General features: G+C 42.5%; 5 protein-coding genes across 8 annotated transcripts; 3 read left to right on the forward strand and 2 right to left on the reverse strand.

Annotated features, from left to right (window-relative positions):
- The first annotated feature begins 25,526 nt into the window (after positions 1-25,526).
- On the forward strand, positions 25,527-88,279 carry SLCO2A1 (solute carrier organic anion transporter family member 2A1). Of its 3 annotated transcripts, XM_048504853.1 has the most exons (14): positions 25,528-26,064; positions 46,276-46,413; positions 54,084-54,246; positions 63,798-64,013; positions 68,084-68,182; positions 72,218-72,351; positions 73,850-73,928; positions 76,050-76,214; positions 78,570-78,759; positions 80,633-80,789; positions 81,793-81,962; positions 82,915-82,979; positions 84,947-85,067; positions 87,405-88,279. In XM_048504853.1, exons 1-14 carry the CDS (start codon positions 25,972-25,974, stop codon positions 87,523-87,525), a joined length of 1,911 nt encoding a protein of 636 aa, XP_048360810.1. In that variant the 5' UTR covers positions 25,528-25,971; the 3' UTR covers positions 87,526-88,279. The 3 variants fall into 3 exon arrangements, with proteins under 3 accessions (XP_048360811.1, XP_048360810.1, XP_048360812.1); XM_048504854.1 differs by lacking the exon at positions 46,276-46,413 and having other exon boundaries at positions 25,527-26,064; XM_048504855.1 differs by lacking the exons at positions 25,528-26,064; positions 46,276-46,413 and adding an exon at positions 48,679-48,721.
- Positions 88,280-103,702: 15,423 nt separating this feature from the next.
- On the forward strand, positions 103,703-161,807 carry RAB6B (RAB6B, member RAS oncogene family). Its single transcript, XM_048505569.1, has 8 exons — positions 103,703-104,057; positions 138,692-138,750; positions 145,997-146,050; positions 149,161-149,266; positions 152,641-152,752; positions 153,382-153,475; positions 155,384-155,450; positions 160,174-161,807. Exons 1-8 carry the CDS (start codon positions 103,988-103,990, stop codon positions 160,236-160,238), a joined length of 627 nt encoding a protein of 208 aa, XP_048361526.1. The 5' UTR covers positions 103,703-103,987; the 3' UTR covers positions 160,239-161,807.
- A 7,647-nt stretch (positions 161,808-169,454) lies between these two features.
- SRPRB (SRP receptor subunit beta) lies at positions 169,455-180,850 on the reverse strand. Its single transcript, XM_048505176.1, has 7 exons — positions 180,654-180,850; positions 178,950-179,044; positions 178,372-178,449; positions 176,262-176,344; positions 174,654-174,790; positions 173,142-173,196; positions 169,455-171,428 (listed from the first exon to the last, which is right to left on the reverse strand). Exons 1-7 carry the CDS (start codon positions 180,778-180,780, stop codon positions 171,212-171,214), a joined length of 792 nt encoding a protein of 263 aa, XP_048361133.1. The 5' UTR covers positions 180,781-180,850; the 3' UTR covers positions 169,455-171,211.
- Positions 180,851-183,456: 2,606 nt separating this feature from the next.
- TF (transferrin) lies at positions 183,457-217,542 on the reverse strand. Its single transcript, XM_048505175.1, has 17 exons — positions 217,397-217,542; positions 212,507-212,658; positions 210,848-210,950; positions 209,160-209,354; positions 207,747-207,879; positions 202,649-202,704; positions 198,205-198,377; positions 196,992-197,163; positions 194,330-194,481; positions 193,133-193,229; positions 191,376-191,417; positions 190,931-191,089; positions 189,495-189,642; positions 188,033-188,103; positions 186,360-186,544; positions 185,890-186,085; positions 183,457-183,992 (listed from the first exon to the last, which is right to left on the reverse strand). Exons 1-17 carry the CDS (start codon positions 217,431-217,433, stop codon positions 183,916-183,918), a joined length of 2,148 nt encoding a protein of 715 aa, XP_048361132.1. The 5' UTR covers positions 217,434-217,542; the 3' UTR covers positions 183,457-183,915.
- Positions 217,543-265,450: 47,908 nt separating this feature from the next.
- On the forward strand, positions 265,451-281,914 carry LOC125438148 (galactose-3-O-sulfotransferase 2-like). Of its 2 annotated transcripts, none has more exons than XM_048506375.1 (4): positions 265,451-265,562; positions 272,962-273,072; positions 275,660-276,611; positions 279,806-281,914. In XM_048506375.1, exons 1-4 carry the CDS (start codon positions 265,534-265,536, stop codon positions 280,643-280,645), a joined length of 1,932 nt encoding a protein of 643 aa, XP_048362332.1. In that variant the 5' UTR covers positions 265,451-265,533; the 3' UTR covers positions 280,646-281,914. The 2 variants fall into 2 exon arrangements, with proteins under 2 accessions (XP_048362332.1, XP_048362333.1); XM_048506376.1 differs by lacking the exon at positions 265,451-265,562 and adding an exon at positions 266,654-266,750.
- Positions 281,915-285,255: the final 3,341 nt, after the last annotated feature.

The following is a 285,255-nucleotide window of genomic DNA, read 5'->3' on the forward strand; positions in this document are numbered from 1 at the left end:
CCATAGTCCCTTGAATCTTCTGTCACTTTCTATTTTCTATTAAAAATATTGAAGCCATTTTTCCTATTGCACCCAAAAATACAAGGTGAAGTCTCAGTGTGGTTACCTGAGTGCATGTGCACTGGTGCCCACATCAAACCAAAATACGATCTTTTAAATTAGATTGTTTGCCTTTCCCAGTTATCTGGATCTCACATTCTACTATAATCCTGAACATTCCAGCCTAGCATTGCTTGTTCCATAGGGCTAATCATATCCCATTGTTTCAATATGATCTCCCCACCCACCCACATACACACATCTACTTTTTTAGAACATTTTGGATTTTCTATGGTTTGTCCAAAACTACAAAACAAAGAGGGGAAAATAATGTACAGCATATTTCTCCCACCCTGTATAGAAAATGAGAAATTCACCAAGCTCCCCTGAGAGATTGTGACCTTTTCAAACCTTCACAGCTGTAGATGGAAGTAGATTAGCTAAAAACAATTATGAAAAAAACCATTCCTTTCTGTTATTTTATGTCCCTGAAAATACTGGGACAATTTCCAAACGTATGTGTTTGCAGCCTTGAGTGACTGCCATTGTCCTTCTAGGGATCTTGTCTGCACAGGTTGGTTTTTTGGGTCTGCGTTCGCAGCTGTGAAATTGCCACACTATGTATCTGGTTCCTCTGGTTCTGGTGGGATGGTGTGTGTTATTTACATGCAAGCACAAAGTTCTCTAGCATCACAACATCTGTAGACTTTTTCACATTTCTCCTAGATATCGATGTAAAAAGAGCCTAGGAAACGCCTGTGCAGACAAGCAAGGAATGTTCTGTTTTGCTGTTTCTGGGTGCCAACCTATTTCTGCTTTTTCATCTCAGTTCATTAAAACTTTTTTTCCTTTGGAGGAGACAGTAACAATAGAACTGGAATGTCTTCCTGTTCCGTAGTGGCAAAAATGGCTCAAAAGTGCCACTGGGGAGGATGCCTGAATGACTCTACTTTCTAATGCCCCCTTTGACTATCTTGACTTGTTCTGCTGTTGACCAGAATGAAGGAGTCTGAAGTCTGTCCATTTGTTTCTTTACTCTTGCTGCACTCTTGTAGAATGATGACAATCCTGTCTGTTTGATAACAGGATGTCCCAGTGAAGGAGACAGTGAAGGAAATTTATCCCATCTAAATTTAAATTGAGCAAGTCCAATCAGCATCCGCTAGGAAGTGACACAATCTTGAGGCTTCTTGGGAAAAGGGGATACCCTGAGCTGCTTAGGATGGGCCACATGGTATAAAACTTGTGCCAAAGTCAGGAATTGAGTCTGCTGGACATCATTCATTTTGTGATCGACTGTGGCTGAATTAGTGTTTGCAAAAATATTATAAAATATAAAAATTAAAACCTTGTTCTGGCTTTTAAACTAATTTTTATTAAGCTTAACGTATGCATTTTCTGCATGGTGATTCATACTTGGCATGAAAATGATTTCAGAGTGAGAGGAAACTAGAAACATTTCCTCATATTCCTGCAAAAATTCAGATGTATATTTCCTAATATTCTCAGTATTCTCATTTATTGCTGCTATTTGGTCTACAAGCTTTAGAGGGGGAACAGGTGACTTTCAAGCTTTCAGAAACCTGAAATGTATGCGATATTTCAGTTTAACATTAAATTATGCACCTATTTTCTTTCTTTCAAGGCAGTTTCCTCCAGGCAAACACACTGCACCGATATCTACACATAAATAATTAGTGGTTAATCATGTTAAATGTTGTACATTTCTTGTTAATAAGTCTCTTTTGCAGAGGCCTGTGGCACAGTCTTTGTGGTGTGTTCAGTCACAAGGCCTTTCTACCAGACATGAAGCATGAATTCCAAATTGGGAGGCTTAATTTCCAGGTTTGCAGAAGGTCTGATTCTGATCAAGACTGCAGCATGCAAGGAGAAAGTAGACTTGGGAAATTGCATGTTGTAAGGGAGGTGATATGCCTAATTACACCCCGACAAACTGATTTTGCAACAGTTTGCTTCCCAGAAACAGAATCTTAGGCTCATTCTGCACATGCAGAATAATGCACTTTCAAACTGCTTTCAGTGCTCTTTGAAGCTGTGCGGAATGGCAAAATCCACTTGCAAACAGTTATGAAAGTGTTTTGAAAACGCATTATTTTGCATGTGCGGAAGAGGCCTTACTGTTCATATTTACCTGCAACCAATCAAGTAACTCAGATGAGCACTAGATTTTTAAAACAGATTGGAGTCAAGGTATACCCAAAAGGTATATATGAGTTGGTTGTTTCTTTTCCAGTGGTTAGGAAGCAACATTGTCTGAGGAGAAGACAAATGAAAAAATGAAAAGGATGATTCATATCAATTACTGAGTATGGATACAGGGAGAGAAAGAAGATGTTTGCCAATATGGATGCCGCAATGAATTTCTGACACAGCAAGATGGTGGCTTAGTGTGTCTGGAAAACTTTCAAAATGTGAAATGAACATGAGAAACCTTTGTGCTGAAAGCTGCCTTTTAACTTTTGCTGACATGTTCACAAAAAGAAAGGCATCACAAGATGTCTGTCCCACACTGCCAGTGCCACATCAAGCTGCTAATGGGTCTGAGGTTTCAGGCAGGGTGATGTCTTCCAGAAACTCTTTCTTCAGGTGCATTTCTTCATTCAATGATGTTTTATTGGCTTGCTCCTGTGCTTAAATCCTGAAGGGCAGAACTGTTTTAATGTCACTCAGGCTGGAGACTGATACAAGCCTTAATCCTCAGTAGAGGCCCATGTCGCATGGGTAGTTGTTAGGGTTGCCAGATTCCCCCCCCCCCCCCCCCGCCACTGACAGGAGAGGAGAAGGTAGGGTTGCCAGATCCCAGCTGGAAAGTTTCTGGAGATTTGGAGATGCAGCCTGGGGAGGACAGAGACCTCATGGGGTACAATGCCACAGAGTCTACCCTCCAAAGCCTTCATTTTCCCCAAGGGAACTACTAATCTCTGCAGTCTGGAGATGAGCTGGGGTTCCCCGGGTCCCACCTGGTGGCTGGAATCTCTAGTAACAGCCCAATTCAAATGAGATGGTGGGTGAATGCCAAGTCCCATGAAACAGTGCTTTTCCAGCATCTCATTTAAATCAAGCCGAAAAGAGCAGAATTATACCCTGTGATTTTCTGGCAGCAAAAGAAAGCTTGCCTCATTCCTTGTAATGAAGGGCCCAAGGGGAATCAGTCTGGATACCACAGTTGGTTTTCTTCCCCTAAATTATCTTCATTATAAACACTGGCTTAGTTGGCCGGCTCTTTTCTGACTGAGTGGAAAGTTATTTCCAGAATCGGGACAGGATGGGGGCCTTGGACCAATTTATCTGGTGGACTTGCTGACTGCAACTATTAGGTGTTTAAAAAATAAAATGCAGGGAAGAATATCTTACAAAAATCCCTGAGCAAGGGCAAGCTGGATCATGAAAGCTACCATGGGATTGTGATCCAATGTGCTGTCTGAAAGGAGTACATTTTACTTTGTTCCTTGATAACAATGGCTCTCTGGAAGTACAGGGAGGAGTGACTGGATACAGGAAGATGGTGAATGGTGTGTGTTTCCACCTCGCTGTGGAGATGCTGCTGGGTGTTTCCAAGCAAGAGACACTTTGAGAACCAAGCAAGCACTTCTAAAGCAGATATTTTCGAATATGACTATCCTTGGGGGAAAGAAGAGAGGAAAGAATTCAGAGGTTAAATGACAGGAAGAGCCAATGTGGAAATGGCATCTCCTGCCACTGGAATTATTTCCAAAAGGTTACCTTAATGCTGGGACTTGAGCCATGGGTTTTCCCATATTTTTTGCAGGGTAGCTTTATTGTCTTTTCGGCGCCAGTGGAGGGTGGAGGGAGGGTCTGGCTTGTGTTAATGAAGCATCAGATGACTTTGCTTGAGAAAATTCTATGTAAATACACTATGTGAATCCCCATTTGCAGTGTGGTAACAGTGTAGTCCAGATCTCAGGTAGCTAAATTATACATTTACTATAACCTCATGTTCCTTTCTGTTGAGACTGTGCCAAGTTACAGTGTGAGTCAAAGGCCTTCTGAATGCCTACAATTCAACTGTCCCTGTTTTCAGAATGCTGTCCTTATTTTGGGGCATTTGTTACTGATAAATCACAGAGCCTATTTTGTCCCTGTTTTGCTTGTGGGAGACATGAAACTCTTCTAGTGTAAGTTCCTGGAGTTGTCATTCTTCAGGGTTCACTGACTCCCTTGAGTTACTAGAAATTGCAACTGCCAATCCTAATCAGTTATTTACACTCTTCTAAGTCTTTTGAAGTCAGTGGGCTTTGGAGGGTGCAACTCTCCTTAGGACTGCAGTTTAAATCTTGTGCATTCTCTCTAGAGTACATCCATGCAGATATCTGCACACAAACACAATGGCATACTCAAATGGCTTGCCAGGTCACCTGTAGCAGCTGCTGTGGCATAGGTGGAGCTGTGGATAGCCTGTTTTAGAGTGATTTTGTAATATTATTAACATAAACATCATTCTGGCTGTCAAATGAGTAAAAGGAGGGCTACTGAAGAGCACAGCATGCAGAAGAAGCCATCAACAATATGTAATTGTTAGGTGGGAAGGAACCAATAATCTTTGGTATGAGAATTGAGGTATTGTAAGCATTTCCCTGTAGTTGCAGGAAGAAGGCTGGAAGTGCCTGTTTTCTAAATGTAAGATTTGTTAAAACAAGAGTATGTCCTAATAGCCCAGAAAGGAAATGAGTTACATACAATATAGGGTCACCAACTCCGGGTTTGGAAATTCCTGGAGATTTGGGGGCGGAGCCTGGGGATAGTGGGGGTTGAGAAGGGGAGGGACCTCCATGAGGTAGTGCCACGAAGTCCAACCTCCACCTAACAATCATTTTCTCCAAGGTAAGTGATCTCTGTTGGGGGAGATCAGTTATATTCTGGGAGATCTCTGGATCCCACCTGGAGCTTGGCATTGTCGACAGCACTAATATAAAAAAGTCAATGGTCTTATAAGAACATAAGAACAAGCCAGCTGGATCAGACCAAAGTCCATCTAGTCCAGCTCTCTGCTACTCGCAGTGGCCCACCAGGTGCCTTTGGGAGCTCACATGTAGGATGTGAACGCAATGGCCTTCTGCGGCTGTTGCTCCCGATCACCTGGTCTGTTAAGGCATTTGCAATCTCAGATCAAAGAGGATCAAGATTGGTAGCCATAAATCGACTTCTCCTCCATAAATCTGTCCAAGCCCCTTTTAAAGCTATCCAGGTTAGTGGCCATCACCACCTCCTTCTGTGGCAGCATATTCCAAACACCAATCACACGTTGCGTGAAGAAGTGTTTCCTTTTATTAGTCCTACTTCTTCCCCCCAGCATTTTCAATGAATGCCCCCTGGTTCTAGTATTGTGAGAAAGAGAGAAAAATGTCTCTCTGTCAACATTTTCTACCCCATGCATAATTTTGTAGGACTTCAATCACCTCCCCCCTCCGCCGCCTCCTCTCCAAACTAAACAGTCCCAAACGCTGCAGCCTCTCCTCATAGGGAAGGTGCTCCAGTCCCTCAATCATCCTTGTTGCCCTTCTCTGCACTTTTTCTATCTCCTCAATATCCTTTTTGAGATACGGCGACCAGAACTGGACACAGTACTCCAAGTGCGGTCGCACCACTGCTTTATATAAGGGCATGACAATCTTTGCAGTTTTATTATCAATTCCTTTTCTAATGATCCCCAGCATAGAGTTTGCCTTTTTCACAGCTGTCATGCATTGAGTTGACATTCCCATGGAACTATCAACTAAGACGCCTAAATCCCTTTCCTGGTCTGTGACTGATAGCACTGACCCCTGTAGCGTGTATGTGAAGTTTGGATTTTTTGCCCCTATGTGCATCACTTTACATTTTGCTACATTGAACTGCATTTGCCATTTCTTAGCCCACTCACCTAATTTATCAAGGTCCGCTTGGAGCTCTTCGCAGGGTCTTAGAAGGGTGTGATTCTGCTTAGACAGCATTTCTAACACCTAACATAGAATAACATGGTGCCTTCCTACCTGTGTTGTTTCTGTATACTCCAAGCAATTAATAGTACAGCACCAGGTAACAACTGCAATTATGCACTGCACAATGCTTCTTCTGTGGGAATAACTTCAGCAGTTAAAACTTCATTTTCAGGACTAGAATTTTAGTAGAAAAGACAGCTAGAAACAAATGTCCTTGGTTCCTTGGGGCCTATAGTTTTTATTATTTTACAACAAGCCACTCTAGCTTGGTGTGGATTTACAAATACATTTCCCAAACCACTATCTTAGATCAGGAATTAAATTCCATAGACCATTTTTTCATACAATTGCTTTAAGTCCTAATTTTTAAAAAGGGGGATCCAATTCCAGATAACAATACTAAAATAAAAAATGAATTTCCTAATTGTCCTTGACTAAACAGTGACTGAACTCTGCCTTCATCTGTGGGTTGGCCCTTCTGTCCATGGAAGATAACACACCCCAAATGATGATGCAGTTTTGACAGTTAGTTGAGTAGTTTCTTGGCACTGGACAAAGTTTCACTGAGCCCAAAAGTCCACGGGTAAAATTTCAGCACATACATAAGGAAACCAAGATGTTCAGCATCAACGCAGCTTGTTTTGATATTTAGTTAGTCATTCCATGCCTCCTTATTTGCACTAAATAACCAGCAAATAAATAATGATGGAACACAACAGTTCATCTTATTAAATGCAATCAGAGCCTGGGATGACAAGACTGGGCCAGCACAGGGAGGGAGGGAGGGAGGGAGGGAGGTTTACAGAGCTGCCATGGACAAGATCCTTGGAGTCAATGACAGCAGTAGCAGTTGAAAGAAGGAGCCTAAATGAAATCTGGCATTTTCCTACTCAGGGAAGAGGAGAAACTCCCAGTAAATTTCCATGAAACACCCTGAAACAGAATATGGGACAAATATTGCCACAAGTTGACTAAACCTCCAAGTTACTTTTTTCCAGTGAAATAAACTCTCCCTAGAAATCAACCTATAAAAACAATGAGTCAGTGTTCCCTTGTATGACTTACATAATCAACCTGAGACAAAATGGAGTATTTTCAGAGGGGACTCACTGCTTATTAAGCATTATTAAGAAATATGTATGTATGCAAATAAAATTCTTCTTACATGAGACTGATGAAAAATCTCATTTATCCAGAGGAAAGGAGGCTGGAAAGAAAGCTGTACAGAAAATACCACCTTTCTCACTCCCCTCAAATCTACTTGTGGATAACCTCAGTAATAATCACTATTTCTCACACTTCAGTAATCTTGAATTGAAAAATAATCTGTGTTCAACAGCTAACAGCAATTAAGCACCTTTTAGCAAGCAAATGGATTCAAGCGAAAACACTTACTGCATCCCAAAGGGGAGAAAATTCCCCTTTTAAGAGAAAACCTGTTAACAGGAACCTGTTAATTACAGCCAGAAACCTCTGGCCATGTTAAGCAATCTAACATATTTCGTTGCATTTCAAAGGAAACCCTGTAATAGAGAATGAAACTTGTTTAGTAAAGGTTGATTAGTAATACCTGTATGGGGTGATTACATAACAGCAGATGTTTGTTGAATCTATGTAGCACCCCAGAAGCAAGTTGGGTAGGCCTGATATTACAAAAATAAGTGGCTGTCTTTGAACAGGAGGAACAGCAAAATTAATACATAAAACCACTAATACAATGTTATATAATTATATAGTGATTGAAAGTGCCTCCAAGTCATAGTCAACTTATGGCAACCCCATAGGGCTTTCAAAGCAAGAGATGAACAGAGGTGGTTTGTCATTGTCTGCCTCTCCATAGCAACCCTGGACTTCCTGGTAACTTCCCATCCAAGTTATAACAAAGGCTGAGCCTACCTAGCTTCCAAGATATGAATGAACTCTGGCTAGCCTGAGCCATCCAGGTCAGGGCATATAATTACATATGCTAAGAAAATGTTATTGCACAGTTCTTTAGTGTTGGTGGGAATGACAGAGAAAAATGCAAGCGCTCTGCCCCAGATTCTCTCATCCTAGGTTGCCTCACAGGGTTCTTGTCATGAGAATAAAACGTCATGAGAACTATGTTTCAAGCCGTTCTGGGTCCCATTGAGGAGAAAAGTGGAATAACATTGTCTTAAAATAAATACAAGCCATGACCAGTGTGTTGTTTGGTAAAAGGACTATCATAAAGCAGTCAACAGTGCTGAAAACCTGTTCTGAATTGCATTGCTGAAGACCTGTGTGTGGCCCGGGCACAGAATGTCCAATATCTAATTTTTTTTTTTTGGTTCCAAGAAAAAGGAGGAAAGGAAAGAGGGGTTTCTTTGCTACAACATGTAAGCATATCACGGAAGGCTCAAAATAAAAGTTTCCTGCCCTAGGTTTATATAAAACATTTGTCTCTTGCCTCTTATTAAAATGTACTGAACAATTTTGGCTCCAATCACATACCCTTTGGCACAACAAACATATTTCCAAAAGGTTAACAGTCTTATTAGGAAAGTCTTAAGTAATCAGAATTAAAAAGCTGGACTTTATATTTAGAAAGTAAACATAGTCATAAGCGTTGGTTAGTTATAAGAGTTGCAGCATGATTATATATATAAACACGATGTAACAATAAAGATGTTATCAAGAAGTAAATTATGTTGTCTCTTTTTTACTCACCCCGTGCAGCTCATTACTTTCCAAAGGATTTATGCCTAAGAACAGTCTGGCTAATTCTGCTGTATTTTCTAGAGACATAGTTTATGTTTTAGTGGCATATCTGTTCCAAATGCAATTGTATACAAAGAAAATGGCCCAGCCCAGGTGTATGAAACAAACTGCAGAAATATCTTTTTATGTGAACTTTTATTCTGAGTCAGATCATTAGTCCACCTGAATTAGGAGATTGGCAGAGGCCTCTCAGGCAGAGAAAGCTCTTTTCCAGCAACTGATAGTTGAGATCCATTATCTGAAGATCAGAGACTGGACATGGAATGGCGGCCTCTCCAGCAACATCCTATACCTGCTAAGTTAAATAGCTCTATTGAGTCCCCACTTTCCAATTATGGACCTAAGCTTGCTTGTCCCCAAGATGCTCTTCTTGAATCTTACGCTATTTTCCTTTTCAAAGCAGGTCTCACCTTGTGAACGAGGCTCCCAGAGGAAGTGAAGAGGACACTGTCCTTAGAAGTTTATAGGAGATGCAGTAAGGCCTTGCTGTATTCGATAGAATTTCAAATGGGGTTGTGAACCACAAGCATTTTCTTGTGGGGTGGGTAATGGAGTTTTATTATGATGATGGATGTTTTTTATTCAGAATTGCAAGTTACCCTGAGCCACAAGAGAAAGGCAGGGTGTGTGTGTGAGTGTGTGTGTGACTATTTTTCCTGCATGAACATCCATCAGTAGTTCCCAAAACTCTCAGATTATGTATCAAGTATGCTGATGCATTTGTTGGGACTGTTTTGACATAAAGTTTAAGAATGTTTCTGGGCTCCTAGCTTAAGCATGTTCTAAAGTCCGACTCCTCCCCACAACTGAAAACATCCCCATGATTTTGTGTGGAAGCTAGGATATGCAATATTGTCATGAATAAATGGATATACAGTTCTCCCCCTTTTTGGAAGGAAGGAAGGAAGGAAGGAAGGAAGGAAGGAAGGAAGGAAGGAAGGAAGGAAGGAAGGAAGGAAGGAAGGAAGGAAGGAAGGAAGGAAGGAAGGAAGGAAGGAAGGAAGGAAGGAAGGGTCAGTGGCTCTTTGAGCCAAGCAACCCCCCTTCCCAGCTGAGGATTCTCCATCCAGACTCTGCATCCCAGCGCGGCCTCTACAGCTCTTTCTCACTGAGGAAGGGCTGTGGAAGCCACACTGGAGCAGCATGGCATGGCTGAAAAAAGGCTACAGGGACAGGGCTGAGGTGATGTATTTTGGAGGGGTGGAGAAATCAGGAGGCTAGCTGGGAAAAATAAACTGGTTCTGCTGCTCACGTGGTGTTTGCATGGTAATGGGCTCACCCTGGAAGTTTGGAAAAGAACTGCCAATTTGGCAATTTTTGAATACCCCAGGAAGAGGGAAATATCACAGGCAAATCTGCTTGAGTACCAGGAACCATCTCATCTTCTTATTTCTCTTGATCAACCCAGGATATTTTGACAGTGCAGAAATGACCAGAGTTGTTGGAGGGAATGATATAAACTGGTTTGGGTCCCATTAGGCAGGTAGGCAGGGTATTTAAAAAGTAAATAAATGAATGAAATGAAGGAATATGTTCATTATAAGAAAATGAAATGTTCTCAACTTAAAAATAACAATTATGAAAAAATAAACAGAAGGAAAAGCAACCTTTTCAAGCACCATATTTGTGATACTAATGATTCATAGAAAAAACAAAAAGACACTTGATCTTGATAAAAGGATTGTACATGTTTCTTTTGGCCATCAGGGAACTACTGATTTTCTATTCATTTATTTCAAGCCCCACCGGAAATGTGGCAGCCCCACCTAGTGAAGAAGGATGGTTACAGCCTATCTCCAATCCAGAAGTAATATCTCAGTAATGTGAACTATGCCAATATCCCTGTTTCAATCTCAAACCAAGTCTATCCATACAAGATAGTCTGACCTTTATCCATAGTAATAAGCACATAAAATTCAAGCATTATGCACACTTTTATAAATATTGGGGTTTTTAAAAGTCTGCTGTGTCCAAATGATCAGCAAATATCAAGTTATTCCTCATTTGTTCTAGTTAAACTGGATATCTTTTTTCTGAAATTTGTGTTGCAGTGCAGTCACATTTCCCCAGTTTTCCAAAGATGGCATTTTATTCTTGAGAAAATACAATTTTCCCAGGATAAACATATAGGCACCCCATGGGAGGAGCAAGGGGGAACTGCGCCCAGGTCATGCCTGTGTCCTGTGCCCCCGCCATTCCCCCGCTATGCCCCAGAAAGATCCTAAAATGCCCCCGTACCTTCGTGCGCCTGGTACATCACACCCCAGAACTCCCCCTTGGTGCTACGCCACTGAGGCACACATATTATTTCTTTTATCAAATTAAAAGAAATTATGCCAGGTTGTCTATTCACATCACTACAGTTATCCTGTGCTTTTATGAATGTTTTGTTCTTATTCTTTAAAATAAATTGTCTGTAGATGGAATTCATTTCCATTTCTAGTATTTGTGGTAAAAAAGGCCACAAATCTGCTTGTCCACCGCAGAAAGGTTAACATTATTACCACCTTCCCCAAAGGAGGTGTCACTCACTGTCATTACGCATGTTTCTACCTGTCTAGATCGAATTGTACTTAAGGTAACCATAATGGCTTGGAGGGACATCAGAGAATGTTAACTCTTCATCCGAATGCAATGGAAAAGCAAAAACAATATAAAACCTCAATATATTCCCAGCAAAAAGGCGGGAACATCTCACATATAAGATCTGATAAATACTTTTAAATTATGCAATTAGAAATAGCAACTAATATAGTCTGTCTCTACAAATGCTCAGAAGAGAATAGGATTTAAACTGGACTAGGGACTTATGTACCAAGTAGAAATATCCACTGATGTCCTTTGGGATTTTGGACAGATTAAACCATCATTTTGCATGCCTTTTCTCTTCCTACTCTTTACGTTGAATCCAAAGTTTGTCATCTGCCAGTGGAAGGTGGGGCAATGTTCAGATTACTCCCTCCAGTCTTCACCTCTCCCACATGTTGTTCCTTACAGTCCCCTGTCCCAAGATCATTATGAGGAACCTAATGGGTTGCAGCATGAGGGGAGCACTGTCTCAGCAGACCTACTTTTTGATGGTAGAAGTAAACTATACTGGTTCCAAAACCAAAGGATTCAGTCCCCTATTAAGTATTAATAGTACCATTTGGAAGTCATGAAATTAAAACAAAGTAGTGTACACAGGAAAGAAAAATCAGAGTTAAAGAAGACTAAGTGGATGGAAACTTCCTAGTGGTTACCAGTCTAGCTAGGCAGAAGAAATTCTTGGAGGTCTATCTCTGGAGGAAGGAATTTAGAGAGGGGTTGCACTTGGAATCTATGGTATACCATAGAGTCTGACATCTGAAACTGCCATTTTCTCATAGAGAACTGATTTCTGAAGTCTGGAGATCAGCTGTAATTCCAACAGAATTCCAGATGCTACCTGGAGGTTGGCGGGTACCTGGAGGGTACCTGGAGGGTTTGGAAGCTATAATTTTTTTATACTATGCCAATGACAAATATGATACTACTGCAGAAATGGCAAGTGCCATTTTGAGCTACCTTAAAAAGTGTCAGGGACAGGCAAAACCTTATAATGCTGATAAAATGAGATAAAATAGAATGAGATTTTAAAAATGTTCACCAGCACAGAGATTGTGCTGTGTTCATCAGCACTGAGGTCACTGATCATCAACTTGAACAATTGGAAACTGAGGATTAATGTGCAGCTGGCAGAATATATTAACGTTGCATGCCTGACCAGGAGAAGAAGAGAGGTCCGATTCCTAGTATTTCTCAGGCCTGGTTGATTCCAGTTGCAGGAATTCTTTATCTACACTGTTATTCCAGTCTGTGCCTGAAGAGGTCTCTGAGAACCAAGTCCCATCAGTGCCAAATCCTCAAACATCAGTTCCAAGACTCAGAGTCTCTTCTGGTAACTAGGAATGTTTTCAGGAATGGGAGAGTTTCTGATTTTCTGTCATCAAACCTCAGCCAGTTTAGAGCATGTAGTCTGAGGTGCTACAGTTCACAGAAGACATGATTAAACTGGTGAAGGTTCAGAGAACAAAGATAAGATGTTTTTGGAATGTAAGACCTATGTAGAAACACTGAAGGAAATGGGCATATTGACTCCTGAAAAGAATGAAGCACAAAAGTGATAGATGGGTCTTTACCATCCAAAAAGTACACATGACACTGAGCCAAAGTACCTGTTTCACAGACAGGTCATTACTCCCCTTGACGATTTCAATAGTTTTAAAACAATGTAATTTTCTGTCAATTGTTGTCTTTGGGGTTGTATGCCCAACCCTTGTCCTAATAAGCTGACTGATTCTCATGTCAAAGCTCTAATGGGAATAGTTGCTCCACAGCTGTGTCAGACAATGACCCATTCTATAGAACACTGTATATTAATGGATACAAAAAAGAAAAGGACATATATGATAGGAACATGGAACATGACTTGAGAAGTATGAATCAAGCTAAATTTGAAATTATAAAACTAGAAATGGAATGTTTAAACACTGCAGTCCTGAGAGTGAGTGAATTAAAGTGGTCTAGATTTAGAACATTTTCAGCCAGAAAATTACAAAGTGTTTTACATGGGAAATGACAACCACAGAAGAAATGAAGTTCCTCTAATAGTGAAGCAAAATGTAGCACAAGGAGTCAGCGGTTATAATGCAAAGTCTGGACTAAATAAAATCAATCATACTTCATGGAAAGCCTCTTAACATAACCATCATTCAAGTTTACACTCCAACTACAAATGCTGAAGAGGAAGAAATTGAAAGCATTTATTCAAGTTCCGGGGGGATGATCATATGCCTGAACAAGATGTGCTGATAAGCATAGATGACTAGTACACAAAAGTAGGAAACAAAGCAGAATCAAATATTGTCAGAAGATTTGGTCTAGGGGAACAGAATGAAGCAGGAAAGCAATTCATAGCATTCTGCAAAGACAACAAGTTGTTCATGACAAACACATGTTTCAGCAACCAGACAGCTGTGTGTATATATATTTACAGCTCATAGAAATATATGCAGCCAATGTAGAAATTAGACAGATTATATCATCAGAAGCAGAAGTTGGAGAAACTCTATTCTCTCTGCTAAAACAAGACCAGGAGCTGAATGTGAAAGAGAAAATGAACTAATTAATAAAACTGAAAAAAATATTAAAAGTGCCAAAATATGAGCTAAACAACATTTCTGAAGAATGTTAAGATCTTGTAAAGAATAGATTTGCATTACTAATTTCAAGTGAACACACACTAGAAGCACTATGGCCCCTTCCACACATGCAGAATATTGCACTTTTAATCCACTTTCACAATTGTTTGAAAGTGGATTTTGCTATTCTGCACAGTAAAATCCAGCTGCAAAGTGCATTCAAAGTGGATTGAAAGTGCATTATTCTGTACATGTGGAAGGGGCCTATGTGTTGAAACCAGAGACATTGTGAAGGAAGAATGTGCAAACTTTTCTTTCAGTCAAAAGAAATTAAAAGGCTTGGTGGATAACTGATGAAACTATTAAAATTGCTAAAGACAAAAAAGCAAAAGTAAAAGGTGATACAGATACAATCAGATGTCTAAATGCAGCAATCCTCAGCTTGCACATAGAGGCAAAGCCAACTATTCTAATAACAAGAGTAAAAAATAAAAGAGAACCAGAGAAAAGGAAGAACAAGAGATGTTCCACAAGATCCAAGAAAACAAAGGGAAATTTAAAAACAGTTAGGTGTGCGGAAACATGGAAATACATTATGAAAGGATGACAGATTCCTTCAAAGAAGATTATTTTGAAGAAAAACCTGCAGTTTTAGAAAGTGAAGGCCGTTTCCGCACGGCCAAAAGCAGCGACGCGATGACGTCGCAAATTGCGACGCATCCCAAAAAAAGCGTTCACACAGACAGGCGGAGCTGCGGGCGCCCGGCAGTCCTCCAGAAATGGGAGAGTTCGCACGTTCGCGACCGAGCGCCATGAAGCGGCATACCGGGCGATAAGCGCCTGGCGCACTTGCGAAGTTGCAGGCCCGACGCCATTTTTGACGAAGAGCTCCGTGGCGCCTGTTCTACCCAGCACAGCGTCGATGCGCCACATGGGGAAAAAGAGTGGTTTTAAGCGCTTTCTGAATACGGTTAACCGGGCTCGGGCTGGTTTAGCTGCTACGACGGGCGCTGATCATGCTAATTTCCTCCGCTGCGCCAGCGCAACGCTTCTCGCTCTAACGACGCTTCTTTTTCCGCTATGGTTTATCGCCATATTTTGCCCGTGCGGAAACGGCCGAAGAGAAAGTGGCACTGAGACCAATGAGAGAAACAAATCACCAGTAGAAGATGGGATATTAATAGAGTTATTCCAAGCATAGAAAATCTTGTCAAGAATAGACCAACAAATATGGAAAACCAAACAATGTCCCACAGATTGGAAATACTCAATCTATATTCCAGTTCTCAAACAGAAGGTGTCACAGACGGCAGAAACTATTAGATAATCACATTAATTTCTCATGAGAATAAAATAATGCTCAAAATCTTACAAGAAAGACAGTTATCATATGTGGAATGAGAAATGCCAGATGTTCAAGCTGAATTCAGAGAAGGAAGGGCCACTAGAGATCATATAGGGCATTTACATTGGTTACTGGAGGATAGGAGAATTTCAGAAGAAAATCAGCTTGTTTCATAGATTGCAACAAAGCTTTTGACTGTGTGGATCATTAAAAATTATGGTTGGTTAAAAAAGAAACTGGTGTGCCCCAACATCTGATTGTTTTGATGCATAACCTACACTCTGGACAAGAGGCCACAGTTAGGACAATAATATGGAGAAAAGGCAAACAGGGGGAAGCGAGGTTCAATCATAACGTGTTGCACACGTTATTAGTGTGCTGTGCAGAAACCATCCGTTTTCATCAGACTCTATGTCATCTGATGTGATTACATACTTGCGGCACGGGTAATTCTGTTGTCAACTTTGCTGGCTGTTTTTTATGTTTTCTCAGAGCATTCCCTCTAATCTCCTGCTCACAGCTCATCAGTAAAAGGTTCTCTTTAAACTCCCACATGACAGATATAACTTTCTGGCAGCCTTATCTAATGACATATCCAAGATGCCCATAGCTAACTGTATGAGCAAATGAACCATTAGAATATTTATTTTTAAAATCCAAAGAAAGCAGCAAATATTTGCTTTAGAGACTACTTCCTGTCACAAATGCCTGAGACTCATAATCTGTCATGAGATTGCTTGGGACAAGTTATCTGTCACATGACACTGGTGGTTCCTGTGACGGAAACAAATAGGAAAATAATAACACCACCCTAGGAAATTCTCCTGCACAAGCATCCTCAAAGTTGATGGAAACAAGAGCACCTCATACATTTGCCATTCAGTTCAACTGATTTGATTTTTCTGGCTTAACATGCGATCAGATACGAACTATATCACCCCTGGATGACGTCTATGTTTTACTATGAAAACACGTTCAGCTACTGCTAGAGAAGCATGTTGGGACTCTCAGTTCTGCTTTTATGTTCTTCAGAAGGGCACTGATTGTGCAACAAGCACATTCCAAGTAGTAAAATGAATTGTGTGTGTGTTTGTGTGTGAAAGTGAAAGAACACATAATGTGAAGTTTTCTGTAAATAAATCCAATAGGGATCTTGAAGGTAACACTGTATATTCTCCACTGAGCTCTGAGGCGAAAGTCTGGCCATACAAAAGTCAGCATCATCTTTACACATTACCCCCATATGAATCTCCCAATAAGTTCCAAAACATGTATACTCTCTAGAGGTGTGTCAGTAGAATATAGCTTGCAGTTGTTTAAGATATACAAATGTTGATTCTTTTCTGTGTGCCTTGGCTGTGGTCAGTGTTGCCCAAAGAACCCTGTCTGATGGTCCTCCTGTCATCAAATTGAGAAGGGAGAGAAAGTTTCCAAAACCTGCTTAAGACAGGGTGTGAGCTGTGAGGAACTCTTACTGAGAATAAGTTTCCCTCAGACAGAACTGTGCATCTAGTTTCTGATAGTGGCCTGTCAGGCACTGGGGCAGAAACATTCCATGGCTCTTAGAAGGAAAGGCGGGACACAGCTGGGGCAAGTAAATTATTTAAAAAATACATCTGGCTTTACATGGACCTATTGTTTGAATGCACTCTATGTTGTCCAAGGTATAAGATGAAATGCCAAAATCCTTAAAATCAGCACCTTATTTTCTCAACCAAGGCCGTTTCTGCACGGTAATCGTGATTTCAGCCTGGTAAAACACGGTTTGAGGGGGAGCCTTCATGCAGGCACCACCACCAAATCGATGCAGAGTCGCCCTCTCCCCCTCCCCCATGGCATTTTTGAACCAAGTGAGATTTTTTGAAAACACCAGTTTCCATCTGATGCTGAGCGAATGGCACCAGGTGGAAACCAGTGTATTTCCTGTGCCATTCCCAGACACCTCCTGCTTCCTGCTTTCCTACCTCCTACCTTCTGTCACTCTGTGGAGGCCAGGGGACATGCCTTCTGGCCTCCAACTGCAGAGGCATCGCTCTGGCCACAGGGGCGTGTGCCCTAGCCTCCACAAAGCAACGGAAAGTGGCAGGAGGTAGGAGGCTTCCAGGAGTGTTGCAGCCCGTGCAAAGGCTGTGCTGCCGGCTGCAGAGCCAGCCAGGCTGTTCATGCAAATGGCCGGGGGGGGGGGGTGTGTGCATTGGCATGAACTATGCTGATGCACCCCTGCTCAGCTGGCCGTGCAGAAACAGCCTGAGAGCAGCTATATGGTGCTGCTGAATAACTGGCTTTCTGAATGGCCCCAATTGACTGCTTCTTTGACCTGAAAAACTACTTAAGGCTGGCTTTGCTCAAAGTGAACCCCTGTGCCAGTTCTGAGCAGAGATCAGTTTGGAAGGATCAATTAAATAAAATGGATTTGGAGTATGTGCTTCCAAAACCTAGATGGTGGCCAACCTGCTCAGCAAGTTTGGACTACTATGAAAATTCTGCTCCTGTTGTGGCCAGGGTTCCCTCCCAGTGAACAAACATCAGTATCTTTTCTTGCTTAAAGTGCAAGAAATATTATTCTTTCCACTGCCAGAGTTGGCTTGCACTGTTGTAACCTGGGTCTGTATGAGAACACATGGTGTGTCCAAAGGCCAAGAAACCATCTTAGAGGGTCTGGTCAGGAAAAGGGTTGAAATGTGGCAGAGAACTCAGTTGTTGTCCAGTGAAGTATTGAAAGCAGATGGACCAGTCATCTGCAGCTTCAGCCTGTAAATTCATGCAGGCGCAGACACCCCCACCCCTGCTTTGAAGAAAAAGAAAAAGCAAGCTGAGATCTGGTTATCATTAAAGCTTGCTGGGGAGCTGTGTTGAAGAATTTTGCCTGCCCCATCCCCTTTTGCCTATTTCAGAGAAAAGAAGCAACCCACGATTAATCTTTTGCAAAGTACCACTTCACTTTATTTGCTCATGTTTACCAGAATGTGCCAATTCCTCACTAAGAGATGAAAATCCTATCAGGTACTGAGGGTGAGATGAATTTAAGAATTCCACTATCAGCACTTTGTGTCCAGGCAACAGCTCTAGAATTACACTTTTAGTGCCAAGAACACTTCCCTCCATCTGAAGCACCACTATTCAGCTGTGATTTCCTACTGATGTGGCAACCTGGATTGATCTTTTGTAGTGACTGAGTCCGAAAAAGTGAAACATGAAGTAAGAAGCCATAAAAAGTAAAAAGTGCAGTAAAAAGCCAGAGGTTTGATTTGAGATTCTGCTACAATTGGTTGACCGCAATGTTTTTATTGCCAACAGCTTGTTCACATCAGGTGAAATAATATTTTCTTTTGGATAAAGAATCCCTGTACAGTTAAATGTGTGTTCCGCTGTATCGAATGGGCAGCTAACTGAAAGAAAACAAAAAACGGAGCTATTCCTCTGGGAAAATGTCAATCTGAACATAACCTTTACACTTTGGCATATCGTTATCATATTCCATTTAGTTTCTGCATATCCTTCACTGTGCTTGCGCTATGCTTTACACTTTTCCCATAGCTATGCGATTTGTCAGGGTGGGACTTGATTTTATTTCCTGAAATACTAAATTAAACAAATGGAACTATGCACATCCTAACAATTAATGCACAGTGTGCCAAAAAGGTGAGTGGGGAAGGGGGAGAGAAAGGAAATACCCGAAGCAGTAAGGTGTCTCTGGTGACTCCATTTGTACAAAACCAACTTGTTATTTGAAAGAAAAAAGGCAGTGATGCTTTTTAAAAAAGGAACATAGGGCAACGGCCAAGAAAGTAACAAGCACAAAGATCTGTTTAGTTTAATTATTGTTCTGCTTTAATAAAGTGCTTTTATATGAAAGAAAAAATCCTCAGGAAGTATAGATCTAACAAGGGACTAATCACAGGATGAAATGCAGGCTGTACCAGCTCCTCAAATATTTTTCAGACAGATGCAGGAAATCTGTTAGTGCAAATCTATCTTAAATTTAAAAAATGTTCCCCATAGTGAAGCAAGCAATACCAGTAAACGGCTTACAAATGACCCTCTAGCTGGAGCTTCCCATTGAAGAATTCTGAAAATCTTATCTTCTAAAATCTTATCTTCTAAAAGTACTCCAAATTGAAGTTGTATAACAAATATGCCCTGTGAAATTCCAGAGCATGTGCTTTAGCTCTAATGCAGATACAGCTGAAGCCAGGTGATATAGACTACCACCCCAGCCCCCATAAGAAATAAAGTGGATCCCTACTCTGCCCTGGAAGCTCAGCTCACTAAGCATAGGATTGTTGTAAAGATAAAATAGAGGAGAGTAGAATAATGTTTTTGGCTTCCCCGCCCCCCTGGAAAATACAAATAGCTAAACAAAATAAATTAATAAATAGAAGAGATAACTTTTTGGTACTATCTCATTCTGGATAACTGCTATGATCCCCTCCCCATTCTGCTCAGAATGCTACCTGCACGTGCAGAAGTGCTGATTTTTTTTTTGGCTTGTGGAAAGACAAAGAACCTTTCTTTGTTAGGGGGAATTCAGTTCAACATCTCAGAAATCCCCAGAGCCCTCTAAAATGTAAATGAACTGAATCTCATAAAGTTTTTGTTTTGCTGCCAGGTAGACTGACTGTGTAACGTATACACACACTGTCTGAACCATGTAATAAAAAGAATTGAAACATAATCCTTTCCCCCCTCTGGATGCTGTAAATCAGTTAGTTTTGTATGTGCTAAAGCCATAGGCCACACTGCCTGACATGCCAAGGCTCAACCTGGGAATGAAGAAGGTAAAAACAGTAGGATGGGATTCTCTAGAGAAGGCAGGATTGAAAAGGTGGGATTTGTGAAGAAAATAACTAAATCAGGCGTTCCCAGATTTTTCTTTGGTTAACAACAGGAAGGTTTGAGTACAGCTTTCTTGGAGCAAACTACCACACTTGCCATATAGCACTGTATAGAACATTGTTTCCCAACCTTTTCAACGTCACGGTACCCTTGGCCTCACTCTTCATATCTCATGGTACCCCTGCCATCCCCTCCACCTTCCCCTCCCAGTGCCCCTGCTTGCCATCCTCACACTTTCACCTCCAAGGGTGAAGGGAAGCACTGGGGACGGGTTGGGAAGTGGCTGCTGACCTTGCAGCAGGCCCTGCCCCATGGGCCAGCTCCATGTCCTTGCTGGCACCGGTGGGAGACACCACAAAAGTGAGGGGGGCTGGTAGCATTGCCGCAGTACCCCTGGGACATGCTCACGGCACCCCAGGGTACCACGGAACCCTGGTTGGGAATCGCTGGTCTAGAAATTATGACTTGGATCTAGAGATCCTGTAAAAGCACAACTGAATCCAATATTATTATTCTTATGTAAAAAGCTTTCCCAAGGAGCAGAATGAGAACTGTGGCAGAATCTTTAAGTGCACTCCATGAGTGCTTAAGTAGTTGTGCAAATATTTCTAGAACAGTGTTGATGGCAATTTTTAATTCCAGATGGATCTTACCTCTATTACTGTAACAAGACTCCCCTGAAGAGGACATGCATAAATTTCCCTGTCAACAGAATCAGACATTTCAGGTGTCCATGGAGACAACCTTTGGCCTATGAAACCTCTGCCATTGCTCTGATAATCAGAACTAGATTGAAATGGCTCTGCATAGATAATAGGTTTCTAGTTAACTAGGTGTGATACATAGGGCCTATGTGCATATAAACAGGTTTTTTAAAAAAGAAAAAATCAACATGTTCTGCTAAGGGGAACTCAAATTCTCTACAAAAGAAAGCTGCATTTGGTGACTTGACGAATTATTGCAGTTAATCGTGTTAAACATTTGGAATCCAAATCCCAGCCACTGGACTCTTCTTCAACCTTTCCTCTGGTGTTTCTTTAAGGCATTGTTCATTGTTCACAGCCACAAGGCAAAAGCTGCTTTTTAAAAAACGAGATTATTGTAAAGCTGAATTTGGGAACCGGTTCCACATTTTGAGTTTTTCTGCATTTGCAAGGAATATATCCAGTCCTGGTTACAATGAGAATACTATTTAATTTAGCTATCACTGAAACAAATCCCTTGTGCCAAGCCATTTTGTTCAAGAATTGCCATTTCCAACTGAACTGGTACTATAGGCCGCTTTCAACCAGCTCGCTGAACTGCTGACTTTTTGCTCTCTAGACTGACCTATGCATCCTTGTGAAAGCTGGTGTAGTTTAGGAAATCCAGCAGCACATAGGTTAAGCCCTACTATTGCACAAAGTTATTACCGCACTGTATTACTTTTCTACTGGGCAGTAAATATGCTTTATCAGTCTGTTGGTGTTTCTCAGAATGAACACGAAGGTGAACTCAAGTCTTTATAAAGCGTAAGGATTTGTGAATGAGATGGAAGATGACTGAAAGAAAGAGTGCTTTCAGTATTGTTTTTTGCAGTTTAAAACCTGTATCTTGGAAAACCTGCTCTAAATGCAGACTTATTTCTTAAATGGTTTTCCTGCTTTTCAATTGAAATTGCTAAAGCACCTTTTAATTAATAAAACAGATTGTCTGACAGTACATCTGATCCTTTGAAAGTATATCCTGTGAGTTGCTATAGTAAATGTGCTATCAATCTGCAGGCCCCAGATGTGTCCTGAAAAATGAATGTTGTAAGGAAACAGACTTGCAAGCCCCATTTCTGCCCCTGCAGAATTCAGAAGTTCTGTGCAATCTCAGGACTCTGCCAATGTGGTCCCTCTTCTTACTCCCAGTGTAACCTAATCTTGAGCTGCTACCAACTAGTCATTAAGAATATCTCTTACTGAAGAATTCTTTGCTGCATTGCTGCTTAAAGGCTTCACCTCAGTTTTGCGTCTCCCGTTTCGCTGGCAGTAGATAAACACAAGGATGAATGAAAACACTTGTGCTGAATGAAAACATTTGTGCACTATGAGGATGAAAGAATCAAAGACTGCCTCTTTCTTCTTTGCTTCTCCTCAGCAGGTATCATGGAACAGGGCTTGACAAAAATGCAAACCTTAGTCTACTGATATTCAAAATATTAAGAAATGTAATATGATATAAAAGGTATACACAGCATTTTGAAATAATAGTAGAATGATCAACTATCAAAAGCAAGGGAATCCTCCTAACAATCCCTAACAATGGGATAGGCCATATATTTGTAACACTGCAAGTTGCAGAAAATAGATTTATTTTCCCCGCTTTGTTCAGCAACACATCCTGGCTGCCACTGATATGGCGCTGCAGTGCAAGATAGCTACTAGTAAGGAGGCAGAATGATAAAGAGGACTTAGAGAGTAAGATAGCCTCTTCTTTGTAGTCAGGGGTTTTGAAATCTTTGCCCTAATCCTTTCAGAGGATCTTCCTTTCACTGTCCCCTAAAAGGAAGATCTTATTCCTTCCCTTTTGGCCTCCCAAACTCTGTGGCTTAGGTGTGACTTTTCTATACTTCATTCCTCCAGGGTTAGGGTCATCTGCATATCTGTGGAGATGGATGGGACTGGTGCTCCACTTTTCCCATGGGTACCTGTTAGGTTGTAAAAGGTGCTTTGCAACCTCTGAGCCGGTGCAAAATACAGACCCAGCTACTAAGCCTTTGATGTGAATTCTGGGATGTAACACAATTCATCACAAGTATAAATATCTCTTAAAGATTATTTTAGATGTGTGTCAAATTTATTACTAAAACATACATTCAGTGATATCAATAGGCAGTTTTTAGAAGGGTGTGGGATCCAAACCTACAGGGAAATGTTTTAATTCGTCCAATAGAACTATATATACAGAGTATGCTATAGGACTATCAAAGTTCTATAAAGATTTAACCCATTCATCTAAAATAAAGATTAAACCCTTTCATCTAAGGCTGAATTTCACACATATTCAGAGTCTGCAGAACTCCAGGCATTCAGCATAAAGTCACTTTTGTCAAAGTCGTAACTTTTGTCAAAGTCGTAACTTTTGTCATAACGTAAATAAAAATATAATACAAATACAGCGGATCTATTCTTTTTTTAAAAAAAAAATACTAATACTTTTGATTGTTCTCACATTAAAAAACACACAAAAACATATTTAGACTCCAACAACAGCAGCAACAACAAAACAAAACCTAACAAAATATAATCCATTACACACCTTACAATTACTTCCAGCTATTTCATCTTTGATTGAAAGTTAACTCTAGATTCCTATATAAAGTTAACAACACATTAAATCAATTTTGTTGTTTTACTAATATTCTAATACAGTTTGCTGTTTTTCTTTTCGATTTCAAATCTTTCAAATTTCAGATTTCAAATTTCTTGTAGATTTCAAATTTACTGAAAAATGTGAGGTATAAAATGTGGAGAGAAAAAAATTCCGAAACATGTGAAATACGAAAGGGAACCAGACAAGGATGCCCTCTCTTACCATTGCTTTTTATACTGACTTTAGAGATACTCAACAGGAATATAAGAAGTGGTGACCAAATGAGGGGCTTGAAATTAGGTAAACAGTCAAACAAATTGGGGGCTACTGGGAGCCACCCAGCAGTGGGGGCAGGCAAGTCACGCTACAGGTAGTGGGGCACCTCCTCACATGTAAACATAGAAATGCGAGGAGACCCCCATTATGACCTCACTGCAGAGCGCAGAGCGCCAAGGAAAGTGCTCCAACCCAAATCTGAGGATTTGGGTTGACAATTTGTTTTATGAGTTTCTCTTTCAGTTTTTTTTCCTGTGGACACTCAACAGACCAAAGAGTATCCAGTTGTTTCTCAGTCCCTTTATAGCAAACACTGTCTAGATCAGGTGTTAAGACTAAGTTTGAATCAATGTTTGACGGGAAGCCACACCTCTCTCTCCCTCTTTCAAATCTTCACTTTTCCCTTTTGGCTGGGCACTTTTCTCACCACAGATCATAGAGAGCTCAGCATTACAGAGAGAGTAGGAGAGAGATTTCTAGAGTGTCCCCATATCTTGTAAAATGTGGACAGGCTGCATCATTAGAACAGAACAATCAGTATTTGCAGGAGCCCTCTGCTGACCAAGAAGGCTCATCTCAAAAAACAGTTCAGAGAGTCCAGATCTGGCAGCCAAAGCCTGCTATACTCTTGCCTGTAGTAGTCTACCATCTCAGAACTCACTCTAGACCTCTTGCTGACTAGGTGGAATTATATACATGTTAACATTAAAAGTTATGTACATTGTGTATTAAAAGCTTCAACCAGGTCTTCCTTGCAAGTAGTCCATACAAAAGAGGTTTACTTAGTTCAGATGAACACACATGCCAGAATGAGAAAGTACTATGGGTTGTAGGTGGGTTTAAAAAAAAAACCTTCCCAGCAGATAGAATAGCCTAAAAGTAATAGTGGTTGTAGTCCAGCCATCTCACCACTATTCTAGTTTTCTACTAGTACTGAGGATTTTTGAGAGGTGATGGTGGTAGAGCACTGCATCACCTAAAGTACTATTGCACCATTTTGTTCTGTTGTGATGTGTGGACCTACATTAAGGTAGCCCATGTCCCAACCACTCTGTGGTGGTAAATGGTTAACCAAGAAGCACCAATGGGGTCATGGGGTCATTGATCAACACATCCACTTGCCTATCATGCTGTCCCACTGGCAAGGTGAGGCCAAAGCAGCTCCACAGTACAGGCCATGAGGCAGCTACTTCCAGTGAGGAAAATTTCACCTGTTATGTTTGACCGTATTGATAGTCCTGGTCTTGGTCTTGACAAGGTGCTTTCCCCATTCTGGGTTGGGGAGCTGCACAAAGCAGCAGTAGGGCTGCCCACTCTAGATTGCAAAATTCCTGGAAAGCATGGAGGAGAGATCTCAGTGGGGAATGATGTCATAGCAATTTTATAAAGCAGCCACTGTCTCCAGGGGAACCAATCTCCTTCACCTCGAGACCAGCTGTAATTCCAGATCCTAAAGCCACTACCCAGAGACTGACAATCCCGTATGCAGGCGGGGGGGGGGGGGGGGGCACAGTTAGGCCTCCCCTGCTAGATGAACTTTGCAACTTAAAGCAATCGCAATCGATCCCTTTGCGTAATCCGTATTCAGCCAGGTCAGAAACCCTGGAGTCTCCAAAGGCAAGGCCAGATCAAGCGACCGCAGAGACGCTCGCCTGAAGCAGTTGGGGGAATAATGCTAATATCAGCCTGGGTGCCAACTAGCGGTTCCTTCTCGTCCACCCCATAGGGTTATTAGAGCTACTACAGCCCGGCACCTGCACCCCAGGTGTGCTAAAACAGGTTGCGCCTCTCTTGAGGAATGCGACGCCCTTTCCACCTCAAGTCCCCCAGTGAGGCTTGCGGCTCTTGTGCCTGGGAATTAGAAAAGGGCTTGCCGGTTCCCCCACCCCCCTGCCTGCCTGCCTGCCTGCCCGCCTGCCCGCCTGCCCCGGGGGCGTAGTCGGGAGGAGCGGTGGAAAGCAGCCCCCTGGGCCGCGGCAGGAGATTGGAGGGCGAAGGGTCAGGTTTGCCAGCGGCAGCTGATGCGCGGCCGGCGTGTGGTGCAGCGCCCGCTTTTACGCGCGGCAGGCGAGAGGGGAGGAGAGAGAAAGTTTCATCATCGCCCCACAGAACCGAGCCGGCTTATAAAAACTCCCGGCTCCGTCGCCTCGGTGGCTTCCCAGTCTAGCGCAGGGGAAGGCGGGGAAAGCCCTCAGTCGGCGGCGCAAGCGGAGGGGAGCAGCAGGGCTCGGTCGTTAACGCGCGAGGAATCCGGACGAATCCCCGGAGAGCTCAGATGGGAGTTCAAACTGAAAATGGCAATGCGCCCAGGATCGGCAACAGTCGCCGGGGCTTCAGCACCTGCTCCGGGAACATCTACAACATGAAGGTACAGCCTCCCCAGGAGTAGAGAAGGACTTCGTCTCTATTTAAGTTAACCAGACATACTTAAATAACACATGCTTTCATACATCAGAGTCTCAAGGTTTTAGTTAAACTTGCTCTCTTGGGAGTGTTTTATATCCTGGGTTGCATCTGCACTGGCCGTGAATTCCAGGGTTGTGTGACTGTGAGAATAACTGTGTGTTTTTTGCAGCTTTTAGAGGGACTGTGAATTTGTAGAGCCAGTTTGGGGAGTAGGCCTGCTCAGAAGTAGGTCCCATATTATTCAGTGGGGCTGAATAATATATAATAATAAAACAATCAGGAAACTGTGTGCGCAGTTTTAGCCTTAGTCTTGCTGCTCCCCATGGGACCATTTCCATTTATATACAAGTCCCTAAACTTCAAGGGCTTGTGTATTCATAATGATATATAGCTCCTTGTACTATACATGTATATGTTTACTTGAGAGTAAGTACCACTGAACTCTATGAAGATTATTATTGATTAGACCTTTGAGCCAGCAAGCAGACAGTCTGTCTGCATAGGTAACTTTGATTTCAACACACTAGTTACAGTTTTGGGGGTCTTCTGATGTCAAATAAATCTTACACTGTTGCAGTAATCCAAATGTGTAGTTTTGGTTGCTAAGATATTCTTCTCTTAAGCAAAATACATGACTTTATTACACTTTAGTTCTGTCCACCTGATTCATAGTTTCAATTCATGCCTGTATGAGTCTATTCAAAAGCAAGCCCCATGATGTGTGGTGATTTTTCCCAAATAAGTGGACATTGGATTGGACTCTCAGAATACTACTATATAAATCAGTGGGAATCTGATGAAGTCTTTTCTACACTGGATGATGATTCATCTGTCAGTGAACTGACTACTGTGCTAAATTATTGTTGTCTCCAGGAATTGATACTGTCGGATTTCTGCAGTTGTATTTTTGTGGTGTTGCTGTTAATCCTCCAGTGAGACATATAAAAGCCTCACTTCCCCCCTCTCTGGCTGTGATTGCAGGAGGCTGTAATTGGATGAGGCTTTGCGGGGGGGGGGGGTTGTGTGTGACAGCTTTGCCTTTTGGGCATGCATGTGTGCGTTTTGTGCAATCAAAGAAAGTAGCAATCACTAGAGCACAATCTTGCCAACTGAAGAATGTTGAAGTGCTGAAAGTTGCCATCTTTGCAGAATAGAAGCTGGTGGTGATTTCCCCCCCCCCTTGGGCTGGAAAAAATGAAAGGCAGCTGTTCACCAGCTGGGAGAATCAGCATACCATCTGAGCATCTCTTCTGGCCATTTGATGGACCACCAAAGAAGTTCAGAAAGATTAGAAGAAAGTGGAGCGAAAGAAAAGACTAATGAGTTTTCAAGTGAGACTACAATCTTGGTGCAGCGTCTTAGGTTGCTATTCCGAGCATACGTATTTGGGAGAGAATTTCGTTTAATCAATGGGACTTACTTCATGGGTGTGCACAGGCAAATAGCCTTATGGGGGGAAAGCTGGTTAAAAAATCACAGTGACAAGACAGACTGTTGAGAAAAGGCCTGTAACAAGTTGGCCAACAGGGAAGCTCTAATCAAAAGCAAGTTTCTTGTTTGTCTGAAATCAGAGACCACTGAGTCCCAAAAGTGAACAGAAGGGCCGAGAGAGGGCCAAGCCATTTGCAACTGGGAAAAAGAAGATACAGATTTTGGGAGATTACTAAAGTACTCTAGAGTGAAATGGAGTGTTGCAATTTAATTACATTAAGTGCCCTCTGGGGACAGGGTCAGATACTGATGAGATTGCTGTAAACTGTCCTGAATCTACAAAAAACATGGTTTGGATAAAGAAATCTGCTATGTATTGTCGAAGGCTTTCACGGCCGGAATCACTTGGGTGCTGTGTGGTTTCCAGGTTGTATGGCCGTGTTCTAGCAGCATTCTCTCCTGACGTTTCGCCTGCATCTGTGGCTGGCATCTTCAGAGGATCTGAAGATCCTCTGAAGATGCCAGCCACAGATGCAGGCGAAACGTCAGGAGAGAATGCTGCTAGAACACGGCCATACAGCCCGGAAACCACACAGCACCCAAATCTGCTATGCTTTATTGAGAACTTTGGCTGGTAGTGATGGAGAAGGAAAAGTAGGTTCATGCTTATTTGAATGACAGGCTGACAGGGTTTTTAAAATTGACTCTCGCTTGCATATTCTAAAGCTTAGAAAGAGGTAAAAGTGCTATACTGTCTGTTGGCATTATGTAAGAATGCTGTTTACAGTCTGATAGCAGCACCACAGGGGGGAAGGCTTGCCAGAGTTTGAGCCTGACATTTCATGATGGAACCTAAGAGGGCTGTAAATGTTTTGGCTGATCAGGATTTGTAGAAAAGAAAATCTTGTGATTGATTCTTAAGAACCAGTGTCCCTTCCCTTGCATTCTTCTATGACAATACCTTCTTGGCCCATTCTCTCTCTTGCAATCTGCAATTTCATTTGTAGACCATTCACTAGGTTGGCTCTTTGCCGAGAGTAACAGATGTAACTTAGGAGACTTTTTACAGAAGAGATGTGGTTGCTACTATCTGCTTACTGTAGCAAATAAAATGTTTGCTTTGCGACTCCTAAATCTAAGACAAGAAGAGGAGCTCAGCATTTCACAAGGTCTAACAATATCCTCAGCTATTTACCTACATCATAAATTGTGTAGAGCACAGCCTGTTGCATGTCAGTAAACTTGTATAATGGGTACAAGTGTCTCAACAATGCAGGCTGATCTTCATGCACTCTGAGTGAACAGAGTGAATTGAGTTTTAAACCAGCTTCTTTTTGAAAGAGCCCCCCTTCTGACAGAAATACAAACAGATACACCCAATGGATGTACATTTCAATGCATCTGATGATGAACTCTGACTCAGTCTGACTCACAATATCTTCTGCAGTTAATTTTATTTAAACTTTGAAGTATCACTAGACTTCTGTTTTGTTGTGCTGGTACAGATTAACAGGTCTGCCATCTGGAATAGATATCATTTTTAAAGGCACTAATAGAAGTGCCTAAAATATAATTTTTAAAGACTAATAGAAAAGATCTGAGGCCATTTGTGTAATCTGTCCTCTCCTAAGACCTCCTGTTCCAGCAACTGAGGCGGCTGACCCCACCTGTTGAAGAATGCTTCCTAGCAACCAAGGCTAGATAGTACCAGACATTCTTGACCTTCGGAAGTGAGACTTTTTTCCTGGCAGGTAGAGCAAGAAGAAGTACCTCATTTCTGGCACCGAAAGTAGTGACTGATGAAGGCACCAAGGCAGGGGCAGACTTTTGTGCTGTTCTTTTGCTCTAACTGCTGTTTGCTAAAGGTTCTGTGATGGAAATAGCCCCCATCAATAAGTGCGCTGCCTAGCAACTAGTCAGGTAGTGCCTGATGTTTTAGCCAAAGTCTATGTATCAGTGGAGAGTGTAGATCCCAGGTCTTCCAAATGCCTTGGGTGATGTCTCCTGTTTTATTTTAAAAAAAATATTTGTACCCCCCCCCCCCCCCCCCGGTGTGTGTGCCTGCACTGTCAAGTCAGAGCTGACTCAGAGCAACTCCACAGGGTTTTCAAGGCAAGGGACATTTAGAGATGGTTTGCCATTGCCTGCCTCTGTGAGGGCTGAGAGAGTTCTGAGAGAACTGTGACTCGCCCGAATTGTGGATGATTGGAGACTCGAACCTGGTTCTGCAGATTACAGTCTGCCGCTCTTAACCACTGCATCACACTGATTGTCTTGTTTTCTTCCTGGACAGAGATCCAAAATAGGTAACATCATTTGAAACAAACATTGCTTTAAAAAGAAAACAGAATCCAAAAGAAATAGGCACTTCTGTCAAAGTCAGACATTCGTCGGTGCCTTTTTGAAGAACTCACATTTCCCTTTACCTCAGAAACCTTAGGAGTATATGCTTTACAGACATTTTCAAAAAGTCCAAGGGTGTCAGCCAAAATGTACTAGAGGTCTTTTTTTGGGGGGGGGGGTGTATAATGGTCTCTTTTTTCATTAAATCTACTGAATCATTTTCTTCTGCATACCTGGTGAAACTTCCTAGTAGGCAGAGAGGAGTGTGTGCTTGTTTTACATGCATTCAGGGACCTTCCATTACTATTAGATATACTGATTAGAATGTTTAGAACTATTTATTGGCATGGCCTTAATTCTTGCAGTGATTGTTCCCATTCAGATGACTCTTCTGCAATAAGTTGCCATCAAGCCAAAGGACACGGCAGTTAAATTTCCTCCCCTTATGACAACAATAGTTTCTTTAATCATTTAAATATTTATATGCTGTTTTTCTCCTTAGTGGGGGACTCAAAGTAACTTTCAGCATCACTCTCTTTTCCATTTTATCCTCACTACTCTGTGAATTAGATTAGGCTGAGTAGAAGTTGAATGTCTGAGGGTCACCCAGTAGCAGAGTGGGGATTCAAATGGGTCTCCCAGATCTTGATGCAGTGCTCTAACCATTCCACCATAGTGGCTCACTCGACCCAGTGGAATGATGTCTGGAGCTGAGATTCAGCAGGTGCCTCTCTGTGCAGGTGTTTTGTTGCCATCTTACAAGAGTTGGAGCACTTCCAAGAGCCTACCTGTCCAGGACACGTTGGCTGTGTTGGAAACTAAATGAACAGCATAACTCTCATGAGCACCATAGGTAGCTGTGGAACGTTGCTGTAGTGCCAGGACAAGACATTCCTTCCTGAAATGCACTTCAAGCTCGGCTCTGTCAGCTCAAGATAATGGAACTTCTATTTGTTTTATGATGCTGTGTTTACAGAGGACCTTTTCAAAAGTTTCTCCAGAAATAATAAACAGAGTATTTTCAGATAGAGCAGAGGGCCACTGAGCATTCTCCCACCTCCTGCTTGTGTTTGATCTGCTGTGGGGGAGTTGCTCAGATCACCGAATCACTTTGACATAACTGCTTGAGGTGGCCCCGGTTACTGAGGCTGCAGTTACGATGGAGGGAGAGGGATCCGGAGCCTCCCCTACCTTTGTGCTTAAATATTTGCTTTTTAACCTGTGGAAACCAGTTATTTGGGGAGTTATGGATGAGGGACAACGAGAGAGAAATTTGCAACTGAGGGCCTGAAAAGAACCCTCTGGGTTAAATTGCCAGAATTGCCCAGGAAAAAGTATTTTTCAGTTGCCTCTCAGCTTTGAACAGAATGAGGTCCTTAAAGGAGGGGCAAGGATATAAATGTATTGAAGGAATAAATTAAAGATGAAATGCTTCTCTGCGCATGCAAAGGGTGTTCAGAGTATGCTGGAGCTTTGAGAATAGAGGGGGCAAAATGTTTGACTCCATCAAAACAGGAGGTCAAGAGAGGTGGAATATATGCCCTGGCATCATTCCGTATCTGACATTATCCTTTGCAGTTTTGAAGGCATGGGAATTTGGGGGAGTTAGGAAGGTCAAACACACACCTTATTCAAAATTCTATTAGCCCAGTGCAAAAAGACTGTAGGAGGAGGGTAGCATGTGGGGAAACTTGAAGATGCCAGCCACAGATGCAGGCGAAACGTTAGGAACAAGATCCACCAGACCACGGCCACACAGCCCGGAAAACCCACCACAACCAGTTGAATCCAGCCGTGAAAGCCTTCGACAATACTTTTTATTTTTATTTGATATTTAACACACAGTTTGGGGCTCCACAAGCTGTCAGCACAGACTGCTGGAAGGGATAACTGGCCTGCTCTCCTTCCCAAATGCAATCAAAACTGTCCTGTGTCACAAATGGGAAAACAGTTGTGACACAGTAAGGTTCCTACAAGAGAGTTAAGCCTCATGCTATGGGGTGCAGGAAGAAGTGTCACAAAACAAACTGACCGTGGCACAAAGTCCATTGTGAACCCTGATTTGTTCACCACTTAGACCTGAAGAGTTCGTAAAGCCCATTTTAAAAAGGCAGGTTTTCACAGTCATTTTCATCTTGTTCCCATATTTGCTTCAAAAAGAACCTTATGAGATAGTTTCAGAGAGTAGCGGGTTGCAGTAGAACAGCTAGATTTGAGTCCAGTAGCACCTTAGAGACAAACAAGATTTTCAGGGTATGAGCTTTCGAGTGTGAAAGGTCCCTCCGTCCAATATGAGCTGGAGTTCCCAAGCTGTATGAAGCGACTCCATGTTTCGGACAGGCTAGTAAACAGATACTGGGACTGGTCACTTGTGGTAAGTCGAATCACCTCCAGACTAAGCACTCAAAATTTTATAAAGCAGAAGATGTGGGTTCTTGATGGCCAGTTATGCATAAAATATTTGCTGCACGGTGGAGGCGAATGTCCACTGCAGCAAGGTTTCTTGAACAGATATGTTTCCTCTCACCCACCTTCACTTTCCACTCTTTCCACAGCAAGTCAAACCACTTGTAGCATAAATTCAATTTTTCTTCACTGTCAGTGCAGGACAGATTTGCCAGTGGGCCTTGCCCCAGACCTCCTCTTCCTTCCACCCATGGCCAGCCATGCCTTGCGCTGCTTTACACAGCTAGCCTTCTCTCATGTGTCTTCCTTCCTGCATCTCCAGATGCTGCTGTTGATATATAGATAGTATTATAATGTAATGACAGGCTCAAGGGACCATGGACAGCCTGAGCTCAACAACCTCTGCGCTTCACACGGCCAAGAGCGCCCAGTTGCCACCCACCACCTCAGGCCCCCTAAGGGCTTCACCTCCAAGAAGGACTAGGACACATATCAGCACTGGCCGCAGACACCGCTGCAGGAGAGGGGACAGGGAGCAGGACGGCTGACCCTGCCATGTGGGGATTCTGTGGGCAATGCTGTCAGCCCACCTGGTGGAGCAGCACTTCTGCCTGTTGACAGCTGGAGGATTTTGTGCCGAGAAGCATCAGCGGGGCACCCCACAGATGGCACCCTCATGCAGCCCACCCGTCATCTACTTGAGGTCCAAGTGTGTATATGTTTGTGTGGGGAGGGGAGGGGAAGGGAAGGGAAGGGAAGGGGGAGGAAATTCCCGGTGTGACAGGCCCCATGTTTTTTAGGCTGTTGATGGGTGGACTTAAAAGAACTGGGAGAAGGAGAGGCTGACAGGCAAACTGCGATGCAGGCTGTGGGCTGCCTCTTCGTATTTAAATGGAAAAAAGCGAGGAGAGCCCTCCGCGCAGTTGCCAACCATAAGGTAAACCTTCCATGCATAATGGGTCAATGTGTCACAAATGACTCACCTGGGACAAGTGATCTCTTAAAAAGTTTTGAGGGTACTGATTTTTGTGGATTTATTTTCAAGGATGGCAAGATCTAACTCTTCACCCACAATGCAGAATCCTCATTAATACAAAAGCATGCACCTTTGGTTTCAATACAGTCAAGTGTAAGGAAGGGCGATTTCCCAAGGGCGCAAGCCTTCCTACTCAAGCTGTCACCCACCCTTCTTCCAAGGAGCTTAGAGTGGCATACATGGGTTTCTCATCTCCATTTTATCTTCAAAGCAACCCAGTGAGATAGTTTACCTTATGGAAGAGTGACTGGTATAAGGTCACTGTGAATTTCATGGTGAATGGGGATTTACTAGTGGCACTGTAGGCTTGTCTATAGGGAGGCTACTTCGAATGTCATTCTTCAAATTGTGCTCATTTTAGTTGGGCCTGGGAATTCGATTCCTTCAAGTCCTGGGCTGGTTGCTTTTCTACCTGGCTGCCGCCACGGTATTAGCCAGAAAACATGGTTTACTAATAATGTGTTATTGAATCAGGATATAAATAACATTTATCTTGTCAGCTCTAAGAATTAAACCAGGGGGAAAATAGATCCTTGCAAAAGATGAGAAAGATGTGGTTTTGAGAATTTTTTCGCCACGCTTCTGGGTGCAAAGAATGAGCAAGAAGAGAAGGGTCAGGATCACTGGAGATGAAGTTACCTTGTTTGTTACCTTGAAGTAAGTGTTTGATACTGAACTTTTGAAACCTATTAAGGTGCATATGTATCACAAGATGTCCTTTACTCTTTATGGTTTTTGTTTTGGCTGCTCTATTTCTCAAAGGATGTGCTAAGCGAATTTTTTGTATGGAAATCTGATCATCAAAAGGCAGGACACTCCCATGGGAAGCATTAGTGGCTGCTAGCTTAGCCAGACCATTTTGGGGATCTAAAAATAGGCCAGCCCATTTTGTAGAGGGAGAGGTAGCTGAGTGCCTGAGTTTCTCCAAGGAGTGGTCACTGTAGATAAGATTAGTGTAAAGGAGAGGGGTGTTGCTGGTTCTCAGAGCAGAGAGGCTTGGCCTCAGGTGCTGGTATGAGAAGAGAAGTTGCATAAGGTGTAGGTCAAGAAAAGCAAAAGGGATCTGACGCTCCAGAGGAAGGCAATATTGCACTCTGGCACTTATCTGCAAAGTGAGAGAGAGAGCACACAAAGTACAAAGATCAAGCCCTAGCGTAAAACATGCATGCGAACACCCACACGTGCCAGGAAGCAAACAAACGAAAATATTGGCAACAGGATTCAGGAAGTAGGATGCTCTGCATCTGCTTTTTCTGAACTTTCTTTTTCCAGTGAAATGGATGCAAAAACCATGGGTTGTTGGATGACTAAGGCAGCTACTGGCTACTTCAGAAGTGGGGGAAGGAGAAATATACTTGCCAAAGGGGGAAGCCTCAATCCATAGGGCATTTGATATGCTAGCCATAAAAATAATCTCTTTTAGGACTGGGTTGGTGGGGTGGCAAACTTGCATTGGATATCAGCAAACCTATCAGTAATAGGTTTAAGGTATTTATTTATTGGTTTTATTTGTTTTTTATTTATTTATTTATTTATTTATTTATTTATTTATTTATTTATTTATTTATTTATTATTTAGGCTTATATACCGCCCTATCCCAAAAGGGCTCACCTTTTGTGTCCCACATTTCCCCCACCAGGGACTCAGGATAGTATGCACAGGTTTCTCCCCTTTTTATTCTCACAATGACCCTACAGGGTAGGTTAGCCTACATGATGGCAGGTTGGTCAAGAATATGCAGTGGAAATCCAACACTGACAGAACACATACTTTACTGGCAAATGGTCTCAGGGCTCACTGCAATTAAAAAGATTTCGTAGCAGTATCTGTTCATAGAGATCACTAACAGGAAACTGTTTGAGTGGCTACCTAAAGTATTAGTAGGGCTGTATCAATGTAGGAGATGAAATCTGGAATTAGGATCATAGGGTTGGATCCAGCCAGCCTCTTCACAAAATCTCTGTTTCTTCCTTACTACAGGCCCCATTGTTTATGGATTTTCCCTGTGTGGTCCCATAATCCTTAGCATAGCCCTTTTGAGTGGTCAGAAGGGAGCCCTCTTTTTTTTTTCAGAAAAGGTGGCTGGATCATTCCCATCAGGGTCCAAATCCTGTCTCTCTAGTGGCCTAGAATCAGTCTGTGCCTTCTACCTTAACATCTTTCATAAGGGTATACTACTAAGGACAGTCCAAAGTATTCTGCTTCTTCCCGTACAATTTTAACACAGCCTAGCAGCAGTGAAAAAGTTTCACAATTTCATACAGGATGAGGGGAATCTGAAGAAATATAACAGGAATAACAAGAGTTTCATATGTATAATAATGTATAATGTGCCTGATGGATTTTAAATAATGGAGCCAGGCAGATTTTTTAAAATGCACATGCTAGCAGCAAAGTGTAGGTGTCTGGAATATTGTCTGGAGCAGTGTTTCCCAACCTTTTTGACATCACGGTACCCTTGACCTCACTCTTCATATCTCACAGTACCCCTGCCATCCCCCCACCTTCCCCTCCCAGTGCCCCTGCATGCCACCGCCCCCTTCCCCTACCAGGGGAACCACTGGGGGGGGGGGTGGAAAGTTGCTGCTGACCTTGCGGCAGGCCCTGCCCCTGGACAGCTCCATGTCCTTGCTGGGGCTGGCAAGAGACACCACAAAAGTGAGGGGGCGGTAGCGTTGCCGCGGTACCCCTGGGACATGCTCACGGCACCCCAGGGTACCATGGAACCCTGTTTGGGAATCACTGGTCTGGAGCCAGCAGTGTGGCAATCAGGGCTGTTCTGCCCCCTTTCAGACCTTCCCAATCTCTTCCTGCTGAAAGACCCCATTAATTGGTATGGGTATCAGCTTTTTCTGGCTTTTCTAAAAATCTTTGTATCCAAAAAACCCGAATATGAAAAAAAAATGGTGCTCACTTCTACTTGGGAATGATACTTCTGAAGTGTTACAACACAGGTTGTATTTCATAGCGGATGTTTGAGTGTTGTCTTAGTAATTGTATAAGGGTAAACGAAGTTGTTGACTGACTGTGTTATCTTATGTAAGCTGTGAGAAAAAGGAAGGTAGACGTGATGAAAGAGTTCAGGCAATGTCAGATACTAGCTGTAAGGATACCTGGCATCTAGTTGACATGCTGAAAGCAAATTATGCTCTAGTTTGTATATGTTGTCGTCATACTATCTCATAAAACAGAAGTGGCTGAATTGGGGTCCTCAGCCTGTTTGAACCTGTGGGCACAGACTGCTGTGTCTGGTGGATGCAGCCACAAAATGGACAAGGTGGATCCAGCCGCAAAAGTGGCTGCCGCAGCTTACCTTCAGTCACACAGTAAATATCCTTGTGCAGTGGTGGCAGCTGCTGCCCAAGCAATGTTTAAAAAAAATCTGTAGAGCCAATTTAATCTTAAGTGCCTAGTCATAAGCCTTACTGGGTCCACTCTCTCCACACTGTGCATAACTTCATAGACTTCTGTCATGTCTCTCCTTACTTGCCTTTTTTAAACCTAAACAACCCTCAGCGTTTTAACTGTTTCTCATAGGGCAGCTGCTCTAGCCTTATTGTTGGTCTTTTCTTCACCTTCTCAAGCTCTGCAATATCTTTTTTCAGGTGTGGTGACCAGAACTGTACACAGTATTCCAAATGTGGTCTCACCATAGGTTTATGTAAGGGCGGTACTATAGCAGCAGTTTTGTTTCCTATTCCTTTTCTTTGACAAACACTTTCCACACAGACATTTACAGTTTGGGACCAGTGTTATCTTATGGACTACCACCTACTCCTATTTGGACCTACCTGACCCTAATGGGCATCTTCTGAGCCTTTCTTTGTTTGGCCCTGACTTCTGACATTTAGACTGGTAGCAACCCACAGAAGGGATTTCTTGATAATGGCACCAAAATTATGGAACTCCCTTCTCCAGGGATATTCATCTGCCTCCTTCTATTATTGTCTTCCGCTGAGGGTAAAGACTTCTAAAGGGTTTCCTCAGTGACCACTTCCTGCCTTATGTGTCAATTGCTTTTTCTGTGGGTTTTTTTTTTGTGTGTGTGTATATGATAAAATAGTTTTGCTTTTAGTTGGTTTTATTATCTGTTTTTTTAAATGCTGTTTTTATTGTTAGCTACCTTGGCGGCCCTGATTGCCAGAAACATATGGTACAAATTTGGTAAATAAATAGCTTGACTCCAAGGTTGGTCAAATCTCCCATTGATAATGCAGATGCTAACCCAGATTTGACACTTAGTGTTTTCCAAGCTCACCTTATTCACTTCTACCCCCTTCCTGATCTTATGACTCATCTAAATGTCAGTCACAACATGCATTTGGATTCTGACCCACAGTTTGAGAATCACTTCCCTAAATCATTCTGGCATTCATATTCCATATCACTTAATTTAACATATTAGTTAATCTTTTATCATTTGTAGCCAGTCTATCATGGTGACAGTCATAGCAACTAAAAGGTCAAAGAATACGGTTCTGCCAACACTTCTGAATAACTTTTCCTAATCTGTATTACTGATTGGTAATATAAAGCCCCAAAGGGAAAAGATATTTCATGTTAAATAGTAATACAGTCAAACCTGCAGACAACTGTGGCATCAAAAACATAAACGTATTTATTGAGACATAAACTTTCACAAGCCCACTTTCTCAAATACAGGACATGTTATACTCAGTGGGCTGAAAGCACAAACAGAAGAAGGTTTGTATTATGAAAGGGTGAAAGCAGAAGATCAGGCATTATAGTACTACAGAGCACAGATGAAAACAAGATCTTGTCAAAAAGTTAAGCAATCAAATCAACTGGTGTTAATGACTCCTAGCTCCTGATAAATTTGGCAAAGTATGGTGAATCGCATATTTCTGGAATATAGTGTCAGAAAGAAAATCTTTGAGAAGCCCACTTTCTCTGGGGCCCTGGGGAAAAGTTTAGGATGGGACCTCAGAATTACTACCACCTCTCACTAGGGCCATGCAAGGAAGAAGAATGAGTTGGATTTATATTCCCCCTTTCTCTCCTATAGGAGACTCAAAGGGATTTACAAACTCCTTTCCCTTCCCCCCCTCACAACAAACACCCTGTGAGGTAGGTGGGGCTGAGAGAGCTGTGACTAGCCCAAGGTCACCCAGCTGGCATGCGTTGGAGTGTACAGGCCAACCTGAATTCCCCAGATAAGCCTCCACAGCTCAGGTGGCAGAGCAGGGAATCAAACCCAGTCCCTTCAGATTAGAGTACACCTGCTCTTACCCACTACGCCACTGCTGCTCTTAACCACGACGCCATCAGGAGTGGCCCTTGCTCCTGCATGGCAGGTGGGAACCATTGCCAACAGCTGGTTATCCAAGCCCTGGATGTTGCAGGCCCAAAGTAACCTTCCTGCCCAAGTTCCAGACAGCATTGACTTGAGTGGTTGTGACAAGAGTGGGAGTCTGCACGCCTAATAGGCCAGGTATGAGAGGTGGCAGCAGAAGCCTACTCTTTTTCTTTCTTCCTTCTCCTCCTCCTCCAACAAGAGCAGACCTTCTCAGGGAGCCCCGTAGCATGGGGGGTGGGACTGCCCCTGTCTGCGTGAGATGGAAGTCTGTGCTTTCCTAACAACGTCTTGTTGGTACAAGACTATGTAGCATCTGGGTGTGAAAAAAAAAGCTGCCTGCGTAATCGGTCTTGCTTTAAAAGTCAGGTTTGGCTTGGAAGACAGGGAAGCAGCTTGTATAAACAGCCTGCAGCCATGATCATTCATCCATTCTTAAAGGTAAACATTGGAGCGATTGAAACAATGATTGAAGAAAGCCTAGATGCATGTGCCGGTGACAGGTGCGTGTGGATGCATGCCTCATCTTTGTGCGTCTTTCACAGCATGCCTGAAAATTGCCAACATTTCCTGAAGTTGAGAAACATGATCTGGCTTGGGTGCTCTGACTCCCTGCTGTGTGAGAATCACTTAAGTTTCAATGAAAGAGAATGCAGTAGCTGTTCACCCAACTGGTTTTATAGCAAGTGTTTCTTTGTTCTTATTTTTTTTCTGGGTCAGCTCCTGTGCAATGTTGCCTCTTTGTTCACTTGCACGATTCATCCATCGGTGTAACAACTGAGGTATGTAGCTTCCAGATCACAGCTACTCCTGCAATCATATTGTTGGTGAAAAGAAACAAGTCAAGTGGAATTTCCTTTTTGATTTCCTTTAGTGTGCTTCCAGATGTTGTCCTTTTCCTATAGTGTTTGCAGTGTTATCTCTGAGACCGGGATTTCTGACTTAGAGCCACTGATTTGTGTTATCCAGTTGTTTGTATGACACACACAGCAGATTTCTGCTTCCCTGAAAATGTATGCAAAATGTCCTTTTGCCTGTTTACACACGCACAAATACACAAACTTGAGCAGGCTGATTTCCCCCTTCCATCTACATGAGCTTTGTTGCTCTCAATGCTTGCAACATTTTCAGCCCTCACAAGGCAGTTTTAAAAATTTTGTTTTTCTTTAGGTTAATTCACAATGTCTTATATTCTGTGTACTTGAAAAATCCATCCAGTCGGCAGAGAGCCTTGCCTTGTATGTGAGTGGTCTGGTTTTGCTGGTTTCATGATTGTTGTGTGTATGGTGACCAAAATTAGAATAGCTTCAAGGAAAAGAGGGAGCCAAATAAACATAGATCAAATAGGGAGGAACCTGCTGTGTCTCAGGATATGGAACACTTCCTTTCCTTAACCTAGTCAACATACATCCTCCAGGAGTCTATCACCCTTGTTTCTCTGGTTTATTTGTCTTTTTCACAGCAAAAACGTATACCATCTTTCATACCACATCTGTATGTATTTTGAGACTGAGAAGCTCACATGATATACAAAAGGTTGCAAGTGAAGGACTTTGGGCTGTCTCTTCACCTCAGACTTCAGAGGGAGAGTTGACTAGAAAGTCAGAAAGATAGAGAGGCCAAAGCATTGGGCATCCTTTCTCGACTGCTCTGACACTAACTTTTTGATGTGCAGACTTATCATCTCAGGGACACTTCCTTTTTTCCCTCTTTTTCTCACACCTCCACTCACATGCACATTTCTCTACTTTAGAACCATGAGGACAGCATGCAGGTTCTGTATCTCCCTACATCCTAGTTAGTTAGTCTAGACCAGGGGTAGGGAACCTGCGGCTCTCCAGATGTTCAGGAACTACAATTCCCATCAGCCCCTACCAGCATGGCCAATTGGCCATGCTGACAGAGGCTGATGGGAATTGTAGTTCCTGAACATCTGGAGAGCCGCAGGTTCCCTACCCCTGGTCTAGATTAGGAAGCTATATTTACTCTGTCCTATCCAGAAATGGAGTTCCTACAGTAAATGTAGCATATTAGTTTGAATAGACAAAGGACTGAGTATTTTTGTTCCTGGCACCTACAGAGATGGGGCTTTCCTGCACAGCATAGCCTTCTGCACTCTGCTAAATTACTGGATCTAGAATCTAACTGGTTCTTGAGGGACCAAGATTCTTGAATTCCAACACAAGATTTCATAGCTGAAAAAGGGGAAACCGCAATGAAATGGAATTCTGTGAACATGACCAAAACAGCTGTGGTCCAATAGCAGTGATTCTGACAACAGCTTGCAGTTGTTATGTATGTTCATGCTGGAGGTTATTTGACAGTGCTTGGCGCCAGATTGTCTACCCACTTGCATCTACTGCCATAGGGCAACTGGTTGTTGTGGTTGTGTTGTTTCTTGAAGGGAAGGGGAAAGGGGTTCCCAGCAACTACTGATCCTGTGGCTTGTGGCTAAGGCTAAGCTGATCTTCCCCTCACTGGTGTTCTCCCGTGATGGGCTAACTGCACCCTTATATGAAAAGCCATGCTGGATAAGACCGGTGGTCCATCTGGCTCAACATCATGTTTTGCTCAAAGGCCAGCCAGATGCTTTTGGGAAGTCTGCACACAGAGAATGAAAGCTGGTCTCCAGAACTGCTTCTTGGCCAGTGATACTCAGTGGCATACTGAACCTGGAGATTCCACCGACTTGTCAGAATTGATAGCTGCTGATAGAACTCACACTTTGTGAATTGGTCTGTTCTCCCGTTAAGACTATCTAAGCTAGTGGTCGCTACCACATATTGGAAGAGTGAGGTCCATAAGTTGATTATGCACTGTGCAAACAAGTATATTCTCTAGTCTGTCCTGAATCTTCCACTCATAAATGTTGTTGGTGATATCCCAAGGAAATGTATGGCATTCCACAGTTTCATGAAAGCTCGGGGGGGGGGGGGCGACGACTCTGCACTGTGCATAATTTTAGAAATGTCTAATATGCTCCCCCATCATGTCTTCCAATAATCCCTCCTTCTGTGGCTGCTTCAGTTATAAAACAGTTGTGGAGATCACCTGTGTAGTTTACACATAACCTGAGAATAGGGATAGCTGGGACTGTGTCTCTGAGTTACATGGCCAGTATCCTTCAGTACTAGCAAGATGTGTTGGCTGTATGACTGGGAAACAGCTATAAACCAGTATAGTGACTAGAGCAGGGGTGGCCAACCTATGGTGCTCCAGATGTTCATGGACTACAATTCCCATCAACCCCTGCCAGCATGGCCAAAGGTACCGTAGGCTGGCCACCCCTAGACCCATGGCCAATTGGCCATGCTGGTAGGGACTGATGGGAATTGTAGTCCATAACATCTGGAGTGCCAAAGGTTCGCCACCACTGCTTAGACTATAGTGTCTGACTAACATCCAGGAGAATCCAGGCACCAGTTCCCACTCTGGGTGACACTGAGCCACAGGAGCAGCAGTGGCATAGTGGTTAAGAGCAGGTGCATTCTAATCTGAAGGAACCAGGTTTGATTCCCCGCTCTGCTGCTTGAGCTGTGGAAGCTTATCTGGGGAATTCAGATTAGCCTGTATACTCCAACACATGCCAGCTGGTTGACCTTGGGCTAGACACAGTTCTTTGGAGCTCTCTCAACCCCATCTACCTTACAGGGTGGGGGAGGGAAAGGAGATTGTCAGCCCCTTTTAGTCTCCTTACAGGAGAGAAAGTGGGATATAAATCCAGCTCTTCTTCTTTTTCTTCTTACTCTCTCTGTCTCTACTTAATCTACTTGGCAAGTTTATTGTGAAGCTAAAATGATGAGAGCCTGTAGATTGCCCTGAGCTCCTTGATGTAAGGGCAGGGTAAACAAATGATAGATGAATGTGCTGGATTGTGTGGGGTAGGGGAGATGTTATGGATTTGGGGGTCTGCTTGTACATGAGGATCACATATCACTGCATAAAAAACTGTAGAGGGTAACAATGTTTTTCCAGCACTGACTGGTACCAAAAAGAGAATCTTGATTTGGAAAACACACCCTGTACTGAACTGTGTACTGTACTGATTAATGAATTATTTCCTGTTATATTTACACAATTGCAAATGTAATGAGATGATATTCTAGCCGGTGCTGTCTCTATCCTGTGGCAGAACAGTAGCTGGTAACCAGTACACATCTCTTCTATCACCTGATCATAATACCTGGCATCATTCTGAAACAGCTGCGCAAACTGTGGTTAACACATGGGCTTTAATAAAGCACATACTGTTCTCTAGAGAGACCTTTTCCTCTGCCTAATAGCTAGCAGTCCGCTTTCAATTAATAAAGAAGATTCCATTCCTGCCCTCATAAATGCCCTGGTTCACAGTGGGTTTTCTTTGCTGCAGACTGTACAAAAGAAAAGCTGCAGGTTTGGCCATTAACGGCAGAGCTCAAGCTGCCTTTAAGGCACATTATAACCACAAATGTTGATTGGCAGCTTATTTTGTAGATGGAGAGAAATGAGTCCACAATGCTCCAACCATTATCAGCTAGGAGAGGGAGGGGTGGCACTTCCTGTAGAAGTACCTGCAAGCGGCAGTGGATGGTTTTGTGGCTAGCAAGATGGCGGAATTCATTACAGACTGGACTACATGCAAAGCTTTTCAAAAGCCCAGATTTATTTGCTGTCTGTTTAGATTTATTGAGGAATTTTAACAAAATTATTTTGTTTACCTCTATATCCTAGTTTTCTTTCAACATATGAAAGGTATGGATTCCCAAGATACCAATGGAATAAAATCTGAAGCAAAGCCGTGAAGCTTGGCTCCTTCTTGCTTGGTTTTCTGCATGGTGTAGTGTTTAAGACCAGGTGGAGTCTAGTCTGGAGAACTGGGTTTGATTCCCCACTCCTCCCTTGAGCAGTGGAGTCTTATCTGGTGAACCAGATTTGTTACCCCACTCCTACACTCCTGCTAGGTGACCTTAAGCTAGTCACAGTGCTTCGGAACTGTCTCAGCTGCACATACAAGGTGTCTGTTGTGAGGAGAGGAAGAGAAAAAGAGCTTGTAAACCCCTTTGAGTCTCCTTGACAGGAGAGAAAGAGTGGGGTATAAATCCAAACTCTTCTTTCAAGACATCCAGAGCAGTGTGTAAGGTTGCCATATCCTCCCTGACCACTGGTGGGGGATAATGGGGATTGGACTACAAGATCCACACTGGGAAATTCCTGAAATTCCTGATGTAATCAGTAGACACTAAATTCCTGGGAAATTCCTGAAATTCCTGATGTATGGGAAGGATACAGGATAGAGATATCAGACCACCTTCCAAAGCATCCATTTTATCCCGGGGTTATCCAGACTACTGATGTCTGTAATCTGGAGGTGAGCTGTAATTCCAGGTCACCTGGAGGCTCCTACCTCTAAAGCATCCAAAGGCATCCCTAGTAGTGGTCAATGATATGCTTGATATGGTAACAGAGAAAAATAAGTTAATATTTCTATTTTTTTTAAAAATGTAAGTGGCTTTTAGAACCTTATGATCAAAAAGCAGGAAATAAATCAAACGAATAACATGTTCCTGGAGGAGAGGCCCCCATCTCCATATGTGGGGGGAAAGTCTTGATGCTATCCTGATTCAACAATCTTTTGTTCCTTTTTGTCATAAAATTAGAACAGAATTAGATCTAATGATCCAAATATGGCACAAACAGGCCAATATTCTGTAAATGAAGCACAATGGTATTTTAATCTAACTAATTCTAACTAGATATAATTCTTATCTATGTCTGTTATTTTTAACCAATGACTCCGTTTTGCACTTTGTAAGACTTATGTGTTTTCTGTTAGTCTAAGACGGCAATAAATCTGAATCCATCAACCCTGTGCTGGCCAATAATCCTGGACTTTTCCCAGTTTCTTTTAACCCTATGTGTATTTAGATCTCTTTTCTTTTCTTTGAAGGATGGCTGATGAACCATAACTTTTACATTAAGGTATAATATTTACTATAGGAAGATACTGCAACCCCACTGAGCGGTGGGGGGGGGGGGTGTCACCAGCCTGTTAGCTGCCAATTCCCATCTTTGCTTATTTGAACAGGTGGTGCTCATTAAAAACAGATAGCACTAGCTAAACTTGTAATAATCAGTAGACACTAGGTGTGGGCATTCGGCTAAAGCCAAATAGAATCTCCCCTCCTTAAAGAATTCCAATTTTTTTGGGGGGAAGGGGGGTTCACCCCCAAAGAAGTGACAATTTAAATGGATCCAAAAAACAGAACCCAAATCATGACTTTAAAAATTCTGTCACCAACACTGCTACTTCCCAGCTCAATGTGGTGCCCAAAATTCATCTCCTGCAAGAGCTCAGCGTTCAGCTCTGCACCTGCCAGCAGCCTCCCAGTTCCACATGGAACTTGGTGGCAGCAGGAATTTTTTGAATTCAGGCCTATGAGATGCAAAAAAATTCAAACAGCTCGAAAAAGCTAATATTCGGAATCTGGTTTTTTAGGTTTTTCAGGAGTATTAAATCTAAACCTGAAAAATACTGATTAAAAAGGTGCCTACTCCCAGTAGAGATCCTTTTTGTCAGAAGGTAAGGTATGGAGGGCAGGTCTTGGTTATGAAATAACTGGCAATTTAGAAGGGTGTAACCTGGGTATGTCAAGGTTTGGCCAAGGGAGGAACTTCAGCCGGGTATCGTTCCGTACAGCCTGTACAGGTTCCACCCTTCCAAAACAGCCATTTTCTCCAAGGGAACTGATCTTGGTCATGTGGAGGTAAATTCTAATAGCTGGTGATCTCCAGGTGCTGCCTGGAGGTTGGAAACCCTTCAACAGTACATGCAATGTTTTGTTTGTGTGTAACCTTTGAAATCCATCACTCAAATTACAAAACCTTTCCTTACCTTCTTTATAATGCCTCTCACCAGATTGGGAACTTTCTCTGAGTCATTGTTTTTGGTATTGTCTTTGGATCTCACCTTAACAATATTGTTACTGAATTTATAGAACGCTTGCAGTCAGTTGCAATAAGAATTGAGCCACTGCTCTTTAGTGGATAAAGTTAAGAAGGTTACTTTCAGTGTGAATTCTACACTTCCAGAAAGGATTCTAAGGAAAAAGGGAACTTGGTTTTCAGATAATCAAGTCAATCACCTTGTTTGACAGTGAGCTTTAACGCAGAAAAGCTCATACCAGGGGAGGGTTCTTTTGATCTTCAAGGTGCTAATGGGCTCAAATTTTGTTCTGCTACTTCAGACTAGAGAGCCAGCATGGTATAATGGACTCCAGTCTGGAGAACTGAGGTTGATTCTGCACTCCTCCACATGAAGTTTGCTGAGTGACCTTGGGGCAGTCACAATTATCTCAGAACTCTCTCAGCCGACAAGGAAGGAGGCAGTGACAAACACTTACTTTGAAAATGTTACAGGGTTGCCATAAGTCATTTGTGACTTGGTGCATGCATTCACATAGAGATATATCACAAACACTACCAGCTAACATGACCACCCACCTGAAGCCACGGTCATCTTTTTGTGTGTGAGCGTTATTCATATGAATATTGGTAACTGTGATGTACCTCAGAATTGCCAATGTGATGGTGCTACAACTGAGGGTTGGGGATTCTTGGGGTTTCATTTGATCATACACCTAATTCTATTTGACTTTGCTGACAGGTCTTTGTGTTCTGCCATGGCCTACTACAACTGTCTCAGCTCCTCTACAGTGCGTATTTCAAGAGCAGCCTGACGACCATTGAGAAACGTTTTGGCCTTTCCAGTTTCTCCTCCGGCTTCCTCTCCAGTTTGCATGAGGTAACAATGTTGAGCATAGTCCATGAGAAGGACGCTGGAGGCATTTATTTTCTGAGCTCGCTGGGTATTGCCTTGATCCTTCTAGGTATCCTAGTTAAGTACTGATAATTTTTCCCCTAGTGCAAAAACGGGGTGGGCTGAGGGAAAGCAAAAGAAAAGTGTTAGCTTTGTGAAGGCAAAGAAGATGCTTATTATGATGTCTTGCCACTAATTACCAACTGGATAGCTGTTTGTGTGCAGTAGAACAATGTCACAGTGACTCAGGATAGCTTTGGCAGCATAGTCTAGAATAACTGTTAGCCAAACTAATATTATTTTCATTTTCATTTCAGTGTGTGGCTCTTGCCAAAACAACAACTTCACATTTAGCTCACCTTGCCCCACTATGTCTAGTAGAACTTACTACATTTCTTGATGTTCTGTGTTTCTCGGCCCTGTGGCTTCTGCAGTTGAAAAGTAGACCACTGAGACAGCGCAACATAACTGAGCCTTGTTTGGGAACAAGTGAGCATTTAATGGAACATGTACTTGGGCCCTGAGTAACTGTGAAACTGCCATTCAAAGTAGAACGCTTGTCTGTTTCTGTTCCTTAAGTTGATTTCCTATTGCTGCCAACATTTTGGAGGGACCCATTCACTTCTCTGTACAAGTTTTTCTATCACATTGTTAATTCCGCACAGAAGAAATAAAATGTCTTTACACGTTTTAAAAACCGTTTTGGGGAAGAAGTTCGCACAGCTTTCTTCCCCCAAATATCTTCAAAACGTTTTATTTTGCTCAATCTGAGTTTTTTAAAAAAATCACTAAACTAGTGATCATCTTCCCCCAGTCTGGGTTGAAGACATTTCCTGCCTGCCTAACGATTCCATGCATGTTCCGTTTTTCCTTTTTTTCCCCCAAGGGGAATGTCTGCAAAGCTACAGTGACGTGATTAGAGAAGCTGCAATATGAGCATATTTGTGTTGCCATAGCTTTGCAGACATCCTCCTCAAAACAAAAAGGAAAAACCATACATTTGGGGATTGCTAGGCAAAACAAACTTGATTCATCTACTTTTTACAGTGAAATAGCAAACATAAGCTGCAAGCAATGGAAATCTCCATGGAGAACCTTCACCAAATAGCGGAGGCACAGAGAATTTCTGTAGCAGCACACAAAATGATGGGTGCAACTGTGAAACTGACAAGAGCTCCGTGTGGCAGGTGGGCAAAAAGATCTGTTTTTGGTTAGCAAAACTTGTATTCTTCGCACTGTGAGAACACAAAATGCCTAAATGGGTCTTTTTTAAAAGTCTGCAGGACGTTTTATTTCTCTGTGCGGAAATCACCATGGTGTATTTGAGAGGGTCAAAAATTTGTACTGTTTGTACTGTTACTTGTACTACAAGCAACTGCTAGTGGGGACTAGCAATTGTGTGAGACATTTTTTAAAGAAAGGCAGCACAGATACTTTTCAGAGTAGCACTTGCTCCTATCAAGTGATAAGAGAGCTTTCCAGGGAAGAAGACAGTGAGAAAGTCCTTTTGGGGTCTAATGGCTTCTGGCTTTGTAACTGTTTCTCTGAGAAAGAGGAGGACCTGACCTAAATTTCTGTGCCTCCCCACAATGGAGTCCTGCTACACCCATAAATTTAAATAAATATGTGCTTTCTGCCAGCCCTTCAGAAGTGTTGGAGCATTTGATGTGTAATGCTATGATACACTCTAATAATTATAAGAAGGTACAACCCCCCAATTTGTAACAGAGGAGTGAGTCAGACCATTACAGCATCCCCTGCCTGATCCAAGACTTGACTGTACATAGCTTGGTAGCATTTCTTATAGTAGCACTTTTATTTATGCCCCCATCATTAAGTTTCTGTCAGGGTTTCTCATGAGAAATTCCTCTTCGTCAGGGATGTAGTAATCACTCTGGATGGATACCTTGCCAAAAGCAACAGTTTTGCTGCTAGATTTCAGGTTTGCTTTGCTTCTCTGAGCACCATGTGGAGTGCAGAAGACTCTCCAATTATTTCCTTCCTCAAATGTTCTCTGTTTCCTAAGGCGGAGTTCACTGCAGTCTTTTTCTCTTGAAAAGGGTTCAGAACCCCCCTCTTCTTTTTCCTTCATCAAAAAGATAAGTTGTTTAAGGGCAGTTCTAAGGAGCTCAGATACCCTGGGAAGTTTTGATTTAGAACAGGGTCAGCATCTCCGTCAGTTGCTCACACTCACTCTTCATCTCTTCTTCACTTCCTCCTCTGCATCTGAGCTCATGGTCTTCCTTTTGGAACTGACTCAAGTGAAAAGGAGAAGCTTTGGATGCTTTTAGAGGTAAGAGTCAAAAGTGTCTGGGCCAGACTTGTCCTGCAAATGGCCATTGAAAGCGAAGCTTGCAACAGAAGACAGATTTCATTTGTACTTAGTTAACAGCAAAAAATTATTGCTTTCTCTGTGAGTTTAGGTGTGAAGTGCCATCAAGTTACAGACAACTTAAGTGACCCCAGGAGGCAAGTCTTCAAGAAAAGTTTTTCTTGGTGGTCTCCCTTCTAAGTATCAACCCTGCTTAGCTTCCAATATCTGACAGGATTGGTCTATAATACCATCTTCCTTCCTGCATTGTTTTCTACAGTCCCCAAATCAGGTTTGGGTTGAATAAGACATAAGCAGGTCTGGATCTGGGTTCTTGTCCATCCGCTGCCATTGCTGCAGTAAATGAAACGTACCCACTCACCTATGAAGGATCCTCACCCCCTGCAGTATTCTTTTGTACCAGCTGGGGCTGCAATCTAGATTTTGCCTTCTTTGAGCAGGTTTTGGCTTTAAGCCCTAGTGAATCAAAACCAGCAACAGTTTTGGTTTTTGCTGATATTTGGCAAAGCATCTGGAGCCTGGCAAGAGCTGCTATCCAGTTCTTGGAGTCTTGGAGGGGAAAACAAGGAGGAGAAACACTGAATTAGCAAGGTCTCTGCTGCATGTGCACAGGCTGTACTTTCAGCATGGCTTTGGCAGATGTGCCACACTTTGGCAGAAGTCTAAAGTTAATGGGCTGAAGTAAACATGGGCTTCAGGTCCTGGCAGAAACAAAAAGAAGACCAGAACCAGCAGTTAGCTATCAGGGATGAGAACTGCTGTTTTACATAGCTTTACAAGGAAAAGGATTTGCCAAACCCTCACTTTAACTAGGAACATAAGAGCTGTTGAACATCTTTAGTAAAATGACCCATCTGTTTAGGTTTGCTGTCTGCTATGTTCTTCAAAGAATATTCTAGAGAAGTAACAGCCTATGGTTCTAGCCCAGGGGTCTGCAACCTGCGGCTCTCCAGATATTCATGGACTACAAATCCCATCAGCCCCTGCCAGCATGATGCAGACCCCTGTTCTAGCCTAATATCCTGTCTCCAGCACCAGAGGTGGGATCCAACCAGTTCTCACCACTTCTCTAGAAGTGGTTACTCATTTTTTCTGAGTGCTGAGAAGGGGTTACTAAAGCAACCTCCCTGCCCAATAGGGACTGGAGGGGCGTGTGTGTGACGGCGCCACTGTTTGAATCCCACCCCCATCGGAACCTGTTATTAAAATTTTTGGATCCCACCACTGTCCAAACAAAATCAAAACATTCAATGTAAGGTACAGTTACAATACCCTTCATGGGTAAAAGGGAATCCAGAAATTAAACCATTCAGTTATACTACCTAAACCCTATGTTATACTACTTGGGCCAAACAAATTGCCTAGTTACTCAGAGTTCCAGATTGCTCCTGCAGGGGCTGTCTCTGTTGCCTATGTAATTTTCATACTGTTAAAGACCTCTTTTATGGATACTTCTTTGAGTAGGATAGTGGGAACTGGTCTGGAGAGTAAAAAGAAGACAAACTTTGTTTCTTCCCTGGCATATTATAGCATACTAGCAGAAAAGCCCATTTCAGATTGCAATGCAATGGGCTCTGGGTAGGGTGGGGTGGGGAAAGTGTGATGGTCTTCCCTGCCTCCCCCGCCCCCACCTTGCAACTTCTAACACTGGCTGTGGTGCCGTCTAGAGAGGAAGAGGCACGGCTTCCCATTGTTGTCCTTTCCCTTTTTACCTGGCTGTTCTGCTTAGACCTCTCGGCTCAATTCCCCTCCCCCCTCCCCTTCTCCCCCTCCCCCCTTTCCCCCCAACTGCTGTCCTTTCAGACACAGTGACTTGAAGGGAAGCAATCATCCCTCTCTCATCTGGCTTTTGGCAGTTGAGAAAGAGAAGGAGGGAGCTGCGCCAGTGTCTTGCTGATGCAGAAGGAGATGTTGCTGCAGGTGCGGGGAGGGCATATGTGGGAGGGGAGGGTGAGGATGAACCCTCAACCAGTGGGTGCGCATGACAGCTGCACATGCCCATTGACTGAGGGTTCATACACCCTGTGTGCCCATTAGTTAAGGGTTCATACACTTTGAATGTTAGTCAATTATATAGGGTAAGATAAGATGTGTTTGAGCCTGTGTCTTCCAGTTTGACAAATAGGCATCCATAGAAGAGTAGTATAGTTGGTAGGTAAAATCTGAGCCTCATGCCCTGAAGGTAGAACCTCAGTTCATCTACATTAAGTAATGTTTCTGCAGAAAAGATTTAGTCGTGGGCAATATTAAATCAGCACCATCTGAATTATTTGCAAGACTGAGGAGGAATTCATTTTTCATCATTCATGCAATAGAAGCTACAGGTTATTACTATAACACTATGGGGTTACTGCAACAAGCAGTGTGTCAGTATGTGCAAAATTCTGTGCATTCTGATCTCTTACATGCTTCTGCAAATACCATGTTCCTGTTGATTGTCTTTCACATCAATATTGTGGTTTCACTGTATGAGCAGACTGCTGTCAGCACAAGCAATAGTTGTGGTGTTTGGCAGAACCATGAAAATACGCTGTTAATATGTCAACATTCACATCTGTCTTCCATCAGGATGTGGCTTTTGCATTGTCTACGTATAACTAGTTCTGTACCTATTGTATACTCTTCTTACTGATTTTGAATCTTGGGGAAAATATGATTGTGTCAAGATTGTTCTTAAAAACACCTTCTCCTGCCCTGAAATGCTCCAGCAAAGACCTGAATCGTACTGTTCCATTCACATTCACAGTGGGGGACACAGGAACTTCCTAAGTACTATTAATACAAACAAGATGCTTGCTTGTACTTGGGCAACCTCTCATCCTGCGTGCTTTGTTGTGGCTCTTGCTGTGCATTTTGCTGTGGTAATAGCCCTTCCCATCCACAGGCAGCTGTCTTTACCATCCCCTCAACGTCTTTTATTTGTACTTTAGGGCATTTTTCATATTTTTAATGGGCTCTTCTGCCTCACTCTCTTTGGGATTATGACATTTTCTCATTTGTTAAAGCAATTCCAAAAACCACAAAACCAGGAGGGGAGCCCATGTTGCATACATAAGAGAGGAAAGAGAGCACAATTAGTGTTGCTCAAATGTTAAATTTGCCTCAAAGTTTGGGAGTAATTGTAACTTATATGAAAACCGCACATTACACTCAACGAAGTCATCCTATGCAATTTGTGGAAGTTTTGAGACAACAAAGAAGGGAATTAACTCACATAATTAAAAAAACCCTAGACCCACATACTTCCTATTGTGCAGATTCTAAAATCCAGGCTTTAACTGACACCAGGCAAAGTATGATTCAAATCTCATGTCCGTATTCTTGCACAATGCTGACCATTGAAGAATGTTATGGTGCAGTAGTTTGTGAATGTATTGACATATGGGAGCAGAGCCTCACTTGGTTTAAATCAGCATCCTGAATTGGCTTCCATCACCCCAAAGTGCAGAAATGAATGTAGAATTACTGGAAACCTGAACTTCTCTGGGGCCATTCTTTGTTTATGGAAGGGGCCTCTGGAAACTACCCTTGAGCAATCAATTAGGTAAAATGTAATATTTCATTTCTCCATATTGGCAGTTTAAGGTAACATTATTTTTTTTATTATGGACAATAGGCATGTTTGTGAAATTGAGCCTGCCAATGAGTAATGGAAATTAAATTTCGTTTATGTAGTTTAAGCAAAAAACCCCTTTGGGATCTGTGTTTACCAAGATCTGTGTGTATCTAAGAAACTGAATAAAATCAGCTGACTTACAAATAATGTAATAAACCTGCAAGGTTTTCCCCTGGATCTGTATATGATGCGATTTCATTTTCTTCAACAACTCATGGGTGGAGAGGGATGCTGGGGTTTTATTGGTTTAGCACAGTAGGCAGACCTGTATTTGAGTTCCGTCTCCCTTTGCACACAGTACCCTGCAAGCTATTCATGTTCTTTTCATCATCTATTTGTTTACATTGCTGCATGCTGAAGAAGCCTAAGTATATAGAACAGGGAGATAAAGCAAAAGGTGCAGGACCAAGCCAAGATTCCTCAGCTCTGCAGTGTTGTCTCATTTAAGGATGGTTTGTTCACCAACAGGAGTGAGGCAATCACTTCTCTTGGTTTTTGTTACTGCTGTGGCTATACCAAGTCTTTTCAGTCTGAGGTGGTCCATATTGGGACAGAGTTTTTTGTGGCTTCCCAGTTGCTGTGCTGCAGCAGGTAAAGCACAGTGAGAACAGGGTTTCCATATGCCAGGTTTCCCTGCCCCAGTATCCCACGAGTGGTCGCCACTCTCCTCCCCCAGAGCCACCAGGGCTCTTGCAAGTAAAAAAAAGTTGGCACCAGATCATTGTTATATCATATACCACTGTAACAGTAGGTGTAGCAGATTCTCTAAATTCTCTGAATTCTCAGGGTTCTTTTTTTTAAAGTCTCCATTTCTTTCCTTTCTGAAGATATGTCTTTTTCTTTATATCACTGCAAGAATAGGGGCTACAGATTTTCTTTTCAAAATGAAAGCTGAACATCCAGAGAATCTGCTACACCAATGGTTGCTATGGTGTACTGATACAACAATGTTCCGGTGCTGGGTTTTTTCTCCTCCTCCCCCCCGCAAAAAACCCCCACACACACACGCACAAAAAACCAGTGGTGGTGGGAAGGAAATGGCTGCCATGTGGACTGTGAAGCCCAAATTTTCCCATCCTCATAACAGCTATACAGGGTGTCCCTAAAACGTTGGAGCAAAGCAGGTTTGAGAAAGATTGGAGAAATCCCCAGATGTGCACGTACGCAGCATAATGCTGGGCGGGAGCAGGGGAAAATACCTTTAGTGGATTGTTTCGAGCTGGAGCCCATCGCATCCAGTGTGGAGTGATTAGGATCCAGCAGCGGTCGCATTTCCACTTCGGCCAAGAACCCAGTTCCCTGCTTTAAAATCGCTGCTTGTAAACCAACCACAGTTTATTTAAATTATTTGAATCCCACCACCGGAACCGGTTGTTAAATTATTTGAATCCCACCACTGCAGACGTAACCTGTGTGGGAAATGGCCTGGTTCAACAAAGAAGGGGTTACAAATGTTGCAGCTGTGTCAATTTCAGATGCTTGGGTCAGCACAGCTTCACACTTGGGAAGTATCTTGACCCTGCCACAGACGTTCCTCTCTTTAAAAAAAGGGGGGGGGGGAGATATGGCGCTACATAAACTGAAAATGAATTAAAACTTGGAAACCAAAGTTGGGGGTATGGATGCACCTTGTTCCCACAGCCACTGCTCTTTCTCCTGTCTCAGGGTTGTTTCCACCTTCTCAGCAGCACTTTCTGATCTTTACAGATCGGCAATGTCATCCTCATCATCTTTGTCAGCTACTTTGGGAGTCGAGTTCACCGGCCCAGGATAATAGGTGTGGGAGGCCTGCTGATGGGAGTGGCAGCCTTCCTTCTCACCCTTCCACATTTCATTTTGCCCCCGTACAAATACTCTACAACCTCCATCGGTATGTATGTGTTTCCCCAAAGATCTTCTCCACTGCAGCCCTTGTGCAAAACGTCAGGTGCGTTGTGAAATCGTGCCTCCTCCTTTTCTTGGGGGTCTGCTCTGAAGCACCAACCTGTGCAAACTTCACAGAGTGGCTTTCACAGTATCCTGCGAGGTAGGTGTGATGTCTTCCTGGTATATAAGCTTGAAAAATGTAATTGAATGTGTAACTACTTGGCTTTTAGCCGTCCTTTCTTCCAAGACCCCTTGAGGCATGCTACCGTCTCTGTGCGATGACTTGCCTGTTGTGGGTGTGCCAACCTGGATTAGTGCCAGAGCCATCTGAGGCAATGCATGCTTTGGTTTATACCTGGCATCAGCGGACACTGTTCTGTATTAAATTGTTTTGTTCAAAATGTCAGTGTCAACGGACAACGCACCAAACATTTTTCAGTGGCGAAGTAAATGTTGCCCTTTTGTAAAATACACGCTTTCTCCTGCTTCCTAAATTCAGTAACACAAAAAAGGACAGGTACATTAATCTTCTCATATTCAGCTTTGCCTCCAAACATTTGCCCCACTCCTTTCAAGCAGCACATCACCTGTATCCATAAACAACCTTATAGGCTAGCTGAAATGTTGCTTCTACTGTAGGAGTGGGGCATCTTGGGTGTGATCTCGACCAATTGCAGAGAGGCAGGAAATGATGAAATTCTTCCATGTACTTCCTGTGAGGTCTTGGGGTCACCTTCTTCAGTATTTTCCTGCCTCTGCAAAGAGCAGACGCGTTTTTTGGCCCTGGCAAAAAACCCTATTCGTAGTCTGTTTGTGTCAGTCTGTGTTTGTCTGAAGTCCTTAGAGGGGTGAGTAAGCGCGATCCGGCTTGGGGAAGAGTAGTCTAGCCGCCACTGAAAGCAACCGCTTTCCTTCCCACCCACCCATCCCCACCCCTTGGCAAATAGAACGTTGGCAAATAGACAGTTAATCATGGACGCGAGGTCCCTTTGCTTTTCGCTTCGAACGCGAAACCTTTGTTAGCTCCGCTGGCGGAGGCCTCACGCCCGCCAAAGTCAGGCGGCCATAAAGAAGGGGAGAAGCTCCACTCAAACGGACGCCGCTAACGCAGCTGGGTGGGAAAATCTGGCGCCTCCGAGCATGCGCAGTCATCCCAACCCGCCAAGAAAAAAAAGAAAAAGACTAAAACGGCCGGGAGTCTAGCGCCTTCCCAGGGTAAGCGCCCTTAACCCGGAGACTCCATAGCCGACTCCGCCCGGCACTCCCAGGGCCTCACCGGAGCAGTCGTGCTACACCTCAAAGCTGGCCCCCCGATCAACTGAAAGTTCTTCCCTGTGCGCTGCCCTACACAGGCAAAGACTCCACAGGATCCCTGAACGAGGAGAGGAATTCTTAACACTGGGCAGTTAACTCCAGCCTCCCTCCTGGATGAACAGCGCTCTGGCGAAGTTTTCGCTAGCTGAGTTCTCTTAGAAGGGAGATAGACCAAAGCTCTTGATGCAAGAGATCAAAGAACAGCTAATGCCCGCTTCCTCTACCTTCGGGTCCCATAGATCCGCGGTCCCCACCGAGAGGACTCCGGCTCCTACAGAAGGGACCCCTTAGCCCTCACCCTAATGAGGAGGAAGAAGAATTCATCCAGTTTAGACGGCTCTGATGGGGAGAAAAATTCTCTGACACAGAGGGGAAACCCCTGAGCCAGCTGTCAGAACAATCCATTACAGTTCTTTAAACTGGAAGAAGAAATCCAATCCTTAATTTCTCAAAACTATCTCCGCTCTGGATTTCCATTTACGACCCTGAGGACACGGGAAGAACAAATTCCCCAGCCTTCCATTAACGCTTCCAACAAGCCAATCCAAAGGCGCTATCCAAAAGGCACATCATCCTACTTCCCGCTGATAGGAGGGCGACAAGTATTTCCCTGTTCCTGAATGCTTTGTTAAAGGGATTCATAGGGAATGGCTCAATCCCCCACTGCCCACAAGGGCTTTTGCCCCCCTAATTTTAAGAAAAAATATCTGATGCTCCTCAGCAGTTTCATCAGTCTCCTCCTCCAGAATCCTCCAGTTGAGTGCCCCTGTGTCCATCCTACCACATTCCGCTGGGGCACTTTGGTAGCCAGAAGAGGGGGGAGGGCAGTATCAAGGACCCAGCTTTGATAGGAGGTCTGAAGCAGCGCTTCGTAGATCCCATGAGTGGTTGGCGGCAGCCATCAAAGACTCTTACGCCCTCCTCCACAGTGGCCAGAGCCTCCATGGTGTGGCTCAAAGTCGTCTCCTGGAGATGATTCCAGTCGGCTAGCCAAAAGGCATCAGAGAAGGCATCGAAAGGGTCCTTTCTGCCAATTCCCTCTTCATTAGCAGATGCCACCTTCGACGCTTACATGTCACTGGTAGCTGAGATCCTTAGCCTCTAACATGATAGCAAGACGTTAACGCCTGGATTGCCGCTTCATGGCAAGGCGTTTTGACATACCAATCCTAAAACACATAGTGGCTGGTTATTATTCATACTATGGAGGGGGCCCTATTTGGCAAAGAATTGGAAGAAGTACTTGTCCAAACCCAGGACAACAAAAAGAAGATGCCAAAATCTGTCAGGGAACCCGACAGGTCCTTCTACCAACAGCAAGTTTACCTTCCGGGTCCCACAAATCCTTACCCTCTTACATAGCTAAGGAGACGAGGCAAAGACCACACTGGCAGAATCCTCAACATTCCTTTCGAACTACAAACAGTCCTTCAACTGACAATACAACAAGCCGGGCCAAGTCCTTCAACTCCAATTAAGAACAAGCAATAGACGATCAAAGCATCCCGGGTGGGAGGCCGTCTCCAACACTTTCAGCACCGGTTGGCAGGGAAACCACGTGGACAGGTGGACAAAGGAAGTCATTCTCCACAGGTTATGTGGATGATAGAGATTCAAGCGTTGGCTTCCCACATCACCACTCTGTTCATTTCGGCCGCTCTCAAAGGATCCGGCCAAAGCCAGCCTTGAACTCTTGAGGCCGGGTTTCCCACCTAACTAAGATCCAGGGCCATCAACCTGTACCGACAGCGGAACGCTTCTCAGGGACATATTCATTTCTTTACAGTCCCCAAAAGAAATGGGGACTGGAGAGCAAATCCTCAACCTGAAGCGATCAACAAATTCATTCAGATTGCCCTAGAATTCAGGATGGAAACCGCTTCGGTCTATCACGGCAACTCTTCACCATCAAGATCTGTTTCGACTTCAAGTTAGGATCTGACCGAAGCCTATTTGCACATCCCTATTCACCAGCACTCTCACAGAAAGTACCTGAGATTCGCTTTATACCTGGGATCAACATTATCAATTCCAAGACGTTGCGATTCGGACTTAGCTTTCACGGCCCCAAGAACCTTCTCCAAGGTACTTATTGGCTCCGAAGTCATCATGTTGAGGGAAATAGGGGATACGATCGCCTACCCCTACCTCTGACGATCTGCTGATTCGTTCACGCCCGGCCGTCCCCAAGACCGCCATCGCCCGACATCGAGGAGTAGTTCAAGAAACCCTAAGCACAGCATGGCTTTGCTTATCGTAAACAAAGAAAAAAGCTCTTTTCATTTCCCTCCACACGGCTAGAAATCACCTAGGGCGCAGTGCTGGACACCGGTACAAGACTCCTTTTCATACACAGAAGAGAAGGTAGAAAGAATCAGGAAAACGGCGACATTGCTAGTCATGTCCAACAGGAAGATGCGTCCGCCACTTTCATTAAAACTGGCAAGTCTGCTGGGAACCTTCATCTCAGTAATCGACCTGACGGCCCAGTGGGCGCGTTTTCCACGGGGCACGACCGCTCCAAGCGATTCCCTGCGGCATACCAGCTGGACATTATTGCCAAGAAAGACAGAAAATTGACCATTACTCCCCAAGAGGTCCGCTCTCAGCGCTTCTCTGGTGTGACCGAACCGCCCAACCTCAGACGGAAAACGTTATTCACATGCTCTATCCAGGCTCAAGTCTTCACAGACGCTTCAGCCTTCAGGGCTGGGGGGCTACACTCAGTCAAATGTATGTCCAGGGAACTTGGTCTCCGGAAGAATCTCGGCTCCCACATCAATGTGTTGGAAACTTCGAGCCATCTTCCTTGCCCTTCAACATTTCCGGCCCACAGAATTACGTCACCGCAACATGTCATCCCTATAAGAATGCAGACAATGTTGCCGCGAAGATCAATACATCAACAACCAGGGCGTGCTCCAGATCAGCAAGGCTCCACTCTTCCGAAGCAACAAAATCCTCCGGATGGGTCGAGGAGGGCAACTAGTAATCGCTAGGAAGCCCTACACATCAGAGGAGTCCAGAATCTAGAGAACCCAGATTGGCTCCAGCAGACAGAATCTGTGCGAAAACTCGAGATAAGCGACTTCGATCCACGGGTCTTCTTCAAGATATGCAACACCTTCGACACTCCGGAGGTAGACCTGTTAAGCCTCTCAGAAGAACCATCAACTTCCAAAGTTCATGGCCCGGTTACACTACCATCCACAGGGCAGTAGCACCGGACGCCCTGAACAGCTGATATGGCCTCCAAATCTTCTCTATGCCATTCCCTCCTTTTCCCCTGATCCCTCGGCTCCTGGCGCAGGATCATATCCGGCTAGGCGCCTTTGGTGATCCTTCTTTTGTAGCCCCCCTTAGATTGGCTCCATAGGAGACCTGGTTCCACCACCATCCACCGGAACTGGCCATGCAGCAGAATCCATCATTGACTGTTGCAATCACTTCCGACTTCCTGAAGCAGGGCTCCCATCATACATCCTTCCGATCCCGCTTGGTTCAAGCTGACCGCGATGGCTCTTGGAAACAGGCAAACTAGCCTCAGGATAAAGGAGATACTCGGAAGAAGTCACGCATCTACAATCTTACCCGACAGCAGCCAGACGCGGAGTCGAAGCGGTCCAATCATCTACAACGCTGTTCATGGAAGGCCTACGTCCAGGTGAATTGCCATACGCGAAGCGACTTGACCCCACGGAACCATCATCCATCGCACCGTTATCTTGGAGTTCCTGCAACAGGGCTACTCAATGCAGGACTCCAAGTGTTCCACCTTTACGCCAGACAATTGGCAGCTCTTTGCTACCGTCATCCCTTGTGTGGGGCTGACACCCCATCACTCAGACATCCGGACGTTCTGAACTTCCTAGGAGGGGTAAAATTGTCCCAATCCTGCGTGTAGTCCACAGGTTCCCTCTTAGGCGCCTGAACAGCTGGTCCTTGTGCGGCACTCACTAGGTCCCCTTTCGAACCCATTCAAACTGTAATGCATCAAATGGGTAAGAATGAAAGCGTTATTCTTAATTGCAATAACATCGGCCAGAAGAAAGTAGGCGTGAACTTGGCGCCCTTTCAATAAACTCAAAATTCTGCGTGGTTCCACTTAAAGGATAGAGTATGTCTTACGTGACAGATCCAACTTTTCATTCCGAAGGTTAACTCTCCTTTCCACGATGCGCCAGTGAGGATCGCCGTTCCTAACTTCATGCCAAACCCCTCTCATCCCAAAGAGAAATCGTGGGCACACATTGCAGACGGCCAGCGAATGGGCCTTAAAAGCATACATAATAAGAACGGAGGGAGTTACGCCAAAATCAGAGAGTATAGTTCATCAACATTAAGCCCGCCTAACTTGGGATGCATAAATGTCCAAGGCAGCAATCAGTAGTAGCCCCCTCCTGAAGAAGCTCTGTATATGCGAAGCATACAAAGCTTCTGACTTTAACGGTCCCTCAGGGAGTCACTGGCTAACTTCACTCTAGTTCGCATGATGTTGCGCACTTCACTGCAGCCTTCCGAAATCATGCATCGGGTTGGAAGACATCTGCCAGAAGCTGCCACCTGGTCTTCTCATTTCCACCTTTCATACTGCCATTGTTATAAAATTCGGGTCCCTGGCCTCGGCAGAATCAGCCCAACTTGCAGTAAAGGGTACTTGGAAAGTATCATCGGGGACTAATGAAACCCACCCGAATTCGGGACACTGCTTTCGGGGAAGTCTCTGACACAAGATATTCCCCACCTCTCTACAGTAGAAGGGATCCATTGGATTACTCACCGTGAAGGGTCTTTCTACTGTAGGTAGAGTGGAAGGCATCTTGGCCCCTCCCTAGTTCCATTTGTTTCTCGTGTATGTTACTCTCTCAGTTATCAACTAAATTCATGTTTTCAGACTGTTCAACGTTTAGGGTTGTCGTTGTTGTTGTCACTGTTCTAGTGATCCTAGTTATTGCCGAGCCGTTGTTTTTTCCTTCCGTGTTTTTGGTTATATGTTCCTGTTACTTAAGTGCTATACTACTATGCCAGGCGGGGGTACTGAAGAAGGTGACCCCAAGACCTCACAGGAAGTACATGGAAGAATTTCATCATTTCCTGCCTCTCTGCAATTGGTCGAGATCACACACAAGATGCCCCACTTACCTACAGTAGAAAGACCCTTCACGGTGAGTATCCAATGGATCCTTCTCATGGAAGCAGCTGATGTTACTTGAGGTGGTTCCAGGCGTCCTCTGAGAAATTCAGCATGTCAGTCACAATGTTCTTCTCAAAGAGCGGATGTGTGAAATGGGAAAATTGTTCCAAGATGGTTGGCAGGTAGACATGCCTTCCTTCATTACCTTTTAATCATAGGAAACGATCGTGTAATAACTCTTAGTTCTTCTGTCACATTTATCTCTATTGCATCTGGGCACTTGCATGCAGGAAGTAAACTGAAAAGCATTGTTCCCACTTGCCATCAGAAAGGAAGCAGATAGAGGTACCAGAAGGCTCAGGAACGCTAAGGCGTCTCCTGCACTAAGACTGCCAATTACACCAAAAACTTTTGCTTGCAATCAGCTGATTTGGCAATACTGTGTTTCTATATGCAACCACATTGGAAGTTTGCCTGTGAAGAGAATCCATATGGAAAATGTCATGTTGAAGCTGAAGGTCCCTATGGATTTTCAGGCTAGTTCTTGTAAGCAAGAGTCAGTCATAGCTCAGTGTCTTGTACATAGAGCTTTGCTGTGTATTTTCAGACGTGTTCTTTTGTGGGAAGTGGTCCAGAGTCACCCCCATCGGATGCATACATTGTCATCTGTAAAGGGCTGTTTGTCAAAGGATGTGCAAAAGAAATGCCTTCACTAAAGACATATTTGACGCCAAATGTGTGTCCTTTTGCAGGGTGGGGTGTATGTATGTGGTGTGGGGGTTGTCCTGGAATGGGGATGGGATAGCGGAGAGGTGTGAAACAAGCAGGCTGGGGTGATCCGGCGGGGCTCATTCTCCAGGAACAACTGGGGATTCTTCCAACAAACTTTATTCTCCACTTCAGACAGGTCCATCGGTCTCCCTCAGGGACATTGTTCCATGCCCCTCTCTGGCTGCCTGACACTCTTCACTGACTTGCACAGTTGCTGCTCACCTGTTTTGCCCTCCAGCTTTGTGCCATGACCTCCTTTAAGTTCTCCCTCAGCAGCAATCATCATCCAGGGGATGAGGGGAATGGACCTTTGATCCTACTTCAGTCTCACCTTCACCACCCTAAGGGAATGCCTTCTCCAGTCAGGGCAGCTGATCCTGACGTTCAGCTGCAGTGCACTTTGTGCCATTAGAGCCAAGTCACAGCTGCCCTACAGGGTTAACCCTCACAGAGCTTCCAGTGCCATGGCCGAGGCCAGCTCTTCAGCCCCACATACACACCCCACCCATCACACAAAGCAGTTTCTTCTTCTCAAAATGTTTCTCCGAAATGTGTATATCATTCCTTTGTAAAGCAGAAGAAACTCTGAAAGGGGATCACTGGCACGCATGAGGGCAAAGTTAATGTAGTTGGTATTTTTATCTCATAAATCCCATTTCTTCCATGGACAACTTGTTCGCCATAAAAGCTAATGGATCATATGAAAGCCATGGACAACCCAGCAGTGTCCTTACAAAACCTTCCATAATCATCTAGCTGACTTTTGATCTCTTTGCCTTCAGTCTACCCACAGAAGACTCGGTTGCAAACACATTGCTACGTTTTGTTCAAAGCCCCTTCTGAACATAGACCTGAAAGCAGTGTTGCAGTAGTATCTTGAAAGAAAAGGGTGATGACAGCTGCTGATTAAAATGAGGAAGTTTATGGTTCTGGCAGGTCTCCAGAACTGAGGAATCATTAGCTCTTGTATTTAGCTCACAGAATTTAAGTCAACCTCATTAGTGAGATTTTGAGATGTGCAAGTACAGCTGATAATGTCACAGTTCTCCAGAAGATGATCAACAAAAGACACAAGCAAAGTCCCAATACATCATGTTCTGCGTGATGGTCCTTCAGCTTCCCACCTCTGGACCTCTAGAGAAGCAACTCTGAAGGAGGTGGCCCATTTGGAGCAGCAGTCCAAAAGATGTGAGGAGCAGCCACTGGAAGGAAAAGTCATCTCCCAACTCAATGCATGCATGTGCAGGGGCTTCTTTGGGTCCAGGACAAGGTTCTGGTGCCTCCATGTTCACTCATGTTTATATGACATACTAAATGCTTGGTGCATAAAAACACTAGTAGGGTATCTTATTTTCCCCATATGAAGCTCCCTTATACTCACAGAATCATAGAACTGAATCTCAGAGTCAAAGGGGGGCATATAAAACATCTAGTCCAACCTCCTGCTCAATGCAGAATCAGCCTAGAGAGCATCCCTGGTGTTTGTTCAGCTGCTGCTTAAAGACTGCCAGTGAGAGAAAGCTGAACATCTCCTTGGGTAGCTGATTTCACTGTTGAACAACTCTTACTTTAAAATATTCCCTGATATGTAGAGAGCACCTTTACACCTGTAATTTAAATCCATTATTGCGAGTCCTATCTTGTGCTGCCAAAAGGAATAGCCTCCCACCATTGTAACAGCCCTTCAAATACTTAAAGAGAGCAATCATCTCCCCCTTCAATCTCATCTTCTCCAGACTAAACATTCCCAAGTCCCTCAGCCATTCCTCACAGGGCTTGGTCTCCAGGCCCTTGACCAACCATGTCATTCTTCTCTGCATCTACTCCATTCTGTCCTCTCACATCAACCTCAGTTAATACTCCTTAGCAGTTTAGGAAAGGCAAAACACTCACCTGGCAAGCAGCTCTGTCCCCTGCTCTTTCTTCCAGCCCAGCTGGCTCGGTTCCCTTACTTCCTTGTAGGGATCAAACAACTAGCCCATCAAAGTCACTATTCTCTACTGAGATGAAAAGCAGCTCTCCAGGGTTTCAGATGGAGGTCTCTCACATCACCCACTACCTGGTCTTTACTGCATATGCTGGGGAAGAATTTGAGTCTATTTCTACCAGTGAGACACAGCATCATCCTGTGCTCTGTTTACGACGTATTAGGGCTTCCACAGTGAATCATGAGCAAAATCTATATGTCCAGCACAGGTGAATAATGTATGCGCAAAGAGAAGTAGTATGAGATGCTTTCCCATCTGTACATTTTTAGGCAGATTTTGAGATGCAAAATTATGCTTGTGATCTGCTGGCGCTGTTTTTCAGAACTGCTGCACACTGTTTTCTTCCAGATAAGAACAGCAGCTTCACAGCTGAGATCTGCCTCCGAGAGAACGAACGCCCAGTCACAAACATCTCCACAAGTACCAAGTCAGAACAAAGCTCTTGGTGGGGACTAATGGTATTTGCCCAGCTGCTGGCAGGAATTGGGACTGTTCCAATTCAACCTTTTGGGATCTCCTATGTGGATGATTTTGCAGAGCCAAGCAACTCTGCTTTGTATATAGGTAAGTGCTTTCCTGTAGCTTATATAAGACAGTGCCTTTCTGTTTGAAGCTTGGGTTCACATTACCTTATTGTAAATGTGCTTTGGGGCTGAATCCTGTCTGTACAGAAGTGTCTCCTGTACTTTGCATACAGCAGTTTTAATAAATGGCACAAATCTTCCTGTCCCATCCATTGATAACATCCTTGCTTCTTCCAAGGGGCTCAGAACAGTTTGCATGGCTCTCTTCTTGTCAGTTTTGACTCTGCATCAACTCTGTGTTATAAGTTGGGGCCAGGTCCACCCAGTTAGCTTCATATTAATTTGAACCCAGATCTCTCTACTCTTACCTATTCTTACCACTACACATGCTGTCCCTTGCCATATAAACTGGAATGTTGAAAGGATCTAACATCCAGCTAGTCTGACATGGGTATCCTGAAAATCCCTAACATTCTTTTCAGTGTAATTACTTGAGTCACAGCAGTGACTGAGGGAGTGCACTCCTGTGAGTAAATAGCAGTGTTTGCCATAAGAGACTCCCTTCTGTCAAAGAAAGCTCAGTCAAGCATGATAGAAGGCATTGTGACATAGATAGGAGGACCATGGGGAGAACATGGACTGAAACAGGATTCTGTAAACTATCAAGAAGTTCAACTTCAAGTTTTAAAATTGTGAATTGATTTCCTCAAAACTTAGGACAGAATTTGATTCAGTTTTAATGAAAAGTGTGTGCCTCTTATGGGTGGAAGAGAAGACATTTTTAGCTTTTTTCTGCTTTAGCTGTTAGGCAGTGAATTTAACAGGCTATCCACTGGAGGCCTTGGGAAGGGTATATGTGAAGTCCAGTATTAAAATCTATTACCTGAGATTTTCTCCAGGATTGTGCAGTATCAGAGGATTGAAAGCAGCAAGGATTGTGACTATCAGTGTATCCTCATAATGAGGGTTCATTGTTCCAAACTATCTCTGGTTATTAAAAAGGAAACCAATTACACGATAACATTTCTTTCCCGTGTAGTAGACATAATGATTAGCAGGCTATTAAAGATTGGTAAAATGAGGCCAGAGAGCTCAATTTTACAGCGCTTGTGCATGCTAGTAAACAACCTGCATGAATACTCCAGCATATTAGTAATTGGGAAGTCTAGACAAGTCTGATTGTGCACTTTGCTTGAAATAGAAAAGCAAATCAGTTATGTTCAATTATATAGACTAACCAGGTGTAGATGTATTTCCTATTTTGCACAAAATATTTCTGCAGGTCATAGGAAGTGGCAAGGAGATGTCTAGGCTGAACTGTGATTGTATCATACCCTGTTTCCCCGAATATAAGACATCCCTTGAAAATAAGACATAGTAGAGGTTTTGCTGAAGTGTGAAATATAAGGCATCCCCCAAAAATAAGACGTAGCAAAGTTTTTGTTTGGAGCATGCCCGATGAACAGAACACAGAAAAATAAGACATCCCCTGAAAATAAGACATAGCGCATCTTTGGGAGCAAAAATTAATATAAGACACTGTCTTATTTTCGGGGAAACACGGTAGTTGCGCCATAAACACAGCTTGCAGTCCTACAGTACATACTGCACTATTAATGGAGTAGTAAGCACAGATAGTCAACTAGATCATGACCCTCTTTTAGTATCCTCACCCTGCTTCACTTCTATAAAATTAACAGCTACGGGTGATAAGGCAGAATGTCAAGTCTCTTAATGATGCTTAATGTGGAAACTGAGACTGGAAACTCTCAGCCAGAATCTGTTTTTTCCACATGGGAGTTCTTGTTCCTCAAGTTTTCCTGTAGACACCTCAGGTTGTCATTCTGAGGAGTTGTGCTTGATCCTTGAAATTCTCAGCCATTCCTCATCTTTTCAAAATAATCTGTGGCAACCGTGGTGTAAAAATAGTGCTGCCATTTTGTAGCAATAACAGCTCAGGCTGGAAGCACTTAATCCATATTTTTGGTTCAAAAGATTCAGTGGCCATAGTCAAATAAGTAAGAACAAAGCACTTCTGTGCTAAGTGTTGAAAAGTATGGACTTCCTGAGGCTTTTATTTTCCAGAATGTTCAAGTTTGTTGACATAGTTGATGTTTACTAAGTACCTGTTGTTGGTGCAGTTAATTTTTGTGGAACTGAGAGATGACACAACATTCCCAGTCTGAGTTGCTGAACAATCTATGGATTTTGGATTCCGTACGCTAAGAAATCCTAGAAATATTGTGCATCTTGATCTATGTGAGAACCAGTGTGGTGTAGTGGTTAGAGAATCATGTAAGCAATTCAAATCTCCATTCTGCCATGGGGGCTCACTGGACCAGTCACACACTCCTACCTCAGAGAATGGATGTTGTGAGAATAAAATGTGGGGAAAGTGTTGGAAGTGAAGGACTTTGTCCTGTCGCTTAACCCCAGACTTCAGAAAAGGACTTGACAGGACAGTCAAAGAGACAGTGGGGTCAAGGCACTAGGTGTCCTTTCTCTACCATTCTGACACTATCCCTTTGATGCATAGACTGATAGTTTCAGGGACACTTCCTTCCTTCCTGCTTTTTCTCACACCTTAATTCACATGCACATTTCTCCACTTGTAACCATGAGGACAGGATGCAGATCCTATGTCTCCCTCCATCCTAGTTGGTTAGGCTACCCTATTCCAAAATGGAGTTCCTACAATAAATGTAGTAATCCAGAAATACCTTGGCCTCTCATTCTCTTTTAACCTTTCATGGGCAACCCAGAGGAAGGCCGCTCTCCTAGCTACATCTAATAGTATGTCAGCACTACTACATTTCTTTTACAGCAGTGGCCACTCCTTTATCCCTCCTGCTCTCAAATTTTTCAATGCCAAAGTCACCTCAAGATTGCTTTACGGAGTCCCAATTTGGATTCAAGCTATTAACTACTCCTTGAATTCTCTTCAATCCAAATTTTTTCACAAGATAACTGGACTCCCAAATTGCGTGCCCCCTATGCAATGCCCTTTTTTTTGTCTGGAGTTACGTCAAAACTCCTTGGAATCAGCTGCTTGGCTGAGGACTTTTAGATTTTGGCTGCGAATTCATTTTCTCTCGGACTGTAACTCCTTGGTCCACCAGTCTGCTCTCTGACACCTATCATCTCCAACCTCCCCTGGTTTTCCAGCAAATTGAAGAAAAAAATGCTCTCTATCGGGATCTGTCAGTGGATTCCACTTTGCCTCTTTGCAGGTCCTATTCAGAAGCTTATAGGAAATTAAAAGGGCAGTCAACTATTGGATAGAGAGAGAGTGCTCTACTCCTAATCACCGCAGCCAAGAAAACGGCTCCCCCCCCCTGTATTTTCCTCTCTCCATTTGAATGGGGCCACTTGGCATACTCACCTGCATTGCTTCTGATAAACCCTGTTCAAAGGGGAGAGCCATAATGCTCGCCAGGTTTAATGGTATGCCTTCTGCCTTGGTTACATGGCAGATTTAATAAGCAAGTAAAGTCTAAAAGATTGTGCCCATGTAACGATGGCTCAGTTGAATCTCTGGCCCACCAATTACTTCACTGTCTCAGATTCAAGGAAATCAGATCCAAGTATGTGAATCTCTAACTCCTTTTGCATTTCAATCCCGCATCTCCCCGCATTTATTTAGATTACACTACTTGTTGGACAAATCCTCCTGATCCTTCTCTCTGTATGATAGTGGCAGACTTTCTCCTGGAAATTACTAAATGCCAGTAGATTTCCTTCGTCCTAACATGTATATCCTGTATTGTATATGCTTTTTAATCTGTTTTTATTATTGTTGTACTGCTGTCTATGCCAATAAAGGCCTGCTTCTGAATAAATGTAGTATATTAGCTTGAATAAACAAAAGGCTCTGAGTTGTTTGCTCCTGGCACACACCATAACTAAATTACTGGATCTAGAATCTAACTGGTTCTTGATGTAGTGCTGTAGTGCTGAAAAAGTATTATCTTTTTTGTTTGTTTCAAAGTCTGTTTACCATTCCTGTGTTCTAAAAATATGTTTTTCAAGGAAAGACTGTATTGGGTAGTGAGCAACTAAACGGACACAATCCGCTAATTCGTTTACGCATTCCATCTCTCTCACTTTCAGCAATCTTATTTGCCATATCGGTGTTTGGGCCTGCATTTGGATATCTTCTTGGCTCAGCAGCACTGCGGATCTATGTGGATTTTGGAAGAGTTGACATGAGTATCTATTATATATTTAAACTATTTTTATGTTGTATTGTCGAAGGCTTTCACGGCTGGAATCACTGGGGTGCTGTGTGGTTTCTGGGCTGTATGGCCATGTTCTAGCAGCATTCTCTCCTGATGTTTCGCCTGCATCTGTGGCTGGCATCTTCAGAGGATCTGATGGTAGTAATGGAATTTTTATGTTGCTTTTCCACCTAATTAGGATGGAGGGCTTTCAGCAGGGGTCACCAATCTTCAGTCCTCCAGATGTTCATGGACTACAATTCCCATCAGCCCCTGCTAGCATGGCCAATTGGCTGAGCTGACGGGAATCATAGTCCATGAACATCTAGAACAGTGGTGGCAAACCTTTGGCACTCCAGATGTTATGGACTACAATTCCCATCAGCCCCTGCCAGCATGGCCATGCTGGCAGGGGCTGATGGGAATTGTAGTCCATAACATCTGGAGTGCCAAAGGTTCGCCACCACGGATCTAGAAGGCCACAGGTTGGAGATCCCTACCCTTACAGTTCTAGAAGTCAGCCGTGGCCAGGTTGGCAGATCCCTTTGGCATCTCCAGATGTTATGGACTTATACCTTAGATTCACCCCATCAACCCCTGCTAATTGGCCATGCTGGCAGGGGCTGATGGGAATTGTAGTCCATAACATCTGGAGTGCCAAAGGTTCACCACCACTGGTTTAGGGTGACTTTGCTATAGTTGCCTGGAGATCTCCTGGAATTACAACTTATTGCCAGACTACAGAGATCGCTGCTTTGGAGGGAGGACTGTGTGGAATTACGCCCCATTAAGATCCCTCATCGAATCCTGGCCTTCCAGGCTCCACTTGCAAATCTCCAGGAATTTCCCAACCCAGAGTGGGCACCCTTTCCTAAAGTCTCCTTTGTTCATGAGTCTATATTCTGAGTCATGTGATATGTCTGACCCAAGGAAAGTGACTTACATCTAAGTAGAATCTGCATTTGTGTTTTTATTGATAGAGTTGTTGCAGAATGCATAGTATGGTTTTTCTAGCTACTGTCTCCTGTCACAGAGTCTTGATATTTTGCTGAGAGACAGGCTAACCCAGATTGTTACCGTCAGAGATAATGGCATGTAGCCTACCAGAAAAGTTCTAAGCCTTCCTGCAGGGTGAGGGCCATATGTTACAATGAAGCCGTGTCATGTTAGGAGACCCTTGACATGATTCCCACCTTCACATGCATAGGGGGACTCACCTTTGCAAAAAGCTCCAAGGACTGTGAGGAGGGAGGAGGAGCTTCAGGGTTCCTTCCCACACTGTTGTAGGAAGCAGAAATAGCCAAGGTGAAAGGATGTTTGCCCTTTTCTTGAGATCTGCATATCCTGCAATCATGTAAGTTGTGCCCATTGTAATAGATAAGCCTTAAGGAGTCTTCCTCCAATGGTTAAGCCACTTAAGCTGGCAGAAGATAGGATACCTGCCCTGTGGTTTTTCCTGATTTCCTGTACCTGAAGCAACAAAAAAAAAAAAAGAACACGTCTTCATTGTGGCCAATGAGTGCCATAAAGTCAGTAGCAGGCTAGCAAATATTGCTGTGAACATCATAATATGGTGATTTAAGCTGAACAATAAGGTAACTGGGCATGCAGTATGCAACAGCTGGGCATGAAGTATGCAACAGCTGTACCATTGCCCAGGTTTTTGAATGGGGATCATAATGTCCAGCTGTGGATAATCATTACACAATAATGATTGAGAACGTGCTTTGCAAAAAAAAAAAGTCACATAATCACATTTGCTAATAAGTACCCTGAACTTGTAAAGTCAGCATGTGTGAAGGTGGAACTATTCACTCTGGAATATTGTCAAGTGGGAAAGCAGCATGTAAACATTTAAATAAATAAGATGCACTGCTCATAAAAATAGCGAGGGTTCTACAGTAGTTGTCTAAGTGAAGCATGACAGGTTTCATGGCCTACTGGTTCATAGATTCCAGAGACTGAGCTTAGAAGATGATTTGGTTTACAGTGCAGTTCGAAGTAGTTACCCTCTTCTGAGTTGGTTGGAGTCACTGGGCTAAGAGGGATAGCCTGAGAATTGGTCACAGTTTTTGCCAGTTCTCTCCATTACAGTCCATAGGTGCAGTGCAGGATTTGTTCTAGCTGCCAGAAGCTTTCTTTTTGGATCATTCCAACATTGAAGAAATCTGCATTTCTTAGGAGCAATGTAGGTTTACAGGTTTATCAACTGAGATGCTGAAACTAAATGTGCTAAGATTAGATTAAAACACAACCTTGGGTTCCTTCTCAGTGCTGACAGGCAGCTGTGGTCATCCCTTGATGATGTCATCCAGTCCGGAGTGGAATAGTCACATCGAGGGAAGCTGTACCATTATTTTGGTGGGCATGAGCTCCTGTTGCATGCACATTTCTTAATCCTGAAGGCCAGGAAGTCTGAACAAAGCAGCAAAAGGCTGGAGGCTGCTGTTTTTTCCTTTCCCCTCATAACAATGAGGGGAGACACCAACCACAGTGAAGTGTGAACCGCTTCTGAGTAAAGCCTCCTGCCTGGAGGATGTCTGCACTAAAGTGGAATGACTTTCTGTCTCCCTGGGGAGTGCAGACTGAAAAGTCAGCTCATTAAATCTGTTCTTATACTAACATCAGTGGCAAAGCTTGTGCTTGACTCTCAGCCAGCAAACCTCTGCTTAGCCTGGGAACAATCTGATGGGATAATGTATTGCCCAAGGCTTGTATGGGAGACTGTATTGTCGATGACAGGATGGGAGATTCTTTCCAGGAAGAGAGCAGCTAATGTTTCCAACTACCCTGCCTGCAACATATCACTAGTTAACTGGATTTAAAAAGCATCAGGAATTTAAAAGGGAAAGAGAGCCAGTTCTGATTGTGAACAATTCGTAGGGTGTATCACTTCCTCCCTGAGATCCTTTTCTTAGTTGTGATATGAGCGTTCCACTGTGACTGCCTCTCCCAGGTCCGTTATGCATTGCTACCTTTCCCTGGGGCTGTCAACTTCGACATGGGCTTACCATGGGCTTTCCCCATGGCTGGTGTGCGGTTGCCTTCCCAGCTACAGATCTCTGCCCCAGCCACTGGCCTTGAGGGCTCCCTCCAGGCAGCACATCCAAGTCGCCTCCTTTTGGCCATGGCCAACACTTTGAGGTCCTGCTGCCTCCTCCTTCATCCCTTTCTTGCAAGCGGAGGCTGGTGCCAAGGAAGGATTTCAAGTATCCAGGAGCAGCAGCTCCTGCTGCTTTGGCCAGAGGCGCCTGTGCTGGCCATAGGATGTTCTTGCTTGAAATGTTTGCAAGCATATGTGTGTGCTTGATGATCAGTGCCTCTTTCTTTCATTGCTTTGTTTGCATGATATTTTGTTGAATTGATAGAAGACTGGCATTTAAACAAAAATAGGCCTGGAAAGGGACCTAACCTCCCACTTTTTACTAACAGAAGCTGAAACCTGGAATGCTGCAGTGGCCCAGGGCCATGCAGCATTTTCCATATTTTGGGAGTATTGCTCAGAATTGTATTTACAGTTATGTTGTGTGGGATAATGTTTAGCACCATATTTTCCTTGTGGTGTCATGCCAGAGATAAAAATACTTGGCATACAGAGAAATGTGGTGACTTGGTTAACAATTCTAACTATAGCTACCGATCGTATAATTTCAGTATAGGTCTTTGTTCTGAATACAGCTGCGTTATCAGTATAAGATACCAAGTTCTATAGTTGCTTCCAAACAGGATTTTCCCACGTCTGAAGGCCAGTGCAACTAAGAGAATGCACAGCTGGCTGTCCTCGGGCTTGTAGTAAATCCAGAGTAGACTTGAGCATGCCTTTTAATAAGTGGATTGGCTGCATGGAAATCCTTGTTACCACTCATCTGATAAGAAGTAAAGACATTGCTTGGAGAATGTCGAGAGATTTGTGATACCAGCCGAGAACATCCTTCCAATCTAGGTAGAACAAAATGGAATGCAAGCCATCTCAAGACCAGGATGTAGATTTTACTGGACTTTGTCTTTTCTTCTCTTTGTCTTCCAGAAACTATAGATTTGAATCCTGGAGACCAGCGTTGGATTGGTGCATGGTGGTTGGGACTCCTTGTTGCTTCAGGTTGCTTGACACTCACATCCATTCCCTATTTCTTCTTCCCTCGACATATGATCAAAGGGAGGGTAAGTCTCAGAAGCTAGTTTGGGGCTAAGCCTTTTGAATTGTAACTTTGGAAGAGCAGATGGGTGGCTGCCTATCCGGTCTGAAACAGCAGCCACACGCTGTCAAGGGGAAAGGTCATTTGATAAGCCTCACTGTTTTACTCTCCGTTTGCCATCTGGGATGTCCTGGATTAGACTTGGTTTTGCACAGTCTGTTTGTCCTTCCCATGTTGGAGGCTGCCTGAACTAGGACTCCCTCTAGTTATTTTTCCTCTAAATAGCAGCTTCCTTTCTTACTGGGGCTGATCAGCTACCATAATCTCTGTGAGGGGAAAGACTTCCTGTATTCCTAGGGAAGTAAGAGTTCAATATGTTAGAGCACAACAGCTTGTACTGTAAACTAGGTTCGGATTTCCAATGGTTAGAAACTGTCTTGGATGGAAAAAGTGCCTCTAAGTTAACACCCATGTCTTGCCTCAGGATGTGGAGCCTTTGTGTCATTGCTGGGAGTTGTTGTCCAAGACCAGGTCATTGCTGACAATGAAGTTTACATTCTTGTTCTGTAGCAAAAGAATGAGCAACTTGTGGAATGAAAAGACATGTGGTGGGTGCCGTTTGTCAGCAGAGAATACAGCTTATAAATGTTTCCCTCAGCCACAAATGTGTGCTTATCCCACACATTCATTGCAGTTCTGATTTTGCCCAGGTAGGCAATGATGCTATGAAAGGTGGTCTATAGCACACCTTAGAATATTTCAGACACTGAAGGGGAAAGGGGGGAGGGCACAAACTCTGCTTTAGCTTCCAGTTGTGCGGTTATGATTCTTGGGTTAAGCGGGGACACAGATCTCACCCTTGGCAGTAGCTAAGTCAAACAAAACATGATTCAAAAAGGCAAATTGTCATCATGCACCTGGTGAGATTCATTTACCCAGATGTGCCAGTCTTTGTTTCTTGCCTCAGCACCTTTCATCCTGCTGGGGAAGGACACACCCCATGATATTTCCATATGGACTGAACTGGGCATAGCAGAAAAAAGGCAGGTTGTGCCTTTTCTGGGTCTGCATTCTTTGCCCTCCATTCTGCTTTCCATCATTTGCTCACCTGTATGCTCTGATGCTATAGTTTGTAGCTGTCAGGTTCCCCTTTCAAACAATAATTCACTTGATTGGTTCAAGGCTTTTATTGAAGACATGTCAGGAACATAGAAAGAGAGTTCTGGCGAAAAGCGCGCCAGACTCTTGATAATATGAGTGTAAGATCCCCTCCCCCACATGAGAAGCAGACAGTTCACATTGTCTGGCCTGGAGTCTCTTCCCAGCCACAGAACTCCAAGGCCGCAGCTAGAAGTGATTACACTGCACCTGCATAAGCGAAAGCAAATCCCCCCCCCCCCAACCGCCCCATTATGACAGTAGCATGGTCCCCAGGATCCCCTTTCACCTGGACAATGTAAACAGAGCATTGTGACGTGTTAGCCACACACACAAAAGCATTTTCTCTACTCCTCACACCACAGGTAGATTCTGAAGTGGACATCTTGAAGAAGATTGAGAAAACAAAGGCCGAAGAAGGATCCCTGCTGGAATTCATTAAAAGTAAGAGGTTCTTATTCCAACTTTCTGAGTAAGGGGTTATGCTATAAAATTTTTGCTTCTATATACAGAAATATAAGACAGAATTCTCTTAATTACTTTTGATCGCTAATAGTCAAACCACAGGTTATAGGCTTTTAAATGTATATAATACAATAAAATTATTCACACAATAAAATAATATAATAGGTAAAATAGCATGTGATATTAAGGACCCTGTTTCTCACATTTCACTTCAACCTCTGTTCTTTGCACAACTCTCAACCATAACCAAGTGTCTACAAGTATCTCTGTTTTGCTGACAGGCCATTAGTTTCACCAAGGTTTAGATCTCTGTTACTTTTAGCAACCAGTCATTAATTGTGGGCTTATTTTTTTTTCTTCAAGTTTCTAGCAAAGACCCATTTAGCTATGTTAATTGTACATAAAACTATTGCTTGATGGTTTTTAGGTACATCAACTACACAATTTAACAGAATGACCTGTGGTTTACAGGGAATTTGATTCTCGACCCTCAGTGATTTATTTATCCATTGCCTGTTTGCATATCACCACATTTCAACCACAAGCATATTCTTCCTCACAAAATCCAGACTTTTTAATCCCTGTTCCATAGTTGTTTGTTAGTCTAAAAATACATTAAATGCCATCTAGAAATCGTTTGCATAGATTTTCCCTGTAAGAAAGGCACATTGTAAAGGTGGTACCATTTGTAAATAAATACCCCAACTTTTTGTCATCTGAACTCGTACCAATATCTCTTTGCCATCTTATTAGAAAACTATAACCAGGCTTAAGTAACATAGCCAATAAAATGGTTTACAGATTTGAAAACAATGCGGTGTTCACACACAGTTAACATTTTCTCAAAGGTAGTAATGTGAAACCATTCTGTAACGTATCACATAGATAAACTTTGATTTGCAGTCATGCTGAACCAGAGTTCCTATGATCTTTAACTAGCTAAAATTTGTAATCCACACTTTTACCCATAATATAGATTTTTCTAAACTAAACCTAATAACAAGTGGTCGATTATTAGAAAATCCAAAATCAGTGTAATATTTTTATTGGAAGCATTAAAAGCAAAGTTTACTAAGCCTGGATGCGGTTGCCAGGAGGGCTTCCTGGAGCCACCTTGAAAGTCTGGTGCCTCTACCTTGAAAAATATGCAGGCTGCTTAGACACTCAGAAATTCTCAATTGGCTACAATGGACCCAAGACACTGTAGATCAGAGAATCTTGGGGTGCCTGTCAGGGGAGCATTTTTAAAGCTAGCAGCACCAAAATTTCACAGTCTCATCCGAAGAGTGTCCTGATGATACCACTTGAGTTTAGTGAAGTTTAGTTCAGGGGAGCCAAAGTTATGGACCCTCAAACAGGTAGCCCCATCTCCTGTTAGCTCCCATTGGAAACCATTGGGGCACCCACTTTGGGAGTCCATAAGTTTGCCCCCCTGAATCAAACTTCACCAAAGTTGGGTGACATCATCAGGACAGTCTCTGAATGAGACCCTGAAATTTTGGTGCCAGTAGCACCCCCTGCAGACCGAAACGCAAAAAAACCCAAAATACCCCCCCCCCCATCCTGAATAAAAGGCATTCGGATCAGCTTGTATTCAGGCAGGACATATTCAGGCCAAATTTGGCATGAATTTGCCCAGATTTGGGCCAAATCCGGGATTCAGTGCACCCAAATCTCCAAGCCTATTAGTAACCCAAGGGGATGATGGTTCCCATCATGCCTTCCTTGCAAGTTTCCTGCCATAATCTCCATCATGCTTAGCTGAGATATTTTGGCTCACTTTTTAAAAGAGGTTTCATATCTTACTTTTCGACATGTTATAAATAGCTCTTCCCTAAACAATTAACAGAAGAAGAATCTAAATCAATCTAGGAATGCATCATTGACCTTTGACACTTTCAATATCTGGCCCAAGAAGAAGAGCATTCCAGTTCTTCCTGTGGGGCTTTCTTATGCAACCAACATCATTTGTAGATTTCTGCAGGGACTTAGTAAAAAAAGCATTTTTCAATTTAAAGAATGCTATCATTTGTATGAATTGCTGATGAGATCTTTTCTGTCTCTAAACTTTTTGCCCCATTCTTTTTTCTTGGGTTTCAGAGTTCCCTCAAGGCTTCCTCTCGCTGATTCTTAATCCATTCTTCGTATTACTGGTCTTAGCTCAGTGCAGTTTCTCCTCAGTCATCGCTGGACTCTCTACCTTCCTCAACAAATACCTGGAGAAAGAGTTTGGAACCAGCCCCTCCTATGCAAACTTTCTCATTGGTGAGAGCACATTAGTGGTTCTGGACTGATGGACTGTGTGGTTTATCTGCAGCACAAATCTTTTCCCTGTATGAAACTGTGGACAGAGCACACTTACGGCCCAGAGGGTGGCAGAGTCTGTTTGTCTCGGTATTATATCAGAGTGGCATGGGAATCTGATGGGGCATACAGAGGTCAGAATGGAACAGATATCCCATTGGCTTCATCAGCCTTATGTTCCATAGGTAAAAGGATGCCCCTGAGCCACAGTAGGTGTTCAGCATTGAAAAATGATTGGTCATGTTTAGTGTGGTTAGAGTGTCAGACTAAGATCTTGGAGAATGCCCCCTGTGCTGTGGAAGCTGGTAGGGTGACCTTAGGGTAGTCACGCATACTCAACTCCTTTGGAAGCTCTTGTCTGGTGTCTCTTTCTAAGTGGGATGCATTAGGGTCTACTTATGCTAGAGTGGAATCCATTCCTCTTCCAAATTTTGCAACTACATGGCAGCATGACAATGTCAATTAAACTGATTTTCATATGCTAAATTAATATGAACCAATCCAGATCTAAAAATTGGGAGCAAGGAAGGCTTGGAGTGTAAGGGACGTTTTTACATTGGACCAAATAGGTGATGATGATAAGTTATTACCACTTTCCAAGCTGACATCTAGATATCACTTGCCACCTTATGTAGAATGGCAATACTTGCAGCTGCAAAACTTGTTGGTATCTGTACCTGCAGCATTAAGCATCTCAGAGTCCCCTTTGTTCATAGAAACACTAATTGAATCAAAGCAGAAAACAAAACCTACAATATTTGTTTATAAATATTTGATATCAATTTACAAATATGACATACATAGTCACCCTACCAGGTTCCACAGCACAGGGGGCATTCTCCAAGATCTTAGCCTGACACGCTAACCACACTAAACATGACCAAGAATAAATGGAATAAGGAGCTAAATTGCTCTGTTTGCCAAAGCAATGGGATATGGCCTTAGAGTTTATACCTGCTCTCTCCTCAGATCTGAAGTTGAGACTTACTCAGCAAACAATTATGTTTAAAATGTATACTGGACTCCACAGCAACTCTTTATCAAAGGATTGAGTAAAGCATCTAATTGTGGGTGTTATAACTCACAGGGAGAACAGCCGAATGGATGGCCATTTGAGAGCCAGTGTGGGTAGTGCAGGGGTCTGCAACCTGCGGTTCTCCAGATGTTCATGGACTACAAATCCCATCAGGCTTATGGGAATTGTAATCCATGAATATCTGGAGAGCTGCAGGTTGCAGACCCCTGGTTAGTGTGTCAGACAAGGGTCTGGAAGATTCAGATTCAAATCCCCACTCTGCCACAGAAGCAGGTTGGGTGACCCCTTAATCATATGCTTTGGGTGTGTGTTCCAGTTTTTCTGGAAATAAGTTATTCTTCATATCAGTTTTGTATTGTGATGCTCACTGATTTTTTATTTTAAGTTTTTTTCTGTTTTTGTTTGTTTGTTGAATAAAATAAAAGATAAAAATAAAAATGCGGGGAAGGAGAACAAAGCTCCTTTGGATTCCTGTTGGGGAGAAAAGTGGGTATAAATGAAGTGAATAAAATCTTTAAAATACATGGTTTGTATCTTCAACTGACCTTAAAGTAAAAAAGAAGAAAAACCTATTCGACTGAGGAAGTGGTTGTGATTGCTTTAACAGCTCTGCAGTCTTGTCAGAGGCAGCAAGAGCAAAGGGCACTTCTGCCTATCCTGACTGAGAATCAATCAGAAGTGCTTCCATTCCATTCTCTTCTTGATTTCTTTTTAAAGCCACAATGAAATATTGCCCAGCTTATGCAGTGGCCTTGATGTGTCAATAGGTTAAGCCCAATTGTGCTCTGGCAGATCATCACACCCTTTAAAACCAGAGAGATCAGTTGACTGTCTTTGGTAGAACAGATGGTGGAGGGACCATGGCCTAGGGCTGCTCTACTTTTGCCCAATGGCAGCAGTAGTCTGGGACCCTGCTGATGGCTAGAAGGGACTCTGTAAACACTGCTTTGTATGCCAAGCTGGGTTGGGAGAAATAACTATCCTCTCTTCCACCTCTCCCCCAGTGAATCCCTTTGCCTCTGGAGATTAGCAGCAGGATTCATGCAGATTCCTTATCAAAAGATGCTTCCATTGAGGCATTCTGTGACACAGGCCTCTGACGCAAAGGCCAAGAACCCTAACTAAGGATTCTACTTGTACACAAAGACATGATGGAAGTTACTCTCACTAGGCAACTGGTTGTGCAGTTTCTTGTAATCCTAGTTTCAAGGCTGATGTCCTTCTGTTGCGCTGAGAGTTTTTGTCCTTTGTCAGCTTAAGGCCTCTTTCAACTCTTGCAGGAATCATCAATCTGCCTGCTGCTGCTCTGGGAATGCTGTTTGGAGGCATCGCCATGAAGCATTTTGGCTTCTCCCTGAAAACCATCCCACGTTTCTCCATTATTGTGCTGCTCATTTCCACACTGCTGTGCCTTCCTCTCTTCTTTACAGGCTGTTCCCCAGAGACTGTGGCTGGAATTTATCCACCCAGGTAATGTGTTCTTCTCTCAGTGCATGTGGTGGAAAACTATCAAGTTTCGCTCAAATCTGAGGTGGCAACTTCCCCATCCAAATCTGCCTGTCAACATTCAACTTGGAATAATTTCTCCCTTCTTTTTACTCCTTCTCTTTCATCTCCCGACATACACCACCTCTGGGTCTCACTGCCCTCTCCTCTTGCCACCTCTTTGAGATCTTCTCTTTGTAACACTTGCTTAGGGGGGGAAGGTGGACTGCTTCCACATACAGTCTTTGCTCTCCAGTACTACACAGATTTTTAAAGTTATCCATGTTGTTCTCCTGGCTGCCAATGACCCGCTGTAGTGTAGGTCGTGGAGTCTGCATGCTGGTGTCTCACTGTATATGTAGGAATGTCCCAAGAAAAAAGTCCCTGTTTTTGCCAGGGGTGCTTGCATTACTCTCAGTTGCAATCCACAGCGCTGAACCAGAATCAGGATGACAGCTTTCTGACTATGAAACAAAGTTGTTTGTTTATTTATTCTTTCGATTTCTGAGTCACCCTCCCCCAAAAGGCTCAGGGCGACATACAGCGTAAAGATTAAAAATATAATAGCAACAATATTTAAAACCCGCTATATATAATTAAAACAAAACAATATCATAATACAGATGGCAATAAAAGTCCCCCCCACCCCACCCCACAGCACCCACTGGAGGCCAAGATGGTGGAATATACTTCAGCCTGCCTGGCCAAATGCCTGGCGGAACAGGTCCATTTTGCAGGCTCTGCGGAAACTAAACAGGTCCCGCAAGGCCCTGGTCTCTTTCAGGAACCTGTTCCACAAGAGAGGGGCCAGGACCATAAAGGCCCTGGCCGTAGTAGAGGCCAGTCGGACATGTTTCGGGCCAGGGACCTCTAATAGGAATTACTCCAATAATCGGAGGGCCCTAATGGGGCAATATGGGGAGATGCGGTCCCTCAAGTATGCAGGCCCAAGGCCGCTTATAACCTTAAAGGTTAGAATCAGCACTTTGAACATGACCCGGAACTCAATTGGCAGCCAATGGAGCTGGTACAGGACGATACACTCACACTGAAATCCATTAGCTACTACATTCTGTTTCTGATGGCATTTTCCCCAGCAGAGTGGATATTGCAGACATGCTGATATCGATTTAAAATAAGGCTCCAGATTGCTATTTTAATCAAGGAAGTTTGAAGCATGAAGACAACATCTTGATCTTGGCTTCTGTGATCATCCATTCATGGATGTAAGGATGTATTATAGGCTGTGGAACACAGTAAGGACATAGGCTCTGGGGCACAATCAGCTTCTCATTCATTCACAGATTTTGTTTTTAATGCCGTGGAGACCACACAAACCGTCAGACATTTTCAGTGAGGCTTAAACTCAGCTGTGCTTGTACAAGGTGACTATTTCCAGGTTCAACCCCTCCTATTTCCTCCTGGAGAGGATCTCACAAAAGAGCTCCCACTTTTGTAAATCAAGATAGACATCACTGGTTTAGACAGGTTATTGCTCTTGCAAGCAGAGTGCTGTCTTACCAATGTAAGATGCAGTCTTAGCCTCAGGCTGCGATTGGCACCTAGAATGCTCTCAGCTTTAATTAAGCTTTTCTTTTCTTTTTCTTTCTTGGCACAGGATGGCTGGCCTCCCATCCAAAGTGTTTGCATGTGTATGTAAATAATAATCGAGACCAAGTTCACTGAAAACGTCAGAGATACCTACTGGAGGGCTGTAGGCAGGAGGCCAGATTTCTGAATGGCAACAGCAGAGACTGGGAAACAGAGTTTAATCATTCAGTGTATTCAAGAAACTATCTGTCACTCTTCCTGCTTAATTTCATATTATTTTGTCTGTGTGTGTTTGTTTTTTTGGCAGAACATCTAGTTCCTCGTTGCAGTTTCCATGCAACAAGCACTGCTTCTGTGCTGATCTCTTCCACCCAGTCTGTGGAGATGACAAAGTGGAATACATCTCTCCCTGCCATGCAGGTTGTACTGCCTTCAGCATAAATTCTTCTGCAGACATGGTGATGGTATGTAACCCTAAGGAGGACTTCAGGGGCCAGGGAGAAGATATGGAATCTTTAGTAGCTACTGGTTTGACTTCATGAACTTTTAGGTAAACAGGAATTAGGAATGATTCTGGAGCAAGGCTCCTCAAGTTGTGGGAAAGATGGGAGAACAGCCGAGTGGATGGCCATTTGAGAGCCAGTGGGGTTAGTGTGTCAGACCAGGATCTGGAAGATTCAGATTCAAATCCCTACTCTGCCATAGAAGCATGTTGGGGGACCCTGGGCCAGTCACACACTCTTAGCCTATCCTAAGGACAAGGTAGTTTGCCTTGCCCTCCCTCACCTGCTTCAGGCAGACTCTTAGTCTATTTTAAAGATTTTTAAAAGCGCCGCGTGAACATTTGCTCATTTCATTGTTTGTTCATCATCTTGTTTGTAACAAAAGTAGATTTTGAAAAGTAAAATAATGCCAGTTGAGTGTGCCTTCCTAGCAAGCCTCACTAGTGTTCGTTTTCTCCCTCCCTCCCAGGAGCTCAGGGTAGCTTTCATGACTTCTTTCTTCTTCTCTTCCCCATTTCATTTTTGTAATAGCCCTGTGAGGTGGGTTACCATGAGAGAAACCGTCTGGTCCACATTCCCCCAGTTGAAATTTAAACCAAAAGTCATAACTACTGCACAGACTCCTGAAATGTATATGTAATGTGAGTGGTCACCCATAAATTCCTGTTCTCTTAGTTTTACACATTTGCCTTTATTGAAGTAATTGTATTTAAATGATTTCAGGATGAGGCGCTGTGACTCAGGTTTTACAATGGGATTTTCATGTTCAAAAGCAATGGCTGTCAGTGAAGTTGCGCTATTGTAGTGGGACTGCGCACAAGCCATTACCTTGTCTCCTCCCGCTAACCTACTTTGAGCCTTTGGCAACCACAGGGTTGCCCACCCTCACCCAGGGAAGATTCTGCAAAGGCATTACCAATCCCCCTGAGATGACTTTGACTTTCTTTTCTTCCTTTTCAACCAGGTGTATACAAACTGCTCCTGTGTCAACACGACAGATGGACAGTCCTCGGCGAAGTCAGGGTCCTGCCCGATTAGCTGTGGCCATTTGCTGGTTCGTGCTGTAGGTCTCATCTCATTTGCAGCACTGGTAGCCTGCCTGTGTCACAACCCTCTCTACATGATGGTGTTACGGTAAGTAGCAGAAGGGCTCAGGGCTGGCAGACTTACTGCAACAGAAGAAGTAACCATTGCAAAATTATTCTAGGGTGAGGTCCTCTTCCATTTCAGGATATACGCCAGCTGTCTGTTCCCATATGTTCCCCCAGCTTTCTAGTCATAAAAGGCTAAAAAATAAAAAAGTTTATTTTTTTAAAGTAAAATAATTAGAACTGTCGATATGATAAAATATTAATGAAATCCTACATACATTTTAACTTGTTTTCTGAAAGTAAAGAGGGTTGGACACCAGCTCGCTTGACTTAAAATACTTAAAAGGGTTGGACACCAGCTTGCTTGACTTTTACAGCTGGAGTGCCACCACTGGGAAGGCCTTGCCATCACTCATATGGGGCCATTTTTGGCTTTATTGTAGGAAATTGATACCTGCTTTAGAACCTCCCTTTTTGTGTGACAAAGATAATCATGTTTTTTAATTATCACTTTTGTCTAGAGCAGGGGTAGGGAACCTTTAACACTCAAAGAGCCATTTGGACCCGTTTTCCATGGGAAAAGAAAACATTTGGAGCCGCAAATAATTTTTGACATTTAAAATAAAGATAACACTATATATATAGGTTTTTTCCCCCTTTTACTCCACTCATTCTGAGAAGCGCATGGATCCGCCCGCCCTGCTGCCTGCAGGGCGGGCAAGGATGAAGCCGGCAGCTCAGCCTCACCGGCTGCTGGGAAAGTGCCCGCCCCGCCTGCAGGGGCGGGCGAGAGGGGAAGCCCACGGCGTGGCCCAGCCGACCGTGGGCAGTTGGTGCGCCCGCCCTGCTGCCTGCAGGGCGGGCAAGGATGGGCCCGGTGGCTCGGCTCGTGGAGCCACAGTGCAAGGGCAGAAGAGCCACAGGTTCCCTACCCCTGGTCTAGAGGAGTAAGTCACCCTTGCATATAAAATTTGCTATGTTTTTATCGTACACAGTGTGGTGAGCTATGATGAAAAGTCGTTTGCCATTGGAGTCCAGTTCTTGTTGATGAGATTGCTAGGTAAGTGCCTGCCTGACTTCATTATACCTCTTGTTCTAGCATCTGGCACTCCAGACGTGTACCTTATATGTGTACCTTGCACAGAGGCGTATCGGGGGAAATGGTGCCTGGAGATAACTTCTTTCCTGGGCACTCTCCACCCCCCACCCTGCACTTGTGGGTGGATCCCCATCCCTGAACCCTGCCCCTGGCTTTTGCCCAAAAGCTGGCCTGCAGGGGGTGGAGCTTGGTGTTGTGCGACTGGGGCACACACTGTTTGGTTACGTGGGGGGAGTCCAGATCCCCCCCCAACCAAATGACATACACCTGGGGACATGGGTGACCCCATGTCCCTATAGGCCATAATCCTCTGACCTTACATAGAGATAATGCAAAACTTCTTAGGGTTCTATCCCTCCCGTCCCCTTTCAGGCTGAATCTGGTTTCCAGTGTCTGATGAAACAATGTATAGATGTTATAAATAATTTTAACCTTGTATTTTAAAAATGAATATGGAACTTAAAAACTACGTAATAAAGGAAACTAGTCCAGGCCATTAATCAATCTATACACTTGTCCCTTATTCTATCCAGGATTTGTGATCTCAAACTTGTATGGGACTTCAGCAACAGGATCAATAAACAATATAATAAATAGAGGAGACGAAAAAACAAATGGGAAAGAGAAGGGAGGAGGGAAGGAAAGTGAACGGGAAGGGAAGAAGGAGAGGAAGGACAGTGGGGAAGCAGGGAAGGAGAAAGGGGTAGTTGATGTACTATCATAGCTGCCTGGTGGAATAGCTGTGTCTTACAAGCCCTGTGGAATTGCATTCAATCCTGCAGGGCTCTGGTCTCCCCAGACAGAATGTTCCACCAGATAAAAGCCAAGACCCAAAAGGATATCGAAGAGATAGAAAAAGTTCAGAGAAGGGCAATGAGGATGATTGAGGGATTGGAGCACCTTCCTTCTGAGGAGAGGTTGCAGCGTTTGAGACTCTGGTTTGGAGAGGAGACGTCTGAAGGAGGATATGATTGAAGTCTATAAAATTATGCATGGGATAGAAAATGTTGACAGAGAGAAATTTTTCTCTCTTTCTCACAATACTAAAACCAGGGGACATACATTGAAAATGCTGGGGGAAAGAATTAGGACTAATAAAAGGAAACATTTATTCACGCAGCGCGTGATTGGTGTTTAGAATATGCTGCCTCAGGAGGTGGTGATGGCCATTAACCTTGATAGTTTTAAAAGGGGCTTGGACAGATTTATGGAGGAGAAGTCGATCTCTGGCTACCAATCTTGATCCTCCTTGATCTCAGATTGCAAATGCCTTAGCAGACCAGGTGCTCAGGAGCTGCAGCAGCAGAAGGCCATTGCTTTCACAACCTTCATGTGAGCTCCCAAAGGCACCTGGTGGGCCACTGTGAGTAGCAGAGTGCTGGACTAGATGGACTCTGGTCTGATCCAGCAGGCTGTTTCTTAGGTTCTTATGATGGAAATGGATGGAAAGACCTGTTTTCTACCGCAGTGGAAGGACAGAAAAAGAGTGTGCATCGCCACACAGTGCATGATTATCATATGGATTTTTCTGACGCAAAATGCAATGTTGGCAGCTAGCTTTGACTTCAAGAGAAGATCCATGTAGGAGGGGTCCATTGTAGCTTTCAGCCATGATAATTAAATGAGAGGTCCATGTTTGAGACTGTGTACATCTGAATCCCAGTTGCTGAGGGACTATAGCAGGTAAAGGATGTTGCCCTCATGCTGTGCTTGAGTCTCCCAAAAATACCTGGCTGGCCACTATGAGAAACAGGATGCTGAATTTCAGTCGACTTTTGGTCTGATGCAGCAGAGCTCTTTCTGTCCTATAGTGACTCTGAAGTTTTGCACCTGATGCAACCAGTACTTCACATCCATAACACAGAGCTTAGCTCTGTCTCAGATTTAAGCTCTAACACGTTGTTTTTGCTCCCTCTGTTCTTCGGAAGCTTGGTTGCCAGCTCCTGCCCTCTTTGGCTTACTCATTGATTCTTCATGCATCTGGTGGAGAAAACAGAATGGCAAGATTGGATCCTGTGCTTACTATGACAACAGCCTACTGCGCAACAGGTACTTAGCTGGGAATCTAGTTTTGTGTTTTGCTGAGGTCGGGCCTTTCTGACTTGGGCTGTGACAAAAAACAATTCTTACCTTTGGAATTTGCTTGTCCTCCTCCAAGGATCTCTGGTTTCCATTTATCCCATTTTATCTGCAAAACAACCCTGTAAAGTAGGTTAACTGAAGAGGCAGTGACTTACCCCAATGTCCTCTGTGTGGGAATGTTATTGAATAGGCCTTGAAGCAGCAGCATACTTCTCCTTCCTTCCAGCAGCGGAAAACAGAAGCCAAGAGGAAGAAACTCTGCTTGTCATACGGCTTTGTTGCAGTTATCCATGAGGGTTGTTGTTTGTCAGACATGGCTCACTGTTGTCTGGATTTACATTTTCTACCCCGCCTCTGCCTAGAGTTCTGATCCCCGCTTTATTTAATCCACATATGCATGTACATCATGATCTTCACGCTGAGACTTAAGGCTAAGAGAAAAACCTGATTCTGAGAACTATTGGGTTATTGTTTCATGGAATGTTTTGTGGAAGACCCAATTATCCAAGCCCCTGAGGCCATGTGCGCAAATGCGCTCTGGCATCCTCTGATTGCTGCTTTGCCATTTGTTGATGAAAGCCTTCTGGAAGACCTTCCAAGTGACTCAGATCTAGAACCAGATTAAAGCCCCAGGAATTTCACCTGAGCCACACCCAAGGAAGCCTTGAAGTTGTTCTAGGAAACCACTTTAAATCTTCACATCAAGGCCAGGCTTTTGCAGTAGACCTTCTGTCCTTTCTCTCCCCTAAAAAAATGCTACAAGGCCTTTGTGAGGCAAAAATGGATGGTTGCCAACAAAAGAATTCCTACATATGCCTTGCTGAGTCACTCTCAGATGAATAGGTGACTTAGCTTGCCTAAACAATGAGGTATTTGAGGAGGTGTGAAAGCTCTGCATTGGCTGTACCATCCCAGAGGAGAAGAAAATAGGGTGAAGAGAGACCATTCCTCTGAACAACCTTTGAAAAGCCAAGATTAACCACTGAAAATTCCCAGATGATTTTTTGTTTTTATAAGTGTGTTTATGTTAAGTGCCTTCAGGTCACTTCCAACTCATGGTGACCCTATGAATCAATATCCTCCAAAACATTCTATTATTAACAGCCTTGTTCAGGTCTTGCAAACTGAGGACCATGGCTTCCTTTATAGAGTCAATCCATCTCATGTTGGGTCTTCTTTTCCTGTTGCCGTCAACCTTTCATAGCATTATAGACTTTTCCAGTGACTCTTGTCTTCTCATAATGTGATCAAAGTACGACAACCTCAGTTTATTCACTTTAGCTTTCAGTTCAGGTTTGATTTGATCTAGAACCCACTTGCCTTCATAGCAGCAGATAAGTTCCAGAAGAACTCTGTGTTTGCAAGCTTGGGTATGTAAAAACAAAATAGTCCAGACTGGTTGCATTCAGAACATGAAGAATGGAGACACGGCACGGCTATCCAGCACCACAATCCCCTGATCTTGACTTCTAGGCCAGGTAAAAATGCCTCCTTCACCACTTCCCAATCACTTACCCTGGCTAACTGGAAGAGCTGAACTAAGGATATTTGTGATTTCACTATATAGTAACCACACCCTTCCTCAGTGCTGGCCTGAAACCACTGTCTACTTTCTTCACCACAAGCGTTATTCAGATAGTATGGGCTGGTATACTCAACTAGGGAAGGGCTGTTAAAGACTCAAGTCAACAACAGTAACCTTTTGGCCTCTCAGTCTGCATGTCCTATGGAAAGTCCAGACTACCCACTCTAGGGGCCCATTAGCCTGGATCACGCACTCTTTAGAGCAGGGGTCTGCAACCTGCGGCTCTCCAGATGTTCCTGGACTACAATTCCCATCAGCCCCTGCCAGCATGGCCCAATTGCTTTAGAGGCTGCTGCTTTGCAGGTCCAGGTCAAGCAAGAGGACTGGGAGCATCCACTTAATCCTGTATAACAGATGTACAGAGGAGTTTCCAGAGCTAGAAGCTCTTTGACATTGGAAACCCACCTTCCTCACCCCAGAAGAAAACTTTTCACCATGCTAAATGCCATCTTCTCAAAGTTCACAGAATGGTCCAGAATATCCCTGGCCACACAACCACTAAGTGATGAAGGCATTTGTTTGATGAACTTCTGTGCTGGCTTCCAGAATTCTGTGTTCCCATACTCTAATCCAGAGATTTCTTTTCTAGACCATATTGCTATTCCCATTACATTGCCACAAAGCTTTTTTCCTGGATATTTCAAAACAAATGGGCCAGTTCATATAAACTAAAGGTTTATTTGATTAGAATTTCATCCTTTTTTTTCTTCTCTTGACAGGTACTTGGGTCTCCAGGTGGGCTACAAACTTCTTGGCGTTTTGCTGTTGAGCTTAATCAGCTGGAAGATGACCAAGAGCAAGGAATACAATGTGCAACAGAAATCCTCTGGCCCAGTATAGCTTTGCAGTAAAGGACACCTCTTGAGCATCATTTTATGGCTTGAGCACTGTTTTGTACCTTGCCTGTATTTACTTAACTGCCTTTGTGGCATTTTTACATTAAGGGAACAGCTTCATATTCACAACTGAACATTCAATTCTTGCACATAAGCTCCTGATACGTGCAGCTCAGTGAAATGGACATTGTGGCGCTGATAAATGGAGCTATAAGCTGGACTCCCAAGATCTGGCCAAAAGGATAGTGTTAAAGAGCCATGGCCACCCACTATTCTTTCTGGGAAGTCTCAATGAAAATGTATATGGATCTAGGACAGGCATGCCCAACAAGGGCTCTTGTGGCACTAAGCTTATAGTTTGCAGCCAACGTGACACGCTCTAGAGTGGACATTTCTTTTGTTCTTCTAAGCAAATGAATCAGTTTATAGAAAGCCAACCTGGACTCCTGAAAAACATTTGAAAGATAGGAATGGCAAATGATAGCTGTTACAGTTAGCAGAACACAGCTTCTTAGAAGTCTTTTGGTGAGAAGGAAGCAGTCCTATATTGACTGTGTTGTGTTGTTTGCATGGGGGTATTGTTTGTTGGAGCATCAACAGCTCATGGTTCCATCTCCACTTTCATACCACCTTTCTTTTCTCCCCCTCTTCCTTCCCCCTCCCCCATTGCACAGGTCAGAGTGAATATAAACTTTACTCACTGTTTAAAGTTATTGTTATGAAATACTGAAGTTTTAAATAAAAACAACTTTTTCCTATTCATATGCTTTTATTGATCTCCTCGAAAGGATCAGATTGCCAATATCCTCCTTGCCTCTGGGCTTTTCTGTTGCTATAGTGATACCATGTCTGATCCCAGGGTGCTTTGAATGGGGCTAATGAAAGTACACATGGACTTTTTTGTTCTGATATGTGAAGAATGCTTCATTTATGTATTGCTGAAAGTATTCAGATTCATATTTCAGAGAATTTGAAAATACATTTGTTTTCATTGTTTTGTTTACCAAAGAGCAAACATGAATCTGACAATGTATTGTCAAAGGCTCTCATGGCTGGATTCAACTGGTTGTGGTGGGTTTTCTCGCAAGGACGTAGGTAAGGGGGGGGGGTCTCGGGTTACATGTACAAAGCTCCACCCCCCATTTGTGATTTTTTGGTATTTTAGTGTGTGTTTTTGTTTTTGGCCTGCAGGGGGTGCAGTTTTTAGGCTAATAGCACCACAATGTCAGAGATTTGTTGGGAGACTCTCCTGATGATACCACCCACGTTTGGTGAGGTTTGGTTCAAGGGGTCCAAAGTTATGAACTCCCAAAGGGAGTGCCCCATCCCCCATTGTTTCCAATGGGAGCTAATAGGGGGCTACACCTTTGAGGGTCCATAACTTTGGACCCCCCTGAACCAAACTTCACCAAACATGGGTGGTATCATCAGGAGAGTCTCCTAAAGATATCCTGAAATTTTGGTCCTGCTAGCTTAACAATTGCACCCCTGACAGCAGGCCTCCCCGCCGCAAATTTCCCAGATTCTCCTTTTAAATCCACCCCCTTCGGCATGGATTTAAAGGGAGAATCTGTCCCCAGTTTAAACATTGAAAGTGATGCTGTTTCAGGGTGGGGGAGAATCCACCCCAAAACAGCATCACTTTCAATGTTGTTTTAACTGGGAACCCCAGATTCTCCCTTTAAAGTGGATTTAAAAGGACAATCTGGGCTCCCTAGTCTAAACACCATTGAAAGTGATGCTGTTTGGGGATGGACTCCAGCATCACAGCGGCCGCCCATTGGGGGGGGGGGGGGGCTCAAAACTCAGATTTTGCACCGGGCTCCATTTTCCCTAGCTATACCTGCCTGGCCTCGGAGAGCTGCTTTTATAAGCACTGAGGCCAGGGGCGGGACTTGGAGAGGCATGGCCATACCCCCAGGGGCGGGTGGGGGTGTGGCCCCCCTGAGCCTCCCCCCCATAAAAATCTATACCTACATCACTGGTTTTCTGGGCTGTGTGGCCGTGGTCTGGTGGATCTTGTTCCTAATGTTTCGCCTGCATCTGTGGCTGGCATCTTCAGAGGTGTATCAGAGAGGAAAGTCTGTTACTCACTGTGACAGACTTCCCTCTGTGATACACCTCTGAAGATGCCAGCCACAGATGCAGGCGAAATGTTAGGAACAAGATCCACCAGACCACAGCCACACAGCCCGGAAAAGCCACCACAACCAAATGAACCTGACAGTCCCTTGGAATTTGGAAGGCAAGGCTGAAACAAAACAGACCATCTGATGTATGATATTTTGAAATCCGGTTATTATCAAAGTGCCTCTAGGTGGCACTATTGCCTTTTTAAAAGAGCATTAAACTCTACCCTAAGTACAGTTATTCAAATGAAAATTACTTAATAGAAGATACTGCACCAAAGGGATGTTATTAAATACTGTGGCCAGACTGCTGGCTTTAAAGGTACCACCTAACACCGAGTTTAATGAGGCCATATCCATGTTATATGGTAATTAACATCCACCCCACCCAGCCTTAAAATTTTAGGATAATCCTAAGCAGGTCTTTTCAGAACCCTTCCCAAATCTATACCATGGGGTTTACTCCTAGGAGAGTGTCCTTGAGATGGCACTGAGAAAAATATATTGGGAATCGAGGAACAGTCTTGCCACACTATCTACAAGCTTTTCCAGTAATGTCTTTCTAAGTGTGTACCATTTCATGCTTGTTTGGAACTTGCACTCTCTGACCTCTGGACCCATATAGCCTCTGATTTCAGAGGGTGGAGATGCAGTTCCATTACCCATTCTGGACACATCTGGAAGCTCTCCCTCTCCATAGGTTCCAAGGTGAACCATGGATAAATTTAAAGTCCTTTTTTTTCTAGTGCTGTTTCTTCATTTTTGACAGTCCGAGAAACATGCTATATCTTATGTGAACAAAAAACCTGACAGCCATTTTTAAAATTAAAAAGCAGTTTTGGGCAAATGTGATCTTTAATGGAAAGATGCAGGGTTTTTTGTTCCAAACAGTTCCTGTAAACATACATCGGGAATCCCACCTGGGAAAGCAATGGGGAGAGGACAATTTGGGTGACAGGCAACTTATTAAGTGCATAGGTGCACGCAACCTCCACACACATATGAATACGTCCTTTCCACAAGTTTCTTTTTCAGTTTTTAAAAAAATAACTATAGGATTTCCTTGAATTCAAATACATTTAATGTATGGTTGCCCCTGGGTTATTTATTAAACTTGCTTATTAGAATATTTATTTACTTCATTTACGCCCTGCCTTTCTCTCAAAAAGAAATTCAAAGCGCTTTAAATCATTCTTCCTCTTTTCACACTGTTTATTGTGTTATCATGAGAAACATTGGCAGTTCTAACTACATTTAAATTGATTTATAGCCACCAAGGGTTGGTTTGCAGCCTTGAGACCTAGTATGGTATAGTGATTAGAGTGTTGGATTAAGACTGAGGAAACCTGGGTTCAAATCCACTCAGCTATAAAGCAAATAGAGTGACCTTTGACCAGTCATTCTCTTTATTTTATGGAATTGTTGTGAGGATGAACTATCTGGAGTTCTTTAGACAAAGGTCTATGTATACACACATAGAAGTGGGGATCTGCAACTCATTCCATCTCCCACACACACTTATTTGTTTGTTTGTTTGTTTATTAGTCTTGATAGACCGCCCAACCCCCGAAAGGCTCTGGGCGGTATACAATGAGACATAAAACAAATACAATATAAGATCTCATAAATACAATATAGCAATAAAACATTAAAATTCATTAAAATACATTATAGCAGCAATTCCAAAAATTACAGATAAGAATACATGCACAGATGCATGCACAGATGGCGCCCAACCCAAAGGCCAGGAGGGCCAGCATTGCCCAAAAATAGATGGAATCAGCAATCAGGCAATGCTGAAGATGGCAAAACTGTCGTGGGGGCTTCAGAGGGGGCAGGCAGTCTGCGGCTGGCATCCCCAAAGGCCCGGTGGAATAACATCTGCTTCCTTTCCTCCCCCCTTCTCAATACTCCACTCCCTCTTTCTCTCACTCCCTTTTCCAGCAATCTACTCCCCTTTCCACTTCTCTATCTATATTACCCAATATCTCTTTCCCCCCCCCACCGCCCTTACCTCTTTACCTTGACCTATCCCTCAGCTGTGTTGGTGGCAGGGTCCCCAGGAGCCACCATGTCAGCTGGCAGAGCCCCTGTCAGTTGCTGTATTGAGTGTGCAGGTAAGTAATCTGTGCAGGTAAGTAATCTGTGCATGCACAGTTTAACATTTGGAGGGGGAGTCAAACCCCATAATATAGGGGGTTTTAACTGTCAAGATTTTTCTGCAAACTTGGAGAGGGGGTCTCCCAAGGTTGGATAAAAACCTCCTTTCAGTTGGGTAGGATCCACAGATTTAGATTTTCGCAGATCTGTTCATATTAGATGGATAGATGTAGTGTGTGCAGCGCCGTCAAGTTGCTTCCAACATGGAAGGCCTATGAATTAATTACCTCCAAAATGTCCTATCATAAATAGCCTTACTGTAGTCTTGCAAACTGAGGGCTGTGGTTTCCTTTATTGAAACAGTCCATCTCATGTTGGATCTTCCTCTTTCCTTGCTGCCTTCAATTTCTTCTAGCATTATTTTCTTTTCCAGCAAGTCCTCTCATAGTGTGACCAAAGTACAATGGCTTCAGTTTGGTCATTTTGGCATTGTGTGTGTGTAATTTTTTGTGATATCAACACTGCTATTGATAGGTAACTGAGCCAATTGTCATGCAACCAGCAATGGTTTGGATTTTATTTGGGACCTTGTAATTAGTATTGCTAGCTGTTTAACATCTGTCATAAATAAATATAGTTCAAGCACTCAAAGACTAAAAATGGGTTGCTGCTGCCAGCCACCCTCTCCTAATCTGCAACTGATAATGGAGTACTTTAATTTACACTTCTGTGATTTTTTTAAAATACCCCTTTCAAGCTCCAGTGCCATTGCCCTTCACATGCCAAAGGTGGAGTTCTACCTATTCAGTATCATAAGAACCTTCCTAGCTATATAGTTTATAATCTGTCAATCGCACCAGGTTGGTTAACCTTCTTTGACTCTTTATGCGTTTTGCCAGCTGTTCCTTTGCTCTTGAGCACCTTCAATTATTATTGCTTTTTTACTGCATAACAATAGAAATAGAATTGCAGAGGAAATTGAGCAGGAGGCAGCAGTTCATTTCCAAATGCTAACTCATTTCCATGTGTATTTGGAGTGACTTAAAAAAACTCTAAAGGACAGCAAATTTCACAAACTCATTTTGAGCTCACCAGATGAATCCAAATTGCTAGGGCTGTCAGGCTATAACTTAAATGGGAGGGGGGGGATTCACAGTAAAAGACCTTCAAGTTGTCATTGATAGGAGTTATTAGAAGGAGAGCAGGGAACAGCCAGGAGGAACCTCTAGTCTCTGGCCAAGAATCCACACACACCCTCCAATTAAACCAAGTTTTAGTGTACTATCTATCTTGTACTGGAACCAGTTATGGTTTTAACTTGTAGACTTAAAATAGATTTCCATTCCTCTGCAAATATAGGTTGTTGGTGTGGGGGGAGGGACGGTTGCCTATCTTTTGGCAAAACTTTAGAATCATTACCAATTACAATTCCTGCATGATGTAGTGATTAAGAGTGGTGTGTGACCTTCAATTCCCCACAACTCCAAATGAGTGGCAGACTCTTAATCTGGTGAACCAGGTTTGTTTCCCTACTCCTCCGCCTGAAGCCTGCTGGATGACCTTGGGCCAATCACAGAACTCTCTCATGCCCCACCCATCTCACAAGGTGCATGTTGTGAGGAAGGGAAGGTCATTGTAAACCACTTTGAAATTCCTTAAAGATACAGAAAAGCGGGGTATAAAAAACAACTCTTATTCTTTCTCTTCTTGTATTGCTTTTTTGGATAGACAGAAAAGGAGTGGTGTGCTTACAGGCTTCAAATATACGAAACAAAAAATGTTTAATAAACAAAAATAAAAAGAATGCAGATAATCTGTTCAAGCATCAGGCAGAACTGGTACAAGGTAAAAGGTGAAAACACTTAACCCTCTAAGCCTTAAACTCTATACTTACCCAAATTATATTTAATTAGGGTAGGCTAATAAATGTTGAAATGTTGCAGCATTTAACAGTCTATCACAATTTTAATTCTAAGAATTGGGACTCTGTCCTATTGTCCTTTGACGTGGTCAAGATGGAATCTCTAGGTAAAGATATAGTCCTTAATTACTTGTGCCTCCTTGGTCAAAAGCTGAATAAGACAGACTTCTTCCTTCTTGCCTGAGATTTCATAATTTCCTCTTTGAGGGTCCATCCCCTCCAGGATCATTTTGTCTTCCTGCTTCAAGGGGAAGAAATTACTATCTAGACTTTTGGCTGTGCCAGTCTTTGATCCTTTAGGTATGACATTACAAGGAGGCGTGAGATATTCCACCTTGGGATATTTTGTTTTTGTTCAGAGCTGTTAGCATAACTAAGAGCTAAAGAGCTCTGCACTTGTGGAAGAGAGATAACTTATCTTCTGTAGTTTCCCTTTAATGAGTCTTTTGTTAGAAAAGAAGCCTTGGGAGTATATTAGAATGCAACCCCCCAACAACAAAATATTGAGCTGGATTCTAGGAAGGAGGGCACTGCTACACAAATAAATACAAATACAAAACCTTTAATGGCATAGAAGAGATGGTGGTATACAAAATATGTTAAAACCAAATGACTAAGACTTACAAAAAGGTTTCACTCTTGATCCGAGTGCCTTAGTTAAAAACCTGGCAACTGACTCAGTAGTGTGGGTATGATGGTCACTGAGCAAGTATGAAACTATATCCCTGTCTGATCTCGCTGAAAATTTCTTCAGGATGGCCTCAAGAAAGGCACTTCTACACAAGAACAATATATATTGCAAGTATGGGTATACCCTGGGATTATAAAGCCAGAATTGCATGGAAGGGAAAATGACAAATTACAGTTTACACCCACCCCCCAATTCTGTGTCTCTTAAAATTTGGGATCAAGATCTGATAGCTGTACTTATTTACTTTTCCAGGCCAAGCAACCAAACACTGGAATTCTATGACACCATTACAGGAACCATCAAGGAAAAATGCCTGAATCCCTGAAACAAATGAATAATTGTTCAAATAGACAAACATTGATTCAAAGGGTCAGTATGTTAGAAACAACTTGACTGCATTTAACACATACATGAAAGCAATCCTCCCCAAACATCCAGACTACCCTGCTTGGAGCAGCTGGCTTAAGCCTTTATTATTTTATTTGTTGGGTGGTGGAAAGTGCTGTTTGGTCACATCTGACTTATTGTAGCCCTGGTATTCCTTGAAGGTCTCCCATCCAAATACTAGCCAACCCAACCCAGCTCAGCTTCTGAGATCCGACGAGATTGGGTTATCCAGGGTTATCAAGGCCAGGGCATTTTATTTGTTAGTACATTCTAATATATTTATATATTGGGATACCCAACCTCCCCCTGTCTCAATCACTGGGGTGAAGATGAAAATACATTTTTAAAGGCCCAGAATTCTGCTTAAGTCTTAAGTCAGTCTTGTTCAGTAGAGTTGCACCTTTCTAATTCATACAAAATAACAGGTTTAGAAGAGTGCAACTTTGCTTGGGGTGGAACTGTTTGTTGCAGCTTCCTAGGGAATGAAATTATATGAGCTAAACTACCTAAGCTCAGGCGTAACATTTTGGAAAGCACCTTACTAAGGCTTAGCAAGATCTTTGAAGGAGGCCTACATGCAAGTGATCCAATTACCCAGGTTTGTCAGATACCTTTTCACTAACTTACATAGTGCTGAGGTCTTGTACTCTGTGATCTAGCAATATATGTTCAGCAAGGTTTAGTTTGATAAGCTTAGGGAGGAACTGAGCTGTCTGACAAAGGGTTTTATTTGGATATAGCAAGCTCTGCTCTTGGACAGCTTGCATGAATTATCAATACCGCTCTTAAGGAAAATCAAATCCAGCAGTGTGAAACAGTGGTTAGAATACTGGACTAGGATCAGGGAAACCCAAATTCAGATCCCATTCTTCCATGAAAACTTGCTGGCCAGACTTGGTGAGATGACAGAGGACAGGTGAGGTGACAGAGGACAGCAGGATGGATCTGGGTAGAAAGAGTGAATTACTTATGTGGTAGACCAGTTACAGTCTGTTTGAAAAAGGCTAAGTAGCATGCTTTCCCCTGTACCTGGAGAATTACTGGAGAAGCTAGTATTGTGAAGGAGGCTGTGAAGGCAGAGGATCATGAGGGGTAAAACTATCTTAAACCCAAAGGCAAAGATTATTCCCTAATGCTTCTAAGATCTTCTTTTGTTCTGATCTTTGCTGCTGGTCAGCTTTTCTGTGTATGTGTAGTGTATATAAAACCTTTTCAGGTTCTCTTCAGTTGTCCCACCCTGTCCTTCTTTAAAATAAATGAATATCTAAACCAGGTTAGGGGACTGAGGTGGCCCTCCCATTCACTTGTTTGTTCTGTTTTGCCTCACATAACCACATAAGAAGTTTTTCAAAGTTAAACACATAAATAGAATTTTATCAAACACTTCAGGGGAATAGGATAGGAGGGAATATTGACAATAAGGAAAGAAGTAATTCTATATACAAGTATGAAGTTGTTTTCAAAGTTCAGCAGAAATGATGTTTGCTTGATTGTTAAAATTTCAGTAGGACAGAGTTCTTAATGTTTTAAAATGTGATAAAATAAGACAGACTTTCAAGCTAGCACCCAGAGCTTCACATGTTAACTCTGATGCCTGTGAACTATATGGAAAGGGGTATTCTCCAAACTTCCTTTCCCCTCAAAAGTCCTAAATTTTAGGAGCACTTCATGGTGTTTAAAGTAAATGCTTCTAAAGAACTAAGGATGAAAATTCGTCTCTTCTGACCAAGAGAATGGTCCCTCTCAGATACAAACTCTTTTAGTTCCCTCAATTCTACCACTGTCCAGAAGATGAATTAGAAAAAGAAGAGTTTGGATTTATACCCCACCTTTCTCTCCTGTAAGGAGACTCAATGTGGCTTCCAAGCTCCTTTCCCTTCCTCTCCCCACAACAGATACCCTTGTGAGGTACGTGGGGCTGAGAGAGTTCTGAAGAACTGTGACTAGCCCAAGGTCACCTAGCAGGAATGCTGGAGTGTGGAAACACATACGGTTTACCAGATAAGCCTCTGCTACTCATGTGGAGGAGTGGGGAATGAAACCCAGTTCTCCAGATTAGAATCCACCTGCTCTTTACCACTATACCACGCTGAATTAGTTCTGCTCTTAATCTGGGCTAGGAATTCTTATCTCTAGAGTAGGGTCCATTTTTCCCCAATACTCTCTTCTCACCAACACTGGTGATCTTTCACAGACGCATCTGATCACTCTGGAACTCAGAGCTGCACTCCTTCTAATCCTGTTAGAAACTCCTCTTTAACTCCACCGACTTCTAGCCTGTCACTCACACACTCAGGCTCGGTGAGGGATTAACATTTCACATTCAGGCTTTTCTGCCTCTGTCTACTCTTTAGGCCCATCACAGAGGATCTGGGACCTGGAAACCTGACTCATTGCTTATGGTCAGTGTGATGAGGTGCTCTGGAGGGCTAAAGCAGTTAGGCTACTGTCTTTGGGGGTTGAGGGTGGGTTCTGCCCTACTTGAGGCACCAACATTTAATATTACACAATAGCTTTCAGACTGGGACCTCGGATATCTGAGACCAAAGGATCTTGAGGTGCAAATAATGCATGTCTCAGTGAGGGGAACACTAAGGATAGGGCCCCTGCTGAGTAACTGGCTGTTAAGGTTAAGCTGCAGTTGCTTTCATTTCTTTCTTTATTCTGTGTTGGAGAAAATCAGAAGGAACAGCCAGCATTTATGGCCATGTTCCATGCACACCATTTGGGAGAATTGCTATGAAGGTCATAAAGTGAAGTTCACACACAAATGAGAATGCAAAGACTTCTGGATGTACTTAAGTTTCAGACAAAGTGATAAAAAGCAGTTGTGGTCTGAATGACAGTACAGTACAAACTTAAACTACCTTATGCATTCCCAGGAGACATGGATGGTTCTGCACTCTAGCCATTTAAAATTACACTGAACAAACACAGTATCTGAAGGTCTTATGTTAGCTGAGAAAATGAGGAAGCAGATAAGATTACTTGTAAAGATGTGATTTCCTCCATATATCTAACTTTGGGTAGAGCATTAAAAAATCAGACTTTTTTTAGAGGCAGCAAAGCACACAAACACTTCATATATTTCTTAGGAATCCAAAGCCATTACGTATCTTCAAACATAAATTGGCCCACTTAGCTTCTCTTACAGTAACCATAAAACTTATTAGATTAATTCTGCATTTTCAGAAGCATTTATCCCTTGTTAACATATACTATTTTTCTCAATGTTGTGGTCTCTGTAGAATTACTGAGATATTCAGTGGGTTTGTGCAACTTTTGAATGACAAAACAAATGTTTCTCTTCATAATGCTACTCTCTCGCTTTTTTGGTACTGGGAATTACATGAAGAGAGGCCCAAAGCCAGTGATGGCGAACCATTTCGAGACCGAGTGCCCAAACTGCAACCCAAAACCCACTTATTTATCGCAAAGTGCCAACATGGCAATTTAATCTGAATACTGAGGTTTTAGTTTAGAAAAAATGGTTGGCTCCGAGGCAAAGGCGTTCCTCCCATTGGGCAGTTGGCCAGGGCACCACCTTGTGAGGGGCGCAAAAACTGCAGGTTCGTTTGTGGGATTTTTTGTATTTTCAGTGTTCTTCCGTTTTTGACCTGCAGAGGGCACAGTGTTTAGGCTAGCAGCACCAAAATTTCAGGGATGTTTCGGGAGACTCTCCTGATGCTATCACCCAGGTTTGGTGAGGTTTGGTTAAGGGAGTCCAAAGTTATGGACTCCCAAAAAGGGTGCCCCATCCTCCATTGTTTACAATGGGAGATTATAGGAGATGGGGCTACATCTTTGAGGGTCGATAACTTTGGACCCCCTGAACCAAACTTCACCAAACCTGGGAGGTATCATCAGGAGAGTCTCTTACTGATACCACCCAGGTTTTGTGAAGGTTGGCTCAGGGGGTCCAAAGCTATGGACTTCCAAAGAGGGTGCCCCATCACCCATTGTCTCCAATGGGAGCTAATAGAAGATGGGGGCTACACCTTTGAGGGTCCATAACTTTGGACCCCCTGAACCAAACTTCACCAAACCTGGGTGGTATCATCAGGAGAGTCTCCTAAAGATACCCTGAAAGTTTGGTGCTGCTAGCTTAACAATTGCACCTCTGACAGCAGACACTCCCCAAATTTCCCAAGATTTTCCTTTTAAATCCCCCCCCCCCCTTTGGCATGGATTTAAAGGGAGAATCTGAGGTCCCCAGTTTAAACATTGCAAGTGATGCTGTTTCAGGGTGGGGAGAATCAACCCCAAAATAGCATCACTTTCAATGTTGTTTAATCTGGGGACCCTAGATTTTCCCTTTAAAGTGGATTTAAAAAGAGAATCTGGGCTCCCTAGTTTAAACACCATTGAAAATGATGCTGTTTGGGGGTGGATTCCAGCATCACTTGTTTAAATTAGGGAGCCCAGATTCTCCTTTTAAATCCACCTTAAAGGGAGAATCTGGGGTTCCCAGTTTAAATAACATTGAAAGTGATGCTGTTTTTCCCAATCAGGGGGACTGGATACAAAACCATAAACTGTTTTCATAGCAGTAATAAAACATTTTGAAAGCATTTTGAAAATGTGTTTTAAAAAATTATTTCTGTTGTGTGGCATGGCCTATTGCTGTGTTCAGATTTGTGAGTTGGGGCATTTTCTATAATGTGATGGTGACTTTGAATCAACCTGGTGTAAAAAATCATTGCTTAGTCACAGTGGAGGAAGGTGGCTGCCCATGGGGGGGGGGGGCACCAAACTCCAGTTTGCTTAGATACGCCACTGGGCGTAGCTACAAGGGGACCGGGGGGGGGGGGTGCGTGTTGCACCAGGCACGCGGATAACCTCTCTTAAGACACTGTGGTCCTTGATTAATTTTTAATTCTCCTGAGTTTTGAAAAAGATCTCTCTCCTGAGCAGCTAGTGACGATTAAGCTAAGAAATAGATGCAAGAGTGCTTCCATATTAGGGAAGGCCATCTGAATTTTCTCCTTGTATATACCGGTCTGGATGAGATCAGACAGTGCTCTTCAATAGGCCTACGGCTTTATCTCATGTGCAAGTGAAAGTGCAAAAGTTCATCAGCAATTTTCAGGCCAACATCTTCCAGGGATGCTTCCATCAGTAGTTCAACATTTTTTGAATTTCTTGCTTAATTGCTGTCAGATTAGCAAAAAGGGAAAACAGTTGTACAGTATCACTGTACACAGTACCGCTTCTTCTTAAACTGACTTCAAGTGCATGTAGTATAGGAATAAATGATTTAATCTTAAACTTATCTCCTGAAGACAGTTCATCTAAAGCATCAGGATCAGGTGCACATTTTCTTGCCATTTCCTTTCTCTTTGTCTCCTTGTGACAGTACTGTACTTAACATTTGGCAAGGTGGCTTTTGCTTGTTGCTGAAGTTCATCAAAATCTTCTTTCATTTTGTTTTAAAATCCTTAAGTGAACTGTACAAACATGCACAAGTACTCAATAACTGTCCTGATTTCTGAATGGCTTTGCTGACCCTGTGAAAATAACCTAGCACACAGGTTCAAAAATTCTGCTTCTTCCATTTTCTGCAAAAGGTTGTTATCTTTAAGCTTGGTGCCACACTTCTCATTAACATCAGAGTGCAAATGACTGACAGCACCAGTGATATTAGCACTGTAACTTTCCAAAACAGCTTCTGTGGCTTTTGTATGTGCCTCCTGCCTAGTGCCTGACAAATATTTTGGCACTTTTGACTGAGGCTGCAAAAATGATCTGCGCATCTCTTTGTGGAGAATGAAAAGAAGGTATAAACTTCACTGATAATACCAAAACAGTTCACTGCATCAAAGCAGTAGTCAACAGTTGAATGGCCCTCCAGATTTAAAGAGTGACCAGTGCATGAAATAAATCATGACATAAAGCATTGAATACATGGAATTAAAAAATACAGGCTAATAGCCAATTAATATAAACACAATCCTTCCTTCCAGTAATACGTATAAAAATCATCATACCTGGAATATTAATGTTAGTTCATAACAAGGTTGGAGTCCTTCTGAGGGGAACTACCTGCAGCTTCAGGCCCGCCAGTGAATCTTTTCTTCCTTATATGGAATATCCAATTCTTTAGCTCCCCTAATGGATGCAGGGTTATGCAAGGAAAATTACTGAAGGGTTGTTTAGAGACTACAGTGCATTATTACAGAATGTGCAAGAAAGGCCTATGAGACTGTGTCAGAAATATTATACACTTTGGCCAGAGGCCCCCTAAATGGTGAGGCCCTCAGCTTCAGCCTGCCTAGCCTATAGATCAGTGGTGGCGAACCTATGGCACGGGTGCCAGAGGTGGCACTCAGAGCCCTCTCTGTGGGCACGCGCAAACAGAGTCGCCCCCACCCTCCCACACACATCTAGGCTGGCCTGGGCCGCTGGCCTCGATTATTAGCATTAAACCTAAGACCTAGTTTTGGGGAAGCAGTGTAGGTAACCCTGTTAAGCACTGTTAAACCCCACTGATTTTCATGCGAAGAACTAAAGCGCGACCCTTTACCTGGGATTAAGCTCGGTTGCTGGCAATGGGGCTTGCTTCTGAGTAAACCCTCCTAGGGTCGTCATTCACCCGTTCGAAGAGTTGCACGGTTGCTTCAAAGCAAAGCCACCAACTACCACCAAGCTTACTCCTGAGTAACGCACGCCTCTGAGCCAACTGTTTTTTTTCTAAAACCTCAGTATTCAGGTTAAATTGGTGTGTTGGCACTTTGTGATAAATAAGTGGGTTTTGGGTTGCAGTTGGGCACTCGGCCTCGAAAAGGTTCGCCAACACTGCTATAGATAAATCTGGCCCTTGTAACAGCTACTGTTAATACAAAGAAAGGTGGAAAACCCACTGCATGTTTATCTTAAAGCAAATATTTATTTACCAATATGTATACAATTTTCCCCAAAGGAGATAAAATAGTATACACACATATTAAAACATTCAGTTGCAAGCACAGCAAGTGAACAAGACAAGAAACAAGACAAACAGCCACCTTCAAACCCTTTCTTAAATAGTTTGGCCTTGCCGAGCCTTCTAAACAGGCCCTACTTGATCAATGGTCTCAGAAGAGAATAACTATGCTTAGAGCAGAACTGTAAAGTCTGCTCTGTGCTTTTGATCTGTGGTCACTTTCGCACTCTTAAGAAGCCATTCATCTTACAGATCTGGGCTTGAATAACTGGCAAAACAGGAATGTTTAGGCAGCACTCATATTAGTACACTGAGATTTGAAACAGGGCAGCAGTTATTGCTCTCTTGCTGTGCAGTTTTCCTTGCTTTTACAATCTTGTTTTCGAAGAAGATTGTAAACCTGTATGTTGTATCACATCCAGCAGATTTAGGGGCCTTGTCATTAATTCATAACATGGCACAGTGCAACGAAAGTCATAGGATCACTAGTCATGTTTCAGCAGAGCCAACAAATGTCCAGCAATGTAATAAGGGGACTTTTGGGTCGCACAGATCTCTTTTCCAAGTTAGGGACCTACAAAGGAGAGGGAATGTCTGAGACCAGGTCGCCACCATCTTATCCTTTGATTTGCTGCATGGAAAAGGAAGGTTGACAATGGGAAAGGAAGAAATCCTAAGCTGTCATCAAGGGTAAGAGCTTTCCTCTCTGCATCCAGGAATGGTCTGGAAAGTGAAAATGGTCCTAGAGCAAATCAAGCTGAGCAGCCCCTGATACAAGCTAGCGTTGCCAGGCCATTTGGCTATGATCAGAGGTGCCAACAGCCAGCCTCCACTTACCCATTGCTGCCCTGACACTAATTCCCAGGGCCAGTGAAGGGTCTGAGCCAAGCAGTCTCTTGGGCACTTGCACAGTTGTTGAGGCTTGGCTCTGCTGTACTCTTTGCAGTCATTCGCCCTCTAGGACAGTGGCTGCTGGGAAAATTCCCTGTAGGTTAAAATGGCCAGTCTGCCGCTATCTTCAATTCATTTATAAAGCACAACCTCTAGTTCCTTTTCTAACAGAAAAGTTAGAACTTCATTCTTCATTCATGACTTCATTCAATTGAGGGAGAAAAATCCGCTTCTTTTCCATGTTTTAACAGCCTCAATAGTGCAACACAAAAGTCCAAAGTGCAATTTCTCTCAACCCTGTACAAACTTATAACAGCAGGACACACCTTTCCACCAAAATCCTATACTTCAAATTTTGGAAGCCTTTTAAAAATCTACTGTACATCTGAAATGATGTAAATAAATCATGTGATAGGATTGCTCTTGTAGCCTGAACCAGACATGCCTGGGCAAGGGCACCTGCCCCACATCCTCTGGCGAAGCCTGTGACAGTGTTACTCACCTAGGGCTGCAATCCCAACCCAAGAAATGACTAAAGTGGGATTTTACTTCTGATTTAGTGAATGGCTAAAATGGGATTTAGTTCTGAATACACTTGTTTATCTCGAGCAAGCCTACAATTGCTTACCTGGTTATCACCATCCTACTGGCCTGCCACTAGTGCCATTAAAGAAGTGGGGGTCTTTAGAGCTGTGCTTAAGGATAATGAAGCGCTTGTACCAATAAAAGCAAAGGGGTGGCGACGAACTAACGTGGAGCAAAAGGGGGCCTCCCTCCCCCTTCCCACTCTTGCCGCTTCCTTCTCACACGTTTCCCTCCCCCCCCCCCCCGCAGGTGTTTCCAGCTGGCACCTGCTGGGTGTGGAGGAGCAGCAGCAGAGCCGCGTGGCCGCCTGCGGGAACAGCTCGTAGCAATTCTGGCCGGGGGGGGGGGGAGGGAGAGAGGGAGGGTGGGTGGGTCCCGCGGTGTTCTGCCCCACCCTGCCCCTCCCCAACAGCAGTGGGGGCTCTCGGCCACCCAGGCGCGCCCCCCGCCCCTCTCCCGCAGCACCGCATTGGCTTGCTGGCCACTCTCCGCTCCAGCATGACATCAGGGTAGCCGAGAAGGGGCCAGAGCGCATGCGCATCTGTTCCGGGCGGGGGAGGCTGGCCGGCGGGAGGGCGGGTTCCGGAGTCGCTGGCAGAGATCGGAGCTCGCGCCGGCATCGCCGCAAGCCCTCAGGTGCCGACCCGGCGACTGCAGGCTGCGCCCCGCTCGGGCGGCTCCCCCTGCAGAGCTCCGCGTCCGCTGACAGCAAGAGCCGCCGCTGGGCAGGCAGGCAGGGCGAGTGCCGCCGGCCGCCCTCTGCACCCGCCGCCGCCCTCCTGCGCCTCCGCTGCCCAGCCCTCCTCTGCTCCCGAGCAGCCCTGCCCGGAGCCCGGCACCATGACTACGGGAGGAGACTTCGGGAACCCGCTCAGGAAATTCAAGCTGGTCTTCCTGGGGGAGCAAAGCGGTGAGTAGCCGGGCGCGGCCCCTCCCGAAAGGAGCCGCTGCAAAGGGCGTGCGCGCGCTGGGGCCACTCCGGTCGCTGCGGCAGGTGCCCGCAGAGCCCCGGTCATGCCGTGCCCGTCGCGGCTGGCAGGCAAGCAGGCTCCTCCGGTGGCTTCTTCGCAGACCTCTCGACACTTCCCAGCTGATTGATGGGGACAGGCAAGCTGTGGTACCAGCCAGGCTGCAAAATTGACCGGGCTCTTCCTTATCCCCCCCCCCTTTTCCGGGCAGATCGCAGGTGACGGAGAGCGGGGGCTCTTGCCCATTCTATTGCGGCCTCTTCTGTCCGTCTCCCCCTTGCCCCAGATTGCTGTTTCGCCCTCTGATCTGCTTGGGCAGTGGGGGCATATGCATGCCGTTGCTTAGCCCAGGAAGCAGGAGGCGGAGGTGGGAAGCTTCCAGCCAAGGCGTTGCAGGTTCCGTTACCAGGAGAACCCGGAAAGATCAAAGTCTGGGTGTGGGGCCGGAATGCCCGGCTGGGGAGGCGTAGCTACTGTCTGTGGAAAGGGCTCCCATTGTGTTAGGGGTCTGCTGATCTGAGGGCCACAACCTTTGGAGAAGAAGTGGGGGGATCTCCCTCCAGTTGCCCCCCCCTCCCTCCTGGCAAGGTAGTCTGCAGATTCTGTGAGTCGATGGATTTTTCTGGACCATCACCGGGTCTGCCCTGGGGAAAGGTTTGCGCAAATAAAGGCAGAAGCCCGGCACTGAAGAGAAGACACACCCTACTGCTGGCCAAGTCTCCAAGCACTTCCCCCTCCCCCCTTGCCAGCTGCCTATTAAAAACCTAGCCGCCAGATAGATACCTTCCTTGCCTCTCAAGTCAGCAAAGACAAGCCAATGGGAATCCTCCACCAGAGACATTCACCAGCACTCTCCTCTGACCCAGCAGGCGCCTTCGCTTGCTGCCAGAAACCTTTCTTTCTGTACAGGTGATGGATCTGTTCTGTCCAGTTTGCAGGCCTAAAAGAAAGGAGTTCCAGTGCCTAATCTCCCTTTGTTTTGTGGGATACATTTGATTATTTGATTTTAAAGAGGTGTTCCCCACCATATGTTCCTGCTTCCCACACATCAGAATCTGTAATGTGTGAAGTCATGACAACATGTCTCTGAACATGTGCAAAGCGCCTCCCTCCCAACCACTCCTGCAGAAGCACACTTCGGAAGGGAGGGAACAGTTTCTGCACTGGAATGGTTTAAAGTAAGCCTGAAACTTTTGGTGCCACGATTGACAGAAATGTAAACTTATACATAGTAAAACAAATTAAGTGAGCTTGAATCCTCAGGCTGTGACTTGTAAGAGATCAAACACATCCAGTTGTCAGTTTCTAAAGCTGCTGATCATAAGGGTGCAATAAAGACATATTGCTGCTTCTTTACAATTTAGCACCGCCAGCCTTCTGTTCTCACTGGCCAGTCCCTTCCCCGCCCATCTCTATAGCTGACAGCAGAAACAGGTAGAGCTTTGCTCCATGACATTGTCTGGAGCTGCTTTAATTTGTATTTCGAGATGAAGTTTAAAAAAAACAATTCCTGTCGCGTATATCTCACTTTGTATTAAATTGTCTAACAGGGATGGCTGTCCTCAAAAGAACTCTAGAAGCCCTAAAATGAATTGGCTGTGAAGCTGGTTTATGCTTGCTGTATAAACATGACCCTGATTCCTGAGGCATGGCTCTTTCTAATGAAACTACAGTCATAAACATATGCTGCAAGTGATGTAAAGCCCTGGGTGTCCTCCCTTCACTCTGAAAATGTTGCTTCTGTATACCGAACCAGGTCATTGGACTGTCAAGATTAGTATTGTCTACTCTTACTGGCATTTGCTGTCCAGGGTTTTAGGCAGACGTCTTTCACTGGAGCCGCTGGGGGTTGAATCTGGGCCTTGGCATGGCAAAGCAGAGGCTCTCCCACAGAAACCATTTTCCCTCCCCAGTGACTGTCACTGGTTCTCACACCTTTTGGAATGGGACCCACTTCTAAGCTTATAGAGGGGAAACACTTGCCAAGTGATGTTCCCTTCCTCAGCATAAAATGCTAGCATCTCACATCAGTCAATATTGAACAAGATGGTGTTTTATTTTTCATCTTCACCATTTATAAATATGAGTGAGAAACAGGGTGTATGGCAGGATCATTTTGAAAATGTTCCACAAAGCCTTCCGGAGCCCAGCCTACCTCCTGGATTTGTGATCCATTTGCAAGAGATTCCCCACCCACAGAGTGACAAGTACTGTACTAGAAAGTAAGACCAACTCAACTGTGTGGGACTTAATTGCAAGTAGATGCAGTTCGGGTTCTGCTGAGTGGCTGTCTCTAAGTAGGAAAAATGGTTTGTTTTTAAGCAGGCCTCTGCATACAGATTTTATCATCTCCAGCAATTAATTTTATGCTGCGGCTTCAAATCAAAGAAGAAGAATTCAGTGCCAATTCTGTCCTGGTCTGTTAATAGCCATGACAGACACAGCATTACTTTATTTTTCAAGGATTTTTTTTTATCAAGTTGGTTAATTAAAATCGTGCTATGATTGCCATGTTTTTTAGCTTCCCCCATCACTGTCTCTCTTTGCCAGGATAAGCTCTCCTGCTAAATTGCTGGTATTGTCATGCTGCTGTTAGAGGCACAAGCAACAGAGCTAATAAAAGTCAGCAGCCTTGGTTACTAGCTATGTTGAGTTCCCAAAGGAAATACAGAGAAAATTAAAAGAAGGAAGAATCATTTCAAAACTGGCTTCCTTACCTTTATAGGAAATGAAATTGTATGCCCCATACAATGTCTTAAAACACTACCTGCAATAAGAAGGTACCATTAGAGCAACAAGGTTGGATTTTGATTTCTTAAGGCTGGTTGGCTGGAGAAAAAGAAACATAAAATATCCATGTGCAGCCTGGCCCTAAAATGGCCCAGGAAAATAACAAAACTTTGTTCCGTAGTTTTTTTTTATCAAAGGATGCCTTACAATTTCCCCCAAACTTTGATTTCACTTGCAAGGAAAATAAAGTGCTCCCTCATTTGCCATCCATGCAGATAGAAAGAGTAGGTCAGTGCCCTTCAGCCTTTTATGCCATAAAAGATCCATAAAGAACGAGTATAAGAAATATTATTTTCATAACTAAATTATATATCTTAAAATTACTTATAATTGAAATGTTGATTAATAATCCATAAAATATTTACAACCCAAACATTAATGGATTGTCTTCTATTATGAAGTGGCACACATGAGATCTCACAATAAGTTGTGTGGGACTGTATGCACACAGGAGCATCCTGTATAGTTCCTTTAGTGCACTAGCATAAATAAATGGATCACATCCATATCACATGCATCTGTTCGCCTCTGTTATTTCACTTTTTGAAAATATTCCTATGAAGCCCTTCGGAAGTGGTAGAAAATACCATGAAGATACAGCTGACCTTGTAGGGTTTTCAAGGGAAGAGACATTCAGACATGATTTGGCATTGCCTGCCTTTGCATAGCCAACCTGGATTTCCTTGGTTATCTCCCATCCAAATGGGAACCAGGACCAACCCTGCTTAGCAGCCATAATCTAATGAAATCAGGACTGTTTACTCCCATACAAATCTTTGCCTGTCATTCCTTTCACATACTTGGGTACTTTAGCATCCCTCCTCCCCACTCCATATACTGAACTTAAAGATTTCATTTTATTTTTTGAAGAACCAAATTTATTACCATTCTCCTGAGCCACATTAAGTGATATTGTGTGGTCCTTCACCACCCTATTTAAGATGCTAGTTGGATGGCATTTTCATATGGAGCTATGCAGAAACACACACACACACACACACACACACACACACACACACACTGTTCCTTGCTCCACTTAATCCTTTTCAGCACCTAGTCAGTGGAAGTGTCCTTCAGCAGGAAAGGAAAAAGTAATGCCCAAGTATCAGAGAGTGAGCCATTTCAGAAGGTTGCAGCAAAACCAGAAAATATTTTAGTGATACCTTGACAACTAACTGATTTTTATGGCATATTTGTAGCTAAAGCTAACTTCATAGGTGTCACACATTTAATGAAGGGGGTTCTAGTTCACGTGAGCTTGGGCCACATTGAAACTGTTAACCGTTAAGGTGTCACAAGACTTGTGTTTTGTTTTCTAAATATATGGCTGATCCATGACAATTGAGACAAAGAGAACTTTATGTTTAAAATATGTCTCCCTTACCTGAACAGAGAACAGCAAAGGAACAAATTGTCTTCCCTTGTTTCCTACCCCCTGCCCCCAATTTTGACATGTTTATTTATTTGATCAATAACTTCTCACCCCATTGATTGAAGCGCAGGTAGAAATCTAGCTCCCCTATTTCAAATCCCAGTAGTGTGGGTGAGGAAAGAGGCATATGACACCAACTGCTGTGGGGAAACAGGGGATGCCATACATTAATCAGAAACACATTAAGCCTCAATCAAGAGATTCTGCCCAGTCTGCTCCTCTTGACCATTTCCTGCCCATCTGTGGGAGCAGCAAGTACTTCCTCTCCTAGATTGCTCTTTGATGGTGTGTCACCAGAGCTGTGGAATTTTAATTACATCTGGAATAAAAACTCTGTCAGAGGGAAGAGAGGCTAGATGACCTTGACTGTCACTGCCTCGGCAACTAACAGGCAGTTGCGTTCCAGACAATTACTCTGCTTTTATGTTATTGATCAGAAAGTACCATTCAGCTGGTCAATTTTTTCCATCCATGATTATTTCTCTCATCTTTTCTATACTGTGTCACACATCACCAAAGTATCCTGGGACAAAAAAAAAGACCAAAGCATTTAACTTGGTCTTTTTCTTCCCTTTATTATTTGCCTCTGACCATCTGTGTGGTCAGAAGAGTCTATTGGCTGGGTGTTCATGGAACTCCAAAGAATAAACCTTTGAAATAGTCATCTAAATGTACCTTCTATTTCAGTTATTATCTGTGGTGAATATTGGATTTTTGTTTTTCATAATTGTTATAAATTGGAATGTACCTAAGTGAATCTGAAGTGATAATTCACTGGGTACCTGGTTTTGCTGAATGTACTACTCTGTTGTTTCTACTACCATTAGTGTGTTTGCTACTGAACAGAAATATGCTTAATTATGAATGCAACCTTGTCTATGGATCTTACTGGGCTAGGGTATATGACTAGCAGAAAACATCTTATAATCAGCATGTATTTCCAAATCAGGGGCATCAGTAATGTGGACTGGAGTAGCCATGGAGGTAATAAATATATGGGGCCTTGGATGTCACAGTGTATCTTGGGAAGTTGTGATTAAAATCATAATAGCTGCCAATTTGGTCATTTGTGGCATGTAAGAATAATCCACAGTGAAACAGGCAGATAATTTTTAGTAAACTGGAAAAGAATTTGGTGACTTTTCCCCCTTGAATACATTTACTAACATAGACTTGCCAGCTAAACAGAAGGGGGTGGGGAGGCCTGGCTGGATTTTTCTTTCTTCCTTCTTCTGTTCTAAGCCCTGAACCTTATCCAATTAGGCAGTTTTTGTGCTGGGCTCTGCTAGTAGATCTGCCCCATTCTACTGACCTCTGCCCCAGAATCTAGTGAAAATGCTGGATACACCTCAAATTACTGGCTCCAGAAGCTCCAGTAATTTGTTTGAATAGTTGGTAACCAGTACATTTAACCAGTAAATGGAGCAGTACATTTATTGTGGACTAAGAATCCTTGAGTTCTGCAAATACTGTCTTTAAAACAGGATGATAAGATAATTTTTTGAGTATGATGTTTGCCTCTTTATGCTCCTGCTTTTCATTTCAGAGGAAGCCTCAGATTGCCTGGCTTTTGTTACCATCAGGGGGATTTCCTGTGGAATTCCTTGCCAAATTTTGTTAAAAACTTACCTCTTGCAAGGAATTGTGATTTTTGTTCTGGGCCTTTCATTTATGCAAGGCAGTTCTAACTTATATGATAAACAGTTGTACCAGTGACAAAGTCAGGGTTACCAACCTGCTTGCATGCCAAATGCTTTGAGCAGTTGTTTGGCAAACCATAGTAGTCCTCTGGAGGAAATGGAGGTTTCATCCAGGGTAGTCAGATTGTAAATGTTGTTTAGGAAGTCTATATGAAAACATATGCAGACTGATAAGCACTTTAGGTGAAACTAGCAAAACCACCTGGCTTCCAAAGCTATGTTCTCCCTACAGCATATCCCTTTCAGTAGCCCAAAATATTTAATTGAATATTACTTGGGTTATCTCATAAGAACAGAAGAGTAGCTGCACTATAGACCCATGTTGAATTAGGGTTAACAATTCTGGGTTTGGAAATTCCTGGAGATTTGGGAGTAGAGCCTGAAGAGGGTGGAGTTTGGGAAAGGAGCTCAGCAGGGATGTGATGTTATGGAATCCACCCTCCAGGGGAGATGAGTTCCAATTCTCGAAGAAGTCCAACCATCACCTGGATGTTGGCATCCGTATGTTGAGTCCAGCATCCTCTTCCATGCAATGGCCAGACAGATGTCCTGGGAAGGCCCATAGGTTTGCCATGGAGGCCAAGTCCTGCTCTCCTGTTGTTTCCCTTCCCCAGTAAGTGGATCTCAGACAGTGAAGATATTTAACAGGGCTGTGACAAGTCAGGTTCCAGACCCTTCCATGTAAGGAATGTAGCCTATGTTTCAGGGATGAGTTAGGGCAGAGTACTTTGCAGGGAAGAAGAGCCAAGGATGACAGAACAGTGAGTCAGGTTGTCAGTTTTCTGGGAAGAGTCCACTAGGATTACCAGGGAATGGGAACCTAAACTTAGCATAATCAGAAAAAGGTATATTAGGATACAGGTATATAACCACAGCAGGTCAGAGCTGCTGTGTAGCATCTTATAGAGAGAGACTGGCTACTCTGAAGGGTTTCTATGGGAAGATTGATCCCCGATGACCATTATACTTCTCATTCCTGCCTCCTCAATTATACTTTGCTCCCACCTCCTGATAGCAATGTTTACAGATCGATTCTAGCTTTACGAGCAGAATACGTATTGCTAATCATGCTAATTTGTGGTGTTGTTGGCTATGTGTAATTCTAGGAGGAAAATGAAGGGTTATTTTTAGTTCAAAATTCTGGATTTCACTGGTGTTTTAACTCTGGTGTGACATATTAAGCTTCTGATTATTATATTCTGTCGTTTGAGAATCTGTATATAATTTTGCAGGCTTTCCAATTCTAAAAGGCTTCTTTTGATTTCATTCATACTGAAATCTTCAGATCCACCCCCCAAAAAGTTAATCTGCTGTAGCACAAAGAACATAACTTAGCCTTCATACAAATAATTATTTGAGAGTTAGAGATAATTGGGAACCTTGCTTATAAGCCAAGCACTTTCTCCAGGCTTAAGCTTGGGGAAATTGATTCTACAAATTTGCTGCAGAAGCTGGCTGTGCACAGTGCTAATTGACTAGTGCGTGTAATGTCACCAATCCATCAACACCCATCTATAAAAACAGTTCTGCAGTTTTTAAAAAATGTAATGTGCCCTTAAAGCCATAAACAAACACTTGATTGACTAAGGAATTACTTAAATTAAACAAAAATAAAATCTACTGAAGCATGACATAAATGATATTTAAGTCACTGATAGGTATGCTTGACAACTATATTGTAAAAACAGTGGGTAGAAAGCCTGACGTGCCCCCCAGAGGAAGAAGGAAAAAACCCCAAAGTCATTACTCTTGCTTTTATAATGTAGTTCTAATAAAGCTGAATGATATTTAACCATTATGAGGGCTGTTCTGTTGTGGGAGGACAGAGGAAAAATTGGCATAAGACAGCTGCTTGTAAATGGCTGTTTTGAAATTTCCTTAGCTATAACTCCGATATCTATAATTGGAACTTCAGTATGGCATTAACTCTTAAATATTCCTCAGGATATTTACATGCAGACTAGGTGTGTTGATTTTAATGAAACCTGTCTCCCAAAATAGTGTTTAGGCTCATCATCTGATAGGACTCCCAACTCTCCTGCTAGGTTTACCTGACCTGAGTTGGCAATTTGTGAGAAATGTGGGGGCAGGACCTGTCATACTAGCATTGTGCTGGCACAATGATGTCATTTTCAGTAAAAATTTGGACTAATATCTTTAGATGCTTTAGAACCTTCAAAAACTCTATGGTTTTATCGTACAGTCTTTGTAAATGCAAAAGCATCCACTATGTGCTTCATTCACCCCGCCGCTGCCACTGCCATTACATCCCACCAGCACCTCAGAGGCCAGTGAGAGAAGAGCAGAAATGCTGGGTGGTTTCACTGCAGCACCTCTCACCAAGACAGGAAGATTGCCACTGGCAGCCTTTGCTGTTCATTGCCACTCTGAGCAGTATCAGGAGAAGAAAATATTTAATGTCGACTATGTGTGCGCTGCTATGCTACTTCCAGGAAAAACATGAAAGAGAGATGGGACAGGTCTAGGAATTTCTGGAGAGTCTATTATTTTGCACACCACTGCCCACCACCACCACCCTGGTTACCTGCCCCTGAAGCTCCTGCCAGGTTCCTGTATGTGCAGCTGGGAATTGTACCTGAAATCTAGGAATGCCAGGTCCTCACTTTTGTGCGCTACCTTCTGGCATCCTGTATTGGAAGAAGGGGGGGAAGGGACCTGTGCCAGCAAGCTTACATAGTGATAACTGCTCTAGCATTTTGCATATATCTATAACTATATCAAACCTTAGAGTTTTTGCAAAATTCTAGAGTGCCACCATGACACTCCTGCTTTTTACCAGAAGTTATATAATCCACAGTGTTGTGAAAACCACTTTCTGCTACAATATTTATATGTGCCAAAACTGGGGTCTGATCAGGACATTAAACACAAGACTGCTTTTAGTTATTTTATTTAAAATATTTATAATGCCTTATTTATATAATGTTTGTGTTAGATGGCTAACACAAAGCATAGGAGTCTATTAAGGGATTTAAAAATACATACCAAAATCTGCTGGGACAAGTCCTTCCTCTTCAAATAGAATTGTCTTGCATGTCTTCTTAATGTAGCCAGGGAAAGTGCTCTCTGTACCTACTTCTTTAAGCTATTTCAGAGAGCTTGACCTGCCACGGACAAAGCCTGCAACCTAGCAGTTGCTGTATAGAATGGTTCTAAAAAAAGGCACTTCAAGAAGTGGATTGTCTGCAAAGTGTAGCTGACATGTGTGAGTATATCAGGAGATATGGTTCAATCAGCATGAGGTCCATAGTGTTTCCAGGCAGTGGAAAACCTCTCTAGGTATAGTTGGAAAGTCTATCTTAAAACCACTGGCAATTCCTAGAGTGGACTGACATAACTTCCAGGTTTTTCCCTAAATTTATATTATTATGTCACCTGACTGTAATTGGGTTTTTTCCCCCTCATTACTAGAACCAGGGCAGGAGATATTCTGCCTCTGGTGAAAAAATGGCAAGCATGTTAGACCCTGAATGTCTATAACAGTAAGCATATCAGTGTGGCGCAAGTCACAGCTGACTTAGGGTGATCCCATAAGGTTTTCCAGGCAAGAAGCATTCAGAGGTGGTTTGCCGTTGCCTGTCTCCGAGTGGGCTGAAAGAGTTCTGAGAGAACTGTGGAAGATTGGGGAGTCAAAACCAGTTCTCCAGTCTAGAGTCTACCACTCCTAACCACTACTCCACTTAGTCCTCACCCTTCAGCTTCCATGCAAGTGTTCACACTTCTGGGTTCACCCAAGTTTCATAAGGTACCTGAAATAGGAAGGAGAAATAGAAGAGATCTTCCTCCTTCTTTCTACATATGCTGGTGCAGTTTCACATGGCTTTGGCTACTCAGGACACAGATATTAGAGGAATCTCAGAGAGTCAGTAAAACATCTGCTTAGTTTGCTTTAAGAGAGGGAAAAATTAGGAAATGGATATCATTAATATAATAAATGTATGATTTTGAACTAATTCTCATAAAGAAAACCCTTGCATCATTTAGCTAGTACAGTTTGCTGTATTCAAAATGTAGAACAAGGCAAGCATGCAAAAGCAAACAAACTTGAGCTGTGCTGTTTATAAATTGTTGAGCATAATCAACTCTGATTTTGTTTTTATTTACTTAAAATTTTATCCTAACATTTAGCTTCATAAGGCTCTTAGTACTGCTTACCACAGTAATAATCCTATATAAATGCCTTCAAGAACTAATATTCTAAAAATCTAATAAAATTAACAAATCAATAAAAATGGAGCTGAAGAGATTAAACAGGAGCAGCATCAGTGCAAATACATAACTACACTGAGGCGCAACACGCACATTTTTGTTGAGAGTCTCTCATCTCATTGTAGCCTCCTTTAATCCGCTTCTTGGATGGACACCTGCTGCTGTGATATCCTTCCTTGTTCTGTAATCTTTCAAATGACACAACAGTATAAAAAGCAGATAAGGGGAAAGACTGTTGACTTCAGCTGTTTCTTGCTGTCTGTAACAAACTGGCCAGAATAGTGTTATCTCTGACCTGAATACTGTCACAATTATCATCCCCAGCAGCATTATCTAAAGGTGAGAATAGCAAAGGTGCACGTGAGATTTGTTACTAGTGCTTTGGATTTCTTCACAAACCTTGGAACCCTGTTTTTGCATACAGAATTATCAGAAAGGCTGATCCATAACAGATAAGTGGAACCTCCATGTACAGAGGCAGCATACCTTTGAGTGCCAGGCACTAGGAACAAACAAGGCACAAGGCTATTGTCTTCAGTTGGCCACTGTTACATTAAGCAGACCTGACCGGTCCAGAAAAGTAGTTCTTCTATTAGTACATTGTATGAAGTTTGCCACAATGAGCCAGTTAAAAAGTTAAGAAATTAACTATCCCCTTTCCACTGATTTATCTTAATAATAATTGTTTGCAGCCCTACTGATTCAAAATCCAAAAACAACCTGCAATTCTTGTAATATTTGTATTAGGACCAGCTTTATTGACATACACCGGCATGCGAAGTTTTGAGCTCTCTAGAACTGGATGTTATGAATAAGATGTAAAAAAAAAAAAGAGGTATGGGTGGGGAGGAGAGAAACATCCCAAGCTATGAGTTTAAAGGCCATTTCTCACAATGTAACTTGTGCCTTTAGTTGGTAATGCTTTGCATCCTTATCAGAACTTTTTGCACCCAGGAACAGTAGCTTTCTTCTACTGTTGATTAATAATACGGCAGCAATATGTTATTCTGCTACAATCAGAAATATTAGAGCTTCACTCAAGCACAATAGTCAGGAATATTTAGAACAAACCGTAAAGAGGTGGGCGTAAGGCAACACAATTTAGAACTTTGTATCATCCATCCCAGGTGACATAAATGACAAGAAAGAGGAATCATTCACAAAATGCACCCAAGCTTTGTTAATATACACTCAGTGGGAGGTAGGGTTGCCATCTCTGGGTTGTGAAATTCCTGGAAACTTTGGGGGTGGAGCCTGGGGAGGATGGGGTTTGGACAGAAACCTCAACAGAATACAAAACCACAGAGTCAATCTTCCAAAGCAACCATTTTCTCCAGGGAAACTGATCTCTGTGGTCTGAAGCTCGACTAGTTCCAGGAGATAGCCTCTACCCAGAGTTTGGCTACCCTAGGAGGTAGACTGCATTTTTGTACATAGCAATATATTTCTACATGTTAGTATGTTCACTTCCAACAGTCTCTGTTTATAGGAAAGCAAAAGTATTTTTGTTTAATGGGAATTACTTTTAAGTTAATTTGTGTTGCTGTTTCAAAATAGTAGAACTTGGAATCATCCAGTCTCATTGACAGAAACAGATTATCCAAAAACAGGAATACTTTTTTGTGCAACTAGCTTGAGTTGGCTTTTTAAAAGCTTCATACAAATTCTTGGAGGGAGAGTTTTTGCAATTATTTATTGAGGATATTTCTGAAGTGTTTTTCAGGTGACTCTCGCAACATAGTGTGTGAAACGGTGAGATAATGCATCCTAACCTTTAAAGTATCACACAATAAAATTAATAACTAAAATAAACCATAAAGGAGCTTAACCACATAGTAGGGCTAATTCTCTAAAGCGAAATAACATTATTTATGGAACTCTATAAGAGAAAGCCAAAAGAACATGGGGGAGAATTCATGGGGGAGGAGGGAAGCTCCAGAAGCCATGATGGGACTTCCACATTCAGGAGAAGTATATCAGATGTTGAGAGCAAATGGAAAATCTGTTTGCCTTTGTGCCCTGCTTTTGAGCTTCTCAAAGGAGATGTTAGATTAGGTAGACTCTTCATCTATCTGGCAAGGTTTTATTTATTTCCCTTTTTGTTTATTACCCTGATTGCCCCCATTTCCTTTGGTAGTGGATAGATTGGACAAGTCAGACTATTGAATTGACCTTAAGGAATGCCATGAATTGCATATTTCATATCTAAGCTGTGGGTCACTGGTACTTTATCACTTGGGTTACCAACCTCCAAGTGTGGCCTGAAGTTCTCCTTGAATTAAAATTGATCTTCAGCGACAGAGATCAGTTCCCCTGGAGGTTAGAAGCTTCAGGAAGTGAACTATATGGCATCACATCCCCACTGAACTCCCTCCCTTCCCCTCCTCAAACTCTACCATCCCCAGAAAGCGCCCTCAAATAGAACCAGAGTTCAACCCCCACTTGCTGGGTGGTCTTGGGCCAGTTACACTCTCAGCCTAACCAACCTCACAGGGTTGTTGTGAGGATAAAATGGAGGAGAGGAAATTATGTACCCCACCTTGGATTCCCACTGGAAGGAAAGGTAGTGTAGAAAGGACATAAATAAATATCCAACAATTTCCCTAGCTGGAGCTGGCAACCCAAATTGCCATCTTCCCCCATTTTCTTTTGTTGGAAAAGTCCCAAATGAATCAAGAAAATAGGCCATGTGTCTAGAAACTTATTGTGTATGGAAATGCTCCTTTGTGCTTCCTGTGCAGCTTCCAGATGTGCCCTATTGGAATGTTGTTTCAGAGTGATGCCCTCTGTGACAGACTGCAGAGGAATGTGTATTTTTAAAGTGTAGTTTTGTCAAAGTATAACATTGTTTACCTCCACTCTCCTGCATTCTTATTGGGCAAGTAACTGGGCAAGAGGGATGAAGTTAAACTCCTTGTTAGTATATTCCATGAGGTTTTTGGTCTGAAACATTGCTGATGTTAAGTGCTTTCTGCCTTAACTGTGTAATAAACTGAATTCTGAGGGGAACAGATCAGCCAAAGAGAGTGACTGATTCTACTGGTTATCAGCCTGAGTGCTGTGTGAAAGCAATCATACACAGACACCACATACTGATGGGGTTAGGTTTATTGGAGAGCCAAGTTGAAGGCCTTCTGAACCAGAATAAGAATCACTTATAAAGTGAGGAGAGTTCTGGTATACCAGAGAGTCTGGGGTACAGGGATTTGCTTTAAGTTTATCTCAGTAGAGAGTTTATGTTTTGTTTTTGAGGGTTTTACTTAACCGTGAGGGCTGTGTGAGGGTACAGTGAAAAAGTATCAAGCCAGTGTTAGGACACTGTATGTGAACAGCCATATGCCAGAGCATCTAGGCAAAGGAACTGTACAAACTATAGCCATCTATAAAATTAACATCTAAGCTAAACTGTGCTTAGTAATCTTAAGTGCTGTGCTGAAGAAACCAAAAACTATAAGTCTCTGTGCCAAGCTCTCTTATGAATAGTGTATATATATTTATCCTGTCTCCTCTCTAGTTTGCCTCATCATCCATCTGCAAGTTGTTATTTTCCCTTTACCATCTTTTGTCTGTTCAATAAAAATGTTATTCTATTTAAGTTTAAATCTGCCTCAAGTATTTATTTTATTGTGTCTTTGTGAGTGGGGTGCCTATGGAAAAGATAAATAAAAGTAAACAGTCATCCTCCGTTTCTGGGTGTGAACAGGAAAGTGCTGTGGGAAAGTGCTTTCTGCCTTACGCTTCCATTATTAGAGGGGGAAAGGTGGGAAAAACCTGAGTGAATGGTTTCCCAGCCTGAAGAATTATAAAAGATGAAGGGTGTGTCCATTGCATCCTCCCCCTGGAGGAGCATGAAGATGGAGTAGGAGGGCTGTCCTGAGAGGGGGAACATCCCCTTGCATATGGGGATCTTTTTGACAGGATCCAACTCAATGTTATCATTTAATGTTACAACATGTGTAGAAAATGCTTCCTGGCCACCCAGCAATAACAGCCAACGTATTTAGAACATGTACAGGATCTTCATTTGAGACTGACAATTCAAGACAAACCAACAGAACTTAAAACTCTCTGTCCACAGTCATCACAGAATTAAGGACACAAGCCCATAAAAAGCAATGGATTCAAATGTGCTTTTCTCTGTTGATCTGCAACGTGCACATCAACATCACTGGAATTTTGTTTTGTTTTGTTGGCCTGACACACCCTCACCTTCCTGCTGGAGTTCAGAAGAGTGCAATTGCTTCATAAATATTTTCAGTCATGCCTTGGCCCCTGAAAACTTCAGTGCAACATTCTCACTGAACGATTCACAAGGGTGTAGGGCAAGGGTAGGGAACCTGCGGCTCTCCAGATGTTCAGGAACTACAATTCCCATCAGCCTCTGTCAGCATGGCCAATTGGCCATGCTGGTAGGGGCTGATGGGAATTGTAGTTCCTGAACATCTGGAGAGCCGCAGGTTCCCTACCCCTGGTGTAGGGAAAGGGCTCCTTTTGAACTTACTTTTGCTGTGTGTAAGCCTATAACCACATGTCTCTTTATTTGGGGTAAGTCAGTGAGCTTGTTTCTGTGTGTAAGCATGCATAGAGTCAGGTTGTACCTTAACTGGGAACTTGTGCCCACACATTCATAGTGTGTCACACAGCCCAACACCTGTAGTTTGGGAAGCTCTACCTGACCCTTTCGGCTGGCTTGTTCACTTTGTCATCTGTTGCCTGGTAACTGTGAATAGCAGTGTTCTGTATATGCATGCCTGCTGTTAGGAGCTCATTTTTAAAAGGCCAATAGCAAACACAAGGAAAATTGGATGCTCTCTCCCGCTGTGATGAAGCGGAAGCACTGCTCAAGAGGCTGTGTCACCAGCTGGTACAATGTGGAGAGCAGCCCAGTTTGCAAGGCATGAAGTCTGTACTTGGGAGTTGTTAGCTCCACCCCACTGCAAAGAGAGCAGTCGCTGGCAGCATGGAGTGGCTCCCCTTTTAGTGATGGGTGCCAGCATCTTTCTCCCGATTCTATACTGCTTCGGGAAAGGGGACCATCTGGAGCCTGTCCCTTGCCAGCACTGGACTGAGTGACTGTCTCTCTGCCGGGAATGTCTTCTCTTTAGAGTTGCCTGTTAAGAGTGATGTATGTTTCAGCTACCCAAGCATGGCTGATTTTGCAGGGCCGACGGAGGGGCAGAGTACTTTCCACTCTGTGGGAGAATGATTTTAATTATGCATCAGGATACTCAACAGCACCACTATCCCCTTCCCTTCTCCCTGGTGCATTGTCTCTTTAAGCAACGCTCTCTTTTATTATCTCCAGTTGGCTGCCGTTTTCTCAGTAGCGTGGTTACGATTTAGATCTTATCCTTTCTCATCATCTCCTTCCCCAACAGCTCCAGTGATTGTTCCCTGTTTTCTCTGTTTCAGCTATTTTTTGCTACGCTGAATGCTAATGATGGAGCAGTACTGGGGTGGGGTAGAATAAAGAGGGTGACTTTGCTGCACTTTACAAAAAACTACACAAATATTCTTGCCGTGGATCTGATTAGACAGTATACAAGTTAGGGCAGAGGAAACCAATATTGCAACCCTATGCAGATTTATTCCAGTTAAAGTCTCTTAAAATAAGCTGGAGTTAACTCTGCATAGAATTTTATTGAAGCAAGTGCCCTCTAGATATCCTCTGACCCAGGCCACCTTGAGACCCAAGCAGCTGAGCAGTTGCCTGTACCCCTAGACCAAGAACATTCAATGCCTCTGGTCAAGGTTGTTGCCCCACCTGGTGAAAGGTAACTGTCTCCTCAAGATAGGATCTTCCCTATCGTGGCACCCCATCTTTGGAATGACCTCTCCACTGCTGCATGCCTGGTTCCTAGTCTTGTTTGGTTTCATGTGCTAGGCAAGGAGGTGTCTAGTCTTCCAAACCTTTGTCTAGTGTAAAGTATGCGTTTTCTGGGGTTACTTACACAGTTTTTTATTCTGCTGACCTTAATGTTTTGGTGCTCATGTTATTGCATGCTGTTCTACTGAATGGTTTTCCCTTAATTATTGTTTATGAAACCATCTTGATGACATTACCTAAAAGTCTATGGCTAATAAAAAATTTTCAAACAAATATTTGAGGTTTGAGCTTCATAATCATAGAGATAACAGTTTGAGAGATTGCAGAGCACCTTTTGAAACCACTGTGATGATCGTGTTCACTCTGAACTAATGGTTATTTTTCTGGTCTCATAGCTGCAATCATGCATCTAGACTGGAAATGCCACTTTTCCCAGAACAACACACTAAAACTACTCTTTTGCCATCCTGGATCAGAACATAAAAAGGTGGTTAAATCATTTAACAAACTGTCCTCTGTATTATGCAGTCTTGACTGAGCACTACAGGGGGTTCATCCTGCATTTATTTTGTTATTTTCAGGTTCTTTTAATTCAGTCAATTTCTCTGTCTGTTGTCCAAAATAATGGTGTCCCCATCACCCACAAAGGTGTGGTATAGATTAATGTCATTTCCTTTTTTAAAAAATAAAATGTGCCATGAAGGTGTTACCTGTCATCCAGCATTTAGCTTTGGAGAAAGCCTCTCTGCTTTTAGGTTATACTGACCAGTATCTGCTGGTGGTACCACTTTATAATTTGGAGTGACTGACTTAAGTGGCCCTTTGCAGCACTTCAGGCCTCCGATTGGGGGGCAGGGCATCAGTGGGGCGAGGAAAGATGTCAGCCCATCTCTAATCATAATGGTAGTTGGCATTTAAGCAAAACATGACAGGCTAGGCATTCAGAGAATTATTCAGTCATAAATATTGTATTAGAAGCCTTCCTTCTCAAGCCACTGTCACAGTTATCCTTGGCATGCAGTCTGGAGTCATGCACTGCTGTCTCTGGGTTCCTTCTTCCTTTGCACATCTGCTTATTCTTAGTCAATTCCAGTTGTTAGAGGACTTAGATTCTCTTCTGACATTCACTGTACCCCAAAATCCTAACTGCCCATTCTTTGAAATCATGTTGCCCTCCCCCCCTCAAACACACACAAAGAACCATCTTAAGCTCCAAAATAAATTGATAGTGCTAGGGGCAATATTAGTACTGGAAGGGCAGGGGAACACTGAGATGGTGCTATTTTCCCATACAAATAGGGGAGTGGATTCCATGGATCTGTTTTGCTTTTGAAACTGTTGTCTTACAGCAGGAGAAACTTTCCCTTGCAAAAAGATGCGTCATTGGTGGAGGAAATCACCACTGCTAGCGGAATGGATTTGTGAGATCTACCCTAGAAGTGCCAGTCAAGATGCTTGTCAGCACAAGTGGGGTAACCAGAACACGAGACTTTGGCATCACAAAGCTCAAGCCCAAATTTATTGTTGTTCGTGGTCTGGATATTAACGAACCATTATATTAGAGGCCTTTGCAAAAACCTCTCAAATGAATCCACCTCTAAATTAGCAGAATATCATATCGGGATGTATGGTTCATAGGAGAAGTGTTTGTTTTTGTTGGTGGCACCTCAGCCCCCAGAGAGCCTTGCCTTTATGAGCACAAACATCAATATGCTCTGTTCAAAACATGAAGCCTATTATGAGCATACACTTGTCTGTAGGCAGACTACAAAGTGGCTGTTTGTCTGACGCTACAATCCTTCTCCCTCTATCAGGTCCCCTCCCCCTCAATTGTGTGCTGCACAGATAATGCAGAAGAGGCCTCAGAGCCTTGTGATGGATGACAGGGACTGTTTTCTGCTAGACACCTTTGATCTAGTATCGATCTGGCTGGGCTGCCTAGCTAGTGGATAAAAATGGTGGGGCTTTTTTCTCCTCTTCAGCATCTTCACTGGTTCCCAACGGAAGCACCAGGTAGCAATTCTCTCTGGATTTGCCATAGGGTACTGGCTTCCAAATGGAGAGCCACTTTCTGTCCAACAAATACCAAGTCTACATGTTTCACTTATTCCTCTGTGGGGAGGTGCTGAAATGGTCCAAAGTCTGCATTCAGTCACAAAGCACTTACGCTTCTGATTTAGCATGGGCTTCTCCTCCTAACCAAAAAAACAACTGATGATTGTTGTGAAATCAACATTCTCATATGGAGTGTTAACTGAATCACTGGCCACATTGGCAGCTCCTTGAAATTGTCATGCAGGTGTGTCAATATCCTGTTGTGGCTATTTCAGCCACATAGAAACTGGGTGAAGCCCTCAGAGAGTATGGAAGGGTGCTTAATATCTGGCAGTGAGTGGTGGTAGTTTGCAGGGAGAAGGCTGCTAGACACACAGGATTTGTAGTTGTTGGCTCCTTGAGCAGCAGGGCTCCACTGCTTTCGAACAGGTGCAATGTCTTTATCACTACTCCAAGCCCAGCCTCTCCGTGGGGAGTACAGGCTGTAAAGAAGCCATGTAGCAGATTTGAGGTCTGCATTTGTTCTGACACATCCAGGTATGCAGGGATCCATCCCTACCTTGTTGTGGGTGTCTTGTATTACCTCCCTAGAAATAGATACTTGACAATTGAGTTCACTATTGGAAATGAGAACTGGACATTAAGAACTAAATGGCTTCTGGATGGAAGGCTAAGATGACAAGGCTGATTTTGCCATTTTTTTAGTGGCATTATTCTGATCTTTTATCTATCCCAGAACATTTTAGGATTATGGCTTTTCTCAGTCCCCAAGGAAGTTGGGCCAAGCTTTTGAGCGCCATGAGATGAATGTATTGGCATCTCAATACAGCTGGGTATTTTTGAGCACTGAACCTCAGAGGAGAACAGGTGAAAGCTTGTTCATAGTTTCAGGGGTAGAGGGGCTGACCAAGGGTTGCCAACCTACAGGTGATGTCTGGAGATCTGCTATTGCAACTGATCTTCAGGCAACAGACATCCGTTCACCTGGAGAAAATGGCCACTTTGGAAGGTAGAATCTATGGCATTATGCCTCATTAAAGTCCCTCCCCAAATCCTGTCCTCCTCAGGTGCCACCCTCAAAATCTCCAGGTATTTTCCAACCCAGACTTGGCAACTGTAGGCTGACCTAAAACTCAAACAGCAGAAAGTATGCCTGATTGCAGTGCCATTTCCACCATGCTGATTTGTGGAGGAAGCACTATTAAGAACAAAATAATCTTACTTATTATACAGACATCCTCATGTTTGTTTCCATGTTTTGCTTTGTTAGATCTTTGTGTGAGCTCCAGAAATCACAGTCCCTCCCCCACTTAAAAAAAAGAGCATAAGGAAAACTGCACTGGTTCAGTTTATTTTTCCTAGACATGTTTCAAAGTGTTCTTCTAAGGGTTTGCATTTCCCTTCAGAACTGTGGAGCAAGATGCTGGCAGTGCACAGGCTTAGAATACAAATAGCCTGCCTGCTTCATGTTTGCAGAGTAACAGCTCAGTTTCTCAGGCAATGTCTGCGTGGATTCTCCCTCCCTCTATTATAACAGGGCGCTGTGGAGGCAAATGTTACCAACGCCATCACCAGAGTATATTCATCTCTTCCAGGGTTCAGGGCAGGGAAGAGAAGAGAATCCTGCTCTGCATGCTGATCCCTGGCTTGTCTGTGTAGCATGTGAATGTAACTAGGGTATTCTTGTGTCCCCACTGGCCTCTTGTGGCTACTATCTTCAGAATTCACATGACCTTCCTATGGCTTAGGAGGGGCTGCGTGGCCAGTGTTTGGAAAATGGGGTACACTAGAAAACGTATGTCTGCATTATGACTGATTTGAAGCTGTGAACTTGAAAATAAGGGCTGTACTGCAACTCTAGGCTAAGCTGGAGAAAGTAGTCTGTTCTAGAGTCATTAATCAAAACATGTTTGCTGTACTATTTAGAACTGACAGTTGCAGTGAGACTGATGTGGCCTTGTTCCAGTGTTGGTATTCAGATTCCTGTGCAACTAGGGGGAGGGGATCTGGTAAAATTATCTTTCGATGTTGCCCTCTGCAATCTGCATGCCAGAGGAGTAGACCGACAATACCTACCTTTCCCTTGCTTTCAGCATTCCTCTTACTATTCATGAGATGTGTTAAAAACTGGCAGTTGTTGAAATGTGTTGCGATGGCGGCAACTTAAGGAATAAGAGAAGGATAATTACAGTGCTTATTTCAACACATTTCTCATTTTCCTAAGGCTTGCAAGAGCTTCACAAAAATCTTAATGAGACTGAATGATCCTTCACTAGGACCAACAAGAAAAGACCTGAATGAGCTTTTGAATTTCTTTTTGGATAACAGTATGTGCTAGTACAGGGCATGGTGCAAGACCAATCCACAATTGTTATCATTTATAAAAAGGATTCAGAAAGCCCTTTGCAGGTGAGTTAGGTTGAGTCTTCCTATCCCATATGGCCGTGGTGGCGAACCTTTGGCACAACAGATGTTATGGACTACAATTCCCATCAGCCCCTGCCAGCAATGCCAATTGGCCATGCTGGCAGGGGCTGATGGGAATTGTAGTCCATAACATCTGGAGTGCCAAAGGTTCGCCACCACTGCCATATGGCCATGAAATCTGCACACATGGTAAATGAACTGGGGCTGTAACGAACTTGCATCATCAGTCTCCATTCCCTCCCCAGTCCACTGACTCTGCTGCACAGAGCTTGATGAAAGCCCAAAGGAAGACTGCAGAGCCCTGTTTAGTCAGCAGCAGCTGATCTCACAGCAGCTGCTTCCACAAAAGGCACAGGTAAGAATAACACTCACACCTTTGATTTTGCTATGCTCACTGCTGCCCCCCACTGCCCCCCTTTTCCACCCATCATTCCTGTACAACAGATCAGGCACCACTGACTACAACACTGGGGCCACCCACTCATGGCCCAGAACCCTCCTTTAATATTTGTGGTCTTATGTGCAGGCCCATATGGGAGCTGTGGAGAAGGGTATCAAGCTTTTCTTCAGACATTCCTTTAGCAACATAATGTTCCTACCCCCTTCCCTTGGAGCCATAGGTGGGAAACCTTCCCATCCAATGGTCACAAGGTTGGAGGGAGAGAAAGCAATCTCCTCAGTTCTCTTTCTGCTGCTTCATTGAGAGGATGTGTGCTTTTGGTGTTCCTGTTTCTCTGTTCCCTAATGGTTAGTCTTACAGTATTGACATGGAGAAAAAAGGCCCAGCTTTTTTCAAAAAGTGCTCCAAGTAAGGGATGAAAGGGTGAAGAATGACAGTCGTACAGACTGCCCTTTGCCTCCATAAGGGGCATATTCCAGCCTCATCCCAAAGGCCTTCCTCACCAGGTGTCAAGATTTAAGGCTTTGTTGTATGAATGCTCCTTGGTGCATTTGTTCCCATATGATCCAGGGGTAAGTCATCCAAGAACCTTTTAGTGTTTCAGCCTTCCACTTTGGAGCAAGTGGACAGGGCTCTGTTTTTACCCCCTGTGTCAAAGGTGAAGAAGCACTCCAGACCAGCGGAGGAGGAATGTTCACCTCACCGCAAGTCCACCAGCTGTTTCTGGAGAACAGTGTCCACATCTCCTCTGAGAAAATTGCTGGCTTCACTAAGGAGTTGTAGCCCCAGTTGTCAAGGCAATTGTTATCAGTCTTTGCCTTCCCTTCTTTTAAGCAAAGACAATGCTTGCAGATCGGCCAGTCAATGCACTAGTTCTTTCTCCCATTTCAATGCCATGTATGTGAGCAGGAAGTCCCCACCATCAAGTAAATCACCTCCAACTGTGAAGAGAGCCCTTGTACGAAGGATAATTACTTAAGCGTCAGGATTTGCCATCTGGTGCTGTAGTTGATGACACCAAAGTTACATGTTGCTGAACTGTGGAGAGTCATCAGTTGCTTCCACCTCCTGACATGGAGCTTGCTCAAGACCATTTTTCAACTTCAACAAGCAGTCAATGAGGTTCCAACTCTTCAAGGAATGATATTGCCTGTTTGAGCAGTCATTTCCATTCATCATCCTGGAGTTGATCCCAACACAGGATGGTGGAATGCTCTATTCCTCAAGGGAATGAGGGAGGAGAGGGATCACAAAAATCCCCATCGGTAAAAGTCGTGGTTCTTCCGACAACTGCTCTACTCAGGGGAGATGCTCACGACTCACCCCGTTCAATATCTAGAGAATCTTCCCATCATAGACTGGATTCCAGGAATTTTTGGAGCTATGTCAGGCAGTATGATGCTTCTGCCTGGGGTCATTATGGACCATGGCGATACCACCCATCATTTTACTCAGCTTGGCCTCCTCCTAGTCATAGGAGGAGTGATCTTCACGATCTATGTCCAGACAATCATTATTGGTCTCTGACCACTACTGAAAGGGCCAAGCATCTGAGCCCTCAATATCAGACATTGCTGTTGTCACTGTGAACAACAGTCAGCCAAGTGTTGACCAGCTCTTTGCCAACAACATATTTTTAAAGCAGAGCTTGGCTCCACCCTCTGTGGTAATGACAGAGGAAGTGTCCACACAGACATTTCTCTGTAGCCACTAAAATTTCCCTTCAAACCAGAGAAAAACAAGATTCCCAAATGAGCACAGCATCGTGTGAACATTTCCTTTTAATCTGAGGGCCTCCTGCTTTCCATGTGGTGAAAAATGTCTGTATGGAAGTATCTTGCTCCTCCTTCCTTCTGTTTTGATCTAGGACTTCTGGATCTTCCTATGACCTTTGTTCTAGCCTAGTGATTTAGCGCAGCCTCAGTTTCTGCTTCTTCAGTGCTGAAATGTGCACTTTCTTGTGATACTGGCTCGTACTTGGCAATTCAGTATAGGCAGTTCACTCTTCTCCATGACCCTGTCCTTGGTCAGCTGATTGTGATAAATGTAAAAGATTACAGGTTGCACCACGGCATGTTGAGATAAGTGAGTCCGTGTGGTGATAAAGATGTATAATTTTGGAAATGTTAGAACCTTGAAAAAGACAGTGCTGTTTGTTAGAGGGAAAAAATGAAATTTGGGAAATTATAATATGTGCCGTACGAAATTTGTTTCAAGCTAAACTAATTTTATTGCTTTAATAATTAAAAATGCATCATTTATAACTTAGCATACTCAGTCATACCATTTGGCATATTTATATTCTAAAGTATTTTATAGGTATTTAAAAACTTTAGTTTTCTACAAGCAAAATTGCAAATATACCCAGTACCAAAGGGCTGGCAAACTTGATTAACTTAGTACATGTGTCTAAGCATTTGTCATCTGAGAAGAAAGAAAAAATAAAAAGTAAAAATAGAAAGTAGAAAACATAAATTATGTAGTAAAGGGGGAAAAATAATACTCTGAACTCTCTCCACCAAAACCAGCTGCAGTCTCTGAGATTGCTCCCAAAGTAGCCACTTAAGAGCCACAAAGAACATGAATGGTTCCAATCCTGTTTCAGCACTTCTTTATGTAACTAAACATTGCCCTTTAAGGTCCAGTAGCCTCTTCTTGAGAGGTAGGCTTGAATCCACAGGTCTTTGCCAATATCTCAATGTACATCCATCATTTGCTAGAACAGCATCTTAGTTCCTTACTGTCACTGGCGTACTGTCACAAAACAGCACCCAGGACAAGGCCAGGTACCACACTCTGCCCCCAGCCAAACTCCCTGCCTTGCCCGCCCTCACTGAATTTCCATCGCCGCCCCTTCCCCCCACTGCCCTTGCCCCTGAGGCTGCCTCTTGCTCACTCCAAGGTATGCAGAGTGAGCAAGCTAGCGGCATGGGGTGGTCTCTCCCTCTCCCTCCCAGCTTCCTTCCCAGTTTACCAGCCAGGCGGAAGCAGCTACCTTCTCCTCCTTCTAAAAGAACCCCTCCATGTGACCCAGGCAGATAGCACCTGGGTTAAATCCCCCCCCCCCTCCCAGATATGCCACTGCTTACTGTGTTGGATTCCTGCTTCTACATATGAAGCCTGCTGAGTGACCTTGGGCTAATCACAATTCTCTCAGAACTTTCTCATCCCCACTTACCTCATGAGGTGTCTCTTGTTGGGAGAGGAAGGGAAGGGGTTTGTATGCTACTTTGAGATTCCTTACAGGAGTGGGGTATAAATCCAAACTCTTCTTCTTCTAGCACAGATGTTTGTTTCATTTAACCCGTGACACCAACCCTTTTTGAAACATTACATAATTTTATGAGAAGGAATTCCTTCAGCTGAGGGGACAGACAGTACTACGACTATATTTTTTACAAAAAAAATTTAAATGTAGTATTTTTCCACACACGTTTTAAGAGGCGGAATGCTGCAAGTTCACCAGCCTGAGCTCTTGTTATCTGCAATTAGTGCAGAAATAATGGCCTCTTTCATCTTTTGAAACTGACCCTAACCCAGATGGTTGTCTGAGGGGGATGTCTGCATGCTGTGGGGCTTCTGAACACACACGCACAGAAAGCTCTGTAGTTTTTGCTCCTAACATTTTGTCCACATCTGTGGCTGGAATCTTCTGAGACATATTACGGGAAGATGTTTCTCTCTGTGACACAGTGAAACTCATTTCACTGTGATATGTCTCTGAAGATGCCAGCCATAGATGCAGATGAAATGTTTGAAGTAAAAACTGCCACACCACGGCCACATATCCCAGAAAACCCACAACAGCTATTTTCAAAGTCTGGTCCAATGCTGCTTAAGCGTGGTCTTCTCACCCCGAGGCAGCTGAAGATGCACAAGTTTCAGAGACAATCTGGTATTAAAATATTGCTGCCATTTTTAACTCCTGATCAGACAGAGACCCTAGAGTACAGATGGTCATTGGCCAATCTGCATCATGCAGACTTGCACAGGTGGAGGAGGACTATGGTGTAGTGCCCTGACCAGCAGACAGAGGGTTCTAGTCCTGCCTGTGCTCTAAAGTCAACCCTTCACTGCCTCTCCAACTGCTCTCTTAGTATTCTAACAGCAATATCATCCTATGACATGTGCATAGGGATGTCTCTTAATTACAGAGTCCACTAGAAGGACACCTCCTTGTCTTCTGGAACAAAGCCCCAAAAGGTTGCCAAAGCACTGGACAATTTCAGATAGAAGCGGGAGGATGAAGTCATCCAGTAATACTGTTGCAATCAGAAAGTGAGCTATTCAAAGCCTTGGTACAGTGACAGTCTGAGTAATCTACCCTCTATGAATACAGATGAAGCAGCATCATCATGAAAGGCCTGTCTAAATGTAGACATCACCAACTTTGCTATTGATTAATGGAAGAGATGTGGTATCCAAAATATCTTCCCTTCTCTTCCCCTCCTCGTTTTCCCTCTTGTTTGTCCCAGCCACCTGTCAGCATCGGAAAAAGCAACAACACTTTTTCAACAAAGCGGATGGTCTTTGGCAGCTTCACAAAGCTCTGGATTTCTGGAGCATCTCCGGGGAGCCTGCATCAGGCAAGGCCTAGTAGATCTCAGCAGCCAATTAGGATTCTGAACCAGCCCCATGTCCTCTGCTGAACTGGCTACAGCTGCTCTATAAATATCCACGGTTTGGTTTTCTGCTTTTGTTCATCTTTTTCTACAATAAGCAAACGATAATGAGAATTCATGAGGAGCCCTGGCAGTGTGACTTCCTTAACAAACTCATGATTTTTTTTTGCACCCATGTGTGCCTACAGATAAGAATGAGCTTGCTCATACATATGTCACATAGAAGGGATAGGAAGGGAAAGTGTGTTTTTTTAAAGGAAGAATAAATGAAAGTTAATATTGTCCACAGGGATGTCTGTGACTTTCCGCTAACTCAGATCCAGATTGTTTTTATTTGGTAGTTGCCTTGGCTTAGCTTGTGATATAAAACATCCAGCTGAATACATTTGGGAAGGAGGGTCAGATTAACGAAAGGCCTTTTTGCACTTACTGGTGCATTGCCTGAATGTGCAAGGAGCCTGCAATTCCTCCCCTCACTGGGGCTGAAGGCATCTGTCTCTTACATGCTGCAAGCATGGTGTAGTGCAGTGGTTCTCAACCTTACTATTGCCGCAACCCTTTAATACAGTTCCTCATGTTGTGGTGACCCCCAACCCTAACATTTATCCATTTTACAGATGGAGAACACTGATGCAGAGAGTCTTAGGCGACCCCTGTGAAAGGGTCGTTCGACCCCCAAAGGGGTCCCGACCCACAGGTTGAGAACCACTGGTGTAGTGGATAGAACATTAGACTAGGATCTTGGAGACCCAAGTTCAAGCCGGCGCTCTAGTATTTAGATGGGAGACCACCAAGGAAGTCCAGGGTTGCAGAACCAGGCAATGGCAAACCAGCTCTGATTGTCCCTTGCCTTGAAACCCCTGCAGGGTTGTTATAAATTGGTTGCAACTGGATAGGGGGAAAAGAAAAAGATGTCCTGACATGATTGATAAGAACTGAATTTGCTTCCATGAAATATTGAGAGCAACTATTAGGTAAAGGGAGACCTGGGGGGCGGGGCAGGGGTGAGTCCCTGAGAGAATCTGTAATGGAGAGACTGGGGGAGATTTCCAAATTGTTTCCCCTCTTCCAAATTGGTCCCCCTTTTAGCAATTTCTCACAGTCCCCCAACTTGTTTACACATCCTAGCTAGGAATCAAAGTGTGGAGCTGGGGTTGCATGTGTATGGGAGAAGAAAATCTAACCAAAGATTCTCACACTCTGCACTAGATGAACACTGGGGCACTTATTAAATCTAATGACAGATCCCATCTCTTCAGAAGGCATAACATGGAGGGAATTAGCATACTTAATTACGGCTTCTGATGAATGACATTGCGAAGTTTCTTAATTAACAAACGTGCCCTCAGGGGAGGTGGCCTTAAACTGAGAAGTTTGCTTTAAATACTTCCTTTTTATTGTGTGCTTAGTATAATCAGGGAATCTGTTGTTTTCATTATCTTGTTTTCTGTGGAGATACTTTAGATATGGGAGCATGTCACAAGAATAGACAGTTCCGTATGTCTCTTCAAGTCATTTTCTTTTTTACATTTTTGTTTTTAAAAATAACATTATTTGGGCTTCTCACCTGAATTGCTTGCGTTCAGCCCTATCATCTCCTGAAAGATCAAAAATACCATATGTCTTGTAGCAAAATACCCTTCATCTTTTTTTCCTTCATCTGCCTGGAGCTGTACACACAGGACTGGTGTCAGGCATCTGTGGAGGCTCACAGCTCTGCAGCAGGCAGTTGCTTTTCACTATCAGGCTGTGGCCATTTCTGAACCCCTTTGTCCTAAATCAGGGCTGTATGGTCATGATATTGCAGCGGTGACCTCTCCCCCTGAGGACAGACCAGCTTGCTCCTCACTATCATCAATGGGGAGGCAAATCTAGGCCACCAGTCACTTCCTCTCACTTGAGCAAGCACCAGTGCAGGAGCAGCAGTTCCCCAAAGGGAGGAGGCCAACTCCCATGTGGTGTGCTTACTGTGGGCAGCTGGGATTGAACAAGGCACTGTACCACTTTTTATGGCAGCAGCTACTCTCCTGAACTAGATTGAGAAAGATCCCTGGGGAGGTAGGCACACAAGTACCCAGGATGCAAAGGCAGGCGGAGAGCTGCCGTTCGTCACTTGCTGCCAGTCTTTCATACAGGGTTCCCAGGCAATGGAGGTTGGAGGGGTTGGATTGGCAAAACCTGGTTGAGAAACTCTTGGAGATTTGGGGTGGATCCTGGGGAGAACAGGGACCTCAGTGGGGTGCAGTGCCATATAGTTCATGCTCCAAAGCTTCCATTTTCTCCAGGGGAGCTGATCCAGAGATCTGTCTGGGAGATCTCCAGGTCCAACCTGGAGGGTGGCGTCCCTACTCACACTGCAGTGAGTGACAAGCAGTGATGGCAGCTGGGAGGAAGAGCAGGAGTGGGTGCCATTCACTGGCATCTGTCCCCTCTCTCTGGGTAGTGGCAGCAGCTGCTGCTCCAGCAAAAGTTACACACTGTAGTGCTGGGTTTGCCAAGCTCCAGGCAGAGCCTGGATATTTCTTGGAATTGTAGTTGATCTCCAGACTACAGAGGTCAGTTCCACCGGAGAAAATGGCTGTTTTGGAGGGTTAACTTTATGCCATTATAATCCACTGAGGTTCCTCCCCTGGCTCCACCCCAACCTGGAGTTGACAGCCTTAGTTAGCACAGCCTTCTTTCTGCTCCATTTATTTAAATTCTGTTTAAATTCACAGAATCATAGAGTTGAAAGGGTCCATGGGGCCATCTTGTCCAACCTCCTGTTCAATGCAGGATCAGCTTAGAGCCAGCCCTGGATTAACCATTAAGCAGAATAAGCACGTGCTTAGGGCCTCAAGTAAAGAGGGGCCCATAGAATTTTTTTCCTCCCTATCTCTGCTAATATTGAAGCAGATTTGTTGAGTATATGATCAAAGGCTTTGTAATTAAAAAATGCAGAAAGAAACTTTTTGTAGTATAAATAAAGTTGTAAGCAAGCAACAGTTAACATTATTTGACATCTTTGATTCACGTATGTTAAAATACTCTGTATCTTCAAGGCAAAAAAGCAGTGGAATAATAGGTGTTGTGTTTCATATAAATAATGATATTTATCAGAATATATATATATATATATATAGGCAGCTGATTCCACCATTGTACGATCCTTACTGTAATTTTTTTCCTAATATCCAGTCAGAACCTTTATACCCATTATTGCAAGTCCTATGTTCTGCTGCCAATATGAACAGCTCCCTGCCCTCTTCTAAGTGACAGCCCTTCAAATACTTAAAGAGAGCAATCATGACCACCTTCAGCCTCCTCTTTCCCAGGCTAAACATTCCCAATTTCCTTAGCCTTTCCTCATAGGGCTTGGTCTCCAGACCCCTGATAGTCCTTCTTGTTCTCCTCTGCACCCATTCCTAGGGTATTATAATTCTGGTTCCACAGATAAGAACTACCAGAGTGAGGAATGGCTTGGAACAGTCTTCATATGAAAAGCAACTAAAACATCTTGCACAGCAATTTCTAAGTCTTATTCTAGAACAAACCAAGGCCCTCAGATCTTGACAGAGTAAAAACCTCAAACTGCTGATTCCCTACCACTGTTAAATGTAAGGAAATGTCTTCAAATGATAGATTCTATCACTAAAGTAGGAACAAAAAAGAACAGTAAGTGGCAGAACACCTGGAAGGGTCATCAGAGGATATTTTGCCTAGGGCCCTCCAAAACTTGAAGTTCATCCTGAATACTCCATATGATGCTCCAAGGCCATGTTGGACGAGGTGCATGCTTACCAAATAGGTGGTCAGACTCAGAAGCATCAGCTTAGATCAGTTTTCGAGGTCAGGGTACCCTTGACCTCACTCTTCATATCTCACAGTACCCCTGCCGCCACCCTCCACCTGCCCCTCCCATTGCCCCTGCTTGCCACACACCCCACCTTCCCCTCCCAGGGTGAAGGGAAGCACTGGGGGTGGGGGTGGTTGCTGACCTTGTGGCAGGCCCTGCCCCATGGGCCAGCTCCATGTCCTTGCTGGCGCCGGTGGGAGACACCACAAAAATGAGGGGTGGTGGTCGTAGTGTTGCTGCGGTACCCCTGGGACATGCTCACGGCACCCCAGGGTACCACGGTACCCTGGTTGAGAATGGCTGGCTTAGATAGTTAAATTACTATGGGGGTTTGGGGGGAGAGGAGTGTAGGGAGACTGAATTCTCAGAGATGATGTTATAAATCATACATTTGATAGTTAACTGTGGGTTGCCCAAGAACTACCTGCCTCTTCAGGAAGGGAACTAGATGACATATGGATTGTGACCAATTCCTTTGCCTCTGTAAATGTCCCATATTTTCATGAATTCTCCCATTCTTCTCAAGAAGATAATTATCAGAATTCCATGTACTGAAACATAAATGAAAGCTACATGAAACTTTTAATGGTGTGATTTGTTCAAATTGTGTTAATTAAACATGTGCAAGTGTGGTTATTTTGTATAATTCTGTTTCTGCTAATAATGAGGAAGCGAATGGTTTGCTCGCCCCACCATAAAGGTGGCCAAGATCTGTGACTACTAAGGCAAGATTGTCTTGTGCAGTCGCCCCGTCCTCATGGAATTGAGCTTCTGTTGAAGTAAGGGCTGCCTCGTCTCTTAGTTCAGGTTGCCAACTCTGGCTTGGAACATTCCTGGAGATTGGGGTTTGGGGAGTGGAGAGAGATCAGTGAGGCTGAAATTCCATAGACTCATGCCATCAAAGTGAATGTTTCATCCAGGGGAATGAGTTTCTGTTGTCTAGCTGTAATTCCAAAAGATGTTCAGGTTGTACCTGGAGGTTGGGAACCAGGTGGAAAAGTAAGACTGTATTTAGACAGACCTTTTTCTGACTAGTTCCAATGTTGTTTAATTTTGTTGATTTTTTAAAAAAAACATTTCTGGTTTCTGGCCAGTTTTAATTTACTTGTTTTACTGCAAACTGTTTTGAACAGAAATTTAGTAAATAAAAAGTGGGCGTATAGAAAGGACTGTGGATAGCCAGTTTCCCTTTACACATGATTTGAATGCTAAAGTTGTAATGACTAAAAAGAGGAATAATTACTCCCGAACTTTTAGCCTTCCTCACTGCAGGGCCCTTGGTGAGGAACCCTGTCAAAGGAATCTGTACAATGCATCAGTGCTTGGCTTCTAGCACAGGATCTAAATGAAGAGCCTGGAAATAATTGCCTTTTGATTGGCTTATTCATTTGAATCTGCTGGCTTGGAACTATATTGATTTGAAAGAACTCTCCATACAGCTACTATCGGCCATTTTGATCTTCCTTCTCCTTCACGGTCATGCATGTACCTCTGTTTATTTATTACATTTCCATTCTACTTTTTCATCAAGAATGAGCTCCTTCACAAGCTGACAGGAATCGAAATCAAACACACATAATGATTAAAATTAAATAGGAATATACTTGAGGATGGGGATTCTCAGCTAAGCTGGATGAAGGGATAATGCAAGAGTGCTGGGTAGCTTCCTGCCCATCTTCTAATGGCTCCATGAATGGAATCTGGAGGGAAGGAGCTCTCGGATAAAGCTAATTGGAGCTTTGGAGCTTTATTTGAATAATATATCTCCCCCCCAACCTGAATAGTGCAGGGAAAAGCTCTATCTTTTCTATGGATTAAATGTTAAAATCTGTTTTCTGCTTTTAAGCTACTTAAGGTAATAACTGAGGAGCTGATCTTTTCAGCTTATTTCAAGTCCTTGTGTGTGTCTGATCTAAACTGTAGCAACCTCTTTGTAGATCATTCCTTCAGCAAAATTAATGGTAAGCTATAAAATAGGAATGGTCCAAAACTTAGTGCAAATTATTATTATTATTATTATTATTATTATTATTATTATTATTATTATTATTATTATTATTATTATTGGGATGATTTTCTGCAATGCCTGCAATTTCATAGAGAATAAAACAGGAGCTTGCCTAAAACATTTGCATCCCCAAAGAATGTTTTAAAGGCATCTGAAATCAATCAGGAAGTCCACCATACTTGTGTCATTTTGCAGATGGTGTAAAATGGAACTGTTCAGGAGAACATTTTCTAATTTTAGTTGCCTGTGAAAATTGTAGGCAGTTTTCTTTTCTTTCCCCTTTTTACAAAATATACTTTGGGCAGAATATATAGCGGATATAACATACTTCCTGTACTCCACTGTTCTTTAATTGTGTCATTCAGTTTTATTACATTGTTCATTCTGTGTATTATTGTCATCTTCATTGCATTGTTTGTATAACTATGATTCACCTTGAGTGTCATTGAGAAACATGGACAATAAATGGAATAAAAATTGTTCTCTGAACAAATCTAGACATGGCTGATACTTGGATAGGATCCAGTTTACAAGGAACTCCTGGCTGTGGGGTGGGAGATGTCAAACAGTAGTTTTTAAAAAGTTATTGGGTCCATCTGGTATTGTGGCACTATGAACAAAGTTGTATTTTCATCTTCCATTCCCTCTCATGTTACTATAGCGTGTTGGTTCCTACTTGCTAAAGCTCTGATATTTCTCATTGTATTGCATCCTAATCTCGCTTGTATCCTTGCCTGAACTTCTGGCATACAATAGCATGATTCATTTCACTCCTGCCATATTTCATACGGATTTAATTTTGCAAAGGAACCATCAAGTAGTCTTTTGCAAGGGAAGCCTGTGGTGGTTTGGAACCAGGAGACTCTTGGGTCTTCTTCACATATTATGAGGATGATCCACAGTGGAAGCATCATAGTACTTTGCAGGGATGCTGCAAATTTTGCAGCAAATGGTATCTAGCAGTCAAATGTGTTGTGTTCATATGTGGTGTTCAGACAAATCTGATAACTGGGTCTGTTTGATTCAAACAATCAAAAACCTTTTATTGGCATAAGTTAAATACTGCATATAGCTTAGACTTGGAATTAATATAAATGGTTTTAAAAGCTCATAAAACAGTGTCCGGATTGGAATGTATAATTATCCTTCCTTTTATGACTGATGCTAAAAACCTATCTACTGCTAAAGTGCCTTCTGAGTCCTGGTCAGACATCAAAAACTGGAAAAGTTTGACTCTGTTTACTTGGTAACAATTATAGGTCTTATTAATCTGTTCCTTTATTCATCATAAAGTCAGGAGTTTTGTCTCCACGTGTGTAATGTCTTTTTGAGTAAGAAATTCATTCAAATCTGCCAGACAGGACAGATGGGAGGAATGGGTTGGTTCGGGTTGGCATGAAAGCTTTATAGCAGCAAGACGTGTCTAAAGTAGATAGACGCTTGGAGTTAAGTCTATAACTTGCAAAAAGACCCAGGAATTGGGGAGAGCAGATTTTTAGTTCAGCTGGATGCAGTAGTTGTTCCTTATGATCTTTTAACCTTTGTTTAACTATCCTGAGGATGTAGTTCATATCTGAGAAAGTCAAGGAATCAAGATCAATTCCTATATGTTTGCTCTTATGACATATTTTCTTAGACCAACTACAAACATGTATGCATTTAAGCTGCTGGTTCCTGCTGGTTGAGAAATGTATTTTCAACCAGTATTTGATTGTAGCTATCCAATCTCTTGAATACACTAGTCATCTGGTCTCATTACGGATTGTCGTATAGCTAACACAATTGGCAAGCAAACTGATTCATGTAGAAATTGGGCTTGTATTCACTCCATCAGAAACAGCATGGATCCATATTGGAATTGGGTAAAGTAGTTGTGGAAGTACTTTAGCAGTGAAAATACATATCGCCACTAGGATCAGTTGATTACCTTGATGAAAGTAGAAAAGCAAAATAGCTGAACTTAGATAGGTTGATCAAGCATGTTCTATGCATCATCCATTTCATGTTGTAATAGAAATGTAGACCTAGATACTTGAAGTGTTCTACGTGCTCAATTTCCATATTATCAATTTTTCATTGACGATGGTACCACCTTCTCGCAAATATGATTATTTTGGATTTATCAAAATTGATGGTGAGTTAATTTTGTTGGCAGTAGTGGCTGAAAGCCTGAATAACATTTTAAGCTGATTTTAGTGTGAGATAGAATTACAGTATCGTTGGCATAGAAGAGGAGAGGGGACAGATGATTTCCTAGCTTAGGTGGGTGGTCATCAATCCTTCCTAGATGACCAGTCAAGTCATTTATGAAAAAGTTGAAAAGGTAGGGAGCAAGCACAACATCTTGCTTTACGCCTTTGTTTTGGTGTTAAAGCTGCTTCAGGGTTGTATCTGATCTGACATGAAGTGCCAGAGTATAGGCTGCAGATGAGTGAAATCAGTCACTGGTCTGTTCCAATTTTAATTACCAGTAGTTTGATTCAGCACAGAAATCATGTAGAAACATTTGATTTTGATTCAGCAAAATCATGCATCTATGCAAACCCAAATAGTTGGGCAAACATTAACATTGCTAAGGTCTCCTTAGAGTAGGCAAATGGGGTGCTAAAAAAATCAGTTACCTCTTTGTGACAGACAAATAGGGGATGAGTTGAGATAGTGGATATTTGGACATCCCTAATTCTTTGTGCTACCGTGAGAGCCAGTGCAATTGCAAATCTCAGTGGCCTATGTGTAGAATGTGAGAACGCTGCAGGTATTTGCAGTCTGCAGCTTCTGTATTGCATGAAATGGTTCTTGGAATTGTATTCTGGCAGTTTTAGGAGATCTTGAGTTTCCTGTTCTATGTCTCCAGGCAAACAGTGCTGTTCTTAAAGCATCCACTAAATGAAAGTGGGTCTGCTTCTGAGAGGTTTAAAGACTAGCTGAGAACCCTGAACCATCCTACTGCACATATGGGTAGGTAACTAGAGAGATGGTTTGTACTAAAACTTCTTTCCCTCCAGAAGTGCTTTTGACATTGATCCATCTTCCTGTGCATCTGCTATAAAAGCTCCATGTGTTGTTTGTTCTGGGGCCCATTCTCTGTTTGTATATGGCGCCAGCAGATCTTGATTGACCTCTTCATTGTCTCTTGTGAATTGAGAGTGTACCAAAAAATGGCTGCCCTGAGGCTGAATGAGAAGACCGAGGTGGCTAATGGCTTCAGCAACCATGGTTTTCATTTTAATCTTTGCTTTTTATTTTCCAGTTGGGAAGACATCCCTGATCACAAGATTTATGTATGACAGTTTTGACAACACGTACCAGGTGAGTTTCATTGGTTCTGAAACATTCCTCTGAATGCTAATGTAAAAATATTTGTATTTAAAAATTTTATTTAATACTAAGGCTGTTAAAGGGGGTGGGGGGGATCCTGTGCATATTCTCTTATAGAGAATGAATTTTGAGAGACGAGAGATGAAATATCAGCAAAGTTCAGCCCAGCCATATTTAGTATGACTATAGCCCTACCTTTTCTATGTGTTTTTGCCACTTCCCTTTATACTCCTCCAGAGAGAGCAAGAGAAATAGATTATCTTCATGAAGGTGCTAAACAGACTTTAAACAGTAAATGTTGCTTGCAAAATTTTGGCACTTAATAGCCTTTGATATAACTGAGATTGCATTAGATGCGTAGGGACAGTTCGAAGGGTTTTTCAGCTACGATCTAATCTTAGGCAATTGGCTTGGAGGTTTACCAGGAGTTTTATGTATGCACATCATGTACAGTACCCTCCCCCTGCCAAAAATGCAATATGTTTTTGCATCTCCTCTGCCTTTATTATTATCCTCTTCCTTTATCCTTTCAGTCTACCCTAAGATGTTTTTTTTCAGGGAACAATTGAAACATCCTAAGTTGATTTTGTTTATGTACAGTGGGATGAGCTTCTGAAATTCAAAAGTTCTGAAATTTTGTAGACTCAATACATAGTGGAGGACTAGAGCTCAAGATTATAGGGCCAGATCTCATGTTCCACTATGATGCATTGATCATCTCTGTGTATACAGCCCTTATGGGTATATAAGATATTCTTACCTAATGATTTTAATCTCCTCTGTCCAGAATAAATTTTGCTTTTTCAATAGCTGATTACCATCTATAATTTTTGGCTTCCTGGTGGATGAATTCCGCACAAACTGAAAGCATGTTTGATCTTGTATTGCCAAAAAACTTGTCCATTTAAAACTTTACTATATCAATTTTGCATCTGTTGCTGTTTGTTTTTCTTCGTACTGTACTCAGAGATTATCTTGGAAACAAGTCCAAGCTCATTCAATATATTTTATTTTAAAAACCAAAATTATGTATCCTAAAGAGAGCAAACAGTCTGGGCATGAGGAGAAAGAGCTGTTTGACTGGTTTGCATGTACCTCGTATCCAGTTTTTTGGACTGAACTGACATTTTTCTATACTCTGTCTCAAAGAAAGATAAAAGTGCAGTCAGACATTGTTTGGAAGAAGTAGTGTGCCTCCACAATGAAAAATATTCCCTCAGGGGAAGGGTTGAAGGGGGTCTTGGAGGGCTGGTGGCAGGCTTGGGAGGGCCGGTGGGGGGCCTGGCAGGGCAGGAGCTGTGAAGGTCAGGTGAGGAAAACCCCTTCAACTCTCCACCCCTACCCCAAAGACAGTGTCGGGCTAGGAGAGCGGTACACAGCCTCTTGACGTCTCCTCCCTTCCTCCTCCTGGGCAATGCTCACATCAGGCTCCTTCAAACCAACTGCCACCAAGGCAACTTTTCCTTGCCCATCCTTCATGGCTCCTGGCCCACCACCAGCCCTCCAAAGCCCCCTCTGCCCCCACCCCAAAGACCATGCTGGGCTAGGAGAACAGCGTATGGCCCCTTGGTGTCTCCTCCCTTCACCCGCCCAGGCAATGCTCATGTCAGACTCCTCCAGCACACTTACCTCTGAGGCAACAGGTTGGGGTGGAGGGATGGAGTGGTCTTGGGAGGGCAAAGGTGAGGAAAAGCTGCCTCAACAGCAGCGGCTGCACTGGAGGAGCCTGATGAGAGTGTTGCCTGGCCGGGGAAGGGAAGAGATGCTGAGGGGCCACGTGCCGATCTTCTAGGTTGGCATGGTTTTTGCAGCAGAGGTGGAGGGTATGAGGGGCTTGAGAGGGATGGTGGCCAGCTAGTGAGGCAGTGCGTGGCTTGCCATCGATGTCCAACCAGACACAGCTTGACCTTTGGGTGGGGTGGAGGATCCAAGCAGAGCATTCTATGCAAGAAAGAAGGTCCAGGAAATGGCAGTGGCTTAATTCTCAATTGAACGTCTATCTTTCAGTGACACAGAGTATATACATCCACAAAAGTAATTTAAGTATTAGATAAAAGAGGTATAGGAACATACCAGTGCACTTTTCAAAAATCAGTTCTTTGATGCACTGTGAAATAATTGTGTGATAGTTCTGCTACCCCAGGAGGGTCTAGATGCACAAGAAATTCAAGAAACTCCTTGTATGGCAGTATTTTTAGAGTAATCAGTTCAGAATCTGAGATCCCAGAATCCTTTGCAATGTTAGGGTATAGAAATACACTTCTTAGATCAAAGACTGCAGTTGCTTGGGAGGACCAAGGATTCCAGACTGATTCAGTTTTCTATACCGAAATATTTAGATCACGTTTGTTTTGTCTCCCCAGTTAGCCCAGGGAATCGTAGCTTGGGAGAGGACAGGGATACTTAACAGAGAAGTCTCAGAATCTCAGAACATTGTAATCCCTAGCATGCTTAGGGAGGGGCAGGGGTGACAAACTGGTATAAACACATGCAAGTTGGTAATGAAAGTAGGGTCTTTGTTTCTGCTAATGGAAATTTGAAGTAATATTTGCTTGGTCAAAAGTTAATGGAGTTAGAACAATTTGGGGGATAAAATAAAATGGAAGAATTGAGAGCCAAGATACTGCTTTGATTCTGTGAGGTCCAAGGAGGCCATCATGAGAATGAGGCAGTTTAACAAGAGAATCAATCTAATTTGCTGCACTGGGCCCATTCCTGTGATGCATTTTAAATTGCTTGTCAAAAGGTGAAAAGGGAATTTGTTTACTTTACTAATCTGAAACATTGATTGTGTCAGGTGGTTCGTTAAGTTTAAATGGCCAAGGAAAGGACTGCAGAAAACCAACTGAAAAGCATTGCTTCAAATCATAATCTCTAAGTGCACTACCTCTGGAATGCCACACTGTTCCTGTTGAAGGGAATGGGGGAACCTGTTCTCTAGTTCAGTGGTGGACAAGAATGATGGGCAGCCCCATCCAAACAGCCAGGTGGCACCACAGCCACACTGCTCCCAGAGAGACTTCCTGGTGGCATGGGGAGGCTTGCAAAGAGAAAAAGCCTCCCTGCCACCGAGAAGCCTCCATTGGGCTGTATAGACTTATGGCACCTTTTCGGCGGCTTATGTCTAAATAAACTACTGCCAGCATAAGACAGGGGACTGCCAGGAAGGAGCCAACTGGTGGCAAACAGCCAGGAAGGAGCCCAGCCATGCCTCCAGACCGTCCCCACTGTGACAGAGATGCAGGGATGCTGCAGCAGCATCCTGTGCTGCATTCCACCCCTGGGGAGGGCAGCAGCCACACACTGGCAATGTTGTCCCTCTGTCAGGGCAAGTGCCCTAGGGAGGGCTGTGCACCGCTCCCATGGACTGATCCCCCCCCTTTGGATGAGGCCGTTAAAGACACAACTTGAGACAGGGTGGTGAAGATGGTATTCTCCAGAGGTGGCAAAGTGTTAGCTGAGAGGTAGCATATTAAGGCCAAGTCCTTGCTGAAGGGTTAATCCTGTGTCAAGGCTGACTGATTTTGCATTGCAGAAAGGGACTGGTAAACTGAATGGGTTGGAGGTGGAGCTTGAGGGCAGAACCAACAGTATAAAGCTGAGAGCAGCTGATTTCAGTCTAAGCCTGGGAGAGGACAGGGATACCTTGCTACATCTCTGCGTGTAGGGAGTTCAGATGGTGCTAACCCTACATCTGACCTCCACAAGGAGATGGGGGAGAAGTGAACCCAGCTGGCTCTGTTTGCAGTCTCCCCCATGGAGCTTCCAGCTGCATCCCAGTCCAAATTCACGGGGAGTTCCGGACTGGGGTGCAGTTAGGGGGGCTGCAAATGCAGCTCCAGAAATTAGTGCCCAGGGTCCTGCCCCCCCCTCCAGATATGCCAGCGGGCTGATGTTAGTTAATTAAGACCGTTGACAATTGGTGGCAATTGCTCTAGCTAGGAGGAGACACGGGAAGATTGAAAAAAGATCAGGGTTTTAGTGTGGTTGGGTTAGTGAAGAATACGTTCTATTGGTTGTTTCTCCTCTGTTTCGGTTATATTTATATTGGTTCTCCCTGAGGGGTAAATACGTTGCAAAGTTTCAAAATTGCATTTCTGTTCAAATAAAATCTGCCTACTGTGGTTACCTTTTTGAAAACGTTGACATTGGTGTGGAGAATAGTCCTTTAACTCTCTCATGCCATCCACAGTTTTGTCCATGCAGATATGAAAAGGAGAGTGGGGTTTTTCATACTTGCTTGGTGGGAGGAATGTTCTCAACCATAAGTCATCCCTCTTTATCCAGAAGTGGGCAGGTCCCCTTCTGGGAAAGAAAAATAGGCCCCTGTTGGTGGTAGCCATCTGTGTTAAATACATCAAGGGTGGGCTAGGGGAGTTTAAAGACATCAGTGGTGGGCTAGGCAAGTTTAGGCATCCTTGAGGGCAAACAGGTCCTTTGCAAAGTGAAGTCACTTTCATCTGCTGTGAGCTCAATCTCACCTGAGAAGTAAATCAGTATAAAGACCATGAGGCCCTTTTCTTGCTCTCTGCAATTATGGGTTACTGGCAGCCACCATTTTTACCATCATCTCAGTGCTGAGCCAGTAGGAGAACATACATTCCAATGGAAAGTGAGGTGGGCCAAATGAATATAGACCAAATGTATGGAATGGAACGTATCAGTTCACTTCAACTGTGATGATTTATTCTGGCTGCAATCAGTAAGAGAGTTGCAATTTTCTAAGCCCGTTAACCTCCATGGACCTAGAAGGGTATAACTGTTCAAGATGGCACCATTAGGGTTGTTTCTTTTCTGAATTCAGGAGAATTTGCTAATGATGGAAGGAAATGTATTGAGAGAAGCAGGGATAGGATGATGAGAAATAGAGCCTTGGGCATGGAGTAGCATACATGACAATCAGGCTCTCCCATGACCACTTTAAGCTTGGCTTATGGACCCTTGCAGTTTTTGAGCCTGCCAACCCCGAGCCCTACTTTTACTTTTTAAAGCTCATTTCTGTTCTGTGATCATGAGATTTAGAAATGTGCCTTTTAAAGCTCCACACAGGATCCTCAAGTATCCAGATTCAGCACTAGACCCCCTGTTAAATTTCAGCACCCCTGAGCAGGGAGTTGAAGTGTTGTTGGGAGCTGAAGATTAAGGATTTAAGGGTGTGAAAGGGTTCTCCCCTTAAGGTTCCAGATTTCCTTCAAGGAGGATGCTTCTGCCACCCCCACATGCTTTCTTGCGGCCCATTGTTCACTCATCACATTGCTTATCTCACTTCTCTCTTATGTTTGCTGTAGCTTGAAGCCCAGACCAACAGGCACCACTTTTCATTATTTGTTGTTATCATGGAGAGCCAGAGGGACTTGTAAATAAGATGAGCATTAATATTTAGGCGGGAGAATGTGCAGCTATCCAGTATGCATACTGACCCAGCCAACTGTTACCATGGAAGCCTGGGAAAGAAAATTAGTCAAACGGAGTCCCTTGCAATGATGCCGGCTTAGCCAGTCCTCGAGAACTGTTTTGCTGGTTCCAGTGGAGAGAAGATCAGGCTAAATAAACATGAATTTAACCTGCCTGACCTTGACTTTTAGCTGCTTTCCAATGTGAAAGCTAAATCCCTGCATTGTTTCTCTTCTGTAACCTTCTGTGTCAAAATGCCTTTTCCCATAAGACACGTGATGGGCAGTGACAGGTCTAAGTGTCTGCAAAGGACAACTATAGATTGCTGTGCGTGCTTTAAATGTAGGGGGTGTTTTTCTCCAAAGATTTGGATTCCCTCTCTTTCTTTACCCTGTTCACACTTAGAAATGAGGAAGTGTTCCCAGATATCTGAGGTTACAGCAGTATATAGTATCCTTATGGTTCTAACAGCAAATATGGATAGATTTTCTTAGCTTCCTGTTCCTGAACTCTCAGATGAATTTTGCTCATTGTGCAAACAGGCTGGCTTGGTTTTTCAACACTAGCCAGCTGTCTCTGGGGAGCATGCCCCATGCAGATTGCAACACTTCCTCTTTAATTAATCAACTAAAAATTAGCAGCAGATGTAACCTGAAATCCAAATGTCCAGAACTGGAGTGTTTGGTACCCAAGCTCTGGAGGCTGCTGCTTGTAATTACTGTGGTTGGTTCTGCAACCATGGGATATGTCAGGGCTCCTCTGTAATGAACCCTGCAGGAACCTGCATCTTTGATCAAAAACCAAACACTCATCCAGCATATGCATCCTCAGTTGCCATATCAGAATACTTTTTATGACAAAGTATTCCATGGTATGCTGGTGATATCATCTATTTAGCTATGGTAACCTTTACTTCGAACTCATAGTTAAACTATAGTGTTTTCATAACTGATGACGATGAATTTCTGGGTGACTTCCTATTGCGTCCTGTACAGTTCTGTTAAACGATGGAGGAGAGAGGCTTTTGCTCAGTCGTAAAACATCTGCTTTGCATGCAAGATGCAAAAGTCCCAGGTTCAGTCTCCCGTTAAAAAATCAGATAGTAGCCGATGTGTTGTGAAAGACCATTGCCTGATACCCTGGAGAGCCGCTGCTAGTCAACGTAGGCAGTGCTGACACTGATAGACCAAAGGTCAGAGTCATATAAGGCAACTTCATGTGTTCATGTTTTCATCTTCAGTTTGAGTGCATGGGTGGGTCCTACTGAATCTCTGTCAACTCCTGGAGAACTTTGAATGGCCAGAGGAAAAAACAGAATGTTCAGACATCGTTGCCTTTTACCGCTTAGGAATTTACGGAGACCCACTGATACTTCCTGGATGCTCCTGATGAGGATAAGAAAATGGTGGCAAAACTATGAAGGTGTTAACACTTGCTTATCAATGCCACAGATAAGCCTTCATTACTAAAATGTTGATCAGGGAGCTGGCAAGAGTTCTGTCCGTTCATCAAACATTGTGTAGAACACAATCTGAAGCAATACACCTCTAGTTCTGTCATCCCAAAATGATTTTGACTCTCTAGTTATTGATTAGCAGCCTCCCCCGGAACGATGGCAACGGCTTTTGAAACTGAAAGCACTTATTACAGCTGTTTATTATTTCATATAGGTGGGGGTTGCCATTACAAGAAAAAAAGTAACCTCACAAAAACCCTACTAGGTATGCTTAAAAAGCCCTGGGGTGCATGTAAAGTAGCTCTTTCAATCCTAGCCAAGGTGTGTAATTTAAACTCATTTGTCCCAAAATGAGTGCTGACCTTTATTCCATTTTCTGTCTTGCAGGCTACGATTGGAATCGACTTCTTATCTAAAACCATGTACTTGGAAGACCGGACAGTAAGTGGCAGGCATTGCTGAAAAGCTGACATTCTCAAACTATGTACTGAGACAGGAGTAGCAGGCAAAGGCAGGAGATATTTTCCAAACTAACCCCATGTTTCAAACAGCCTGAACTGGCAAAAACATAATCTACTTATGTGCTTTCATATCATTTTGTTGGCTTGCCTTTGACAGAGGCTTTTGCTCTTAGAAGTCTCTTATCTTTATGAGCAAAGATGCTTTAAGCTGCAGTTTCCACCTGGTCCCGTCTTGTCCTCTGTGCTCTTTCATAGGGAGCCTGCTCTAAGTCTTTGTGAGGTGGAACTGAAGTCACAACAGCCATCACTTCCCATGATATATATATATATATATATATAGGAAGAGACATTTTGGCCACATGTCCCATGGATAGAAACTCTAAATAAGATATTTTGGTTACAAATCTCATGGTCAGAAGCACTAGATTAATTTTTCTTGGGTTTTCAGCTAAATCTGAACTGAGAGACACATAATTTAATGGAACAAATTTCAAATAAATTTACTCTTTAAGGCACAAAATGCTTCGCATTGAGGAATGGGTTGCTATACAGCACTAGCTCAGCTCGATTCTTGCCCACAGAGTCCAGCAATCCCAGTGAGCACTGACCTCCACTCTAGAGCCCTAGATGTCCCCACTTCCGGTTTTTCAGGACACCCTTTGAGCCTGCGTTGAGGAGGCACGTACTTAAAAGTACATAGACCCCAAAGTTCTTTATCAAAAGAAAAAACTCAAACTATCAAAGATACACAAATTGATGTAAGCCCATCCCATGGAGAGAATAGGAACTGATGGATAGCAACTGAGCCAAATACGCTGATGGAATGGGTCTTCCTCAGGATGTGGCGTCTGTGGAGCGGGGCCATGCAGACTAGTGGGCTCTCCCTCTAAGGTGTGGAATGTGTGTTCACATGAGCACTGAATGAGATTGTCCTTTCAGGTCCAGAAAGCACCATATGTCATGATATATATCATAAATATAGCCCTCCAGGAACAATTTGGAGCATTCTATTCATGGCATGCATCACTGTAACCATGCTGAACTCTCTTGTTGTCCATAATGGGTAAGGAAATTGAGGGGGGGGGTGTATGCTGGAAGGGATATTGAGAATGTCAGGAAGCAATTCAGCACCTTAGAAGTCAGGAATGTTCAGGCTCAGTGGAACAATTTTATTCCTCTTATGACCTGGAAGTTTGTGGACTTGCAGAATCTTTGAAGAGGGGCAGCAATTGCCTTTGATAGTAACGCTGTTCTAAGTGCTGGAGTTCTGACATATTTCCTTGGAAATAGCCCTAGATGGGGGGGCACTTTTAAAATGTCTTGATTTATAGATTTTGGGGGAACTTTGCACAAGGATAATCCAATGTCAAAGTGGATAGGAGTTAGCTCTAATGAGAGGAAAACAGCAGCTGCTGCATTAATAAGTGGCAGCTAACTATCTCGTGCAGTGTTAATGCACTCTCAGACATCCATCTCAGACCTAATGGGTTGTTTTCAGGGCTTTCCAGTTGCTCTAATGAAAGCCACAGGCAGAGTGATGTAGGAGCACAGAAGGGGGGGGGGGGAGAGCACTAGTAGATTTCCTTGTCCTTCCCAAGGGGCTGTCAACCTTCTCTCCAAAAGATACTCCAAATCTGGGGGCTCAGGGAAATGATGAAGCCAAGTGTACCACAATTAGCTGTGAGCAAGTAGTCCTCTAGCAGAAGCTCCTTAGTATTTTCGTCTGAAATGAATACATGTATTTTGTCTGAAACATAGATGCCAAACGGTACCCTATGCTGATGCTGTTCTTGAGCCTTCCTTTGGCACCCACAAGAAATCATCCTGTTGGCAGTATAGTTGACCAAGCATATTGCATATTCTGCAGGTTAATGTGACTTAATGTGACTTAAACCAGAAGATGTACAATAGAGCCAGATATGGGTCTGAAACATCTCACACAATTAATGCAGCACCAGCAGAGGGTTCGGTTCCCCCCACCCATGGAGGTCCTTTAGACCTGGGACAACAAGAGGAGAACTAGACTGCACTGTTCAAACTGTGTTGCTGGAGTATTGTGTTGCTTGAAGACATATGGCAGATAGCAACCTTACACTGCCTGTGTCCATATTTTCCTTATTAGTGTAAGAGACAGTGATGTAGCTATAGATTTTTGTATGGGGTGGGTTCAGAGGCGTGGCCACGCCCCCACCCACCCCTGGCCACACCACCCCAAGCTCCGCCCCCACCTCAGTGCTCTGAGGCCGGGTAGAGCAACCTCCTCTGCCCCCCCAGCTCCCCCCCCACACCAGCTGGGAGCCCAGCTGGCAGTCCCTTGTTCCCTCCCCTCTGGGGAGAAAAGACTGCCATCCCCGGCCTCGGAGAGCTGCTTTTATAAGCACTGAGGCCAGGGGGCAAGGCTTGGGAGGCATGGCCACACCCCCAGGGCTGGGTGGGGGTATGACCACACCTCCCAAGCCCCGCCCCTGGCCTCAGTGCTTCTAAAAGCAGCCGCGGATGGCAGTCTCTTCTCCCTGGAGGGGAGGGAAGAAGGGACTGCTGGCTGGGAGCCCAGCGGGTGGGAGAAGGCGGAGGCGGGGGGAGCTTCAGACATGTAATGGGGGGGGGGGTTTGAACCCATGAACCCCGCCTTATCTATGTTCTTGGTAGGAGAATTCACAGCATCTAAAGTTACTGATATGCTCTGATCTATTGCCCTGATCTAGTAAAAACCATTTCATTACACCTCTCAGTTGCTCTTCAACTGTATCACAATGGCTTTTTGCCTCCTGTTCTTGGATCACACCTTTTATTCACAAGGCTCTGAAACAGCTTTTTAAACTGTGTGCATTGCTCCCAGTCCATAAACACCTGTGTCTGCAGCAAAGGAACACGGTTGCCTTGAGTAACCAGAACCAAGAAGCTTGGCAGAGGAGGGGGAAAACCCTCCCAGGAGGGCATCTCAGAAAAATGACAGATGCTTCCTCTGTGTGTTCTTTGTCTCTTTTGTTCTCCTTTCTTCCCATCTTCCAGGGTGGTTTCTCTTCCTAATTGTGTGTGTCTTCTCTCTTGCGTATCTTGTCTGGTCATCTCCTCCCCCACACCCAACAGGTGCGGTTGCAGCTCTGGGACACAGCAGGCCAGGAGAGGTTCCGAAGCTTGATCCCCAGTTACATTCGAGACTCCACAGTAGCTGTGGTGGTCTATGACATCACAAGTGAGTTAAATTTCCAGCTGTGGTTGTCTGCAGAACAAAATGTGGGAACACGTTGTAATTACCCTTTGCTGCTCTAGATCAGCCGTAATGGACCATTCCATGCTCTGCAAGGTGTAGTGTCAGAAGAAAGACTGTCTTATGGAATGCTGTCTTATGGAATGCTGTCTTATGGAGTGATACATTAAGGCTAGAATTGGAGAGAGTAGCACATCATCCTCTTTCCATTTCATTCCATGGTAGTCTTTTATCTTGAAGACACTGTTTCTGTTCTTAGAGCTTCTCATGTTGAATATTGGTTGTTCCTAACAACCTGGTGAACTGTATATTCACAGTTTGAATAAATGACTGCCTTAGGTCTTAGTAATTTTTCTTACGGGTATTGGTTGAAATATTTGTTTACCCTACAGTAGAGTATGAAAGAGCTAAGTTTCCTTCCTAGTCAAAAGACCACCAGGAATCTCTGTTAAGTACTTTGCTAGGACTGAACAAGCTCCAAAAAAAAAATACTAGAGTATATGGGCTTTGTTCTGCTCCCATCAAGTAATTCTTGTTGGTTTTTCCTGGAAGTCTTTCCAATAGTGGTCAACTGGATAACTCTGGGAATTTATAACAGGAGTATAAAATAGTATACTCCCTTAGTTTCTATACTGTTCCACACCTGAGAACTTGGTATTTTTCCTGCATCTTGATAGGCAGTATACTAGAACAGCTAAAGATGGCCACTGTGTTTAATACAAAGAAACTGTGGCTGTTTCCACTTGGTGATGATTCTCTGTGTTTCTTTCATGGTAGTACGTAGATTGTTATAACGTTGTAATGCCACAGCAATGTTCAAATTCTGGGGTTTTTTTAAAGCTTGAGAAAGGAATTGGGGCGGGGAGGGGGGATGTTGCCAGTAGCCAGGAAGGCAGGGACTGAAATAGGAAAATGGTACTGATGTGGGCAGCACTTGCCTAAAAATGTACACTTTCCTGTTGTGATGTCATATCAGTGTACACAGACTGCAGATTTCCCAAAAAGACAGTATCAGACCAAGTTTGGGAAAGATGGCAGCTAAGTAAGAGAAAAGAGTCTTGGAAGCAAAGTATGTAGAAGTAACCTGCATATAAAGGAAGAATAATTTTGTACTTATTTCTAAAAGGATACATTAGTTTATATCACTTCCCAAAGTTGCACATTTTAGCTCCTTATTGTGGCTTTGCTTGAATTCTTGTATTTCTTTCTAATATTTGTATCTCTGTCTTCCACATTTCTTTTGTCCAGAACAGGCTTTGGCCTCCATTGAAAAGCCATTCAAGTCACAATTGCATGTACTGGTAGTTATTTTTCCTATAAATCTCCAGTTCTTTTGCAGTGTATTTCCCACTGAAGAACCGGTTTCTCCTATCATGTGCCAATAATACAGTGTTCACATCAGTATCTTTTGATGGTGATGGGCAGTAACTTACACAAATTGAGTGTGCTTTGATTAGGCACGATGAGAAATGCCATATTGTGTCTCCCAATTTGATTACCTGAAAGTGGACCTGGCCACATCTTATTATGCATTCTACCTGTAATACCTGAGCTCATTTAGATTGCATTGGGACATTGTGCCAACAGTCATTTCTAAGCTCTGGCTAACAAGTGGTCACTTGCTGAACAGATACCAGAACAAAGTAAGTTGTACTCCAGCGGCAACAGGTGCCTTAGGTCTTTGAGTTCAGAGACATGATGTTAGTGTAAAAGCAACACAAGCTGTGTGCATTCTTCTGAGCAGAACCTTTTCTGAGTTGGCACTGAAGTGGCACTGGGGAAAATGTCCTTTGCAGATCCCCCCCAATAAAGAATTCTCAACAATATCTGAAACCTCAGTATAAGCCCATCACATCCTTGAGGGATCAATTTTGACCTTTCTTCCAACGTTCTCTGTTTCTTAGACTCACATCATGTTTATGTGTATGTTAGTTTTATAAGATGCTTCGTTCTTGTAAAGAGCTTGAATTTGCTCCCTCAATAGCCCTATGAGGTGAATCACTGCTGTTTTACCAGTGGGAAACTGAGGCAAAACCCCACAACAACAATGATTTAGCAAGACCATACAACAAGTCCCTGACAAAGGCAGGGTTCAAGGTTTGTACTTGTACAACAGCCCTGTGAGGTAGATTGGGCTGAGAGTGACCTGCCCAAAATTATCCATTTAATTACTTGGCTGAACAGGAATTTGAATACAGATCTCCTAATTCCTGTGCTACACTCTCTCTTCTGAGAAACCAAGTAATCTTCACACGGATGTACTACCCAATAAAAACTGTCAAATCATAAGAGTTTTCTGCAGCTGCCAGCCTTGAAGGAAGCTGGACTTTGACCTTTTCTTGTTCGCATTTCTTCCTGTTTGTTCTGACTTACAGTGTTCCTTGTTGCAATTAATTTAAATGAAAAGGAAGAGTGACAGGAAAAACAGTTCTCCTTCCCTCTGCTGGCCCCTGTTAGCAGAGGCAGCTGAAGCAATCACAAAAGGGGTCAGGGCTATGCAGGTGACTAGTAACTGAGTGGCTCATTAAAAATGTTCCTTTGAATAGGTTTCTATGGCAGGTCTGAGGCCCATGCACTGGCTGCTATAGTAGCACGAAATCCTCTGTACAATAATGGATAGTAGATTTTCCTAGGAAAATGCAAGGAGATGCACGTGGAAGTGGCATTCCACAGAGGAAAGGCTAAGCCGATATGCTTCCAGTCCATTTGTTTGAGCTGAATTCCAAGCTGAAATTGTTGCTAGTAAGGAAAAAGTCAAGCCTTTGTGTGGGGTGGGTGGAGAGATGGTGATCTGAGCTTCAGAAATAGCTTGGTTATGTGCAGAAAGCAAGGTTGACCTATCTCAGTTTGAATGAGCCCTTTTAGACCTGCAGCTGACTTTCTCTCTTCTGCTCATGCCCATAATCATCACCTTCTGGGAAGAAAATGTACTACTTCTGTAGCATTCTTGGCCTCTCTTCCTGGCCCCAGAAATTAGCAGACATCAATTTATTCCTTTATTCCTCTCACTCACTCAATTTATTCCTCTCACTCAGTTCCTTCTGATTCCCTTAACTCTCCATCCTTATCAAATGTTGCTTGCCTAACATGTTTTTTGAGTACTCCAAGTTCTTCATGCACAGTGTATGTAATATGTTCTACCTTACATCTCTATAAGTGGTAGACAAGGGAGACAAGTCTAAAAGCCCCGAGCCATTCTAAGTTCCTTTTAAAGCACATTTGCAAGCTTCATAGTATTTCTTGCTGTCACTTCCAAGTGTCCCATGGAAGTATTAATCCTTTAAAAACCAAACCTGTGGCTACTGGAAAACCATCCTTTGTCTGAAATCCATCTTCCTTGTTTCTCTTCTCTCTCACAGATCTCAACTCCTTCCAGCAGACATCCAAATGGATTGATGATGTCAGAACAGAAAGAGGAAGTGATGTTATCATCATGTTAGTAGGCAACAAAACAGATTTGGCAGATAAGAGGTAAACAATTAAATGGAGCTGAGGGAACTTCTGTGGGAAAAGATGGACATTACAAATCTTTGAATCACAAGAAGCATACAAAATGGCAATAAGCCACTTACTCTAAAGGAGCTCTATTGCCTCTGGTTGTCATAGGAACAGCTCCCTAAGGTGACAACTCCTGTCTTATTGACCATTGTTGAATCCACTGTTAAATTAGAGGATTTCACCTAGTGAAATTATTACAGCTTCTCATCATACGCCCACTCCTCACTTCCCTCCCATTCCCATACAACCCCCCTTTGCTAGTGGCTATTACAAAATTGGAGGAGCCACGTGGCGTAGTGGTTAAGTGCTTGCACTGCCACTCACACGGTCAGGAGTTCGAGCCCCCTGTGGGTCAGATATCCTGGCAGCTGGCTCATGGTCAACTCAGCCATCCATCCATTCTTTGGTTGGTAAATGAGTGCCTAGCATACAGCTAGGGGGTAAAGAATACCCGGGGAAAGCAATGGCAAACTACCCCACAAAAATGGCTTGCCTATGAAATCACTGCTTGCAGTGGTACCTCAGGGTTGAACATGACTGAAGGGGAAACTTAATCTTTATTACAAAATTACCATTTTCCTTACTCTGTGTATCCACTTCAGACAGATAACAATTGAAGAAGGGGAACAGAGAGCTAAAGAGTTGAATGTCATGTTTATTGAGACAAGTGCAAAAACAGGATACAATGTAAAACAGGTAAGAAAGGAAACTTATTTTGGGATGATGATGACTTGGCAAGAACTTCACTGGCAGCTTGGTCCAGTTTGGATGTCACATGATGCATTTTATCCCTACATGTAGATTAGGAAAATTACAGGTGCTTTGCCATTTGAAAAAAAGCGTATCGATGTTTTGATTTCGTTCTTGCATTACTATTGCAAACTATGAATTGTCACCATCGGCTTAAGGAAAATCATCATGCAGTAGTATCCAGGCGGGAAACAGTAGCGAAATTTATGGGAGACGAGAGGACAAGCATGGATAACAGGCTTCTAATGATGGACCTTCTAGTGCTTCCTTGTTAAAATTCACTAACATAGTAATGAACAGATTTTTTTAAAGCCAAAACATCTGACCACTAGTGCAATATATAATTGTGTAGACAGGAAGTAAAAAATCTACAAGAACTGTAGGCAATAGATTGAAAATAGGTTTACTATTAGAAATCAGAGCACTTGGGATGCAAAGCAGTATTGGGTATTGAAAGCCCTTTTACAGAGAGCAGTGGTTAGAATATAAATTTGTTTGAACTGAGGCTTCTAAGAATCAGTCTACTTTCTAGGATTACATCTAAGGGATTGGGAGGCAGAGAATAGTCCCCAGTGTACCTCAAGCACAGGTTGCTGGAGAACAAGAGAAGCTGGAATAGGAAAATCCTACATAGCCACAGGCTTTCCAGAAGGAAGTTTAAACTAAATCTTGTCATGAAAATAAAGCATTGCCTTTAAAAAAAGAAAAATGGTTAAGATTGGGCAAAAAGGTAACCGTTTACCTCTTGTGTCATGCATCCATCAATAGCTTACAAGCTCCTTAGAGGCTCGGGTAGGCTTTTGAAAACCAAGGAGGAAAACTTATTCTAAGATCAGGATCCCATTTTCTAGTCTAATGATGATTGATTTGAATTACACACTCTTGCACATTGAACCTTTACTTACACATTCTGTCCTCTGTTCTCTGATAGTTTCTAGCTTTCACGTGGATCCTGAATATTTGACAAGTGTCTTTTGACCCTCAACAGTGGCTTTTATACTTTTTTAATGGTTGTACCTATCTTAAGGTGGCCAGGATCCAGGACAACTTCCACTCTTTTGAGAACTTGGTAGCCAAAATGATCTTTGGATTTTAAATTTAATTTTGCCTGCAAATGGGACTTGTAGAATTCTGATGGGAGCGATGTATAGGATATCTTACCCGAATAACCCAAAATAAAACAGGAGTCTGGTTGGACTATAAAGACTGACCAAGCTTATTGCAACACAAGCTTCTGTGAGTCAGAGCTCACTTCATCCAATCCCCCGGAGGTCTTACAGGAAGATCATCCCATTTGTTTTGAAAGAACAGCTGTTCTGTTCATGACCATTAACTGGCTATGTCTCACTTCCAAGGCTAGACTGCTTTACCCGACAGGCTATGGCTGGGATTGCTTGCTGATGATCAAGTTACTTGGTCATGTAAATATTTTTGCAGTGTACTTGCTCTCAGCATGCAGCATCCTGCAATCTGGAGGAAAGGACAGTTGGTACTACACTCTGAGTGCATATGTAGGAACTGAATGGTCGTTTGGTCTTTTGCAACACTGTAATTCTGTGCCATTGTCGCTTTTCTGGCAGCAGCCACATTTTGAACCCCAGCAACTATTATTTTCATGAGCCCAGTGAACCCTTTCCTTTCCTTTTGAGATGTGTATGAATGGCTCCCAACTCTACTTTTCTGGGGACAGATAGGCTGGGTCCCTTGCTGTTTGTTTAACCAATTTCCCAAACAATTTAATTTCTGTTTACATCTTGCATCTGAAATGCAACTCAGAAGTCCTAATAATTGTGTTGCTTTTTACCTTTCCCTCTGTTCTGCCTTTTTCGTACAACGCTTTGCACATTGCTTTAGCTCTTCCGACGTGTTGCTTCAGCTTTGCCAGGAATGGAGAGTGTTCAAGAGAAGAGCAAAGAAGGGAGTATCCTTTGGTAATAACAGTCACTTCTTCCATAATTTCCTTTCCATTCAGGAAACTTCCACTCTTAGATGTGTTTTCACACACAGGGCTTAATGCTTCACTTGGGTCCCTTCTGTGTATGTGAAACGACCACCATCCAGAATGCTTTCTCTTTTGGATTACCTTCAGAGAAGGGCTCAGAAGCAACTGAAAGCTCAAATATCAAACACTACAGGAAGTGACATGGTTTATCCTTTCATGCCACCCTGTCATCAGAAATTGTCAGAGCAGAGAGCATTTCATCTCTTCCTAGCTGATTACATTTATCTTGAGAAATGGGTGAAAATGGAAACTAGGCAGGAGACAGCTATAAATTAGTCCATGGCCAATATAAACCAGTGTGGCCAGGATTATTAATAGGACAAAACATGTATACATGGTTCTCCTTAAAAATATATCAAAATTCTGCATCAAGGGAAATTGATTTCTTATACCTTATACCTTATACACCCAGATATCCATAGTATACTCTGATTTTGATATTGCTGGTAATGAGTTGTTCAGATATTATACCAGATAGACTCAACCTTATATACTCAGATATCCATAGTATATTCTGATTTTGATACTGCTAGTAATGGGTTGCTTCCAAACATCATGGAATATTGTGCTATCATAGTGCTGTGGCAATAATTTGCAACTGGATTATCCTAAGTAGACAACCCAATCCAGTTGCAAATTCTTGTTCTAGTGCAACAATGGCACAATATCCAGTGATATTTGGATGCAACCATATTGTGCAGGGTAAGAATCCATGAGTGAAACAGAAGCCTAGGAATTTCCTCAGCTTTTCAGATTATGTTGGATACTGCCTACCCATTATTAAGGCTATATTCACAGTTACAAAGACTTTCAATTTGCTTTTTTTTTTAAAGCTGAAAGACAAGTATCGAGATGTGTATTTATTTTGTATCCTGCTGCAAGGAGGCCGAGTGACATAAATGGCTCCTTCCACATTTTATCTTCACAATAACCCGGGGGGGGGGGGATGTACATTAAGTTGAGCACATGACTAGCCCAAGGTTACCCAGTTAAGCTTCTCGGGTGACAAAGTGTGATTTTGACCTTGAACTCCCCTGGCATAACCTACATAGCACCAGTTACCCTTTAAGGGTTGCTGGTGATAATGTCTAGTCTAGTCTCATAAGCTAGGCTGAACTGGGGGTCCAGTACCTTACATAATTCCTTGCCTCTGATAACTAACAAAAGCAATAAATATTGCCAAGTTCTAGACTCTATATTGCCAAGTTCTATATCATTTATGCTGGATATATTTGCATGCACTTGCACATATATGTTTGGATGGGTGTGCACGCATGTGCACAAGTGCATATTGGAGTTGGTTTGGGGAGTTGTTTGTCTCTAGAATCATAGTCACTGATTCATAAAAACTGTTTAACTTTGTTTTATCTTCTCTTGCTGAAAATGCTGGAATTCCATGAGCCATGTACTGTTCTTAATTTTCTTTGTCTCAAATTACTGCTTAACCAGTTGCAAGAATAACATCCTTGCGTATTTCTAAGCACCCATCAACTATTCCCTTGCAGACATAAATGGTCTCATTAGACTGAGCCCAGAATTCCCTCTTTTCCAGTTATGGGAATGAACATAAAAGAAAAGCATCCACCTAGAGAAATACTAATGAATATGGTCCAATTAACTGTTATTTATTACAGAAAAGTTCATGGTTTCCAAATTAAACATAGCAGTAATGTCTCCCCATTTCCATCTCTGTGGCTGGCAGAAAATAGAGAGTAATTGTTACAAAGGAAGTGCCTGACATTCCCTTGTTTAGGTTATGCAGGGAGGGCCAGAGATGATCCATGTAACTGTCTCTTCTACCTAATAGCAATTCTTCACTATGGTTTAGAAATTATCTTGGTTAGATTTCCCTGTCGACATGCATGGCTCTAAGGTCAAGGGAGTTCTAGAAACAGATGCTAAAAGGAGACAACAAATTTATTTTAAAAGACAGTCAACAGCTTTACTTTGAATTTAGAACATTGTCCTGTATTCCCTGCTGGCTCCTAGAAACCATTTCCATTCCTAGGGCCTCTGAATAATGCTCTCCTGCTCTTTGCCCAGCTTCTCACTTTGATACAGCCACCGACTAATGTACCCATCAACAGCACCAATTGTTTGTACATATTTTGAAGAACTCCTGGATGTTTTTCAACAGTTTAGACTCCTGATGTTGGAGAATTTTCCTTTCCTGGATTCTTAGCCTTGATTTTAGGGCTGGGGCAGGGGGCCACAGGAGTGCAAACTTATTTGGAGTCTCTCAAACTTTTGCTCCAGGGTTAGGTCTGCTTCTTTAAAATGAGAAATAGAGAATTATTTTTCAATACTTTTTGGAAAGAAACCTCCAAAACCTATTCAAGGAGGCTTTTTCTGATAGTCAAATGTTTTGATTTTCACATGAAGAACTAGAGCATTAGTCTCAGTTTTGATTTCTCCTCCCTCTATTATTCTTTTCTTTCTGCTACCTAATTTCTGCACAGCTTGCCCTTTTATTCCCTTTAGTTCCCCCAAAGTGGCACTCCTGGATGAAAACATTAGCCAAAATTAGCATCCCAGCTGTCTTCTGTGAGGCAACACCAGGCTTTTGCTCCTATATTTTTTTGGCTGCTGTGTGAAACAGGCTGCTGAACTAGATGGTCTGATCCAGGAGTGCTACTCTCACATCCTCTACTTGGCCAATTTAGTTTGTGAAGGGCAGGGGAAGAAAGTGGTAAAGCTCCCTACTGTACTCCCCCTAAATCTTTCTACATTTTTCTGCATCTAGAAAACCAGTATGTCAGAGACAAGGGTCATTTTCCATGCCCTGCTGCTTTTCTATATTGAGGTTTTGTTTTGTTTTGGCCTGGGATAGCATTTAAACATTAGGGTCCCCATCAGCACTGTCTGCAGGACAGAGCAGAGTTTTTGTCCCTTGATTCTTCTGACTTTGTAAACTGACCTCTAGTCTCATATGCAGCAACAGAAGAATGCATAGCTGCTGAGCCCGGCTTTCATTTTTTCCAGATTGCCCCAGAGGCAACATACAGCAGTAGCATCACTGAGCATCATCTTAAAAAAAACAGCATGCCGTCTCCAACCCATTGTAGTGGAAGAGAGAGAGGGTGTCTTGCTGTGAGTGACAGCAGCTCTTCCAGCCTAATTGCTAAGAAAGGTCATCTCCTTTGAGGAAGTCTCAACTGAATTTGGTATATATTCCATATGTCAGCAGCATTTGCAGAGAGCACAGCCTGAACTGTGCAAGGAGGAGGAGATCTATGTGTGGCTAGTTAAGACAGACAGAACTGTGTTGTCACGCTCTGGAGAATAAATTTTCTACTTCAGCCTCTGTCAAGGGGCATTTTTCTACACACCTGAGATGGCATGAAGGTCTGTATATAATGAGAACTCCAGATGCCTTTACATGCATCGTTGAACGTGCATTTTAAGTGAAGAGCCATGGCTCAGTGGTGAGGTTTATGCTTGTCACGTAGAAGATGCCGGTTCAATCCCTGGGGAACTTCCAGTTAAAAGGGTTTTTCACTGGCCTGTTATACATGGAACGCTTACCTCAGGTCTCTTCTCTGCACAGTAGGCTTGCAGTGGGCTCTCCTCATGTTTCTGTTTACACATGAAGAGGCACTTCCTCCTGCATACACGGTTTTTTTGCAGAGAATTCTCTCAGCCTGGTTCTCTTAATGGCACCCATCAACTTATTTTTAAAGGCACAGATCTTGAAGGCACTTATTCTTAAAAGCATTACACTTGGTAATCAAGATTGCTGGCTTAGTATTGAAACTGCACTTTTAGTAATATTCCTGTTCCAAAAATAACTCCCCCTCCTCCATAAATGAAAGAGCAAAGCAGTTCCCTGGACCACTTGCTGCTAAAGAAGGGAACCTTGCCTTAGAGACAATACCTGCTCCTATCGCGGGAGCACAGAGAGGCTTGTTATTTCCAAGCACTCTCTTTTATGTCAATATCTCAATAGCATGCAGAGATCCGTGTGTTTTGGCTATGCCCATGTCAGTGAGCTTCTTTTCTGTCAGTTGAAGGAGCTGGCAACATGGAAGGTGCGGTGGGGAGCATGGATGGCAGTGGGAGGGAGTGGAAAGACTGGCTGTGGGCAGAAGGAAGATACGGGCAGAAGGAAGAGGGCAAAGCTGTGTTCACTGGCAAATTTGCCCACTCTATCTGCAAAGCAAAATTAAAATCAGTAATTTCTTCAGCACTTTTCAGCTAGCAAAATGTTTCAAAATTCTCTCCATCATGCTTCACCTAACCTATCTTTCATAGTTATTGCAAAAATTAATTTGCCCTAGTGAGATTTAGGAGTGAATAGGAGATCAGGTGCATCCAATGACAATGCTGCACCTTCTCCGTCATTTGCTGCTACCAGTAGAAGAGTCATTGGAAACTTGAAAATATTACTTTTATCATTTGCCCTCTGGAATCTGGACTCAGAAAGCATCTAATAGTTATTTTGTGCATAAAAATTGCGAGTTGGACCATGACAACCAATTTCCCCATAAATAGCTGCAAGTATGTAGCAGCTGTCATGTAAGCAGAAAAAACGTATAGGATGTGATACTGTCTTCAAATAACTAGCCTATCAAAAGTCACCACCATGATGCTAGAAGCTCTTTTTCTACCTCTTTGGTTTCATACCTTAACTTTTTTTGTTCAGTGATTGACATAAAGTTGGACAAACCACAGGAACCACCAGCCAGTGAAGGAGGGTGCTCTTGTTAATGCAAAGCGCAGGATTCGTCAGCTCCATTTGACACCACACGCTTGTTGTGTTGCTTCCTATTGGTTAGCTTCCTAATACTACAACTTGAGTTATTCAATGGGGAGGATCTCTTTTCTCTCTGTGTCTCTCCAGGGAAGGGAGGGGGTGGCAGGGATCAGAATACATTATTCAACAGCTGGTTCTAGTTTATTTTGTTGGGTTGGCTGTAATATATTGTACTTTATTAAAAATGCCAAAACAATTCAGAATTTTAAGCAAGACACTTTAATTGCATTTATACAGTTCTCAGCTACAGGGACTTGTATCTTTTTTGGGGACTTTTTTTAATTGTATATTTGTAAACTTACAGAGACAACCCCAAGATTATACAGGCTGGCTAATTTCAGTGATTGGCATAAACAGTAGACATACCTTGTAGGAAACTAGTCCCTGATTGGTTCACTGAGACACTAACTGTACAATTCACAGTCCAGTGACAGGCCAGCAATGTGTGCTACAGTTGCCGGTATGCAAAACAAGACCTCTGACAATATAGCCATGTAGAGGTGGCCAAGAGGGCTACAACTAGAGACACTTTGTTCATGACACAGGCAGTGTACTTCCATAGCTCCCAAATGGCTTCACAGGGTCTACAGTGCATGTGCACATCTTGCTATCACATTTCATACTGTATTTTATTATACTATGGGAGCATTCTCTTTTTAGCACTGCTAGGGCAGGTCCATGTTTTAAGACATTCACTTGTCACATAGTCTGAAGTGAGTCCATTTGAAAAAAACAATCACACCAGGTAGCGGAAGCCACCACACACATACACTAGGGTGTATTAGTGAAACCAGTGTCATTGCTGTCACTTTAAATGTATGGTTGTCCCATGGGGTTCTGATCATCTTTGTTCTCTGCCAGCACAACAACACAACCTAACATGGTTGCCAGTTTACCTTTAAAGTTGTATTGAAGAAAGCATTCAAAATTGTTTTGCCAAGAAAAAAAAACCACACACAAAACTTTACGCCAATGTGTCCAGATGGATTCATCTCTGAGCTTATAATTAGAAGCAGATTCCTTCAAGGGAGCAACTCAAAATGGTGGCCAAGGTTTAATCAGAATTGTCAGATTTCAACCAAAGTCCATTGGGATCAGCTCAGTTTTAGCCGAATGTACTATTCATGGTGGTTGATCATTATTATGAGTGATAATAACCTTTGCATGAGTGGACAAAGAGAGGAAGAAGGCCCTGTTGCCTAAGAAGAGACGATTACTTTGGCAACAAAGATATGATAGATAATGTATTTAATTTTTGTATACATGTGTATGCATGTTTTATATTGACATAAAACATACATTTACACACATCGTTGTGTGGAGGTGTATGTAAACACACCCACATACAATATAGATGCTTGGTTTCTACCACTGTTATGACTTGAATTGCAACCAAGAACAGTTGTGGAAAATTACAGTTGCTGCAGTGTGTGGGTCTAGAAGGTTTTTGTTATTGTTGGGGAAAAGTGTGACTTGTCATGTCTTCAATAAATTAAACTCAGATTCATGTGTAACTAGAAAAATGCATAGAGATGTATCTCCAGATGTTGTTGTTCACTGTGTGATAGTGCATGTAGTCACATTCTCGGAGCATTACTGAAGGAATGGCTATTACGAGCTGATGCGTTACCTCATTGTCGTAGCATTCAATATAGCATCATAAAGATGCTCATGTGTTGTCCAACAAAACTCTTGTCACAGATTTTAGGAAATGTCACAGTGATTACTGCAGCTCGACAACTAACATACTTGCACACTATAACTGGAAAGCAACAGACACACCACTTTACTATTATACCATTACACATTTTGAAGGTTTATTTTGCCCTTTAGTTGCCATAGAGAAGTCCAAGCTTATCTAACTGTAGTCTGCAACCAGAAACTAGTGATCAAATGTATTGATCTTTCATTGTTGTCCTACAACAATCGTACATCAATTTTCCTTTGACCCAAGCTCAGCTTCACTGCTATTTGTTTCTCCCTTCTCACCCACCTTTTACATCATCCTTTAAGAACTTGCATGACCCTTTCCATCTTACGCTTTTTCTGCATTCATCACAGAAGTAACTGAATATTTTCGCTTGCACCCAGTGCATCCCCGCAACCCGTCATTGTCCCACATTTCCTTTTTTCTCTATGAAAAATACAATTCAAGAGTTTAGATTAAAATGAAAGTGATATAGTCTTTACATGCTTCACAGTTAAAGCACAAATCCTGATAGCATATGAAGATTCCCAGGGGCAGGTTTTATTTGAAGGTTTACTGAGAATTGTCCATCAGATTTTCCTTCTCTACAGTACTTGAGACCGCAAGAAAGCATTCTGCAAAGTAAAACCAGACAAATGGAAAAATGCACTGCAAAAAAATCAATGCTAAGCAAATTGGGCATATGAGATAAATGATCTGGGGCACTTGCATTTGGTAACCAAGAGAAAGCAGAAATATGACATACAGGGGGAGATCAAGGAAAGGGTTTGAATAAGGATACTAAGTTAGAAGCAGCAAAACTCTAAATTAAATCTCATGAGAAGAATTCGGGGAGCGGCACTTTCCCTCTTAAGATGGGCAAGCACAAGGAGAGCGCAAATCTAGGTAAGTCGTAATAGTCATTTGACAATACACAAACAAGAAAAACAAAGGAAGACATTCTCATCGCAGCCTCTAGCTCACAATAATGATTTCCAATGAAAAACCAGAATTCCCTGAGCAGCATGGTACCCAGTGAACTAAAAAAGCATTAGAGTACATAATCTAAGACACAGGACTGTGTGCTTTAGGAAGTCTCACTCTCAAAGGACCAAATAAATCTAAACCCAAGTTTTGCTAAGATGAAGCATGCCTTGAAACTCATGGACTGGAAAGTACTGGAGACTTTCTGAAATAGGAGTAATATGAATGTCTTGGTAGAACTGCAGAGGTGGGATCCAACCAGTTCTCACCACTTCTCTAGAAGTGGTTACTAATTTTTTCTGAGTGCCGAGAAGGGGTTACTAAAGCAACCTCCCTGCCCAATAGGGACTGGAGGTGCGTGTGTGTGGCGGCGCCACTGTTTGAATCCCACCACCATCGGAACCTGTTATTAAAAATTTTGGATCCCACCACTGTGAAATGGTCCACCAAATACATAAGTTGGGCAGAAATCACTTCAATAAGAGATCTAAAAGTTGTTGAAGGCTATCACGGCCGGAATCACTGGAGTGCTGTGTGGTTTCTGGGCTGCTAGAACACGGCCATACAGCCCGGGAACCATACAGCACCCCAGATCTAAAAGTTGTTGTCCAAAATCTTCACATTTGTTTCATCTTAATATTGTAGCTGTTGTGGAGAAAGAAAATAAAAAGAACTGAGCTGTGCAAAACTGTTCCACTAAGATTTGCAAGAATTATTCTAGTCCGAGGAGGAAAGGGAGACAGGGGGTTTGGGGCAGAGAACACACACTACAGCAATTCTGTTTGGTAAAAATGACTGGCCACTGTTTGTTTATTGATACAGGCATAAGGATCAAAGGCACAGCATAGGGATGGATCCTGGCGTTGAGCAGGCCACCTGCTAACCCAATACGATGTCTTTCTCCCAGCTCTGCACTGGCCTCTAAGTGGATCTCCGCTTGCTACCTAGTGGTATAGGCCAGCTGGCATCAAGGCTCACCACATCCCCAAGGCCCCCTTACAGTGGCCCCAATGATGGGAAGGCAGGCAAACAGGCTCTGACCCCTCCCCCCTCCAAAAATCCATCCTGATGGCCAACCCACTAAGATGCGACAATTCTTGCAAATGGCATACCAATCTCATGCAATACAGGGAGGGCAAGTCATAGCAGAGTGAAGTTGAAGAAGACAAAGGCAGGACTTTTAAGGCTCCCCCTCCCCAGCCCATGGCTCCGCCCCCACCTGCCTGACACAGCAGCCATTTTTCACACCAGCCTTTGCCCAGGGAGCGACATGTGACAGCACAAGTTGCTGCCTCTGGTTCCCCTTGTTCTTCCAGACAGCAATGGGTGCGTAAGTCTGCGCCACACTTTGCAAGAGGGAAGGCAACTTCAATATATGGCAATATTGTGGGGCAGCCCAACCCTTTGTAGGTACTGCCATCACAGATCCATTGCAATTTGGCTCAGTTTTCTCCAGCTGACCAGAAAAGATAAGACATGGGTAAAACACAGATGAAAGCCAGCGGCCAAAACATATACGAGATTGGCAGCACAGATCCTACTGAACGGGAAACAAAATGACTGGCACAACTGTAGAAAAACAAAGGGTTTGGAGCAATATAAATGCTCTTTTATCAAAGTGCAAAGGATAGTGGTTTTGAGGAAGGCAGCACTTAAGTAAGATTTTTCATTGTGAAAGAGAATCTAGACTTGTTCAAATGCAGAAACACGCTACTGTGACTGCTGCTGAAGAACACACAATCACACTGTCATCTTTCCATGGAAAAAGGCATTATTAGAAAAAAGACCACTGCTTCAATTATACGGTAAGGAAACAGCTATTATGTTCACAGCAACTGGAAACTGCACGTGTGTGCTGATGATTGTTTAACCCCTTCCACACACACACACAATCTCAGAACCTTACACTAATGGTTAATCTAGGTCAGGGGCCCCCAGCCTTTTTGAACGTGTGAGCACTTTTGGAATACTGATATGGCATGGTGGGCAGTCACAAAATGGCTGTCAGAGAATGGCTGCCACAGCTTACCTTCAGTCACGCAGTGAAGATTTGTAAGCTGTAATGGCAGCTATTGCCAAAGCAACATTTTTTAAAATGCACAGCCAATCTCTCCAGTGGCCAATCAGAAGCCTTGTTAGCCAAAAGTCCCACCCATTTCCTAAACCTGGGGGTACCATGATGACCTCAAACCTAAGACTTGACCAATTGTCTGTTCAATATGTCCTTGTCATTTTCTCCACTTTATTCATCCTTCCTCTGTACCCAGATGTCACACTCACACCTTGAGTGCTTGAAGATGATTTAAGCCATAGCCTATTAGCTCCTCAGTGAAAGATGTAGTTTAGTTTCACTCAATTTATATCTTGTTCTCCCAGAAAGCAGGCTCAGGTCAGCTAACAATCACATGCAATACAGTCAGATAAAATACAGTCTTACAAATAATAAAAACATTTAAAACAATCTATTAATACAAAAGAGGACAAAAGGGCCCTGGAAAGTTGGATGTCTAGACAGCATTTTATTCTTTCAAGTCCCTTCTTGGATCAGTGAGATCAGCTGGGTAAAAAGTAAGTCAACAGCCCCACGCCCAAAAAGTTTGTCCTAAATGGTCTTTTGCCCTGCTTAGGTTTGACAGTTACAAATTTACTTTGCACAAAGTATGGATAAAAAGGTTTTTCCTCTAGACTCTAGAGCAGGGGTCCCCAAACTTTTTAAACAGGGGGCCAGTTCACTGTCCCTCAGACTGTTGGAGGGCCGGACTAAAAAAAACTATGAACAAATTCCTATGCACAAATGATTGTAAAATGTTTGATTTCACCTTTCAGCCTTTCTGTCATGGTCTATTTTTTTAGGAACCAGTAACTTAAAAGTGTATGTCAAGTACAGAATTGGAGCAAATTCCAGAATATATTGTTGGTAGGAGGCTGTGGAATACCTTCCCCTGTAAAAAAAAAGCAGAACTTTTCCCAATGAAGCATTCCTACATCTAACCCAGGATCAGGTACTCTTCCCGGGTTCTTTCCTCATCCTAGCAGCCAGCCAAAAGCGATTAGCCAGCCTGGCTGGAAGTGCCATAATAAGGAGTGGTAGGAACAAGAAAGCCACCGAGGAAGCAACACCTGGAGTAGCTGAGAGAGAGGGAAGAGGACCCGGAGCAGAAGCGTTGCCATATGTAAGGTTTCCAACTCTGGGTCAGAAAATTCATGGAGATTTGGGGGTGCCATCATGTAATTGCAATCAACAGCCGTTGGGGCCGGTTCCTCCTCTCCCTCGAGCCCCCACTGCACATGAATGGAGCCATCGCCGCTATGCCTGGCGGGCCAGATAAATGCCTTCAGGGGGCCACATCAAAGCCCCTTTGGGCGTGAATTCCAAGGGACCCACTGCTCTAGAGCAACTTAATACAAAAAAAGCAACCCACAAACAGAGCTTTATTTATACAAAAAATGCTTGATATAAAATACAGTAAATAACAAATTACATGTAACAGCTTTCCTCAATTCTTGCCAGTGGATCCAAAGCCTCCTGAGCCAGGTTCTGCATCATCCAAAACCTGGACTTCTTCAAGTTCAGGATAGTAAATGCATTCACAGATCAGCTGGGCAACTCTGCCCCTCATTTGACATTAAAAGTTTCATGTTAATTTTTCATAAAGTTGTACAAAGGTCTTAGCGCATTAGTCCAAAGAACAATAAACTACCTTATTCACAAATACGTCTCTTGCAGTAAATGACTTAGAAGTAAATTACAAACCTGTGAGAACAACACAATAAATGGCTATAGAGCAAACAGTGAGGATAGTTACTGGTTATAGATCTCCATAGTGTAAATATTGTACTTTGAATATATTATGAGAAGAGAAAGCCATTCACAGAGCCTCTTCAAGGCATTAGTGCTGCATAGGAGAAGAAAAAAGTGTTCACTCGTGTAAATTACCACATGTAAGGAAAGTGTAAGAAAACAGCTTCTCACAATCTGGGTTGTGCAATTCAGTTCTGAGCATGTTCAGTCAAACACCAAAAAACATCCAATGCTGTAATTAGAGTAGGAAAGCAGCGTTCAAATGAAGTTGGTTGGATAACCCAGAGCAGCTTAAACAAGATTGCTGGGAAGAAAAAAATAGAAGGAACAATTGTGGACACCCCAAGCTTCTCAGAGAACAGGTAGGACAGAAATGTGATGGATATGATAATCCTTTCAATGTCTAAATTGCTGCATTTATGGAAAGAGTTACACAGAAAAGAGAGAAGACTGAAAATAATGAAACTGGTGTAATACCTCTCCCTGACTCACTTGCAACAACTGAAAAGGCTGAACCAGAAGGCAAAAGTAAATGGATGGCTATGATGAAGGAATATCGAGGAACAGCTACCACTGCACTCTGAGCTATCTGCAAAGATCACCAATGAGAGGGAGGGCTCTCCACTCACTGAAGTAATTTGTGATCCAGGGGAGAACAATCAGTAGTTGCATATCAGAGAAAGAAATAAGGGCTCCACAGTCCCACAGGGATAATTAGGAGTGGAATATGTGCTGTAATTGAACTCGGCTATAAGTCACAGCACTTTACAGTAATACAAATTCCTCATGCTAATTCTTCTGTTGGCCAATTAAGTGATTTAGAAGTCACAGAAGACGACAAAAAAAAATCTCTTTAGAATAGTATAAACGTAGAAGCTTTTTAAAATACAGACAAGTCTTCATATGTTCTCTCAGCATTGTTGACCATAATTTACATTGTACTTTTAAAACATCATCTTTGCCATTGTACTATTTTGCAGTATTCTCAATTTAATATTTTTACTTTTAAATGTTTTTGTCAATGCAATAACAGAAAAAAATATACAATCCACATAAATGTAACAACTTTCCATATCATATCCAGCTACATCATATTTCTATATAAAGATTTCTACAATACCTTAAGACAGAGAAATGGCGTAATATTATCCTTTACTTCATTATTCCATGACATGATCTTTATTTTAATTTTTTACGATTATTATTTTTCATTTGTGGTATTAAAATCATAAAATGAAATAAATTACAACTCTGGCTTGCTACACCACTTGAGTAAAAAAGCTGCTTTTGAGGTTGCCCTCCTACAAGGAATTAAACAAAGTGGCTTAAACAATTTCAAATTTCAGCTTGGGAAGAACACTATATAGAGGCTGTAAAGCAGAGATCAGAGAAGTAATTGGGAATTGGGGCTGAAACAAACAAAAGAACAAACAGTGTAGAGAGAAGCAGAAGCAAACTCGCTTCCAAACTAATACTCTTACCTGTGGGGTGGATTATTATGAGTCGCTCATTTCAATTTCACTTGAGGTATAATGCAGAAAAGGAATCACTGCATTTTTAGTTCCTCCACTCCACAGAAGCCTAAGAATGGTGCTGACTGCTCTCCTGCATCTGCTCCCGGCAGCAGCTCAGCCAATGTTCTACTTGTTTTAAGACAGGATGCATGTCTGTTTCTACTGTCCTATCATTCATTCACTTAGACTTAGAATGAACTCTCCATAACTTCCCAAAGTCTATCTCCATTATTAAGGTCAATGGCATTAAAATGTTTCCAAAAACTACACATCAATGGCTCAATTTAGTTGTGGGAATGTTCTGGGCACACTCTTGTGCCTTCAGATTTAAAAACAAAAGAGAGAGAGAGAAGCTCAAATGGCTTTCACCACACTGTGTCTCCAAATACTTCACAATACTGACTTATTTCAACCAGCAGAAACACTGGCATGCATATAATGCAAATGGACAACTAGACACTAACAGTCATGTTTAACATTAGGTGGCAGAGGAGGCCAGAAAGTTCCATTGCAATTGACAGTGAATGGATAGCTAAGTCAGTACTTAAGCAACATGGCTACATGAACTGGATCTAATACCAAACAAAAAGAGCTATGAGAATTAACCATAACTTTCTGACAATCAGTTCCTTGGCAGAGCCAGCATGGCATAGTAGTTAAGAGCAGCTGGATTCTAATCTGAAGAACTGGGTTTGATTTCCCACTCCTCCACTTGAGTGGCAGAGGCTTATTTGGTGAACCGGATGTGTTTCCACACTCCTACATTCCTGCTGGGTGATCTTGGGCTAGTCACAGTTCTTCGGAACTCTCTCAACCCCACCTACCTCACAAGGTGTCTGTTGTGAGGAGAGGAAGGGAAAGGAGTTTGTAAGTCACCTTGAGTCTCCTTACAGGAGAGAAAAGTAGAGTATATATCCAAACTATTTTCCTTCTGTTACACATCAGTGGGACTTTCTAATGACTTTAAAACCAGACCACAAGTATGCTATTCAAAGTTCCAAGTATATTTCAGCCATACAAATATCATGGAGCACTAATCGTAAGATTCTCCCTCTTGCACATAAAAAAGGATACTCACTTCAGTGACACATGACTGTATAACACAACACTACCTCATCTTGATTCAAAGCAAATATTAATAGTGACAAGGGATATCAGAGGAGCATCAGAGAAAAGCCAAATAACCAGTTAACCAAATGATTTTATTCACAGATATTTTCCAAGAATAATTTAGATGTTTACATTTGTGAGTCTGAAAACGCAGTACATACAAAGCTTACTGTATCTTGGGTCATGGGCATCATGAGATGCACATTCTTCTTGCACTGAGCCGTCATGTCTTGCTAACATGGTGTGGAAGCTAATGAAGTAATCTGCAATCCAAAGCAGGTGCTGCTTAAAGATACAAGATCAATTTTCAACCAATCCATAATTGGGACCAGGCCATGCTACTAACTGTAACATATACTGAGTGCAGATAAAGCTTTGGGTATGTTTCACACAATATGAAAAAGGTGCAGGTATGGAATAGACAGAGAAACACACATCCAGGAACAACAGCTGGGTGAGGCTTACAGGCACCTGCTTACCAAATGTTTGAATTTGCTCAGCTCCCAAATATTAACTGTTCACTGCTGGGACATGCAGCAAACATATCTTTCATATTATATGAAGTAGGCCCAAGTAATTCTTGTGACATATTACTGTCATTGCAAGCAACATCATCTTGTTGATAAGGAATTTGTGGCAAAATATATGAAAGTCATATAAAGAAGCACACTCTGACTTGGTGGCCAAGCAGGAGACGCTAAAGTACATCACAAATTATTTTCCAAAAGTACAAGCCTAGGAACAGACAATTCTCTCCTCAGAAAATTAAGACAACATCCATAAAGAAGTGAAAGAGACAGAATGAAGAACAGTCACATAACATTATCATCGTTTGGTTCATACCAAACGTACACATCGTACACTAGTTCATACCAAAACTGAGCAAGATCCCCCCAACCAAGGACATATCAGTCAATTAATATGGACGTTTGCTATAAGCATATTTCAAATACTGTAACATGAACTCAGCAATACATAATATACCACTTTTCATCCTTTGACTGGGAAAAAGGCTTGGAAACAAAACCCAAAACATGGCCAACAACTTGGATTTCCTAGCTCTCCAGAGCAATTATTCAAAAGCAGCTCGCAGAAGTAGCAGACCAGAAATGTAGCAAAGGAAAAATGAATGCTAGGCATGTCAACCTCTACTGAAATATCTGTATAGCCATATGCCTATGGCTTTCACGGTTGCTCATGAACAAGAAGGTATTTGCCAGGAGCATCTCTGATGAAGCTACCATTTGGAAGCAAGCAAGGAGGAAGAAATTCCAATTCTGAAATAATGCTTACAAATAACTCTCATATAACTGCCCACTGCGGGTTTTCTGAGCTATGTAGTCATGGTCTCCTAACATTTTGCCCACATCTGTCTGGCATCTTTGATGGCAGCCACAGATGCGGGTGAAACATTAGGAGGAAAAACTACCAGACCATGGCCACACTGCAGTGAAAACCCACAACACTCTGGCCATGAAAGCCTTCGACAACTCTCAAATAACTTTCATCCAATATAGAATCCTCACGTAAAGCCTAGCTAGATAAGACACAGTACAAAACAAAATGACGACAGAAAGGGAAGGAGAAAAGGGACTGAACCCTGTGGTGTATATTTGGGGAGACTCTTCAGTATAATGAAGCCAGAACACCAATAAGCATTAAAGCATTCCAGAGTACAGCAGAACATAGAATGACCTTTCCATTATTGTACTTCCAGGGACTCCCACCACCTCGCTTAAGCTGTTGCCAGGACCCACCCTTCTTGCTTTAGATTTTATATACTATTCAAATTCACACGTGTTTTAGTGGCTGACTGATGTTTCCCTGTGCTCAAGCAATTTTGGCTATCCATTTTTCTAAGCTCTCAATGTCAGCACTGCCCTCCTCTCCCTTGCTTCCTCGGGCACTGCATTCTATAAAGTCCACTTTCATGGGTAACTGCGAGAAGTCAAATTCCTTGCCCTTCTTCCCAAGCTGAGACGCGGATCCAGAATTTGCACTATCCAATGTGCTGGGAGCAGCTGAGCGGGTCACCCGTAAAGTATTGCTGTTGGGAAAGATGGAATACATTACATGCACATTTGTTTGAGGCTTGCACTTTTAGCCCGTCAACATAAAAATCCATATCACTTTTAGAGAGGCCCAGGCCAAACTGATCATACAGTTCCTGAGAAGAGTTGCCATTCTAGCTCAAGGAGACAGGGCCAAAACTTACACAGATTAGTGATCAAAAAGTAGTCAATTCAGAACCAGCCATAAATGGCCAATCTTGGCAATGTAGCGTCATAATCTTCTTAGCTTCAGATAGTCATTGTTTGACAGTGCAACTAGCAGCGGGGGTGGGGTGGGGGGAGGATACGAAATAGGATGGAAAACAGATGCTTTTCACCAGCTTCACATTATACTATATTGGCAGTTCAAGTAATTAATGTAGTATTATAATAATAACACGCATTAGTTCTCCAAAAGTAGCAGCTTTTTCCTCTGCCAGTGTAATTAAAAATGTGTAATCCCAGCGAAGAAAAGGAAGCATTTTCTGAATGTCATACAAGCCAATTTTTAAAGCTGTTCCCTTTTGAGAAAATACTGCAGCACCCCCTGCTGTTTTTCTTAGCTTCAGTACCAATGCCAATTCTTAATATGTGTAAATAAACTAAAGATCTATAATTAAAAAAAATTGTACTCATGAAGTAGTAAATTTGCATGATGTTATGCTATTAAAAGTAAGGTGCAGGTATTTTGAAGCACATGATTCAGCAACCTTGCTGAACTCAGCTTGCCTATATTTTTTACTACCTAAATGGGAGACTTCTGCAGAATTTTACATAAGCTCCCTTGAGTTTCATAATGGAAGAAATGTTGGTTATAAATGCAGCAAATAAATAACTGTAGTAACTTACAGTGGCTTATAAAATTTGGTATCTGCAGGACAATTGGAGGTTTGACAAGGAGGGAGGATACATCAAGGTTGGGGTGATAGGGGGTGCATCTATTTAAATTTGTGCTTTCACCCATCAGCACTCAATGTCTATTCTTCTGACAGTCAAAACATTATTATAAGAACATGATATGAAAATTACTAGATCTGTATCAGCTAGTCTGAGAGATTCAGTAGTTGGCCTGCTGCAGATTTCTGCATGCTAAATACCAGTTACATTACTGCCACCTGCCGGACAGTAAGGAAATCAGAAGCAATGACTTTTACCGCAATGAAAAATCATTAACAAAATGTACCTGAAATTGTATTCTTGGCCTAACATTAAGCAAGTTTAAGCTTAACCACTGTAATATTTTCAAAGTTTGAAAACATAGACTAATTCTATTAAACTTATTTCTGTGATGACATTCATATAATTATTTTCACCACTACATGCAACAGGCCAGGAAATTGCCACTTCATTGCCTGCAGTATTTCTCATGGCAACCCTCCCCCCGCCTTCTAACTCACTGTTTCTTCCCTTTTTACTGACCAATTCCAATAAACAGGGAAGTATAACAATAACAGGGCAGAGACAGCAGGTGTGGACTAAAGCTTATTGTGTAGTTGAACCTGGGGAGAAACACCTTAATGACAACAGAAGTCCATGATAGGGATATGGTTGCTCTCCCTCACTGGAGACCTTTGATCAAAAGTTATTCAGGCATTTGTTTGAGCACCAGACCTCCTGGTTAACCAGGGGTCTGGTCCACATGCCTATAAGGCCTCTTCCAACTCTATATGGCATTGATAAAGAATGGTAAACCAATTGCTTCAACTTACAGTTCTTTTTCCAACTGCTGCTGTATTAGTTTGGAGGATTTTGCCATTGTGACATCTAAGGAAGAAATGAAAATATTTTACTATTAACTGTGTAGTATGTTAAACAAAGAGAATGCAACATCTGTGGTTTATTTTGGTAATGAAATTTTCGAAGACAAGGAAACTACAATTTCTTGTATTTTTCCGCTGAAGGCTCCTCTGACCTACACTAGTTTGTTCAAAGACATGTTGGGCATCTTTACAAAGGGAAACTGGTAGAGAAACTAGTGAAGCTCCAAGGAAGAAGTTAAAACTACTTTTTACCCTTGTAAATATGGTCAAAGGGCCAGGCAACAGAATGAATAACATAACTGCCACATAATTCTCTGACTACATTCCTTTTCCCAGGCTAAACAGAAATCACAGGTCACATTAATTATTTTACAGTCTAGTTCCACATTTTAGAGCTCCATTTTTGAGGCACACAAACTTGCATCACGATCCAGTTTGGGCAGGGGAATGCTGTAGCAGCTGGAGCCAAGGCAGCACTGCACCGACTTCAAAGGGACTTCGGGTAGCGCAGAAGGGAGGGAAACTCAAAATCCTTCCAACTGCCCGAATCACCCCATTGCCGCCAATGACTTAAGCTGAATGTTCTTGGGCTAGAACACTAGTGGAAGCTAATTAACATCAGCTCAACCATCAGGAGCACCCTAGCCACCAACCCCCCTCGCGAGCATCTGAGCAGATGCTGGTGTTGCTGCACGGACTTGCAGGTATCACAGCCACAGTGCTGAGTGGTGGCCAGTCACCAAAGGGGGTGCCCTTTGCACCAGTGGAGGGAGCAAATACATCGACACAGTCCTTCACTACTCCCTATGAGTGTTTGGCTGCCCCCACATCTGGACTGGGCTGCCTAGCTTAAGGATCAATAAAAACAGGCAAGCACTTCAATCCAACCCAAATAAGCAGCTTCCATGAAAATTGTCCTGATAGTGATTACTTCTATATCACAGAAGTAATGCACAAGGACCGGCTCTGGAATTTGGAAGAGAGTCTCCTTATTCCTGCTTGCAAAGAATCTTGTAGGTTTATATAAGTCCACATTCACTGCACAAACTACAAAAATGTGCACCAACATTTCTTTCAGCATGTGAGCTGTACCCTGTTCCTCAAATGTAGAACAGATGAATCTAAGAAATCAGGCTATTAGATGCTAAAGAAGGCACGTTTTACATATTGTGTAGCCAGACTGTCCTTGCTATGATTTTCTGCCATCTCCTGCTTCATTGGAAATTATAGGTCAGTTTGGATGGGATGGATATGGAGTCTCCAAGTAAGAGAGTTTAAAGTAACATAGTACACTCTGAGAACCTATCCCCATCCTGCAAATGACCATCATTTTGTTTCCACCTGACAGAGGCAGACTCTCTCTGTTTGCAGTAATCCATTACTGGGATCACCACAAAAGGCAAAATCTGAGAGTACTGGGATGCAGAGATGCAAATGGTAAAATTTTACTCTATCAGGTACCTTGCTTGTTGCAGGCTATTAGAAGTGGAGGAGCATTTTTGAGCACCACACTGTCAGTCAGGATCTGGTACAGGAACTCTGCCACATCCTTCATCTCCCGCTGGAATGCTACACTATCCACAATAAACACAATCGCCCTGCAAATGACAAAATAGCAAAGTATTATACGGTAAATAGTACAGTCTACTAGCAGGCAGTCTCAGAGCCCAGTGAATAACCGACTTTGTATGAAAAGTGTTTATCATAGTAGTCCAGCAGAGTTGCATTGTGAATCAGAAAATTCTTATCATTAGCTCACTGCTGAGTTCATGTTATGTTAAGAGTTTTAATGCTGCTCCAAATGAGGATTCTGCTTCCACATTTAAGTGGATCATTTCACTACTGTTGTATTTTGCAATTACGCTATTTGTACCGAAGGTCTATGGAGCCAGCAAAAATGGCACCAAACCAACAGTTTCACAGCCCTCAGTTCTAAAAGGGCCTTGACTGAAGCAGCAGATGATCAATGGAGTACAGCCCCAGTGACCATAATTTCATGGCATATACAACCTTACGAAGAACAGTGTGTACAACTCAAATCTCTTCAATGACCACTTTTACATTTTCACTAAGTTAAGAGAGCCATATTGCTATATTATCAGCTAAAAACATTGATAAAGTTTGGATTCAATGTATTCCTTTTAAAACATTTTGTTGACTTAATACCCCTCTCTATGAAATGTCAACTCTTTGCATAACCACAGGTCTCCTTCAATACCATATAGACCTCCTTCTTTCTCTACCATTTTTAAGTTACCTCATTGTTTCCCCTTTTCAGGCACAGTCTCCTCTTTCTCAGGCACAGCAGACCCATTTCTTAGACACCTTTTCTGCATTCATTTCATTCTCCTCTCTCTACACCATCACAGGCCTCTCTGCACCTCCTTCTCAGTTGCTCCTTCTTCCTAATATTAGCCCCTCTTTTTACCCATTTCTACTCCATGAACCAGTTTATTTTTTCATCTACATATTGAGTTCAGCAGCAAACACTTTCATTTTCCAAGCAGCTGATTCAACTTAAGCCATCTGAGGTGAGCTGTGTGGTGTGGCTGAGCCACACAAGCTGGAAAAACTGATGCCAATTCCACATGTACCTCTGGACCACAGGGGGAGAGGGCACCGACGTAGCCATACAGGTATTCTCCCATTCCAATCCCCACTTCTAATGATCTCAGGAAGGTCTTAAGTGTTCCCAACAAAACGTGGCAGAGGACATGAACAGTGGTTATTTGGAATTTTCTAGAAAAGAGGTGGCAATAGTACCTGTATGCTGTACAGGCCTGGTCTTTTATAGTCAAGTGTCTAAAATGGTTGCTGCCCCTCACTGACTTTCTCCATCCACACTTCACCCTCTCCAAAAAGGCTCTTACTAATCCTCAAGCACATTTTGTTGCCTATCTTCCCCCATCCCACTGACCAGACAGAACTGTTTAAAGGTCTGGAAGATGTTTTATATTCATGGGATGGTCTAGCTATAACAGTCCTATTTGGTTTAATTATCCAAGAACAATCCAGTTACAGTCTGAAAGATGGAAAAACCCAAAAAGCAACCACAAGTATCATAATTACCTAGCGGCAGCCTTGAACCTGTCCAAGAACTGAAGCCGCAAGCTCTCGTGTCCTGGAAGGGCAATTAAAGTCACACTTGAATTCTGTTGAAGAAGCAGTAACATTCTGATAAACATCTAATGAGACAGTCACGGCTGTTTTGTACTAAAGGCCTCACTCTATGCCTGTAACTTACTAAGATGATAAACTATCCTAACTCCTTCAAAAAGGTTCAGTTGCAGTTTATTCCAATTATAGATGAGAGAAGGTGATAAACTGTTATAAGCTGACTCATTTAATTTTGTGTACTAGATCTCAAAAGACCAATAAATAGATACTTTGGGAAGAACAGTACAACTAAGAAAGGTTACCTGGAGATCTGGGTTGAGCTGCCATATGCAGATGACACTCAGCTCTATCTCACACTTTCAGCAGATCCCAGGGAAGCTATTGAAACTATGAACGGGAGTCTGAAGGCAGTTTTAGAATGAATGAATGAATGAATGAATGAATGCTGAAACTTCATCCCAACGAAAAGGAAGAACTACTGGTGGCAACAGGATTTGACCTAGAAAACAGGCTATCACCTGTTGCAGATGTAGTTTCCCTCATTCTAAAGGAGCAGGTTCATAGTTTGGGCATATGTCTGGACCAAGACCTTCTACTGGATAAACAGGTGATAACTGTAGCCAGGGAAGTTTTCCACCAGCTTCTTCTGGTGAGTCACCTGTGGCCTTCCTGGCCAAGAAAGATTTTAGCACTGTAGTGCATCCCCCAATGACACCTAGGTTAGATTACTACAATGTTCTTTATGGCCCTTTCCATCATGTAAACATTTTAAATACAATTTTATTGTTTCAAATGTTTTATTATTTGGATGTTTGCCACATGGGAAAGCTTTGTGATGAAAGCTTTCATTTGGGATGAAAGTCAGAATAGAAATGTTTTAAATAAATACTTTTTTAAAAGACTAACGTAACCACTCTTGAAGTTACTGGAATGTACACTCCAATCAGCTATACTGCTTCATTCAGCAGATGTACACATATGAAGGAAAGGACCAGTAACCAAGCTTGTAGAAGCAATTGTAGTATGTTACAGAATCCTAGGATAGGAATCTCTCAGAACAAACATGACAATACCGAAACAGTATTTATAGCAAACAGCAGAAACTCTACCAAAACAGAGAAATGAGCATCCAGTTGCAGAGTAATAGCTTTTCACAGCATTTCAAACATCAAAATCATAAAGCAGTTGCTTTTAGATCAGCACAGCACATCTAACAGAAAAGTTACAACCTTGAAAAGATACAAATTGCTAGATATTAACAGTTAATCTGATCACTATGGAACAAAAAAGGTATAAATCACAAACAGTCTCTTGAGATGCAATAGTATGAAATTGGTTCACATTTATCAGTGGCCTCTAAATGAGCACTTTGATTATATATGGGACCATTGATGAGCTCCATTCATACAGATGTGCCATTTATATGAATTGGTGTTTCCATAAATATATGAATGTTGTATACACTGCCACTGCTAGCTGAACAACTGTAAGGGCTCACCACAATTGGGGAATTGCAGGAGCAACATATACCTCACCCCGCAAATTCAGGTACCAATTCAACAGCAGGACTCTGTGTACTCCTGAAGAATTCATGTGTAGACTACCAACAAGTATAAACCAATGTAATTACTGGTCTCTACCAAGAATCCAATTCTACAGGGAAAACACAAGTCATCCATTCACTTCAAGCTTTATATAAGCCTCCCAATGAATTTACATGCATTTATTTAAAAAATTAGAATGTGCAGTCACTTTCATTCATGCCGGATATGATTTTAACCCATAGTGATCAAACACTTATCAGGATAACTCTTTTTGAAAAAGATTTGTACATAATTTAAAAGAAATATGAACACAAAGGCAATTAATATTACAGAATAATATACTTCTTTGACAATTGAAGCCTTACCTCAAGGAAATCAGTATGGCAGCCAAGATGGATTAGGTTGTTTGTCTTCGATTAACTAATTTATGCTTATATAAATGGTTACAGGTGCCAATTGTTCATTACAGCCTAGGAGGTAAAGACCAGTATAGACAACAAAACATGAGGTCTCCTTACCTTGTCATTCTTAACTCTGTACAAGGCAGAATTTTCTGTTATGGAAGTCTGGGTATTTTGGAAATTGGCTGTTAACAGCTGTTAAAATTAAAAGAACACAGATAGATAAAATGTTCCAGAATTATTAACAACAATTTAACCTCAGGAAAAAAAATTAGCCATTTTGATTTCAAATAGCCACTTAATTTAATGTACGCAATTAACAAAAAACTAAACTACAAAGGAACAAGTCACAGCAGCCTAAGTAGATAGAACATTTATTTCTTGAACATTTTTGCAAATACAAGCCTGTCATATCTAAATTTAATCTAAGGTGCCCATTGTACAGATTCATTTAAGCTCATTCTTTTCAATAAAGTGATTCTTATAATAAACTTCTATTTAAATATAGACACTCACTTGCATAAACAGCAACAATATTTTAAAACACAGCACAAAGCCAGTTGATAAGGTACGTTCATATTTTATCTCTGAGCGCTCTACAATCAAGATGGAATTAACAAAAAGTGAAGGAAACAAAAAATACTGATCAGGTCAACAGCTCAAAAGATTCAGTATTAAGAAAATAACTTACATACCCTAGCAAACATAAGAGTTTTGCCTGAGTCACAGAGGCCCACTAGAAGCACTGCCCTCCGACTGCTCTTCCTGGTCTGGACAAATTTCAAGATCACTACAATGAAAGAGATTAAAAAGCTAAGAGCCTATTCTTTCCTCACACTCATATTTTGCCACACATGAAAAAAAGTTGTTTAACATACACAATCTATAATTATGGTCCCAGCTAAATCTACTTCAAGTTTTGTACAAAGCATTTAATTTTTTTGGCACATCGCATCAGTACATACATTTTGATCCCAAAAGTTAACTTTCCAGAACATTTATTTAGGCAACCTATTTATAACTTGCCTTACCTCTTACATATGCAGTTAATAAACAGTAACCAACAAACACACAAATCAACACAAATGCTGTTAACACATCCAGTAGAGCTTCCTTCTTTTTATATTCTTAAAAGCTACTATTTTATTTTTTTTCAAATTCACCCTTCCTTATATTAAATCCTTCATATTTAAACCCTTCCTTATATTAAATCCTATACCCCTCATTTAGAGAGCTGTGTAATACATTGCAAAAATATGTCTGTTATGTTATGAAGAAAGCTCACACAAATTCAGTGTTTTCTGATTTTTAAGAGACAGTATCAAAATTGTGAAAGACTGATACTGCTTTATCGTTCTAGTTTGGACCAAATGAAAAGTGGACAGACAGAAAATACTTGCTCCTGTGTGAAGCAGAGTAGCTAAGAAAGTGCAAAACAAATCAGTTAGTCCCTAATTCAAAACTGGTCTCCACCATGTACTTCTGAGGCAGACCATGTGCACTATAGTACTTGCCTACATGGGATGGAGGACACACCTATTTCTGCAAACCTGGGAAATCTTGGCTTTGTAAGAAAATACTCAACTCAACTTTACTTTTATTGGCACTGAAAGAAAATACAAAAAGGTATTCTCAAGTAGTGGACGGGGTTAAACTTTTCCACAAACCATAACATAAATGCATGCACAGGCATTTTAGAAAGGGGAACCAAAGACACCATTTTTTGGATTCTTATAACTCCAAATAGCATTTGACAATAGGTGTGAGGAGACACCAGGGGCAAGAACTGGTGGGAGTGGGAGGTGGAGGAGAGGAAGAAGGTAGAGAGGGGCGAACAAGATCAGAAAGGGTCAGGAAGGCATGGGGGAGGGGGAGATGCCTCACAGCTGTCAGAAGGCGCGGACAGAGGGATGGAGGAGCCACACACACACAAAAGGCTGGATAGCTGGGCTGAAAAAAGAGGCTGGGTGGAGAGGTACGCCTGTGCTTGTGAGAGGCGGGGAGGTTACCGGAAGATGACGGCTGCTATCTACCAACCCTACTTGTGGTCGGACTGTTGGACAGAAGATGCTGGACCAAGTGAACCATAGTCCTAATCCACCATCGCGACTCTTCTGCCCTTTGAACGATGAATGGGGCGTACAAAACAAGGGAAGGTAATTCCTTGCCTTTCGGCGAGAAACGACTCAGCACCTTGGCTAGCACAGCATGACAGTCAGATATTCTTTCTCTCAGCAATGGGAGAAGCTGCACCCGCAGGGCGCCTGCCTGTCGTGCCGCTGTTAAAGGCCACGCCGAGCCCGACCAGGCTTCTCCCATCAGCGGCGTCTCCCTCCCTCCCTTCGCGCCTCCTCTCCGGCCTAAGGAAGCCCAACCATGCAGGCGGCGCCGAGACTCACGCAAACTGAGGGCCACGACGACCAGCGCCACCAGCACCGACAGCGGCACCAAGTCCGGCGCGAGCAGCGGCGCGTCCAGCGGAGGAGGCGACGGTTCTCGCGCGGGCGTCACCTCGGCGGCCTCCATCGCCACCCTCTCGCTTCACGGGAGACGTGGCCTTCGCGGAAATCGACCTTTCCGGTCTGCGCGGAAATCACGCGCAGTGGCTGCTGGGATTTGCAGTCTTCTTACTCGTGCTTCATGGGAGGGGGTGTAGTGCTTGTTGTCAGTCGTTACGCGGTGCGTGGCCTGGGTGGAAAAGCGACCGGGGTGGGTGGGTGTGTCGCTTCTGGAAGCAGACTGTGTTAGCGTGAAAAGTTTCAAACCTCATTGGTAGATCTTACGAAAACAAGTAAAGGGGAAGTTGGAGGTATCTTCAAGACATCTTTCAGGATGGGAGATGGTCCACAAGATTGGAGGAGGGCAAATGTTATTTCAAATCCCAATCTTCAAAAAAAGGAGAAGGAACTACTGGCCAGTCAGTTCAACCCCTGTCCCAGGAAAGATACTGGAGCACATTTTAAAAGGGTTAGTCTGAGAGGATCTGAAGGATAATTTGATAAGCCAGACAAGCCAGCATGGATTTGTCTCCCAACAGGTCCTACCAGACCAGCCTCATTTCCTTCTTTGATCAAATGACAATTTTACTGGATTATGGGAACACCACTGATGTTGTTTGCATTAATTTTGGTAAAGCTTTTGACAGGGTTTTCATGACGTTCTGATGGTAAACTGTTGACTGGACTCTAGGATAGTTAGGTAGATAGGGAACTGGCTGAAGAACTGTACCCAAAGAATAGTTGTCAATGGCATTTTTCCTTATCGCAAATAGCATTTTAGAATGCCTTATTCTGGATATTTTTGCACTCTTAAAGGTGTACCCGTGACTAAACTACTGTAACCACTAAGTCCTTCATGTATGCTGACAGTAAAGAACTGTATCTTTAAATTCAATCTGTGTTACATTACACAGTAAAAACAAAGAATTCCTAGATCTTATTGTTTCTATGTATCTAATTGCATTTTCTGTATATGTATATTGTTAGTGGTTGTACTTTTTGTATTTATATATGTTTGTAGTTGTTTTAGACCAATGATGTCAAACCTTTTTGAGACCAAGTGCCCAAATTGCAACCCAAACCCCACTTATTTATTGCAAAGTGCCAACCCAGCAATTTAACCTGAATGCTGAGGTTTAAGTTAAGAAAAAACTGGTTGGCTCCCTCTTCCTCTGCCCCACCTGTTCGAGCAGGGACCAGCCTGCTCTAGCCTCCAGCAAGTCCCGCACGCACCACTCTTTGCCTCTCTAGCATCTCTGCCTCCTCTTCACCCCCCCCCCCCGGCAGCAGCCACCCAGAGCACAGGCACCAGGCCCACCAGCCGAGTCTTCCCTGCTCACCACAGTGCGCACACGTCATGCTCAGTGGCCCAAGCCAGCCTAGATGTGTGTGTGCGGGGGGGGGGGGTGATTTTCCACTCCCACATGATGAACTCTGTGCGCGTGCCCACAGAGAGGGCTCCGAGTGCCACCTCTGGCACCTGTACCATAGGTTTGCCACCACTGTTTTAGACAGTAGTGCACTTAATTTCACTTTCCAATTCTCTTAGTAAATTAGTAAGTATCGAATTTTGTGTGTTTGTGTTCTTACGCAGGAGTAGCAAACATCCCAGAAGATATAGCATGCAATGAGATCCGGAAAAGTGGTTGGATGTGAACAAGATGCAATGAAACAAGGATAAGCACAGAATTCTAATCTTGGTAACAAAACAGAGGAGCATGCATACTCAACGGGAGATACACGTTTGGGTCGAGTGTGTGTAAACAAGATCTTGGAGTACAGGTGGACTGTAGGCTGAATACGAGCAGTCACTGTGACAAAAAAACTAATGCAGTTTTGGGTTGTATCAGCAAGGGCATAACATCCAAATCACAAGATGTCATAGTCCTGCTGTACGCTCTATTGGAGTACTGTGTGCAGTTCTGGGAACCTCACTTTAAAAAATGCGAACAGAAGAAAGCAGATACAAAGGAGCGTCATGAAGATGTTTGGGGCCTGGAGGCCAGCCCTACAAGGAAAGGCTGAGGGACTTGGGAATGTTCAATCTGGAAAAGAAGAAGAATTTGGATTTATACTTCACCTTTCTCTCCTGTAAGGAGACTCAAGAGTCGGCTGCTCATATGGAGGAATGAGGAATCAAACTCAGTCCTCCAGATTAGAGTCCACCTGCTCTTAACCACTAGATCACACTGGCTCTCTAAAGATGAGGTTAAGGGGCGACATGATTGCTCTAATATTTGGCATGATTGCTCTCTTTCATATTTAATACTCTGTGCCTACAGTGCATTAATGGTTTTAACGTATGTGTGGCGAGGGTATAATAAGCCAAACTGCTGTAGTGGCTAAACTGTCAGACTAGGATCAAGTAGAGAAAATCCCCACCCCTCCACAATCTCCAGGTACCAACACCAACTAGCCAGTTTCATATAGTGGTTAACATTGGAGTAGGTTCTAAGATAGGGTGTCCAACTCTGGCGCTTCAGTTGTTCATGGACTACAATTCCCATCAGCCATTGGCCATGTCAGCAGGGGCTGATGGGAATTGTAGTCCATGAACAACTGAAGCGCCAGCCTAACCTGCCCCACAGGGCTGTTGTAAGGATAAAGTGGAGGAGTTGAGAATTATAGATGCTGTTCTGGGTCCCCATGGAGAGAAAGATGACGTATAAATGAAATAAATAAACAAACACAGAAATAAACAAAGTGATGTTTAGGTTTTATTGCACTGAATTGGATTCATATAATGTGAAACTCCAGGGAAGGTTCAGAGTTCTAATTATGCTATCTACCAGCCCAAGGTGCACAACAAAGATCTTTTGAAATAGAGGCAGTGTTTCTGAAGGAGTTGGTGACATGGCAGCGTCTGATGTTCAAAAGAAAAGTAAAAAACTGCGCTAGACATGCCCAAGCCCTGAAGTAATCCTTCGGATCTTGGTGAATATTTTCTACAAAATGTGACCGTAAGAAAAGAATACTAAATAAATCACTAATTATAGCAAATAGAAATGACTGAGTGGTGAGAGTTAATGTTATTTATTTTTTACTGCAACACCATGGAGTTATAAAGCCAGAAGCCTGAACACTTTTTTTTTCTTTCGCAATGTTAAGGAAAAAAAGACAGCTGGAGAGATTCCCAAGTTCAAAGTCAAAGCAACCAGGCTTCTCAGTTGCCGGTGTGTTGTGTTTTTTCATTGCTAGGAGTGCAGCCACGATGGTGGAAGGTGCAGGCTTCAACAAGGCCTGAAATGGAGAACAGCAACAAAAAAAGTTTAGTATCAGAAGACCAAAGGAAATAAATGCATATATAAGATTTGCTTGTTCTTTAAGAGAAGTGGATGCACTAGAAATTGTTGCCTCATGGTCATGAAGTCTTTTTATACAGTGGCCACCTTAAATCTTATCTAGAATAATTTTGTTAAGGAACCCAAAAGCATCCACACTGGATTACACCAATGAACCATTTACACCGGGATGCAGCCAACCAGAGGACCCTTTACATCAGTGCCTTTGCCATCTGGGGTTTGCTGATCTTCCCCCTGAAAGAGGGTTTGGAAATGGATCTGTCGGACGCCATTGCGTGTTAGTTTTAATCTTTCTACTAGTTTTTATTTTACTGCTGCTTTTAATGGTTTTAGTTATTTTACTTGTATACGTGCATTTTTATCTGTATATGTGCATTGTATTGTACACCGCCCAGAGCCCTACGGGGATGGGGCGGTATAATAAATCGAAATAAATAAATAAATAAATAAATAAAATAGCCTACAACAGGACACAGAGGCCAAGTGTGAAAAGGATATGACAACAGATCCTCCCCTAAGGGATTCTGACTAAACAAAATACTGGGGTAAAAGTGTTGGAGACAGTGCTTCCATAACCAGATGATATCATTATACAGTATCCCTAAAGGCCCAAACCAGATGAGGAGGGGGTTAATCGGCCAGTGGGAGTGGCAGAGGGATGCACTGGTACATTTGCCCAACCCCTACGGTGGTGGGGAAAGCAAAAATGCTGGCTTGCAGGTGCTCCATAGCTCAGTGGTGGCTGCACCCAGAAGTATCTGCTGCCTAGGAGCTGCACCGACGTCCAAGCACACACCACAGCAGGGGGCGGCAGACCAGGGGTGTTCCCAGAGGTGAAGCGGAACTTAGTTAGCTTCCATCGGCCTTCCAACCCAGGAATGTCCTCCTCCACAGTCATAGACTTTCGCCACCCAAAAGTGTGGTATAAGCCTGTTTAAACTATGGTGCTGTTTGGGCGGCAGAAGAGTTTTTAAATTTCACTGCCCGAAGCCCCTTTGGAGAAGGCATGGCACTGCCTCCGCTGCACCATCCCCAGCTGCTGCGGAGTTCCCTTCCCCCATCTGGATTTTGCTATCCCTTCTTCAAGTTATGGGCAAGGGAAATTAAATACTTGTATTCCAAGGGTCTGTGGGAATGATTTAAGAGACACATCTCTATACTGGGCCAGGAAAAATCATTATCGCCATTCTGTGGATCGTCATTAGTCAATGTATTTCCTTCGAGTTGTTTAGTTTAAATTCGTTTTGTAATGCAAATTATAATAACAGGAGTCATTGTTCCAGTTGGATTTTGTTTGTTTTCTCTTTGAAGAACCGGAAAAAGGCACCCAGGAATTGAAGGAAGAGAAAATAGGCATTTGGCACACCTGTGTTTGAAAGAGGGCTATTATTGTGGTGGAATAAGAAAGGCATCACATTTAATGCTCTAGGTATTTTTCAGTGGAGTTGTAGGATGAGGGGTCATGGAAAGACTCCAAAAAACAGGCCAGGATTTATCCACCACTACCTTCGCCATCCTGCTTTGCAAAAAGTGATCTAGGATGTGACAGAGCACACACTTGCAAAGAGTGGGTGCCAGAAACCAATTTATGGAAGTTGTGCAACCATCATGCAGCGAAAAAAAATCACGTTTTACATGTCTCTGATGATATGAATCTTCTGCCTATCACATAAGATATTTAAAGATATTTAAACAAAGATGAAAGAACAAGGAAGTGGATGGTTTCCTTGATACCCCCTAATTATGATAGACAGAAGCACCTCTACTCCAATTTGCAGTATAATTCATGCACATGAAGCTTCCTGACAGTTCAATCAAGGATGACAGATTGGTACCTGAAGGTGAGAGCTTGTTGATTGACCTAATAGCAGCCACGTAGTCATTGCTCAGAAACTCCTCATAGGTTGTTCCCTTTTTGACTTTGCCAAAGCAACGGGTCCCCTCCTTGAACAAAATATCTTTCTTCTTGGGATCATCAGACTCAAACATCTGAAATATATTTTTTTCTGATCCATTGCTTCCATAGAGCGCCTACAATAATTGAATTAAATCAGGATTCAGTTAGCTTCCATACTGAAGTTACATTTGCACTTTGTAAACAGCGAACAATCACATTCAACTCCTTCGTTTATTGAAGCACTCTTTTCATTGCCCCCCCCCCTTTAAATAATTTAACTGCTTCTCACTTGGTCCCATGGATGACTCATGCAAAAGAAGTCTTGTTTTCCTTAGGTTAATTCTGGGACCTCCTACCTGACTTGCTGTAGTTTAGAATGAACTGTCAGGTCCCCAGTTCCAAACGTACCTCTTGATTAGCCAACACACGGCGGACATGATCTGCTCGGTCAGCTCGTGTTACTACTCCATGAGGGGGAGCTTTACCCAAATTGCAAGTGCTATATGAAGAAATTGGTGCACGTTCACCATTGCGGCACAGCAGCTCATAGTCCTCACTCTTCAGATTACTTGCCCAAACATCTTGGTTGTTTCCTAGCATATATAAGAAGAGGAAGCTTATGACAAGAATAAATGTTCAGTCTTATGTGTTCAGAACTTGCAGATGTTTCCCTCTGATGGAGTTGTATAGATGAGATGCATTTTCTAGAGCACAAATGGGCAACTCAGAGGCCATTCCGTTGGGTGGGCAAGGTCTAAAATTGGGAGATGTTACCTCTGCTATCAAGTTGGCACCATCGAGCTGAATGGGCTTTACAGTTATAGGAGAGTATGGGTTCGACTACAGTATTACGTGTACATGTGTATGTTTTGATGCTATATACAATATTCAGAAACAGAAGTAATTTTCAATATGAAACTTCCAGCAAGTATAGCTTGAAAACATTTTTGGTAGACCAGTAGGGGGCAGTTGAAATTCTTCAAGGTCACATCTGGTCATGAGCAACTATTTCGCAATTTACACCCTAACATACAGAACTGTTCTACAAAGCAGATCATTCAGGTGAGTAGATTTACAGTTGGCTATTAGTGTATCATCAGAACCAACTCAATGTTAAACATTGTAAGAAAACATTGTAAGGAAAGGGCTATCTTGATACTGTATTTATTTCCATCTTGCATTTCAGTATGCATTATGATAGAGATTGAACCAGCTATGCACTACCAATGTTTAAACGGCTGTAACCTTTTAGAGTCAGTTGATGCGTTAGATCTTAAACACGGGTACAAAAGGTGCCAAAGCCTAAATGGCAATATGCCCAAGGTATATGATCACTAGTGAATTACACATGCACTTTTTTTACATTTTCCTTGTTATTTTTATTGCACTGTTACAAAATTAAAAAAAACAAAATCAACTTGACTGTGAAGTTAAAAGAATTAAGCTCCTTCCTGTCCTAAGGAATGACATGTGATAATTAACTGTTATTCAAGAATGTCAGTGACTACAGGAAGTAAATAATTAGGCTGTAAACCAGGACCCAAAAGGAAAATAGGAGGGAAAAGGAGAACTTCTGCAGACTGGGATTTGCTTTTGAATAAATGTACAGCCATTGGGATAAAAATGTAGTGCTACATTAAATAACACATGGAATCTTAACAACCTTGAGTAACTTCAAAAAAGGAGTGTTTGATTATTACAAAAATGTCCTAACAACACTACCTCAGAATGACAACATTTTCTGTACTAGTGCTTGTCATTTTGTGTCCCTGATTCGCCGTTTTAGTTCCAGTTATCCCAAGTTATCCCATGTCTTTGATGGGTTTTCTGTTCTTTCTTTCTACAAAAGGTGTATTGAACATGGTGTACTAAAAGCCCCATCCAAAGGGTGGGGGGAATGGTTCTTTGGAGCTGGTACCCCGCCAGCACATTTGGTTTGACATTCTGCCCTGTCCGATCGTGTGCCAGCAGGGGCTGATAGGAATTACAGTCCATGAACATCTGAAGAACCAGAGTTGGACACCCCTGGTATAGGCTAAAACTGCAGTTAATGTTAATGACTTATCAGAACAAGTACTTACCATCTGTGTTCTCAGTGACGGTGGTATGTTTAACAAAGGCTATATCTGCTGTTGGTGACTCTACCAAACACCTAGAAAACACAACAAAAGAATACATTATGAGGTATTCATAAGCTTCTACTTTCTGAGTGATTTTAAATTCCATCTTGTAAATTCCATTTGTAAATTCCATCCTTGGAGGATTTTCAACTATGTTGAAACTAATGCAAAATTTACTCAGAGCTGAGAGACACCATTGGCACTAGTCATTTGCATAGTCTAGAAATATCTTGTACAGTATACTTTAGGGAGAGGAGAGATGAACAGCTGTGTCCAGGGGCAACAGCCCTGCTGTCAAACTTATCTGGGCTGGTAGAGAGTCCCACGTGAGTGACAAAGGCCCCACTGGCAGCTAGAGCAGCCTCTGGTGGAAGTCCCGATTGAGAACACCAAGGAAGGGTGGATGCAGCACAGAGGAGAGAGAAGATGCTGCTACTTAGCCACACCTGCAGGCAATCCCACAGATGAGGCTGGCAGCATCCCTACCATTCACAGGCTGGTAGCAGAGGGCCAGAAAGAATGGTCTGAGCCAAGAACTCAACCCTCTCTGTTGCTAACTCTCAACAGGAACCAAACCCTTTTTCATAGGGCTTTCAAGGAACCCAGGGCTGCCCCATCCCAGTGGCGTAGTGTCAAATGGGTGGGGCGCAATGCACCAGGTGCGCACCAGTCTGGGGGTGTGGTGGGGGCGTAGTTCCCCCCCACTCCAGCCCTGCCCCATCCACAGGAAATCCTTCAAAAGGCAGGAAGAAGAGTAGAAAAGAAGAATGGGCAGCCCTGTAGGGACCTTGTAGGGACACAGCAGAACAGAACAGACCAACAAACAGAGTAAGGTAGCACTTTCTCCTTCCCCTAGCAACCAAGGCTTTGTCTGGAGCCTGCTAAGAAAAACTGTTGGAAGCTACGGGAACCCTAAGGATGGGATACTAAACCCTGAGCTCTGGAGATACTAAACATGTTGCCTTGAGTGGCTTAGATTTTAAAAAATTCCTTTGGAAGATTCAATTTTTTTCACGCTCACTTTTAGATTCATATTCATTTTCTTATATTTGTGAATCAAGCACAAAATTTCCTTCAGAATGTTTGGCAGCTAGAGGGAAGAGAGTTGCTGATTAGCTCACTTTCATCATTTGGAGCTATTTGCTATGAGGGTATCTTTCTGCACTCTATCTGCTCTCTACTAGTGATACTTGGTCTGGATTGCATGGATTTATGTTGGGGAATGGAGCTGGGCAAGGGGACAAAGTACATAGTCTTGGTGTGATATGGCAGATCTGTACCATAATATACAGGGCTGGGAAGGTGACCAAAACGTATCATGGGGAAGTGGAAAATGGCATGACATTTCTGCGTAGGGTAAAAAAATTGCCATCCTTTGTCATCTCCAAAAGAAAAGTTTAGTTTGAAAACCAATATTACATACCGAAAAGCACCAGTATAGCCATAATAGAGCTCGTTGCTGTTAGGTGCACACTTGTGCACAGGGGGAGTGCTGCCACTGCCCACACATAAGTTGCAGAGTGGAGAGTCCACAGGTGACCCTGGAGAACAGCCTTCACTGAAGAAGTGATCTAACATGGGAACAGAGAACAGAAATCCTGAATTCCTCTGATTCCATTCCTGTAATTTTACCTTAAATCATATGTGAAATGAAATGAAATCATTAGAAACTAAAAAGAAAAAATAATTGAAACACACACACATTTGTTACAGTCTATAAGTGAAGACGCTATTTTTTCCCACTTGACCCAACTGCAGAATGGTGCTGAGCAGTCTAGCTGAACCCAAGGACTCCACTTGCTACTATCTGAGGATTCCAGCAGCTGAAACAGGCATGGATATAACTCTCCATTATTCTCTGTTTATGTTTGTAGTGTGTAAAGAATAAAACTGTTTCCTTCTACCAGCTGATATGCTACAAAATCCCTACAGAATTGTCTATCGATTTATCTTTATATGCCACCAGAAACCATAGCAATAGATAAACCATTGATGCACATGAACTTTACTGGAGATTCTCTGTCCTGCAGATGATCAGGAACTGTTGCTAGAATAGTTGGCTGATAATTTCCTCAGTGACTGTTAATTTCTACAAGCCTCCTGAAAGTTGTTAAACATGTGATGTGAAGCAGCTGATCAGCCGCCAGCATGGTGTAATGGTTAAGAGCAGGCAGACTCTAATCTGGAGAGCCGGGTTAATTCCCCACTACTCCACATGAGCAACCGAATCTTATCTGGTGAACAGGATTTGTTTCCCCACTCCTACATTCTTGCTGGGTGACCTTGGGCCAGTCACAGTTCTTCAGAACTCTCTCAGCTCCACCTACTTCACAAGGTGTCTGTTGTGGAGAGAAGGAGGGAAAAGAGTTGGTAAGCCCTTTGAGTCTCCTGACAGTACTGAAAGGGGGGTATAAATCCAAACTCTCCTTCTTTCTATAGGGTTTTCTCTTTGTGTCCACCTATGTGGATCTTTGTAAAGAAGACAAATATAACAAAAAAACCCACAATATTCCAGAACTCTCTTCTCCAAACAGAACCAACACAGATGGTGCTGCTACTAACTTCTTACTGCTCAAAGAAGTGGGATATGTTTAACTTTCCCCTTGAGTTTCTAATGGCACAAGGATACAGAAAAGAATGTTACATATAGGAAAAGCAGTGCAATGTAATGGTCAGAGTTCTTGAACCATGGAAATCTGGCTTCCATTTTTAAGTGACTGGGCAATTCTTTATTTCTTAGCTTAACTAAACTCACAGCGATGTTATGAGGTTAAAAACCAGGGATGTATGCTGCCAGGAGCTCCTGGGAAGAAAGATGGAATAGAAATGTAACTAATAAGTATATATAAGGTCACCCACCAACATCAGTAATTCCAGTCTCATTGATAATCAGTCCCATGGGTAAGTTCCAACCAGCAGTTCTACCCCGGGCGGTATGGCAAGACTTCTTTCCTTGCAGGGTATTCCACGAGATGTCACGATTGCTTTTCTTGACAACAGCTACAGCATAATAGGTGCCTTGACCAAGAAACAGAGAAACAACAACATCTCTCAATGAAAAGCAAAACCAAACATTGCAGAAGAGAGAATCATAATTTTTGGTGCACTGGTAAGTTTCTAAATCACATTCAACAAGCACTTTGTTCATGGATAACATCTTAGAGTTCCATCTTAAAAATAATAGCATTAGCCTACTTGCCTTTCCCCCAAGTGATAGGAAAACTGACACACCATATTTTCGATTCTCAAGTAGTTCAGTCATGTAATGCTATCTTCTATGCCTGTGTGACACGTAATTACTCACCTAGGATCTCTGTTCCTTCAGTACGGCATGCTTCAATATCCTCTGCAATGGGATAAGAAAGATCTCCATTTAGACTGAAACAATTGTTTTGATTTGCAACCCTCATTACGTAGAATTTTACAAATTTTAGAATATAGTTGTTCTTAAAATATTAATTTCCTCATTCCTAAACTTCTATATACACTTTTATTCTAGAAGTTCTTAAGTTGCGAGAAATCAAGCCATTTTATATTTCCATTACTTAGCTGATTAATTTTCTGAAAGTCCAAGGTAGCATGCTTTTTAATTAATGCTAATCTAACTGGAAAAAATATTTAAAATATGAAATTCTGAAGGGTAAGTGGAAATTTACTTTTACACAGTTGATCCTTTTCTATTTCTCTCTAATTTTGAGAAAATGCAATAAAAGTGCTATATCAATGGCAGTTGACACCACACAAAATAGCAAAGCAAATGTATGATAAATTGGTATAGCAAACTACCAGTTGCAGAATATTTATATATGTAGTGAATGTGTAAACAGGCCAAAAGAAATGGATTATCAGTTGTAATTATGAAATATGGATTAGATATGGATTTTCCTTGTTCCTTAGAGGTCATATTCTTAAGCTATATACCTAGGTTTCCAAATGAATTTCAAAATATTTCATATGATAGCTGCAGCTAAAATTTCCTTCATAAGATACTGAAAGTCAGGTAATATTCCATCAATGGAAGAATGAATTATGAAATGTAATGAAGCCTTTTTGGAAATCAAATTGACATTCTTAAAAAGAAGGAAGGATATATAACTCAACTGAACAGAGTTTGGCAAACCTTTTTTCAAAAATTGCTCAATTAATATAATTAAGTATACAAAGATTTCAGTGGAATGATATTTCAAATATTTCTTTTCTGTAATGTACTATATTTCTTTAATTAATTATGTAATTTTAATCAAGTTAAATTAAAAACAAACACACAAGTACACACATATAAAAAAGACACACAGCCATTTTAACGTTTTAAGTTTTCACAAGTGATCATAGCAATGGGAGTAAAACCTCTCTGGTCAAAGACCTGAGGAACAAAATCAGGTGTTTTTTGTGTGTTTTTACGACACATAAAATGTGAGACAGAAAATACCTGGCAGATTATTCATTAATTTTAAACAATTATATGCCACCTTTCTTTTAAAAATAAAAAGGGGTTATATAAAAAACAGTACAACTGATATATAGTAGAATAATCAGTCTAAAAAAACCCAGCCACAAATTCTCATCACAGAGCACAGAAATCCAATTCAACAACCACTGGAAAAAATATCTACCAAATGCTGTCTGAAATAAAACTGATTTACAGGATCTATTGAATGCAAATGAAGAAGGGGCTCTCCACATCCTCAGGCAGACCACACTATAATATAGGTGCTACACCTGAAAAGATCTGGAACAGTACTTAGGTTGGTCAACCCACTTGCGTTGCAGGGCATGCTATGGAGAAGTTGCCTAGAGAACTTTAGCGGCAGGAGAACTAATTGGTTCTCAGGTCAATACTATGCAGAGTTAGTCCAGTCTATACCAATAGCTTTCAACATAAGTAACTGCACAGGATTGCCTTTTCTAGGAACCTGTCCTTTGAAAATCCAGAATATGTAGCATTTCCTATGAAACTGAGCTCTAAACTTGCTTAAAATCGGATGGTTAAAGCCAATGATTGAATGTCCACCATTCATGAAGGGTTGATTGTGAAGCTGCTGGAGTTGGCACCGTACTTACTTTCACTGGTGATTTCTGACACTACTGGCACCAAGCCACATTCTCCTGCAATATAGACGAGACCTCCATCTAAACTCACAGCATCAGCTTCATTTTTCTGCAATGAAAAAAAAAGTTTAAGTTGAGACCTTTTTTTCAAAGAAATGACTTTAGATAACAATTAAAACCTCAACATCAGCTCAATCCACAGGAAGATTTTAGGTTTAAATGAATATGACCTGGTAAGATTACAAATCTAAGTGTTTATTTCAGTTTATTCTAGTTTTGCATGCAAAAATTTATGTATGAACTGAGCCTTGATTCTCCTGATGTTTCCAGCAATTCTCACATCATAGTCATCTATTGGGAACCTAATGTTTCTGGTTGGAAGGGTTTGCTGGAGATATCTGTTTCATTCATTTTTCTAGCTTCTGGAGTCTGGACTAATCCAATCATCTAAATAAACATTTCCTGATACCCTGCTTGGTAGAGCAGCAAGGTTCAAGTCACCTGGAAAGGTAAGTTGTGTAGGGTGGGCTTGTGAATTGTACAGCTGAAGAAATGCTTCCCTTTGCCAGTCATACCATTAAGCCAGGACAAGACTAAGAAATAATCAACAAGTTGGAGAAATTGTGTACGAAAGGTTCCTCTGTAGCGTACAACGACTGTAACAACTTCTCATAGTTTCACTCTTGTAATTCTGGGCAATTAAAACATTATAGCTTAAACTTTTTTTATGGGTGACCTCACCATCAAGTGAGGTCAGTGGCCATGGATTTTGCAATGGTAGCATCTCATCTTCCTTTTTCTACAGCTTTGGTGCTGACATTAATGGATTTCATGAACCACGTAAAGAGGTTTCCAGGTTATTAAATGCGCTTAGTGGTCTTTGATGACTTTTAATATGTTACTCTGGACCTGGTTTCAATTTTCTTGATTCATTTATTTTGGTTTTTAAAAATTCTGTGGTAGGTGTTTAGCTTAGTTGTAAGATGTTTGGGAAGCTATAGTTGAAAGTCAAGGTATGAATATTTGAATAAACAATCACACAAACATGGATTCTTCAGTGTTTGAGGCATAAAGGAACAGAAGGAGCAGACAATGAGATACAGCTGTGCAAAAAGCACTATGGTCCAAATCATACAAAGAACACTGTGGGACAGGCAGGGTCTCAGTCAGTTAGTGGAAAGAGACAGAATGCAACTTTTTAGCCCTTACTAGAATCTTGACAATGGCATCTTCTGGACTGTCAGCCACAGCACACTCGATGACACCTCCACTCACTGCACTCCAGGTGTCACACTTTGCCTTCTCATCCCTGCCAATGGTGCACCACCGAACCTTGTTTGTTGTATCAGGAGTAGGTCTCTCTGCAGGACCAGAAAGGAAAAACATAAGTATATCAAGAGTCCAGCTTTCCTGCTGAGAGGTGACCAACTGCAAGCAGAGGGAGGTTTCTGATTTCACAGTGACTGTGTGGACAGCTCCTTAATATTCACATGCAAGGAGAGCTATTTAGATCTATACTAAACAGAGCTATTTAGATCTATACTAATTCTGAATAACGTACTCAGGCAGGCTGAATGGGAGCATCCCCAATTTAGGGAAGATTTCACTTCATTCTACTTGAGTTATAGGGAGTCTTTCAAGAAAACCAGTTTATAGCATAACAAATTCCAGATTGTTATTTCAAATATCTCCCCTCAAGTTAGCACTTCCATTGTGAAGATATTTATTTGCCTTGTGCTCAAGACAGACTACCTTACTGCTAGAAGGAAACTATGATTCAGCACCAGAATATGTACTATGCATGTAGAATGTCTAAAATTAAATTCCTCACATCTTCAATTAGAAAGTCTATGTCAGTCATTTCCAGCACTGACCAGGATAGCCCAGGATAGCTTGATTTCATTAGATCTTAGAAGCTAAGTAGGGTCGACTTTGGTCAGTATTTGGATTGGAGACCACCAAAGAATTCTAGGGTTGATATGCAGAGGCAGGAAAATGGCAAACCACCTCTCAATGTCTCTTCCCTTAAAAACCACATCAGAGTCATCGCAAGTCAGCTGTGACTTGATGCCCCCCCCAAAGTAATGTCCAATGTGGTGCCTTGTTGGGGGGCACAGCGCCTGGGAGGCTCCCGAGTATGGCAGCCATTTTGCTTGGAAAGGGGTCTCACAGCGCCCGGGAGGCTCTCGAATATGGCAGCACATTGCTTGGAAAAGGGCCCCCCAACATCCGGGGGGGGGGGGGCACCTGGGTACGGCAATAGACTGCTTGGAAAAAGGCCTCTCACGTGCAACTGACCTTTCCTTCCCAAATGTGGTTTCGGAGAAAACTGCTGAGGTTGCAAGACCTCCTGGCTCCAATGTGTACGTGCAATTATGCCAATTCCCTTGCTCAAATCCCCCTGTGCCCTTTGCCCTGTCCATTGTGCCTGCCTACCCTGTTTGTTTTTCCATCTGTAAACTGTCAATAAAAGGGCCTGGGGGGAAACAGGACAGCAGAGTTGCTCCCTGCTTCTCTCACTCGCCGAAACAACATGCTGTCTCAGTTGCTGTAAGACTACAGTGCCTACAAATATGTTACTTGGTAGCCCCTTGCTTCTTTCCCAAAGCATCTCTTCCTAAAGCAAGCAGCCAGTTCTAGGTTTCCTCCATCATACAGGAGCAGGAGGTGCTGCAGAAGACTTCAGGAAGCATCACCTTTGGGCCTGCAAGGAATCTACATTCAGAAATAGCTGCTCCAACAACAGGAAGGTGCTTGGCCAGGAACCTCTGAATATTTTGTAACTGCCTCCCGTGTCAGCCTTTATGATTATGTGAAAGATCTCTGCCTGAGACCCTAGAGAAACACTGCCAGTGAGCATAGGCAATGCTACTCTGATCAACTGGCTGACTCAACCATTTAGATGTGTTCAAAATCTCCCACACATATCATGTCACCTACAGTAGCACCGTTATTTTGTGCACTGTACTGAATGTGGTTGTTGGAGCATGATAGGCACCTAGTGGCTAATGAATATTTTTGATTGTTAAAAATGAGTTGAGTGTTCTTCCAAAGAAATATCCAAACATCAGGGCACTCATCTCACCCTTAAAAAAGTAATGAACTGTAGCAAATGGAGTCTATCTCACAATTACATGAACACAGCCCTAAAATAAAAATGCAGATTGCTTTTGCAATTTTTGGCTCTGTATAGCTTCTGGAGAGTGAAGTCAAAAGAATATGTTTAAGCTAGTATTGCTGACTGAAGGCTTTGCTTCATGATTTTAAATTTCCTCTTCTCTTATGCTAATTTCCCGTTTTATTTTAAACATGTGTCCCTCCTTTCCAGAAACTCTTCAAGGGCAGCTCCATATAGAACGAAGTGTAGTAGTCTAATATAGGACCCCTTCCTTACATGCAGAAAAATGCACTTTAAATTCACTTTCAAAGCACTTTGCAGCTGCGCGGAATAGCAAAACCCACTTGCAAACAGTTGTGAAAGTGGATTGAAAGTGCATTATTCTGCATGTGCAGAAGGGGCCTCAATGTTACCAGAGCATGCACCATAGCAGCAACATCTTATTTACTCCAGTAAGGTCACCAGCCAAAGCCGACAAAAGGTGCTCCTGGCTACTGTTGCTGCATGTTTATTGCACAGGAGATGCAAGTCCAGCAGTACCCTAAGCTGTGAACCTGCTCCTTAAGGACATGTGCAGCCCCATCCAGGAGAAACCTATGTACCTGGGTCAGTCCTTCTACCCATCAGTAATACCTCCATATTGTTGGGTTAACCTTCAGATTATTAGCTCTTCATCCCAAAACTGCTTCCAGAAACTGGTTCAAGGTTTCCACACCTAGCTTCATTACCCATTACTGCAAATTCCCTGATTACCTTTTCTGATATTCTGAATAGCAGCATAATACTGGGGGCCCAGGAAGAGTTGAGTATCCATTTTTGCAGGAACACGGATAAGTTTCTCAGCAGAGTCTTTAATTAGGAGGTCTTTCCCATGAGAGGATCCAAAAAATTGACACTGTCCTGTAGTACCCTTGGGATACCGTTCCTAGAATAGGAGAAATATGAATTAGTGAAGAGAAAGCAAGTGTAAGAGGAGAATGTGGAGATAAAACATGGCATTTGTTTATTAAAGAAAGAAGGGAGAGAGATGAGGAAGGACAAAGCAGTTTGTGCTCTGTCCCTGCCTCTTCCTCACACTTCTGGTGCACAGACCTCTTTCTACTCCGTTCCTGTCAACACAATTGGCTATGCACTTTGCCCACCCCTTGAAGATGTAAATCAGAGAATTCCAAGCAACCTTCACATTTGTGCTACTTCTACACGGGAATTCCTTTTGTTCAGTTTTCTTCTCCTACTGGCTCTGTTGTCACCCCATCATCACGTTTGCTGATTTCTATTCCCCCACTGACCCTCCTTCTGTACATGGTGCAGTAAAGAACCACCAAAATCTCACAATATTATCTCATGTTATCTGGAGTGAAATGTCATCATAATCAATATGCTAATGACACATGTCTCTACTTTTCCTTTTCAACAATATCAAATAATATGGTGGGTACTGTACACAAATGCAGACGCCTTCTCGCCACCCCCTGCTCTCAAACTTCCACTCTCCCCCACCACTAGCCCTCTTTTGTCACCCCCACCCTAATACTCACCTTCCAACCCCAATACTCACCCTCCATCCCTCCCAGATCCCTAGCCACACCTGACAACCCTCCCACCATCCTAAAACACACCTTGCCATCCTCCCCCACCTTAATAATCACTTCCCAATCCTCCCCCACTTCCCAATCCTCTAGCCACACCTTCCAACCCTTCCCCACCCCAAGCCTCACCTTGCCCTCCTCTCCCCACTCAATACTCACCTTCCTACCCTTCCCCACCCTAATACTCACCTTTCAACCCTCCCCTACCCCAAGCCTTACCTTACAACCCTGCCCCCACCCCAGGCTTCACCTTTCCACCCTCCCCCACCCCGATGCTCCCCTTTCAACCCTCCCGCCATCCCAAGTCACCATTAACTTTTCCATTTTTAATCCATACATTTTGCAGTTGAATCCTTTTAAGTAACTGGAAAAAACACCTGTAATGTAGAGACCAGGTTCCAGATCTCATCAGTCCGACCATCAACGCTTCGCGCCACCACAGCATGAGCAGGAACTCTAGCCAGGTTACAGACTTTGTACTCATCTATTGGCTTTCTGGTGCCATCATCACAAAGTAACTCATAATTGCTCTTCTCTTCTTCAGAGAGGCCTATAGGGAACAAGAACTGAGAGTGAGGAGGAGATCTAGAAAGCAAGGCTTGCTTCACTGGAATCTCTGAAAAACAGAGCTAAGACATTGACAACCATGACTTAGAGCGAGCTAAAAATGTAGGTGAAAGTACACTGTCACATATAACTAGCCCTCATGGCTGTAATTACAATCTATGCCTGATGACAAATGCTGTTATCTCCCTCAGACAGCCAGTCAGATGCACACAACACTGCCCTAGATTATCCCAGATACAGTGCTTGCTCTTTTGCTTTTTAAATGGCAGACAGCGAGGGAGGAAGAAAAGGAGGGCTATGATTCTTGTTTAACTTTTTTAAAAATTGTTGCACACAGATACTGAGATCATGTTTCATCCAGGAGCGTAGAGAAGGAATGTGGTTGGATCAGGAAATAAAGCCAGATGTATGCTACTCTGGAGAGCTCCTGCCTTGAAAAAATGTAATATGTCAAAAATAATGCAATTATTGGGGCACTGTGTGGTTTCCGGACTGTATGGCCGTGTTCTAGCTGCATTCTCTCCTGCCGTTTCGTCTGCATCTGTGGCTGGCATCCTCAGAGGATCAGATCCTCTGAAGATGCCAGCCACAGTCTGGCTAACGTCAAGAAGCAATAACTGCACAACTCAGCAACCAGCTCCACAACACCAATGATTCGACCATGAAAGCCTTCGACAATACAATGCAATTATTTCATATAATTATGTAAACTGCCCAGTGTGCATTATGTGCTGTCAAGTTGCTTATGAGTTATTGTCACTTTATGTTGAAATGATCTCCAAAACCTCCTGTCATTGATACCCTTGCTCAGGTGTTGCAAACTGAAGGCCATGCCTTCCTTCATTGAGTCAATCTGTCTTGTATAGGTTTTCCTCTTTTCCCACTGCTTACACTCTTTCCTTGCAAATGCCTCACCTTTCACATTTAAAATAGAGTAGCTTGCATGAGCTGTATCTGTAATATAGTACAGAATACTGGTTTTTACTCTATGCATAGATGAAAATAAAGGTAAAGTGTACCATCAGTTGCAATCAGTTCATGGCAACTCCATCCTGGGGGTTTTAAGACAAGAGATGAGCAGAGGTGATTTGCCGTGGCCTTCCTCTGCATAGCAACCTTACTCTTCCTTGGTGGTCTTCCATCCTAGTATAACCCTGCTTAGCTTCTGGGCTCTGATGAGATTGGGCTAACCTGGGCTATTTATGAAGCTACAATGGATTTTGCAGCAATATAAAATAGTATATCAGTACTTGGACAGAAGACTCCAAGGAAGACTTTACAGAGGAAGGCAATTACAAACGGCCTCTGCTTCTCACTTGACTTGAAAGCCCTACAAAGTTGCAATAAGTCAGCTAAGACTTGGCAGCACTTTACAAACACGGTGGATTTTATTTTTCGATTGTACTAGGGAATTCTAGAATGCTGAGAATTGTGGTAGGGGATTCTAGAAAAGCCTTTTCTAGAATTTCTATCTGTAGTGTCGTGTATATCTATATATCTAGTACTGTAATGTGATTCCCAGTGTGAATACCAAAATCTACATGTCGGGATCACATGGATGCTATACAGATTTTTCTGCAAACTTGGGATACTCCCCAAATTTGCAGAAAAATCTGACAGTTTTTTTTAATGGGAGCTTTAAATCCCACCCAATTTAAAAAAAAAAAACATTGTCTGTGCATATGCAGACATTGCTGTTACCTTTTGAAGTGGTGGCAACTGCCACACAGAGCCACTCTGGGCCTGGCAGCGGAGGCTGATGCCAGGAGCTGCTCTGGGCCCAGCAGCAGATGCTAAGAGCCACTGGGCCCAGCAAGAGCAGATGGTGAGAACTCCCAAACACTGCGGCTTGTGCAGCAGGGCTCTACAGTGAGTGGTTGGGAGTGGGGGGACCCTCGCCATACCCACCCAGAGCAGCTCCGAGTGAGCTGGTGAAAGTGAGACTATGTGGGGGAAGGGAAACCTCACTGTTCCTAACCAGAGCATCTTTGAGCGAGCCAGCAAAGTGGGGTTACTGGGGAAAAGCCTCAGCACATTTGTGTGGAGCAGTCAGGCCACTGGGAAGTGGGAGAGAAAGTGAGTTGAGATAGGGGCAGAAAGAGAGTGTTTGGGGGTAGAAGGAGACAGACAGAGAAGAAGCTGGGGTGGGGAGGTAGAAAGAGAGGGACAGAGAGAGTTGGGACAGTTGGGTGGAAAGACAGCTGGGTAGCAGCAGACAGAAAGAGAGAACTGGAGAAAAGTGGTAGATAAAGATAAATAGAGCTGGGGTAGGGTGGCAGAAAGAGAAAGGGCTAAAGGGCTGGGGGAGGGGGGGAGAAAAAGTTGGGGTAGTGAGGCAGAAAGAGAGCATTGGGTAGCAGGGCAGAAAGAGAGAGCTCAGTTAGAGTGGCAGGAAGAGAGAGAGAGAGTTGGGGTAGAATGAAAGAAAGAGAGTGCTTCTATAGGGAAGAAGAAAGAGGGAGCAGAGTAAGAGGAGGGGAGGAGACGCAGGATGGAGAAAGTGAGAGGCAGAGAAGGAGGGGTAGAGGGGAGCAAACAAAGTCGGTAGTAGTGTCCTCTTCCCACAAGTTTCTTGCCGGTCGGTCCCCACTTGTTCTTATACATAATCGGAGGCATATCTAGGAAAACTGGAGCCCTGGGACAAAACCTGAGTATGGGCGGCCACCCTCCCCCACCCAAACAATGATTTTTTGCACCAGCTCACAAAACACCTCCCACCCTCAGCAAAACATACATGACTTTCTCCCCATCAACTCTCTTTCCTAATTTTGTCCTCACACCAACCCTGTGAGGTAGGTTGTTAGCCTGAGAAACAGCTCCAAGCCAGTGCAAGTGGGAATTAACTTTTAAGTATGTAAATCTCTCACAAATCACCCCCATAAGAAGTTGGAACAAGAGAGTCCTTCTCCCCAAAAAGCATATTGCCTATCTTGAGAAGGGAAGACTGCAAAGGTGTGCAGGCAAACACACGCTGCTCCCTCCCTGCGCACCTGGGCAGCCCATTATAAAGGGGGCAGTGTAAGTCGAACTTCAGTCTTTGCAGACACCCTGCGAGCAAGCGACGAGGGAGGTGGGGGAGTTACAAATCTTTCTGGATTGACTGATTTCCTGGTTTGCTTTTAGTGGTTTCTGGAAGAAAGGGGGGCGGGGGAGAGGGCGAGACTACTATAATTTACTGGGACTTGCGTTGCTGGCTTGCCACTGTTGCTTCTGCCCAGGTGTTCTGCCCGGCTCCTCTCCGGCTGTTGCCCGGGAGAAGGCTTGTGAGTAATGGCACGTGACTTAACTTAAGGGAGAATAAGGCATGTTGGGTCTGAGGGAGGGGAGGCAGAGCTCCCCAGTCCTGCTCCTGGAAGCACAGTGGGATTTCTCCCCTACCCCTGGACACTCCAGGCCACCGTCCAGAGTGGGCGGGGCTACAACAGGCATTGGCAGCAGTCGGTTGCCTCAGTGCTGGGCTTTCTGGGGCTTGCTGAATCAGTCTGTGGGGGGAGATGTTTTGGGACCCCCCCATGTAACCGCAATGGATGCGCCCGGGGACATGTGTCACCCTAGGCAAATACGCCTCTGTACATAATCGTCTAAGGGATGGAATGTGTGACAACAAACCCCCAGTCAGTGGGTGTGTAGGACTCACAAAGCGGTGGGCAACATTTCATCCCCTCCCCACCTGTCTTCCTGTGACCGGGTGCCAGCACAGCAATGGCGGACCCAACAATGACCTGCAGAGCAGCCCCAGTCAAAGCAACCTCACAGAGAGCTGGTGGGGAGGTGGGAGACACACCAGGAGAAGCGCTAGGAGGAGGCCAGAAGAAGGTGGGCCTGCAGGAAAACTTCCATCCAGCCAACATAGTCCAAAAAATTATAATTAGAGCTTTAAACAACAGATTCGCTCAGTGGCAGTTCCTTGGCAACCACAGATTCCACTAAATCAATGGGCTTAAAATGAAGTAACACTTCTGAGGATTGAAGTAATACTTAGATGTAAGCCCGTTCAATTTCACTGATGTTATAATCCAATGTAACTAGTTTGTTCTTCCGACATTAAATGCAGACCTGACTTGATGCCCCCCTAGACATGGCTGCTATGTTCTTGAGTTGTTGCCTTCCAGTTATGGTTATCATGCACCAAGATCATTTGTGCAAAAACACAAAGCACACTGTAAGCTGGTTTTTCTCATGTTTTTGAGACTACATATTGACCCAGACCTAGGGTCTTCCATCTGCTAAGCTTGACATATCTTAAATTCTTACTTTGTACAGTTGCATCTTTCACAAAGCACCCGTCTCCAGCTCCATCTTTCAGACATCTGTAACAAGGGAAGGAGAAAGAAATATTACAGCAATAATGTTTTTCAAATCTGTACCAACCATGCAATGCATACTGTCTACTGTTGCTGTTTAACATTGCATGGCACCAATACTGTATGGATCAAAGAAGTGATATGGACTTAACTCTGCTGACAGGCCTTGAAAATTCTATTGCATGTACAAGGATGAACTCACAAAGGATCAAGGGCTGGCAAATTAGAAGTTGGGATGTGGAGATGTTGAGGAATAAGGGAGACAAGCACATTCATATGGGGGGAGGGTGTTAGTGACCTACTTAAAGGGAAAGCAGCAAGATGTTTCTGCATTTCAGATCCAAACTAATACTAACATGAAAAATAATCTTGTCGCAGAACTTTGCACTACCTTGTGTAATTGACTAAGTAGTTTTTTGCCACTCAATTGCAGTGAAGTATTTTGCCCCCTTTTAGAAAAGAATGTTTTTTAAAAATATTTTAAAAACTGAAATCTTAAAGTACTACCTGAAGTAGTAGCATAATCTCACCTGAAAAATCAAAGGCCTTACACTCACTCCTCCACCCTTGAGCAACAAATGTGTGTTTGTTTTGCACACTCTCACACCTGTCCACTGGTCAGGAAGGGGTATAAATGAGTATTTACTGAGTGTTGCTTGTGGCCAGCAAAGTCATTACCCATGCCTGCATTATGCTGTTGACCAACTATAGACTGGTTTCTAATCTCCCTTTCTGGGAAAAGTGACTTGTGACAAAGCAATTCAAGGATTTCCTGGATGATACATTTGCCTTCAACTCTTTTCAATATGGCTTTAGTTCTGGCTATGGCATGGAGACAGCTTCAGTTGCTCTTGTAGACAATCTTCATTTAGAAATGGATTAAAAAGATGCTTCCCTGTTGACTTTACTAGGTCTGTTCACTGCCTTTAGTACAGATGTCCAGCTCGTACTGCTACAATGTGTGGAAAACAGCAGAGACTGGAATGGCATTTAGTTGATAAAGATCTTTTCTACTGGGCCAAGATTAGAAGATTGTCATTGCAGATGTGATAAACGAGAAATGAGTTTTCTACTAGGAATGAGGAGATGAGTCATAAGGGAGGATTCTTAGGGCAGGATAAGACCGCTGGATGACTAGGGTAAAAGGCGAGTCTTGTATCAGATTGAACATATTGAACATGCTTAATAGACTAATGCATATTAACCAAGGATGTAGGTAAGAGGAGGTTCCCGGGTTCAACCCCCCCCCCCCCATTACATGTCCGAAGCTCTGCCCCCCGTTTGTGGGTTTTTTGTATTTTTTAGTGTTTTTTTCAGTTTTTGGCCTGCAGGGGATGCAGTTTTTAGGCTAGCAGCACCAACATTTCAGGGATTTATTGGGAGACTCTCCTGATGGTATCATCCAGGTTTGGTGAGGTTTGGTTCAGGGGGTCCAAAATTATGGACTCACAAAAGGGGTGCCCCATCACCCATTGTTTCCAATGGGAGCTAAGATGGGGGCTACACCTTTGAGGGTCCATAACTTTGGATCCTCCTGAACCAAACTTCACCAAACCTGGGTGGTATCATCGGGAGAGTCTCCTAAAGATACCCTGAAAGTTTGGTGCTGCTAGCTTAACAATTGCACCCCTGACAGCAGGCACCCCCCAATTTCCCCAGATTTTCCTTTTAAATCCACCCCCTTCAGCATGGATTTAAAGGGAGAATGTGAGGTCCCCAGTTTAAACATTGAAAAGTGATGCTGTTTCAGGGTGGGGGAGAATCCACCCCAAAACAGCATCACTTTACATTTTGTTTTAACTGTGGACCCCAGATTCCCCCTTTAAGGTGGATTTAAAAGGAAAATCTGAGCTCCCTAGTTTAAACACCATTGAAAGTGATGCTGTTTGGGGGTGGATTCCAGCATCACAGTGGCCGCCCATGGGGGGGGGGCACAAAACTCAGATTTTGCACCCGGCTCCATTTTCCCTAGCTACACCTCTGCCCAGAGGGGAGGGCAGAAGGGACTGCCAGCTGGGAATCCAGCCAGTGGGGTGGGAGGCAGGCGAGGCAGGGGAGTCTGCCGTCCCTGGCCTTGGAGAGCTGCTTTTATAAGTATTGAGAATGGGGTGGGGCTTGAGGAGGCGTGGCATCACCCCCCCGAACCCACCCCATTAAAAAATCTATAATTACTTCACTGATATTAACTTCTCCTTCTGCTCTGATGACAAACTGTATTACAATGAGCATATAGGAAGAATATGGGAGGGGCCACATATTAAAGAGGAACACGTAAATAGGAGGACCAGAAACTTGTGACTCTAAGTACCCTTAGCCAATGGGGGAACAGAGAGGGTGTGGCAAATTCAGGAGAAGGGAATAAACATGCTGTGGATATAATGTTTTGGCAGACTCTGCCCATGTGGGGACAGCTCCACTTTCTTTGCAAATATAGCTACTCAAAATTCTCTTCTGTTGGCTTGATATTTGGTAAAGAAATATTGGACACCAGACAGATTGCAAATCTGTTGCTTGGGATTTATCCTGCTTGTACCATCAAACAGTTATGCCAGTCCTTTGATTGAAATCATTTAAACTCTGGAGTGTACGGTCATCAATATACTGATGACATCAATATACTGATGATACAGCTCTTTCAATAAGCCTTTCAAAGTTGTGACCTCTGTCTTAGGCTACTGCCTGGAAGGCTTGGCCAATTGGCTGAGGGATAACAAGCTGAATCCAGACAAGATGGAAGTGATGCTTGCTGGCTAGGCTGATATGTTCGTGGGAACTATGCTGTCTATTTTGGATGGGGTAAGACTTTGTTTGACAGAGTCGGCTGAACTCTTGGTAGTTTTAAGATTAGACTATTGTAACGTGATCTTTATGCGGTTACCACTGAAAATAACCTGGAAGCTACCATTGGTTCAAAATGTAGCTCATTCATTAAAGAGAGTAAGCCACTTTGTGCATGCTGTGTCTATTCTGAAAACCTTCCATTGGTTGCATATTTGTTTCTAGGCCCAAATCAAGATGCTGGTTCCTACCTTTAAGGCTCTTTGCAACCCAGGCCTCTCGTGAACCTGTGCATTCTTCCCAACAAGGGCTTTTAGCTTTTCCTGCCTGTAGACTTGTTAGATCTGCCTCTGACAATTCTCAGCTAATTCCTACAGCTGTCCTTAAATTTTGGAGCTGCCTGCTGAAGTTAATTAGGAAGGCATCAACATTCCTGTCTTTGAGAGCAAGTTGCAAAACCAAACTGCTCGGACAGGTTTTTAAGGGTCATTGGAATCTATTGAGGGAGTTTTCATTCCTGTTGGATATTTTTACATTTTTTAAAAAAATCCTTTAAAATATATTATGGTTTATTTGAGCGATTTACTATTTTTGAGCACTGCCCCATCCACCATCCTTGCAGGGTAGGCTCAGATCCTCATGATCCATCAGCACAACAACAGAAGGCAAAGACCACAAGAGTCTTTGCTTGGAAGGCCTTTATTTTTGCTTCCAACAGTTACAGCATCCTTTTGCTCTCTCCATGTCTCTCTTACCAACCTCCCTGCGCGCCTCCCTTTGCCCTCCTTTTATCCCTCTCAAAAGGTTCCTCCCTCCTCTGGATCCCCCCTTGCTCAGGCTGTTAATGGCCAGCAGGCTGTCTATCAAGCCCTGCCAGTTTGTGATTGGCCCCCCAGTGTTCTTGGTCCTCCCCATTGATTGCAGCTCAATCTGGGCTGTGAGGCCCTGCCCTACTCTGAGGAAAGTCTGGGGCCTCCTACTTGCATCTTGGCGTCAGCTGTGCCGGCACTGCCCCGCTCTGGGGAACTGCTGCCCAGGCCTTCTTGCCAGCTCCCTGCAGCTTCTCCTGGCTTCCTCGAGGTGGTTTGGTTCACTCACTGGTAAGCCAAGAGGCAAGATTGCCAGGTGTCCTGCTGTCCATGAGTGGACATCCATGCAACTGAGAGGTGTGAGGTGGGCTGCTGGATACTGGAAGGCAGTCCCATCCCCGGACACATATCTTTTAAAAAAATTGTAGTGAGCTGCTAACCTTTGTAGGCTAATAGAGATTTCGTTTGTGGAGAAATGGGGGATAGAAGTCTGTTACATACATTAAAATCTCAAGCAGGGTTTTGTGGTTTTCCGGGCTGTGTCGCCGTTGTCTGGTAACTTTTGCTCCTAACATTTTGCCTGAATCTATGGCTGGCATCTTCAGAGAAACATTAAGAGCCATCATTACACAGCCCAGAAAATCCGCAGCAGCCAGCTGATTTCAGCGGTGAAAGTCTTTGACAATACCATCTCAAATAGCATTATGTCTTTTAAAACCCACTGAAGTCAACGGGTTTAGAAAGAGGTAACTGATTGGGATTGTTCTATAAGGTTATGCGGCTCCACTGAAGTGGCTTGACATGTTGAAGACATTTTGTTTTCTCTCAGGAGAATGTTCTCCAACTCTAATGTACATCTGGCCAGACTTTTCAAAAAGAGGCAAAAAAGTCATGTTCTGAAGGTGAATAGTGGCTGCAGCATGCTCTGACTGACTGTGGGGAAAGCCTATGATGCTACACTTGCCACACCACAGAAAGCCCAGCATTCTTTTAATGTCAGTAATGGGAATAAGCAGGTTGGGATTTAAGAGCACAGAAACCTTGCCATAGCATTAAGAAGAGAAGAAGAAGAGTTGGATTTATATCCCCCCTTTCTCTCCCATAGGAGACTCAAAGGGGCTTACAAACTCCTTTCCCTTCCCTCCTCATAACAAACACCCTGCGAGATGAGTGGGGCTGAGAGAGCTGTGACTAGGCCAAGGTCACCCAGCTGGCATGTGTGGGAGTGTACAGGCTAATCTGAATCCCCCAGATAAGCCTTCACAGCTCAGGTGGCAGAGCGGGGAATCAAACCCGGTTCCTCCAAATTAGAATGCACCTGCTCTTAACCACTACGCCACTGCTTAGCATTAGTGCTAATTTCAAAGGCATCTTTACATCACTTCTTATAAATAATTAACTTATTAAATTATTAAAGCTTTATTTAAAAAAAAATAAAATACAAAAGCACATGCTACTCACTTTAAAGCTCCAGCATAGCCTGCATAGGGATCAGAGGAAGAGCACTGTACAGGATCGTGACACAAACGGCACAGATTTGGCTCACTTTTGGGAGCCTCAGGGACACAGGAGGCTGAGAAAAACCTGGCTACCGCTGCAAAGGAAACACATATAGGTGAGTCACTGTACAGAATCCCTTGTTAAACTGGACTCTCATATTAGTTATTAGGAATAGCTCAGTCACTCAAGTCTCCCATTTTTATTGTTGCCACTTCAGTAAGAAGCAGAAGCGGTAAAGAAAAGAGTCACTCCGAGGATCCTATAGGTCACAGAAAATGTTTGGGTACAAGTATCAGATCATATGCAGTTTCATTGGAGGCAGCGGTATGCAAGTTGTAGCCTCCGTGAATTTGCAAAGTAATCCAAATGCACTTCTGAGATCATGCTTTGCAGCATTTGGCTTAATCCTTATTTGAACAATGTGTAACAATAATATTGAGTTTTTGTGTAATGCTTTCAGTGTTCAAAGTGGTTGTTTTGTTGCAGTCTTCACAACAGTCCTTTATTTATAATCTACCTTTCTCATTGAGACTCAGGATAGATTAAAGAATATAAACTGTGCAATCAAGCAGCATAAAACAACCAGTGAACTAGGGAATAATGTGAACAAACTATCTAAACCAGGTATACTATAAATAATACAGAAAGTGGATCACCTTGAAGACAATCTAGTAAAAGCAAGTGATACCTACAATAATCATTGTAGTGGATTGTTCCATTGTAAGGGTGCCCTCCTGGGCTTTTCATCCTACTACAGTTCTAATCTTTTTAAAATGTCTTCTTTAACATTACAGGTCTGCATATTCTGCAGAATGGCAGAAGAGTGGAAGTCTTCTTGACTTCTTTAAGCAAGCCATTCCACAAGGTCAGATCACCACTGAAAAGGTACCTGCCACACACTTGCAGGGTGGCATCCTTAGAATGCTTTCCTGATGAGATGAGCAAAGCTGTTGCTTCATTAAAGTTTGCCGGTATTATTAGCTGTGTGTTGCAAATGGGGACCTGAGGCAGAGAAAGGATGCTGATTGGAGAGGCCAGATTGAAATCAGACACCTGCCAAAACACATCTCATTCTCTTAGTTGCTATGTTACACCCTTCCAGGTGGCAATGTTTCCATTCAGGAGAATGCCTGTCATGTGTCCTCCACTAAAAGGAGTGCACCATCCCATCTGTACTCATCATTTTCTCATTCCACTTTTGGACTTCCACCTCACATATTACGCAAATAACCCAGCTGTCTTCAGGGTATGGTAGCACATTTCGTCTTTTTTGTTACTGCAGATGAACCTGCTGACTCTCCAGAATGTTGGGGAAAGCCTTATGAATGTGACACCTCTTGCACAATCTACTGCTATATGTATTACACTTCTTACCTTTTGGTAAAGGCTCTTGTTCTGCTCCTTGCCATTGTATACAGTTTTTTTCCAGCAATCTTCCTATTGGTATGACCCATCCGGCCGATCTGCCAAAGCCAGTGTGGCAAGATTTTTTCCCTTGGAGCCCACAAAGGGAGGAAATGTCTGTTCCTTTCTTCACAACAGCCACAGCATAGTAACTGGTAGCACATTCTGAAGAAGAGAGAGAAATTTAGAAAGCTGTGGCAGCAGAGAGCTGTCCTGTTGCTCCCTGTGGCTAAGGCCCACTTTGAATGGCCACACTTATATCAGATTATAGATTTGAATTTGGTCAGTGATAGGATAATCGATTAAGCTCAAGCATTTTTGCAGTTTCCCCACCTCTGCTGTGTCCCAGGAAACCTGGACAGGAACTTCTTGCTCATTTTCCCTTATAACTCCCCAAAGAAGGCTGGGAATTCTGTAAGGGACATATTCCCAAGGGGGCATTGCTCTCATATGCTCCTCCAACCACAGGCCTGCTTTCATTGCTCCTAATGCAAAATAGCATTTTAGCTGCTTTTCAGTGTTTTCTAGAAAATCTCGTGGGGTTGCCGTAATTCAGCTGTGACTTAACTGCAAACATGTATGGATTGCTGCAGCATTTTAATTAAAGTAATTTCTATCCATTTGTACCCAATGCAAATACGGCTTGCTGCAGAATGCCTCTGTCGCTGCCCTCTGGCATTGTCTTGGAACCAGAGCGGCTAATCTTTCTTACCCTCTTTCCCCTCCAACACTCTTTAAAATCAGCACAGCAAGTTAGACATGTCCAATAGGCAAACAAAATGGTGACTGAACTCTTGTAAAAGGAAAGAATATGGTGAGGGTTTAGAAAACCCTGTAGGGTATGTTAGAGCCAGCGTAGTGCTTAAATTGTTGGAGTAGGATCAGAGAAACCCAGGTTCAAATCTCCACCCTGCCATAGAGACTTATCCTCAACTGTGGCAAGTATTTGGATGAGACCTCCAAGGAATACCTAGGGTGTGATGCGGAAGCAGGCAATGGCAAACCATCTATTAACATCTCTTGCCTAGAAAATCCCGTGGGGTTGCCGTAATTCAGCTGTGACTTAACTGCAAAAATGTATGGATTGCTGCACTCTTTTAAAAGGGGGCTCAGGAGAGGATGCAAGAAAGTTTATTTGCTCTGGAACTGGGATGGGGAGAGAAGCAGCAACTGTGCAAGATTGCCATTCTCCAGCTGGGAACTGGAGACCTCTAGAATCTCCACCCTGCAGATCTCAGTTCCCCTGGAGAAAATGGCTGCTCTGGAAGATAGACTCTGGCATTATACCTTGCTGAGGCCCCTTCCCCAAACCCTGCCCACACTGGACTTGGCCCTCAAATCCCCAGAAATTTCCCAAACAAGAGCTGGCAACCTTACAGCTGCCCTGCCCCCAAATCTGCCACTTGAAGAAGCTGCTACAATTGACCTTATGACAGAGTCAGCCCTTATTGAATCTCTTAAGTCCTTGATTCAGACTCAGATCCCACCTTACTGAATGTGTAGGACTTAACAAGATCCTAAATGTGTAGGACTTAACAAGATCCTAAATTCAAAATCCAGGTAAAAAGGTATCAGTTATCACAACTGGGTAACAGAACAGCTAATAGGATGCAATTCTGAACAAGACAATTCTCAGAAAGGCCCCTCTTCAGATTTACCTTTTCCATATACCTCCGCTGCAACAGGCTTCAAATTGTATGGGGCCAAGCCTGCTTCATAAACAAGGCCACCATCGAGGGTGATAGCATCTGCTTCAGAGTTCTGAAAAAGAGTAATAAGCTGAGCATATAGGAATCCCTTCCCCGCTTTTCAGCCATGGGAGCAACCTGAAGAATTGCTGGGAAAAACAGCTCCCTCCACTATCCCAGCCTCTACTGGAACCAGTAATCAATGCAAAAACACTTCTTAGCATTGTCAGGGTGGAGCAGCAACATTGTAATATATGGAGTAATATATTGGGGTGTGTGTTCATTCCAAACTAATGAAACATTAAGGTTATTTCCACACTTGGTCATTGATCTGCATAGCTCCCATGGCTGCTGGGAATGCTGAGGCATTTCAAGCAGCAGCATTGCGCCAATACAAAAGTTCCCCTGCACATTCCTTGACTCAGCCTTCTATGACCACTATTCCCTACTACTACCACCACCACCAGTCCAGACTTTTAAAAAATCAGAAATAGCTCAATCACCATAGTATTCTAAGGCTATAATAATCTGTTGCAACAATGTACCAGTTACCCATTCATATAAAAAGTCTAACCCTTTTCACTGCAGAGCTATAAAGGCAATATGCAGTACGTACCTTTTCCCTTATAAGTAAGCAACCAGAGAATTACTTTTTTTATCAAAATGAGAGCTGGGAACCTGAATCTTGTTGCGGTGGGTTGTTATAATGCCATATCAATGTAGGTTATTATAATTAGTTAAAAGAGACTAGAAAAGCCTCCAAGGGGGTTGAAATGGTAGCCACAGAAATTGAGGTAAAGGAAATGTTGCCAGTGTGGCGGATCTGCAATAGTGCACATCTTCTCATCCATATGGTGACCAAAGGTGCTTTTACTACAGTCTTTTTAGAAAGATAGCATCAAGGCAGGTTTGGGAAAGATTGTAGAAAAGCTAGGTTAAATATAGGATGACATTGTGTGCATGCTTCCAGAATCAGTACTGCAGTAAAGAAGTCCCCACAGGGCAAAAAGTCCATGTGGAAATAGCCCCTATGAAAAGCCACATTTGTTATGTGCTGATTTAAATATGAACATGACTATTATGTAAAAATGAAAATAACAAAACTAATAGGGCAATGAATGCATAAATTATATTTGCCTAATTAATTTTCCTGTGACCTAATGGACTGATTTAGCAGTTGCATTTCCTCAGGGCTGATTCAGTTTCAGAAAACAGTGTGTGTGGGCAGGGGAGGATTAAGCACTATTTCCCAGCATGCCACGTGTCAAGTTTAAATCAGGGTCTCATGTGCCCTGGAAAGCACAGTGCTCCTAGACTGAGGGTTACCAACCTCCAAGTGAGACCAGGATATCTCCCGCTATTACAACTGACCTCCAGCCATTAGAAATCTGTCCCCCAACAGATTCTGCCCAGATTGGCTCTGGCTTCACCATGACCAGTCAAATTCTTCCAAGCTCTGTCTTTGACAGAATTTCATCATGTGGTCAATGTTGGCTCTACCCCCTGGCACCACCCAGGCATTGGTCTTTTCAAAATCAGTGCTAGACCAAGGCACCAGTGAAAGCTTAACTAGTCCCACACATTGAATTCAGGAAAGTTCCCCACCATTCAGGTTCCTCTGTCACTTACTGCAATGGCTTCTATGCAATCACGGTAACTCCCCTTCCTGACACAGCTCACTGGGGGGGTTCCTGCCAAGCATGTTTGCAGTTCCATACATTTTGTCTGCTCAGGATCAGATATTGTGCACCATCTTACTGTGCAGCTTGAGAGACACAAGGCTGTGGAGAAAATGAAGGCAGGATTAAAGAAGTTATACCATAGACCTTAAACAATGAGCACATCACCTACCCCCATGCCATTGCCCAACAAGACTGAAAGACCTGGTCATCCATTTTGTGCTGTTAGCTCAGGGGTAGGGAACCTGTGGCTCGAGAGCCGCATGCGGCTCTTCTGCCCTTACACTGTGGCTCCACGAGCCGAGCTGCCGGCCCCATCCTTGCCCGTCCTGCAGGCAGCAGGGCGGGCGCACCAACTGCCTACGGTCGGCTGGGCCGCGCTGCGGGCTTCCCCTCTCGCCCGCCCCGTTGGAGCGGGGCGGGCGCTTTCCTGGCGGCCGGCGAGGCCGAGTCGCCGGCTTCATCCTTGCCTAGGGTGACCATCCGTCCCGATTTTCGCGGGACACTCACGCTTTTGCGTAGAGTGTCCCGCTGGGCTTATGCCATTGTCCCGATTACGGACAATGGCCCGCAGCAGCACACTGCCTTTTGCGGCGGCGCTCCCCAGTGAGGAAACAGGGAAGCGCCCCAGAAGGCACTGCGGCTGCCGCAGTGTCTTCTGGGGCGCTTCCCTGTTTCTGACTGGGGAGCGCTGCGCAAAAGGCTGCCTTTTGCTCCTGCGGCCTTTTGCTCCTGCAGCCACGCGCACGGGCTTCTGAGGCTTGCCGTTTGCTGCCCTGTCACAGGGCGGCAAACGGCAAGCCGCAGAAGCCCGTGTGCTTCTGCGGCTGCGCGCGCGCACGTGCGCACGGCCGCTTCCCCGTCCCGGGCCGGAAAGGTGACCATCTGGTCACCTCATCCTTGCCCGCCCTGCAGGCAGCAGGGCAGGCGCATCCATGCGCTTCTCAGAATGAGCGGAGTAAAAGGTTAAAAAAAACCCTATATATATAGTGTTATCTTTATTTTAAATGTCAAAAATTATTTGCGGTTCCAAGTGTTTTCTTTTCCCATGGAAAACGGGTCCAAATGGCTCTTTGAGTGTTAAAGGTTCCCTACCCCTGTGTTAGCTGAACAAAAAGTAGCATGTTGCAGTTAGCACAGTTCATCCTTACTGGTTCACTGGAGTTAAGTGATTTTTGGAACCTGCCATATATGAATATTTGGACTGAGATAAAAAACCACATGAAGTTAACCCCAAACTCTGTCAAAATTTGTACTTGTTTATTTAACCCATATTATGCTACCTTTCCATCCAGCTCAGGGTCCCCAAAATGGCAAATGATCAGAACATCAATAAGAATGCTAAAACAGGGATATATAAAATAATAAAAAAAGCCCAGTTCATTAAAACACAAACTAAACAGATCTGGCCTGCACTATTATTAAAAAGTTCTTTTGTTATGGTTTTATAAAGCAAAGTTTATTTATTTTTATTTTTTTAGAAGGCAGAAGATTTTTTATTTTATAGTAAAGGAAACACACATCTTGAAGTGCAGATCATAAATACTCCTGCGTATGTTATAATTTCAATACCATATAAACTATACTTTTGCCTTACATAATTAACATCTCACCCACAGCAAGCTAATGACATGGTCAGTGCACTATCATTATTCACCCGTGAGTGCATTAGTCTGCAATATTTTTGCAAAGCTTACCACTCAAGATGAAAAAGAACAGTTGTTCAGGATGTTGATATGAAGTGATACATTTATATTAGGGCCTATGGATGATCTCTTCAAGGATCAAGATGGCATTACGTCAATTCAGTCTGTAAATATCTACAAAGTAGGCCTTTCAGTGACCACTCCACAACTATAGAATTCCGTTCCAGCAGCCTTGGACTAGCTCACTAGTTTTAAAAATTTCGTTAACACAAAGGTTTTATTTCATTTGCTTTCTGACAAAAAAAATTCTGAAATTACAGTTAACAAAATGCAGCAGAAACTATCCAAAGCACACACTTAGGAAAAATTTTAATAGACTAAACATTTCAAATACAGAGAAACTAACATCTTCCTCCACAACTCTGAGTCTGATTTCTCCTGGAGTGACAACTATATCTGGAGAGTTCTTCACATCACAGATATAAATGCCACTGTCCTGAAACCGCGCATTTGCTATACTGATAGATGCATCTTTCTTGTTAAGATCTCCAGACCAGCTGATTCTGTCCTATATATTTCCCAGGATATGCCCTTCCATTGGAATAATAAAAGAACGATAGAGGAGAAGGTGCTCCCTCTGCTTGAAAGCTCCAGGCAACAGAAGCTGCACTGCTGATCACTTCTGTTGATGTGAATGTGCACTCCAGTTTTGCCTCTGTCCCATTCTCCACAGAGAGCTCCGGTGGTGTGTAGATTTCCATAGCTGACACTTGGAATAGACTGAGAGTCGCCACCAGGAAAAGCACAGGCCACCGAGTCACCGAAGTCATGCGCCGCCTCATCCCACTGCTGCCACCATCGCCTCGTCTCGCTGCTGCTGTTAGAGCCACCGATGTCATCCCTACCGTTGCCATTTTCATGCTTCCACCTCCTTTTTCTCCCATTGTTCTATCCCCCCATAAAGCTAAGTTTAAAGTAAAGGGCGACTGTATGTTTTTCCCCATGGGCAGAGGGTGATGTACATCAAGAAAATGATGCAAAGGGGGAAAGTTATGCTGCTGCCACAAATCACATCACAGGGAATTGTCACTAAGCAGCCATGGTGTTTAGACAATCAAATTTCCCCCAGTATCACAGCCATGAATATTCTTTTGCAGAGGAGACTGCATTATCCCAAAGTAGACAACTGATAGAACGGTGTAGCAATGAAATAACTGCATGAATGTCGTGCTAAAAACTGGCCACCTTTAAAGGCCCTTAACAGATTGTAAGTTGGAGAGATAACTGCGTTATCTACTAATATCTGCTTCTGCTAGGAAAAATTGCTGGGAATTCAAGTTTCAGTTCCTCAGATTCTTACACAGCTAGATTACTTTGCATTGTTTTGACTAAGATTTATGGCAAAACTAGATGGAACACGAACGCACTCTCTGGCCACAAAAATCACTGCTGTTAAGATAAGATTCCAAAGTTTGAGCCATCACTCTATGTCTACATAGCATAGCTACATAACCAGATATGTATTTTTAAATTACAGTTATCTTGTCTCTTTGGGTAGTTCATTCTGTTTCCATCCCATCCTTTCCCCATGAAATTCAAGGTGATGTCGTAGGATCTTCAGGCCATGTAGACATTGACCAGACCTTTACCTGCTGAGCTTCTGCAAGGCTGCTGCATCATTTGACTTCAGACTTTGTCTACTAAAATTCGGTGCTTTCTCCTTTCCCTTCCCCCCCCCCCACAAACACCCTGTGAGGTGGGCGGAGCTGAGAGAGCTCCAAAGAGCTGTGACTAGCCCAAGGGCACCAAGCTGGTGTGTGTTGGCGTGCACAAGCTAATCTAGTTCCCCAGATAAGCCTCCACAGCTCAAGTGGCAGAGCAGGGAATCAAACCCAGTTCTTCAGATTACACTGCACCTGCTCTTAACCACTACACCACTGCTTTGGAGCTCGGAACAGAAAATCCAGATGGCTTTCCCACGCACACAAATGCTCACCAATGAAATAAAACTGAACAAAAGCCCTGCGATCTTGCACCAATCCAGCTCATTTTAGTGGGACTTGAGAATTGATAGGTCCGTGTCCACTGCTTTTGATGCAACCCAAAGTCTACTGGTGGGGATGACTTTGTGATCAAGTATCAGAAGCCAGTCCGTGCTGGCCGCACAAGACAGCATGCATCCCCCTACCTCAGCCTGAAAGTCATCACCTGAAAACGGAATCTTTCCAGGTTGAAAGAAGCATGTGAATGGCTCTTAGTCTACTTAGGAAAGCAAAAGCTTAACCAAGCTGTTCAAATATAAGGGGTTAATCTGAAATTCCTCGGTATTTCTGTATCAGAGGGAAGCTGCTGGCTCATGGCTCCAGCATGTTTCCAAGACTCAAATCCTAACACTCAAATAGAACGAGAGCTAGATCAGCACAGTTCATCTGAGAACAACATGTTTTCCTCATAGTGCTAAAGCAGAAGTTTGGGCGGGGATTACAGGGGATTATTCACAAACCATTTTGATCCCAGATGTAGAAACTGTTCAGGTATATTGTCAGAGCAAAATTAACTGATCCAACAAGGGTTAGCCAACCCAGCTCTCCCTGCCAATTCTTCCCTACAAATACTTTTCACCCTGCATGTGCATTAATTTGACAAACAATGAGCAGAAAACTTACTTGTGCCACACCAGCTTTTCCTAGTTAAAGAGCATGACGGCAAAATTGTCCTTTCTTGAATTACCTGCAGCAAATACTCATTGAGCCCCTATCCTACTATTCACTTTAAGCATATAGTTAAGTAAGCATATAGTACGTTTGGAGAAAGAGACCTGGGTTTAAAGGTCAGCATTTGTTTAAACTCAGGCTTCTTGATGTGGGCCCCAATAAGCACATGCATGAAGGGCAGCAGACTTCTGGGATCAAGCCAACCTCCCAATAAAGATAGCAATTGCTGTGATGCTAGTTAAAATGACATCTTAACCAACTGAAGTCTCTAGAAGAAATTGTAGGTTTGCGTATTTTAAAGGTTTGCTGTCAGTGGCTCTGTCTTTTCCTTTCGTCCTTGAAAAAGGAGTGCTGTATTCACAGCACTGCTTCACAGATTTGCCTTTCCCTGAAAGCAAATTTGAAAAGTTCACTCTCTAATTCTGTCTTGCAAGTTCTTTTGACTTCCCACTTCAATCGTTCAAGTCTGAAGTTTCTTACCCAGCAGCCCAACTGTGACTTGGAAGACCAGTTTCATCTTTTCCTCCTCAGGCTTTCACACAGGTGTTGCTGAGGTGTCTGTCACAGACTGCTCCCCAGTGTCTGTGACAGCTTTTGCCTCAACAACGATGCCTTTTATAGACAATGGATTCTGCAATGTTAGCAGAAGCAATGACCCAACTGTGTTTGCCCTTCCTTGTTTCCCAATAGCTGCTGCTGGCTCAATCCCTCCCTTCTCGCCAGCCCATTACAGGAAGAATTTCATTTTGGCTTCAGATTCACTAAGTTCTGCTAGCTGGCATGAGCGGGAAGACCCAAAGTGTTTGTAAGGCTCAAATGGGAAATTCCCCATCATTTAACTTCCTTTTTACCTGAAATGCAGTGAAACAGGCATGAAAGTTTCCTAATTTATTTTTTCATCTTCATCCTCGTAAAGACAACATACAGAAAATGCTTTAGAGCTGGCTCTGAATTTAGGCTGTAAGAGCAACAACTCCATTAAAAATAACTCAATGTTGTTTGCTATGGATTTCTGCAACCTAAACCTTACTGCCACTACAGCCTAATTACAGTAAGGCCTCAGCAAACAGGAGGGTGTACAGGTAACAATGAAAGAAGGCGGTGAATCTGAGGAGCATTTGCCAGGGGCTTCAGCTGTGATGTGCTGGTGATTTTGGGGTGACCAAGTGCAAAAATCAGAAGGATCCATAAGGATCCGTGTGTTTCGTTGTGGTTTCATTTCATTCCAATGCAAAAATCATATGACTTCATGAGGCTCTGTTAAAATCACCTGTATCTTGCTTTTACCCAGATTTGTGAGTTGGGGCATGTTCTATAATTAGATGGTGACTTTGTTTGGTCATGGTGGGATGGGGCAACTGCCCAAGTGGAGGGGCAGAAAACTCAGATTTTTCCCCAGGCTCCATTTCCCCTAGCTATGCCACTGCTGGTAACTATCACACATCCCTGAAACCCTATCCAACTTCCTCCCTTTTTCCTTAGTCAGCTCTTGTATGTTTTGTGTGCTTGGTTGCGGTGGGTAACACCATTATTTTTGACTATTTCATCAAACACCAATGTTAGTTGCACTGGACTTGCATATAGAAGAGGGGAACTTATTTTTCTGTTAGGATAAGTATGATGTATTATACTAAACAATGGAGATCATGATTCTGGAAGTTATTGAAAAAGGATGGGATGCGGATCAGAAAAAACCATGAAATATGTGGATGAGTTGCATTCCACATGGTGACCACTGTAAAAATAAAAGATGTTTATCACATGCTACATGAATAAGACAGTTGTGGGATGACATTCCTTTGTAGAAACAACGGAAGGCTTGGTTATGTGAAATCTCTGTCAAAATGGGAAGGATCCTCATCAACCCAAACAGGTGACTAAGAGTCATCACTTACAGTGCAAAAAAACCAGAGAATATACAGTGTGTGACTGTGACGAAGTGACTTTGCCACATAGTTTTGGCTATATTCTAGAGGTTTTTAAAACATTTATTAGCTTTTTAATATATCTGTTTAGAATACATGCTAAGTTTTGTTATTTGAATTAAAATACATGCTAAGTTTTGTTATTTGAATTAAAATACATGCTAAGTTTTGTTATTTGAAATTATAATGCAGGAATCTATTGCTTCGAAAAAAACCAGTACAGGGTTGGTTAAATCGGCAGCCCAGCAACCAGTTAGGGACACACATCTTAGAATCTTGTGAGGAAGGAGTTAGAAAATGACAAGAATGACAGCTGAGAAATTCTAGAGTAATGATAGAGAGTTAAAGCTTCATTCAAAGCAGATTGGCCCATTGATTTCAATGGGTTAAGAAAGATGTTGCTCTTTTGATGGTAGCACTGATAGCATACTGGCTAGGGCTGATGACAGAGGCATAGCTCCAAGGGCACCAGGGGGTGTGCGACATACCGGGCGCGCACCCCTGTGGGGGCGAGGCGAGGGCGTTCCGAGGGTGTGGTGGGAGCTTTCTGGGGCGAGGCAGGGGCGTTCCAGGGCAGGATGGGGGCATTCCGGGGCAGGACGGGGGCGGGATGGGGCAGAGGACGCACCAGTGCACCGGATGCTTTTCCCCCTTGTTACGCCTCTAGCTGACGAAGTCTAGGGAGAACGGTTATATTGGAATTCTTATAGTTAACAATTTAGAATATGGGATAGAACCAGGATCATACATACTGGGTTGTTTGTATCTCAGTTTCTCCCTTTGCATGGCTGTCTGTTTCCATGAAGGAATCGAGTTGAAGTACTCCAGTTAATTTTGCCCAAGCCCCAGGTTTATTTGTATTTACAATGCAAGTGGGCGGGGGGGGGGGTTCCCCTCTGGGTGCTCCCTTCGCTGCTGCCACAACCTGGCCATCCGCATTGGCTTCTTCCTTTTGCTTGGCTCCCCCCGCCCCCCCCCACCATCGCCACTCATCTGAGCGCAGGAGGGAGAGGAGGTGGAGGAGGAAGGCGCTATCCTGCCCCTCCAGTGGGACAATGCCTAGCTCACTGTTTGCTGAACGGGGCAAACGGGGGCGGCAGAGGAGGAGGAGGGGATGGTGGCAAGACCCTAGATGGGTGCAGGGGCAGGGAGAACAGGCAGTGAGTCGGGAAAAATAAACCGGTCCCTCTCCCCCAGTGTTTGCATGGCAGCGGGATCAGCATGGGATATTTGAAAAGAACCGCCAATTTAGCGATTTTTGAAAACCCTGGAATAAAGGAAATCTCACAGGGCGGGCCCAATTTAGGACCAGAAGCGGTGCAAAAATCATGCGCAGACTGGGATAGTTCACCTCCCCATCCCAGGATATTTGGATTGTGCAGAACATGCCTAAGTGAATTTGAAGTGGAACAAAGGCCCCTTCCACACATGCAGAATAATGCACTTTCAATCCACCTTCAATGCACTTTGCAGCTGTGCGGAATAGCAAAATCCACTTGCAAACAATTGTGAAAGTGGATTGAAAGTGCATTATTCTGCATGTGCGGAAGGGGCCTATGTATGAATGACCATCGTGTTATTGCTAAAATGTATAAACTCTTGTTGAGAAGGAGTGACCGAGTGCATGAAAAAATGGGCCACTAACTTTGGGCATAATATACAAATGGAACAATGGGAGAATATGTGGCTAAAGAAACTTAAATTTACATTAAGTTTTAAGGATGATGTTAATAAAATGATGTATTGTTGGTATGTGTTGCCAGAAATTGGCAAAAATGTATAAAAATAGTTTGAATTAATGTTGGAAATGTAATCATCATGAAGAATTTTTTATCACTTGTGGTGTAATAAAGCTTAAAAAATTGGACACAAACATTAAATAATTCAAAAGATTTTAAAGACTAATATACAAATGAAACCAGAGGCGCTTTTTTGGCACACATGGCCACTTTGAAAAAAATAATCCCACGATATTTTGTTTCGATATATAATAGCAGCAGCAAGAATATTCTATGTGCAAAATGGAAAACTTCAGTAGAAGAATGACTTCTGAAGTTGTTGAAATTGGCAAAGATAGCTAAAGTGATTCTTTTTAATTGAGAAAAGAACTTATCTAAATTCTTGGATAATTGGAAACCCTTGATAGACTTTTTGAATAAACATTAATTAATTAATAAACCAATTAATAAAATTAATTGAGGATTTATGGATTTGAAGAATAGAAGATTAAGAACAAGATGATAATAATTTAGAATTTTTTAGTAATAATTCAGAATTAATGTTATAAAAGTAGTAGTTTCTTAAGTGTGTTGATATTCAGTACAGGCTAACTTGGAAGCTATTTTGTTAAATGTATTTCCTACGTTTCTTCTTCTGTTTTGCTTTCTAAGTTTTAATAATAAAAATAATAATAAAAACTTTGACACCAAAAAAATGGGTAACAGTATCTTGTTAATCTCTCACACTTATTACCCATTTACCAAAGATAAGCCAGCATGTAATTTTCACTTCACTGGGACTTTACACTAACCGTAAGTGAACAGTGTACTCTGAGAGATGGCAGCAGAAAAGGTAGGGCAGGGGTCAGTGAATCATCCTACCTGAATCTATTATTTAGAGCCTAACTGTTAGACAAAATAGCAGAGTGGAGGCGGGGCTATTGACCTATTTTACCACAGGGATTTTTTAACTCCTGAATGCATTGATCTAAAAGATAATTTTCAAAAGCAGGTTACATATGATTATGACTTTGGGTTGAAATCTTGGGTAGATAAATTATAGCAATTACATCATTTTGTTTCTTTTCTAAATCTTTTTCTTTGTGCCAACCACTACATAGAAGGTTTTCTGAATAGCTTTCAAATTAAATTAAACTCAATATTCCCTGCACTGTGCTGAATACAGAGAGTGTTGCTAAGAAATAAGAAGACCCCGGTTTTCTTTGGTAGGCTTCATGTTATGATGGACAAATCTCAATGATATAAAATATGCACAAAGCTAATGAGACCTTCCCACCACTCAGCAACATTTCCCCTTCACCCCACATATTCAGAACAGCTGCGCCAGATTTTTTTTAAAAAAAAATACTGAGTTTTAATTGGGCCCTCAATAATGTAAGATTTGGACAGGGTCTTCAGCAACAGCTTAACAGGATTTAAAGACTGTTCAAAAATTAGCAAATCATTTCAAAAGCCCAAAAAGGCATGGGCATTATTGACCACAGAAGTGGTGGATATTATCATGGGTACCAGCCAATAGGTGCGCATAGAATGGTTGATGGCAGTAAAAGAAGACTTAGACTCTGTACACAAGAAAATGATATCAGACATACTGACAAAACTGCATACCAAGATGAAATTTGAGAATCTCCGTCTGAAATTGTGCTTGGTTGATTTAATGGGTTTTACAAGTGCCTGCTTCATTCAGTCAAGCAAGAGTTGACGGTTGAAGTCACATGACTAGAAACGCATGAGGTTAGTGTAAATTCATTTGTTATCCAGTAAAGTTCTACAAAACAACACACGCGCATCTCTGCCATATTATTTACTCTGCTAATTCATTACAATACAACACTGAGGCTACACTAATCAGGCAAACTGTTAGTGCATACTATGAGTTCATTTTATTGCAAATGTGGAAAAAATGGAAGTTTACCTTTTTTCAGGCAACATCAGGTTTTCAGTAACGTGTAATTTCTTTCCCGAGAGAGGAACACTCTGATGTCAAAAGGGAGAAGTTAAAAAATCAAAACCTATTTCTTCACCTCTAAATGCAAGTTTCCTGTAACCTAGATAGCCCAGGCTAGTCTGAATCTAAGTGGGATCAGCCCTGGTTAGTACTTGGATTGAAAGAAACCATAGTATCAGGACATGGGCCTCCCCAACACCCTCTGGAACCCAGAGCTTTGGGCGCAAGCTGATGATGTCACTTCCTGGCACCAGGATAGCAGGCTACAATCTCAATCTTCCAAATCCATGATCTTCAGGGGAACTGATCTCTGTCATCTAAAGATCAATTTTAATGCTGAAAGATCTCCAACCCACCTGCCCCCCCCCCTCCCAAATAAGAAGTTGGCAACCCTGGCTGGGTTGGGAAATATCTGGAAATTTTGGGACAGAGCTTAAGGAAGGTGGTGTTTTGAGAGGGGAAGAAACTCAGTGAGGAGGTGATGCCATAGATTCCACCCTCCATAACTGCTATTTTTTCCCAGGGGAACCTATCTCTGTAGTCTAACAATCAGTTGTAATTCTGTGAGATCTTTGACAAACTGAGAAGCTCTGATATCAGATTTAAGATAGTTTTAATTAGCTTGCAAGCCCAGATCTTTTCCTTGTAAGAGACTTAAGATATCAAGTTAATCAAATACAGCTTGGGTTTTTTCGCTGATGGAATGATGAGCTGAAATAGAAGTTCTAGTGGTTGCTGAGTCAGTATTTGCAGGTGAATGTTGCCTAATTTTAAAACAAGAAAGGCAAACAAAGTAGACTGTTTGCTTGAGAGACTCACTCCCTTCTCTGGTGCATTCTGTTTTAAACTAGGCCTTATTTGCTGCTAGGATTTCCCCTTCCTTTCCTTGCAATTTTTATGCAATTAATAGTCACATAAGTTGAATAAGTATACTTGGGAGACAAAACAGCAACAATGTCCAAAAGCAGCTTTTTAAACCATCTTTATTATAATTGGTTGTGCCAGATGACAGTGAGGACACCTCCAAACACCGGGTGGAGAACATTCAAGCAAGACCTGAAGGTACTGAATATTGCATAGGAAGAGGCTAAAACACTCGCCCAAGACCAGAAATGCTGGAGAGCACTTGTTGCCCGAAATGCTACTTAGCATGGGAGGATCTAATTAACTACTAATGCTTAAACACCTAATGGTTTGGTTCACGTGCTTCATGCCAGTCACAATCAGGGAGCCAATTGTTCAGTGAGCTGTCCAGTTTCCCAACTGCACTGTTGTCTTGTGTATGTGTGGAAATGGTTTTCCGTTACATGGCTTTCTTGCAGCAGTTGACCTCACTGCTATTCATATGGCAACATCATCTTCTTCCATTGTCAAAGAAACAACATAAAATAAATGTAAGATTTTTGAGAGGAGAGTTACTACCAAGGTGTTTCTTTGTGCTGTTGATTGCACAAGCGTCAAAAGCTGGCAATGCCATCAGCTGTCAGATATTCATCATTCAACTAATGCATCTGATGACAGGGGATGTATGTGTTATACAGGGTAGGCAGTTTAGTGACCCATTAACCATGGCCCCATTAAATTATTTCATTCTCCGACTGGGCAAAAGCAGCCATTAGTGGCAACCATGAAGTGGCTAATGTGCCAGTGCAAAGCGCTCAAAACTATGATGCTTCACCAAAGTGAGTTTAGGCAATCAGGAACTCACTTCACATGTAACTGGGAGAATCTAAAGAAGCTAAATTTGACTAGTGATTGTTTTCATGTCAAAGTCTGCATTATGCATAACTATAGCAAATTATAATTCAATGTATAGTACTAGAAATAGCTATTTGCATTGTTATCCACTTTGTAAAATAATTTCATGCAGGTTGTGGAGGCAGCAAGCATCGTGGGAGGCAAATGTGGACTTGTTGTGTTGCTTGGCTGTTCTCCTCCCTCCCCCCATCTTGTGCTCCATCATGTCCATCATGCACAACCCTTCCTGGGCAACTGTCCCTTTCCCCATTAAGCCCCTGTTAAAGGGCTTACGGAGCAGGAGAAAACACTGTCCTCCTGCCACAGTCTGAAGGCAGAGTGTTGGCATTTGCAAGTGTCTGTCACAATCCTGATGTTATGGGGTTAACTGTGTGCATGCTAATTAGTTTTTATAATCACAGCAACTGTCTCATTGTCTCTTATTCCGCACTCTGCTAGTCAACAAGTTAAGGATTAATTTCCAACACAGAGGCTCTGCCTGCAGCCATCCTGCACTCCCCCCTCTGTAAGCCAGAGCAAAGAAGGGGAAAACCCTGACAACCACATGTGATTCTGATGGATCTTTGGTATTATGCCACCTTAAGAACTTAAGAAAGTTATCATAGGGTCTCAGAGCACAGTGTAAGAAGGAAGAACGATAAGAGATTGGGTTGATCCTACCAGCATTTCTCCTGGCACAATCTCCCTTGCTCAATACTTCTCTGGATCAAGGGTCACAAGGACATCTTCCTCCATCTTGCATCAACAAAAAAATAGGATTGCCAGCTCCAGGTTGGGAAATACCTGGAGATTTTGGGAGTGGAGCCTGTGGAGGAGAGAGTTTGGGGAGGGGAGGGACTTCAATGGTGTATAATGTCATAGAGTATATCTTCCAAAGTGGCCATTTTCTCCTGGTAAAATGATATCTGTCGCCTGGAGATCAATTGTAATAGTAGGAGATCTCCAGCCACCACCTGGAGGTTGACAACCCTAGCAAAAAAGCTGGTAGGATCCAAACCACAACTTCTTAGAAGATAGTTATAAGCACAACCAACACAGAAAATCAGCTACATGTAAATAACATTTGTGATTATAGTTATCTTAATGATACTTTCTATGGTGATCTGGAAAGAGGTTGGCTCTGTCCCCACAAGTTAGGGGTTGATAGGAAAAAGGAGTGTTGGGGTTCCAGGACAAGGAAGGAAAAGGGGTTCCCTATAAGCTACTGCCAGCCTATTGCTCCCCAAGAATTCAGGAAATGGATGTGGAGCCTTCACTCCAGCCAGCACAAAGGAAAACCCCCCACAAAAATAGCCTTTCTTTGCCTTACTTTCTGTTTGCTGAAAAGTGTCAGAATATGTCCAGGGTGCAGAAAGCCCCAAATCACCATCTGGGCTAAAATGATGCAAAACAAATAAAAACATTTATTCAGGTGCTAAAGAGAAGGTAAAGGTATGTTAAAGAAGAACATGGGATTAAAAGGCAAGGTAAGTGTTGTACAAATTTCACCAAAGGCAAAACCCAAAAGAAAAAAAAATCTAGTTGGTACTTCTTTACTGTTTTCATTGAAGTCTCTCCCCATGGTTCTAATTTGCTTGAATTAAGAAGAAGAAGAAGAGTTTGGATTTATATCCCCCCTTTCTCTCCTGTAGGAGACTCAAAGGGGCTTACAATCTCCTTGCCCTTCCCCACTCACAACAAACACCCTGTGAGGTAGGTGGGGCTGAGAGAGCTCCGAGAAGCTGTGACTAGCCCAAGGTCTCCCAGCTGGCGTGTGGGAATGTACAGGCTAATCTGAATTCCCCAGATAAGCCTCCACAGCTCAGGCGGAAAAGCTGGGAATCAAACCCGGTTCCTCCAGATTAGATACACGAGCTCTTAACATCCTACGCCACTGCTGCTTAAGAGTGCAGCTTTGATAGAGCTGAGCCGATTATTTGTATAAGCAGACAAAGGATGCTCTGTTACATTTGATAAACCTTTGCAGATTTTAAGACCATGTTATATCATTTGCTTATTTTACCTCATTGTGCAAGTTCCTATTAATGAGGGGAGAGGGGATGGTATAAAACTGCTTTGTTCAACAAATAATCTCTCATTGACAACGGATATCTGTTATTCATTGCAATAACCTTTATAATCCTGCTAGGTTGCCTAGCAAAATGGCCACTTGGCTGGTTTCGTGGCCCTCTGCACTAGAGCCAGGCCAAGTGGTTAAGAGCAGGTGAACTCTAATCTGGAGAACCGGGTTTGATTCTGCACACCTCCACATGAAAGGTGGACTCTTATCTGGTGTACCAGATTTGTTTCCACACTCCTGCATTCCTGCTGGGTGATCTTGGGCTAGTCACAGTTCTTCAGAACTCTCTCACCCCCCACCCCCCGCCTCACAAGGTGTCAGTTGTGGGGAGAGGAAGGGAAAGGAGTTGATAAGCCCCTTTGAATTTCCTTACAGGAGAGTGAGGTTATAAATCAAAACTCTTCTTCTCTTGAGAGAATGAATTTTTAGGGGAGACTTATGTGGATCATCTCTATATTGTTGCAAAACATGTCCCTCTTCAATTCAGCAAAAATTTATGGGGCTTCATAAAAGGGGGATTTTGTCCATTCAGAGCAAGAGAAGGAAGTATCACCCTCAGTTGTGATTTGGCTTCATAATCCCAATTAACTAGATCATATAGGCAGCAAGAATAAAAGGATATTGCTGAAATGGAGTGAAAGCCATACAAAAAATGTTGCATAATAAAACGAGGATAGAGACAAGCAAAATTTATACAAGTATAAACATTCATGAGTCAGAGCCCACTTCATTAGATGCAATTCTTTCATTTCTGGCCCTTCAGATCTCTCTTTTCATGCTGACAATGTGTGTGAAAATTTAGCATAACTTTAGAAACTAATATTATGTGGAAGGAAATAAAAGCCCTGGGAGAAAGTCTTGAATAAGAATTTTCACTGGCAAAGAATGAAAGCTTCTCAGTTTTGCCTCGTAGAAAAAAAGCAATCCCCCATAAATTTATGCGAGGAGTGCATTCACATCTATAAAGTGATAGAGTAGTGGTTGATTCTACACAACACAAATGAAACATTTTAACATTTTAAACATATAATATGTTTCCTATTGGAATTCCGCACAGCATTTGTTTTCAAAAGATTGTATTTTTTTCCCCTTACAGCATTTTATTTCAAAAACACATTCTAACATTTCTTTTTACCTGTGTAGAAAGCAGGAAACATTTCATTTTTCCTGCCAGTTTTTGCCGTCTCTTCTGCCCCACTTCTGATCTGATACTTTTGATTCTCCTGCCAGCCACCGTTTTAGGGTGATTCATTGGCCACCCCCGCCCCCATTTTGTGAATGTTCCCCAAACACGTTTTCTTCCCTGGCAGCAAGCCTGTTTGTGATTTTCTTCATCTACATACAATAACAAACTCATTGTAGATTCACCATTAAAGGAAAGTTCCTTTTTAAAAATTTTAATTTTGTCTGTGGAGCATTCAACACTATGCAGACACAAGTATTCAAACCATTGAATCCTTGACATGCTGCTTTATATGAGGACAGGGCAGATTCTCGTAGTTATTAATATTACATTCTTATACTATTACGTTCTTATTTTAAATCCCATTACTTTTATGTAGGATAAAGGGTGGTGATTTGTTTGTATAGTACTGTATTGTGTTGAAGAACAGGATTGGGAAAGGATGGGCAAATTAGGTCCACTCTTGAAAGTCTTGAAAATTCACCCGTGCTGTGTGTGCGTGCTGACCAATGGAATTGAAGCAGACAGGCAGCAACACTTACATCCAATCATAGCACAAGCAACAGTAAGAGCCGATCACAGAACCAGAAAATCGGCAGCGCTTTGAAAAATCTTTGTGGCTTCGAATCCACTCAGGTATATATTTTTTAGAGGGAGGGGGAAGCATTTTCTGTGTGGAGGAGCCAAAATATTTTACATAAGATGAAACGTCAGGACATCTGGGTTTGGTGCAGAATGGAGCTCATTTCAGGTCTACAGAAGTTCCTTTAGTCTCAGTGGCAACTGGGCCTTTTTTTTCATATGCTAAATGTCAAGCAGCTAGTGAGAATCTGGAACAAGGAAGTCAAGTAGCTGCTGGACAAAGAACAGAACCATGGGATATTTTTGTAATGAGGAAGTTCAAGACAAGAAATGACGAGCAGATTCTCTTGGGGCAGTCCCTCCTCCTGGTATTAGGATTGTGTTCTGTTCACAACAATGCTGTACCTAAACTGGATTATGCCCAACAACATTTGTTTGAAAGGCACAAATAGAATGCTTAACAATAAAACCACCAAATGGTATATAAGTCAAAGGCATTTAATAGGCAGTATAGCCCCCCAGGAGGTGAGAGCCAGAGTGATCTAGCAGTTACAGTCTTGGACTGCCATGGAAGCTTATATGGTAACAGGGGCCAGTCATTCTCTCTTTCTCAGCCTAACCTATATCAGGGCAGTGGTTGTGGGGATAAAATGTGGGAGAATAAAAGGATTCCATAAACTAGTTTTGGTTCCCACTGAGAAGGAAAGCGGAGTATAAATAAAGTAAATATTTGGGTAATTCAGAGATGGGGGGGGGGGGCATCTGGGATTTTAGGCAGCCCTTTTGACAGACTTGTTTTGAACTGCTTTCTGTATCCTGAGGATAAAACCCCAGGTCCTAGATTTCTCCTGTAGACCCTTAAAATGGCACACAGTAGATAAGAATTAAACCTGACATTAAAGAGTTACCATCAGGCAGAATGGTCTTGCTAAATGTATGCCTGAGATCTGTGTATCCTATGTATACATCATAAATATCCCTATATAAATGTTGCCTTCTCTGGAGTCTTATTTTATGTCCTAGTTTTTTACTCATGACTTGGGAGACCTTCAAATTTGCCTAGACACAAATATTAATTTTAGGACATCAAGAAAACATGAATGCTCTCAGTTCACCGGTTATGGCACAGCAGCCTTGACATTGGTACAACTGCCACTCTGAACATTACTGGGGCCACTCTTTGTGCACTCTTTGTCCCTTGTGCCATGTCGGTAATTGTCGTTTTGAAATGTCGGAAATAAAAGCTTCAGGCATTTAGACAGCATTAATGATGAGAGGATGGGATTAGCAAAGGAGCAATAATTATATGTCCTCCACTTGCAGAATGGTTTTTATTTTGTTTTGTTTTGCTAATCCACATTTCAAACAACAAGGTTGGATAAGCAAGAACAATTAACAGAGCAGTGCTTTGTGCAGGACTAAAGGCTAGCAACAAACTCAAGGAATGAGTCTGAAGTGCAGAATAACGATGAATGAAGCATAGGCCTTTTCCGTATGCACAGCTTACCACACATTTTCCCAGTGGTCAAACTGTGTGTCTTGGAAACATTTTCTGTGCAATCCTTCCTCATACCTCCATTTCCCCTATCCTTTTCCCCCTTGTCTCCTCAGTTATATTATTCTACATGCCATTGCTGAAAAAGTATTATTGCTAATGGTGGTGGGATATCAACAGTGACATAGAACAGCCCCCCTTTTTTTCTTTTGTGCGGGCACTCTAGGGTCACTGTGCAGTTTTAAGGAAGTAGCAATTTAAAAAATGTCTCAGCCTCTATTTCTACCACTAAAAACTACCCACACAAAATGGAAGCCTCTCAAAACAATTCTGGAATAGGTGCCATTACCTAAAGGAACAAAAACACATACCCCCCTCCCCCACCAAACAACACATTTTCAGTAAATTAGAGCTAGAGTAAAGCAGGATTGTTACTACAACAATCCCTTGTCAATTTCCTCCTGCAAAAGCAATTTTCCATGTCAATTTCACTGGCTCCTAACTGAGGACATAAAATGTTTTTTCACCTCAAGTTTATGTAGCTAATGCAATATGACAAAGAGAAAAAAATTAATTCTTTTCAAGGAAAAAGGGGAGAAGAAAATGGCTGAAGGGGAGATTGGGTGACTAGACAGGGGTGTGGATAAGGGCCAGGTGTTTGGTGGGGCAGAGAAGTAAAGACTGTTTCAACATGATTGCACGCTCAAGGGAAGCAGTCCCAATAACAGACTGGAAAAATCATTGCAGTAAAAATGCTTGGGAAAACAACAAAGGAAAATTGAAGGGAAATCATTTCTGGAACCAATTGTGGGAAAAACACAGACAAAAGAGAAAAATGCAGTATTTGGTAGCAAGATACATGGTGAACAACTCATGTGGAAAAGACCATAATTTCAATGGATCTTACGAACCTTTAGTAAGGAATCATTTAATTTGTATGAGTAAACAAACTAACTAGATCAGGTATCCCAACACTTTAAAGTTTTCATATAGAACTAATAAAACTGTGGCCGATGCTCTGATCTAGATTTGGATTGTGGTGCTGGGGCAGGAAAATGTATTACCTGCCTCAGCCACTTCCTGAGGAAAAATCAGTATCACATGTTCTTTCATGACACTGTGGGAAAAGTTTTAACCTATATAAGGCCTTCAAAATTGCACTGGGGAGCAGTATTTTCTGGGAAAACCCAGATCCATAGCCCCAGTATAAACCACTCTCCATATCCCTGAAACTGCTTTTAGAAAAAATGTTGAATGTTGGATTAAACAATCACAGGACTCCTGCTTTTTATATAGACAAACCCTTATTTAATCATGGCTCAATGTGTATCATGGACTATGTTTATTGTATCCCAGTGGTAGTAAATGTAGACAGGAATGAAGCTGAAGGATGCAGTCCTATGTACAGTTCCATAGTACTTGGTGGGTACAAAGGCTTGCGAGGGTAATATGACCCAACTGCTGGTAGAATAAATTTTTTGTTTGAACAATTAAAAAAAACTGCTTAAAACATATACCAGGTTCTAACCAGCACCAAAACAAAATAGCAGGAGGAAATTATTTTGCCAATTTTGCTGCTCCGCTGCGATTATTGATACACGCAGAGCAACAAAATCAGCAAAAAATAACTCCCTCCATGCCAGGTTTTTGAGTGCACAAACTGCTTGGTGTGAGAGGCAGGTTGGTTCTTCCTTATGACACTATTCTATTTGATTTCTTCTTCTTTTTTAAAGACACAGGCAAACTAGCATAAACAAGTGAAGAAACTTTTCGTTTGCCTCTGAGTAATCATAGGTTCAGGCTATATATGGGGATGTTTTAAGGAACCAACCAACTATTGCAGTTGGTTTGGAAAATGCAATTCTTAGAACAGCTTCCTGTAGAGGTATTTCACACCAGGAAGTTAGGTCATGTTTGTTATCAACACCCACAGGTCTTCCCAGCATAAGATGAAAGGTCTCAATAGACTATCAACATTCTTCAATCAAGGAAAACGGCGTGTGGGACAACCCAGAGGCTTCACCATTCCTGATAGCGTAGTGCAGTCTTCAGTCTTCTGCATTGTTAATAGCCATACTCTTATTGGCCATGCTCTTTGATATGGCAGGCAGAAATTTAGAAGGCACACTTTTTCTGGCATAAAGCAACGGGGAAAGTTTTGTCTGCTTTGTTTCTATATATTAAAGAGGCCAGTAAAAGAAAATGTTGGCATTTCTATGCAAAAAGAGACCATAGCTAAAACTACCACAACATCAGGCTATTAACCTGTGCCTTCAATATTTATTTATTTAAAAGATTTACTTTTTTTTAATAATAATCTTTATTCAAGTTTAAGTTTTAAAAACAAACAAACAATAAATACTATTTTCTAATATACTTCTTCTCCATGTCAATAACATATAATTCTTTCAACTTAATATACATTACTTTCATAACCTAGTTCGTGACTTCACCTTGTCATTGAATATACTAACTTAATAATTCCTTTACTTATATTCATTGTTTAAAACTTCAAAGGAAAAACACTTATATTTGTAACCCTCTTTTCCTTCTTTTCTTCTAAATCATAGTTCCTATTACCTTCCTAATGCATTGTTTCTAAACATTTTTTTTAATTGTTAATCTGAAGATTTACTAAAATACATGACAGAAATATTTCTATTTCAATGTTGATATATCTTTATCATATCTACACAGCTAAATTGTTTCATGTAATTCAATAAAGGTTCCCAATCTTGTAAATATTTTTCTAAAGGTCTTTGCTTTATGATAGATGATAACTTATCATGTCCCATAATTTCCGTTATTCTGTTCGTCCATTCTGTTATCTCTGGAGGTTCACTGCTCTTCCATTTCCCCGCTATTATCGTCCTTGCTGCTGTAATCATATGGAAAAATAATTTTCTATGTTGTATTTGTATTGCTGGATCTATAATACTTAACAAAAACGTTTCTTTTTTTATTTTGAATGTATAACCCAAAATTTCTTGTATTTTCTCATGTATTTTTCTCCAAAAAACTTTTATCTTATGACACTCCCACCACATGTGTTCATAATCTCCTTTTTCTCAAAGACATCTCCAGCACAATTCAGATGTATTTGGATACATCCTTGCTAATTTTACTGGGCTTAAATGCCACCTGTAAAACATTTTGACTACGTTTTCTCTTAGACTAATGTTTCTTGTAAATTTTAAATTTCTATTCCATATTTGATCCCATTGTTCCAAACTTAAATTATTCCCTCATTGCTTTTAAGCCTCAAAATAATTCATATATTCTTCTTTTTATCCTTTCTTTTTCTCGCTTTTTTTTTGGGTTAATAATAGATTGTGTAATTCCCTCTTAATCATTCCTTTCTCCTCTTTACTAACAAACTTTCCCATAATAGATCTTTCCCCTTAAATTAAAACCCTTTGTTTTTTCGCCTTTGTTTAAATTTGTCTTTCATTTGGAGGTATAGATACCATTGACATTGTTTTCCATTTATTGGTATTTCATGCCTTTCTTTTATTTTAGTTATGTTTCATTCCTCTTTCAGAATGTCCCAGTATCTTTTATATTCTATACCTCCTGCATTTGGTCTTAACACACTTGCTTCATGTGGTGAAATCCATCCTGGCTTCTTAATTAGGAAATTCCTAGCTTTTATAATTTTCCCTAAATTTGTCTAACTGCTCTCCTAATAAAGTGATCATTAGAATTGTTTATTTACTTTGTACTTTGTTGTGCCAGAGATATGCATGCCAACCCTAAATACTAAGTCATTGGCCCTCGGGACATGTTTAATATTTCTCTATTTTCTAAATTCATCCAATCTTTAAACTAAACTTCAGTCCTGCAGAAGCTTCATAATAAAGCTGCAAGTCTGGCAGGCCTAATCCTCCCTCTTTCCATCCTGTCACATGTATTTACATAGATTGAATTCGGGGTTTTTTTCCCCATCCAAAATTAATTTTTTTTATTTACTGGTTTCCAAGTTTCAAAGCATTTCCTCTTAATAATTATTGGTAAAGTTTGGAATAGAAAAAATCATTCTTAATTAACAGCAGTTTGAGCTTTTAGTTGCTGGGCAATTCTGCCTCCAGCAATTCCAGACCAACCATTGTTCCATATCTTTTCTGGATTTTATCTCAGACTTTTTTCATAATTATTTTTTGGAAACAGTAAGGAGTTTTGCTTTGTTAGGATTTTATTCCTAGATATTTTTACTATCTTTTCTTTTTAAATTTTGGCCTCTTTCAAAATCTCTTCTTGCTGTTTTATTTCTCATATTGAGAAAAAACATTATTTTTAGATTTATTTTCATTTATTTTTAAATTTGAATATTTCTCATGAATTCTTCTAAATCTGAATTTTAACGCATTTACTGATTTTTTTTTGGCTCTTCTACTGGGATATTACTTAAATCATCTCTTGAGTGAAGATCTTGAATTTATAATCGTGAGTTGTTTCTATTTGTATTCCTTTTAAGCTGTTTATCCTTATTCATCTTCTTTGGCCAGGAGTCTCTATAGATAAGATAAAAGTAGGGGGGGACAGAGGGGCAGCCCTGCCTTCTGGCCCCTTTCCTCTTTTTATTTTGAATCCATTCTGATAGTTCCATCACGTTCCTACTTTGATTTTACAGCTCTTTGTTGTGTATATATATTGCTGTTATCCAATTCTCGAAATTTTCTCCTCAAGAATTTTAAGGTACTTCTAATGATTTCTTCCATAAAATGCCCAATTTAAATTATCAGATAATGCTTCTTTTCAATATCAATAAAATATAAGAGCTTCTGCTTGTTTGTCTGCTCGTTTTGTTCAGATATTCGATAATATCTTAATATTATTCTCTTTACATTGTTCCTCAGGTATCTTCTAGGAAGGAAGTTTCTTCGCTTTTGTTCTTTTTAATACCTATTACTTTTTCTAGCACTCCTTTCAATCTATTAGCTAAGATAGTTGCATAAATTTTATAATCTGTATTTAACAGAGAAATAGGCTCGATAATTTCTTACTGAAGTTCTATCTTGATTATCTTTTGGTATCAAGCGCTACAGTGGCTTCTTTCCACGGCATTCTTGGGATTTGCTCTTCCTTTGATTCTCTTTTATCTTATTGAAAATTACCTGAAGAATATCTATTAGTTGATCTTGGAAATTTTTTTGCTAAAATATATTTGGCAGCCTGTCCGGGCCTCGGGAGCTTTCATGTAATTTTAATTTTTTTAATGAGCTTCTTTAATTTCTTCTTGTTTGGATATTTCTGTTTGTTTAACTGTTCTTGTTCTTTATTATCCTCCTGTAAATTGATTGTAGTAACATTTTGCTTCATATATAATCCCTTTGTATTTCTTCCCTCCTCGTGGTTACTCCTCTACACTCTGATATAGTGTTGTGTAATATTCTACAAATTTGCCTTTATAATGTCTTCTTTGTTTTGTAAAAGCTTTTACATTTTTTTCTTTTATTTCTGTTTATTCTGCTTTTTTGATGTATTTTCCTTCCCAATCTTGTGTGAGAGTAAATCCATTTTCCTGATTTGTTTTGCAGCATTTTCCAGAAGTAGAAATTACATCTTTAGCATAATTAATTTTTTTTTCCATTTCACTTTGACTGTTAATTACATTTTATCTGGTTTCTTGTAAGTTTTTCATTTCTGCTTTTTTAATTCTTCTTAGTTGATGGCTTTTCTATCAACGCCTTTTCTATTTTTTTTTTGGATTTTGTTCCATTAATTCATTTTCTACATTTCCCTCTTTTCTTTTTTTTCCATCCATATTATTTTCCTCTAATAAATGAAATCCTCTTACAAAGGCCTTTAATGCATGAACCCCATACTACATTTATATTGATTTCTCTTGAGTCCAATTAATTTTTAAGATTAAGTCTTTCACTTCTCTCTTCTCTTCTTTCTATTATTTTTTCTTTTTTTTTAATAAGTTACTCATGCTTAATCTCCCATCCCTCCTCCTCTCCTCTTCCTGATTTAATTGTCCATACTATTTAGCTTTGTGATCCGTTAATATTTTTGGCAAAATCTTAATCTCTTTTGTTTTTATACTCAAGTCCTTAGAGCAAAAAATCATATCGATTCTTGAGTTTGTCTTGTAAAAAATCCGATCTTATAGGTATAATCTTTTTTTTCTCCTACGTTTTATGTTTTCTCTCACACGTCTACAACTTTCAACTCATCTATCATTTCAAAAAAAACTGTTTGGTAGTCTTCCATTACTTCTTTCTTCATTAACCCTTTCCGAATTGTCATTTATCTATCTGTGTTTGAAATTACACCATTCCAATCTCCCATTAAAATAATATGTGTATAACCCAAATTCATTATGTACATCCTTCAGTTTTGGAAAAAAATACCTTGTCTTATTCTTTGATTTGGTGCATATACTCCTAGCACGAATGTTTTTCCTATCCTAACCAGTTAACTTCAATTCCTATATATAACGCCCTTCCCTTTCCTTCATCGCCTTTCACTATTTCTTTAGGGTTATATTCTTCCTTTACATATATAGCTACTCCCTTGCTTTTTTATTTTTTTCTCTAGGATGACTTGTGAAAATTTGACCCAATTTTTTGTTATTCAGCAATGACTCCATCTTTTTTTTATTATGTGAGGTCTCCTGCAAACAAATTCAAATCAGATTTGTTCGCTTCTCCAAAATACATGGAATATTTTTTTCCTTTTTTTATGGAGAGATTCATTCCATTTATATCTCCATGAGAATAAATTCAAATCCATAACAAAAAATAATTAATACAGTCCAAAATAAATATTTAATGAAATTTTCCCCCATCATTATTTAATATCTTATATTACTACTTTGTTTATATCCAAAATGTCTTAATTTTACTCTTAACCTTACTTTCTCTCTAATTGTTCTGCAAAATCTTTTCCTTGCTGTATTGACATGATTTTCATTTTCTTTTCTTTATAAGTCACTGAGAAACCCTCGATATCTTCCCACTTATATCTGATGTTCTCTCTCCTTAAAATGTTGGTCACAAAGTCATACTCTCTTCTCTTCTTCAAAATTTTATATGGTATTTCTTTCAGGATGAGGATTTCTTTCGTATTTATCTTCAGCTTGGATTTTGCATTTTTCTTAAGTATTTTCTCTCTTGTTTTCAGCCTTGAAAAGAAAATCAAGATATCCCTATCTCTTCTGTTGTCTCCTTGTTTGGTGTTAATCCTAAATATTTTTTCTATATCTTCCTCCAGTACATCTTCATCCGTATCTATATATTTTGCCAAATTTGTAATCATTTCCTTCCTTGTCTTTTCTCCTTCTTTCTCTGGTACTCCTCTAAGTCTTAATATATTTGCTTTTGATGCAGTTCTGCTAGAAGCATTTGATTTTCCAGCTTTCTGAATTCTTCTTCCCAGCTAACCATCTTTTTCTCATTTTCCTTCTGTTGACTTTCAATTTGTATGCATCGGTGTTCTACTTCTCCTAGTTTCTGACCCAAGTCTTTAATTATCATCATTTCATTTTTATTTGGGTTCATTTCATTTCTGTAATCTCTACTTTGTATTGAATCTCTATTGTCCATTTCATTTAATTTTCCTTCTAATTCATTGAAACGTTTTGTGTTGTCCTTTTGCATGCCATTCATCATTTCAATCATGTAGTCCAATTTCGACTCCATCTCCGTTTTTTCTGATTTCTCAATTAAACTGGCTTTTCTCGTTTTATTCATTTCTCAACTGGCTTCTTTTACATCTATTCCCTTAGCTTGACTTCAGCCGCTTTACACCAGTTCTTACCGTTGTTTCTCCTCTAGATGGCTTTATATGGAGCTGGCTCTTTAAATCTCGCGCCTTTCTCCTTTTCTGCTAGTTTCTCTCATTTGCATCCTCCGCATCTAGCTTCTTTGCAAAGGACAACTCACGTAGATCTTCAGTTTTCTATCATCTCCTACCCGCTATCAGTATGTATATTTTTTTGTTTCTTTCACATTCATTAAGAAGCTTGACAAGTTCCAGTTAGTAAAGAAAATTGGGTCCGGCAATGTCGCCGCTTACCCCGCCCTTGGATGAGGCTCAGCCTTCGCCTGCTCAGTTGTTTTTTGAAGCCTTTCGCCCGCTTCACTGGCGTGGCTGCTCTCCGGAGCGGTGTTCAATTGTCTGGCGAACTTTTGTTACTCCTTTTAATCCGGGAGTAATTGCTGACGTTTTGAGCTCACCCCCTTCTCTTCGTTGCGGGGGGGAGTCCTTTTTTCAGCACAAGAAACGGGGTTTACGGAGAGCGATTTCTCTCGCCTCCGTCTGCTTGCCGTCCCAACCGGAAGTCTCTCTACCCAGACATCACTGTCAGTTTAGTATGGAGCTGCCGTCAGTTTAGTATGGAGCTGCCGTCAGTTTAGTATGGAGCTGCCTATTTATTTAAAAGATTTACACCAACCTGCCAACCCAGAGTTCTTGAGTCAGAATTGGGAGGGGAAACAACCAGTGGATACAGGTTTGGGGTTCTTTTTTTAAAAAAAATTTATAATGCTGCAGTGGTGGCTGAAATGTTCCTGTGAGGTTGCCAGTTCCTAATCCAGTATGCGGCTCTCTATCCCTAACTTTAGCTGTATTCAGATGTTACTATAAACTATATTTTGATTAAACTCCAGTTTATCATGCTGACTGAATGCAAGCTGGCCAACACACTGAAAACCTTACAACAAATATTAAACTGTGATTTGTTGGTGGATGCTAAACCAAGATTCTAAAACACGTGGCCTGTGGTTGGGATGTTTGAATGTTGTGGTCTGAATACAGAAATTCCATTTGGTTCAGTGGCACCATGGCTGTCAGCCTCCTGCATATAGAGACAAATACAAAGAGCAACAGAAAACTAGATGATCTGACCCCATTCAACTATCTATGATTTCCCCCCCTCAGGACATGCCCTCCCTGTGAACTTCTTTCCATGCTCTCCTCCCCCTGCCACCTGTAGCACAAAAAATATGATTTAATCATATGATTTCCTTCTAGCATGTACACTAGAAACACACTGCTATAATCAAAAGGAGATAAAAGTCCATCTGCGGCCATTCCTTTCTCCCACATAAACCTCTCCCACTTAAGCCTCCTTTTTATATCCCAGGGAAAATTAACAAGTGTGCTACTTGGCCATGATCATGTGTTTCTTCCCAAGCTTCTAATTTTATTCCTTAGCGGAAACAAGATTAGGGAGTATGGTGAAACTGGAAGAAAGAAAGATTCATGTAGAGGTATTTCATGCCAGGAAGTTAGGCCATGTTTGTTTTCATCAACACCCATAGGTCTTTCCAGCAGATTCAGGTGGGGAGCTGTGTTGGTATGAAGCAGCAGAAGATGCCTCTGAAGATGCTAGCCACAGATGCAGGAAAAACATCAGGACGGAAGACGGCTATACAACCCGGAAAACTCACAACACCCCAGTGATTCCAAGTTTCTGAAAGCCTTTTAGATAATAATATTAGTAGAAAGCCTGAGCTCCAGTGTGTACTCTTTACATCAACAAGTGTTTATTCTTGGTATAAACTTCTCATAGCACAATTCTCACTTCTTTCAGATACCTCTTTTTCCGGGAAGTTAAGCACATGCAACCACCCAAAAGCATATACCAAGAATAAAACTTTGTTGCTCTAGAAAATGCCACTGGACTCAGACTTTTTTCTGCAAGAAAGGAGGTTGGGGAAAGGGCTGTAAATAGAATGGCTCACTGTTTAAAGGCTTAACAGGGTGTTATTTGTCTAATTTACTTCCGCATATTAAGCCTCTAATAAAGGGGCAGGAGATCTCGCTTCCAGCTTGTTGGGAACCCTACTCAGTGTTCCTATGAATGCACTTAGGTGGATTTGAAGTAGCAATAGTATATATTGGCTCTCCATTCCAAGGCTGCACCACCACATCAGGAAGTCTCGGTTTCACTGTCACTACTGCAACTAATGCAAAAGTATTTGCACTAACTGGATGTTTTGTTTGCACTTTCCTCTGTCAGCCACCATTTCCCCTGCATTTGTCCACTACTGTTTCACTAGCTTCTTCAAGATTTAAATAAATCTGTAATTGTTATTCTGTTATAGCATTATAGCAATCCATTGCCATTGTCAGGTCTCAGACCTTCAGCCAATAGACTAGATTCTTGACCAGTAGCGTTTATGGAAAGGAACTCCACTTAAGAAAGCCAGTTCTGCCAGACCTGGCTTTTTTTAGTCCCTTTATTCCGGATCCATCCCCCCTCCCGTTTTCCCAGAGAAAGTGTGAAAAGAGTTATTTTGGTGCTAGGCGCACCAAGGTTGTGATAGGGATAGATACAGCCACCTGGCTTGCCTACCCCCACAGAGCAACAGGCACATCCTGGGGAGAAGCCCACCAGGGTGACTAGCCTAGTTATCTACAATTGGTGTCAAGCCATAAAGATCAATCGAGAGACGAAATGCCCTTTACATATAGCAGGCAGGTTACATAAATCTTGCAACATTTACATTGCAATGAGAGCACCCCTCTGTCACCTAGATGCTATCTAGAGCAATACAAATAGCTGCAATGCAATAAGCTGGATCTGCTGGTCAATCACCAGGTGCAGATCCTGACAATCTACTAGTTCCTCTGAATTCCAAGCTTTCTTTTTTTTTTAAAAAAAAAAAGGTAAGTCTCAAGCAGAGACATATATTATCAAAACAAAAAGTACTAGAGAAAGGAAAAGATTCTGGTAATAGATCCCTACAACATACTAAATATAATCCATCTTTTAAAACCCTTTTGATGGTGTAGAAAAATAAATGCTGGCTTGAAGCAAAAAAATGGGGTAATTGGAAACCTATGATACAATATATAGATAAAAAGAAAGAAAATTAACTTGTGACCAGTGGTTTTGAAGGCTAGTGCATTTTAAAATGAAGATTTAATAGAGAAAAGAACGATGCTTAGTATATATAATTTGATTTTGTTAATGGAGACCAAGAGGTTCAATTTTTTGGAATAAATACTCAATGCAGACAAAACTGGAAGTTTATATGATAGATAAATGTACCTGTTTATATTTGTAATCTTTTTCACTTGCTTATTTTTAAATTGTTTTTACTATTGATTTTAAAAAATTTAAGCAGCAAGATAACTTTAGACCCAAGACAGCACACACACACACTCACATACAAACAAGGCAGCAGAGTACAAGTTCCCTAGCTGGAGGCTGCATGGAGAGAAGGGTGGGGTGGGGTGGGGTTGGGGGGAGATGGCGGATCAGATCAGCTGAGTTTATCTCACACCATTCAGGCAAAAAAAGTGGGGGAAACTCATAGCTAAGTCAACAGCTGCGGTGTAAGCAGTGAGCACTACATGCACAAAGGGCCAATGATTTATCAGGGATGAGTACTTGAAAATAGGGACCATCTGATAAATAACAACAGTTGGTGCACATGACAGAAGAGTTCTTGATGGCTGAAAGTTTGAAAAGCACTAAACTACACTGCTCCAGCTTGAAAATATCAGTCAGCAACTTGCAGATATCTCCTCTTTCATGGTCTGGAGCTCATATACTTCAAGGAATGGCTCTCCCATTATGCCCCTCCCCCCTTGGCAGTTCAGTTGAGAACCTGATGTGGTAGTGCAGAACATTGAAGCATGCAGACAAAAAAGGTTACCTTGCCAGTGACTAATATGAGGGTGTGTCCCACAACCCTGACTCTTAGGAATTGTCTATGTTGCCCAGCATTTTTACCTGGTGATTCAGTTGTATCTTGTGTTTTAGTATCATTTTTATTTTGTTGTGTATCTACTGTGGTTTTTAATTGTGAACGCAATCCACTGAAAGGCAGACTAGAAATAGTGTACAGAGCAAAAGCCGGTTGAGCTGATGAAAACTCATGAGTCTGTCAGTTCAACTAGAATCACTGGGAATGACAACTCTTAACTGTTGTAGTGTTGCCTGTGGAAATGGCGGTCTAATTTTTTTTAAAGCAGGAAAACAAGCAGAGGGATTTTTCTCTAATCCTTGGTGACAAGGTCTAAGCTGTGGTTGAAAACAAGCCATTTCATAAGAAGGAGGAAATAACAAGAATAATTTTTTGCCTCAGTCAACATATCAAATAATATGCATTACACATGGGATGTTCCTTACTGTGAATGGAGGGCATTGTACAATGAATACTGCATTCTTGGCACAGAGAAAGGATCTCTACACCATTGGCCTCTTAATTGAAAACAAAAAGTCAGCTGCTGGCATGTCCACTAAAGTATACAGCCATATCATATTCATGTGTGCTGAAACCAAGAGCATGAATTCTATAGTATACAGAGGGAAATGTGCCTAGGCAGCTCTACTCAGAACAAAGTCCCATTTTATTCAATAGGGTTAGATCCAAGGAAAGTGTTCTCATGATTTCAGCCCTTGTCTAGTCTTGTGGTTCAGCAGTGGCTTATCTGCCAGAGGGACATGGTGAGGGGGTCAATTGACCCTGGGTGCCACCTGTTAGATCACATGGGGGGTACCCGGTGGGCAGGGAGCCTGCTGTGGGCTGCCCTTTGGTCCAGCCTCACCAGGCTGCTCCTTCAGCCAGCGGAGGAAGGCGGCAGCGATTCCGGGCAGCCTGGTGGGGCCAGGCTGAGGGGCGGCCCACAGCAGGCTCCTGGCCCAGCCTCCTCCGGCTGAAGGAGCAGCCCCACCAGGCTGCCCAGGACCGCCACCGCCCTCCTCCGCCAGCTAAGATAAGTGGGAGGGCGGGGGGGAGACCGGGTGCCATTTTCCCCTGGTACGCCCCTGGGTTCAGTCCTGTTGATCCACAAGTAAAGAAGCTCTTATGAGGAGCTGCAAGTGTCTTAATCTGGGCAGCATTTCTTGAAGCTTTGCATTATGAGAAATATTTGTAAATTCTTGGGGAAATCATTGTGGCTGCTTAGAGGCAGCAAAGAGTTCTAGCCCAGTAACCCTCTGGAGATACTGGCAGCAAATCCTAGGACTGTAATTGTACCTGCTAGCCTCTGAGGTGAGAGAGAGAGAGCCATATTGGTTAAAAGTGTATTGGTTAAAAGCGGCAGACTGTGATCTGGAGAATCAGGTTTGAGTCTCCACTTCTCCACATGAGCAGCAGACTGGGTTTGGTGAATGGAGTTTGTCACCCCACTCATGCACATGAAGCTTGCTGGATGACCTTGGCCTAGTCACAGTTCTTTCAGAACTCTCTCCGCCCCATCTACCTCACAGGGTGTCTGTTGTGGGGAGAGGAAGAGAAGGAGTTTGTAAGCCGCTTTGAGACTCCTTGTAGTTGAGAAAAGTCGGGTATAAATCCAAACCAGTTTTTCTCCTCCTCTTCATCTCACCCTCAAGGCACCCAATGTCCACAAAAGAAGAATGCCTGCATAAGGGGTCTGGCCTGCTGGTTTTAGGATATTTATACAACTGGTGTCTGCCTGTCTATATCAAATGCCCAGAAACGGTTAAAATTGAAAGGGAATGGTGTAAAACTTGGTGTAAAACCATACTTGTGCATGCTATCCACAGATGAAAATGTTTTTGCATCTTGCCCCAAAGTTGTACACAGTCTTGTTCTGCAAAGAACCCTAGAAGTTTCTCACACAACAAAGGAAGGAATGTAATTATATTCTACATCCATTTAAAAGTGTTTGACCAGTTCTGTCTCACTTGCCAAGTACTGAACGGTAATCTACTTTGGGTGCAGTGAACTCATCTTATAACACTGTGTGCGTGTTAAGTACTATTAAGTCACCTTCGATTCACAGTGATTCTAGAAATCAAAACGTCAACAGCCTTACTCTGTTCTTGCGAACTGAGGCCTGTGGTTTCCTTGACTGTCAATCCATCTCGTGTTTGGTTTCCTCATGAGAGCTATTGTGGTGTAGTGGTGTAGTAGAGTGGAAAACTCTAACCTGGAGAACCAGGTTTGATTCCACTCTCCTCCACATGAAACCTGTTGGGTGACATTTGGCTTTTCACAGTTCTCTCAGGATTCCCGCAGTCCCACCCATCTCATAATATGCCTGTTGTGAGGGGGGAAGGGAAGGCAATTGTAAGTTACTTTTACTCCGCAGGGCCTGTAAAACTGAGCTGTTCCACCGGGCTTTTGGGGGGACCGGCCGCTGATTCCGCCCCCTTCTTATTGCCCTGTTTACTGGCTGTGCACCTGACCATCTGCCAGCCCCCTCCCAGAATTCGTCCACTCCCAGGTCTTGATCACCAGGGTGTGATGCCAGACGCCCCTTATTATTAATTATTAACTATTTATTGTGGATTGCTGCTGCTATTGTTTTAAGATTTGTATTTTAACTGGGGTTATTCGATTTGTTTTATTATGGTTGTTCTTGTTTTGTTGTACACCGCCCTGAGCCCTTCGGGGGTAGGGCGGTTTATCAAATCGAATAAATAATAATAATAATAATAATAATAATAATAATAATAATAATAATAATAATAATAATAATAATAATAATAATAATAATAATAATAATAATAATACTTTGACACTCCTACAGTAGAGAAAAGCGGGGTATAAAAGCCAACTCTTCTTTTCTTTTCCCTCTGCCTTCAACTTTTCCTAGCATTATTATTTTTTTCTGGCAACTCTTGCCTTCTCATAACACAACCAAAATACAGTAGCCTCAGTTTAGTCATTTTAGCTTCTAGGGAGAGTTCAGGCTTGATTTGGGTACATCCCACTTATTTGGCTTATATGTCCTCACTATCCATAAAACTCTCCTTCAAAACAAAATTTCAAATGGATCAACTGCCTTCCTGTCAGCTTTCTTTAATGTCCAACTTTCACACTCCATACATAGTAATGGAGAATACTTTGGTATGAATTATCTTGATTACCAGAGACACATCCTTACATTCAATACAGTTTAACCAGATTTAATTAAGTGTATAAAACATGGTAGCTTTTTAATCTGTGTTGTCAGCATCTATTTAAACATCAGCTCATTGTATTGTCGAAGGCTTTCACGGCCAGATTCAACTGGTTCTGGTGGGTTTTCCAGGCTGTGTGGCTGTGGTCTGGTGGATCTTGTTCCTAACATTTCGCCTGCATCTGTGGCTGGCATCTTCAGAGGTGTATCACAGAGGGAAGTCTGTCACAGTGAGTAACAGACTTCCCTCTGTGATATACCTCTGAAGATGCCAGCCACAGATGCAGGTGAAACATTAGGAACAAGATCCACCAGACCATGGCCACACCGCCCGGAAAACACACCAGAACAATCAGTTCACTGTTTTCCTCATTTTGTTCAAAATTTTCCACTATAAATGAGCTGCTAAACCCATGTTGTTTCTAATGGTTACATAAAACAAACTATGTTATCAAAGTTTGGCTCTCTTCTGGGTTGCAGCTTTGGAGAGCAATCTTGGTTGAATTTTAAACTGCACCTCATGAAAGATCAACATTGCTTCAATCACCAAAGTAAGAATTAAGAGAGGGCTGTGAGCTGGAGCCCTTCATAACAGTACTCAATCTTCAGTTAGTTATACAATCTCAAATGGAACGGCACAGTCGGAACTGCTGTGTACTCAGCTCCAATCCCATGGAGACTGGAAAAATTGGATGTTTGGAAATTATGAAAGAAACACCAGCAAAAATGTTGAAAGTGAAAGACTCTGGAGTGACTTTGAACTTTGAACTCAGTACTCGAGAGGGTGCTTTAGAGCTAAAAAGATGGACAGGTCAAAAGGAGCAGTATACAAAAGTCCAGGATAGGGTCCACCCATTTATGGTGGTTTGGAAGGCTCCCACACATCTGTCCCTCTACAGAGCATGTAAAATGGAATTGTTCAGAAGGGCATTTGTACAATGGTAACAAGACAAAAGTAATGACTATTGCTGAATTACTCAGCTTTAGGATGGACAGTGAGGAACTTGAAAATAGAAGACTTTCTATTTCATGAGTCTCTCATCAACCAAAGGGAGACTGCAACCAAGAAATCAGAGGGAGATTGGGACTAGGAAGGGCAGTCATAAAGAAGCTAGAAAAGATTCTTAAATGTAAGGATGTGTCACTGATCAAGTTAATTAATGACATAGGCCCTTTCCACACAGCCAAAACAAAGCGGGGTGCGTCCAAGGTACATGGGCCTGATGCAGGTCTGGGCCATTCACACGCCTCCATGCGGGCGGCCCTGGAGCTAACACATGCACATCTTTTTTTCCTTACCTCCCACCAATGTGCAGCTATGCAGGCAGGCCCACTTGAACCCCTAGAGCCTTGCTGTCTTCAGAAGTGCCTAAATGGCTCCCCAGATGGGAGTCAGGAGGGGTTTTTTTAAGTGCAGCCGCATAATGCGCCTCATGCGCCTCATGCCCGGCCATTTGTTCGGCCGCGGCTGTGAACATTAAAACAAAAGAATCGCACAAATTGCAATTCTTGGAAAACCCGGGTTGGAGGGGGGAAACGCGGAGTGGACTCGTGTTAGGAGTGGGATCCGTGCAAAGTCCCCCTCCCCCAACCCGGGTTTTATTCCACCCTTTACCTATGTTCATTGGCCTGTGCGGAAAGGGCCATAGTGTTCCCTAATATTATGTATGGGTGTGAAAGCTGAATAATGAAGAAAGCTGACAAGAAGAGATTAAATTTATTTGAACTATGTGGTGTTGGAAGAGAGTATTACAGATTCTGTGGACCACCCGAAAAAAAACACCCAAAATAAGCCTGAACTGTCCTTAATAGCTAAAATGACTAAACTGAGGCTGTTGTGCTTTGGTTGCTTAATGAGAAGACAAGAGTTACTGGCAATAATGCTAGGTTGAACATTGAAAGCAGGAAAAGAGGAAGACTCTATAAAGGAATCCATGGCCCTCAGTTTGCACGACTTGAACAAGACTGTTAACAATGGGTTGTTCTGGAGGACATTTTGATTCCTAGGATCATAGGTGAACTATATCACTATGTATATAATGTATTATCTTTTTGCTGGATTATCCTACTCTCGCTGCTTTGCTTTTCATAGTTACGTAAAAGCATTTTCTGCGTTGTTTATCGTATCAAGTCTAATAATTATACCTTGCCTCAGATTGCTGAAATCCTAGTTCTAATGTTTGTTAGACAGCTCATCTTACTGATTACATTCTTAGACTGTGTAATCTGCCTTGAATTTCGATGAGAAAGGCAGACTATAAACAAGCAATTATAAATATAATACTGAAGATGGGATTTGAGTGGTTCTACCCCTTTTCAGTTCCTCAGCCACTGTAGCAGATTTCCCAAATTGCCAATTTGAAACGGCTTCATCTCTATGAAGCTGGACCTCCCACAGTTCAATATTCTGTGCCACATGTGGTGTAGCGTGGCTTTGGTATGTAGGCCTCCACTCTGAGGCACACTTAATGCCTCAAGTATTGTTCATTGAGTATAAACATGTATCTTTTTCTAGCGATCAGTGAACTTTGGACTCCCTCTGGAACTTCTCTTAGAAGGAGAATGATAAATAGGTATTTGAGGAGAGCAAACCCAAAGAGGCTCTCAGGCTCTCTCAGCAGAAACTAATAATGCTTCAACTTCTTTCTTAGCTTCCTGCAAGAATGATTCAGCAGATTGTTCTTCACTTCTGGGCACTTTTCTTCTTCTAGTAGTTTAAAGAAAAGGCTTGCAGCACATTGCCTGAAAACCTTTGATAACTTGCCAGTACCCACCGGCTTTGAAGTTTCTCTGTGCCAGGGAATCTCAAACCCTGAAAAATATGTTTGTATAGAGAGACAAGCTGCATTGGGGTGAGGCAATTTACACTGGAGAAATAGTAGAGGGGATGAGCTACTTAACTTTTTCCTTGCCTGCTGCTTCTGGGCTACAAATCAACACATCCCCTTTACTTGCCATGCCACAAGGTTCCAAGCACATGGTTAGCAGAACAAGAAACAGGTAGCCTAGGAGGCTGATTAGGAAAGATGAAGCAGGCACTACCAGATACTTTTCTACCTTGAGTTCTAAATGCTTGTTATTTATTTATACCTATCCTGCCTTTCCTGCTCAAGGCAGTTTATAATTAAAACATTTCAATTTAAACCAAGAGTGGTAAAACTCTAATTTGCCCTCCACCAAAAAAAAATGCATGTAGTTTACACCACATTAGAAGCCCTGTGAAATAAAATGGCCTTTTAGTGCCTCCTGGAGATTTCATGAAATTTTGTTTTGCAAGGGGAAAAGCAACTGGGGCTGCGATTTGGAGTAGGGAAGTGGGGAAAGGGTTAAGTATCATCATCTCCTTGAATACTGATTGTTCATTCCCTCCCAAGGCTGGATTTTCTTGTACATATTTGCTCATAACATTTAATCAGATGTAAGGAAAAAATAATATGACAACTTATTCTTGTCCTGGTTCTGGAGTAGGGTTATCAACATCAGTGGGTGTTTCTGCACAGCACAAATATACTGGGTTAAAATCAGTATCTTACAATCTGGATCTGTTTTATCCCAATTTCTCCCCTCGCCATGGCTGCCGTTTCTGTGAAGGAATTGAGTGAAGACCAGGAGGGAATACTCCAGTTTGTTTCTCACGAGCCCGGCCTTTTGTATTTACACCGCAAGCATATCCACGCATGCGCAAATATCCCTGGTTTCCCATGTTCTGATTGGCTGTTGTTTTGGGGAGCAGCAGGGAAAACAAAGCCCCCCCCTTTCCAGTTCTGGCCTCAACACGACAAACGGCAGCAAAAACCAATGGGACATAGCATCAGATCACGTTCCCTCTCAGGTTCTCATATTTTTTGTGGAAAACAAGAGACTTCCCCTGCCCCTGGTGATATGCTCACTAACATTCGGCCCAAAGTGCACATCACCCTAACTATGTGCTCTGAGGAACCAGTACATGTGCAGAACAGAAAATGGGGACATTTTGGACTTCACTCCTAATGAATCCAGGCGAAATTACGCATGGTCGATACCATGAGCAGAAAACGTACTTAGAGGGACGTTTCAGGAAAGGCAGACTGCAATGGCTGGCAGCTCAGTAGAGTTGAAAACTGACATGGTGTCAGGTGGGAAAATCAGGGGGGCGGATGGCGGGGCAGGGAGATCAGGTGACTGGGCAGGAAAAATAAACTGTTTCTGCTCCCATGATATTTGCATGGTAGCAGGATCACCACGGGATTTTTGAAAAGAATTGCCAAATTGGCGATTTTTGAAAATCCCAGGATGAGGGAAATATGACGGGACAAACCCACATTAGGACGAGGAACCGTGCAAACAAACTGGGACATTTTCCTTGTTCAACCTGGGATATTTAGACCGTGCAGAAACAACTTACGTGGGGCTTGGAGTTCTCTAGGAATTACAACCAGTTTGCAGAGCCAGTTGAAGTTTTGGAATGGTGGAGGTTGGATTCAACTGAAGAATGTATCCAGAAAAGGAGTTTCTGGTCATAGACAATGAACGTATATCTATATGGCTTGTGTACATGTGTACCTGGTACCAGTGTTAGGCCAGAAAGGAACAGAGATTAACTGATGTATCACATAAAGAATCTGTGGAAGTCAAACTGAGGAATGTTCCGTGTCAGTCTTCCTTCCCAAATTCCCTTTCCTCCCGCTGAAGAAGCTACTTCTTCAGCTGGGTATTTGGGTATTCATTACACAAAACTAAATACTATGTAGGGTTATGCCGTTTCTAATATATTACTACTTTCTTCCAACAAAATGTGCACAGAGTATGGATTTTTCTGTGAAAACACCGTAATAGGAGTAATTTGTACACACCTCAAGTTCCATGGCAGGATGTCATGAGAGGATTTCCAAAATACTCAGCTCCTGACAGAATCATATTTTAGGGAGTTGAAGCTGATTAATGCAAAGTTAAAGATTTCAATGACTCTAAACGAATAGAGGGAATATGGAATTTCATAAATTACCCAGTTCAGCAGACTGCAGAGGCCCAATGTGACATCTGTGGAGCAAAAGGCAAATTCTAATCAGGCATCTTGCAAAGCAAACACCCAAACTCACGCAACCTTGAAAAGATTGTTTTAAAAAGGTTAAATTAAGGTGCTGTTTAAGCAGCTGTGGCGGGTGAACTGCAATTTGGTTGCATTACGTCTGAAGGCCAAAGTAAACAAGACACAGGAGATCCATGCTTATCAGCATGATCCTAAACAGGGTTATGCCCTTCACAGCCTGTAGATTTCAATGGACTTAGAAGGGGGTGATTCTGTTTAGAAGTGTACTGTATATCTCCTATTATACCAAATGAACATCTAATTGCATTGGGGCAGAACATTTTCTCCTTGCACCATTTTTCATTGTGTTCATCAATCCATCCGCCCAAAGCTGCCATTTGCCTTGATAGAAAACATACACATGACCAAAAATACCTAGCAATTGCCCCCAACTTTGTACATAGCCACATGCAGCAACACCAAGGGCAATGGATGAAAGTACACCATTTTCCCAAGTACAAGGACTGTCCTGCAACAGAAGTTCAGCCTTGAGGGAAGTCATACAGACTGGATCAACAAACGTGTGCTGCCTTCTGCCACTGATATTTTTCCATCAACTGGGCTTTTCCATTTGCTCAGCCCCATCTCCTGGTTGCTCATCCCCTCAACAGCAGTTGCAATCCTAAACAAGTTATCCTCTTCTAAGTCTTGTAGCTCCAGTGGATCTCCAAAGTGGGTAATTCTGCACAGGATTGCAGTCCTTTTATTGATCATGATGGATGTTTGGGCTTTGCTGAGATATTTTATGTTTGTCAGCAGTCTTAGTTGTTCTTGTTAACCACAAAGGTGGGTATAAAGTTATTAAAACAAATCAACAAATGCATGTGTACTGACTAACTGCTTGTACAGAAAGGATCAGGAACTAATAGGGTCACAGAACACACTAGAATGATGGCAGCCAATGACTAATATGCACTCTTCCATGCACTCTTACTAGAAACGAAAGGTTTCAAAAACATCATATCAAGTCTCCAACCTGACATTTAATTAGGATAAACAGCCTTTTGTCCTAGATGTCTATTTTTGTTTTTGCCAACTTATAAAAATCAACTACAATAATCTTTTTCAAAAAAACTGTCTTAAGTACTATTTTGTCAATATGCTTTTTTTGCAACTAGACCACATTCTGTTGTGAACTCAGTATGTACAATGGGATATACTCTACAGGAAGGCCTTCAGAGTCTCTCTCTGTCTCTTTCTCTCTGTCTCTCGGGATCTGATGAATGCAGGGCCAATTCACCAGCCACACAGATGGCTAGAGCACCACATTTTGTCAAGGATTGGCACTGCTTTCTCCCAGCACCACTGCCCAAGTCCAAGGTGAACTGCAGTACCACCAGGACTCATCTTCTCCCAGCTGGCAGTAATGCAGACAGAAGCGTAGCTCCAAGGGGACGGGGGGCGCGATGCATGGGGTGTGCGCCCCTTTGGGGGCAGGGCATTCCGGGGGCGAGGTGTTCCGGGGCAGGACAGGGGCGTTCTGGGGCGGGATGGAGGCGGAGGACGCACCAGTGCACCGTGTGCTTTCCCCCCTTGCTACGCCTCTGAATGCAGATATGGGAGGAACCACACTTGAATATGAAGAATTTACTTTTGGTTTTCTTACATTATTTATAGTCCATCTTTCTCACAGGGAGTCAAGGCAGATTACACAGAGTGAGTCAATACATTCAACAAAATGGAACAGTCAATAAACAATGCAATAGGATTAGGACTGTAGAAGTCTGCACCCAACCAGAAATCTGAAAGACAGAATTGAAACAAAGCATAAGTATTAATTTTTAGTTTATTAGGTTTAATATCCTGGCCTTTCCCAGCACAAGGTCAGGCTCAGGTTGGCTACAATTAAAATTGCTCAATCCATATACAAGATCCATAATTCTAATAAATACTTTATATCATTAAAACTATTTATATCATTAAAACTTTATATCATTAAAACTGTTAAATACAGATGGCATTTATCAGACCTGATTTAGGAAAAACATATCCAATTCCTAACTCCTCCCTTCTTAATTTGAGGAACTTTCCAGCTCCTTTTCAATAAAGAATGGAGGAGGAAGGAGAAGCCAGGCTGGGGAAGGTTTGGAAGACCAGCAACGTTTACAGTAACCATAGCTGCCTCAACCAAAGGCCCGGTGGAACATCTCAATATTACAGGCCCTGCAGAACTGCACCAAGTCTCACAGGGCCCTGATCTCAGCAGACAGAGAGTTCCACCAGATTGGGGTCAGAGCTGAAAAAGCCCTGACCCTGGTTGAGGCTAACTAGACACTTTTGGGGACAAAGCTACTAGTAGGCCACTTCCAGAGGACCAGAATGTCCTCTGGGGGTAATAAAGGAAGAGGTGATAGTCCCAGACCATCTCAAGGTCTTAAAGGTTAATACCAGAACCTTGAAGGTGATCCAAAATTCAACTGGTCAGCAAGTTAGTAGAGCACAGGTCAAATGTGTGCTTGTATTGGAGTCCCTGTAATATGACACATTAACCAGTGCAAAAATTACATAGTACACACAGTTGCATAAACCATAGTAACTTACCACACAGTCCTGATCATTTATCTAAATAATTTGCTAAACCATTTTGTATTGCCTGTATAGAAAAGCCTTCTCAATTAATTCAGTTTTGCTTGTGGAAAGCCAGGACAGTGGGAGCCTTCCTGACTTCCTCGAACAGACCAATTCATAAGGTGGGAGCCACAATGGAGAAAACATGTGTATGGGCAGTTATTGATTTTGTCCATTTGTAGGTTGGCACCCACAGAAGACTTGCTCAAATGAGCAAAGCTGTCACGGCAGAGCACAGGGGAGTGTTGGTCCTACAGGTAGGAGGAACCGTGGCCATAAAGGGCTCTGTATATGATAGCCAATACCTTAAATTGAGCCTGGTAGCTGATAGGCAACCAATGGTGTATCTGCAGAATGGGTAAAAAATGTATGCTCCATTTAACTCTTGATAATAGCCAACCAATAACATTCTGCAAAACTGGATTTTCGGGACTGATTCTGAGGGAGACCAATGTAGAGTGCATTACAGTAGTCTAGTCTTAATGTTGCTGTAGTGGTGGACTATTGGCCTATAACCATGGTGGCGAACATGCTGGCAGGGGCTGATGGGAATTGTAGTCCATGAACATCTGGAGTGCTATAGGTTCGCCACCACTGGCCTATAGCAATGGTTCCCAACCTTTTTTCACTCGGGTACCCCCTTGCAACTAATTTCCCTAAAAGTGTACCCCAATATTAGCAAACCCATTATGCAATTTTTTGGTATACCCCCAAATGTTCTGGTGCATACCCCCGGGGGATGTGTACCCCAGGTTGGGAACCACTGCCCTGTAGGAATGCCTTTACCTGTACTCTACTGATATGTTTGCAAACCTAGGAAATGTTACCTCTAGAACTTCTCATTGTTCAACAAAATTACGTGTATATAGTGAAAATCAATTTCGCATAATCAAGTGATGGACATATCAATTCAAAGAAGCAGACAGATGCAGTACATGGAGAACTGAGTGATGCTATGTATGGCGTAGTCCAGAAAATCAGATGAACCCTGAAATTCTTCTGTGCTCATACCTAAGTGCAGAAGCAGCTTTGAAACATCTGGAGTCTATTTATTGTCTTCTACAACCCTGGTCTTCTGTCACCATTCTAGTTGCTGTTCCAATCTCCACTACATTTCCCCTGAGATAGGGTCAGTGACAGGTTCCTTATTATGTGTATCTTGGGCTGTCTCCTGTTTTCCTGTGAAGTACTGACCTACTACTCAGAGGTTCAGCTGTGTTAGCAGTTCTTGATCAAACACTTCAGCAGCTCATTGCTCTATGATGTATTCAGCCCAAATACTGTATCCAATGTGTTTAAATCCTGTTAACAGTTTTTAAAAAGGGTACCATGCAGCTACTGTTGATTGCCCCATTACAGAGGGTTTGTTTAACAAAAAAAACCCTTGCAGCCTGCTTTTTCTGCTTCCTCCACACTGAAGATCTTTGTTGGCTTTTCTTCCCTAGTGAATCATCAACATACAAAAGCAATATTTGAGGGGTCACAGTGTGATGGCCAAACCAGTGAATGCAATCAAATGCTGGAGAGACACCTAGCAGCTAATCCCTCTAGTACCAGTGACTTTAGGACTTTGTATTGTCAGTGGAGCTTGTGCTTTGGTCACTGGAACTCTAAGCCTCCATCAGGATACAGCTCAGTTTTATTAGAGGGAAAAAACCCTTTGTTTCATCCATCCAGAGTCTAACTCTAGTAACAATAAATAGTGCATAAATCTTTCTGGTAAGGAAGACTGCAGCAGAAGCATTTTAAAAATGTTATTAAGGGACAAATCTTAGGGAATACAAAATTTCCTGAGCATTCTGACCTACGTTGTAGTGGAAGCATCAAATGAACAGCCACGTGGGATCTAGGGCTGTTTCCAAACAGGGATTTTTTGCTGCATAGAATGCAGTAAAATTCAGAATTAAATGGGAATATCTGCACTTCACAGGTAGTTTCTGCATGGTCCAAATATCCCAGGTTGAGCAAGGAAAATATCCCAGTTTGGCCAAGAAGTTCACACGGTTCCAGGTTCTAAAGCGGGTTTGCCCCGTGATATTTCCCTCATCCCGAGATTTTCATACGTGCCCAAAAAGATGCAGTCATGCATTCAAGCAGATACTGTGGCAATCTGTTTATGTCTCAATTCCTGAAGGAATTTTTAAAAATTATCCTAGTTAAACTAAAATTAATGAAGGAATAGAATACAATACACGGGGGCGGGGGGCGGGGGCAGAGATTAAGGAATGTAACACGGGAACCAGTCCAGGGAGATGCGATAAAGGTATATTGGAATCTGGAACACTGGGTGGTTTCCTAGTGTGAGAACACATAATGTCACTAAGCACAAGTATTATGATGCTGAACGATCATGTGCCAAGAGAGTAGTGAATATCAAGGACAGCTCTTTCTTTCTCTGTTTACAACCCTGCCTGGGACCAGAGCATCTCAAGGATTGCCTTCTCTCACAGAGATCATGCTGAGCATTGAGATCATCAGACTTTCTCTGTTATGCTGTATGGATTGAACATTTGATACTTACCCGCATGGGACCAGAGCATCTCAAGGATTGCCTTCTCTCACAGAGATCATGCTGAGCATTGAGATCATCAGACTTTCTCTGTATAGTCAGCTGGATGTGAGAGAGGACTGTGACACCACAGATATGGAATTCCCATTCCAGAGAGATCCTTGTTCCTCCCTGCTGGCCTTTTGCCCTGTGCTATTTTATTTTTCAAAAGGCCTTTAGGAATGGTTTTGCTGACTATGTTGTCAGTAATCAGTCATGGGTTCTTAATAAGGAAGCAAAATTGGATCAGAAAATTCCTGAAGATTTGGGGTACAGCCTGGGGAGGACAGAATTTGGGGAGGGGAGGCGCCTCCATGGGATATAATGTCACACAGTTCACCTTCCAAAGCAGCCATATTCTCCAAAGGAACGGATCTCTGTTGCCTTGGAGATCAGTTATAATAGCTGGAGACCTCCAGCTACCAACTGGAGGTTGGCAACCCTAGTATGGTGCTTTATTGGCTGATAGCTGTAATGGTTATAGTTGTGATATTCTGCTCTTGTTTATTTCTGTTATGCTGTAATTAACATAATAGAGTCTAGTCATGGATGTAAAAGGATATGAATAGCTGTTTTAATAAATAAATATCAGAGCATTGATTCATGTGCATTAATGAATACTTCTCCTTTACTACACTGTGTAGAATCTGTCCGTCTTTTTGGTTTGTGTGACAATTCTGTCCAACTTGTATGAGAAATATTTGACCCCAAGGAATCTGAAAAAGGAAAACCTGACTGGGATTTTCTACAGTTTCAAACAGTAGATGGCACTTGCACTGTTAAAAGTGTTAAGGTTCAATTTGCAAGTGTAATTTGCACATGTTAAATGGAATCCACTCATTTTAGCATATGTATGTAACACTGAAGTTGCATAATCAAATTAGATGCCCTCACTAATTTAATTAAGCAACTTCAGTGTTACTTACATATGCTAAACTGGGTAGATTAACATGTGCAAATTACAGTTGCAAATTGAACCATTAACACTTTAACCAATGCAAATGGTTCTTTCCCCCATCCTGGACATCCCACAGCTATATATACTTCACTTGCTTTACTACCATCAGATCCTCTGAAAATGCCAGCCACAGACACAGGCAAAACGTCAGGAGAAAATGCTACTGGAACCCAGCCGTACAACCTGGAAAACCTACAGCACACTAGTGATTCCAACCATGAAATCCTTCAACAGTACAGTAGATGGCACTATTGACTAATTTTTTTCTTTCATGTCTGTCTCTACTCTTCTTGCAAGTACTCCTCTGCACTTGCTCAGATTCTCATTGCATATATGCTAGATGCATTGACAAGAAATCCACATGAAGTATTTGGAAGGAACAAGGGTGATGTGAGCAGCTATACTTTCCCTTTCTGTTGAAAACATATCTGAACAGATGTTTGATGCAGCAGTGGGAAGAATAATCTTCTCAGCAGAATGCACTAAAAAGAAATCAGTGTATAATTGAAGCAACAGAAGGAGCAGCCAAGGGTTTTTAAATGACAAGGGAGCCCTCCTGCCTCCAGTGTAGAGGTCAGTGTAAAAAATGGATGGTAAATAAACAAGGAGGGCGCCACCACCATTTAAAAGTCATTTTAAAATGCCACAAGGGTTCTGATCAGGCCTATAGCAGCACTTTTGCCTCCTCCGCACCTTTTCAATTATTAAAACAGCTGTGTGGTGGAAGGTACAGCCACTTTGGCAACTGATAAGGGGAGGGAGAAAAAGACGAACTCAGCCTGCTGTGCTCATAGCATTTTAAGATGACCTTAAACTGGCCATGATGTCATTGGGGCAGCCACGAGAATGCTGTCACATCTAGGTTGGCCCTCATTTGCTGTCAAAAATCTATCCCTTCTGGAGTCCCTTCAAATCAGTTTTATAGGACTCCCCCATTTCAGCTAATCTACTACATCAAATTTTCTGCATAGCTGATAAGTTTCCCAGGGAGGTAGACATACCTGCATTGCCTGTGAATGACTCCGTTGTGGTGAATTCACAGTCCACAGTGAGCAAGTCCATTTTAAACAGAGCATTGCGTCTTACAGCAATCACAGATGTGCTGACATGATGAGGGTCTTTGTGTTGCTTCATTTGCAGCACTTGCAAAGGAAGGGTTGCCAAACTCAAGATGAAGTCTGGAGAGCTCATAGAATTACAACTGATCTCCATATGACAGAGATCAGTTCCTCTGGAAAAAAATGGTTCCTTTGGAGGGTGGACTCCATGACTTTATAGCCTCCTGAGGACTCTCTTTTCTGCAAACTCTGCCTTCCTTAGGCTGCTCCCCTAAATCTCCAGGAATTTACATTTCGGAGTTGTCAGTCCCAACCAAAGAGTGACGATAGACCAATTACAATTCACAGCAGAGGAGGCATTGTTTCTGTGAGAAGAACCAACATAAGAAGTCCACCACATATGATGCTGTCCACCTCAATGCATCTCCAACATTTCCCTTTGTATATTGTCGAAGGCTTTCATGGCCGGAATCACTGGGGTGTTGTGGGTCTTCCGGGTTGCATGGCCTAGTTCCAGTAGCTTTTTCTCCTGATGTTTCACCTGAATCTGTGGTGGCATCTTCAGAGGATGATTGTTAGATTTCTGCATGGTTCTCTCCCCCCTGTTTTAAAAGACAGACATGTAAATGAAAACCCAAAAACCCTAAACAAGGAAACTATGAAGAAATAAAAAAATAAACACACCATAAAACTTGTAACAATGATCCATACTGACATAAAATACAATGCATTGCAAAGCAGATGCTAAAACAAAAGTCTTAAAGCAAAATGGTCTCTTCCCCCTGTTTTCCATTGAAAGTTCTCTTTTGCTATTTTGACTTTGGAGAAGGGTTTGAAAATAAGAACCAGTACATCACTGCAATTATTTAAACACTAAATTATAAAAACCTTTACAATCAAATTGAACATAAGAACATAAGAACAAGCCAGCTGGATCAGACCAGAGTCCATCTAGTCCAGCTCTCTGCTACTCGCAGTGGCCCACCAGGTGCCATTGGGAGCTCACATGCAGGATATGAAAGCAATGGCCTTCTGCGACTGTTACTCCCGAGCACCTGGTCTGTTAAGGCATTTGCAATCTCAGATCAAAGAGGATCAAGATTGGTAGCCATAAATCGACTTCTCCTCCATAAATCTGTCCAAGCCCCTTTTAAAGCTATCCAGGTTAGTGGCCATCACCACCTCCTGTGGCAGCATATTCCAAACACCAATCACACGTTGCGTGAAGAAGTGTTTCCTTTTATTAGTCCTAATTCTTCCCCCCAGCATTTTCAATGTATGCCCCCCCTGAGTTCTAGTATTGTGAGAAAGAGAAAATTTCTTTTCTCAACATTTTCTATCCCATGCATAATTTTATAGACTTCAATCATATCCCCCCTCAGCCGTCTCCTCTCCAAACCTGCAGCCCCTCCTCATAAGGAAGTTGCTCCAGTCCCTCAATCATCCTCGTTGCCCTTCTCTGCACTTTTTCTATCTCTTCAATATCCTTTTTGAGATGTGGCGACCAGGAACCTGGACACAGTACTCCAAGTCGCGATTGTCGCATCTCACGGCTTTTATATAAGGGACACGACAATCTTTGCAGATTTTATTATCAATTCCTTTTCTAATGATCCCCTAGCATAGAGTTTGCCTTTTTTCACAGCTGCCATGCATTGAGTTGACATTCCCCATGGAACTATCAACTAAGGCGCCCAAATCCCTTTCCTGGTCTGTGACTGATAGCACCTAACCCTTGCTTAAGCGTCAGTTAATGTGAAGTTTGGATTTTTTGCCCCTATGTGCATCACTTTACATTTTGCTACATTGAACTGCATTTTGCACATTTCTTAGCTCCACTCATTTTAATTTTATCAAGGTCCGGCTTTGGAGCTCTTCAAGCCAATCCCTTTGCAGTTCTCACCACCCTACATAATTTGGTATCATCTGCAAACTTGGCCACCACACTACCCACCCCTACTTCCAGGTCATTTATGAATAGGTTAAAGAGCACTGGTCCCAAAACGGATCCTTGGGGGACACCACTCCCTACATCTCTCCATTGTGAGAACTTCCCATTCACACCCAATCTTTGCTTCCTGTTTCTTCCCCAGTTTTTAATCCATAGGAGGACTTCCCCTCTTATTCCTTGATTGCTGAGTTTTCTCAATAGTCTCTGGTGAGGAACTTTGTCAAAAGCCTTTTGGAAATCCAATTAGACAATGTCCACTGGTTCCCCCTTATCCACATGCCTGTTTACACCCTCAAAGAACTCAAACAGCCCATCAAATGAGCAGAGCTGATGGAATGGACAGTGCTGATCATCTCATTGAGACTGCTTGTGCACCCTGCTCTCCTGCCCTCCACTGTATCTGCACCAATACCTGGGGAGTTGAGTAGATCCAAACAAATCTGCAGCCAACACTTCACCTCATTCCAATTTCTGAGATGAGTCCCACACTTTCAAACCACCAGGACACGCACGTACAAATGCAAATTTGCAATTGCAACTGCAGATGAGCTCCTCCTGGAAATGAACTCCACCTCCATCTCATCCCACTTCAGAGGTGGGCTAAATGAACACCCAACCTCCCTCACCTTCCCCTTCCTCCGCTAGGGTGGGTGGGCCATGTCCATATGGCGGGCCCCATCTTTTTCACTCCATATGGCAGCGGTTTTCAAGGAAGGCATGGTTGTTTCCGTTGTATCAGAGGGTGTTGCTTTGACGGCCAGCAGATGGCGCTGTTGCAGAACAGAACTGTGGTTCCAACTGTCACAGGTGTGGCATGTGCACAATAACTGGCACAGTTGTGACATGTACACAACAGGAGGTGTGGAAACAGTATGGAAACCTGGCCTCACGCAAATGCGACGTTGTGTGAAAATTTCAAAGCAATCGGTCCAGTAGTTTGGGAGATTACCTGTCAGCAGAAAAACGCACTGATAGATTTTTATATATACTAGCAGGGCCCAGCCACGCGTTGCTGTGGCTTATTGTGGAGTGAAAATGGAAAAAGGGAACAGTAGCAGCAAAATCAATTGCAGAGGGCCAGCGAGTGCGTCGCTCATGCAAAGATTCGCAGCCTGATACTGCAATAGCGAGCGTCATTGGATGTGTGTGTGCCCGAATTCCTGTGGGGGGGAATGGAAAGGCACCCCTCCCACACATCTAGGCTGGCTGGTCATGATCCTTTACCTGGGAGTAAGTTTGGTTGGTGGCAATGGGTGTCGCTTCTGAGGAAACCCTCTGAGGGGCACAACGCAGCCATTCAAAGTATGTCACGGTTGCTGTACCGAGCTTATTCTTGAGTAATGCGTGCCTGGTTTTCTTAACTGTAACCACAGTATTCAGGGAATCTAGGGTGCCTGGCCCCTCCCTCCCGTCCCTTGCATGTCGCCCCTCACTCTCTTCCCTTTCTCACTTCTCTTCCCTTGCATGCCACCCCTCCCCCTCCTTCCCTTTTCCTCCGCTAGGGTGGGTGGGTCATATCAAGATGCTGGGCCCCCTGCCTCCCCTCCCTTGCATGCCACCCCTCACTCTCTCCCCTCTCTCACTTCTCTTCCCTTGCATGCCTCCCACTCCGTCCCTTTCCTCTCCCTCCCTCTTTTCCCTTGCATGCCACCCCTCCCTCCCTCCATCTCCCTCCCTTCCTTCTTCCTCGTGTGTATGTGTGTGTATGTGTTTCACTTCCACTTGAGTTACTGCCTATGTGCTGTTTTCACTGCTGATATCTGGCCATCTGAGTGAACATTCTAAGCAGCACGAACATTCTAAGGGTGACAGTTACACACAGGCAGCTGCATGTCCTTCACCATGGAGCGCTAGGAAAAAGGCGTTTTACCTGGGCCAGGTGTGAAATTTCAGGTATGTGAACATCTAAAAACACTCTTGCCTGGCTGACTATAGTGGCTGGGAATTTACAGAGGAATTGGCCCAGCAGTTACTGAGATATACTATCATCAACAAATACACTGTTAGCTTTTTATATATATAGATTACAATGTTTGTTTGAAGAAATAAATGTTTCATCAAGTGGATGTGGGGAGGACCAAGGGGAAAACATACTATGTAACTCATAGTTGGCTATGAGGAAATTCCTGATATTTTTCATTTAGGGAAATACACACATACTCACAGACTAAGAGCCAACATGGCATAATGGATAGAGTGTTGGACTAAGATCCTGGGAGACCAAGGTTCCAGTCAACACTTCTGTCATGGTAGCTTGCTGAGTGACATTGAGTCAGTCACTTTCTCTAACCCTAACCTTCCTCATAGAATGGTATGAGAAAATAGAAGAGGGAAGAATTATGTTCTTAATCAAGTTGGGGTCAAAGCAAGATATAAATAAATAAATGCATACATTTCAGTGTGACAGCATAAGGATACAAGTTCCCTCAGTGCTAGCTTACATAAGGTGGTGTCTCAAAATCTGTGGCTTTGGGTGCAAATATCAAAGGATATGCTTATTTACCAAGATTCTCAAAGAACTAAGGGTGTGTGTGAGAAAATTATACACTTTGTTCTGCAAAGCTGGCTTGAGAAAAGCAATTATTAATGGAATTATTTTTTCAAAAAAATAAGACAGATGATGCTACTCTGCACCAGGTATTATTTTCCTTACTTTTATAATGCACAAATATTATATAGTCTAAAATACTTTTTGTGTAAGTATACAATCTCAATATGACTTATTTTATGTTGTTGCAGTTCAAAGCTTCTAAATGCTATTATCAAATATAATTTGCAATTAACAAACTCTAATAAAAAGTTAATATTTATACAGCTCTTAACATAGGAAACATTTACAACATCATTCACATAAAAGTATCAATTTACTAGACACCTCATGCAATTATGTCTGTATTGCTTATATTAATAAATACAAATGGTTAAAATTGCTTCCTCGTGATTTCTTACTTCAGTTTCAACTTCGCCTTGGATCTTCACTTTTAAATAGGTGTGGGGCTCCCAGTCAAACAATTTCTGTTAATTTTGAGTCTCACAGTTTGTTATCCGTTAAGTCACCAAAATTTGACATTCAACTGCTTTTTGTTCTTCCATCTTTTTGCAATCAACATCTTGCCCACTATTAGCCCAAACAAAGTGGATCTATTTAATATCTGAGACCTGCTCACTTTCAGCACACAAACTTCTTTCATTAATTTTTACTCAAGAGTTATTTCAGTTATTTTATTAACTCTGAATATGTGTCCGATATGTGGAACATAAATATAAAATAAATAGTGGTAGTAACATTCCACATACAGGATATGCATTCAGAGTTTAGCATACACACCAACTATCTTAAACTCATGTAGAAAACATACCTTGAGGAAGAGAAGAGTGGTACTGTCTAGACATTTCTATAATAGAGCACCTTAAATCCTGCTAGAGCAGGGGTGTCAAACTCACGGCCCTCCAGATGTTCATGAACTACAATTCCCACCAGTCCCTCCCAACATGAGCATTGACTATACTGGCAAGGGCTGATGGGAATTGTAGTTCATGAACATCTGGAGGGCCGTGAGTTTGACACCTGTGTGCTAGAGTGTCCTTTGTAAATAAATATACATGTCAGTCTTCTAAGAGAATGGTATCTTCATGGAAATGTTCTTGGTTATGAAAAATCACCATTGACTGATTTCTGCCTTTCTGCTATGCTGCTACCAGCTTCAGTTTTCTAATCAGCCTGCTAAAGTCTAGAAAAAGAAGGTTACCAACCTCCACAATGCAAACATTCTTGTAATATGAATGCCTCAATACATATACAAACATGAGTGTGGGAGGCAGGCCATCAACATCTTTCAGCATAGAGTTACAAGCCTCTTAGCACCTCATTTCTTAAAGGAATCCATAACCTAATATTTAGACAACTTTGAAAAAGTAAGCTGCAAAGACATGAGTTCACCTTGAAGCCCTGGTTTACTTAACTGTTCTAAACAGTTTGATAAGGTGTCCCAAAAGATTAAATAAATATGTGATAATGACTAAGTCTCAGAGAAAGAGCAATGAAGCTCCCTTTTCCTGTATCAACCTTTTCCTGTGTTATCACTGCAGATTGAAAAAGGTACTACAATTACATGTAATAGTTGTAGTACTTTTTCAGTTTCCAGTGAAAACATAAGAAAAAGTTGATACGGAAACTATAGTGCCAGGCCTAGTTTGACTAATTTTGCCTCACCGGGTCCTGAGTGTGGGTTTGATCTGCCAGAAGTGGGCTCATAAGCCTTCCTGGACTAGACCCCTGATATGGCAGCTACCTTGCAAGATGTTTAGTTCAGCAGTGGAGAGGCCCCCTGAAGACCCTGCCCACGGTCGCACCACTTATATTGCTACTTGCTCAAGACAGGTGAGACCCTCTGTGTTTTATGTTGGATGTTGTTCTGTATTCATCCTGTGCTGAATAAAGTAAGCCTGTCGTCCTGTGCTGTTTTTATGTAGCCACCCGCCAGTGCCTCTGTGAGTGACTGTGAGCGTGGGCTTCGGCTGGCCAGTGAAGCCATATCTGGTCTGGTCAGGTCTGTAGTAGGCCTTGAGCCACAGTAGGAGGACCGTGGGATTGGAGCAGAACACAGAGGGGCAGAAGAGGTGCGTTTTTGCCCTCAGCTCACAGGTTGTGTCTGTCTGGCCCAGATTACCCCAAACTTTTGGTGACCAGATTGTCACTTTTTAAAACCGGAACCAGGGTGGGCGGGTGCGAGCGTGCGCTGCGCACATGCGGCTGCACGAGCGCACTGCCTTTTGGGGCGTTCCTGGTTTCCTGTGACAGGGCGTAATTGGGCATATTGATCCTTCTGCTGAATCCCGCAGGTTAGTGTCCATACGTTGTACCATTGGTTGTAGGAATGAGTCTATATACTATGCCAGAGGTTCTGTAATAGAGCCCGTGGCTGCCACTATAGGCCTGCCTGGTGTGGGGACTCCTCCTTTATGAATTTTGGGTAGGGTGTACAACACCAGTATCCGTGGAAACTTGTTCAGAAGGAATGTGGCAACCCGGGTAGAGATCCACCCGCAATTTCTGCTTCTTGCACTGTGATCTGTATTAATTTGGCTATGCGTTCAGTCGGATCCCCAGCCAGTTTCATGTAGAAATTCTCATCCTGTAATTGGCTATATGCCTCTGAGATGTAATCTATGCGATTTTGTATAACCACCGCTCCGCCTTTATCAGCCTCCTTTATTATTATGTCCTTATCTGATTTAAGTCTCTGCAGAATCCGTAAATCTTCTCCGAGAAAATTTCTATGTTTATATCTCTGTTGTTTCTGTTCTATTCTATTAATGTCCCTCAGCACTAACTTTTCAAACGTGGCTATGGAAGGATCAACAATCGGGGGAATAAAGGAAGACTTTAGGGTAACCTGACCCGGACTGGCGTTCAATGTTTGGGAAGGTTATTCTCCGAAAAATACCCGTAATTTAAGCAATCTAATCAATTTATATAGGTCTACTCGGGTTTGATAGGGATCATATTTGGGTGTAAATACATATCCCAACCCCAGATTCAGGACTCTCACCTCTTCTGGAGTCAGGATTCTTGATGATAAGTTCACAATCAGGTTTTCCTCCGACCACGCCAGGCAGAACGGAAAAAAGACGGTGGATGTCTTTCTCTTGTATTTCGCCTGCCCATCCTCATATCTCTTAGGGTAAATTGGTCTCCTCTACTTTGTCTCTCCTCTTCTCCGGAGGATGACTGTAAATCTTCCCTATCTGTCGCTTCATATTATGATGAGCTATACCCATCAAACCATCTTACTCTCCTTCCTCGTCTCCTAAGTGTTGCATTCTCAGTTTGCTACCGATACACCTGGTTAGTTTCACCATTTCTCTGGTCCCTGGTAAATTTTCTATTCTTAAATTCAACTAGTTTTTCTTTAAAGTATGTCAAGTCTCTTTCCAACACATTCATTTTTTAGTCAAACACATTCTGTCCCAATTTACTTTTTAAATCGGTTTCCATTAGTTTGATGTCATTAGTTAATTTTTCTTCTTCCTCGGTTGCAGTTTCAATAATAAGGACCATTAGATCAAGCAAACATTTATTTGAAATATTAGTCCATTTAATTTTAAAATTATCAATGTTTCTGCCAAAACAACATCTTTTAAAATCTGCACAGCCAATCAAATCTCCAATTGGCATTCAGAAGCCTTGCCAAACAAAAGCTCTACCTGTCCCTAAACACTTCCTTAAACTACTTGGCCGGTGCCAAAAAAAGGGTGTTAGTGGGTGCCATGGGACACAAGGGCAACTTGTTGAGGACCTCTTCCTTAAGTTCTTGCCCTACAGCTTGTGCCTCAGGCTTTAAATAGATGCAGCTAGATAGAGAACACAGCCTGGACTGTTACATGCCTGAAGAACACCAAGGAGTAGTGGGTATAGTATAAACATTTTAAATAGAATATGAAACTTATGTCTATGGATTCACAAGTTCAATTTTTTTTCTGATTCCTCCATTAGTACAAGAGAGAGCAACTGGTCTTTTAAAAGAAAAGAAATGCAGAGTTCAGGTCTGGGTGGTCAAATACCAAGCAGGGTGGTTGGAGTGGCTCTGTCCGAAATGGAAGGGTGAACACTCCTTTCCACATGAGACATTTACTGGTTTGCCTACAATTTTTTCAGCCCCAAGTCAGCCAATAAAGCAGTTGTTGCCCATTAGTGATGCTTCATCAACATTTCAGCAAATTCCAAGCAGTTCATTGTTATTGTCAACTTAACGGAAGTCCAGCACATAGTCAGAAATACCTATTGTACACACAGAGTTTAACAGACCAGGTAGGCAGGATTATTCAGATAAGGTCCTCTAAGAAAGGCAAAAGAGATTTGCTGTACACTTTTTTTCGTATCTCCAAGCAACCTGGGCTGATCTCATTGGATTACGTTCCTTTCCTTACTTCATAAACCAAATCATGCACAAACTCAAAAGATACTGGATGAAGTAAGTGTTCCAACTTTCTAATTGTATTGTTTTACAAACAATCTGGCAAAATCCTTTTCAAGTGTCTGTAGCACAAATATCATTGTGTTGCTGACAGCTGGTGTACAGGAGTGCCGAGCTGAGCTGCAAGTAAGATTTAAATGTTTGTAGATTGAGGAAAAGGTGGGTGTATTTCAGATTTCTTACTAGTTCAAGGGAAAGTTATAGGTGAATCTAAGGTTGGCTAGAATTGAGGATAGTAATGGTATGGTGGATGTCATTGACCCATTTTTCCTGATATGTTTTTAACATGCACAGTAATATGTTCCTTTGAGATAGATAGGTGTGATAATTGGTAGCAGCAAATAAAATAAGAATCCCAGGGCATGCTTCTTGTCCTTGAATCTTGTTCAGCTGTTCTTTAAAGAAAATTGATTGTGATCTACCAGTGAATGACATGGCTAATGTCTACCAGATGACTTCCTACATAATGGTTGCTGGGATTCTTATCAAAATACTGAATTTGGTCTAATCCAGCAAGGCATTTCTTACATTCTCAAGCAAGAATGTATCCTCAGAATTGAGACAGGCTCTGGATGCGCTTTCTCGCTTTTTAAACTGGAAACATGTTGGTGGACCACAGGGATCCTTGTAAAGACCACACAATGCTGAAGTCAGCCCACTACTGGAATAGCAAAAACAAAGTATTTCTTGATTGAAGTGAGTTGTTTGTGCTAGTCATAAAATCAGCAAAACCATGGCACCTGTCAACAGAGTTTCTACATACCTGGTTTTCAAGTGCAGAAAAATATGGTTTTGTAAATTAACCAAAATGAAAACGACACCAAAATGCCTTGATGAGATGTGAGCACGCTTCAGGAGACATGGAATGCTGAAAGCACTTAAAGTTAGTTAAAGGGGAGAGGAGTAAGAAATTGGCATGCTTAAATTCCAGAGAGCTTTTTTGAATGATAAAATTTGGTTTCCCCAATCATTTATTACTCTCCCTAGTACCATTTCTCATGGGCCCCTGGCAACATCCCCTGTGAGCTGCGTGGCTGCACAGACACCATATTGGTGCTGCGTAGCTAGAGTGGACGCCAGCAGAGGAAGCTCCCGCAGGGCTGCAGGCGGCTCACTTCTGTGCAGAGGTAGGGAACTTCTGTGCTGCTCCCTACTGCAGTTAGAGAGATGGTTGGTCCTCAACAGGTATGTAAGAATGTGGTTCCCACTACATATATTTTTAGTAGAGATACTACACAGTGGGAGATTTCATCACTACTTTCATTTATGCAGATTGCCTTCCCTTCCCATCAGTTACTTATTTATTAAGTTGTATATAGTAAAATGACATATCTGAATATATAAGCATAGGCATAGATCATTCAAAAATAACAAGAGTCTTCAAGCACGGGATGCTCTAGGATTTGGATTCCTCAACACTGGCATTCAAATAACCACATGAAATCACTTTGAGATGCCAAAACGCACCATTTAATTATGACTTCATATAAATCTGTATACTTTCAAATCAGCATGCAAATAGGTTGACAACAGGGCCCTGATTTAAAGACTGGAAGGCAAGAATTGTGATTTTTTTTTCAGTAAATGAAATTTGTATAATAAAGGTCATGCCGAGTCTATCTCTGGCCCTTTCCACACGGGCCAATAAACACAGGTGGGGGGGGGGGATTTTGCCCAGATCCCACTCCTAATGTGAGTCCGCTCTGCGTTTTCCCCCCAACCCGGATTTTACAAGAATCGCGATTTGTGCGATTCTTTTGTTTTAACGCACCTCACAGCCACGATCAAGCAAATGGCCCCAGGTGGTAGGTGCGTTATGCAGCTGCACTTTTAACCTCCCAGCTCCCATCTGCGGAGCCACACAGGCACTTCTGGCATCAGCAAGGCTCTGGGGGTGAACGTGTGCCCGCTTACATAGCTGTGCATCGGGGGGAGGGAGGTAAAACAAAAAAGACATGCTTCCATGCAAAGGTGCATCAGTGACCTGTGTTAGCTCTGGGGTCGCCCACACAGAGGCGTGCGAACGGCCTGGGGCTGCACCGGGCTCGTGTATCCCAGCTGCACGCCGCTTTGTTTTGGCCGTGCAGAAAGGGCCCTACATTCTCTTACTGAAATTTGATTTTTTTTTCAATGTCTAATGTTAAAGAGGGAGAAATAAGCCTGCGTACATCAACAGCATTGTTATGATAAATGGCTGCCTCTGAATAGTGTCCTTATGCTTGGACTCCTCTCTACTTGCTTTTGAACAAGTCTGTCCTGCACCCATCCAGGTCAAACCATTCACCGATGTTGAAGCAAGTGTATTATTTAGCTTTGTTGAAATGGAGGAATGTGGTTATGCCTGCGATAAAATTGCTACAGGAAGAACTGATACGTCTTTTAGGATCCAGTAAGCCAGGGCTAAATAGCAGCATTACAATGTAGGCATTATAAATATGTACCTCCGTGCTTGTTAAGTTGGAACACTGTCTACAGTTCCTCTAGCAATCAGTGGGAAGAAATGTTCACTAAAAATTAGCTGTATTCACCATTACCTTTACTGATACAACATTCTTACTGACAAGAGCGGGCATGCACAGGCATCCCTTTTGAGTAGAATAACTTATCTCATGTCCACTATGGGAAAGGCATCCCCCGTTGAAACAGTGAAGGTTGTTAAGCAAGTGCAATTCTCCGTATTCCAATGGAAAGGGGAGATACTCAGTCATGGATTTTTGGAGTGTTCTGCGCACGCGTGTATTTTTTGTGTGGGGTGAGAGGAAGGATGGGGGAAATTCAGATATACTTGTAGACTTGGATTCCCATTCCCTTGCAACTCCTTTATTTCCCTTTACCTATGTAGTAAAGTGGAGTTTGGTCCACCCACCCTGGGGGAAAAGGAAGGGATGGGGGGCGTCATCTTGTAAAGGCTCATTCACCTTAGGGGTAAAAGTAAGGAGGGGGAAGAGGCCTGTCATGGCCCACCCACCCTGGGGGAGGCAGAAGGGGCCAAGCCTTGTAAGAATTTTAAGACTGATTCATTTGCCCTTCAGATTTTATATCCTCCCTGGCAGCTGAACGATGATGGTTTATGCAGGGGACCCACCATCAAAGTACCTACTTGTATGCTTCCCTTTCTCTAGATGTAGATGCATAGTAACACCATGCACCACCATATACAATATTAGTTCTCTTTGACTGGGGCTTATATATGCTGAGTTTTTCAGAATTCTAGCATCCATTATGGCCGTGGACATAGAGAGATATGAGATGGGGGCTCTCCATTGGGGGCTTTCCATTGTCTGCAAGGAAATTAATTTAGGCAAAGCTGAAATGTTATCCCAGTTTCATTACACCTGGAAATTTAGTTCTGTTTTTCCTAGGTTTTTCGCTTGACACAAGGGCACAGCAAGGGCAAGTGATCATCTCTCGAGTTCTAATGTGGCTTCATGATGATACCATGAAATAATCAGATGTGACTATGAAATTGTCAGGGAGATAGAATGGCTAGTGTGTCAAGACTAGGATCTGAGAGACCCAGGCTCAAAACCCTATTATACTATGGAAGCCAGCTGAGTGACCTTGTGTCAGTCACGCTCTCTGTCAGCATAACCTAGCTGAGTTAGGGCAATGCTCTCTGGCCTTACTCTGCTGCCACTGTGAAAAAGAGGGGATGTCATGTGCAGCAATAAGATATGTATGTCAGGTCTTCCAGGATCATGAACTGGTAGTAAACAGAGCCAAAAGAAATGAGCAGAGTGTTATGAACCCACCTCTCAGCCCTTCCTCTGAGGTGACAAAGTTAGCTGCAGAACATTCCGCTCAGCCCAAGTTTCTGGCAGGTGTCACACTACGCCACTAGGTGTATGACTGATTTGAGCAAAGAACTCCAGCCAAGGCCTCATCCTTCCCTGGAATGCCCTCAACTCTGGCAGAGTCCTGGAACAAATGTTATCACTATGGTAGCATCCTTTTTAATGGAATTATGTTCTACTGGAACACAAGGATTTGTTAGTGAGACATCACTCAAAGATAGGACTGATCTGTCAGATACTTTCCCAAGTTTTTTTCCAAAGCCAAATTGTGAAATATGCACATACACAGGTAACCTTTGTTTAAAACAGAGAACAGTAATACTTCTTAAATTCTGAGAACAGATGGCTAATATTCCAAATCTGATTATGAGCCAATACACATTATCCGTCTGAACGGAAGGGCTTAGATGTAGTTTTCTCAGAAGCTCATTGTACAACTAAGCTACAGCAAACACACATGTAGGGCTGTGTATACATTCTACATTTTTTTAAAAAGGAAAAATAAAAAAATCTGCACCAAGAAGAACTAGATCCTGTAATCTGTATTAAGATCCACTGAAATGTGCATATATCTAGGTCTTGTCAAGGGCACCTGGAGTATCGTCCCCTGGACACTGGCAATTCTACTTCCCCTTCATTATCTTTTACCAATGTGTTGTGTACATGTTAATGGCTTTTAAATTAACAATACAAAAAATGCCTTGAATAAGCAACACCAAATCTACCCTAATCTGTTCAAAGATCAGCAGTCCAATCTACCTTATCTTACTCATAGATCAACCCACCCACCCGCACATGCCACTGGAATGCCACATGAACTCAACAAAAGGAGGCAAAGGAAAGTACAGAGTGTACAGAAGGACAGGGACTAGATGGCTAAATCAGGAACACAGACAAAGATTGTGACATCACAAGCAATGTTACACCCTTCTGAGCCCATTGGTTTCATATTAAAACAGCTCTAAACATTTGTTCCAGATCTGACTTCACCTGTTTCTGGCCGAATTCCCACTGAAAATTTAATCTAGATACAACCCAGTTTCAAAAGAATTGGCACCTTTTCATCCAGGTTCCAACATCCTCACTGCAGCATGTTTCTAGTGAAGATGTCTAGGCCTGCCCCTTGGGTGTGTGTGTGTGTGCTTGCCGTCAGGGGTGCAATTGTTAAGCTAGCAGCACCAAAATTTCCGAGTAGCTTTAGGAGACTTTCCTGATGATACCACCCAGGTTTGGTGAAGTTTGGTTCATGGGGGCCAAAGTTATGGACTTTCAAATGTGTAGCTCCCATCTCCTATTAGCTCCCATTGGAAACAATGGAGGATGGGGGCACCCCCTTTGGGAGTCCATAGCTTTGGACCCCCTAGACCAGGGGTCTGCAACCTGCGGCTCTCCAGATGTTCGTGGACTACAAATCCTATCAGCCCCTGTCAGCATGGCCAATTGGCAGGGGCTGATGGGAATTGTAGTCCATGAACATCTGGAGAGCCACAGGTTGCAGACCACTGCCCTAGACCAAACTTCACAAAACCTGGGTGGTATCAGTAGGAGACACACACCCCCAATGATACCGCCCAGGTTTGGTGAAGTTTGGTTCATGGGGGCCAAAGTTATGGACCCTCAAATGTGTAGCCCCCATCTCCTATTAGCTCCCATTGGAGTGTTTTTTCAAAAAGGTGCATACACAAGCAGGTCCAGGAAAATCCTGTGATAAGGGGAGGGAGCACCAGAAACTGGACTGATCTGTGTTCTGCAGTTCGGCAGTGGGGAGATCGCGAGGAAACCTGGGTATTTCGGGTGACTATCCCAGGATTAATCACCAGTGGGAAATCGCCCTCTGAGTTTTGCACTTATTCTGTGCAGTTCTGCCTTGTCCCTAGGCCCAGTATGTTGTCCACCCAACTCCCTTTTGTTGGAACTTTCATAGATTATATTTTCAGCCACCAATTCTAAATATTCATTCTTCATCATATTTTGGGAGGGCCCATACTGTAAGAATATAGCTGAAATTAAGATGACTTAAAGGTAAAAAAAAATACACACAGCTTGAAAGCAACAGATTGATCCACTATTGACTGCATGTTGGTATGATATATAGTGGAGAAAAGCCAAAATAGATACACCAGGTTGACTTGTGGCACTTTGCATCTCTGACATTAAAAATGTTTGACAACTATTTCATCTTTGAAGAAGGTGGTGAGCACTTTCAGACTGGTATTTGTACCCCAGTAGACAATAGTAACCTAGTTGGACTAAGAGTCTAATTCAGTATGAGGCAGCTTCATGTATTGTTCGTATGGAAGATCCCCTGGAGGCTGAAATTTATCATATTTAGGTGGCGGAATTACTCAAAGCAAGCAACACTACAGCATCCTTAGCACAGTCTCCCATCGACTCATCATGAGTGCATGTCTCACATAGAACAAGCTTAAATGACATTAATGCAAGCAAGCTAAATGAGATAAGGATATTAAGCCACAAAGGCATCTGGTGGGCAGCAAGCAAGTGGTCAGAGGAGAAATACCAGCCATCGCATGGAACAGAACAACAGTCATGCCCTCCTCCTGGCTTTATTAATATTTTACTTTACAGTTACTCATAAACACATTTAAAGCAGATTCTGATCTGACATTCCTCTAATTCTGCTTTTGCCCAAATACTTTACAATATTTTGCATATGTACTCATTGTGAGTAAAGCAAAGGTTGCTGCAATATTTCTGGGTTTACAGGTAATGACTTAGCAGAATGAGGAAAGGCTTAAAACAACTTTAATATGAACAGCAACATCTTACTAAAACTGAAACATTAACCTTGTTTTAGAACAAACCATGATCTTGTGATCATAGGACAAATCTACAAATTATCAGTGACTTAACGCTGTAAAATATAAAGGCATATGTTCAAATTTTAAATTCAGTTAAAGTGAGCGGAATGAAAAACAGCAACTTCAAGCAAGATGTGGAGGTCAACAACTTCTCACAAGAAAATTAGTGTTTGAACACAGTAGAGTTGTTTCATTGATGTGTTCATAGTACTATAGAAAAACACAGTAACCTGTGAGTACTCAAGGTGGTAAGTAGGTGTATTAATTGAAACACTTTTTCACACTGAGTTTTTGCCACAACTCAGCTTCTTAAGTAGATTGTTTTCCCCCTTCCCTTACATGCAGTATTATTTGGCAGTCACTGCTCCTTGTATTCAGGTTTGGGTTTTTTTAGCTCTCCTCAAATCACTTACAAAGGTCTCTGGAAAAAAAAAACAGGAAAACTCCAAGAAAAACTGGGAGAGCTGGAGATGGTACTGCGTGCAAAATAACTGATGCATTTAAAAAGCCAAGCTGCAGCAAAAAAGAAGCCAAGTGCAGGAAACCCTGTGGCAGAGATTGCTATCCCAGAGTAACAATCTCTGAATCTTGTTGGTGTTTAGAGTGGTTCTCTCGCCTTGCCTAGGTGTAATATTTTACTTAAAGACGAGGGGGTGAGGAAGAAGACTTGGCATCTCACAAGTTCTGTAACGTGAAGCTCCACAGACTACTGGAGTTTCTACGTATAATACTAACAAAATCAAAGTTTGAGTTAGCCTGATTTTTCCCCCTTTGCTATAGGAAGTGGAAGCTCATGTATACCAGACAAATGACAAGAATCTGGATTGCCCTTTTGCTCGTCTTCCTATCCTGTGCAATATTCCAAGTTGTTCAGAATCTCCAGTGTACCAGGTAAATTCAAGAGGATGTATTTAGTGTATTGCCCAGACCATTTTGTGTGTATGTGTGTGTTCCATGTCAAGCCAGGGAATGGATTCTTTCACTGGAGACTGCCAAAATAATATTATGACTTGAGATACCAGACCCAAAAGGGTAAACTAAAACTGTATATGTACTATCAGATAACCCACTTGACCAGAATTCTGAATGGGATCTAGAGATGGAAAAAGAAATGGGAAAGTAAAAATGTACCAATGGAAATGATACCATTTCAACTATCTTCATATTGACTGGGGAAATACATGTTCTGGTCATGACAAAGAGTAAACATTTCTGAACACTGTAAATTATTGTGGAACAGGTAGTCCTGGAAGTGCTCCAGTCCAGCCAGAGACGTAAAATGTATAGACATCTTCAGTGACTATGCCCTTGAACAGAACCAACCAGAGGAAATTCAACCTTGTATTTAATACTCAGTGGTGCTGCCAGAGACTTCGTGTGGGATGTGGTTCAGAATTGTCAAACATATAGAAGGGCAAGTTCTGCTGAGCAAAAACCAAAACGGCTTCCACAAAGGAAGATTCTGTCTCAGTAATCTTGTAGAGTTTTTTGAAAGTGTCAATAAGCATGTGGATAGGACAATGCCTGTGGACATTGTGTATTCAGATTTCCAAAAAGTCCCCAATTGCTAAGCAAACCTCACAGTCTTGCGATAAGAGGACAAGTCCTGTTACAGATTGAGAGCTGGCTAAAATATAGGAAGTAAAGGGTAGGAATAAATGGTCAGTTCTTACAATGGAGGTATGTATGTAAGCAGCAGGGTCCCTCAGTACTTTTCAATCTGTTTATCAATGGTCGATTCCCCATGGGGAAATTCTATCTAGATCAAACCAAGTTTGTAAAGAAACCGCAGCTTTTCATCGGGGTTTCAACCTCCCCACCACAGCAGGTATTCAGCGAAGACATGTAGACCTATCTCGGATTCCAGAAATGTAGCAATCCCCACTACCACGCAATCTCCTTTGCAGGTCTCTCCTGATTGGCTGGTGTGCCGTGTTGGGGCGGGACCTTTTTGGGGCAGGAAATTTTTCCCTGCTACTTGCAACCTGAAGTTTGCTCGTTTGCAAGGATGAACGTTTAAGTGTTTAGACGCTTAAGCGGGTTTTTGCTTGTTTGGAAGGGTGAACGGTTAATCGTTTGAGCGGTTTTTCGTTCTCCTCTGCTAATGTCTCCTCGTGCACGCACTCGCCAAGACCAACAGCGAAATCAAAACCCAGAAGAGGCTGCGTGTGCATCGCTCAGCGCCTGCCAAGCACTGATTGGTTGCTAGACATTTGCATCACACTCCACAGCGGGAACTTTAAACAAAGATTGGACTCCTGTTCCTCCCCTCAAAACTGGATCGAAAACGTGCTAAGAAGAAAAGTTGAACTTTCAAGCAGGTTCTGCCAGGACACGGGATAAGGGGGAGAACGAGTGCCAGAAACGGGATGAATTCCTGTTCATCGCTCAAGCAGTGGGGAGTTCTTGCTGAAACCTTGATATTTCACGTGAATATCACGTGATTAATTGACCGTGGGGAATCGACCAATGACCTGAGTCTGGGAGTGAACAATTAGGTGGCCATGTTTGCAGATGACACCAAATTATTTAGAATAATTAAAACAGAACTGATTCTGAAGAACTCCAAAAAGATCTCTCTAAATGGGCATTAAAATGGCAAATGAGATTCAGCATGAGCAAGTGTAAAGTAGGACAAAAATCCAAACTTCACATGTACTCTGATGGGATCTGTGCAGGCAGCGAAAGACCAAGAAAAGAATCTTGGGATGGTAGTAAATAGCTAGATAAGATTTCAACCCAGTGTGCAGCTGATGGGGAAAAGGCAAATTAAACAATAAAACTGCTTTTATCATATTGCCCTTATATAAATCTATGGTGAGACCATACTCGGAATACTGTGTACTGATCTGGTTAACTCACCAGAAAGTAAACTGCAAAGCTTGAAAAAGTGCAGAAAAGAGCAACTGTCCTATGAGCAATAGTCAAAATGCTTAGGGCTGTTTACCTTAGAAAAAAGGCAAGGCCAAAGCCTATAAAATTAGCATAATGTGGAGAGAGAGACAGGATTTTCTCCAACTCTCATAATAGTGGAACACAGGGTTATCGAAGTTGAAGAGTGAGAGATTCAAAGCAGACAAAAGGAAGTACATTGTTGAACTCCCTGCTACAGGATGTGGTCAGGACTGCCAACTTGAAGAGGGGAGTGGACATGTTCATGGAGGACAGGGCTATCTATGGTTACTAGTCAAGATTCTCTCCACTATCAGAGGAGCATGCCTATTATATTAGGTGCTGTGGAACACAGGCAGGAAAATACTGCTGTGGTCATCTTGTTTACGGACTTCTTAGAAGCACCTGGTTGGCCACTGTGTGAACAGACTGCTGGACTTGATGGGGCTGGGACTGAGTCATTGTGGCTTTTCTTATGTTCTTAATTTTGGCTGTGAGGTGTAGCAACATGTTTGGGCATGGGTGGGGCACACATGAGATATGCTTATCAACAATATTTGAAGGTCCCCTTGTTTGTCTTTCATAGCAAATGCAAATGTGATTGCCAACTGAAGCAGCTTCCCCTCCAGCAAAGCAGAGCACATGAGAATTCATTTCAGGACCAAAGAGACCCAAACTCTGCTCACCTTTTCTCAAAACCTATGGAAAGCAACATCACCTCAGGAAACAACACGGTGAAACCACTGATGCCCAAGGCCAGCCCTGCTGAGAAAAAGGGACTTGTCACAAAACTGAGTACAGCATTAAACCAAATCAGACTCCTGGACACTAGTTTTGGAAGTGAAGAAGAGTTCTGGCAAAAACCTTTTGTAAAAGATAAAGAAGTGGAGATTCTACATTTAAAAAACACACCGAAAGACCTGAATACTAAAAAAAATCCTGCAAGGGCTCCTGAAGTGACCTTTTCAGCTGGTAGGAAACTTGGTACTACAATAAAAGCTGTCCTTTCCCAGATCAAAGTGAACAAATCTGTAACAAAAATAATTGCAGATGACCAAGTCCCTGGTGTGAATGGCTCATTTCAAAGCCCAACCAAAACATCACCTTCCTCTATCCACAGCAGAAGCAACACTTCCAGTTTTACAAAAACAAATTCACAAACCTTTAACATCTCCAAAGGCAGAAACTCAGCTGAAGTGGCATCATCAGCAAAGATACCTCTGCCTGAGAATACAGTCCTTCCAAAGGTTGAAAGAACAATCAGAGCACATATCACCAACTTCTCCCAAGATGCAACATGCAAACCCAAGACTCACATAGTTTTCCTGAAAGTACACAAGAGTGCCAGCAGCACTGTTATGAACATTTTGTTCCGCTTTGGTGAGACTCACAACCTCACCTTTGCCTTGCCAGTCAATGGTGTTCATCAGTTGAATTATCCTCATTATTTCACAGCAGCTGTTGTGGAGCAACTTTCTCCAGGCAAGGAGTCCCAGTTCAACATTATGTGTCATCACATGAGGTTCTTTAAGCCAGAGGTAAAAGACAGATGTTTTCCTTCATTACACAGATGAGCTGTTATTTCTCTGCAAAATTTCTAGCACGTAATAGGTTCCATTCATAGATAGTAAAGTACAGAGGCAGTTGAAAAACAGGAAAAGGTGACTATTCAGGGAGGAGTAAGCAGTATGAAGAAGTAAGTGAAAAAGAATGTGTGTCTTTAAAGTTCTGGTGAATTTATCTACATATATCAAGCAACAAAGGAAGGTGAGGGACTGTCAAAGACTTTATTACTTTATTAAAGTAAGGTAATAAAACACAGGTTTTAAAACAACAGTGAAATGTATATCAAGATACAAAACAGTTACACAAAGAAAATAACAAAAGACATAATACATACCATAGTAAAATTCTTATAGGAAAATAGTAATTGTCTCCAAAACGTGTGCAAAGTTCCAATAAAATTTCAGGTCAGAAAAATAAAGAGATTATTTCTAACACTGAATGAACCAATTTATGATTTAGGCTGACCACAATTGATTGACCAATGACAGCACACTCTAATCAGAACATTACGTTTGCCCCTCTTTTACAAACCCAAACTTTCTCAAACATTTTCAAAGCAATTGGTTTCAGCTGGCTCAAATGAATGAGGATGACACTATCTTTCTAACAAGCACAGTAACCTTGAGGAGATAAAAGCTCAGCCTAATTACAATACCTGCAGTTTTGAACCTTTTAACACAGGAGAAAAGACAAAAGGATTTTATAGGCCTTAGTATTCAAAATGGATTCTCTCTTGAACGCCCCCCTCAAAAGGTGCAACTTTGTGGCCATTCTCAAAATTTACAGCTTACAGCAAAATATACAAATATTAAGCATCATCTACAGTGTTACAAGTAATATCTCCTGTATTCTTATGTAAATGAAAAGCACTACTACATATATGAAGTAATAATGTAAAGGAAAGGAAAAAAAGATTAGATGAATAAACAAAGTAATGCAGCAGAAAACTCATGCTCACAAGCAATGAAATACCCCTAAGATAATCAGAAAATCAAATAATTACTCAGATTTACTCATTACAACAACTCAAAGCATGAGAGCCACATTTTCTCATCCTTTAACGTGTGACACCTCAAACTGAAAATATTGCAAGCTCAATGCCCATCTTAAAACCCTGGCATTGTTTCTTTTAATCTTATCCAGAAAAGCTAGAGGATTATAATTGGTCTGAATGAAAAAATTAATGCTGGTCAGATAAGGCTTTAGTTTATTAGTTGTCCATACACCTGCCAAACATTCTTTCTCAACAGTAGAATAACTGACCTCATGAGAATGATGTTTCCTGTTCAAATAAGCAACTGGATGTAACTCTTGATCCTTTGACCTTTGGGCCAAAAAAGCGCCAATGTCTCTCTCACCAGCATCGTGCTGGATAACAATTGGATGCTGAAAATAAACCAGATGCATCAGGAACAGGTGCATCTACCATCTCACATTTCAACTGGTCAAGGACATCAACCTCCTATTTTTGTTAGACTAATTATTGAGATTAATTTTTCTCCAACTTTAGTTCCAGTTTTGGAAAAGAAACTGGTTTGATCATCCTAATGGATGACCTAATGGACGATCTTCCTTGAAAGGGAAATAGAGAGTAATGCACCCTGTTAATTTTACTGGACCCTTCCAAAGCTTTCAATAAAATCAGCCAGGCTGAGATGCCCAATGTGTGCCCATGGCCTGGTAGTTTTGGCCCTATCTGGTTGAATGGTTCCACAGATGGTAAAAAAGAGTGAAAGTTTAACTTCTTGGCACTTGTACCATGAAATCCTCCAAATTTTCCTCTTCCTTGTGCTGTTTAACACTTACTCAAACCCATTAGGAGGGGCCCTACAGAGATTTGGACTAAAGTACCAATGACATTCTTTTCAGTTAAGGTACGTATCTAAATGGATATACCATTTGCAGCCCTTCTTTGAAAAACACAATGTGAACACTATTTCCCAAGCTCTGGTTGGCTCTAGGTTAGATAACTGCAATGCATTCTGCATGGTGCTATTTTTGAAGTTGGTTCAGAAACTTTAGTTGGTACTAAACAGTGTGCAAGACTACTAGCTGACACGGACAGTAATTTCTTCCCAGTATTGAAAGCACTCTATTGGCTTCCACTTAGTTTTCAGTTCAGAGTGCTTTTGAAGGGGGGGGTTGCCATGAAAAACATTTGATCCACATCAAAATCTACATGATTTTGACTATTGAAGATGCAGCCCAGATATTATCTAATGAACTAATGAGGCTGCATTGCACTGAATCAGGCCACTGAAGATCAGCATTGTCCACTGTGAATGGTAGCAAAACACCAGGGTCCCCAGGTTGAGGTTTTTCACACTACCTCTTTTTAATTGGAGATACTGGGAATAGAACCAAAAATCCTGTACATACAGAACAGATGCTCTGCTACTGATCCATATGCCCTCAGTCTCCTTTTCGATTTTTGTTATTCATATGTACTGTTTTAGTATATGGTGGTATATTGTATGTTTTTTGCTGCTGTTTCAGCTCTAATTTTCTATTCCTCAATACATTGGGTATAGTTTTAAAAGGTTAAGCTCTGTGCTGCTATTTTATTCTGTTTTGAAAACATTGCATTGTTTGTTTTATTTTAAGATATTACCCTTGCCACCACCTCAGAAATTTTATCCTATTGAGACCATAGTATATAAATACATTAAATAAATGTAATCAATAAAAATCAGATCAGGGAGGGCTCCTTACTCCTACAGCAAGAGAAACCATGAAGCAGAAATGACAGCTGTAGGACAAAGGGCAAATTTAAAAAGCACTACTTAACAATGCAATCTTATGCAAATTACTCTAGTCCAAACCCACTGGAATCAATGGGTTCAGAAGTCTCTATAGGATTGTATTGTAGGCACAGCTAGCATACTTTCCTAGTTGAGCCAGTATAGTTTTAAAGAAGTCTGCTAATAATAATCTTCAGATCCTCCGAAGATGCCAGCCACAGATGCAGGCGAAACGTCAGGAGAGAATGCTGCTAGAACACGGCCATACAGCCCGGAAACCACACAGCACCCCAGTGATTCTGGCCATGAAAGCCTTCAACAGTACAAATCTGCTAATAGTTTGAAACTTCCCACTTCCTGTCTAAGTAACATTTATGCTTCAGAGAATTGTATTTATTTGATTTCTCCTCTGCTTCCTATTTCAGGTTGCAAAAGTCATGCCAAACTCTACCTTCTACTTTTCCATCCTCCGCAATCCTGTTCAACTCATGGAATCTTCATTCACCTACTATAAAGGGACATCTGCATTCTCCAAAGCCAGGGACTTGGAGGAGTTTCTCAAGCAACCTTCCCAGTTTTACAACGCATCATTGACAGACAGCCATTATGCCAAAAACTTAATGGCATTTGATTTTGGGTATAATCACAATGGGAACTTCTCAGCCAAGCACATCCAGCTCATGCTACATGCCATTGAGGCAGAATTTGACCTTCTCCTGATCTCAGAGTACTTTGATGAATCAATGGTGCTGCTGAAGGAGACCTTGTGCTGGGACCTGGATGATGTGACCTTCTTCCCTCTCAACAGCAGACACAACAGCACCAAGACCCCCCTTTCAGAAAGCACTACAGAGAAGATAAAGAGCTGGAACAGGCTTGACTGGGAAATCTATGTGCATTTCAATAAGACCTTCTGGGAGAAAATAGACTGGCACATTGGCAGGGAGCGCATGCAAAATGAAGTGAGGACACTGCAGCAGAAGCGGGAGCAGCTTGCAAAGATGTGCCTTCAAGAAAATGGCAGTGTAGGTCCACAGCTGATCAAAAACCAGGCATTGGCACCACTGCAGTATGGCAAAGCAGTAATCATGGGATACAATTTAAAGCCTAGCCTAGATAAAACAACAAGGCGGATGTGCCAGCGCATGGTGACACCTGAACTTCAATACAATAAGTTCCTGTACAAGAAACAGTTCCCAAAGAAAGTTTTGAAGCGCAGTAATGCAGCTGTCTTGCCTAAACTATCTAATCGCAGGGCAGTTTGAGACAAACATCAGTATGAAATGGGCTCTGATTTACATCCAGAAACCATTAGGGCTAACGTGGTAGGATAAAAGACCAGCTGGAAATCATGCTAATACCCAGAGTGAGTTTTCCATTCACTGACTGCCAAAGCCCTTAAAAGATATTCTGGCTAGGGTGTGCACCATTTCATCATCATCATCATCATCATCATCATCATCATCATCATCATCATCATCATCATCATCATCATCATCTGGTATTTTGTGGGTTGGGTTTGACCCAGAGATTTTCAAAAATGTGAACAAATCCAAGTCCCCACACATAAGGGGATGTTTGCTTTTTCAGATATTCAGTTTTTTTCAGGTCTATTAAACCCAAACCTGAAAAATTCCAGATGCTTCTGAACTCCACGTGGTTTTCAGAGGTGACAGGTGGCGCAGAGCTGAATGCTGGGCTTCAGCTCTGTGCTGCTTGCTGACTGTGAGACCCATGTGGAGTTCAGAGGCAGTAATGCAGGGCTGAACATTTGGCTCCTCTCAGCCAAGCCCAGCCTTCAGCTTTGTGCCGCCGGCCACCTTCAAGACCCAGCTAATCAGCAAGTAAATGAAGGGGAGCGGGCGGGAGGAAGAGGGGGAGGAAGAGGGAATTCCCCCCCATAGGCCGCCTTGATTCTTAAGGTGGGGTATAAATGTAATGTAATAAATAAATAAATAAAAATTAAACTAAAAAAAATTTTTTTTTAAAGCATCTTAAATCCTGCTGGAAAAGTTCAGCATGATTCAAGATCTGCTTTCCGGCTCCCTCAAATAGCCACCAGTACCAGTACCAATAAGGTATTTTTCAAATTTCTTTCAGTTCAGCTTTGCCAAATGCACACCCCTAATTCTAACATATGTGGGACTCCAAATCCACATGTTCATCTGTTTCTCCATACTGTTTCCTTAGCTGCCTGCCACTGCAATACATCTCAGCTGCTGCAGTTTCCCCATTTTTCAATGTTATTTTACCATACAAATATAATGTTGGGAGAAATCGTAGCAAGTTAGATTGTTACTGGATTACTGTATTGGCAACTGGGCTCTGCCTCTATATCAAGTCCTACAGGGGAAAAAGAGGTTACTGGAGGTCTTGAAAAATCCCCCCTTAACAATCTTAGCATGCTATTTGAATTCTAGGATTTATTTATTACTCAGTTTTCAGTGAGGGCTAGATCTAAATTTTTAAGGGGGGCAAAAGTACAAAATGATACTTCCTATATATTATATACATATTTTATACACACACACACACACACATACAGTGGAACCTCGGTTTTCATTGCCTTCAGTTTTCATCGATTCTTTCAGTGAAAAATTAGTCTCGGTTTTCATCGATTTGCCTTGGTTTTCATCGATTTGCAGGGGTTTGTGGAGCAAAATCACCCAGACAAAGCTGTTGCAGGCTGTGTCTGCAACTTGTTTAATGACAATGTCTTGCACTATTTCAGACAAATCTTAAAGAGGCATCAGAAACAGACCTCTTTGGACAACTTTCTGGTGTGACATTGGTCCACTGGCTCCTAGTCAATTCCAATTCCAAAGCCTTTATTGGCATTATAAATTACAGAGTTAGTAAAAAGGGGCATTTATCCACTAACTGAGACATTAAAATATTAAAATACATTAAAACAATGTTGAACATTCACAACATTCACGCACACATAAAATAATTTAGCTGTTACTACTATTTAGGCAATGATTGCGCCTGACCAAATAGTTCCTCAAAAAACTCGCAACATTCTATTCACATCACGAGGAATCACAGGAACCGTTGAGTAGAAAATTCATGAGTAGATGGTAGCCCTGACATCGTTTGAGCTCTCTATCAATGGACAGATGTATATAGAGCGTAACGACTCGTACATTGGACATTCCAATAGTACATGTTGAACAGTCTCAACAACGCATTAGCCATATTACATTGGCATAACCTGTTCTCCATATGGAGTGTTAGCATTATACCTGCCAAGGGAGTCATGGCGTTAGGCAAGGAAAGCGTTAAAACGAGGCTAAAGTGTCATGCAGCTCTGCGTTGTTTGGGATTGCACAAAATGTACAAATAGTTGGCACAATGGTCTGATCGGACAATTCCCAAGGCCTGTGGAGAGCAGCTTTTCCCCCCCTCCTGCACCATTTCCAGTTTCTCTCTTTCAACTAAAATTTAATTTCATTATGATTTAATTTAATTTAATTTCATTATGAATTCTGATGGCAGACATAGTTTGGAACTGGTTGGCTGTTAAGCCCCTGTTGTTAAGTTTCTTATCTATGTCAGCCAACCATTTCACAGAAGCAGATTCTGATAAGAGTTGATGTATAAAGCTGTTTGGTTTGGGCTCAAAATGAATTTGGGTCCAGTACTTAAATGTTCTTGTCCATGCCATCAATTCCATGCTATTTTGTCCAGATTTCTCTACGTCGAGATTGTCAATAAGGGACACACCTTGGTGACCCTAAAATTCTTCGCAAAAAGTATGCCTGTACTGACTCGAAGGTTGGAGTTTAATTTGGGTAATCCATATTGGGGCTCCGTGTATAATAGCTGAGGGATTATCTTTGCATTGAAGATTTTCAGTGCAGCGGGGACAAATTGGTGTCGCTTTAGAATAGAAAAATCGAGGAGAATGCTGCAAGCGTTCACCTTGGCTTTGTTCTCTACTTGTTTGCTGTAGGGGAGACCCAAGATGGAGGTTGTAGCTGAATAGGAGCCCTAGATATCCTAAGAACTTTAGCTTACTTGCTCTAGGACATGGTTGTTCACTTTCCAGCTATATTTACGCCCTGAATTTTTACCAAAGATCATAACTTTTGACTTGTCCATAATTGAAGCGTCAAGCTTATTTACATGACAACAGTAATCTGCACTGCCAGTTTAGTAGGCGTTTACTAAGCCTACTTGGGAAGATGACAAAAGAACAGCGTCATCTGCATAGGAAGCAAGGATGATAGATATTTGCCAAGGGAACCTAAGCGTGGTGGATGGCCATCAATTTTAGTTAAAGGTTGCAGGGAAGTTAGGTGAAGAAATAGACAAAGGAATAGACTGTGGGTGCCAGTGGGCAGCCTTGTTTAACACCATACTTGTTACAACCTTAATTGATTCTGTTAACGTGCCATCTCTTGGAGTTCTTATTTGGCAAGTTGTATTAAGAGTGTAATGGAGCGGCTTTAAATTAGAGCTAAAAGTCTCTGTTTCATGTTTAGGGATTTTAATTTATACCATAAAGGAAGTTCCCTATCCTACTGAGTCAAAGGCACCCTTCAAATCTAGAAAAGCAGCATAAAGCTTGCTTTTCACTTGTGCCTACAGTATTTACTTGCAAGAATGTTTGGAGAATTAGACAGTGATCTAGAAGAATGGAATTACCTGCCACGAAACCCAATTTGCTCTGGGCCGAGTAGCTGATGTTTAGGTCTGTCCAGCTCTTTAATTTTTTTCAGTAAGTAGTTTAGCATACAAATTTGCCTCACGATAGATCAAAAAAGGCTGACCCAGGCCAATAATTAGAGGGACACTAGGGGATCTCCTTTTTTGTAGAGGGGTACAACAGATAAGCCTTTAACCAGTCCTTAGGAGATCATTAAAGATTTGTTGATGCATGTTATTATTAGCCAAATAATAGAGGCCAGCTTACTGGAGGAGCCCACCAGTTCTGGATCAGTTTTCCAACATCTCTGCTACAATGATATCAGGGCCAGCTGCTTTCCCAGGCTTTAGTTGGTAAATTAATTCAATAACCTCTTGCCTGTTAACTGGGGCCCATTCAGGCAACCCAGAGTCCTACGACCTAGACTCATGCCTAGGAAGCTTTGGTCCAATCTCCAATTGGTCGGTATAGAGAATTCCAGAGTAGTGTTTTTGCCATAATGAAGGGGTGATGTCAGCTGCTATTGGGAACACTGGCTCCTAGTGTTATTGGTTCTAGTTAAGCTGGTCCTAGTGTTATTGCTTGTTACTGTTTTCAGCATTAAACACTATGTTTATTCACCAAAAATGTGCTTTTTGGTATGTTTTTTGGAGTGTCTAGATGGGATTAATTGGATTTACATTGATTCCTATGGAAAAGTTTGCCTCGGTTTTCATCGGTTTCGGTTTTCATCAATTCTTTTCGGACAGATTACCAACGAAAACTGAGGTTCCACTGTACATACATATACACATACATACATATTATATATACATATATAATCAACATATATAATCAACAGCTCTTTGAATGATAGAGTAAATTATGTTGACCTCTATGAGCTGTTAATGAATAATTTCACTTTTAAATTATTTTATCTATCTATAATGTTTGACTACCAGCTCCATGTGCAGAGTGGTAAGCTGCAGGACGTTTTAGAGGTAATTGATTCATAAGTCAGAAGCAATTTGATGGCACATAATGCTCTATTCTTGTTTTCCCTCCCTCTCCCAAAGTGGGGTTCTTTGGGGAAGGCCAAGCCCATCAGATGAGGGGCAGGTCCACGACCAGCCTTTGGCAAAGCTAAGCATAACCCAGCTCCCAGGTTTAAAGCAGAAGACGTGGGGCAGGAGAAGAGCCTTCCCCTTCCCCTCTGCCCAATTCTACTCCAGGATGCTCCAGAGT

This window comes from Sphaerodactylus townsendi, linkage group LG08, assembly GCF_021028975.2.
Source record: "Sphaerodactylus townsendi isolate TG3544 linkage group LG08, MPM_Stown_v2.3, whole genome shotgun sequence".
NCBI classification, from domain to species: Eukaryota; Metazoa; Chordata; class Lepidosauria; order Squamata; family Sphaerodactylidae; genus Sphaerodactylus; species Sphaerodactylus townsendi.

What these genes read in the sequence shown, in the direction of transcription:
- TF (XM_048505175.1), bottom strand. Translation starts at nt 217,433, where the DNA reads ATGAAACTGGTCTTCCAAGTCACAGTTGGGCTGCTGG. An exon ending in GGCTATGCTGGAGCTTTAAA is followed by an intron (nt 202,705 to 207,746) that starts GTGAGTAGCATG and finishes CCCTTGTTACAG; the next exon opens with ATGTCTGAAAGATGGAGCTG. An exon ending in GTCAGAAATCACCAGTGAAA is followed by an intron (nt 191,418 to 193,132) that starts GTAAGTACGGTG and finishes ATCCCATTGCAG; the next exon opens with AGGATATTGAAGCATGCCGT.
- RAB6B (XM_048505569.1), top strand. Translation starts at nt 103,988, where the DNA reads ATGACTACGGGAGGAGACTTCGGGAACCCGCTCAGGAAATTCAAGCTG. An exon ending in ACAGATTTGGCAGATAAGAG is followed by an intron (nt 152,753 to 153,381) that starts GTAAACAATTAA and finishes TATCCACTTCAG; the next exon opens with ACAGATAACAATTGAAGAAG. An exon ending in AGAGAAGAGCAAAGAAGGGA is followed by an intron (nt 155,451 to 160,173) that starts GTATCCTTTGGT and finishes TTTTTTGTTCAG; the next exon opens with TGATTGACATAAAGTTGGAC.
- LOC125438148 (XM_048506375.1), top strand. Translation starts at nt 265,534, where the DNA reads ATGCACAAACTCAAAAGATACTGGATGAA. An exon ending in CTCAAAAGATACTGGATGAA is followed by an intron (nt 265,563 to 272,961) that starts GTAAGTGTTCCA and finishes CCTTTGCTATAG; the next exon opens with GAAGTGGAAGCTCATGTATA. An exon ending in TGAGGTTCTTTAAGCCAGAG is followed by an intron (nt 276,612 to 279,805) that starts GTAAAAGACAGA and finishes TTCCTATTTCAG; the next exon opens with GTTGCAAAAGTCATGCCAAA.
- SRPRB (XM_048505176.1), bottom strand. Translation starts at nt 180,780, where the DNA reads ATGGAGGCCGCCGAGGTGACGCCCGCGCGAGAACCGTCGCCTCCTCCG. An exon ending in CGTCGTGGCCCTCAGTTTGC is followed by an intron (nt 179,045 to 180,653) that starts GTGAGTCTCGGC and finishes CTTTCATTGTAG; the next exon opens with TGATCTTGAAATTTGTCCAG. An exon ending in AATAGCCTGCAACAAGCAAG is followed by an intron (nt 173,197 to 174,653) that starts GTACCTGATAGA and finishes TTTCTTCCTTAG; the next exon opens with ATGTCACAATGGCAAAATCC.
- SLCO2A1 (XM_048504853.1), top strand. Translation starts at nt 25,972, where the DNA reads ATGGGAGTTCAAACTGAAAATGGCAATGCGCCCAGGATCGGCAACAGT. An exon ending in CCTGCTGGAATTCATTAAAA is followed by an intron (nt 73,929 to 76,049) that starts GTAAGAGGTTCT and finishes CTTGGGTTTCAG; the next exon opens with AGTTCCCTCAAGGCTTCCTC. An exon ending in CTTCTGCAGACATGGTGATG is followed by an intron (nt 80,790 to 81,792) that starts GTATGTAACCCT and finishes CTTTTCAACCAG; the next exon opens with GTGTATACAAACTGCTCCTG.